This window comes from Neovison vison, chromosome 14 (assembly GCF_020171115.1).
Source record: "Neovison vison isolate M4711 chromosome 14, ASM_NN_V1, whole genome shotgun sequence".
Lineage (NCBI taxonomy): Eukaryota > Metazoa > Chordata > Mammalia > Carnivora > Mustelidae > Neogale > Neogale vison.
Genome location: NC_058104.1, coordinates 26,789,542 through 27,077,899, shown reverse-complemented (window position 1 = coordinate 27,077,899; position 288,358 = coordinate 26,789,542). Strand labels below are relative to the sequence as shown.

General features: G+C 43.9%; 1 protein-coding gene, 1 long non-coding RNA gene and 2 other non-coding genes across 8 annotated transcripts; 1 reads left to right on the top strand and 3 right to left on the bottom strand.

Moving 5' to 3' along the window:
* Window positions 1-9,115: 9,115 nt before the first annotated feature.
* LOC122895455 lies at window positions 9,116-16,008 on the bottom strand. The gene is made up of 3 exons (XR_006382218.1): window positions 15,830-16,008; window positions 11,843-13,958; window positions 9,116-9,895 (listed from the first exon to the last, which is right to left on the bottom strand). It is a non-coding gene; the product is annotated as an uncharacterized LOC122895455 (long non-coding RNA).
* A 13,428-nt stretch (window positions 16,009-29,436) lies between these two features.
* Window positions 29,437-29,508, bottom strand: TRNAT-CGU. The gene has a single exon. It is a non-coding gene; the product is annotated as a tRNA-Thr (tRNA).
* A 64,616-nt stretch (window positions 29,509-94,124) lies between these two features.
* Window positions 94,125-278,734, bottom strand: MRTFB (myocardin related transcription factor B). 5 transcript variants are annotated; one of them, XM_044233088.1, is made up of 18 exons: window positions 278,716-278,734; window positions 270,396-270,460; window positions 212,903-213,118; window positions 206,217-206,279; window positions 151,997-152,062; window positions 149,935-149,990; window positions 148,668-148,743; window positions 144,797-144,958; window positions 143,308-143,486; window positions 132,532-132,666; window positions 129,679-129,926; window positions 124,850-124,982; window positions 122,996-124,036; window positions 121,172-121,309; window positions 118,075-118,233; window positions 117,648-117,785; window positions 101,970-102,030; window positions 94,125-99,661 (listed from the first exon to the last, which is right to left on the bottom strand). In XM_044233088.1, the coding sequence occupies exons 3-18, from the start codon at window positions 213,054-213,056 to the stop codon at window positions 99,129-99,131; spliced, it is 3,342 nt and encodes a 1,113-aa protein (XP_044089023.1). In that variant the 5' UTR covers window positions 213,057-213,118; window positions 270,396-270,460; window positions 278,716-278,734; the 3' UTR covers window positions 94,125-99,128. The 5 variants fall into 5 exon arrangements, with proteins under 5 accessions (XP_044089023.1, XP_044089026.1, XP_044089024.1 ...); XM_044233091.1 differs by lacking the exon at window positions 278,716-278,734 and having other exon boundaries at window positions 123,146-124,036; XM_044233089.1 differs by lacking the exons at window positions 206,217-206,279; window positions 278,716-278,734.
* TRNAR-CCU lies at window positions 121,381-121,453 on the top strand. The gene has a single exon. It is a non-coding gene; the product is annotated as a tRNA-Arg (tRNA).
* Window positions 278,735-288,358: the final 9,624 nt, after the last annotated feature.

The window sequence follows — 288,358 nt, the reverse complement described above, 5'->3', positions numbered from 1 at the left end:
TCAGACCCTCTCCGGATAGATCTCGGTGGGACTAGAGGAGGGAGGATTCCGAGCCGCGCAGAACTCCTTTTATCAACCCTGGAGTGTTTTCCAACTTCTGGCCTTTATGGGCTCCATGGCTCACTCGCTAAAATTACTGGCAGGTTTATCTGAAACTAACACAGAAAGAAACACCTCTCAGCAGCCCGTTTCTGGACGCAAAAAGCAAACTCAAGGCAGCTTTTCTATTCTCCTCTTCTCCCTAGTGGTTTATAATCTCACAGTAGAATTTCATTTCCCCTAGAAACTTGGCACTGGAGGTGTCAGCCGGGGAACATATTTGTTTGTGTAAATTAAAAGAAGAATATGTTTTGACCATATTTAAGTTCTAACTGCACTAAAGAAATAAATACTGACTTGCACAACGCTTCTCGCTGCACGGTTCTGGCTCACCTCCCCAAACTCGGCCTTTGTTTATAAAACCCAAGCTGAGGAGGACTCTGAACAGCTTATCACCTCAGAGCGGGGGGCCACGTCCACCCCCACCCCCACCCCCACCCAGGTCTGGCAAGTCTGTTTACCTCATTTGGACTTTCTTCTCCGACACACTGCGTCCTTCCTGGGGTGGGCAAGGGCATGGAAATGGGTTCCCCTACCCACGAATTCTTGATGGGCACTGGGCAGGAGCTGCAGAAATTAAAAAGGCATGTATCCTCTAGACAGAGATATTCTGCTTCTAGGAATGTACCCTATGAGTATACTTGGACACATGCCAAAGAGAGTGTATGTTATAATGGCAAAATCCTGGTGTTAACTGAAATGCTGGCCGGTAGGGGACAGGTTAAGTATGGTGCAATGCCAGAAGTCATTAGAAAGAACGAGGTGGGTCTGAGGGCTGTCACGTCTTCAGGATATATTGGAACGCCCCCGGCTTGCTTAATGTCACAAGCAAAAAAAGTGAACACACTTGAACATGCTTCAAAAATGTATGGAGATTATACAAACTGCATGCAGCGGTTACCATTCAGAAAGCGGAATTCGCGATAAATCGCGAAGGGGTGTTCCTGCATTTCCCACACTATTCTCTTCTGAACTATTTTTCTTACCACCAGCATGGTTTTATTTTTAAAACTTGGGGCAACTCAATAACCTGAAATCGTGTTTTTAAAAATGATTTCCATACTCTGGAGCAATATAAAATAATACTCTTTTCCTTATGTTATCTGTCAGGCCATGGAGGGGTTATGGGAATCCTTGCTTTTCTGTTTCTTTTTCCTTTTTTTTTTTTTTTTTTTTCCCTGAGAGGAGGAGGGAGGGGCAGAGGGAGAGAGAGACTCTTAGACTCTTTTTCATTTTTTTAAAAGATTTTATTTGAGAGAGAGATAGAGAAAGCACAAGCCAGGAGGGAGGGGGAGAGGCAGAGGGAGAAGCAGACTCCCCGCTGAGCAGGGAGCTCAATGCAGGGCTCCATCCCAGGATCCTGAGATCCCAATCTGAGCCAAAGTCCGATGCTTAACCTACTGAGCCACCCAGGCACCCCAGTTTTTCTGGTTTCTTTATTCAAATAACCTGGCGTGGGTTACACGGTGGTCCCAGAGAGACACTTAGAGATACCCACTTTCCAGTCCCTGGAACCTGTGAATTTGAACTTATGTGGCAGAAGATGGGCTTAAGTAAAGATCTTGAGATGAGTTTATCCCAGATTATCCAGATGGTCACTCCACGCATCCTTGGAAGAGAGACGCAGAGTCAGACACAGAAGTGTATGAAGAGCCAGGCAGAGATTGGAGCGATGTGGGCACAAGTCAAGGACCACAGGAGCCACCGGAAGAGCCACCGGAAGAGCCACCGGAAGCAAGAAGACGCAAGGTACAGCTCTCCCCCTGAAGTACCTGGTGGGAGTGTAGCCCTGCGGGGTTATGGACTTCAAGCCTCCAGGACAGTGAAATCCTTTCTGCCGTTTTAAGCCTCTTGGTTTGTGTCCATTTGTTAGGGCAGCCCTAGGAAACTAACGCATCACCTGACGTTTGTAACTCCTATAAAATGTGCAAAGCACGTAGGTACTTTAAGAGACAAGTCTGCTGGTCCTGTGTGTTTGAGGGAACACAGAGAATGCATTCATGCACCCCACAGATGGATATTTCCGGAGCATCTAGTAGGGGGCAAGCACCAGTCCAGGTCCCAAGGGGACAGCATGGAACCAAACAGATGTCTGACCAGCTGAAGCTGACATGCCAGCAGGAGAGGAGAGATCGTAACTAAGATAAACGTAACACAGAGAAGGACCCGTGGTGGTGGCAGGGGCTGAAGAAAGAAAACATGGAAGAGAGGAGCCAAGAAGGCCCCAGCGAGAATAGGGAGGGGACACTGGAGGAGATGCGGGCAGGGGCTGTGTGTCCACTCGGAGGAGAGCTCTGAGCAGAGGATGCCAGCACAGAACGTGACCCAGCCAGGGACCCACTGATGGGACCAGGAATCAGCAGGAATGAACTAGTCTTTTCCCCTCCTCTTCCTTCCCCACGTCCCTTCTTTCCATGCTTGTTGTCCGCCTACCCTGCGCCAGCAGCTGGGGGCGCAAGGATGTCCAGGGTCTCCACGCCCAAGATCCTCACTCACGGCGGGGAAAACAGGCATGAACAGGTTTCCATTTGTGGAAACACAAATGTTAACGTGGTAGGCATGAGAGCTTTGGCCAGGATAAGCCACATGCACGGTCCCTGGTGGAGAGGAGAGGTGGGGGAGGCTGGGGAGACCGAGGCGAGCAGGAAAAGGGCCTGAGTCCAAGTTCCAGCTCCGACTCAGCGGGGAAATGAATGGTGGACGGGGTAGCACACGGACCTGGGCCTGGGGATTCTTCCATTCTCAAGTGCAGCAGGCCTACCTGGGGACCAGGAGTTCTGAGGATAACCTACCCCTTTTAGTGTCACATAGCCCACGAAGAGGACACAGTTCCCCCTGTCCTAAACTGGGGTCTGCTGGGCCACACAGAAACCAGGGTCCATTTGACTGAGGGACCATGGCGGAGTCATCACTCCGCTAGCTGGGATGGGCAGGGAGGGCTGAGCGGCTCCTGCATCCGGCACCTGTAAGGCTATGGGGTCAGAACTTGGCGCCAGCCTCTCTCCATCCTCCCCACCCCAATCCCATCTCTCCCCTCACCCTCTCGGCTTGTGGACCTCAGTCTCTGGGGCCACGGGTTACACCAGATGCTAGAGAGCCGAGCTGAGGCCAACTTCCCACCCGCTCCAGGAGGGACAAGCCCCGATTGGCCGTGCTTGGGTCACATGACCACACTTGGACCAATTACTGTGGCCCAGCCTGGAAGTGGGCTTCTGGGCTTGGTCCTGTTTGTCACGTGTCCATCTTTGGACCACGTGGTGGAAGGATGGGTGTGGGGAGCGGCCATCTTTGGCTGTATTCCCACCAGTGTCAGGTGTTTTAGCAGAAGTGGGGGTGGGAGGGGGAAGGGAGAGCAGGTGCTTGCAAGAAAACCCCACAAATAACAAACAAAAAAAAACCCAAAGCCATCTAACACCTCCAGAGCCATCTTCTGGCTGTGCTTCTACATTTATTTGGCAGAGAATTATCTCGATCTCGAGTCTGACGCTTTAAGATCCCGCTGTACCGTCTCCCAAAACCCCAAGCTACTGCCCGCAGGATTTACTCAGACCTGTTGTAGTTCTTTTCTGGCTCCTGTCATTAGGTTGTTGTGAGCAAATTAAAAAAAAAATTTTTTTTTTTCCTCTCTCTCTCCTCTTTGGCTGACGATTGCTGCTTCTGCTAAGGGTGGGAACTGCGCCTGTCTTGCGGTGGGCTGCGCTGCCTCGGCTCCGTCCATGCCCCTTCTGTGGCGTAGGGAGGCAACTGAGCAGTGAAGAAACATCCCTTCACGCACTGAACTTGCCGCAGACAACAGGGGGAGGTACCAGGTCCTCCTCTGGTCTTTCCTCAAGGAGGCCCTCTATCCTCCGCGGACCCCTTCCCCGGTCGTGTTGTACATACCCCTCCACGACAAGGCTCTCTTTATAGAAGTCCATCGCTGGGCATCACCCACCCTCTGGGGGCTCTGAATCTCTGGTGTCTTGAATAAAAAAGTAGACATTCTTGAGATGAGACTCGATCAGCACAGGAAATAAGGTTCCTTCGGTTGGTGGAGGCTGTCCTTGAGAAGGCTAACGGAATTCTGTCTGAGCCCAGAGGGACAGGGTACCACGATGGGCTGCCAGTGTCTACATGACCGCCTGCCTTACAAACGCGTCCCAGCAGTCCTGCCGCTGGATGGTTTGCTGACCAGTGGGCCTCTGTTCTGAAGACCACAGCCCCGTCATCTGCCGTGAGATCAGAGGACACTCAGAGTCCGGGACAAAATGGTGCAGCCAAGGAAAACAACTCCAGGCTCTCGGGGAGGAAGGCTTAAGGCAAATAGCCAATTTTTTTTTTTTTTTTTAAAGAACTTATAACCCACATGTCAGCCGGGGTCATCTTCTCTTTGGAGATTCAAATGGAATAGGCTTGAACTCTGTCCCTTGTGCCAGGGTCTCCCACAGGGGAGACCCAACTTCTCTCGGAAATCTTCCAGGAATTGGGGGTCAGGAGTGCTCACGTCTCTCCTAGGCACCAAGGCTTACATTCCTGTGTTTAATCAATTAGTTCTGCTCGGGCACCCTTCTGAGGGCCTCGTGGGCAGGTGACACGTACGGTCGCACAGGACCCGCATTTGGTTTAATGCTCTGCCATTGCCATCTTCAACTTCTGAATACTTTTTGAACAAAGGGCCCCATATTTTCATTGTGCAAATTACATAGCCTTTTGGGAAATGCCCCCTCTCCCATACCCTTTCTCTGCACATGCACATGCGCACGCGCGGGCGGGCACACACACACACACCCGCGATCCTGCCTTTCAGTTTTCTTAGGCCTTAAGAGGTTTTTAATTCTATTTCCATTCTCACAGACTTCAGAGAACTGCCTTCTCTGAGGAGACGTTCCTTCCACAGCCAAGGCGTCCCACTGAGGTATCTTTCTAAACTATAACCCTTTCCTCTTTAAAAGTTACTCAGTCACAGCTATTAAAATTACAAGTTTCGGATCCCCATGGTGTCCTACTCTAGCAGTCACTAATAATTCCTAATAGTTATAAATTCCAAGAGCTTCATAATTTCCTCAAGAAGAGCGAGGCCAATTCAGTGTCTTCAGAGCTAGGGGTCTCTCACCTAAAATAGCTTAGTCACTTCACAGGGAGGAGAGAGAGGATGGGAGAGAACATTGCCGGGGCCAAACCAGAGACAAGTTTTTCAGCCTCGAACAGGGTTGGGCCAATTACAGCCCGTGGGCCCCATTCGGCCCATGTCTTGTTTTTGTAAATGAAGTTTTATTGGAACACACAGCCACATCCGTTCATTTCTGTGCTGTCTGGGTCTTTTTTTTTATTATTATTATTATGGCAGAGTAGGGTAGCTGTGACACATACGATATGGCCTGCAAAGCTGAGAATATTTAGTATCTGGCCCTTTAGAGGGAAAGTCTGCTGGTCCCTGAGATCCAAGATCCAGGACTGAACCCCAGCTTATCACAGGAGCTGTGTGACCTTGGACAGGTCAGTTTCTCTAAGTGCTTCCTCCAAGCTGAAGGCGCTAACAGAGTCTCCCTTATATGTTGCCTGGGCAATGACTTTGTGTGTGTTAAGTGCCTAGTACGTATAAAGCACTCAGTATATGCTAATGGTTGTTATTTAGAAAAGAACTTTATAGGGTTATCAGACACCGTGGAGATCGTGCCTCTGGAAACAGTTGGTGAAAACACACAAATGTTTATTATTGTTTGAGATATCTTAAAGGCTTTTGAGATGATTCTCTGTTTCTCAGTAGTATCTATAATTTGGAGCTGTGAAGAGTATGAAAGGCCTCTAATTTCAGAGGAAGATTCTCATTTAGTATGACCCCTAGTTGGAATTTGCACCTGTCCAGAACTAAAACCTGAGTTTTTTTTTGTTTTTTTTTTTTTTTTTTACTGAACTCTGTCTGCATCTTCTCCAGTAACAGGTGCTAGGGAATCTGGGCCCACATGTCTCTAAATATCCATGCTGTCTCTGAGCTCCCCAGCAGAAGCCGTTCAACAGCACCCTCCTGCAGAGTGTTAGCAGGTGGGGTCGGGGCTGGAGGGGGAGGGTGGGGAGAATGAGATGCACATCCCCACACCCTTCAGGGGCTACCCAGAAGCCTGCTGTGGCAGCCAGGGCTCACACTGCACCCCTGACGATCTGCTTTTCTGGGAGGCGTCCTTTAAATCTGTTTGGATCAGCAACTACAGCAGCCTCCCCATTCATTTGCTTCGCTTCACAGATGTTAACTGAACAGCTAATATGCGCTGGGTCCTAGGAATATACCCGTGAACGAATGACAGTGGCTGCCCTTGGCTGTTGCCCCCTTGACTTCTCAGAGGGGCAAAAAGCAAACCAAGAAGTCTCTGGGCAATTCAGCCCTGGAATTGATCTTCCTGTTGTCCCCAGGATTTCCATCCCATACCGAACCCTGCACTGATATATTGGAAAATCACTCTGCACCCGGCTGTAGGTTCTGTGGATGGTAGGCGCTCAGAGGGACTGCTTTGGGGGCATGAATCAGATCTGGGCAGGGCTGGCTCCCTAGTTCGCAAAATGAAAACCTGGGTCCCTTGTGCCAAAATTACTAAAAATGTTCAGGTGATGACATCAGGTCACTAAAGCCAGGACCAGGCTCACAACCTGGGGTCAGACCCTGTTGGCTGGGAGCCTCCCTGCACCTCGGTTTTCTCGTCTGAACAAGGACCCGTTAAGGCCCATTTAAGGGCTGCTTACGGCTCTAAAGGTACACGAGGTATGTCAAGTGCCTATGAGAACAGTCCCCGTTTGTTACTCTTAGAAAACGGTTATGCCTTGGGCAGTGCATGATCAATGGGAGGCAGTGTCCTTTGCTCTTTAGGGACGTGCGTTTATGACCTACTCACCGCAGCCCTGCCATGTGGGTTCTATTATTCTAGCACCTCTGGATGGGGCAGCAGAGCCCAGAGAGGAGAGGGAGTTTGCCCGAGGTCACATACCAGTCAATGGAAGAATCTGGATTAAAAAATGTCCAGATTCAATCCAGGACATCTGGCCCCTGGTCTGTGTGTTCTTAACCCACCTGTGTGTCCCAGGAGTCAGCAAGTGACTGACACACCCATGGGCGCACACCCAGGCAGGGATGCACGCCCCTTCCCTGAGACGCTAACACCAAGCCTAGGGTGTGAAATTTCCTCCCTAATGTGGGGTTCTTTGCCTTCTCTTTCGTCTGTCTCCTGACTCAAGGGGGAGCCCCATGAGGACAGGGGCTGTCTTGCTCCCGGCTGGGCTCTGAGCCCCCGGCCTGGTGCTCTGCACACAGCAGGCCTTCCACAGCCCTGAGCTCATGAAGGGTGGCAGGAAGCGTCTAGCCGGGGCATTCTGATCCAGAATCGATAGTTGTAATTCTCAGAATTTCAGGACTGTGTGGCCTAAGAATTTGTTCCAGAAGATCCCGTAGCTAAAGAAACCGTCTCATTCCCTTCTGGTTTTTCCACCTGGGGTTCTCCCTACCGAGTGGGAGAGAGGCATGGAAGGGGTGCCTGAAGACCCAGCCCCCATCCTGGCCGGCACGGGGCGGGGGCATGGGTTGTGCTCAGGCAGCTGCGCCAGCAGCTGTCCGCCAGGCTCTTGGTGCCTGCCCCAGCTGGCCAGCTGGGCCCCGATGGCACCCCCCACCCCATGACACAGCAGAAAGTGAAACCAGAGTCCGCCCCTGCTGGCTGCGACTGAGCCCTTGCTGTTTCCCTGTAAAGCCACCCTCCCAGGAGGGTGCGCAGGGAGCTGTTGCCCGGGCCTGGCGCAGGGTGGCCTGTCGAAGGAGTGTCCCTCTGGGCTGAGGGCACTGTTGTGGCCCCTGCCCTGTCCTAGGGCCACGGGTGCCATTTGTGAACCACAGTAGCTGCCAGAGGGAGCCCTGTGACTTTCTTGATCTGGGACACAGGATTTATTCTTCTCCCCATCCCACTGAGAAACCGAGGCCCAGAGAGGTGTCCTGGGGAGGAGGAAGGGCTCTGGGTCTTGACGATCCTATGGCGAGAGACGGATCTGAGTTACGGCGGGTTGGGGGTGGGGTGGGGCCCTGGTGTAGGGGTGGAGATGTCATTGGCCTGGGTGTGCGGTGGGGGAGGGGGGCGGCTTTGAGAAGGGAGGACCTGTGACGCCCAGGCTGCCATGGGCGGAGCCCGCCACAGATTTGAACTGGCAATCCAACTGTGTGGGTGCCAAGAATCACTGAGACACACACGAATGCGTAATTAAGGGGGCCTAGGAAACGTGACCATCTCGACTTCTGCCCCATCTTGAGGCCACCTCTACTATACTTTGCTTAGTATTTTTCTTCCAAGCAACGTCCTCTCTTTCACTTACGTAAGCTGGTACAGAAAAGGGGTCCTTCTATCCGCTACGCTCAACTGAAAACAAGTGCTTGCTGCAAACAGAGATTAGCCGTACAGGGAACTACCAAGGAGAGGAAATGGCACTTGGAACCAGGTGCCACTTCCGGTCGCTGGGTAGGTCTGCGCATCGGACCTGGGAGGCGGCTATTCTAACCTGCGGGTTTCACACAGAAGGATACGGTGGCTCGGAGAGGTTGAGCCATTTGCCTGGGGTAACACAGCGGGAGTCCCAGGCGCATGCAGGCTGATTCCAGAAACACGTGCACGCTGCAGGGCTGCGCTCTCCCCTCCTCGAGCCACCTCAGCCTATAAGGCACGGGTTAGGAAATACCAGTACTAACACCTTCCCCGGTGAATGCTTTGACGTCCCCATTTTCAAAGCACCTTCGGGGCTCATACAGCCCGAGCTCACTCCAGCAGTGGGTGGCAACCGCCAACGTTTGGAGGCCAGAGCCTGGAGGGTGGCCCCTCCGTGGCAGATAGGGAAACTGAGGACGAAAATAGGAACATAGCCTGGCTCAGGGATTGGAATGGGGAGAACGCCAGGGCTGGCCAGGGCCCCTTGCCAAGGTGAAGATCCCAGAGGCCCGGCTGGAAGGACCAGGCTGAACGGTGAGAGTTGCCTCACCCGCCTGGTCAAACTGGTAACGCTTGCTCCTTTTTCCACCTTTCCCCCCCATTTCCACCCTCCTCCCCCTACCCAGAGGCGGCGCACAGTCCCCACAGCGGCCGTTTCCCGGGCCTTGATCTCCAACACTCTGCCCCTGGAGGGCAAAAAAGCACGATTAGCAACCAGTGTCTGTGATGGTGCCTTTTTCTTTCTCGTGGCCGTGGCTGGGGCAGTAACCAGTCATGCGCCCTGTGTGAGTGTAGGGGCCGTGTGTGCAGGGAGAGCTTTGGGGGGAATGTCTTTCTCTTCTTTTTGTCGCTGGAGGACCTCCGAGATGCTGTCTTCCCAGCTGGCCCAGGGACCCCGAGGAATACTGCAAGAGCAATAAGGATTTTTAGGGGCATTATGATAGTGGAACGGAAACACATCTGCCCCCAAAAGTCCCTCATTTTCCCTGCGGTAACAAACCAGCTGGGCAGGAAGTGGTGGCTCTCGGAGCACCAAGAGCCAAACTAAAAAGGAAAAAATGTACGAAGTTAGAGCAAACGTTCAACAAGCCAGAGCTTTCAGGGTACATGGCGGGCCCTTCCCAGCTCCCCAAAAAGACTGATGATCCACGGCTGATAATCGGCTAAACGGGTCGCCGTGCAGCGGCTTCGAAAACAGATGTGCCTCCTCTGTGCCCGGAACACCAAGATCAGGGATCCCAGAGCCAGTTAGAAGCATCAGTCCGTGACACTGACTGACAGTGAGGCATCAAGCCACTTGCACGATTCGCCTGTGACATTTCCCCAAGACCTCGATGGATTCTTCCGGAACTCTTCTTCCTGATCTAAGGGAACCACACATGGGTCAGTACCTCCTCATGTGGAAGGTGGAAAAGAACGTCAATGTGGAAACCAGGGGAAAAGACCCGGAAAGGGGAGCAGTGGTTTCCATGGCCATACAACCAACCCACCCAAGGGTCATGGCTGATGGGGCAGAAGCAGGTACAGGCGGGGGTAAGCCCTGCTGAGGTCCAGGACACCATCTCTCAGGTCTGACTACTAGAGGTCGAGGACTAAGAAGCCCAGTGCACTGGCTTCCGTGGGGCCGGTGGCCAGCAAGCTCTCCGTGGGTGCCGCTCCCCTATGCCGGCCGGCACCCCCGGGCCCCGAAAGGGTTAACCTTTCCCTGGTTGCTGACACCCGAGCAGGAGGCTGCTTGCTCAGCAAGCTGGCCTATCACACTGGGCCATCGGGAGGAGAGAGGGGCTGAAAACAGCCTCTGTGAGCCCTGTGAATGGAGGCCACCTCACTGGAACGAGAATGGGATGCAAAGCCTTCCTGGGACTCAAAGCCTTCCCGGCCCAGAACCCGCTCCCCGAGCGCTCGCAGGCTTCTGGGCACCTGTTGCGCAGCCCCTGAGCTCTGGCAGGGACGCAGGGCATCTGTGCCGGTGAGCACCCGGTCGTCGGGGCCAGGCCGGCAAGGGGGCGCGACTCCACACTCGCCATGTGACAGCTGGCGGCCCGGCCCGGATCTCTTCTTTCAAGCAGCACCTAAAATATTCTCTGGGTGAAACAGAGGCTAAATATGGCATGGCCTGCGAGTGCCTGGTCTGGACCTTCGAATGCCATTGTAAGATACCATCAGGAACCCACAAGGCCAAGTGGGTGTCCCGTGGGACTGGCTGACTTGGGTGCAACACGCCTGAGCTGGCTTCTTTCCTGCAAGTTCCACTCCAGGATGCCCACCCGGTTCTCTCTCGGCTGCTCCCTCACCCCCGCCCTGCCAGGCCGGCTCGGGGTCCCCTCATCTGTCCAGCAGGCCCTGTGACGGGCCTCTGACGCTTTCTCCCCACTTTTGGGCAGCGACCCTTGCCCTGCCAGCCTGGGTCTTCCTCGCTGCCTGATGGAAGAGGGCTGGGGAAGGCAGCAGCTTGCATGGGTGGCTCGCACAGTAGCGGACAGGCTGCTGGCCCCGTGCCACGCCCCCTGGGCCCACCCCAAATGCAGGGATCCCCCAGAGGACTTCCAGCTGGCCTGCCAAAGCACAGCTCTGCCCCTGAACCTTCTAGACTCCCATCTGCTCTCGCACAGGAGGATTTGCCCCAAGCCCCTAGGGCAGCCTCATCTGTTTCCCTCACAGCATCTGGGAGGCTCTGCTTAGCGAAGTGGGGTTCTGCCCTTGCCAGAGAGCACATGGTAAACGGGACAGTTTAAGCCCTGCAGTCTCTGGGGAGGCCACCCTTCTTCTGGCCAACAAATGCTGCCGGCCGGAGGAGAGACACCCCCCCACCCGGTGCACCTGTCCGGGGGCTCTTTTAGACTCTGGTTCGCGCCTTTAAGGCAACGTTCAGGCCTGGGCTGGCCGCAGTCCAGGCTGCCTCGGGCAGAGATGCCAACAGGCCCGGGCACTGATCTCACGCACGATTCCAACAAGAGAGCCTAGTTTTCTGCACGCCTCTGAGAGCTTTCACACCACGCTGCACAGCTAAGTTCAGGCGCAAGGCGGCCAACACCTCCTTGCCCTGCAGAGGCCAAGCAAATCCTGGACAAAAGGCTCCATCGTCCCCGTCTTCCGGGTGTGTTTTTAACATGGCTTTCCTGTGACACCAACAGCAATTTCACTTCCTACGTGCAGTGTGTCTCCCTGTCATGGAGCGGTGCAGCTGGTCAGGGACACCCAAGAAACAAGTTTACCCTGTGGCTCCTTAAATGCACATGCTTGATAGAAGGAAGATGATATACAATCCCCAACTTGAGGGCTCTGACTATAAATACGGACATGCTTCCTACCATCTCAGATGCCAGGCAGGAGACCAGACGAGGGCTGGGGGCTCAGGCAGGCAGCAGCACCCCAAAGCTCACTCCTTCCCAGCTCTCTATGTCATCCATCCTTTTGCTCAAGAAGCCTGTGTGGCTGCTTGACCTACACAGTCGATGGTGGTTTACCTCACGGTCGTGTGGTGGTTCTGTTTCCCTCGTTCTGTACATAAACAGCACAGAAAAAAAAAACAAAAAACAAAAAACGTACATGTTCCTGATTTTGGGATGCTGGGCAAAGAGAAAATTCCAGAACAATGTTTCATTTTGTTGGTGTGTGCACGTTTTGTTTTTTTTGTTTTTTTTCTTGGCAAGTGACTCTAAGGACCGAGTTTCCCTTTACCATGATCTGGCTAATTTTTATCCTTAACCGCCCCCAACGAACAAGCTGTATTTACTCCACCATCCCAATGAAAAGAGGGTGAGCTGATCTGCTACTAGAAAGCCATACCTTTACCTGGCAAGAATCAGCTTTCTGTTCTTAATATAAGGTGGAGTGTGTGTGTGTGGGGGGGTGCTAGGGAGCAAGAAACGGGAGTGTTCCCTTGTAGGGACTTTCCCACCTTTCGTTGGTCTGAGTCATAAACGCATATTTTATTCTTAAGTATTTCTCTCCTTGCACTAACCGCTCTAGATCGTATTATCCCCCTTCGAAATATTTGTGTCTCTATGAGATTCGCCAGATCGTGTATATTACTAAGAACTAAATCCAAAGTTTCTATTTTTTTTTTTCCTTTCGGAATCCACACCTCTAGGAGGTGGGGGGTTGGGCTGGGGAGAGCAACCCCTTCATGAAATTTCACACAGAGAGGCCAAAGGAGAAAAGCCAAAATGCGTTCAGCACATTCAGCCGTTCCTTGTTAATTTCTGTGTCTGTCTGCGTGTGCGCGCGCGCGTGCGTGTACGTGTGTTTTCTTATCGCTGCAGGCAGGGAGAGGGAGGATGGTGGCAGGAATAAGCAAAGGAGCTGTGATTCTGTGCCGAAGTACCAGACTCTCTGCAGAGTCCTGATTTGCAAGCCTCTCCCCATGCCACCCTGCCTGTTTCCAGACTCCGAAGGGGGGAAAAGTTGCGCTAAATGTATTCAGAGTTACACGCGGCGTGTCAGGGGCGGCTGCGTGTACCACTGCAAACGCTCGCAGGAAAGCAGTCTCGCTTAACACCCGGCACGAAACTCCGTCTGATTTTCCCCACTTCGCCATCCAGGCACGTTAACATACGGCTTCACCGCCTGGATGAGAGCTCAGTGTCTTGGCGCAACGTTTCCCCGTTCCGGCCTCGTTAATTCACGCAAAACCCCGGATTTGTACAAGTATCATTACAGGCTAATTTGGCGAGATATCCTTATTTAGCAAAGCAAATAGAATCTGACAGCTCTCTGGGGTGGCAGGGGGTGCGGGGTGGGGGGCAACGATTCATTAAAGCACAAACACAATTTGTGTCACAACGTGACAATTTCCCATCAATGAGCCACGCTGGGACGGTGGACTCTCGGAAATTGTGCTGTTTCATCGTGTCCCCTAACAAAGAGAAAGAACTCGGCAAGTAAAGAACTGTTTTTGCCAAGGCCCTGGAGTGCAAATATCATCTATGTGTACATGTCTCCTGTCTGTTACAAACACAGAATCTCCCATCAAGAACCCTGTGTTCCAGAGTTCTCCGGGTACAGCTCACTTCCCTGTTCGGTGCTGTGGACATGCGACTGAAATCCAGGTTTCCAAGTAAAATCAACTTAAGGTATGTGGGTGTCTGTACAGGTCACAACCGAGGGCAAGGCTGTGTGTGTGCGTGTGTGCGTGTGTACGTGTGTGTGTGTGTGTAAATTAAGACAACTTAATAAGGTGAATACTCCGGGCTGAGCATTTGTGAGAGCTCCCATGAACACACGATCCTGAGTTTCCTATAAAAGTGGCTCAGAGCAAGGCACCAAAGAAATAGTCTGTGTTGGAAGTCAGCAGAGGGGCGCTCCTGAAGACAGATCTAACGTCATTACCATTCAGAGCTCCAACGGTGTTTGATTTGGAGGGTGTCAAACGGGCTGGCACTCATTGCGTTCAAATCCTATCCTCTACGACATCTCCTTAAACCACTGAAGGAAGAAAAAAATTGTACGATTCCCTTATCTCTTTCTGGCCTCCGAAGGCGAGAGGCTCTTAAAAACTTAGCAGGTTCAACAAACTGAGTGGTGTGTGCGACCACACGTTGTGCGTGCACACACACGCATACACACACACAAGAATATCCACACCCCACCCCACCCCACCCCCCGCAACAGCCCTTCACTTTTACCAAAAGTAGCAAAACTTCCCCCCACCTTCTCCAATCAGCTTTTAGACATGCAACTTCAAGGTGTTAGCTCTTGGCTCTCTCTCCAGTGGCTGCTGGGCCTGAGTCCCTCGATGTTTAGAATGACCCCAAAAGCGGGACTTTGTGGGCCAGTTGGATAAAACATAAACTCATCTCGCCCTCAAAACCCCGAATCTGGGACCACAGCCTCCAAAACCTTTCAAAAGAAGTGTGTTCCCTTCCACAGCTCACGGCCCTGGGGCAGGCGGCCCCGTGGACACAGGATTTTGGAGAATCCTGGATAATTAAAGGAAATCTTGGGTTTGCCTACAGAGATGACAGTTGATCTCATTGAAACGCCAGGATGGTGGTGGGAGGGATGGGGGCTGGTCTTTTGCCCACCCCCAAAGCCAGTATCTTTCCCCTCTCCTGCCCCCAGCCCCACAAGTTGGGCCCAAAAGCTTTCCCTGGGAAGATGTGAGGGCTGGGCCCCCGAAATGTCCCTCAGCAAAGCGCAAAAGGAGTGCCCTCGGTGTCGCATCCAATCCCCACCCCCCCACAGCCAGCTCAAGTTTAGTTATTTATGCCCTTAATTGTCCCTCATTAAAGTCAAATTTGCTGCTTGCCCGGATTGGGGGAAATTATTTCCACCTTAATAGCTCAATTAGCCTCTGGGTTCCGAAAGGGCCAACCCCCCTTTTCTCCCCATTTTAAACCCCCTCTCTTTTTCACAACTTCTCCTAAAAATAAATTATAAATATGGATGTGTCCTCAGAGGATCTGAGCGGCACATTCCAACGCTCCCCACGGTGGGGACTGGAAGCAGGGGAAAAGCAGAAAGGCCACTCCCCCCATCCCCAAATCAAAATGTCTCCCCCCCCTTTTTCTACCCTAACTCTTGTCAGAGCAACACGGTGTGGTCTCCGGCCCTGGCACCCCAGTCTGCACCCCGGAACCTAGTTGCTTGTGTCGTTCCCCCACCCTCCCCACCACCCCAGGCTCCTGCCCATCAAAAGCTAAGCCAACGTGCTATGGCCGCCTGCTCCTCGGGGGGAGGGAGGGTGGGGGCAGCCAACTTTACTTCGGGGAGGCGATAACTCTCTGGGGACTGTCCTCCCCTGCTTTGCCGGCCGTCCGCGGGGCCCGGGCCGAGCCAGCGAGGCCCGCGGGGCGCACGTGGAGTGGCGGGGCGCAGCGGACGCGGACCGGCGAGCGGGCGGCCTGCTCTCGGCGCGGCATTGATATCGGGGTCACGCAGCGAGTCAGTTTCCCGCACGGGCTTTCCGGGGTGGGGGCGGGGTGGCTGCCTTTCCAACCGCCCATTAATTTCCAAGCCCCAGCATTGGAGGTGGGGGGGCTGCCTCGCCCCGATCCCACCTCCTCGCCTAACACGCCCCTCTCGGGAGCCGGGGAGGGGGCCGGGGAGGTAGCCCAGCCCCGCCGCCTCGGGGGGCGGCAGCGGCGGCGGATCGCAGCCCAGACAAGCGTCTAGCGCCGGGTCCCCGGAGAGCCGGGCGCTGCCCCCGCCACCACCTCCCTGCTCGCGTCCCCACCCGCCCCCCCCAGGCGGCCGCCCCGCACCCCCTGGGCTCGGGGGCCTGGGCACCCACCTGCCGCGGCCCCCGCCCCGGCGCGGGGGGAGGGTGCCATGCAGGCAAGAGGGGGGACACTCACCGCCGCTGCCTCCTCCGGGGGCGCAGGGGGGCCCCCCGGGGCTGCGCCTTCCTGGGCTCCCGGGAGGCGTGCGCGGGGTGGGGGGCGCCCGCGGGCCCTGCAGCCTCCGCCTCGATTGGAGCCCAGCCTCAAATCCTTCACGGCGGGTGGGGGGGTGACTTCCAGAGAAAGATCCCACCCCTCCCTCCCCAGACAGGATCCAAGTGATGGGCGGGGGGGGCGTAGAAAATCCTTTTCTGCGGAGAGCACGGAGCCGACGGGGCTGCACCCGGCCTCCACGGTCCGCTGCCGCCACAAAGCCGCGCCCCCGCCCCCCCTGCTCCCCCCTCCCCCGCTCCCCCCCCCCAACGCCCTACGGCCGGCCCGGGGCGGGGGCTGGGCCGGCCGGGGGTTGGCGGCGCTGGGGAGGCGGCGGCGGCCCAGGCGGGGCGGCTCCTCCCCTGCCCGGGAGAGAGGGCGAGAGCCTGGAAGCGGCGCGCGCCCGCCTGTCCGGGTGGGGGCTGGGGCGGGGGCGGGGGGGGGTGCCTTCCTAGAAACCCTCGCCAAATATAGTCAGCGGATAGGGGCATTCCTAGAAATGCGGCGGCGACGTCAGCCTCGACCTGTGGGGGCAGAACCTGGGGTTCTCCAAACTGGGGTGGGGGGGGGAACGGACGAGGGAGGGAGAGATTCCCATTTCCAACACCCCGTGGGCCGGAGGAGGGAGCCTGGGCTGGGCCTCCCTTCTGGGGGCGGGCAGGAGTCCTCCACATGCGCTCCAGGGATCCCTCGGCTGGGGAGCAGGGTGCCTGAATGGGGACACATCTACTTAAGATTCAGGCTCGCCCCCAGATCGGCTAGCCTCTTTTGGGAACAGGCAGTGCCAGTGCCAGCAGGCGCTTTTAGCCGTTCCTCCCATTTTCATCGTCCCAAGAACAAACAGTGGAAGTTGGGGCAGCACCCAGACGGGCCCCACGCCTGGTCACCACCCTAATCCTAACCTGCTCTGTGATAACCGGCGTCCTTTGGAACCCCCAGTTTTGGAAACAGGACGGACATGCTCTGTTCCCAAGAACTCCCCAAATACCGACCCGCTTTCGGGCCAAAACATAAAGTTGTGCTTCTCCCCCTCCTCCCACCTGCCCCTGTCCCGTTCCAGTGTCACTATGGTGCTGCTTTCCAAGCGGCAGCGTCAGAGAGATCTGCTGGAAATGGGGGGTAGGGCATTGAGAGTAACTTCTCCACCTGGGGAGGATCTGTCGCTGGCATGACACCCCTTCCAAAAGCTACATAAGGTTCCCACGGTGAGAGGGACACTCCCCTACAGCTCAGCCCCTCCTGAAATCTGCCCTACCTGCATCCCTTGCCCAGGGACGCCCCCCCCCATCATCCTACAAGTGTCCCCTCTTGCCCCAAGAAGATCCAAATAACTGAGACATGACTTGTCCCCTCTACTGACCAGCCTCTTTTCGAGCAAACGTGACAGCACTGAGCTTCCCAGGATCATAAAAAATGTATTTGCTGTCCTCTGTTGGCCAACATGTGTCACACTCAGAAAACACATCGCCCAACCCAGTGGGGCCTCCTGATGCCATCAAGGGGATCCCAGGGACCACAGCCAGGAGGTGTGAGCCGGGTAGACCCCTCTTCTCCTTCTTCCCCCTGGGGGGGCACCCCTACTCCTCCGCCTCCACTTTTGGAGGGGAGGAAGAGGGGGAGTCCCGGTTTGTAGACACTGCACTGATCTTCGACTCACTGCTTTGTGTCTTATGCCCCTTCGCCCCAGCAGGGTTCTAATTCCAGAAGCCTGGAGGGCAGGGCTCAGAGAGAGGCAAAGAAGGCTGTGGAGGGGAGGGCTCTGGGTTCATGGTGGGGGGGGGAAGACCCCTAGGAGATAGTTTCTTCCATAGCAACTTGGAGGGGAATGTGGCACAAGGAGGAATAGGTCAGATGCCGCTTAGAGCAAAGGGCTGATTACTGATCATCACCGGTCCCCACTTTGCTCCTAAAGACCTACTGTGCGCCGAGCACAGAAGTATACTAGCTTGCTGAGCTCTGCCCATTTTCTGGAGGAAACAACTGAGACTTTGAGGTCAGTTGTTCTTGGATCCAAGCTTGCTGTGTGACAGGCCCAGAACTGATGCTGGGTCCACAGGGACAAACAGGACAGGTCCCTGACCTCAAGATGTCACGTCAGGGCACCATGAATGACCAAAACTGGGCCACGGTGTCCACCTGGGTTCTCCCTGCTAGTCCTTCTGGCATGTGGTCTCCATGAAGACTGCATTGTCTTTGCAGCCTCTCTTATGGGGTAGGGCACTCGAGAGGCTGGGCTCCCCCTACTGCTTCTCACCAGCAGGGAGACCCTGGACACTGCTGAAGGTGCCTGGGCCTCAACTTCCTCATCTGTAAAGTGGGAATTTTAATACCTGCCTTACAGGACTCTCGTGGGGGCTTAAATGAATCAAATACCCTGGTAGGGAGGGGTACTTGGCATTTTTTTCCCCCATCGCTTCCTATAAAGATTTTATTTATTTTGTGTTTAAAAGTTGCCATTTTAAGTCCCATTAACAGAAAATACGTAACAAAACCATCCTAACAAGGGAAAAAATATTCAGAAATGCTGCAAAAATTGGCCTCATGGACATAGTCTCAGAATTTTCATTAGTACAGCCTCCTGTGGAAATTAATTATATGACATTTATGTAAGTGTCTCCGAGTCACTCTTCATAGCGAGCACCTGTGGACAAGACGCCCCTCCCAAGCCAACCAGGGCCCTGCCTTTACTTTGTACTTTAAAAAAAGCACCGTAGGGGAGCCTGGGTGGCTCAGTGGGTTAAAGCCTCTGCCTTCGGCTCAGGTCAAGATCCCAGGGTCCTGGGATTGAGCCCCACATCGGCTCTCTGCTCTGCAGGGAGCCTGCTTCCTCCTCTCTGTCTACTTGTGATCTCTGTCAAATAAATAAATAAATAAAATCTTTAAAAATAAATAAAGCACCCTAAAAGATGTCCCCCAATCCCTTGAAGGGCTGCTGTTGCCCATTCTGGCTCCGTGTCCTGCGACCCATGCCGGTGGCTGGCCTGACATCCAGTTAAGCCAGACTAGGGGAAACACCCCACTCTTCGGCCAGAAGCCCCAAGGACCCACTCTGGCCTTCTCCCAGGAAGGGGTCCCACCTGCACCCAGGTTTCTGGCCAGGAGAAGATGCCACGGCCCCAGGCCAGAAGTGTGGCTGTCCTGGGCAGAAGGAGCTTCCGAGAAAGGCCTGGACTCCTGGTACCCTGCCCCGTCCGGCGCATGGGAGGGCGAAATCAAGTTTTGTTAGGAATAGCAGAAAGAAGGAAAAGTACTAGAAGGGAACCTGGGTGGGGGTGAGCACTGGGACTACAGCGGCATCCCGTCTGTGAAGATGTGGGGGCTCTCAGGAGGCTGACAACCCCAGGCCCCAGGTAGACAGAAAGACAAACTGCTCTTTGGTGAGACCAAGGGCTCTTTGCTTCTCGGTCTGCTGGGGACCCAACACTTGCCTGCTAGAGACAAAGTGACACAGACCGGTTACAAAGGCCAGTTAAGAAAGGCTTTGCAATGGAAAGAGATGCCAGAGATCAATTAGGCTGTGACCTTGGACAAGTTCTCAGCCATCCTCACTGGTAACAATGGGGATGTTTAAGAGAGTGAAATCACACGATTTGCATGGAGCACATCCTAAGCACTCCGTAAATCGTAGCGATGGTCCATCCCTGTTAAATGGGAGTGGGGAACCAGTCGTGCCTCTGGACACTAGCGGGGAGCAGTACCACGGACTGGGTGGGTAGGTCAGCCTGGTCTAGCGTGACCTGAAATGCAAAGTCAATGTCTTGGAATTCCAGCAGGGGGTGCCAAGCTGTGTCAGGAACCTGGAAGAATGTTCCACACGCAGCCCAGGTGGACACGGAGGACTCGGATGGCATCTCCTTCCGCACAGACCTCCTCTCTGGAACCCACATGACCCTGGGCCTAGCGCCACCTCTCAGACCAGTACCAACTTAAAAATCAATACTCTTGACTTTGAAGTGTTTTGACCAGAGGTTGCCACTGGCAGCCCACAGGCCAAGTGGAGCCCGCAGACGTGTTTCTTTTGGCCCGCAGACCATTTAAAATAATAATAGCAAATTTGATTTGGTTGCCAACATTTTTCAATCGGGAAATTTCATATTTAAAAAAATCCAGATTTCTGGCTTCTCTTAAAAAAAAAAAATCAGTTGATCAAGAGATTTGGCAGCGGTGGGCCCGCATTGCCATGGGGCCACAGTTGGTTAGAAAGGAGCAGCCTGTGGTAGAACATCAGTCAGGGAAGGTTAGCTGCTGTAACAAATAGTCCCACACTTCCAGTGGCTCACCACGGTACAATTTTATTTCTTGTTTGGATCACAGGCTGAGAAGACGGGAGCAGGGAGATCCACAGGTTAAATAGAAACCCAGGTGCCTTTTATTTTGGGGCTCGGCATCTTTTTCAAAAATGTTTTAAAATATATTTTTTAAAGATTTTATTTATTCGAGAGAGAGAGAGAAAGAGAAAGTGCAGGGTAGGGGTGGGGCAGTGGTAGAGGGGCAGAGCAAGATAGAGAAAGAGTCCCAAGCTGGCTCCATACTGAGCATGGAGCCCAATGGGGCGCCCGATCCCACAGCCCCAAGATCATGTGATAGGTGCTCTGATATCTTCTAAGGCTTCATTCTTTCTCCATGAGCTGGGCAGGGGCTATAGGGAAAACAAACCAGGTTTTAAATGCATCAGTTAGGAAGTGTCCCACATTGGTGAGCACCAGTCATGAGGCCCAACAAATACCCGAGAGGCTATGTAATGTGGTGCCTGGCTCAGAGACCAGGAAGATGAGGAGGTTTATGGACCACCAGTGTCTCTGTTTACAGGTGGCTGTCCCAGACCCTTCCGCAACTCGGTCATGGAAATTCTCTTCTCATTGTTCTTCCTCACCCCTCTCCAGCTCAGAGGAAACCACCAGTCATTGGTTGGAGAATAATCTTCTGATACAATCCCAACCAATGAGAGATGATGAATTTGGATGTGATGCCTGGAACCACAGCAGCCATTTTGGGCCAGACTTGAGGGCAAAGCTGACATGCTGATGGCAGAGAAGAGAGGCGGAAGGAACCCGTGTCTTTAGTGGCTCAAACATTCAGTTGAGAGACCCACCATACCTCTAGACATCCTGGTAAATACCTTATAAATGTCTTTCTTTTTTAAAGGCAGTTTGAGATGGGGCAGCCCTTGTTCCTTGTAGAAAAAAGTATCCCAAATGCTAAGGGCATACTTCCTGCCTGGCTGGATTTGCTTAGGTCATCTGCCTGGTCATATAGGTATTTGAGTTTTGACCCCTTGACTTAAAATTCTTTCTTCTTGCAATGCAGAGCTGAGGTCAATGTGGCGAGCCCCAACCTTCATGGCCTGGAATAGAAATTTCCCCGTGTCTACCCCTGGAGAATGCAATGTGCAACTTTCACGCTGCCTGGGACCACATGGTCCTATTCGGGCCCCGGATCTCCACCTGCATCTTGGGGATGCAGCAATCCCTGTGTGACACTGACGGCAAGATGTCCTTGGAGTTTAGGACCTCATGCTGGTCAGAGGCTGGTGGCCATTCCTAATGGCGGTGGTTTGTCCCCAAGTCTCTTAAGAGAGTCCCTGAGATGACTGGCTTCTTTTGGATGGAAGGATAGGTCGAATGACCATCATCCTGGTTTACCCAGGACCAAGGGGTTTTCTGGGTCATTGGATTTTCAGTGATAAAATTGGGACAGTCCCAGGAAAACCAGATGGGTGGCTACCTTACCTATCCTGGACAGGGGATGTGGGAAGAGTGGAGAGTTGCTCGTTCAGGTCAGTGGGAGTGGCTGTCATGGGGGAAGGAAAGAGAGTAGAATCTTTTGAGCATCCACACCTGGTCCCCAAAGACTCTGGGTTAGCCTTGTGGGCAAGGGCTTCATATGCCCGTCAGGGTAATGGGTGATGGGACTAGTTGAAAGGAACCTAGACATCATGGAGATGCATTAGGAAGGGACAGGTAGTAGGAGAAAGAATAGGTTATGTAGGTGACAAGTGGCGAGTTGGTCAGAAGAGAGTCATCCCAGCTTACAGGGGAAGGGTAGGCGGGGAGGCGTGGAGGGGTGGGCAGGGAAGAGGGTGGACAGAGTCTGGAGAGGCCAAGGCCAAAGGCGGCTTCCTACCGGACGGGCTGGCCACGGAGACAGTGGGAGAATTCTGAGAGCCATTGAGTTGGATTATTGGAGCCTCTCCCCACTGAAGCCCGCTCTGGTAGCTTCTAGAAGGCCACAGGGGACACTGAAAAGGCTGTTCAGCTCCCTTCTGATACCAGACTGCCGTGGCCTTGGAATGCCATGTTGTGCCAATGTCCGCATAAATCCGAGCCTGGGAGGGCTCGTTCTGGGAAAAGCCCAGGGGTGGGCCATGTCTACCTCTGCACACAGGCCTCCAGCCCAGATCCCAAGGCCAGCCCGTCCTCCAGAACCTGGGGAGCGTACCTCCTCTCTCTTTCTCTCAGTGATGCCATCTGTACAACGGACATAGCATTTTCCTCGCTGTGTAACGTGCTGGGCGGCGTGATGTAGGTTAGACCCCACGAGAACCACACTTTTGTTTTGTTTTGTTTGTTTTTGCCATTAATTGTGAGGCATTTCGAGCCAATGAGCCAACAGCAGACAACAGAGAATAAATTAACAAACACCTCTGTGCCACCACCCAGGGTTAAGTAATACAGGAATCAAATCCAATCAAATGCAAATTCAGTGAATACTGCTCTGTGGCCAGTCTCTGGGATCCCCAGAGACAGCGCTGTCCTGAGTGTAGACACTGTCACACTCAGGTCTTTAAAATGTTTTTACCACCTATGAGGCCAGAAACAAACAGGGCTTTGTTTGCACAATGTTTACACTGTATAAATGGCATCATCTTTCTCTGCCTGCCTTTTTTTTTTTTTTCTTTTTGCTCCACATTTTGTGAGCTTTCTCCATGTCATTGGATGGAGTTACCGTTTATTTCTTTGAGCGGCTGAACTTCTTTCTCTTCTGTGAGCATTCCACAGTTTGCTTTTCGGTTTTCCTGGATGGACATTCAGCTCTTCCCAGCAATGCTGCTGTGAACAGCCTTGTGTACACGAATTTCCGCAAGCCTTGCAGAGGCCAGAGGAAGGCCCCTGGGTCTTATTTGCCTGGCTTTTTCAGAAATGTGGTGGCTTTTAGCCTGGTGTGGACTCTCCAGTTTCCCTCATGCCCCTCGAGTCCTTGTTGCCTTATTCCCGAAAGGTTTCACACGTCCACACAGCCCATCTGGCTCGTCTGGGCATTTGAGCTTTTAGCCTCTCATCTCTTGGGAGATGCATAGGCATGTAAGCCAGTAGTTGTGATATCGTGTGGTAGGTGCTAGAAAAACAATAAACTCAAGGTGCCAGTGGTGTGTCAAGGAAAGAGCAGCTCCAATCAATGAACTGAGGGATGATTCAAAATAGTTGTTAAGTTAGTAATAGTGGGGCAATGTTTTGTGGTATGCGTAGGAGTTTTCCAGGAAGCTGGAGATGGAGAAAGGTCATTCATTATAGGGACAGGGAACAGCATATTTGCAGGCCCCCAGGATGAAGCTGAATTGAAGACATGCTAAAGACTGGTGTAAAACAAGAGCAAGAGGGAGCCCTGGAGGAGGGACCCTTGAGGCCTGAAATGCCATGCTGAGGAGTTGGGATTTATCCTGGTGGTGGTGGGCATCTTATGAAGGATGTAAAGGATGGAATCATGAGAGTGACATATTCACTGTTGTGTTGGAGAGAGGTCAAATGAGAGTGGAAGGAGGATGGAAGAGAGGCAAGATGGAAAGCAAATGATACCAGTTAGGAGTCTACTGCAACTGTCCAAGCACCAGTCATCAAAGAAGAGATGGAGCCGGGGAAGTCGAAACCAATACACAGTAGGTGACTAGAGAGAGGTTTAGGCACAGACCAAGTGAATGATCAGGTGAGGGAGGAGGGGTGCGTCAAGGGTTGAGGTAAGCAGGATCATTGTCTCCCAAATTTGGGAGAACCTATGAATTTGTTATGTTTTGTGGCAAAAGGGACTTGGTGGATGTAATTTAAGTTATAGACTTTTTAAAAAGAGGATGAGTTGATTATCCAGGTGGGCCCAATCCAAAATCTGGTGCCCTCCCAAGCAGAGAATTTTCTTTGGCTTGCAGGAAGCAGAGAACCTTTTTTTTTTTTTTTTTTTGCTTGCATGAGAAAGATGCCAAAGACAAGGCAAGATCTGAAATGTACAGGGGACTTGGCGCAGAGGTCAGGACACTGCGTGCAAGGACTGGAGAGAGGCCTCGAGGCACCGAGGACACAGAGCCCATTCCTACCAGTGCAGGGACCCGGATCTGGCCAGCCACCCGAGGAAGCATGGAACCCGATTCCTCCAGAGTATCTGATCGGAGCCTGGCTGGTCACCACCTTGACTTTATTTTTTTATTTTTTTTTAAAAAGATTTTTTATTTATTTATTTGACAGAGAGAGATCACAAGTAGATGGAGAGGCAGGCAGAGAGAGAGATAGAGGGAAGCAGGCTCCCTGCTGAGCAGAGAGCCCGATGCGGGACTCGATCCCAGGACCCTGAGATCATGACCTGAGCCGAAGGCAGCGGCTTAACCCACTGAGCCACCCAGGCGCCCCACCACCTTGACTTTAGACTCGTGTGAGACCCAGAACCCACCTGCGTTTCAGACCTACAGACACAGACAGAGAAAAAGACGCTGCGGTTTGAAGTGGCTACTGTTGTGGTGACTTGGTCCAGTGGCGGGAGGACATGAGTGCAAGCCTGGGTCTGTCCCCAGCATGGCCTTCTTGTCCTCACATGGTGGAGAGAGAGGGAGAGAGAGAGAGAGAGAGAGAGCGCTACTGTCTCATCCTCTTTTTTTAAGATATGAATTCCATCTTGAGGGCCTCACCCTCATAACTCATCCCCTCCTGATTACCCCCAAAGTCCTAATCCCCTAATATCATCACACTGGGGATGAAGACTTTGACATATGAATTTGGGGTGTGTATGTGTGTGACAGGAATGTTTAGCTCATAGCAACTGGAAGGACTCGCTCTCAAGGTCACACGGCTGCTCACAGAACTCGGTTCCTTGTGGCTCATTGGACCCAGGCTTCCATTTCTTGCTGGTTGTTGGCCAGAGGATGCTTCCATTCTTGGCCACGTGGGCCTCCCCAATGTGGCCGCTTATCCCATCCACCCGGCAGGAGGGGTCTGCCATCCAGAAGTGGCATCACGTCCCCTTTGCCAGATTCCGTTGGCTGGAAGCAGGTCACAGTCTTCCCACGTAAGGGATGACACGGGGTGCAAATACCAGAAGGCGAGTATAACAGGGTATCGCGGAGTCCGCCCGCCAGCACTTCTCCAAGGAAGTGTTTCCAGAATTGTCGAAGATCTTACATGCCGCCAGGCATTGAGTTCCGGGGTTCTTCTGTGCCCACAGGGAGTAAAAAATCAGCTCTGCCCACCTGAGTGAGGGGGGCAGCGTGGGGAGCAGGGGGCAGAAGGGAGCACGTTTTGGGAAGTGATCGTCCTGCGCCAGCTTGGTGATTGGCAAAAGCAAAACCCCAGTAGATGTGACACCAACAACGTCTGGTGCTTCCAGGGGCTGCCACAATATTTTCTTTCAAGCGCTACTCATGCCTGAAATATGCTTCTGGTTTTTGAAATGTGGTTCTCAACTTGGGCATGACTACGGATCACTCACTCACTTCTTAAGAGGGCCGTTTTTTATTCTTTAATGTAGGTTTTCAAAGCCCATGATGTCATTCCAGATGGGAGACGGACCAGGGCGGTGGACCCGAGGCCTCTCCTTGGAGGGGGGTCAGTTCGGACGACGAGAGTGGGCTTTCTCCCTGCTCACAGGGCATCTCGTCTACACGGTGTGAGCTCTGCGGGAACGTCTGTGCCTTCCTGCGCCCGGACACCTGTGTACTCTTCACATTTTCTCCTTTTTTTCAGGTAAGTTTGTAAGTTTTTGCTGCAAAAATGACGACCCTGAAAGTGACACTTCTGTCTCTGATGCTGTGATAATAGGAAAGCCATTAACTGGGTCTGTAACTCCCTGCCCCCGCTCCCACTACCTGGGGGTCTCCATGGCCAACAGCAGGACAGGGAGACTTCCACGCAGGGGAGAGGGGTGCAGGGGGTGGGTAGTGAGTGTTCTTTCTGAGAAACCAACATAAAAATCCACACATGTGTGGATAAATATGCTTATTTATTTTTTTTTTACGAAGACATCTCCTGAAGTTACATTATACCAGATGGAGAAGTTCTAGAGATCTGTAGAACAGAATGATTATCGTTAGCAAATTTGTCGGGAGGGCAGATCTCAGGTTAAGTGTTCTCATCACGTACACACAACAAGCAATGGGACCCGGGAAAGTTGGAGGTGATGGTATGTCTACCACCTTGACCCCGGTGGTGTTTTCCCCAGGGGGCGCGTCCATACGTCCACACTCATCCAGTTCTCTACGTTTGATACGTGTGGGTGTTTTTGTTTATTAGATATACCTCGATAAAGCTATAAAACAAGCCGCCCAAAGCAGGACACGGCTTTTATTGCTAAATTAATCCCCAGATCCATCAATCAGTCATTCCTTTTAATGACTGCCCATGACATCCTGGCTGGTGGAGGGTTACCATGTTGCCATCAGAAGGACTCCACCAGACGAGAAGCAAGTGAGTGTGCATCATTCCAATTTTAGAATGAGAGAAACTGAGGCCGGGAGAGTTTAAGTGGAGGGTGTACGGCCCCCACCGGTTTCTCGTAGAGCTAACTCTGCCCTTGCTCTCTGCTGCCACCTGGTGTCACTGTTGGAGTTTGCTCCCGCACAGCCTCCGCAGACCAACAGCCCTTCCTCCTCCTTAAGGTTAGGATCCTGGGCTCCCTCTTCGGCTTCAGAATTCTTTTTTAACCTTTTTCTGCCGCTGCTGCCTCTCATGATCTGTCCTTACCCAGCTCCCAGTGCAAACCTCTCCTCCAACCCAGCATAGGGGGCTTCTTTATCTGTCCCTTTACATACCCGAAGCAGACCAGAGAACAATTCTTTACAGAGCAGACACAGCAGACTTCAAGCCGACTTCCAGAAATTCGTAGAAAAGTTATAGAAATCCAAACATGGCTTTCTATATTCATGAACACAAGTGGTTTAAATCGACATAAAATGGCTTGCTTATTCAGACACATAATCATCGTTACGCATTTAAGTGGAAAGAGGACCCAAATTCAGAGTTTTGGGGGCTGATTTGGCAGTGTATGCCAAACTGTGGTTTTTTTTTTTTTTCTTTTGAAGATTTTGTTTATTTATTTGACAGGGAGAGACACAGAGAGAGAGGGAACACAAGCAGGGTGAGTGGGAGAGGGAGAAGCGGGCTTCCCAGGGGAGCCAGTTGGGGGGCTCCATCCCACAACCCTGGGATCATGACCTGAGCCACCCAGGTGCCCCCACCTTACCCCCACAGTTTCTCCACATATAAATACATGCCATTAGATATTTTGTGCCATTGCGGGGTGGGGGGGTGGAGAATGGTACTTAGAGTGCTTTAGATTTTAAATTGCCTTTTTCTAAAGTCCATGCATCATGGGGGGCCAAGGGGGGGCGTAGGGTGTAGGGTGGGGCAGGGAAAGTATTGGGGGTGCTTTCCTAGGATGATGTCCTCATCTAGGTACGCTGCTCCGCTCTTTGAAGGGAAAGACAGGAAAATCTCTGCTGTCCACTCACCTCCCCCCCCACCCTCAATACTGGCCTACCTGCTGGGGGCCGTGTGGTTTTCTGTTTAACAGGAAGGGCTATTTAGGGATATTTTTAATAGAGAGGAACCTAAGTGTTCTTTTGTGACCCCTCTTCAAAAAAGAAATAAGTGGGTGCCCAGTGGAGAGAAGAGGACATTCAATCATTATCTGTTAATTCTGGATCGTTCTAAGGTGGTGCTTGTGTTCTAATAGGTTATCTTTGGGTTTGTGGGCTCTGGAATGAATCGGAGGGGGGGAAATTGCACGTAAGACAGCCAACTCCTGGAAAATCAAACAAGGTGAATGTTTGCAGGATAGAAATGAGGCCTTTCAACAGCTCCCCGATTGGACCCCCCCCTCCATCCCCATGGAGAGGAATGACTGTTCATTTGGTGTGGATCCTGCCCTCTGGCCAGCCAGGGAGGGCAGGGACCAGCCACCCCAGCATCAGCAAGAGTCCAGAAATGCAGAGTCTCCAACTGCACCGAAGAATCAGCGAGCCCCAGGCTGAAGCGTGAGAAGCCCCCTTGTTCACTCCTTTCCCGTGCGTGAGCTCCCGCCTTTGCAGACATGCACACACCCGTGCCCCTGGGTTTAGAGCGTGGCTCTCTTTCTCGAAGAGCGGCTCCCCGTGGGGTCTGGCACCATCAGCATCTCGTGGGAGGGAGGTAGAAATGCAAAGGGTCAGGCCCCAGCTCGGATTTACTGAACTCGGGAGCGCTGGAGGTGGGGTCACGCGAACCCAGCTGAGAAGGCGGGCACCGCGGAGGTTCTTACCCACTGGCCGCTCCTGGCCAGGCTCCCCGCACCCCGCCCCATCACAACCCCAACCCCGCTCTCCCCATCAGAGGGAGCCCGCCCAGATCAGGCTGGTGAACCCCCCGACTCCCACCCCCCACCCCAGTCCACGGAGACAAGCAGCAGCCCCCCGACTCGCTTAGGAATGTCAGGCTGATCCAGGTTTCCCCGAGCTAGGTCAAGCCGGTTTTCAGACGACAAATAGGCCAGCGGCCCCCCCGGGGGGGGGGGTTCGAGGTCACTGGACCCTAAAATGCCCTCGAGCAGCCGCGTGGTGCATCCTTCCGCGCTGCAGAGAAAACAGGTTCCCCGCGACCCCAGCTCGGTTTCCTGGGGCCGCCTCGACCGCCCGCGCGTCTGGCAAGCGGCTTCGCAACCGCCTCCGGCCGGCGCAGACCCATTTCCCAGAAGGGCAGACGGAGGCCCAGACCGGGTTCAGGTTCCCGCGTCCCAACGGCCCCGCGTCTGGGCAGGATTTCCTCTCTCACGCGGCGCCTGCAACGGATTTTGTTTAAAAAAAAAAAAAAAAAAAAAAAAAGCCGCCAGCAGCTGACTCTGGGCGTGGGCCCGGCTTCAGGCCGCCGCGGTCCTCTCGAGAGAGGGTAAAATTGGATTTTAACCTGCAGGGGAAGCTCAGTGGCTCCCCAGTCCAGTGCCAGCAGCTGGAGGGATTTTTTTTTTTCTTTTTTTTTGCCCGGGGCCACGGGTGTCGGGGGGACCCGCAACTTCCTGCAGCGGGGAGGGTGGGGGTAAGGGGCGTTGATTTGCAGCGAGCGGAGGTCAACGCGGGCCGAATTTGCGGAAGCTGCGGGGCCAGACCACCCCGACTCTCCCCCTCCGCGAGACGGGGAGGAGAGCGTGAACCCCAACGGGGTGAAAACAGTGGGCCAGCTCTGCGCCCATATGCACCCAGAGCCGAGGCTCTAGACGCGGAACCCAGGAGGCGGGCTCTGCGACGGACACTCTGGAAAAGTGATCCCACGCTTAAAAAGTCTCCCCGTCAGGGAAGACAAAGAGCCAGGCACGGACGGGGTTCGAACCCGTGATCTTCGGTTTACGAGACCGACGCCTTACCACTTGGCCACCGCGCCTGCGTTAGAATGGCGGCTCCGCGAGCCTCTATCCTGGCGTCGCTCCCGTGCGCTCGCCCCGCGGGCACGAGCGCAGGCGCGAGCGCGCCCGCCCGTCCGTCGCGCGGCCCCGCCCCTCCCTGCGGCCGGCGGGGCGGGGCGGGGCAGGGCGAAGCTCCAGCGGGCGCGCGCCGGACGCTCCCCGCAGACTCCCGCGGATCGACCCGCCGGCCTTGCCGGGTTCCTGCGTTCGCTGGGGCGCTGGTCCCGGAGTCCCCACGGCCACGGCAAGAGGCGTGTCCGGAACTCGGGAGCCGGCGGGACGCTTGTCGGCGACACAGTCGGCGTTCGAATCCCAGCTCCTCCAGACTTAGTCCGAGACCTTGGACGGCGGGCGCGCGTCGCGGCCTCAGTTTCCCTTCTCGGGGTGGGGGCGAAGCACCCGGAAGCGGAGGAAAGGTGGCGGTTCTCGTGGCCAGCCCGACGGCCCGGGCGCTCCACGGCCGCCCTGTGCGGGGCCCACGCTCGGCAAGGGTTGTTGAATGAATGCGTAAGTGTTAAAGAAGTCAGAAGCCCGAAGCTCCTTGTCCCCCCAGTTGCCGCGGTTGAGCCCAGGGTGCGAGCCTCGTCCCGGACCATCAGCATCACCTGGGAGTTGCAGCCCTGCAACTTCGCCTGCTCCCCCACCCCCGCCAGATTAGACCCGCAGGTGCGGCCCGGCGACCTGCGCTTTCCCAGGCCCTCCAGGTGATGCTGATGCGCGGGGAATTGCCGGGCCCAGCTGCTCCCCATAGCTGATAGGCACACTCATATGCTCCAATGTATTTATATTCTCCGCTTCTTGTCTTTATACAAATGGACTGACTTTGCAATTCTCTGCACCTTGATTTTTCATGAATATTAATGTATGATGGGTTCATCCAGTGGTTTGCAGCGGGTAATACAAAATACCATAAATGATGGCATATTATTTAATAAATCCTAGTAATTAGTGTTTCGTTAATAGGCTACATAATAATGCAAGATTGTAAATTATTTATACTAGGGTGTATACGATAATATGACCATGATGCACGACGGGTTACCTTAACTCTCTTTAATAGCTGCATGGTTTCCCATGCAATGGCCATTATCACAATTGATTTAATCAGTTTCTGGGAGGTAGGCTTTTTGCCTTGTGTGCAGCTCTTCTGGTGCGCCGGAACGTTCTGCTCCGTGCATCTTTCCCATCTGCTACCAGAGATGTTTGTTCCTAGTATAGGTGGGAGATATCGATTAGGAATGCTCACAGCCCACCATGCAAACATATAGGTAAATAGGAAACTTAAAAATACCAGGAAGTTGTGTTCGCCAAGTTGCTTTAAATGTCAAGGTCTGGGAATGTGAGTGGAAAAGGCACCCCTTTTCCACCCAGCTCCCCTCAGATGCCGGGACAAGAACCCTGAGACACTGCGCCCACAGTGTGGGAGATCTTCCCGCAAACCTCACCGCAGCTCCCTCACTAGAAAAAAAAAAAAAATCGAAGAACATTTTCAGAATTAAAACATGCGTTCCCGAGCAGTGTTTCCAACTAGCTCATGATAAAATTGGTTCCATCGTTCGCCTCCTTTTTTGGGTGTTCAGTGAGCCGTTGGAGGGATTGTGCGGAAGTGGCAGAGGCTTATCAAAAATGAAAAGAAATTAGCAAATGAGAGAAATTCACATGGGAGCTGAGCCCAGAACTAACTGGCAGGTGGAGTGGGAATCAGAGTCTAACAGGTGCTTTTTTCCCAGCTTTGTCTTGCAAGGGAAGGGAGGGAGTGGAATCATAGAGGGGCATCTGTTCCTTTTGGGGAGGTGGGATGCCCCAGGGGAATGGGGTCTGAGGGGTCCTGGGAGAGCCTGGCCCTCCCACCTGCTGTGAGCCCTCAACTAGAGAACACAGGTGCTGGGTGCTCTGACCCTACTTATCTTCTTGGCAGATGAGGCCCTGAGAGCCTACAGATCTTGGACACGTGGAAGGAAGATCAGTCTGTCCTGGCCCCAGCGTCTCCAGCGGTGCCTACACAAGGTAGGTCCTGAAACAAAACTCTGTAGAAGGAATTAGCATTCGGGTGTTCTTTTCATTGCGGTCCTCTTTGTGGTTCTGCGAAAATTCCTTGGCTGGTGCCCTCCGACCACCGTTCCAGGCCTGCCCTGGCACTGACTGTCCCTTGTACCCTGTCTCGGGTCAGGCAGAAACTTTAAATTCCTTGGAGATAGGAGGTGTTCCTTGTTCACCGTGACGGAAAGAACTTAGATCTAACAAATGTTTCCTGAGCCCTAGCAGAGGCCCTGGGCCAGAGGCTCCTGACAGCACCTTGAGAAATGTGACCTGATCCCAGGGCTCCCCAAATGCCAGGGCGAGAAACCAGGGCCTGCCTTTCTGGTGACAAAGCTGGGCGAGATGATGAAATACGTTGGCTCTTTTCGTTCTGTCCGTATAATGAAGTCGCCTGAATTTGAATAGTTCAGGAACATCTGAACTGTTCTTTTGTAGTGAAATACCGTCGCTTTTTTGCATTTTAGAAAAAAATACATAGTTTTGCATCTTTTTTTTTTTGGTACTTTTTTTGTTTGTTTCTCTGTGCCTGTCCCCCAGGGTTAAGGTTGCTTGAAAAAACTGAAGCTGTCTCCAGAGCCCTCTCCCCTTCCAGGCAGGTCTCGCCGAACCCATTTGGTTTTTTTGTTTTGTTTTGTTTTGTTTTTAAGATTCATTCCTTTATTTCATAGGGAGGGAGTGTGTGAGCACAAGCAGGGGGAAGTGGGGGAGGGAGAAGCAGGCTCCCCCCTGAGCAGGGGCTCCATGCGGGACTGATTCCCAGGACCCCAGGATCATGACCTGAGCTGAAGGCAGACGCTTAACAGGCCGAGCCACCCAGGTGCCCCTGGTTGTACCCACTTGAACGACACTTTACAGTCAAGGAGGGCCAGCTGTGACCCTGGCGGCACCTGTTATTGGGGCCGCCCGTCTCGGGAAGACACAGACCTGCTCACACGGGCTCAGGTGGGGCCCAAGGGGCCGCCTTTTGGACCAACTCCCAGGTCACGCTGATGCTGCCGGTGCTGGCCCCGACTTGGAGAAGCTCTGCTTTCAGGTACCTTGGAGAAATTCATTTGCATGAGGAAGATGTCGGGGGAACCCCTTAAGCTTAGATATTTAGGTCACTTGAATTCGTGATAGCAGGTGTTTACTAATAACCTAAATCAAAGCTCCGGCAGCCGCTCCTAGCAACAGCACTGTTCGTCATGGGGGGTGAGAGCCCAGGGCTAGAGGCAGAGAACACAGCCTTCCTTTGTTCCTTTCTGTGAGAAATTCGATGTTGCAGAGCAGGCTGAGCACCTCAGATGCTGGGTGGGGGTCTGGGCTGTGAACTAAGCAGGTGTAAAGGGCCTGGGGCCACCATATGTGTCCCCCTACCCCCAAAATATACGAGTTCCAGTTACTTCATGTTTTCCACATCCTGGCATTTTAATTAGCACTTCTGGTGTGTATGTGGTTGTTACCTCGTTTTAATTTGCATTTCCTTGATGACTAACGAAAGTAAGCACCTTTTCCTGTGCCTGTTAGCTCCTTGTCACCTGTCTTGAGAAGGTGGTCGCTCAGATCTTTGGTCCTTTTTTTTTTTTTTTTTTCCTTTGGTCCATTTTTATAGCTCGTTTGTCTATTATTGAATCGTCAGAGTTGGTTATTTAATCTGGATACAAGTCTTTTGTCAGATACGCATATAGATAGTGAGTGGTTTCACCCGGTCTGTGGCTTGAATTTTCACGTCCTTTAAGGTGTCTTTCAAAGCGCAGGAGCTTTTATTTCGATGAATTCCAGTTTATCTATTTTTTTTTTCCATTTATGCTTCATGCTTGTTGTGTCCTAACAAAGAAACCTTTGTCACCCTAGGTCACAAAGGTTTTCTCCCAGCACTGTTACCATTTTACCTTTTACACTGAGGCTTGTGATCCGTTTTGAGTTGATTTTTGTGTATGGTGTGAGGTAGGGCTTGATGGTCCTGCTTTTCCCATATGGATGTCGAGTTGTTCAGCACCATTTGCCAAAATGATTATCCTTTCCCCCACGGAATTGCTGTGATAACCGTGTTAAAATTCAGTGTTCTAGGGGTACCTGGGTGGCTCCGTGGGTTAAGCCTCTGCCTTCGGCTCAGGTCATGATCTCGGGGTCCTGGGATCGAGTCCCACATCCGGCTCTCCACTCAGCGGGGAGCCTGCTTCCTCCTCTCTCTCTGCCTGCCTCTCTGCCTACTTGTGATCTCTCTCTCTCTGTCCAATAAATAAATAAGTAAAATCCTTTTTAAAAAATAAATAAAATTCAGTGTTCTGCGCATTTGTGGTCTGTTTCTGGAGTTTGTGTTATGTTTCATTCATCTGTGGGCTTATCTTTATGCCGGTGACCACCCAGTCTTGATTATTGTGTTTTATGGGGAGTGCTGAAATCGAGGATTGTAAATCTCTGACTTCGTTCTTTTACAAAATCGTTCTGTGTATTCTAGTCCTTGGCGTTCCCGTTCCCCGGTAATTTTTTGAGCCTGCTCATCCGTTTCTAGAGAGGGCTGCCGGGATTTTGATGGGCAGTGCATTGAACCTGGACATGAGTTGGGAGGAAATAGAATATTTCATTGCCCGTTGTTTGTGGCTGGCGCCTGTGGGTCCTAGATTCTAAATTCATTTCTTTTGCATTTCATTACGTGAATTTCCTGTGATTTTCGGTGAAGGGGTCGCTGGGGTACTTGTGGTAACTGTGTTCGTCTGCTTTTGGAACACCGTTCATGTTTAGGGGTTGTGGGGGGGTCCCTGCAGACCACAGCCAGGTGGGGACTGAAGCAGAATGTGTCGCTGGCGTCATCTCTGTAACAAAATTAAGAAGGAGCGATGGTCTCCTAGCTTGGAGAGGGAGGGCATCCTTGTTTAAACATACTTGCCCAAATAATGCCAGCCGTACACGAAATGTGACGAAGACATCAAGTAATTTTTTTCTTTTGCAGAAAAATTGCAGTTGTGCAGAATGCCCTGGGGTCACCTCATGAAATCAGTCTTAGAGGCTCTCAGCTCGGAAGAGCGTGCTTCAGCGGGTTCATTCCAGAGCTAGCATGAGATGGAGTTGGCAGCTGAAAATAATGAAAAGTTTCATTCTTTTACTTTTCCCTTTCAGATAAGCGCTACAAAGGTCAACGAGAGTATCTGGGGTACAAACCCGAGCAGGCAGCACTGACCCCGGTTTTACGTATATGGAAAAAAACAAACAAGGCAGTAGACAGTAACAGAATAAAATCGCTGTTTCTCTTGTGTTTTGTTCTCTGTGGAGCAGAAGCAAAGGACCCTAGACTCCTCCTCCTCCTTCTAGAGGTTTACTTAGGATCTTTCCATCTCATTTCTTTTTTGCTTCTGTGTGGATCCACAGTTACACGCAGGAAAATCAGTGTTGGGGGTTTATCTTCCCTCAGATGGTTTCCTTTGTAAGTGTTATGGAATCTTTCTTTCTTTCTTTCTTTGACAGAGATCACAAGTAAGCAGAGGGGTGGGGGGAAGCAGGCTCCCTGCTACACAGAGAGCCCGATGCGGGACTCGATCTCAGGACCCTGAGATCATGACTTGAGCTGAAGGCAGAGGCTTAACCCACCGAGCCACCCAGGCGCCCCTCAGGTCTTTCATTTTTAAATTTGTGTGGCGGTGGTTGGGAGGAACAGAGACAGTCAGCCAGCGCGGGTGTCATTCTGTGCCAGTGCGGGTGAGGTCTTCCCAACTGGTTGAGAGGTGCGGTATGGCTATGTTGCCGTCAAAATGAACAGATACCTTCGGCTCTTTTCAGTATTAGGAGCTTGTAAGAGACACACGAGGGGAATGTCCCAGATGGGTTCCTTCCCCAATAACCGCCCCTTTCTATAAAGTAGCACCGTATCTCATAGGAACGATACATGGTGTGTGTTTCTCAATACAGCAAAGAGTAATTTATTTTCCCTTAGGTTTATTAATATTATATATTTCAAAAACTCAAATCTTTACTCCTATTAACCAGGAAGTCATTGTGATAGATAGATACCTTCTTCTGGGTCCTGTTAACAAACAAGGCAGTAGACAGTACCAAAACAACACCTGATCTTCTGGGTTGCAATTTTTTTTTTTTTTTGCAATTTGTTTTTTTTTTTCTTTTTTAAACCAATACAAAGTTTTGGTGAATTTAGGTTTGGAAGGGGGCTATCTCCCAGACACACCCCTCTCCCCTTTCCTGTGGTAGGGGAAGCAGTATATACATGGTTAAAGATGACATCCATGTTACGAAGTTGAAAGTCACTGTTTAAAAATGTCATCTCCTGTCATCAGAGACAATTATCATATCCCCAGCTTTTGGCGTGGGAGGCGATGATTCCCAGGGCTGTTCTTGGCAACTGGAAAAGATAAGCGGGTAAAATTGAAATGGGAGCAAACGTGAAGATAAATTTACCTACAGAGCAGAACAAACCTTTTGTATTTTCCGTGGTGGCTTGGCTTTTCATGTTGGAAACACGTAAACGGACATGTGAAACTCAGGGGTACAAAGGTCGAACACGAAACAGGACTTTGCCCTTTTTCCTCCTTCCGTGTTGGACACGTGCAAAATTTTGGGAAACCGAAATTCTGGAATAAGGTTTCATGGGAAAGCTTTTGTGGTGGTTTTCTTTCCGGTGGTTCTCTCTCTCTCCATCCTTTTTTTTTTTTTTTTTAAGATTTTATTTATTCATTTGACAGGGAGAGATCACAAGTAGGTAGAGAGGCAGGCAGGGGTGGGGTGGGGGGAAGCAGGCTCCTTGCTGAGCAGAGAGCCCCATGCGGGGCTCGATCCCAGGACCCAGAGGCTTAACCCACTGAGCCACCCAGGCGCCCCTCTCTCTCCATTCTTAAAAAGTTGTCCCTGTGTTTTCTTGCAATGGACGCTCTGAGTACAAAGCTGCTCATTGGGCCCCGTCTACCTGTGTCCACAGTGACAATGACCACTCTGGTGTTTACCTCTGGGCTTTGCCAGCTATCCCGGCCCAGGGGCGAGTGCTGTGCATTCGGCTGTCTGGAAAATTCTGCAAGGGCAAATACAGAGACACAATACAAACACCACATGCAGAGCTGAGCTGATCTCCAAGAAAAGCTACGAGCTCCATTCAGGTCCAAACACCTGTAGAAACCCCGGATGGCTGCTTTCTTTTGAGATGGGCTGTTGGGTTTTGGGTTGTTTCTTCCTGTCCTTGTAGAATCTTTGTCTCCCACCATTCAACCACTCCTGTTCTGCTTTCTGCCTCTCTGTGTGAGTTTGCAGTGCCTAGCATGTTACATAACTAGAATCAAACAGAATGCATTCTTTTAAAAAAAAATTTTTTTTTTCTGGCTTCTTTCACTCGGCGCCCTTATTTCAAGACTCCTCCATGTCCTAGATTATTTCATACCAAGAATTCACTCCTTGTGATTACTGAGCAGTAGGAATTAAAAAAATATATTATTTATTTATTTGACAGAGAGAGAGAGATCACAAGTAGGCAGAGAGAGAGGAGGAAGCAGCAGAGAGCCAGATTCAGGGCTCAATCCCAGCACCCTGGGATCATGACCTGAGCCAAAGGCAGAGGCTTAACCCTCTGAGCCACCCAGCCGCCCCTGAGCAGTAGGGATCTTTAAAGCTGTTTCCAGTTTGGAGGGATGACCAAAAAAGCATTCCCTGTACATTCCTGTACAGACCTTTGACAGGATATTGCAATGCTTTCAAAATGTCTGGATCATAGGTTCATCTTTTTAAGAAACTGACAAACTGTTTCCCATAGTGGTTGTGCCTTTCACATTCCCACCAGCTGTGTAGGAAGGTTCCAGGGCCTCATTCCCACCGATGCTTGGTACGGTCACTTTAAATTAGCTATTGTCGGGGCGCCTGGGTGGCTCAGTGGGTTAAGCCGCTGCCTTCGGCTCAGGTCATGATCTCGGGGTCCTGGGATCGAGTCCCACATCGGGCTCTCTGCTCAGCAGGGAACCTGCTTCCTCCTCTCTCTCTGTCTGCCTGCCTCTCTGCCTACTTGTGATCTCGCTCTGTCAAATAAATAAATAAAATATTAAAAAAAAAAATAAATAAATAAATAAATAAATTAGCTATTGTCACAGCCCTGCAGAGAAATCTCACTGTGGTTTTAATTTACATTTGTCCCGTGACTGGCCATGTTGACTATGTCTTCATGTGTTTATTTACTGCTGGCCTGTCTTCTCTGGAGAAGTGTCCGTTCAAATCCCTGATGCCTTTTTTAATTGGGTTGTTTGTTTTCTTCTTACTGAACTAAGCACGCTCTTGATGTATGCTGGATACAAATACTTCATTAGATACTGATTCCTAAATATTCTGTCCCAGTCCGTGGCTCTTTTTCATTCTCTTAACAGCGTCCCTTTAAGAGCAGAAGTTTTAACTTTTGATAAAATTGGATTTTATCAGAAGTTAAAACTTCGGTTTTAACTGTTCCTTTCTTGATGTGCATAAGAAAACTATAAAGAAAGCTTTGCCTAACTCGAAGCCATAGAGGTTTTCCCCTAGAAAGTTTTCAATGAAAAACTGACATTTAGGTGATCCATTAAGAGTTCGTTTTGTATGTGATATGAGGTGGGAACTGAAGTTCAGGGGCGCCTGGGTGGCTCAGTGGGTTAAAGCCTCTGCTTTCAGTTCAGGTCATGATCTCAGGGTCCTGGAATCGAGCCCCACATTGGGCTCTCTGTTCGGCAGGGAGCCGGCTTCCTCCCCACCTCTGCCTGCCTCTCTGCCTACTTGTGATCTGTCAAATAAATAAGTAAAATCTTTAAAAAACAAAAACAAAAAAAGTGTAGGTCAGTGGGTCACTTTGGAGAGAACTAAGATGTTGACAGAACTGAGCCTCCCCATCCATGAACATGATAACACCCCTTGATTTATGTCGCTCTTCTTTAATTTCTCGGAGCAGTGTCTTGTAGTTGTCCATATCCACATCTGTGACCTCTTTGTCAGATTTCTCCCAGTGTAGTTCATGTTTCAGATGGTATTGGGGATGATATTATTTTTACCATTTCCTGGCAGTTCATCACTGGTAATTAGAAATATGCGTAAGTGTTTTGTATTAACTTGGTTTCCTGTCATCTTGTTAAACTCACTTAGGAGTAGTATTTTGGTACCTTCCTCCGGATTTCTACGTAGACAGGCATGTCGTCTGTGAATACTGAGTTTTAAGTATTTCTTTCTTTCTTTCTTTTTTTTTTTTTTTTTAAAGATTTTATTAGTTTGACGGAGACACAGAGAGGGAACACAGGCAGGGGGAGCGGGAAAGGGAGAAGTAAATGGAGTTTACTTTTGAATACTGACTTCATAACCAGAAACTTTTGTCTTATTAATTTCTTTCTTTATTTTTATTTATTTATCAGAGAAAGAGAGAGAGAGAGAGCTCAAGCTGAGGGGGTGGGGGTAGTCGCAGAGGGAGAAGCCGACTCCCTGCTCAGCGAAGAGCCCGACAAGGGGCTCCATCCCTGGACCCTGGGATCCTGACCTGGGCTGAAGGCAGAGGCTTAATGCATTGAGCCACCCAGGTGCCTCTTACTTCTTCCTTTTTAATCTGAATGTCTTTTGTTTAATTTCCTTACCTTGTCGGCTAAGACTTCCAGTGTGATACTGAAGTGGCGTGAGATGACCTTCTTGGATAATTTCTGACCTTAAGGAAAAAGCATCAGTTTTTTCTTTCTTTTTCTTTTCTTTTTTTTTTTTTTTTAGATTTTATTGATTTATTTGGCAGAGAGATAGAGAGCACAGTAGGCAGAAGGGCAGGTAGAGGCAGAGGGAGAAGCAGGCTCTCCGCTGAGCAGGGAGCCTGATGCTGGGCTCGATCCCAGGACCCTGCGATCATGCCTGAGCCAAACCGAACCAACTGAGCCACCCAGGCGCCCACATTCAGTCTTTTCATAGTTAGTGTGATGTTAACTACTGTGGGTTTGTCACAAATGCCCTTTATCAGGTCGAAGACGTTCCCTTCTATTGCTACTTCCTTGAGGGATTTTTTTTTTTAAAGTCAGGAATGAGTGCCAGATTTCATCACGTTTGCTTCTGTCTATTGAAATGACCATAGTTTTATTTTTTTTTAGTTTTTAATATATTGAATTACATGGACTTTTTTTCCCCCGATGTTAAACCATCCCCACATTCCTTGGATAAACTCCACTTCACAATATATTGTGGTTTTTATATATTATTGCATCCAATTTTCTAAAAATTTATTTAGGAATTTTGCACATTCATGAAGGATATTGGTCAGTAATTAACTTTTCTAGTAATGTCCTTTTATAGCTTTGGAATCAGGGTAACACTGACAATAGGAATATGGAACTATTCTTTTAGTAAAGGAAGCATTTCCTTTACTGCCGGTGCTGGCCCTGACTTTGAGGGCCAGCTTTAAAATTTTCTAGAAGAGTTTGATGGAACTAGTATTATATCTTCCTTAAATGATCAGTATAATTCACCAGAACACCATGTGGGCCTGAGGTTTTCCTAGTGAAAAGGTTTTTTCTTATTAATTCAATTTCTTTCATAGATACAGGATGAATCAGGTTATCTATTTCTTTCTTTTTTTTTTTTAAAGATTTTATCTATCTGTTTGACAGAGAGCACAAGTAGGCAAAGAGGCAGGCAGAGAGAGAGAGAGAGGAGGAAGCAAGCTCCCTGCTGAGCAGAGAGCCCGATGCGGGACTCGATCCCAGGACCCTGAGATCATGACCTGAGCCGAAGGCAGTGGCTTAACCCACTGAACCACCCAGGCTCCCTATCTATTTCTAAGTAAGCTTTGTAGTTTGCATCTTTTAAGGAAATTGTTCCAACTAAGTTGCTGAATTACTGATGTGAAGTTTCTCCTAACAGTGCCTTACTACCCACTACCATTCACAGAGTCTGCTGGGGTCACTGCCCCCCCTTCCTGATACTGGTAATGCGTGTCCTTCTCTTCATTTTTCTTAATTTGTTTGGTAGAGGCTTACTGATTTTTACTTACCTTCCACAGGGACTGCTTTATTGCCATTGATTTTACCCCCTTCCTGTCCTGTGTTTCTATGTCACTTATTTCTGTTCTGACCCTTATTATTTACTTTTTTCTACTTCGTTTAGGCTTAATTTGCTTTTCTAGTATTTATTTATTTATTTTGAAGTAATTTTTTATTTTTTTATTAACATAGAATGTATTATTAGCCCCAGGCGTACAGGTCTGTGAATCTGTAATCTGTCTGTAAACCATCACGTTTACATACTTCACAGCACCCACCATAGCACATACCTTCCCCAGTGTCCATAACCCCACCACCCTCTCCTTACCGCCCCCCACCCCCGCCGGCAACCCTCAGTTTGCTTTGTGAGATTAAGAGTCTCTTATGGTTTGTCTCCCTCCCAATCCCATCTTGTTTCGTTTATTCTTTTCCTACCCAAACCCTCCACATTGCCTCTCAACTTCCTCATATCGGGGAGATCATATGATACTTGTCTTTCTCTGATTGACTTATTTCCCTAAGCATAATACCCTCTAGTTCCATCCACGTCGTTGCAGATGGCAAGATTTCATTTCTTTTGATGGCTGCATAGTATTCCATTGTATATATATATACCACATCTTCTTTATCCATTCATCTGTTGATGGAAATCCAGGTTCTTTCCATAGTTTGGCTATTGTGGACATTGCTGCTATAAACATTCGGGTGCATGTCCCCTTTCCGATCACTTCATTGTATCTTTAGGGTAAATACCCAGTAATGTGATTGCTGGGTCGTAGCATAGCTCTATTTTGAGGAACCTCCATGCTGTTTTCCAGAGTGGTTGCACCAGCTTGCATTCCCACCCCTTTCCCCACCTCCTCGCCAGCATCTGTCTTTTCCTGACTTGTTAATTTTAGCCACTCTGACTGGTGTGAGGTGGTATCTCATTGTGGTTTTGACGTGTATTTCCCTGATGCCGAGTGATGTGGATCACTTTTTCATGTGTCTGTTGGCCATCTGGATGTCTTCTTTGCAGACATGTCTGTTCATGTTCTCTGCCCATTTCTTGATTGGATTATTTGTTCTTTGGGTGCTGAGTTTGATAAGTTCTTTATAGATTTTGGATACTAGCCCTTTATCTGATATGTCATTTGCAAATATCTTCTCCCATTCTGTCAGTTGTGTTTTCTTTTTTAAAGATTTTATTTATTTATTTGAGAGAGAGACAGTTAGAGAGAGCATGAGCAAGGAGAAGGTCAGAGGGAGAAGCAGACTCCCCATGGATCTGGGAGTCTGATGTGGGACTCGATCCCGGGACTCCAGGATCATGACCTGAGCCGAAAGAGTCGTCCAACCAACTGAGCCACCCTGTTGACTGTTACCTTTGCTGTGCAAAAAGCTTTTGATCTTGATGAAGTCCCAATAGTTAATTTTTGCCCTTGCTTCCCTTGCCTTTGGCGATATTCCTAGACAGAGGTTGCTGCGGCTGAGGTCATAGAGGTTGCTGCCTGTGTTCTCCTCAAAGATTTTGATGGATTCCTGCCTCACATTGAGGTCCTTCATCCATTTTGAGTCTATTTTCATGTGTGGTGTAAGGAAATGGTCTAGTTTCATTTTTCTGCATGTGGCTGTCCAGTTTTCCCAACACCATTTGTTGAAGAGACTATCTTTTTTCCATTGGACATTTTTTCCTGCTTTGTTGAAGATTAGTTGACCATAGAGTTGAGGGTCTATTTCTGGGCACATAGATCAATGGAACAGAATAGAGATTCTGTTCCATTGATCTATGTGTCATCTGTTTTTGTGCCAGTACCATGCTGTCTTGATGATGACAGCTTTGTAATAGAGCTTGAAGTCTGAAATTGTGATGCCACCAACTTTGGCTTTCTTTTTCAATATTCCTCTGGCTATTCGAGGTCTTTTCTGGTTCCATATAAATTTTAGGGTTTTTTTCCATTTCTTTAAAAAAATGGATGGGATTTTGATAGGGATTGCATTAAATGCGTAGATTGCTTTAGGTAGCAGAGAGATTTTCACAATATTTGTTCTTCCAATCCATGAGCATGGAACATTTTCTTCCATTTCTCTTCCTCAATTTCTTTCATGAGTATGTTATAGTTTTCTGAGTATAGATTCTTTGCCTCTTTGGTTAGGTTTATTCCTAGGTATCTTATGGTTTTGGGTGCAGTTGTAAATGGGATTGACTCCTTAAGTTCTCTTTCTTCTGTCTTGTTGTTGGTGTAAAGAAATGCAACTGATTTCTGTGCACTGATTTTATATCCTGACACTTTACTGAATTCCTGTACAAATTCTAGCAGATTTGGAGTGGAGTCGTTTGGGGTTTCCACATATAATATCATATCATCTACAAAGAGTGATAGTTGGACTTCTTCTTTGCCAATTCGGATGCCTTTAATTTCTTTTTGTTGTATGATTGGTGAGGCTAGGACTTCTAGTCCTATGTTGAATAGCAGTGGTGATAATGGACATTCCTGCAGTGTTCCTGGCCTTAGCGGAAAAGCTCTCAGTTTTTCTCCATTGAGAATGCTATTTGCGGTGGGTTTTTCATAGATGGCTTTGATGATATTGAGGTATGTGCCCTGTAATCCCTACACTTTGAAGAGTTTTCATCAGGAAAGGATGCTGTACTTTGTCAAATGCTTTTCAGTAGCATCTATTGAGAGTATCATATGGTTCTTGTTCCTTCTTTCATTAATGTGTTGTATCACATTGATTGATTTGCAGATGCTGAACCAACCTTGCAGCCCTGGAATAAATTCCACTTGGTTGTGGTGAATAATCCTTTTAATGTACTATTGGATACTATTAGCTAGTATTTTGGTGAGAATTTTAACATCTGTGTTCATCAAGGATATTGGTCTGTATTTCTCTTTTTTGATGGGATCCTTGTCTGGTTTGGGGATCAAGGTAATGCTGGTCTCATAAAATGAGTTTGGGGGTTTTCCTTCCATTTCTGTTTTTTGGAACAGTTTCAGGAGAAAGAATTAATTCTTCTTTACATGTTTGGTAGAATTCCCCTGGGAAGCCGTCTGGCCCTGGGGTCTTGTTTGTTGGGAGATTTTTGATGACTGCTTTAATCTCCTTACTGGTTATGGGTCTGTTCAGGTTTTCTATTTCTTTCTGGTTCAGTCGTAGTAGTTGATATGTCTTTAGCAGTGCATCCATTTCTTGCAGATTGTCAAATTTGCTGGTGTATAATCGCTCATAATATGTTCTTATAATTGTCTGTATTTCTTTGGTGTTGGTTGTGATCTCTCCTCTTTCATTCATGATTTTATTAATTTGGGTCCTTTCTCTTTACTTTTTGATAAGTCTGGCTGGGGGCTTATCATCTTATTACTTCTTTGAAAGAATCAGCTCCTAGTTTCATTGATTTGTTCTACTGTTCTTTTGGTTTCTATTTTATTGATTTCTTCTCTGATATTTATTATTTCTCTTCTCCTGCTGGGTTTAGGCTTTCTTTCTTGTTCTTTCTCCAGCTGCTTTAGGTGTAGGGTTAGGTTGTGTATTTGAGACCTTTCTTGTTTCTTGAGAAAGGCTTGTATTGCTATATATTTTCCTCTCAGGACTGCCTTTGCTGTGTCCTACAGATTTTGAATTGTTGTGTTTTCATTATCATTTGTTCCCATGAATTTTTTCAATTCTTCTTTAATTTCCTGGTTGACCCATTCATTCTTTAGAAGGATGCTCTTCAGTCTCCATGTATTTGGATTCTTTCCAAATTTCCTCTTGTGATTGAGTTCTAGCTTCAGAGCATTGTGGTCTGAAAATATGCAGGGAATGATCCCAAACTTTTGATACCAGTTGAGACCTGATTTATGACCCAGGATGTGATCTATTCTGGAGACTGTTCCATGTGCACTAGAGAAGAGTGTATATTCTGTTGCTTTGCGTTGGAATGTTCTGAATATATCTGTTATGTCCATCTGGTCCAGTGTGTCATTTAAAACCTTTATTTCCTTGTTGATCTTTTGCTTGAATGATCTCTCCATTTCAGTGAGGGGAGTGTTAAAGTCCCTTGAGTCTATTATCTATTATTGTCAATGTGTTTGTTGATATTGTTTGATTGGTGTATATAGTTGGCTGCTCCCATGTTAGGGGCTTAGATATTTAAAATTGTTAGATCTTTTTGTTGGACAGACCCTTTGAGTATGATACAGTGTCCTTCCTCATCTCTTATTACAGTCTTTGGCTTAAAATCTAATTGATCTGATATAAGGATTGCCACCGCAGCTTTTCTTGATGTCCATTAGCATGGTGCATTGTTTTCCACCCCCTCACTTTAAATCTGGAGGTGTCTTTGATCTAAAATGAGTTTCTTGTAGACAGCATATTAATGGGTCTTGTTTTTTTAATCCATTTTGATACCCTATGTCTTTTGATTGGGGCATTTAGCCCATTTACATACAGGGTAACTATTGAGAGATATGAATTTAGTGCCATTGTATGGCCTGTAAGGTGGCTATTACTGTCTATTGTCTCTGTTCCTTTCTGGTCTACTACTTTTAGGCTCTCTCTTTGCTTAGAGGACCCCTTTCAGTATTTCCTATAGAGCTGGTTTGGTGTTTACAAATTCTTTTAGTTTTTGTTTGTCCTGGAAGCTTTTTATGTCTCCTATTTTCAATGATAGCCAGGCTGGATATATTATTCTTGGCTGCATGTTTTTCTAGTTTAGTGCTTTGAATATATCATGCCAGTCCTTTCTGGCCTGCCAGGTCTCTGTGGATAAGTCTGCTGCCAATCTAATATTTTTACCATTGTACCTTACAGACTTCTTGTCCCGGGCTGCTTTCAGGATTTTTTCTTTGTCACTAAGACTTGTAAATTTTACTATTAGATGACAGGGTGCAGACCTATTCTTACTGATTTTTGAGGGGGGTTCTCTGCACTTCCTGGATTTTGATGCTTTTTCCCTTTGCCATATTAGGGCAATTCTCTTCAATAATTCTCTCCAATATACCTTCTGCTCCCTTCTCTCTTTCTTCTTCTTCTGGAATCCCAATTACTCTAATTGTTGTTTCATCTTATGGTATCACTTATCTCTCGAATTTTCTCCTTGTGGGCCAGTGGATGTTTGTCTCTCTTTTGCTCAGCTCTTTATTCTCTGTCATTTGGTCTTCCATATCACTAATTCTCTCTTCTACCTCATTTATTCTAGCAGTAAGAGCCTCCGTTTTTGATTGCACCTCATTCATAGCTTTTTTGATTTCAGCTTGGTTCGATTTTAGTTCTTTTATTTCTCTAGATAGGGATTCTGTAATATCTTCCATGCCTTTTTCGAGCCCAGCTAGCACCTTGCGAATTGTCATTCTGAACTCTAGATCTGACATATGACTGTTGTCTGTATTGATTAGGTCCCTAGTCTTCAGTACTGCCTCTTGTCCTTTTTTTTGTGGTGAGTTTTTCCACCTTGTCATTTTATCCAGATAAGAATATATGAATGAGAGAATAAAATATTAGAAGGGTGGCAAAGAACCCAGGAAAATGTGCTTTAACCAAATCAGAAGAGACCCCAAATCATGGGGGAAAGAAGGGAGGTAAAAAGTTCAGGAAAAGAAAATTAAAAAAGAAAAAAATAAAGAAAAAATATAAAAAAGAAAAAATGCCTATACTAGACTGGTGAATAGAACAGAGTCACCCACTTAATTTTGGGAGTATTTTGGTCTCTTAGAAGAAACTACCTTCCAAAATTTTAAAGAATGAAAAACTTAATACAAAATAAGGGTAAACATGGGTAAACACGATGAAGGCGTGGAATATGACTATAAAGAAGAAAAAATAATTTTTTAAAAAGATTTTTATTTATTTATTTGACAGACAGAGATCACAAGCAGGCAGAGAGGCAGGCAGAGAGAGAGAGGAGAGGAAGCAGGCTCCCTGTTGGCAGAGAGCCCGATGCGGGGCTCGATCCCAGGACCCCGAGATCATGACCTGAGCCGAAGGCAGAGGCTTTAACCCACTGAGCCACCCAGGCGCCCCTAAAGAAGAAAATTTTTTAAATTTTTTTCTAAAAAGAAATTTAAAAAAATTAAAAATTTCTAAAAAAGGAGTTGATAAGGGGCACCTGGGTGGCTCAGTGGGTTCACTCTCAGGAGCTTTTTCCCTGAACGCTTTCCGTAGATCTCTGGAGGACGGGAATGAAAATGGCGGCCTCCCAATCCCCAGCCTCCGGCCTGGAGGAGCTGAGAGCTCGGGCCCCACTCCTCAGTGCCCCCTCAGAGAAAAGCACTCAGTCACTCCCGTCTCCCTGGCCTACGGCTGTGCTCCGAGTTCACACAGCCTGTGACCAAGCATCTCTGTCTCTGGCACACAGCCCCGCCTGGAGTCTCCGAACCTCTGCAGATCCCTGAGTTCTTCCAGGGGGTCTCTCTGGATCTTGTGGGGTCCCTGTTCAAAGAGCAGTGGTCTGACTGTGCAACAGATCACAGTTTAAGGTAACCACTAGTTGACAGCTCAGTCCCTGGCTCTGTCTCTGTAGCCGGCTTCCCCATTCTGATATCTGTGAGCTCTGAGACACTCAGACACCCCCAATCCTTCTGTGACCCCACGGGACCTGGGACCACGCTGTCCCCGCCTGGGCTTCACCCTGGCTTAACCTCTGAAGCGATGTCCCTCAGTGGAGCAGACTTCTAAAAGTTCGGATTTTGTGCTCCATTGCTCCATCCCTTGCTGGGAGCCGGCCCCTCCCCCAGTGGTCTATCTTCCCGTCGCTTTGGATTCACTTCTCCACACGTCCTACCTGTTGGAAAGTGGTCAATTTTCTGCTCGTAGAATTGCTGCTCTTCTTCTATTTGACCTCTTGTTGGATTTGTAGGTGTTCGGAAAGGTTTGATAAACTATCTAGCTGATCTCCTGCTACCTGATGTCGTCTCAGCCTGTTACTCCTCCGCTATCTTAACTCCTCTCACTTTTCTAGTTTAAAAAAATGGACACTGAACCATTGATTTGAGTCCCTTCTTCTTTATTGAAGGCATTTGACCCCATACCTTCCCCTTCATCTACTGCTTTCAGCAGCATATCACAGCTTTGGATCTAGTTCTTTTCCTTTAGTTCAAAATGCTTATTTTCTCTTTTACTTATTTTTTGACCCACAGTTTACTCAGAAATGTGTGACATAGTCTCCAAGCATGTGGGGTTTTTCTAAAGGATCTTCCTTTTATGGATTCCACACTTAATTTCATTGTGGTGGGGGAACATATGCCTTTGTAAAGACTCTGTATTCTGCTGTTGGGTGAAATGTTTTATACATAGGAAATTGATTGTTGGTATTTTAAAATATTAAACAAAAATCCTTACTCAGTTTCTCCTGACTTGTTCTATCAGCTGCTGAGGAGGTATTAAAATCTCGACTGCAATTGTGGATTTATCTGTATATCCTTGAAATTCTGTGGTTTTTGTTGTTGTTGTTGTTGTTGTTGTTTTGTTTCACGTTATTTGCATCTGCGAAGTACATAAACAGAATTCCTTTGACATCTGATGAGTTTATCATTATGAAATGACCTTTATCTCTGGTAATACTATTTGCTCTGAGATCTTTGAAACTTTGTATCATGCAAATGTAGCCATTTTCAAAAAATAAATATAACCATTTCATTAATTTATTAGTATAACCACTTCAATAATTAAACAATTGATTGGCATACATTTCTCTATATGTTTACTTATAAGCTATTTCTGTTTATTTATAATTGAAGGGTGTTTCTTTTAGACAGCATAGAGTCAGGTTTCCTTTCTTAACCATTCTGAAAATCTCTGCCTTTTAACTGGATTATTTAGACCATTTACGTTTAATGAGCCAATTGGCGTGGTATCTTTATCATCTTCCAATTTATTTTCTCTTTGTCCCAGCCAGTTCTCCTTCAGGAGATTTAAATACTAAGAAAAATTGTCATATACTTATTTATGTAGTTACTGTTTCTGGTGCTCTTCCTTTGTGTAGATCTAGAGTTGTGTCTGGTATCATTTTCCTTCTTTCTGAAAGACTTCCTTTAATATTGCTTCTTTTTTTTTAAAGATTTTATTTATTTGACAGAAATCACATGTAGGCAGAGAGGCAGGTGGGGGGAGTGGGGGAAGCAGGCTCCCCGCTGAGCAGAGAGTCCGATGTGGGGCCCCATCCCAGGACCCTGAGATCATGACTTGAGTGGAAGGCAGAGGTTTAACCCACTGAGCCCCCCAGGTGCCCCAATATTGCTTCTTTTTAAAAGATTTTAGTTACTTATTTGAGAGAGAGAGAATTAGCAGGGAGAGGGAGAGGGAGAAGCAGATTCCCTGCTGAGCAGGGAGCCCAATGCAGGGCCTGATCCCAGGACCCCAGGATCCTGACTTGAGCTGAAGGCAGATGCTTGACTGACTGAGCCACCCAGGTACATCCTTCCTTTAATATTTCTTATAAGAATCTGCAGGTGATGAGTTGTTACAGCTTTTATATGTCTGTGAAGCTCTTACCTTCATTTTTGAAAGATGTTTTTGCAGGTAACAGAACCATAGGTTAACAGCTTTTTCTTTGAGTGTTTTTAGATGGTACTCGCCTACCTTTCAGCTTATATCATTTACAACTACAAGTCTGCCATAATCCACATCTTTGCTCTATTATACATAAAGTGCCTCCCCCACATCTGCTTTTAAAACTGTTTAGTGGTGGTAAACACACATAGCATAAAATTCGCCAGTTTAGGTGTGTAGTTCGGTGGCACTACGTATATTCCATTGTTAACCATCATCATTGCCCAACTCCAGAACTGTTTTCATCTTGGAAAACTGTAATTTTGTACCTATTAAACAATAAATCCCCATTGTTCCCTATGACAACCCTTGGCAACTACCATTCTGCTGCCTAGGAATTTGAATTGTCTTTGAATTTTAAAGCCGAATAATACTTCTTTGCATGTATAGTCCACATTTTGATTTATCCATTCACATCATTGGAAAGTTGGGTTTCTTCCAACTTTTGGCTATTTTGAATAATTCTCCTATGAAGGAGGGTACACAAATACCTCTTAAAGTCTGCTTTCAGTTTTGCTAGGTATATATCCAGAGTGGTGTTGCTGGGTGTATTAGATTTTTTTGAGGGTATAGTCCTGTTGTTTTCCATAGTGGCTACAGCCACTATGGAAAATGCTCAAGGGTTCCAATTTGTCCAAATCTGTACCAAGATCTGTAATTTTCTTTTTCAGTTGTTATCCTAATGGGTATGAACGGTATCTCATGGGATTCTGATTTGCATTTCCCTAATGACTTTTAATGTTGACCATCTTTTTCTTTTTACATCTTGTGTAAGTTTTAAAATTTTTTAAGATAAAAATTAAAAACATTTTTTAATTTTATTTTTTAAAATTTAAATTCAGTTAGCTAACATATAATGTATTATTAGTTCCAGAGGTAGAGGTCCGTGATTCATCAGTTTATATGACACCCAGTTCACATTACTTCATGGGCCCTCCTCACTGTCCATCATCCAGTTACCCCATCCCTGACTCCCTGCCCCTCCAGCATGTTTGCAAACCCTCAATTTGTTTCCTGTGACTAAGAGTCTCTTACAGTTTGTCTCCTTCTCTGATTTCATCTTGTTTTATTTTTCCCACTCTTCCCCTATGATCCTCTGTTTTTTTTTCTTAAATTCCACATATGAGTAAGATCATATGAGAATTGTCTTTCTGAGTTATTTCACTTAGCATAATACCCTCTAGTTCCACTGATATCAATACAAATGGCAAGATAGCATCTTTAAACATTTTTATTTGTGATTAATAAAATGTATTATTTGTTTTAAGGGTACGGGTCTGTGATTCATCATTCTTACATAACAGCACAAAGCACATCACATACCCTCCCCAGTGTCCATGACCAGCCACCCCATCCCTCCCACCCCCCTCCACTCCAGGAACCCTCACATTGTTTCCTGAGATTAAGAGTCTCTTATGGCTTGTCTCCCTCTCTGGTTTCTACTTGTTTCATTTTTTTCCTCTCTTTCCCAATGATCCTCTGTCTTATTTCTCAAATTCCACATATCAATGAGATCATATGATAATTGTCTTTCTCTGATCGACATATTTTGCTTAGCATAATACCCTCTAGTTCCATCCACATCATTGTAAATGGCAAGATTCCATTTTTGATGGCTATATAATATTCCTGTGTGTGTATACATATATATGAAGAGAGAGAGAGAGGACCCAAATAATACATATACTTGGAGATATATATATATCTATATCTATGTGTGTATACACAGATATCTCTCTCTCTCTCTCTATATATATATATATATATATATGCCACATCCTTATGAATTGGAACATTTCCTTACACCATACCCCAAAATAGACTCAAAATGGTTGAAAGACCTCAGTGTGAGACAGGAATCCATCAAAATCCTTGAGAACATCATATATGTATATATGCCACAGTTTTATCTATTCATCTGTCAGGGACAGCTGGTTTCTTTCCATAGTTTGGCTATTGCGGACATTCCTGCTATAAACATTCAGGTGCACGTCCCCCTTCCGATCACTACATTTGTATTTTTGGCGTAAATACCCAGCAGTGCTATTGCTGGGTCATAGGTCAGAAAATAGAGGTATTTTCAACTTTTTGAGGAACCTCCATGCTGTTTTCCAGAGTGGTTGCACCAGCTTGCATTCCCAGCAACAGTGTAGGAGGGTTTCCCTTTCTCCACATCCTCTCCAACATCTGTCATTTCCTGACTTGTTAATTTCAGCCATTCTGACTGGTGTGAGGTGGTATCTCATTGACGTTTTGATTTGTATTTTCCTGATGCTGAATGATGAGCACTTTTTCATGTGTCTGTTGGCCATCTGGATGTCTTCTTTGCAGAAATGTCTGTTCATGTCCTCTGCCCATTTCTTGACTGGATATTAATTGTTCTTTCAGTGTTGAGTTTGATAAATTCTTTATAAATCTTATAAAGATATGTTCATATATATATGTATATATACACATACATATAAAGATACACACACACACACCCTTTATCTGATATGTCATTTGCAAGTATCTCCCATTCTGTCAGTTGTGTTTTGGTTTTATTGACTGTTACCTTTGCTGTGCAAAAGCTTTTGATCTTGATGAAGTCCCAATAGTTCATTTTTGCACTTGCTTGTCTTGCCTTTGACGATATTCCTAGAAAGAAGTTGCTGCAGCTGAGGTCAAAGAGATTGCTGCCTGTGTTCTCTAAGATTTTGATGGATTCCTGCCTCACATTGAGGTCTTCCATCTTTTAGTCTATTTTCATGTGTGGTGTAAGGAAATGGTCCGGTTTCATTCTTCTGCATGTGGCTGTCCAATTTTCCCAACACTATTAGTTGAAGAGACTATCTTTTTTCCATTGGACATTCTTTCCTGCTTTGTTGAAGATTAGTTGACCATAGAGTTGAGGGTCTCTTTCTGGGCTCTCTATTCTGTTCCATTGATCTACATGTCTATTTCTGTGCCAATACTGTACTGTCTGAATGATGGTAGCTTTGTAATAGAGCTTGAAGTCTGGAATTGTGATGCTGCCACTTTTCTTTGTTTTTTTTTAAAGATTTTATTCATTTATTTGTCAGAGAGAGAGCGAGCAAGAGCGAGCACAGGCAGACAGAGTGGCAGGCAGAGTCAGAGGGAGAAGCAGGCTCCCTGTGGAGCAAGGAGCCCAATGTGGGACTTGATCCCATGACGCTGGGATGATGACCTGAGCTGAAGGCAGCTGCTTAACCAGCTGAGCCACCCAGGCGTCCCCAACTTTGCTTTTCTTTGCAACATTCCTCTGACTATTCGGGGTCTTTCCTTGTTCCATATAAATTTTAGGATTATTTGTTCAATTTCTATGAAAAAAGTTGATGGTATTACTGTATTGAATGCATTGCTTCTCTTAGTAGTGTAGACATTTTTAAAAAAGATTGTATTTATTTGAGAGAGAATGAGTGAGAGAGGAGAAGATCAGAGGGAGGAGCAGACTCCCCAAGGAACTGGGGGCCGATGCGGGACTCCATCCTGGAAGTCCGGGATCATGACCTGAGCCGAAGGCAGTCGCTCAACCAACTGAGCCACCCAGGTGCTCTAGTGTAGACATTTTTACAATACCTATTATTCCAACCCATGAGTATGGAATATTTTTCCATTTCTTTGTGTTTCCCTCAATTTCTTTTAGGAGTGTGCTCTAGTTTTCTGAGCACAGATCCTTTACCTCTTTGGTTTGGTTTATTCCTAGATATTTTATGGTTTAGGGAGTAGTTGTAAATGGGACTAACTCCTTAATTTCTCCTTTTTCTGTCTCATTGTTAGTGTACAGAAATGCAACTGATTTCTGTGCACTGATTTTATATCCTGCCACTTTGCTGAATTCCTGTATGAGTTCTAGCAATTTTTAAAAAATATTTTATTTATTTATTTGACAGAGAGAGAGAGAGAACACAAGTAGGCAGAGAGGCAGGCAGAAAGGGGGGTGGAGGGAGGCAGGCTCCCTGCTGAGCACAGAGCCGGAAGCGGGGCTCGATCCCAGGACCCTGAGATCATGACCTGAGCTGAAGGCAGAGGCTTAACCCACTGAGCCACCCAGGTGCCCCGAGTTCTAGCAATTTTGGAGTGGAGTCTTTTAGATTTTCCACAAAGAGTATCATGTCATCTGCAAAGAGTGAGAGTTTGACTTCTTCTTTGCCAATTCAGATGCCTTTTATTTCTTTTTGTTGTCTGATTGGTGAGGCTAGGACTTCTAGTACTATGTTGAATAGCACTGGTGATAGTGGACATCTCTGCCATGTTCCTGACCTTAGCAGAAAAGCTCTCAGTTTTTCCCCATTGAGAATGATATTCACTGTGGGCTTTTTGTATATGGCTTTTATGATATGGAGCTGTGTTCTCTATATCCCTACACTGAAGAGTTTGACTCAGGAAAGATGCTGTTCTTTGTCAAGTGCTGTTTTAACATATATTGAGAGGATAACATCTCAATTGATCTATTGACAATAGATCAATATCATCTATTGAGAACCATAACATCATATGGTTCTCGTCCTTTCTTTTATTTATATTGATTAATTAGTGGATGTAACCAACCTTGCAGCCCAGGAATAAATCCCACTCGGTTGTGGTGAATAATCCTTCTAATGTACTGTTGGATCCTGTTGGCTAGTATCTTGGTGAGAATTTTTGCATCTGTGTTCATCAAGGATATTGGTCTGTAATTCTCCTTTTTGATGGGGTCTTGGTCTGGTTTTGGGATCAAGGTAATGTTGGCCTCATAAAATGAGTTTGGGAGTTTTCTTTCCATTTCTGGGTTTTGGAACAGTTTCAGGAGAATAGGAATTAATTCTTCTTTAAATGTTTGGTAGAATTCCCCTGGGAAGTCGTCTGGCCCTGGGGTCTTGTTTGTTGGGAGATTTTTGATGACTGCTTTAATCTCCTTACTGGTTATGGGTCTGTTCAGGTTTTCTATTTCTTCGTGGTTCAGTTTTGGTAGTTTATACACCTCTAGGAATGCATCCATTTCTTCCAGATTGTCAAATTTGCTGGTGTATAATTGTTCATAACATGTTCTTATAATTGTATTTCTTTGGTGTTTGTTGTGATCTCCCCTCTTTAATTCATGATTTTATTAATTTGGGTCCTTTCTCTTTACTTTTTATTAAGTCTGGCCGGGGGCTTATCAATCTTATTACTTCTTTCAAAGAATCAGCTCCTAGTTTCATTGATCTGTTCTGCTGTTCTTTTGGTTTCTATTTTATTGATTTCTGCTCTGATCTTTATTAATTCTCTGCTGAGTTTAGGCTTTGGCAACTTTAGGAGTAAGGTTAGGTTGTGCCATTGAGACCTTTGTGCCATTGAGACCTTTCTTGGTCTTTTGAGAAAGGCTTGTATTGCTATATATTTTCCTCTCAGGACTGCCTTTGCTGTGTCCCACAGATTTTGAACAATTGTGTTTTCAGTTTTTGTTTGTTTCCATGAATTTTTAAAATTCTTCTTTAATTTCCTGGTTGACTCATTCATTTTTTTGTAGGATGCTCTTTAGCCTCCATGTATTTGAGTTCTTCCCAAATTTCCTCTTGTGATTAAGTTCTAGGTTCAGAGCATTGTGGTCTGAAAATATGCAGGGAATGATCCCAAACGTTTGGTACCAGTTAAGACCTGATTTATGACCCAGGATGTGATCTGTTGTGGAGAATGTTCCATGTGCACTAGAGAAGAATGTGTACTCTGTTGCTATAGAATGGAATGGCTCTGAATTTATCTGTGAAGTCCTTCTGGGCCAGTGTGTCATTCAGAGCCCTTGGGAATGTGAAAATATCTTAATGTATGATACTATATGTATGTTGCAGTATTTGGTTTGCTAGTCCTTTGTTTAGGATGTTTGTGTATATATTCCTAACCCGCACCGGTGTGTTTATTTTGTTTTCTTATGTCTTTATTAGGTATTGATGTCAGGGTCCTCTCTAATAGAAAGTCAATAAGTGCTCTCTTTTCTCAAAGAGTTTGTAAAAAATTGCTAATAATTTTTCTTTGAATTTTTGGTAGAATTCATGAGTGAAGCCACTTTGTCGGTAGTTTCTTTTCTTTCCTTTTCTTTTTTTAATGATTTTATTTATTTGACAGAGAGTACAAGTAGGCAGAGAGGCAGTCAGAGAGAGGAGGAAGCAGGCTCCCTGCTGAGCAGAGAGCCCGACTCAGGGCTCGATCCCAGGACCCCAGGATCATGACCTGAGCCGAAGGCAGAGGCTTTAACCCACTGAGCCACCCAGGTGCCCCTTGTCAGTAGTTTCTAAAAATTAATTCATTTTCTTTACTTGTTATAGGTCTATTCGAATTTCTGATTTTTTCCCCGGAGTCTGCTTTTGATAGTTGTGCCTTTCTAGGAATTTGTCTGTTTTATCTAATTTAATTTATTGGCATAGAGTTGTTTATATCATGCCCTTATAACTATTTTTATTAGTATTATTTTTAAAGATTTTATTTATTTATGTAACACAGAGAGACACAGTGAGAGAGGGAACATGAGCAGGGTGGTTGGGAGAGGGAGAAGCAGGCTCCCCACTGAGCAGGGAACCCCATGCAGGGCTCAATCCCAGGACCCTGGGATCATGACCTGAGCTGAAGACAAACACTTAACTGACAGAGCCACCCAGGGGACCCTAAACAGGTGCTTTCTTACATGAAATATTTCCAACTCACTGAAAAGAATGGGGCAGAAGAAAGAAATCAGCTGCCAGTAAGTAATGTTAATGTTGTTCTATATGGCTATAGAGTTATTAAATAAAGAGTATAAAGAAATTAAAGGAAACATTCAGTATTAATTGAAGATTACTTTACACCTTCCACAGTCTCTTTCTTTTTCTTTTCCAGAAGTAGCCTGAACCTTGAAATGGACATGTCTTTACCAGCCATATTTTTTTTATACGTTATATCTTTATATCTAGAAATCCCCACAGCGTTCTTGTTTTAAAATGTGACTTGAGTTACCCCTGCGTCTTCCTCCACTTTCTTCCCTGAAGCCTTTTGTTTGGAGATTCTTTATGGTGACACATTTGATTTTCGGGTTTAGCGCATTTAGGTAAATGGCTGTGTTTAAAGTTTGCTGAAAGGCGCACGGGTTGTCTTCCTTGTTGGCTCTGGATGCGCTAATGTTCATTCCGGCACATGGCGGTCTGGGGCCAAGGGTGCTTCTCCAGGACGTACACCAAAACAGCGGAGTCACAGAGTTTGTCTCTTCAACCTTATTAGGTGTTGTAAAAATTGTCCTGGAGCTTTTTAAAGATTTTATTCATTTGTCCGAGAGAGAGAGAGGGTGAGCACAAGCGGGGGAGAGCCCGGTGGAGTTCGGAGAAGCGGGCTCCCAGCTGAGCAAGGAGCCTGATGCGGGACTCGATCCCCGGACCCTGGGATCATGACCTGAGCTGAAGGCAGATGCTTAACTGACTGAGCCACCCAGGAGTCCCTGTTCTGTGACTCTTGGGCTTCTAGATGTGCTCAAGGGGCTCTAGAAGTCCCAGCCCTGACAGACAATGTTTGGTTGTGAGTCACTGACTGTGGCCACTGGGGCTCATTTATGTTGTCCCGGTCTTGTAATCCCGGCGGTGGCCGGCTAACCCAGTCAGAGCCCTAGCCTGAATGCCACACACCACTCCCAGGGAATAGCTGCTTTGTAAAAATGTGTGACATGGAGACTTGGGAGACACGCAGTTGGGGTTGAACCACATGACGGATGGAAATTCGGCCAGCCACGATCGGTTGAATTGGTAACATATTGGAATGGAGACAAGCGTGGTATGCACTGAGTCTGCAGAAGTGGTCTGGGTTCCGGGGCATCAGAAGCGTGGTCTCACATCCGGGCTCTGCTTCCTGTGTAATTTCAGGCAAATCATTCCCCTTTCTGTCCTCAGTTGCCACATCTGTAAAATGGGGGCAATAACAGTTCTTAGCTCATAGACTTGTGGTTCAATGAGGTTGTGTGAAGTGTTTGGCACAGGGTCTGGGGTGTAATAGCACTGAGTATGTTTCTGTCCCCGGCTGCCTTCCCATTCGCTGGCGCTGTGTACTAGAGGTATGGGGAGACGGGTAAGTAGCTTTTGGTTGTAGCACTTTTTTTTTTTGGTCTCCCTGTTGTGGCTTCTGTGTCTCTTGTGCACGTGATGTCCTGGCCAACCTTCCACATTGTTTGACAGACATAACTGAAGTAGAGAACATAAAGCTGCTTGTCTCAGTGGCGTTGCAGATCTTTTTTAGTGCCTTAAAATACGTAACAAAACGTACTCTGCAACTGTGCTCTTGGTCGAGCGAACTTCATGGGCACAAAGCTTTGTTTGCCATTCTGCTGAGTGTGGACTTGAGGACCACCCAGCTGTGGGAGAAGAGGCAGAGCAAAGGTCTCAAAGGCCAACACTGGAGTCCCTAATGGGAAGCACTTGACATTCTTAACTATGAACCCGCATACAGGCCCCTTCTCGCCATCGGTTCACCATCAGGGTCGGACGGGATCCTACTAGCATTTGTGTCTTTTGGATTTTAGATGCTTTTGAGTCTCCTGTATCATATCTTAGGTGATCCATTTAGAGTTCGTTTTGTATGTGATATGAGATAGGAACTGAAGTTCAGGGGCGCCTGGGTGGCTCAGTGGGTTAAAGCCTCTGCTTTCAGTTCAGGTCGTGATCTCAGGGTCCTGGGATCGAGCCCCGCATTGGGCTCTCTGTTCGGCAGGGAGCCGGCTTCCTCCCCACCTCTGCCTGCCTCTCTGCCTACTTGTGATCTGTCAAATAAATAAGTACAATCTTTAAAAAACAAAAACAAAAAAAGTGTAGGTCAGTAGGTCACTTTGGAGAGAACTAAGATGTTGACAGAACTGAGCCTCCCCATCCATGAACATGATAACATCGCTTGATTTATGTCGCTCTTCTTTAATTTCTCGGAGCAGTGTCTTGTAGTTGTCCATTACCATATCTGTGACCTCTTTGTCAGATTTCTCCCAGTGTAGTTCATGTTTCAGATGGTATTGGGGATGATATTATTTTTACCATTTCCTGGCAGTTCATCACTGGTAATTAGAAATATGCGTAAGTGTTTTGTATTAACTTGGTTTTCTGCCATCTTGTGAAACTCACTTAGGAGTAGTATTTTGGTACCTTCCTCCGGATTTCTACGTAGACAGTCAGGTCGTCTGTGAATACTGAGTTTTAAGTCTTCCTTTCTTTCTTTCTTTCTTTTTTTTTTTTTTTAAAGATTTTATTAGTTTGACGGAGACACAGAGAGGGAACACAGGCAGGGGGAGCGGGAAAGGGAGAAGTAAATGCAGTTTACTGTTGAATACTGACTTCATAACCAGAAACTTTTGCCTTATTAATTTCTTTCTTTATTTTTATTTATTTATCAGAGAAAGAGAGAGAGAGAGCTCAAGCTGAGGGGGTGGGGGTAGTCGCAGAGGGAGAAGCCGACTCCCTGCTCAGCGAGGAGCCCGACAAGGGGCTCCATCCCTGGACCCTGGGATCCTGACCTGGGCTGAAGGCAGAGGTTTAATGCATTGAGCCACCCAGGTGCCTCTTACTTCTTCCTTTTTAATCTGAATGTCTTTTATTTGATTTCCTTACCTTGTCGGCTAAGACTTCCAGTGTGATATTGAAGTGGCGTGAGATGACCTCCTTGGATAATTTCTGACCTTAAGGAAAAAGCATCAGTTTTTTCTTTCTTTTTCTTTTCGTTTCTTTCTTTTCTTTTTTTTTTTTTTTTAGATTTTATTGATTTATTAGGCAGAGAGATAGAGAGCACAGTAGGCAGAATGGCAGGTAGAGGCAGAGGGAGAAGCAGGTTCTCCGCCGAGCAGGGAGCCTGATGCTGGGCTCGATCCCAGGACCCTGCGATCATGCCTGAGCCAAACCGAACCAACTGAGCCACGCAGGCGCCCACATTCAGTCTTTTCATAGTTAGTGTGATGTTAACTACTGTGGGTTTGTCACAAATGCCCTTTATGAGGTTGAAGACGTTCCCTTCTATTGCTACTTCCTTGAGGGATTTTTTTTTAAAAAGTCAGGAATGAGTGCCAGATTTCATCACGTTTGCTTCTGTCTATTGAAATGACCATAGTTTTAATTTTTTTTAGTTTTTAATATGTTGAATTACATGGACTTTTTTTCCCCCGATGTTAAACCATCCCCACATTCCTTGGATAAACTCCACTTCACAATATATTGTGGTTTTTATATATTATTGCATCCAATTTTCTAAAAATTTATTTAGGAATTTTGCACATTCATGAAGGATATTGGTCAGTAATTAACTTTTCTAGTAATGTCCTTTTCTAGCTTTGGAATCAGGGTAACACTTACATAAGGAATATGGAACTATTCTTTTAGTAAAGGAAGCATTTCCTTTACTGCCGGTGCTGGCCCTGACATTGAGGCCCAGCTTTAAAATTTTCTAGAAGAGTTTGATGGAACTAGTATTATATCTTCCTTAAATGATCAGTATAATTCACCAGAACACCATGTGGGCCTGGGGTTTTCCTAGTGAAAAGGTTTTTTCTTATTAATTCAATTTCTTTCATAGATACAGGATGAATCAGGTTATCTATTTCTTTCTTTTTTTTTTTAAAGATTTTATCTATCTGTTTGACAGAGAGCACAAGTAGGCAAAGAGGCAGGCAGAGAGAGAGAGGAGGAAGCATGCTCCCTGCTGAGCAGAGAGCCCGATGCGGGACTCGATCCCAGGACCCTGAGATCATGACCTGAGCCGAAGGCAGTGGCTTAACCCCCTGAACCACCCAGGCTCCCTATCTATTTCTAAGTAAGCTTTGTAGTTTGCATCTTTTAAGGAAATTGTTCCAATTAAGTTGCTGAATTACTGATGTGAAGTTTCTCCTAACAGTGCCTTACTACCCACTTCCATTCACAGAGTCTGCTGGGGTCACTGCTCCCCCTTCCTGATACTGGTAATGTGTGTCCTTCTCTTCATTTTTCTTAATTTGTTTGGTAGAGGCTTATTGATTTTTACTTACCTTCCACAGGGACTGCTTTATTGCCATTGATTTTACCCCCTTCCTGTCCTGTGTTTCTATGTCTCTTATTTCTGTTCTGACCCCTATTATTTACTTTTTTTCTACTTCGTGTAGGCTTTATTTGCTTTTCTAGTATTTATATATTTATTTTGAAGTATTTTTTTATTTTTTATTAACATACAATATATTATTAGCCCCAAGGGTACAGGTCTGTGAATCTGTAATCTGTCTGTAAACCACTAGGTTTACACACTTCACAGCACCCACCATAGCACATACCTTCCCCAGTGTCCATAACCCCACCACCCTCTCCTTACCGCCCCCCACCCCCGCCGGCAACCCTCAGTTTGCTTTGTGAGATTAAGAGTCTCTTACGGTTTGTCTCCCTCCCAATCCCATCTTGTTTCATTTATTCTTTTCCTACCCAAACCCTCCACATTGCCTCTCAACTTCCTCATATCGGGGAGATCATATGATAGGTGTCTTTCTCTGATTGACTTATTTCCCTAAGCATAATACCCTCTAGTTCCATCCACGTCGTTGCAGATGGCAAGATTTCATTTCTTTTGATGGCTGCATAGTATTCCATTGTATATATATACCACATCTTCTTTATCCATTCATCTGTTGATGGACATCCAGGTTCTTTCCATAGTTTGGCTATTGTGGACATTGCTGCTATAAACATTCGGGTGCATGTCCCCTTTCCGATCACTTCATTGTATCTTTAGGGTAAATACCCAGTAATGTGATTGCTGGGTCGTAGCATAGCTCTATTTTGAGGAACCTCCATGCTGTTTTCCAGAGTGGTTGCACCAGCTTGCATTCCCACCCCTTTCCCCACCTCCTCGCCAGCATCTGTCTTTTCCTGACTTGTTAATTTTAGCCACTCTGACTGGTGTGAGGTGGTATCTCATTGTGGTTTTGACGTGTATTTCCCTGATGCCGAGTGATGCGGAGCACTTTTTCATGTGTCTGTTGGCCATCTGGATGTCTTCTTTGCAGACATGTCTGTTCATGTTCTCTGCCCATTTCTTGATTGGATTATTTGTTCTTTGGGTGCTGAGTTTGATAAGTTCTTTATAGATTTTGGATACTAGCCCTTTATCTGATATGTCGTTTGCAAATATCTTCTCCCATTCTGTCAGTTGTGTTTTGGTTTTGTTGACTGTTACCTTTGCTGTGCAAAAAGCTTTTGATCTTGATGAAGTCCCAATAGTTAATTTTTGCCCTTGCTTCCCTTGCCTTTGGCGATATTCCTAGACAGAGGTTGCTGCGGCTGAGGTCATAGAGGTTGCTGCCTGTGTTCTCCTCAAAGATTTTGATGGATTCCTGCCTCACATTGAGGTCCTTCATCCATTTTGAGTCTATGTTCATGTGTGGTGTAAGGAAATGGTCTAGTTTCATTTTTCTGCATGTGGCTGTCCAGTTTTCCCAACACCATTTGTTGAAGAGACTATCTTTTTTCCATTGGACATTTTTTCCTGCTTTGTTGAAGATTAGTTGACCATAGAGTTGAGGGTCTATTTCTGGGCACATAGATCAATGGAACAGAATAGAGATTCTGTTCCATTGCTCTGTGTGTCATCTGTTTTTGTGCCAGTACCATGCTGTCTTGATGATGACAGCTTTGTAATAGAGCTTGAAGTCTGAAATTGTGATGCCACCAACTTTGGCTTTCTTTTTCAATATTCCTCTGTCTATTCGAGGTCTTTTCTGGTTCCATATAAATTTTAGGGTTTTTTCCCATTTCTTTAAAAAAAATGGATGAGATTTTGATAGGGATTGCATTAAATGCGTAGATTGCTTTAGGTAGCAGAGAGATTTTCACAATATTTGTTCTTCCAATCCATGAGCATGGAACATTTTCTTCCATTTCTTTGTGTCTTCCTCAATTTCTTTCATGAGTATGTTATAGTTTTCTGAGTATAGATTCTTTGCCTCTTTGGTTAGGTTTATTCCTAGGTATCTTATGGTTTTGGGTGCAGTTGTAAATGCGATTGACTCCTTAAGTTCTCTTTCTTCTGTCCTGTTGTTGGTGTAAAGAAATGCAACTGATTTCTGTGCACTGATTTTATATCCTGACACTTTACTGAATTCCTGTACAAATTCTAGCAGATTTGGAGTGGAGTCTTTTGGGGTTTCCACATATAATATCATATCATCTACAAAGAGTGATAGTTGGACTTCTTCTTTGCCAATTCGGATGCCTTTAATTTCTTTTTGTTGTATGATTGGTGAGGCTAGGACTTCTAGTACTATGTTGAATAGCAGTGGTGATAATGGACATCCCTGCAGTGTTCCTGGCCTTAGCGGAAAAGCTCTCAGTTTTTCTCCATTGAGAATGCTATTTGCGGTGGGTTTTTCATAGATGGCTTTGATGATATTGAGGTATGTGCCCTGTAATCCCTACACTTTGAAGAGTTTTCATCAGGAAAGGATGCTGTACTTTGTCAAATGCTTTTCAGCATCTATTGAGAGTATCATATGGTTCTTGTTCCTTCTTTCATTTATGTGTTGTATCACATTGATTGATTTGCAGATGCTGAACCAACCTTGCAGCCCTGGAATAAATTCCACTTGGTTGTGGTGAATAATCCTTTTAATGTACAATTGGATCCTATTAGCTAGTATTTTGGTGAGAATTTTAACATCTGTGTTCATCAAGGATATTGGTCTGTATTTCTCTTTTTTGATGGGATCCTTGTCTGGTTTGGGGATCAAGGTCATGCTGGTCTCATAAAATGAGTTTGGGGGTTTTCCTTCCATTTCTGTTTTTTGGAACAGTTTCAGGAGAAAGAATTAATTCTTCTTTACATGTTTGGTTGAGTTCCCTGGGAAGCCGTCTGGCCTTGGGGTCTTGTTTGTTGGGAGATTTTTGATGACTGCTTTAATCTCCTTACTGGTTATGGGTCTGTTCAGGTTTTCTATTTCTTCCTGGTTCAGTCGTAGTAGTTGATATGCCTTTAGCAGTGCATCCATTTCTTGCAGATTGTCAAATTTGCTGGTGTATAATCGCTCACAATATGTTCTTATAATTGTCTGTATTTCTTTGGTGTTGGTTGTGATCTCTCCTCTTTCATTCATGATTTTATTAATTTGGGTCCTTCTCTTTACTTTTTGATAAGTCTGGCTGGGGGTTTATCAATCTTATTACTTCTTTGAAAGAACCAGCTCCTAGTTTCGTTGATTTGTTCTACTGTTCTTTTGGTTTCTATTTTATTGATTTCTGCTCTGATATTTATTATTTCTCTTCTCCTGCTGGGTTTAGGCTTTCTTTCTTGTTCTTTCTCCAGCTGCTTTAGGTGTAGGGTTAGGTTGTGTATTTGAGACCTTTCTTGTTTCTTGAGAAAGGCTTGTATTGCTATATATTTTCCTCTCAGGACTGCCTTTGCTGTGTCCTACAGATTTTGAATTGTTGTGTTTTCATTATCATTTGTTCCCATGAATTTTTTCAATTCTTCTTTAATTTCCTGGTTGACCCATTCATTCTTTAGAAGGATGCTCTTCAGTCTCCATGTATTTGGATTCTTTCCAAATTTCCTCTTGTGATTGAGTTCTAGCTTCAGAGCATTGTGGTCTGAAAATATGCAGGGAATGATCCCAAACTTTTGATACCAGTTGAGACCTGATTTATGACCCAGGATGTGATCTATTCTGGAGACTGTTCCATGTGCACTAGAGAAGAGTGTATATTCTGTTGCTTTGCGTTGGAATGTTCTGAATATATCTGTTATGTCCATCTGGTCCAGTGTGTCATTTAAAACCTTTATTTCCTTGTTGATCTTTTGCTTGAATGATCTCTCCATTTCAGTGAGGGGAGTGTTAAAGTCCCTTGAGTCTATTTATTATCTATTATTGTCAATGTGTTTCTTTGATTTTGTTTGATTGGTGTATATAGTTGGCTGCTCCCATGTTAGGGGTTAGATATTTAAAATTGTTAGATCTTTTTGTTGGACAGACCCTTTGAGTATGATACAGTGTCCTTCCTCATCTCTTATTATAGTCTTTGGCTTAAAATCTAATTAATCTGATATAAGGATTGCCACCGCAGCTTTTCTTGATGTCCATTAGCATGGTGCATTGTTTTCCACCCGCTCACTTTAAATCTGGAGGTGTCTTTGGTCTAAAATGTGTTTCTTGTAGACAGCATATTAATGGGTCTTGTTTTTTTAATCCATTTTGATACCCTGTGTCTTTTGATTGGGGCATTTAGCCCATTTACATACAGGGTAACTATTGAGAGATACGAATTTAGTGCCATTGTATGGTCTGTAAGGTGGCTATTACTGTCTATTGTCTCTGTTCCTTTCTGGTCTACTACTTTTAGGCTCTCTCTTTGCTTAGAGGACCCCTTTCAGTATTTCCTATAGAGCTGGTTTGGTGTTTACAAATTCTTTTAGTTTTTGTTTGTCCTGGAAGCTTTTTATGTCTCCTATTTTCAATGATAGCCAGGCTGGATATATTATTCTTGGCTGCATGTTTTTCTAGTTTAGTGCTTTGAATATATCATGCCAGTCCTTTCTGGCCTGCCAGGTCTCTGTGGATAAGTCTGCTGCCAATCTAATATTTTTGCCATTGTACGTTACAGACTTCTTGTCCCGGGCTGCTTTCAGGATTTTTTCTTTGTCACTAAGACTTGTAAATTTTACTATTAGATGACAGGGTGCAGACTTATTCTTACTGATTTTTGAGGGGGGTTCTCTGCACTTCCTGGATTTTGATGCTTTTTCCCTTTGCCATATTAGGGCAATTCTCTACAATAATTCTCTCCAATATACCTTCTGCCCCCTTCTCTCTTTCTTCTTCTTCTGGAATCCCAATTACTCTAATTGTTGTTTCATCTTATGGTATCACTTATCTCTCGAATTTTCTCCTTGTGGGCCAGTGGATGTTTGTCTCTCTTTTGCTCAGCTTCTTTATTCTCTGTCATTTGGTCTTCCATATCACTAATTCTCTCTTCTACCTCATTTATTCTAGCAGTAAGAGCCTCCGTTTTTGATTGCACCTCATTCATAGCTTTTTTGATTTCAGCTTGGTTCGATTTTAGTTCTTTTATTTCTCTAGATAGGGATTCTGTAATATCTTCCATGCCTTTTTCGAGCCCAGCTAGCACTTTGAGAATTGTCATTCTGAACTCTAGATCTGACATATGACTGTTGTCTGTATTGATTAGGTCCCTAGTCTTCAGTACTGCCTCTTGTCCTTTTTTTTGTGGTGAGTTTTTCCACCTTGTCATTTTATCCAGGTAAGAATATATGAATGAGAGAATAAAATATTAGAAGGGTGGCAAACAACCCAGGAAAATGTGCTTTAACCAAATCAGAAGAGACCCCAAATCATGGGGGCAAGAGGGGAGGTAAAAAGAAGTTCAGGAAAAGAAAATTAAAAAAAGAAAAAAATAAAAAATACATAGACTGGTGAATAGAACAGAGTCACCCACTTAATTTTGGGAGTATTTTGGTCTCTTAGAAGCAACTACCTTCCAAAATATTAAAGAATGGAAAACTTAATACAAAATAAGGGTAAACATGGGTAAACATGATGAAGGGATGGAATATGACTATACAGAAGAAAAAATAATTTTTAAAAAGATTTTTATTTTTTTATTTGACAGACAGAGATAACAAGCAGGCAGAGAGGCAGGCAGAGAGAGAGGGGGGAGGAAGCAGGCTCCCTGTTGGCAGAGAGCCCGATGGGGGGCTCGGTCCCAGGACCCCGAGATCATGACCTGAGCCGAAGGCAGAGGCTTTAACCCACTGAGCCACCCAGGCGCCCCTAAAGAAGAAAAAATTTTTAAATTTCTTTCTAAAAAGAAATTTAAAAAAATAAAAAATTTCTAAAAAAGGAGTTGATAAGGGGCACCTGGGTGGCTCAGTGGGTTCGCTCTCAAGTGCTTTTTTTCCCTGAACGCTTTCCGTAGATCTCTGGCGGACGGGAATGAAAATGGCGGCCTCCCAATCCCCAGCCTCCGGCCTGGAGGAGCTGAGAGCTTGGGCCCCACTCCTCAGTCCCCTCTCAGAGAAAAGCACTCAGTCACTCCTGTCTCCCTGGCCTACGGCTGTGCTCCGAGTTCACACAGCCTGTGACCAAGCATCTCTGTCTCTGGCACACAGCCCCGCCTGGAGTCTCCGAACCTCCGCAGATCCCTGAGTTCTTCCAGGGGGTCTCTCTGGGTCTTGTGGGGTCCCTGTTCAAAGAGCAGTGGTCTGACTGTGCAACAGATCACAGTTTAAGGTAACCCTGAGTTGACAGCTCAGTCCCTGGCTCTGTCTCTGTAGCCGGCTTCCCCACTCTGATACCTGTGAGCTCTGAGACACTCAGACACCCCCAATCCTTCTGTGACCCCACGGGACCTGGGACCACACTGTCCCCGCCTGGGCTTCACCCTTGCTTAACCTCTGAAGCGATGTCCCTCAGTGGAGCAGACTTCTAAAAGTTCGGATTTTGTGCTCCGTTGCTCCATCCCTTGCTGGGAGCCGGCCCCTCCCCCAGTGGTCTATCTTCCCGTCGCTTTGGATTCACTTCTCCACACGTCCTACCTGTTGGAAAGTGGTCAATTTTCTGTTCGTAGAATTGCTGCTCTTCTTCTATTTGACCTCTTGTTGGATTTGTAGGTGTTCGGAAAGGTTTGATAAACTATCTAGCTGATCTCCTGCTACCTGATGTCGTCTCAGCCTGTTACTCCTCCGCTATCTTAACACCTCTCACTTTTCTAGTTTAAAAAAATGGACACTGAACCATTGATTTGAGTCCCTTCTTCTTTATTGAAGGCATTTGACCCCATACCTTCCCCTTCATCTACTGCTTTCAGCAGCATATCACAGCTTTGGATCTAGTTCTTTTCCTTTAGTTCAAAATGCTTATTTTCTCTTTTACTTATTTTTTGACCCACAGTTTACTCAGAAATGTGTGACTTAGTCTCCAAGCATGTGGGGATTTTCTAAAGGATCTTCCTTTTATGGATTCCACACTTAATTTCATTGTGGTGGGGGAACATATGCCTTTGTAAAGACTCTGTATTCTGCTGTTGGGTGAAATGTTTTATACATAGGAAATTGATTGTTGGTATTTTAAAATATTAAACAAAAATCCTTACTCAGTTTCTCCTGACTTGTTCTATTAGCTGCTGAGGAGGTATTAAAATCTCGACTGCAATTGTGGATTTATCTGTATATCCTTGAAATTCTGTGGTTTTTGTTGTTGTTGTTGTTTTGTTTCACGTTATTTGCATCTGCGAAGTACATAAACAGAATTCCTTTGACATCTGATGAGTTTATCATTATGAAATGACCTTTATCTCTGGTAATACTATTTGCTCTGAGATCTTTGAAACTTTGTATCATGTAAATGTAGCCATTTCAAAAAAATAAATATAACCATTTCAGTAATTTATTAGTATAACCACTTCAATAATTAAACAATTGATTGGCATACATTTCTGTATATGTTTACTTATAAGCTATTTCTGTTTATTTATAATTGAAGGGTGTTTCTTTTAGACCGCATAGAGTCAGGTTTCCTTTCTTAACCATTCTGAAAATCTCTGCCTTTTAACTGGATTATTTAGACCATTTACGTTTAATGAGCCAATTGACGTGGTATCTTTATCATCTTCCAATTTATTTTCTCTTTGTCCCAGCCAGTTCTCCTTCAGGAGATTTAAATACTAAGAAAAATTGTCATATACTTATTTATGTAGTTACTGTTTCTGGTGCTCTTCCTTTGTGTAGATCTAGAGTTGTGTCTGGTATCATTTTCCTTCTTTCTGAAAGACTTCCTTTAATATTGCTTCTTTTTTTTAAAAGATTTTATTTATTTGACAGAAATCACATGTAGGCAGAGAGGCAGGTGGGGGGAGTGGGGGAAGCAGGCTCCCCGCTGAGCAGAGAGTCCGATGTGGGGCCCCATCCCAGGACCCTGAGATCATGACTTGAGTGGAAGGCAGAGGTTTAACCCACTGAGCCCCCCAGGTGCCCCAATATTGCTTCTTTTTAAAAGATTTTAGTTACTTATTTGAGAGAGAGAGAATTAGCAGGGAGAGGGAGAGGGAGAAGCAGATTCCCTGCTGAGCAGGGAGCCCAATGCAGGGCCTGATCCCTGGACCCCCGGATCCTGACTTGAGCTGAAGGCAGATGCTTGACTGACTGAGCCACCCAGGTACCTCCTTCCTTTAATATTTCTTATAAGAATCTGCAGGTGATGAGTTGTTACAGCTTTTATATGTCTGAGAAACTCTTACCTTCATTTTTGAAAGATGTTTTTGCAGGTAACAGAACCATAGGTTAACAGCTTTCTTTTCTTTGAGTGTTTTAAGATGGTACTCGCCTACCTTTCAGCTTATATAATTTACAACTACATGTCTGCCATAATCCACATCTTTGCTCTATTATACATAAAGTGCCTCCCCCACATCTGCTTTTAAAACTGTTTAGTGGTGGTAAACACACATAGCATAAAATTCGCCAGTTTAGGTGTGTAGTTCGGTGGCACTACGTATATTCCATTGTTAACCATCATCATTGCCCAACTCCAGAACTGTTTTCATCTTGGAAAACTGTAATTTTGTACCTATTAAACAATAAATCCCCATTGTTCCCTATGACAACCCTTGGCAACTACCATTCTGCTGCCTAGGAATTTGAATTGTCTTTGAATTTCTAAAGCCGAATAATACTTCTTTGCATGTATAGTCCACATTTTGATTTATCCATTCACATCATTGGAAAGTTGGGTTTCTTCCAACTTTTGGCTATTTTGAATAATTCTCCTATGAAGGAGGGTACACAAATACCTCTTAAAGTCTGCTTTCAGTTTTGCTAGGTATATATCCAGAGTGGTGTTGCTGGGTGTATTAGATTTTTTTGAGGGTGTAGTCCTGTTGTTTTCCATAGTGGCTACAGCCACTATGGAAAATGCACAAGGGTTCCAATTTGTCGAAATCTGTACCAAGATCTGTAATTTTCTTTTTCAGTTGTTATCCTAATGGGTATGAACGGTATCTCATGGGATTCTGATTTGCATTTCCCTAATGACTTTTAATGTTGACGATCTTTTTTTTTTTTTTACATCTTGTGTAAGTTTTAAAATTTTTTAAAATAAAAATTAAAAACTTTTTAATTTTATTTTTTAAAATTTAAATTCAGTTAGCTAACATATAATGTATTATTAGTTCCAGAGGTAGAGGTCAGTGATTCATCAGTTTATATGACACCCAGTGCGCATTACTTCATGGGCCCTTCTCACTGTCTATCATCCAGTTACCCTATCCCTGACCCCCTGCCCCTCCAGCATGTTTGCAAACCCTCAATTTGTTTCCTGTGACTAAGAGTCTCTTACAGTTTGTCTCCTTCTCTGATTTCATCTTGTTTGATTTTTCCCACTCTTCCCCTATGATCCTCTGTTTTGTTTCTTAAATTCCACATATGACTATCTTTTTTCCATTGGACTTTCTTTCCTGCTTTGTTGAAGATTAGTTGACCATAGAGTTGAGGGTCTACTTCTGGGCTCTCTGTTCTGTTCCATTGATCTACATGTGTATTTCTGTGCCAATACTGTACTGTCTGGATAATGGTAGCTTTGTAATAGAGCTTGAACTCTGGAATTGTGATGCTGCCAACTTTGCTTTTTTTGCAACATTCCTCTGACTATTCGGGATCTTTCCTGGTTCCATATAAATTTTAGGATTACTTGTTCAATTTCTATGAAAAAAATTGATGGTAGTACTGTACTGAATGCATTGCTTCTCTTAGTAGTGTAGACATTTTTAAAAAAGATTTTATTTATTTGAGAGAGAATGAGTGAGAGAGGAGAAGGTCAGAGGGAGAAGCAGACTCCCCAAGGAGCTGGGGCCCGATGCGGGACTCCATCCTGGAAGTCCGGGATCATGACCTGAGCCGAAGGCAGTCGCTCAACCAACTGAGCCACCCAGGTGCTCTAGTGTAGACATTTTTACAATACCTATTATTCCAACCCATGAGTATGGAATGTTTTTCCATTTCTTTGTGTCTCCCTCAATTTCTTTTAGGAGTGTGCTCTAGTTTTCTGAGCACAGATCCTTTACCTCTTTGGTTTGGTTTATTCCTAGATATTTTATGGTTTAGGGAGTAGTTGTAAATGGGACTAACTCCTTAATTTCTCTTTTTTCTGTCTCATTGTTAGTGTATAGAAATGCAACTGATTTCTGTGCACTGATTTTATATCCTGCCACTTTGCTGAATTCCTGTATGAGTTCTAGCAATTTTGGAGCGGAGTCTTTTAGATTTTCCACACAGAGTATCATGTCATCTGCAAAGAGTGAGAGTTTGACTTCTTCTTTGCCAATTCAGATGCCTTTTATTTCTTTTTGTTGTCTGATTGGTGAGGCTAGGACTTCTAGTACTATGTTGAATAGCAGTGGTGATAGTGGACATCTCTGCCGTGTTCCTGACCTTAGCAGAAAATCTCTGTTTTTCCCCATTGAGAATGATATTCACTGTGGGCTTTTTGTATATGGCTTTTATGATATGGAGCTGTGTTCTCTATATCCCTACACTGAAGAGTTTGACTCAGGAAAGATGCTGTTCTTTGTCAAGTGCTGTTTTAACATCTATTGAGAGGATAACATCTCAATTGATCTATTGATAATAGATCAATATCATCTATTGAGAACCATAACATCATATGGTTCTCGTCCTTTCTTTTATTTATATTGATTAATTAGTGGATGTAACCAACCTTGCAGCCCAGGAATAAATCCCACTCGGTTGTGGTGAATAATCCTTCTAATGTACTGTTGGATCCTGTTGGCTAGTATTGGTGAGAATTTTTGCATCTGTGTTCATCAAGGATGTTGGTCTGTAATTCTCCTTTTTGATGGGGCCTTGGTCTGGTTTTGGGATCAAGGTAATGTTGGCCTCATAAAATGAGTTTGGGAGTTTTCTTTCCATTTCTGGGTTTTGGAACAGTGTCAGGAGAAAAGGAATTAATTCTTCTTTAAATGTTTGTTAGAATTCCTCTGGGAAGCCGTCTGGCCCTGGGGTCTTGTTTGTTGGGAGATTTTTGATGACTGCTTTAATCTCCTTACTGGTTATGGGTCTGTTCAGGTTTTCTATTTCTTCGTGGTTCAGTTTTGGTAGTTTATACACCTCTAGGAATGCATCCATTTCTTCCAGATTGTCAAATTTGCTGGTGTATAATTGTTCATAACATGTTCTTATAATTGTATTTCTTTGGTGTTGGTTGTGATCTCCCCTCTTTAATTCATGATTTTATTAATTTGGGTCCTTTCTCTTTACTTTTTATTAAGTCTGGCCGGGGGGTTATCAATCTTATTACTTCTTTCAAAGAATCAGCTCCTAGTTTCATTGATCTGTTCTGCTGTTCTTTTGGTTTCTATTTTATTGATTTCTGCTCTGATCTTTATTAATTCTCTGCTGAGTTTAGGCTTTGGCAACTTTAGGAGTAAGGTTAGGTTGTGCCATTGAGACCTTTGTGCCATTGAGACCTTTCTTGGTCTTTTGAGAAAGGCTTGTATTGCTATATATTTTCCTCTCAGGACTGCCTTTGCTGTGTCCCACAGATTTTGAACAATTGTGTTTTCAGTTTTTGTTTGTTTCCATGAATTTTTAAAATTCTTCTTTAATTTCCTGGTTGACTCATTCATTTTTTTGTAGGATGCTCTTTAGCCTCCATGTATTTGAGTTCTTCCCAAATTTCCTCTTGTGATTAAGTTCTAGGTTCAGAGCATTGTGGTCTGAAAATATGCAGGGAATGATCCCAAACGTTTGGTACCAGTTAAGACCTGATTTATGACCCAGGATGTGATCTGTTGTGGAGAATGTTCCATGTGCACTAGAGAAGAATGTGTACTCTGTTGCTATAGAATGGAATGGCTCTGAATTTATCTGTGAAGTCCTTCTGGGCCAGTGTGTCATTCAGAGCCCTTGGGAATGTGAAAATATCTTAATGTATGATACTATATGTATGTTGCAGTATTTGGTTTGCTAGTCCTTTGTTTAGGATGTTTGTGTATATATTCCTAACCCGCACCGGTGTGTTTATTTTGTTTTCTTATGTCTTTATTAGGTATTGATGTCAGGGTCCTCTCTAATAGAAAGTCAATAAGTGCTCTCTTTTCTCAAAGAGTTTGTAAAAAATTGCTAATAATTTTTCTTTGAATTTTTGGTAGAATTCATGAGTGAAGCCACTTTGTCGGTAGTTTCTTTTCTTTCCTTTTCTTTTTTTAATGATTTTATTTATTTGACAGAGAGTACAAGTAGGCAGAGAGGCAGTCAGAGAGAGGAGGAAGCAGGCTCCCTGCTGAGCAGAGAGCCCGACTCAGGGCTCGATCCCAGGACCCCAGGATCATGACCTGAGCCGAAGGCAGAGGCTTTAACCCACTGAGCCACCCAGGTGCCCCTTGTCAGTAGTTTCTAAAAATTAATTCATTTTCTTTACTTGTTATAGGTCTATTCGAATTTCTGATTTTTTCCCCGGAGTCTGCTTTTGATAGTTGTGCCTTTCTAGGAATTTGTCTGTTTTATCTAATTTAATTTATTGGCATAGAGTTGTTTATATCATGCCCTTATAACTATTTTTATTAGTATTATTTTTAAAGATTTTATTTATTTATGTAACACAGAGAGACACAGTGAGAGAGGGAACATGAGCAGGGTGGTTGGGAGAGGGAGAAGCAGGCTCCCCACTGAGCAGGGAACCCCATGCGGGGCTCGATCCCAGGACCCTGGGATCATGACCTGAGCTAAAGACAAACACTTAACTGACAGAGCCACCCAGGGGACCCTAAACAGGTGTTTTTTTACATGAAATATTTCCAACTCACTGAAAAGAATGGGGCAGAAGAAAGAAATCAGCTGCCAGTAAGTAATGTTAATGTTGTTCTATATGGCTATAGAGTTATTAAATAAAGAGTATAAAGAAATTAAAGGAAACATTCAGTATTAATTGAAGATTACTTTACACCTTCCACAGTCTCTTTCTTTTTCTTTTCCAGAAGTAGCCTGAACCTTGAAATGGACATGTCTTTACCAGCCATATTTTTTTATACGTTATATCTTTATATCTAGTAATCCCCACAGCGCTCTTGTTTTAAAATGTGACTTGAGTTACCCCTGTGTCTTCCTCCACTTTCTTCCCTGAAGCCTTTTGTTTGGAGATTCTTTATGGTGACACATTTTATTTTCGGGTTTAGCGCATTTAGGTAAATGGCTGTGTTTAAAGTTGGCTGAAAGGCGCACGGGTTGTCTTCCTTGTTGGCTCTGGATGCGCTAATGTTCATTCCGGCACATGGCGGTCTGGGGCCAAGGGTGCTTCTCCAGGACGTACACCAAAACAGCGGAGTCACAGAGTTTGTCTCTTCAACCTTATTAGGTGTTGTAAAAATTGTCCTGGAGCTTTTTAAAGATTTTATTCATTTGTCCGAGAGAGAGAGAGGGTGAGCACAAGCGGGGGAGAGCCCGGTGGAGTTCGGAGAAGCGGGCTCCCAGCTGAGCAAGGAGCCTGATGCGGGACTCGATCCCCGGACCCTGGGATCATGACCTGAGCTGAAGGCAGATGCTTAACTGACTGAGCCACCCAGGAGTCCCTGTTCTGTGACTCTTGGGCTTCTAGATGTGCTCAAGGGGCTCTAGAAGTCCCAGCCCTGACAGACAATGTTTGGTTGTGAGTCACTGACTGTGGCCACTGGGGCTCATTTATGTTGTCCCGGTCTTGTAATCCCGGCGGTGGCCGGCTAACCCAGTCAGAGCCCTAGCCTGAATGCCACACACCACTCCCAGGGAATAGCTGCTTTGTAAAAATGTGTGACATGGAGACTTGGGAGACACGCAGTTGGGGTTGAACCACATGACGGATGGAAATTCGGCCAGCCACGATCGGTTGAATTGGTAACATATTGGAATGGAGACAAGCGTGGTATGCACTGAGTCTGCAGAAGTGGTCTGGGTTCCGGGGCATCAGAAGTGTGGTCCCACATCCGGGCTCTGCTTCCTGTGTAATTTCAGGCAAATCATTCCCCTTTCTGTCCTCAGTTGCCACATCTGTAAAATGGGGGCAATAACAGTTCTTAGCTCATAGACTTGTGGTTCAATGAGGTTGTGTGAAGTGTTTGGCACAGGGTCTGGGGTGTAATAGCACTGAGTATGTTTCTGTCCCCGGCTGCCTTCCCATTCGCTGGCGCTGTGTACTAGAGGTATGGGGAGACGGGTAAGTAGCTTTTGGTTGTAGCACTTTTTTTTTTTTTTTTGGTCTCCCTGTTATGGCTTCTGTGTCTCCTGTGCACATGATGTCCTGGCCAACCTTCCACATTGTTTGACAGACATAATTGAAGTAGAGAACATAAAGGTGCTTGTCTCAATGGCGTTGCAGACCTTTCTTAGTGCCTTAAAATACGTAACAAAACGTACTCTGCGACTGTGCTCTTGGTCGAGCGAACTTCATGGGCACAAAGCTTTGTTTGCCATTCTGCTGAGTGTGGACTTGAGGACCACCCAGCTGTGGGAGAAGAGGCAGAGCAAAGGTCTCAAAGGCCAACACTGGAGTCCCTAATGGGAAGCACTTGACATTCTTAACTACGAACCCGCATACAGGCCCCTTCTCGCCATCGGTTCACCATCAGGGTCGGACGGGATCCTACTAGCATTTGTGTCTTTTGGATTTTAGATGCTTTTGAGTCTCCTGTATCATATCTTAGGTGATCCATTTAGAGTTCGTTTTGTATGTGATATGAGGTGGGAACAGAAGTGCAGGGGCGCCTGGGAGGCTCAGTGGGTTAAAGCCTCTGCTTTCAGTTCAGGTCATGATCTCAGGGTCCTGGATTCGAGCCCCGCATTGGGCTCTCTGTTCGGCAGGGAGCCGGCTTCCTCCCCACCTCTGCCTGCCTCTCTGCCTAATAAATAAGTACAATCTTTAAAAAATAAAAACAAAAAAAGTGTAGGTCAGTAGGTCACTTTGGAGAGAACTAAGATGTTGACAGAACTGATCCTCCCTATCCATGAACATGATAACATCCCTTGATTTATGTCGCTCTTCTTTAATTTCTCGGAGCAGTGTCTTGTAGTTGTCCATATCCACATCTGTGACCTCTTTGTCAGATTTCTCCCAGTGTAGTTCATGTTTCAGATGGTATTGGGGATGATATTATTTTTACCATTTCCTGGCAGTTCATTACTGGGAATTAGAAATATGCGTAAGTGTTTTGTATTAACTTGGTTTTCTGCCATCTTGTTAAACTCACTTAGGAGTAGTATTTTGGTACCTTCCTCCGGATTTCTACGTAGAAGTCATGTCGTCTGTGAATACTGAGTTTTAAGTCTTCTTTTCTTTCTTTCTTTCTTTTTTTTTTTTTTTAAAGATTTTATTAGTTTGACGGAGACACAGAGAGGGAACACAGGCAGGGGGAGCGGGAAAGGGAGAAGTAAATGCAGTTTACTGTTGAATACTGACTTCATAACCAGAAACTTTTGTCTTATTAATTTCTTTCTTTATTTTTATTTATTTATCAGAGAAAGAGAGAGAGAGAGCGAGCTGAGGGGGTGGGGGTAGTCGCAGAGGGAGAAGCCGACTCCCTGCTCAGCGAGGAGCCCGACAAGGGGCTCCATCCCTGGACCCTGGGATCCTGACCTGGGCCGAAGCAGAGGCTTAATGCATTGAGCCACCCAGGTGCCTCTTACTTCTCCCTTTTTAATCTGAATGTCTTTTATTTAATTTCCTTACCTTGTCGGCTAAGACTTCCAGTGTGATATTGAAGTGGCGTGAGATGACCTTCTTGGATAATTTCTGACCTTAAGGAAAAAGCATTCCGTTTTTTCTTTCTTTTTCTTTTCTTTTTTTTTTTTTTTTTTTTTTTTTTTAGATTTATTGATTTATTTGGCAGAGAGATAGAGAGCACAGTAGGCAGAAGGGCAGGTAGAGGCAGAGGGAGAAGCAGGCTCTCCGCTGAGCAGGGAGCCTGATGCTGGGCTCGATCCCAGGACCCTGCGATCATGCCTGAGCCAAACCGAACCAACTGAGCCACGCAGGCGCCCACATTCAGTCTTTTCATAGTTAGTGTGATGTTAACTACTGTGGGTTTGTCACAAATGCCTTTTATCAGGTCGAAGATGTTTCCTTCTATTGCTACTTCCTTGAGGGATTTTTTTTAAAAAGTCAGGAATGAGTGCCAGATTTCATCACGTTTGCTTCTGTCTATTGAAATGACCATAGTTTTAATTTTTTTTAGTTTTTAATATGTTGAATTACATGGACATTTTTTCCCCCGATGTTAAACCATCCCCACATTCCTTGGATAAACTCCACTTCACAATATATTGTGGTTTTTATATATTATTGCATCCAATTTTCTAAAAATTTATTTAGGAATTTTGCACATTCATGAAGGATATTGGTCAGTAATTAACTTTTCTAGTAATGTCCTTTTATAGCTTTGGAATCAGGGTAACACTGACATAAGGAATATGGAACTATTCTGTTAGTAAAGGAAGCATTTCCTTTACTGCCGGTGCTGGCCATGACTTTGAGGGCCAGCTTTAAAATTTTCTAGAAGGGGCGCCTGGGTGGCTCAGTGTGTTAAGCCGCTGCCTTTGGCTCGGGTCATGATCTTGGGGTCCTGGGATCGAGTCCCGCGTCGGGCTCTCTGCTCAGCAGGGAGCCTGCTTCCCTTCCTCTGTCTCTGCCTGCCTCTCTGCCTGCTTGTGATCTCTCTCTGTCAAGTAAATAAATAAATAAATCTTTAAAAAAAATAAAATAAAATTTTCTAGAAAAGTTTGATGGAACTAGTATTATATCTTCCTTAAATGATCAGTATAATTCACCAGAACACCCTGTGGGCCTGGGGTTTTCCTAGTGAAAAGGTTTTTTCTTATTAATTCAATTTCTTTCATAGATACAGGATGAATCAGGTTATCTATTTCTTTTTTTTTTTTTTAAGATTTTATCTATCTGTTTGACAGAGAGCACAAGTAGGCAAAGAGGCAGGCAGAGAGAGAGAGAGGAGGAAGCAGGCTCCCTGCTGAGCAGAGAGCCCGATGCGGGACTCGATCCCAGGACCCTGAGATCATGACCTGAGCCGAAGGCAGTGGCTTAACTCTCTGAACCACCCAGGCTCCCTATCTATTTCTAAGTAAGCTTTGTAGTTTGCATCTTTTAAGGAAATTATTCCAACTAAGTTGCTGAATTACTGATGTGAAGTTTCTCCTAACAGTGCCTTACTACCCACTTCCATTCACAGAGTCTGCTGGGGTCACTGCCCCCCCTTCCTGGTACTGGTAATGCATGTCCTTCTCTTCATTTTTCTTAATTTGTTTGGTAGAGGCTTATTGATTTTTACTTACCTTCCACAGGGACTGCTTTATTGCCATTGATTTTACCCCCTTCCTGTCCTGTGTTTCTATGTCACTTATTTCTGTTCTGACCCTTATTATTTACTTTTTTTCTACTTCGTGTAGGCTTAATTTGCTTTTCTAGATTTATTTATTTATTTTGAAGTAATTTTTTATTTTTTTATTAACATACAATGTATTATTAGCCCCAGGGGTACAGGTCTGTGAATCTGTAATCTGTCTGTAAACCACCAGGTTTACACACTTCACAGCACCCACCATAGCACATACCTTCCCCAGTGTCCATAACCCCACCACCCTCTCCTTACCGTCCCCCACCCCCGCCGGCAACCCTCAGTTTGTTTTGTGAGATTAAGAGTCTCTTACGGTTTGTCTCCCTCCCAATCCCATCTTGTTTCATTTATTCTTTTCCTACCCAAACCCTCCACATTGCCTCTCAACTTCCTCATATCGGGGAGATCATATGATAGGTGTCTTTCTCTGATTGACTTATTTCCCTAAGCATAATACCCTCTAGTTCCATCCACGTCGTTGCAGATGGCAAGATTTCATTTCTTTTGATGGCTGCATAGTATTCCATTGTATATATATATATACCACATCTTCTTTATCCATTCATCTGTTGATGGACATCCAGGTTCTTTCCATAGTTTGGCTATTGTGGACATTGCTGCTATAAACATTCGGGTGCATGTCCCCTTTCCGATCACTTCATTGTATCTTTAGGGTAAATACCCAGTAATGTGATTGCTGGGTCGTAGCATAGCTCTATTTTGAGGAACCTCCATGCTGTTTTCCAGAGTGGTTGCACCAGCTTGCATTCCCACCCCTTTCCCCACCTCCTCGCCAGCATCTGTCTTTTCCTGACTTGTTAATTTTAGCCACTCTGACTGGTGTGAGGTGGTATCTCATTGTGGTTTTGACGTGTATTTCCCTGATGCCGAGTGATGCGGAGCACTTTTTCATGTGTCTGTTGGCCATCTGGATGTCTTCTTTGCAGACATGTCTGTTCATGTTCTCTGCCCATTTCTTGATTGGATTATTTGTTCTTTGGGTGCTGAGTTTGATAAGTTCTTTATAGATTTTGGATACTAGCCCTTTATCTGATATGTCGTTTGCAAATATCTTCTCCCATTCTGTCAGTTGTGTTTTGGTTTTGTTGACTGTTACCTTTGCTGTGCAAAAAGCTTTTGATCTTGATGAAGTCCCAATAGTTAATTTTTGCCCTTGCTTCCCTTGCCTTTGGCGATATTCCTAGACAGAGGTTGCTGCGGCTGAGGTCATAGAGGTTGCTGCCTGTGTTCTCCTCAAAGATTTTGATGGATTCCTGCCTCACATTGAGGTCCTTCATCCATTTTGAGTCTATGTTCATGTGTGGTGTAAGGAACTGGTCTAGTTTCATTTTTCTGCATGTGGCTGTCCAGTTTTCCCAACACCATTTGTTGAAGAGACTATCTTTTTCCCATTGGACATTTTTTCCTGCTTTGTTGAAGATTAGTTGACCATAGAGTTGAGGGTCTATTTCTGGGCACATAGATCAATGGAACAGAATAGAGATTCTGTTCCATTGATCTATGTGTCATCTGTTTTTGTGCCAGTACCCTGCTGTCTTGATGATGACAGCTTTGTAATAGAGCTTGAAGTCTGAAATTGTGATGCCACCAACTTTGGCTTTCTTTTTCAATATTCCTCTGTCTATTCGAGGTCTTTTCTGGTTCCATATAAATTTTAGGGTTTTTTCCCATTTCTTTAAAAAAATGGATGAGATTTTGATAGGGATTGCATTAAATGCGTAGATTGCTTTAGGTAGCAGAGACATTTTCACAATATTTGTTCTTCCAATCCATGAGCATGGAACATTTTCTTCCATTTCTTTGTGTCTTCCTCAATTTCTTTCATGAGTATGTTATAGTTTTCTGAGTATAGATTCTTTGCCTCTTTGGTTAGGTTTATTCCTAGGTATCTTATGGTTTTGGGTGCAGTTGTAAATGGGATTGACTCCTTAAGTTCTCTTTCTTCTGTCCTGTTGTTGGTGTAAAGAAATGCAACTGATTTCTGTGCACTGATTTTATATCCTGACACTTTACTGAATTCCTGTACAAATTCTAGCAGATTTGGAGTGGAGTCTTTTGGGGTTTCCACATATAATATCATATCATCTACAAAGAGTGATAGTTGGACTTCTTCTTTGCCAATTCGGATGCCTTTAATTTCTTTTTGTTGTATGATTGGTGAGGCTAGGACTTCTAGTACTATGTTGAATAGCAGTGGTGATAATGGACATCCCTGCAGTGTTCCTGGCCTTAGCGGAAAAGCTCTCAGTTTTTCTCCATTGAGAATGCTATTTAGGTGGGTTTTTCATAGATGGCTTTGATGATATTGAGGTATGTGCCCTGTAATCCCTACACTTTGAAGAGTTTTCATCAGGAAAGGATGCTGTACTTTGTCAAATGCTTTTCAGCATCTTGAGAGTATCATATGGTTCTTGTTCCTTCTTTCATTAATGTGTTGTATCACATTGATTGATTTGCAGATGCTGAACCAACCTTGCAGCCCTGGAATAAATTCCACTTGGTTGTGGTGAATAATCCTTTTAATGTACAATTGGATCCTATTAGCTAGTATTTTGGTGAGAATTTTAACATCTGTGTTCATCAAGGATATTGGTCTGTATTTCTCTTTTTTGATGGGATCCTTGTCTGGTTTGGGGATCAAGGTAATGCTGGTCTCATGAAATGAGTTTGGGGGTTTTCCTTCCATTTCTATTTTTTGGATCAGTTTCAGGAGAAAGAATTAATTCTTCTTTACATGTTTGGTAGAATTCCCCTGGGAAGCCGTCTGGCCCTGGGGTCTTGTTTGTTGGGAGATTTTTGATGACTGCTTTAATCTCCTTACTGGTTATGGGTCTGTTCATGTTTTCTATTTCTTTCTGGTTCAGTCGTAGTAGTTGATATATCTTTAGCAGTGCATCCATTTCTTGCAGATTGTCAAATTTGCTGGTGTATAATCGCTCATAATATGTTCTTATAATTGTCTGTATTTCTTTGGTGTTGGTTGTGATCTCTCCTCTTTCATTCATGATTTTATTAATTTGGGTCCTTCTCTTTACTTTTTGATAAGTCTGGCTGGGGGTTTATCAATCTTATTACTTCTTTGAAAGAATCAGCTCCTAGTTTCATTGATTTGTTCTACTGTTCTTTTGGTTTCTATTTTATTGATTTCTGCTCTGATATTTATTATTTCTCTTCTCCTGCTGGGTTTAGGCTTTCTTTCTTGTTCTTTCTCCAGCTGCTTTAGGTATAGGGTTAGGTTGTGTATTTGAGACCTTTCTTGTTTCTTGAGAAAGGCTTGTATTGCTATATATTTTCCTCTCAGGACTGCCTTTGCTGTGTCCTACAGATTTTGAATTGTTGTGTTTTCATTATCATTTGTTCCCATGAATTTTTTCAATTCTTCTTTAATTTCCTGGTTGACCCATTCATTCTTTAGAAGGATGCTCTTCAGTCTCCATGTATTTGGATTCTTTCCAAATTTCCTCTTGTGATTGAGTTCTAGCTTCAGAGCATTGTGGTCTGAAAATATGCAGGGAATGATCCCAAACTTTTGATACCAGTTGAGACCTGATTTATGACCCAGGATGTGATCTATTCTGGAGACTGTTCCATGTGCACTAGAGAAGAGTGTATATTCTGTTGCTTTGCGTTGGAATGTTCTGAATATATCTGTTATGTCCATCTGGTCCAGTGTGTCATTTAAAACCTTTATTTCCTTGTTGATCTTTTGCTTGAATGATCTCTCCATTTCAGTGAGGGGGGTGTTAAAGTCCCTTGAGTCTATTTATTATCTATTATTGTCAATATGTTTCTTTGATTTTGTTTGGTGTATATAGTTGGCTGCTCCCATGTTAGGGGCTTAGATATTTAAAATTGTTAGATCTTTTTGTTGGACAGACCCTTTGAGTATGATACAGTGTCCTTCCTCATCTCTTATTACAGACTTTGGCTTAAAATCTAATTAATCTGATATAAGGATTGCCACCGCAGCTTTTCTTGATGTCCATTAGCATGGTGCATTGTTTTCCACCCGCTCACTTTAAATCTGGAGGTGTCTTTGGTCTAAAATGAGTTTCTTGTAGACAGCATATTAATGGGTCTTGTTTTTTAAATCCATTTTGATACCCTATGTCTTTTGATTGGGGCATTTAGCCCATTTACATACAGGGTAACTATTGAGAGATATGAATTTAGTGCCATTGTATGGCCTGTAAGGTGGCTATTACTGTCTATTGTCTCTGTTCCTTTCTGGTCTACTACTTTTAGGCTCTCTCTTTGCTTAGAGGACCCCTTTCAGTATTTCCTATAGAGCTGGTTTGGTGTTTACAAATTCTTTTAGTTTTTGTTTGTCCTGGAAGCTTTTTATGTCTCCTATTTTCAATGATAGCCAGGCTGGATATATTATTCTTGGCTGCATGTTTTTCTAGTTTAGTGCTTTGAATATATCGTGCCAGTCCTTTCTGGCCTGCCAGGTCTCTGTGGATAAGTCTGCTGCCAATCTAATATTTTTACCATTGTACCTTACAGACTTCTTGTCCTGGGCTGCTTTCAGGATTTTCTCTTTGTCACTAAGACTTGTAAATTCTACTATTAGATGACAGGGTGCAGACCTATTCTTACTGATCTTTGAGGGGGGTTCTCTGCACTTCCTGGATTTTGATGCTTTTTCCCTTTGCCATATTAGGGCAATTCTCTACAATAATTCTCTCCAATATACCTTCTGCTCCCTTCTCTCTTTCTTCTTCTTCTGGAATCCCAATTACTCTAATTGTTGTTTCATCTTATGGTATCACTTATCTCTCGAATTTTCTCCTTGTGGGCCAGTGGATGTTTGTCTCTCTTTTGCTCAGCTTCTTTATTCTCTGTCATTTGGTCTTCCATATCACTAATTCTCTCTTCTACCTCATTTATTCTAGCAGTAAGAGCCTCCGTTTTTGATTGCACCTCATTCATAGCTTTTTTGATTTCAGCTTGGTTCGATTTTAGTTCTTTTATTTCTCTAGATAGGGATTCTGTAATATCTTCCATGCCTTTTTCGAGCCCAGCTAGCACCTTGAGAATTGTCATTCTGAACTCTAGATCTGACGTAAGACTGTTGTCTGTATTGATTAGGTCCCTAGTCTTCAGTACTGCCTCTTGTCCTTTTTTTTGTGGTGAGTTTTTCCACCTTGTCATTTTATCCAGATAAGAATATATGAATGAGAGAATAAAATATTAGAAGGGTGGCAAAGAACCCAGGAAAATGTGCTTTAACCAAATCAGAAGAGACCCCAAATCATGGGGGCAAGAGGGGAGGTAAAAAGAAGTTCAGGAAAAGAAAATTAAAAAAAGAAAAAAATAAAGAAAAAATATAAAAAAGAAAAAATACCTATACTAGACTGGTGAATAGAACAGAGTCACCCACTTAATTTTGGGAGTATTTTGGTCTCTTAGAAGAAACTACCTTCCAAAATTTTAAAGAATGAAAAACTTAATACAAAATAAGGGTAAACATGGGTAAACACGATGAAGGGATGGAATATGACTATACAGAAGAAAAAATAATATTTAAAAAAGATTTTTAATTATTTATTTGAGAGACAGAGATAACAAACAGGCAGAGAGGCAGGCAGAGAGAGAGAGGGGAGGAAGCAGGCTCCCTGTTGGCAGAGAGCCCGATGCGGGGCTCGATCCCAGGACCCCGAGATCATGACCTGAGCCGAAGGCAGAGGCTTTAACCCACTGAGCTACCCAGGTGCCCCTAAAGAAGAAAATTTTTAAAATTTTTTCTAAAAAGAAATTTAAAAAAATAAAAAATTTCTAAAAAAGGAGTTGGTAAGGGACACCTGGGTGGCTCAGTGAGTTCACTCTCAGGAGCCTTTTTTCCATGAATGCTTTCCGTAGATCTCTGGAGGATGGGAATGAAAATGGCGGCCTCCCAATTCCCAACCTCTGGCCTGGAGGAGCTGAGAGCTCGGGCCCCACTCCTCAGTGCCCCCTCAGAGAAAAGCACTCAGTCACTCCCGTCTCCCTGGCCTCTGGCTGTGCTCCGAGTTCAAACAGCCTGTAACCAAGTATCTCTGTCTCTGGCACACAGCCCCGCCTGGAGTCTCCGAACCTCTGCAGATCCCTGAGTTCTTCCAGGGGGTCTCTCTGGATCTTGTGGGGTCCCTGTTCAAAGAGCAGTGGTCTGACTGTGCAACAGATCACAGTTTAAGGTGACCACTAGTTGACAGCTCAGTCCCTGGCTCTGTCTCTGTAGCCGGCTTCCCCATTCTGATATCTGTGAGCTCTGAGACACTCAGACACCCCCAATCCTTCTGTGACCCCACGGGACCTGGGACCACGCTGTCCCCGCCTGGGCTTCACCCTGGCTTAACCTCTGAAGCGATGTCCCTCAGTGGAGCAGACTTCTAAAAGTTCGGATTTTGTGCTCCGTTGCTCCATCCCTTGCTGGGAGCCGGCTCCTCCCCCAGTGGTCTATCTTCCCGTCGCTTTGGATTCACTTCTCCACACGTCCTACCTGTTGGAAAGTGGTCAATTTTCTGCTCGTAGAATTGCTGCTCTTCTTCTATTTGACCTCTTGTTGGATTTGTAGGTGTTCGGAAAGGTTTGATAAACTATCTAGCTGATCTCCTGCTACCTGATGTCGTCTCAGCCTATTACTCCTCCACTATCTTAACTCCTCTCGCTTTTCTAGTTTAAAAAAATGGACACTGAACCATTGATTTGAGTCCCTTCTTCTTTATTGAAGGCATTTGACCCCATATCTTCCCCTTCATCTACTGCTTTCAGCAGCATATCACATCTTTGGATCTAGTTCTCTTTTCCTTTAGTTCAAAATGCTTATTTTCTCTTTTACTTATTTTTTGACCCACAGTTTACTCAGAAATATGTTACTTAGTCTCCAAGCATGTGGGGATTTTCTAAAGGATCTTCCTTTTATGGATTCCACACTTAATTTCATTGTGGTGGGGGAACATATGCCTTTGTAAAGACTCTGTATTCTGCTGTTGGGTGAAATGTTTTATACATATGAAATTGATTGTTGGTATTTTAAAATATTAAACAAAAATCCTTACTCAGTTTCTCCTGATTTGTTCTATCAGCTGCTGAGAAGGTATTAAAATCTCGACTGCAATTGTGGATTTATCTGTATATCCTTGAAATTCTGTGGTTTTTTGTTGTTGTTGTTGTTGTTGTTGTTCTTGTTTCACGTTATTTGCATCTGCGAAGTACATAAACAGAATTCCTTTGACATCTGATGAGTATATCATTATGAAATGACCTTTATCTCTGGTAATACTATTTGCTCTGAGATCTTTGAAACTTTGTATCATGTAAATGTAGCCATTTCAAAAAAATAAATATAACCATTTCAGTAATTTATTAGTATAACCACTTCAATAATTAAACAATTGATTGGCATACATTTCTGTATATGTTTACTTATAAGCTATTTCTGTTTATTTATAATTGAAGGGTGTTTCTTTTAGACCGCATAGAGTCAGGTTTCCTTTCTTAACCATTCTGAAAATCTCTGCCTTTTAACTGGATTATTTAGACCATTTACGTTTAATGAGCCAATTGACGTGGTATCTTTATCATCTTCCTATTTATTTTCTCTTTGTCCCAGCCAGTTCTCCTTCAGGAGATTTAAATACTAAGAAATCTTGTCATATACTTACTTATGTAGTTACTGTTTCTGGTGCTCTTCCTTTGTGTAGATCTAGAGTTGTGTCTGGTATCATTTTCCTTCTTTCTGAAAGACTTCCTTTAAAATTGCTTCTTTTTTTTTTTAAGATTTTATTTATTTGACCGAAATCACATGTAGGCAGAGAGGCAGGTGGGGGGAGTGGGGGAATCAGGCTCCCCGCTGAGCAGAGAGTCCGATGTGGGGCCCGATCCCTGGACCCTGAGATCACAACTTGAGTGGAAGGCAGAGGTTTAACCCACTGAGCCACTCAGGTGCCCCAATATTGCTTCTTTTTAAAAGATTTTAGTTACTTATTTGAGAGAGAGAGAGAGAGAATTAGCAGGGAGAGGGAGAAGCAGATTCCCTGCTGAGCAGGGAGCCCAATGCAGGGCCTGATCCCAGGACCCCCGGATCCTGACTTGAGCTGAAGGCAGATGCTTGACTGACTGAGCCACCCAGGTACCTCCTTCCTTTAATATTTCTTATAAGAATCTGCAGGTGATGAGTTGTTACAGCTTTTATATGTCTGAGAAACTCTTACCTTCATTTTTGAAAGATGTTTTTGCAGGTAACAGAACCATAGGTTAACAGCTTTCTTTTCTTTGAGTGTTTTAAGATGGTACTCGCCTACCTTTCAGCTTATATAATTTACAACTACATGTCTGCCATAATCCACATCTTTGCTCTATTATACATAAAGTGCCTCCCCCACATCTGCTTTTAAAACTGTTTAGTGGTGGTAAACACACATAGCATAAAATTCGCCAGTTTAGGTGTGTAGTTCGGTGGCACTACGTATATTCCATTGTTAACCATCATCATTGCCCAACTCCAGAACTGTTTTCATCTTGGAAAACTGTAATTTTGTACCTATTAAACAATAAATCCCCATTGTTCCCTATGACAACCCTTGGCAACTACCATTCTGCTGCCTAGGAATTTGAATTGTCTTTGAATTTCTAAAGCCGAATAATACTTCTTTGCATGTATAGTCCACATTTTGATTTATCCATTCACATCATTGGAAAGTTGGGTTTCTTCCAACTTTTGGCTATTTTGAATAATTCTCCTATGAAGGAGGGTACACAAATACCTCTTAAAGTCTGCTTTCAGTTTTGCTAGGTATATATCCAGAGTGGTGTTGCTGGGTGTATTAGATTTTTTTGAGGGTGTAGTCCTGTTGTTTTCCATAGTGGCTACAGCCACTATGGAAAATGCTCAAGGGTTCCAATTTGTCCAAATCTGTACCAAGATCTGTAATTTTCTTTTTCAGTTGTTATCCTAATGGGTATGAACGGTATCTCATGGGATTCTGATTTGCATTTCCCTAATGACTTTTAATGTTTACCATCTTTTTTTTTTCATCTTGTGTAAGTTTTAAAATTTTTTAAAATAAAAATTAAAAACTTTTTAATTTTATTTTTTAAAATTTAAATTCAGTTAGCTAACATATAATGTATTATTAGTTCCAGAGGTAGAGGTTAGTGATTCATCAGTTTAAATGACACCCAGTGCGCATTACTTCATGGGCCCTTCTCACTGTCCATCATCCAGTTACCCTATCCCTGACCCCCTGCCCCTCCAGCATGTTTGTAAACCCTCAATTTGTTTCCTATGACTAAGAGTCTCTTAGAGTTTGTCTCCTTCTCTGATTTCATCTTGTTTTATTTTTCCCACTCTTCCCCTATGATCCTCTGTTTTGTTTCTTAAATTCCACATATGTCTATCTTTTTTCCATTGGACATTCTTTCCTGCTTTGTTGAAGATTAGTTGACCATAGAGTTGAGGGTCTATTTCTGGGCTCTCTATTCTGTTCCATTGATCTACATGTCTATTTCTGTGCCAGTACTGTACTGTCTGGATGATGGTAGCTTTGTAATAGAGCTTGAAGTCTGGAATTGTGATGCTGCAACTTTGCTTTTCTTTGCAACATTCCTCTGACTATTCGGGGTCTTTCCTGGTTCCATATAAATTTTAGGATTATTTGTTCAATTTCTATGAAAAAAATTGATGGTATTACTGTATTGAATGCATTGCTTCTCTTAGTAGTGTAGACATTTTTAAAAAAGATTTTATTTATTTGAGAGAGAATGAGTGAGAGAGGAGAAGATCAGAGGGAGGAGCAGACTCCCCAAGGAACTGGGGGCCCGATGCGGGACTCCATCCTGGAAGTCCGGGATCATGACCTGAGCCGAAGGCAGTCGCTCAACCAACTGAGCCACCCAGGTGCTCTAGTGTAGACATTTTTACAATACCTATTATTCCAACCCATGAGTATGGAATGTTTTTCCATTTCTTTGTGTTTCCCTCAATTTCTTTTAGGAGTGTGCTCTAGTTTTCTGAGCACAGATCCTTTACCTCTTTGGTTTGGTTTATTCCTAGATATTTTATGGTTTAGGGAGTAGTTGTAAATGGGACTAACTCCTTAATTTCTCCTTTTTCTGTCTCATTGTTAGTGTACAGAAATGCAACTGATTTCTGTGCACTGATTTTATATCCTGCCACTTTGCTGAATTCCTGTATGAGTTCTAGCAATTTTTAAAAAATATTTTATTTATTTATTTGACAGAGAGAGAGAGAGAACACAAGTAGGCAGAGAGGCAGGCAGAAAGGGGGGTGGAGGGAGGCAGGCTCCGAGCTGAGCACAGAGCCGGATGCGGGGTTCGATCCCAGGACCCTGAGATCATGACCTGAGCTGAAGGCAGAGGCTTAACCCACTGAGCCACCCAGGTGCCCCGAGTTCTAGCAATTTTGGAGTGGAGTCTTTTAGATTTTCCACAAAGAGTATCATGTCATCTGCAAAGAGTGAGAGTTTGACTTCTTCTTTGCCAATTCAGATGCCTTTTATTTCTTTTTGTTGTCTGATTGGTGAGGCTAGGACTTCTAGTACTATGTTGAATAGCAGTGGTGATAGTGGACATCTCTGCCGTGTTCCTGACCTTAGCAGAAAATCTCTGTTTTCCCCCATTGAGAATGATATTCACTGTGGGCTTTTTGTATATGGCTTTTATGATATGGAGCTGTGTTCTCTATATCCCTACACTGAAGAGTTTGACTCAGGAAAGATGCTGTTCTTTGTCAAGTGCTGTTTTAACATCTGTTGAGAGGATAACATCTGCATTGATCTATTGAGAACCATAACATCATATGGTTCTCGTCCTTTCCTGTATTTATATTGATTAATTAGTGGATGTAACCAACCTTGCAGCCCAGGAATAAATCCCACTCGGTTGTGGTGAATAATCCTTCTAATGTACTGTTGGATCCTGTTGGCTAGTATCTTGGTGAGAATTTTTGCATCTGTGTTCATCAAGGATGTTGGTCTGTAATTCTCCTTTTTGATGGGGCCTTGGTCTGGTTTTGGGATCAAGGTAATGTTGGCCTCATAAAATGAGTTTGGGAGTTTTCTTTCCATTTCTGTTTTTTTTGGAACAGTTTCAGGAGAATAGGAATTAATTCTTCTTTAAATGTTTGGTAGAATTCCCCTGGGAAGCCGTCTGGCCCCGGGGTCTTGTTTGTTGTGAGATTTTTGATGACTGCTTTAATCTCCTAAGTGATTATGGGTCTGTTCAGGTTTTCTATTTCTTCGTGGTTCAGTTTTGGTAGTTTATACACCTCTAGGAATGCATCCATTTCTTCCAGATTGTCAAATTTGCTGGCGTATAATTGTTCATAATATGTTCTTATAATTGTTTGTCTTTCTTTGGTGTTGGTTGTGATCTCCCCTCTTTAATTCATGATTTTATTAATTTGGGTCCTTTCTCTTTACTTTTTATTAAGTCTGGCCGGGGGCTTATCAATCTTATTACTTCTTTCAAAGAATCAGCTCCTAGTTTCATTGATCTGTTCTGCTGTTGTTTTGGTTTCTATTTTATTGATTTCTGTTCTGATCTTTATTAATTCTCTGCTGAGTTTAGGCTTTGGCAACTTTAGGAGTAAGGTTAGGTTGTGCCATTGAGACCTTTGTGCCATTGAGACCTTTCTTGTTCTTTTGAGAAAGGCTTGTATTGCTATATATTTTCCTCTCAGGACTGCCTTTGCTGTGTCCCACAGATTTCGAACAATTGTGTTTTCAGTTTTTGTTTGTTTCCATGAATTTTTAAAATTCTTCTTTAATTTCCTGGTTGACCCATTCATTTTTTTGTAGGATGCTTTTTAGCCTCCATGTATTTGAGTTCTTCCCAAATTTCCTCTTGTGATTAAGTTCTAGGTTCAGAGCATTGTGGTTTGAAAATATGCAGGGAATGATCCCAAACGTTTGGTACCAGTTAAGACCTGATTTATGACCCAGGATGTGATCTGTTGTGGAGAATGTTCCATGTGCACTAGAGAAGAATGTGTACTCTGTTGCTATAGAATTGAATGGCTCTGAATTTATCTGTGAAGTCCTTCTGGGCCAGTGTGTCATTCAGAGCCCTTGGGAATGTGAAAATATCTTAATGTATGATACTATATGTATGTTGCAGTATTTGGTTTGCTAGTCCTTTGTTTAGGATGTTTGTGTATATATTCCTAACCCGCACCGGTGTGTTTATTTTGTTTTCTTATGTCTTTATTAGGTATTGATGTCAGGGTCCTCTCTAATAGAAAGTCAATAAGTGCTCTCTTTTCTCAAAGAGTTTGTAAAAAATTGCTAATAATTTTTCTTTGAATTTTTGGTAGAATTCATGAGTGAAGCCACTTTGTCGGTAGTTTCTTTCCCTCCTTTTCTTTTTTTAAAGATTTTATTTATTTGAGAGACAGAGAGTACAAGTAGGCAGAGAGGCAGTCAGAGAGGAGGAAGCAGGCTTCCTGCTGAGCAGAGAGCCCAAGTCAGGGCTCGATCCCAGGACCCCAGGATCATGACCTGAGCCAAAGGCAGAGGCTTTAACCCACTGAGCCACCCAGGTGCCCCTTGTCAGTAGTTTCTAAAAATTAATTCATTTTCTTTACTTGTTGTAGGTCTATTCGAATTTCTGATTTTTTTCCCCGAGTCTGCTTTTGGTAGTTGTGCCTTTCTAGGAATTTGTCTGTTTTATCTAAGTTAATTTATTGGCATAGAGTTGTTTATATCATGCCCTTATAACTTACTATTTTTATTTATTTTTTAAAGATTTTATTTATTTATGTAACAGAGAGAGACACAGTGAGAGATGGAACATGAGCAGGGTGGTTGGGAGAGGGAGAAGCAGGCTCCCCACTGAGCAGGGAACCCCATGCGGGGCTCGATCCCAGGACCCTGGGATCATGACCTGAGCTAAAGACAAACACTTAACTGACAGAGCCACCCAGGGGACCCTAAACAGGTGTTTTTTTACATGAAATATTTCCAACTCACTGAAAAGAATGGGGCAGAAGAAAGAAATCAGCTGCCAGTAAGTAATGTTAATGTTGTTCTATATGGCTATAGAGTTATTAAATAAAGAGTATAAAGAAATTAAAGGAAACATTCAGTATTAATTGAAGATTACTTTACACCTTCCACAGTCTCTTTCTTTTTCTTTTCCAGAAGTAGCCTGAACCTTGAAATGGACATGTCTTTACCAGCCATATTTTTTTATACGTTATATCTTTATATCTAGTAATCCCCACAGCGCTCTTGTTTTAAAATGTGACTTGAGTTACCCCTGTGTCTTCCTCCACTTTCTTCCCTGAAGCCTTTTGTTTGGAGATTCTTTATGGTGACACATTTTATTTTCGGGTTTAGCGCATTTAGGTAAATGGCTGTGTTTAAAGTTGGCTGAAAGGCGCACGGGTTGTCTTCCTTGTTGGCTCTGGATGCGCTAATGTTCATTCCGGCACATGGCGGTCTGGGGCCAAGGGTGCTTCTCCAGGACGTACACCAAAACAGCGGAGTCACAGAGTTTGTCTCTTCAACCTTATTAGGTGTTGTAAAAATTGTCCTGGAGCTTTTTAAAGATTTTATTCATTTGTCCGAGAGAGAGAGAGGGTGAGCACAAGCGGGGGAGAGCCCGGTGGAGTTCGGAGAAGCGGGCTCCCAGCTGAGCAAGGAGCCTGATGCGGGGCTCGATCCCCGGACCCTGGGATCATGACCTGAGCTGAAGGCAGATGCTTAACTGACTGAGCCACCCAGGAGTCCCTGTTCTGTGACTCTTGGGCTTCTAGATGTGCTCAAGGGGCTCTAGAAGTCCCAGCCCTGACAGACAATGTTTGGTTGTGAGTCACTGACTGTGGCCACTGGGGCTCATTTATGTTGTCCCGGTCTTGTAATCCCGGCGGTGGCCGGCTAACCCAGTCAGAGCCCTAGCCTGAATGCCACACACCACTCCCAGGGAATAGCTGCTTTGTAAAAATGTGTGACATGGAGACTTGGGAGACACACAGTTGGGGTTGAACCTCATGACGGATGGAAATTCGGCCAGCCACGATCGGTTGAATTGGTAACATATTGGAATGGAGACAAGCGTGGTATGCACTGAGTCTGCAGAAGTGGTCTGGGTTCCGGGGCATCAGAAGCGTGGTCTCACATCCGGGCTCTGCTTTCTGTGTAATTTCAGGCAAATCATTCCCCTTTCTGTCCTCAGTTGCCACATCTGTAAAATGGGGGCAATAACAGTTCTTAGCTCATAGACTTGTGGTTCAATGAGGTTGTGTGAAGTGTTTGGCACAGGGTCTGGGGTGTAATAGCACTGAGTATGTTTCTGTCCCCGGCTGCCTTCCCGTTCGCTGGCGCTGTGTACTAGAGGTATGGGGAGACGGGTAAGTAGCTTTTGGTTGTTGCACTTTTTTTTTTTTTGGTCTCCCTGTTGTGGCTTCTGTGTCTCTTGTGCACGTGATGTCCTGGCCAACCTTCCACATTGTTTGACAGACATAACTGAAGTAGAGAACATAAAGCTGCTTGTCTCAATGGCGTTGCAGACCTTTTTTAGTGCTTTAAAGTACGTAACAAAACGTACTCTGTGACTGTGCTCTTGGTCGAGCGAACTTCATGGGCACAAAGCTTTGTTTGCCATTCTGCTGAGTGTGGACTTGAGGACCACCCAGCTGTGGGAGAAGAGGCAGAGCAAAGGTCTCAAAGGCCAACACTGGAGTCCCTAATGGGAAGCACTTGACATTCTTAACTTCGAACCCGCATACAGGCCCCTTCTCGCCATCGGTTCACCATCAGGGTGGTGATGGAGATTGGAGATTCTTTATGGTGACACATTTGATTTTCGGGTTTAGCGCATTTAGGTAAATGGCTGTGTTGGACACGGGATCCTACTAGCATTTGTGTCTTTTGGATTTTAGATGCTTTTGAGTCTCCTGTATGTGTTGTCCAGGGTGAGTGACCCCCCCTCCGCCCCAACCCGACCCCCCGCTGGACCATCATCAATGGTCCCCACCTGCAAGGATCTGGGACACAGTCCTGAGCAACAAGAGGGTCTTCCCAATGTTGAGGAACACCTTTGTTTTTTGTTTAACGACACAATAGGGGTTTAATTTTAGTACCTTGCCACAGACACTAGCAGAGAAGACGGGCAGGGTTTCAAGATGAGGTTTCTTTCGGAAGTTAAAGCAGGTTCAGATGAACGGCTGTCAGACTTATCAGGAGCTAAGCCGTTTGTGGAAGGAGCGGGAGGGAAGGGTCATGAGGGGACGAGAAACCTCCGAGAGGACTGTGTGGCCACGTTAATTGGTCGGGGACGTGTGGCTCCCATCTGTGCTGGAGTCGGTCTGCCCTGGTTCGGTGCTGGTGCGTGATTGCCCCGCGGGCTGGTTCTTGTTCATTTCCCATCGCTGAGCGTGTGGGCGTGTCTGCGTTTACAGCGACGGGAGATTCACCCGGGTTCTAGAGCCAGTGTGCAGTGGGGGCTGTGGAGATGCGGGATGATGCCTGTGTCCAGTGTCTGAAAAGCTTTCCAAGGCTCATTGTGGCCCAAAGTTAACAGAATTCTCGACAGGAGACTCTGAGGCCCCTCCAGGGGGGTCCTTGCATGCCCGGCTCTCGCCTACCGTGCAGACCTGGCTTTTCAGACTTTGTGCGTGAAGGGGGTCCCACAGCTGAACGCCAGCATCTGTCTGGCCCGTGGCTGGGCGCACGGCAAGGCCATGGCAAGGCCACGGCCAGGCCACGGCCAGGCCACGGCCCCAATTGCTCATCATGTCTGGCCTCGCCCAGTCTGTTCTCTGTGCCTGGAACGTCCTCTCCGTGTGCACGTGCCGTGTGGGCCGCGCACCTTCCCTAGAGCCCCCTGCTGTCCGCGGCCTCTCCTCCGAGGCGGGGCACCTGCCCTGCTCCCTCTGACAGCGTTCTCTCCCCCCCTCGGGGTGGGGACACTGGCTGGTGATGTGTGATGTGGTGACACATTTTAGGCCCTTGGGAACATCACGGACCCACAGATGTGCTGAGGCTGCTGTCTTGGTCCCTCAGCATCGCAGAGACCGGCCCTGGGGCTGTAGCGAGGTAATTCGTGATCTTTCTGTTCTCCCGGTCTGCGGGCGGCACGGACAGCGACACGCAAGCCCTGGCTGCCAATCTGGTTTACTGGTGGGCATTGTATTTCACCAGACTGAGGAGGAAAATAGAATGCTGTTTCCCTCAAAACTGTCTCTTCACCACGGGCTTCCACTTTCCTAGATTGAAAATGAAATGCCATTTTAGGAAAAGAAGACCCAATTCTAAAGACCATTTTTATGGTCGATAAAAACACCTCATAGTTTTTTGAAACCTGGTTCCACTGAAGGACTCTCTGGGCGTCTGGGGAACTTTGTTGGCGGCCCGATTGCTACCAAAGTGTGCGGGTTTCCCCTGCGCGGCCGCGCTCGCCGTGCTCTGTCACGCTCCCTGCAGGGCTCCCTTCCCCTTGTAGGAGAACGAACATGACTTTGGTGTCATCTTGTCATACTCAAGTTCAGCCAGTCCCGGCTTCTCCTTTGTATCCCCCGTTCCTGGCCTTGGGGGAGGCTGGCCCCCTCGATGTGTGAGCCACAGAGCTCGCCTCGGTGAGGCTACTGGTTTTGTGCGTGGCCAGCTGCTGTGGGGCGAGTTCCGAAGGGGGGGGGTCTCCTCCGAAACCCCCGCCCACACCCAGCTCCACCGTGGCCCGCCCCGGCCCGTAGGGTGTGGCCCGCCGTCAGCACAGCAAGAACCGTCGTACATCAAAATGTTTTTTATTTGAGACACAAAAATGCAAAATTGCTGAGATATCAAACGTTTCCTGACCGGCTACAATACTGCCACTATGTACAAAAGATCTGATGAGAAATGTGCACACATATAAAAATACAGTATGCGTTACTATGTACAGTACATGTGCAAATGTATGGCATCCAAACATGATACGGAATTGATTTCAGGGGTGCAAACAGCAAATACAAAGGCATCATGGTTTTCTTTTAAAAAACAACATAAAGGCAATACATGAATGGACCCCCCCAATTGCCGTCATTTTTTTGTTCATTAAGCTAGTGCTTTAGTAAGCGGGGCTCTGTAGGTTGGTATCTTTCTCCTTGTTTTCACAAAGTGAGATGCTAAGACGTAATGTGACCATGAAAATAAGAAGAGAAACACCTATCACGCTGTGTTTCGACTGCAAGCAAGAAAAAAGGAAACTAATCTGCACTTAGGAAGAAACTGTATTACTACTAAATATGTATTATTCTTAAACCAACAAAACAAATCTATACTATTTTACATGAAAACAATAGAGAAATATCTACACCTTTGTGAAAATTATAACCTTAAATGGATTATTACCTTTTTGGGACTGACTGTTGAGATATCGTTAGTCTCAAATTTTAAATAAAAAGTGCCTTCTTTTGGCAAATACTTGGCAATGCCTTTGGTTCCTTTAAAGCAAGTTTGCATTACTATTGGTTACTTGAGGTTAAGTACTTTTGGTAGATACTAAACCCTTTCCTCAATGCTCCCTCCTCCTCCCCGGTCAGCCAGTTTCCTTACAGCATAACGTAGAGAGGTAATGGTGAACGGGTCTCGGTGATTCTATGAACTTGGTTAAAGCTTTGTCTTAGTGGTTGGCACAAAGCTCTTTTGAACATGACAAGCTGCGTGGATTATCGCCAAGGACCTATTCTGATTCCAGAGAGCACCTTTGGTCTGAGATGGCCATCCCGTTGTCCGGGAGCGGGGACACCGCCCGGCCGCGGCTCGCGGAGCACAGCGATGTGTTGGTGCGGCGGGGGAAGCGCTCTGTGTAAACACGTGCTCTGGGCCGTCCTGGCCTCGCACCCAGATCACAGGGAGAGGCTCCGCGGGGCCGCTGGCGCTCACCGGATACGGCAAGGAAGAGGGAGCGGGGGGGGGGTGGTGGTGGTGGCACGCACGGCCTCCCTGTGGTCCTGCAGACAGAGTCACTTCACCAAGAACAGGTGGCCCGGACAGGCGTGCACGGGAGCGGGGCTGGAGACAGGGCGAAGAACGGCCGCGTCTTGTTACTTTCCAGTTGTGACCGCAGCGCTTGGCGGAAGAGCCAGGACACGGTAGGAGGCTCTGCAAACACACAGACCTGCCCTGCTCAGCTCTGCTCCCCGACGGAGCAGCCCTTCCAGTTAACGTGCTTGGATCCCCTGGGCTCATTCTGTGGCCTCCAGGGCAGCGGACAGTGCGGTGTTCTGCTGTGTTGCGGGGGGTCAGGGAGACACGTGTGTGCGGAGAGGGGTGACAGAACAGGGAGGGTTGTGTGTGGACCTGGAGAAGCGGGCTGCCCCTCTCAAGTGACTGCCGGCAAGAGCCTGAAGGGGTTTTGGGGGCTGTGCCGGCCAGAGCGCCTTTGCCCTGCACTTCTCTCGGGCCCCACCCGTTTGTGGACAGGAGAGGGACTGTCCCATCACTTGTGGGGACAGTTGCTGGGCCAGCTGCTGCGGCTGGTTTCAGCCTGGGAATTAGGAACGGGCGCTGAAGAACGTGGGGTGGCCTGGAATGATTGGGGGCGGGGGGAGGGCAGAGGAAGCCTGAGTCCACTCTGGTGAGTAGAGGGGGGACAGGCTGCTGACCCATCACTGGGGGCTGCGGACTGCACAGTTCCGGGGCGCTAGCAGAGGACCGTGGCTTTGCTTTCAGCAGGCAGCAGCCCGGGGGCCGCCGCAGACTGCCTCCTGAAATCGCACTTCCTAAAGTGTCAGTTACACGGATCACAGAACCGGGTTTTTTAAAAAGGAAACTTAAATAAGGTCTCTCTAGTATTATAAAAATAGTCCTATAAAACACAGAGTATCTGAGCAAGAAATCCCACGAATTGAGAATATATCTATGTACAAATATGTGGCAAGTACTGTACAGTAGATTGCACAATTCTGGAAGAACGCTAGTGAACCCCCAGCAACATGCCCGGAGGGGCTCCCTGGACGCGCGCTGCTGAAATGTACACAGTAGCCCCCCGCCCCTAGACTCGCAAAGCCCGGGGAAGCTCTGGGGCAACTTGCCCTTCCTCCCGGCCGGGAGGACAGGAGCTGGCACCTGCATACCCCTGCATACCCCGTCGCAAGCTCCATGCGACGGTGTTTCCGGAATATTCGGAGAGGTCAGACTGGATGGGAGAGAGCGCATGTCCAGGAGATGGTTGTTTCCTTGGCAATGGGACATTGTGCAAGACGGCGGGCCACACCCCCACGTCTACACCACATGCGCGCGTCCTGGCCGCCCTGCCCTGTGCTTTGACGGCTGTGACAACGCAGACAGTCCCGTCAGAGGGGCCTCGAGGACAGCACGGTCTTTGGTCATGTCACCTGCTGCACGTCTCATCTTGAACACAGAGGCCCGGTGCCCCGCAGGCCGGCCGCCCACGCCAGGATGGGAGGGCCCGGCGGAATGGTGCGGGTGGGGGCTGGTGGAGTTCGGGTCGGCAGGCTCCTCGCCTTTCCTGTCAAGGAAGCCCCGTCCGAAAGGGTCTGGACGCACGCGTGAAGGAACTCCCAGTCCAGAGCAAGCAGGCTGGCGGGCGGCGCTGTCTGCGCTCCAGTGCGTTTCTGGAGAGCACCCTTCCCGCGGCATGTCTCCGGCCTTAGTTTGAAAAAGCAGCGGGGATGCTGAGGGCTGGGAAAGCATCTCGGGCACCACTCAAGATGGTGAAAATAGCAAGCAAGAGTCCACGGCGCTAGCTGGTCACTTGCCTCCCGCAGTCCCACTGGTATCTGGGGTGCACTTGAGAAGCCACTGAAATCTGAGTGAAGATGAAGCCCAGAGTCCACGTGCGGAGCAGGTGAGCCCCAGACAAAACCCACGGCCAGGACCACGCCCAGTCAAGTACCTGCCCCAGTAGGCAGCCGGTTCCCGGACGCAGGCCCTTCTGGAAGGGATGCACTGGGGCCGTGCGTCCCCCCGGGGTGACACTCTCTTGGGCTTGCTCCCACGGCGGCGTCCTGCTGACCCAGGCTACTGGACTCCAGGCGCTGGATTGCCAGTTTCTGAGCATTGAAACTGCTCCCTCAGACCACACCGAGCGTAACCGCTTCTGCCCCGAACGCTTCAGACGTCTCTCAAGTTGGGAAGTGCCAGTTAACGGAGGGCTCCTTTGTTCTGGCCGAATCCTGGAAAAGCAAACTTTCCTCCCGTGGAGGATCTACAAACCGAAATCAGATCGGTGCTCAGGCAAAGCGCAGACCCAGCCGTGATGCGCGGATTCTCTCCAAGCAGTGGGTCAGGTTGGCTCGGGCACGTCACCGTGGGGACATCACCATTTAAGGACGCAGAGAAAGCAACCTGGCCCTTGGGTTTACAGAACGTGAGGTGCAGACCATGGTGAGATTATTCAACAAACACCTTCACACTTTTTTTGGTAGATTTCAGGGTTTTTTTTTGTTTTTTTCAGAAAAGTTATTTACATTTTGTCCTAACTTTAAATGACTAGCTTGAGATAATTCTGGAAGTCCTGTGATAGTTGGCATCTTAGAAAATTCTTAAGGAACTACTCAGCAAATGGGTGATAACTTCTTTTCTATATAAAACAATGACTAGTAAACCTCCAGTTTTTCCCTCTTCGGCTTGATAACCTAGTGAGAGCTCGGGTATGACATCCAGTTACTAGCCTGAAGGATGCCGTCGGGGGAAAACGGCAGAGAAGAGGTGGTCAGAGCTGGGCCCCGCAGCCAGCCTGCCCAGATTCCCCCCCGGAACCCCCGCGGGAACACTTGGGGCTCCTGGCACACTTCTCCTCGGCCCTCTCTTTGCAACTCAACAGCTCAGAAGGATATTTTACACTGAGCCTTCCTTGTTCTGTGAGATGGGTCTGGTTACCTGAAAATCAGTCAGCATTTCTGTAAATATGGAAAAAAACATGGCTCAGGGACTCTAGAAACAGTCGAGTTCTTAAAACAAGTAGGAGCGCTGGCTAGCAATTCCTTACCCCAATGTAGGCTGTACAAATCACAACGTCAGGGTGGATATACAGATGTCTCATATACACATTAAAACCCACCTACTGAACCCCGAGGGTTGCTAATAGAATTTTCAGTGTTATCCGTACACGAGGACTTTGTACAGTGGATGGTTTAGGACAGTGTTTTGGAGACGTCGTCTGGTGACGGTGAAGGATCTCCCACTTAAACTGAAACCTGGAAGCTACGGTTAAGATTCCCCAAATCCCAAAACGACGACACAGATAAACGATGTTGGTTTCCGAACGGAAGCAGAAGTCCGCAGTGGCCGCTGTCTGGGCGGGCGCCCTCCCCGGCCTCTGCCGCCCGCAGCCCAGCTCCGGTCGTGGCTGGGACGGGCCGCATGCAGGGGCCGCTGTCCCCTCGGTGGAGGGGAGCTGTTTGCCTTTAGCGTCGGGTCTGAAGGTGACCGCGGAGGCGTAAATGTAGTTCATGGACGGCCAGAGCATCTTCGTGTTGCTCTCCCGCACACGTCCCTCTTCTGGATGTCTTTATTCGTTCTCTGCCGAAGTCTGGAGAAACAGGTGGGTCTTCTGTAACCAGTGACTTTTCAGAAGGCCCTGTGCTGTTAAGTTGGAGAAATTCACTGCTGGGCGCCGTGAAATGTGTTCGCACTCGGTTTCCAGGCTGTGACCATCTATCCGCTCTTCCCGTGACAACATATTGTAATGCAACAGCGCAACTCTGAATCTGTCTCTAAAAACTGACCTTGGAGAATGATCTTCATCTTCTGAAACGACATAGGCTCGAACGAGAAGTCGGCGATGTTAGTCCCACGGCAACGGCAGGTCCTGTGGATCTAGAAAGTCAGCGGAGAACATGCTGGGGGTGGTCGTGCTGAGGGGAGTGAGTCCTGACGTGTTAGGCATCGTGATGTCCAGCCACTCCATGTTGTCCAAGTTCGAGTCCGAAAGGTCCAGTGACAGACAGGGCGTACTGGCGGCAAACTGGGCCTCGGAAGTCTCCATGGGGGAGTGTGAGTGGTCCAGCACACCCGAGTGACTCAGCAGATCGTTCTGGAGGTCCTCGATCAGAGAGAAGGGCTCTCTGTCCTCACTGCTGCTCGGCAGTGGAGCCATTTCGTTGGCCGGAGGTAAAGTTCCATCTAAGAACGCTTCTAGCTGGTTCTCCAAGCTGGCGGACAAACTGCTCATGGGTTCTAAGGAGATGGGTGGCGCCATCTGGACTTGGGGAGGTGGCCGGGACACCACTGTGTTGACCGGCATGGTGGTGATGCTGGCTGTCACCGGTCTCATTTTGGAGATGGGTGACGGCTCTTCTTTTATAGGGAGGGAGATCTCTGTGCAAAGCAATTGAAGGGATCAGTGAGTAACGATTCAGTGCTCTTTACACATTTCTGTCAAGTACCAGGGGAGTTGTTTCACTACTGGGCAAGGACTCAGACACCGTCCACCGTAGGGGTAGGAGGACGGCAGCGCTACTCGTCAGCTATGGTCCTTGGTGACCTAGCGGAGGATGGCTCATTTTGAGTTAAATGGACACTGAAATTTATAACATTCTGTTACACTTTCTCTCCCTTTCGGTAAGCGTGATAAGCATCACATGCAGTTATACGCCAACAGGCAGGAGTTGATGGCTTTATTATTTTGATTATTTGATCTCTGGGTCCTTGTTCTGCACTATTTCAGGCTTTAGACACGGAACCGTGGATCTGCCATCACTGTGGTCGCCACCCTTAAAGTCTAAGTGGGTGTCCTGTCTGTGCAGATGTGAAGTGCATTCGGAGACCACGGCAGATCTAATTAGTCTTTTTTCTGTTATCGTGACAGCCGAACCGCATGTCCCGTCAGCCATATACGTTCTGCAGGAAGTTCTACAGATACGATGCTGTCTTGTTTTCCTCCCAAGTTAAAGCTAACACACCACTGCTCTGACCTTGACCTTATTTTTCTGACCTGTTTGCTTGTTTTCTGAGTTTACCTAAAACCTTGACGCTCTGGCAGATGTCTTAGCACTAATGATGCGTTCTTGCGGGATCAGGTGGAAAGGGAATGCGCCACCATCTGCTCTGGATTCCAGCTTTCATTTAGATACACATATTTGAATATTTTTTACTTTCTGATGGGTATCTGGTTTCATTTCTATGCAAACACGGGAGGAGAAACGAATTTGCTAAGAGCTGTGGGAACTCTGACTGGGACGCAGAAGGACGTGAAGGAGCTCACACGCCCGTGCCTCCGCATGCGTCGTCGACCGTGTGGACTCATGTGCTGACTCCCTGCGTGTGTCCTGTGTACGTCTGTTGTGTGTCCCTTCCTGCGGTCAGCTCTAGAACCGTGCTGAAAGCTGACAGTGCTAGGTAACCTGCCTCAGAATCAATTCTTTACATTTCTGTTTTCATTATCACTGGTGTTCATTCACAGTAAGATAATGTCCTCAGTGGATACTTTGCCATTAAAAAAAAAAGTCCTGGGGCGCCTGGGTGGCTCAGTGGGTTAAAGCCTCTGCCTTCAGCTCAGGTCATGATCCCAGGGTCCTGGGATCGAGCCCCATGTCGGGCTCTCTGCTAGGCAGGGAGCCTGCTTCCTTTCCTCTGTGTGTGTGTGCCTCTTTGCCTACTTGTGACCTCTATTAAATAAATGAATAAAATTAAAAAAAAAAAAAAAAGAAGTCCTTGTAGAAAATAACTCATTTGATGATGTCACATTTTCATTTCTAAGTTTGGGCTGTAAAAATTACTCTGCTTAATCGTTTAGAAAAAGTCTTTGGCAAAATGCATTTTAAAAAAAAAACAAACCTTAAGATCAGGCCGTGAAACGGTTATTTATTTCCAGAGCATAAATATATCATATTTTGTAAGGCCAATGTAGTTCTTAGAAAAAAAAAACTGCTCATGTAGAGCTATAGTTAAGCATCAAGAATTTCTTGTCTTCAAAACCAAACAGTACCTGCTATGAACGGAGAAATTTTTACCACTGTTTAGAAAGCAGAATAAAACCTCTTTCATCAAGGTGATGTAAGAATCCTTTATTCTAAAACAGTGTTTTCAATTTTAAAATACTGATTTTTGTACCTATTTTGAAAGATACATTTGCTGAGGTAGAGATAGCCTTGACTTTGTGAATGTACGTCTGTGTGGTTCATACCTTTATCCCTTTCTAAGATGATATGTTATAAAGTCCAAGATTTTCAATTATATGTAGAAGGTGCGTTAAAATTGCCTTTAAATTTTCACCAAGATACTAAGGGCCTGTGCGACGTAACGTGGTTGTTACGACGTTAGTGTGCGCAGCGCAGCAGAGTGCTCTCGTCCCCACCCCACACAGTCATCTACATATGGGACAGGTTTTGAAGTTTTCAACGTGGAATTTAAATGGGGCTCTATGTGGCTGTTTTGAGACAGTCCGTTCTCAGCAGGCATAGATCTATGGATAAGATCTAACACGATGTTATTGTTTTAAGCTGAAAGAGTAACTTTTCCTCCATTTATAAGTTGTTTTAATGTCCTAATTGAAAACAGTAAACTTGGTTGGGATTAGAATACATTTCTCACTACTCCAAGATAGGCCGTGAGGTCTACAGGAAAACATTCAGAAACTTGTCATAAAAGGCTACTCAGACAGGGTCTGATGTGATTTGTGACCTACCTCCACTCTTGATGAGGATATCAAAAAGGTCGTCCATCTGCTGACTGTGTGCATTGGAAATCTGCAACAAAGGAGAATAGAAATCAGCCTTCTTTCCTACAGACACAGAAACACTCTCCAATCGGGAGCTCTGAGCGAACTTACGAATCTATCACTTGGATAATTTCGAGCACACGGAGGTCCCTGGAGACATGAAGCCATTTACTTAGTGTGTCACAGCTGATGAGCGGCTAAGAGCAGGAACAGGGCTGATACCTACATCAGCCGACCTATACACATCCCTTAGTTTTTACCACTGCATTCTGAGAGGCCGCTACTACTTGCTTCTAAAAATACTTGATTCAGTTCCATTTATGTAAAAATAGAAGGCAGGCGTAAACTGCATTTACAGAGGGCACAGGCCAAGTTTTGACATCTGTGTATCCCCATAATGCTGTCAACACAGTCGAGATAGCCAGCATACCCGTGCCCTCCAAGTTTCCTCAGTGGCCTTTTGTAAGAGTCCCATCTTCCCCATGCAACCCAGTGACTGCTTTTTCTGCTTATAGATGAGTTTAGTTCACATTTTCTGGAGTTTTATAGCAATGAATCCTCACAATGGAAGTGTTTTTGGTAGTGGATGAGGTTCTTTCGTTGAACATAATAATTCTGAGCTTTCTCCACGCTGGAGAGGATGCCTTAGGAATATTTTTATTGCCCAGGAGGTTTGTTTTGGTTGTTTCCATTTTTTGGCTGTTATAAGTTCAGCTGCTGTGGCATTTGTGTACAAATTTCTGCGCTGGGTAAACACCGAGGAGGGGCATGCTGGAATCCTAGGGGAGTTATGGTGTTAACTTTTTAAGAAATGGCTGCTTGGCAAAGTGACATTTTTCCGTTTCCACCAGCAGTGTCTGGTATTTCTGGTCATTCCACATCCTTGTCAACACTGAGTACGGTCAGTCGTTTCAATTTTAGGCATCTCATAGGTGTGTAGTGGTATGGCGGTGTGATTTCAATGTGCATTTTCCTAATGACTCATAATGTACAGTATCTGGTCACGTGCTTGCTGGCCATCCATGTATCTTGTTTCGGTGAAACGGCTGCTCTAATCACTTGCCTCTTCCAGACTTCTTCGGTTTACTGTTTGCATGGTGTATCTTTTTCTGATTATTTACTTTGAACCTGTGTCTTTGTATTTCAAGTATGTCTCTTCAAACCCGGAAACGGACTCCTAGCTATAGAGAACAGACGAATGGGTACCAGAAGAGGGGTGGGTAGCGGGAGGGCTGGGGGGATTAGGGGGTGCACTTGTGATAAGCAGAGAGATGTATGGAGGTGCTGAGTCCCTCCGTTGTGCAACTGAAACTAATACTACATTGCATATTAAGTGGGATGTAAATAAAAACATAAAAAATAAAAATTTTATCAACTAGGGCACCTGGGTGACTTAGTCAGTTAAGTGCCTGCCTTCGGCTCAGGTCATGATCTCAGGGTCCTGGGATCGAGCCCCATGTCAGGCTCCCTGCTCAGTGGTAAGTTTGTTTCTCCCTCTCCCTCTGTGATGGCTTCCGTGCACTCTCCAATAAATAAATAGAATCTTTAAAAATTTGTATCAATGAGAAAAAAAAAGGATCTCTCTTATAGGTGCATGTATGTGTTCCCTATTGTATTACACATTACTCTAAGCAGTTTAGTGGCTTAAAATGCTAAAGTTATTATCTCAGTTTCTGTGGGTCAGGAATTTAGCAAGAGTTTATTTATTTTTTTAAAAAAGATTTTATTTATTTATTTGACAGAGATCCTAAGTAGGCAGAGAGGCAGGCAGAGAGAGAGAGAGGAAAGCAGGCTCCCTGCTGAGCAGAGAGCCCGATGCGGGACTCGATCCCAGGACCCTGAGATCATGACCTGAGCCGATGGCAGTGGCTTAACCCACTGAGCCACCCATGCACCCTAGCAAGAGTTTAGATGAGTAGTTCTGGCTTGGGGTCTTTCATGGGTCAAGATGTTGGCCAGGCTCTAGCTGTCTTCAGGGGAGAATGTGCTTACAAAGATGGTTCACTCCACGATGGCCATTTGGTCCTGCGGATTGACGGGAGGCCTCCGTTTCCCTTCACCTGGGCCTGTCCAGAGCGCTGCAGGAGGGACTTGCCTTTTCTGAACTAGCATCAGAAGTCCAGCACCATCACTTCGGCCAGTTGGGTCATAAGCGAGTCACTGAGTCCAGGCCCAGGGAGGGATGTCAAAGAAATACCGGACATCTTAAGATATAGTTAGTTGGGTCTGTTTTTAGTTGCTTTGATAATTTCTGCATTTTTTAAAAAAATTATTTATTTATTTATTTGACAGAGATCACAAGTAGGCAGAGAGGCAGAGTAGGGGAGGGGGGAAGCAGGCTCCCCGCTGAGCAGAAGGCCCGATCGGGGCTCGATCCCGGGACCCTGGGATCATGACCTGAGCTGACGGCAGAGGCTTTAACCCACTGAGCCACCCAGGCGCCCCAATCTTTTCTATTTTATAAAAGCTGTACTTCAGTTGTTGCTGTAGCATACAGTAAACATCCTTAGTTCTTCATAGATTATTTCATGTTGTGCTGTTGTATATAAAATATAAAATCCGTGAAAATGTAAAGACCCACTTCCTCTGAAATTTCATTAGGTATTTTATTTTTTACGGTGTAGGTTTTCTGGTGATGAATTCTTATGTTTCCTTTACCTGAAAATATCTTTAGTTCATTTTCATTCTTAAAGGACATTTTTTACTTGATGGAGAATATTCTGGTTTGACAGTCTGTTCTTCCCCTCTAAGAGTTTCTAAAGATCTTGTTCCACTGTTTTCTGATTCTGGTAGTTTCTGATGAAAAGTCAATCATAAAACAAATTGTTGTTACCCTGTGTGCACTGTGTTTTGTTTCATGCTGTCAAGATCTGCTCTTTAATTCGGCGGTCAGTAATTTGACTATGGTAGGACTAGGCCTTCTGTTTGTCCTGGTTGGTGTTCACTGAGCATCTCCAAGTTATAAACGTGTCTTCATCACACTGGTGAAAAATCTGACCTTGATTACAGTATTTTATCTGCCTCATTCTCTTCTCAGATTCCTATCGTACCCATCTTAGACTGTCTGACATTCTGTGCTCCTTAAAAACATTTTAGTTATTTAGACTTGATAAATTCTATTGGTTTATCTTCAAGTTCACCGACTAAATTTTACCTTTTACCTTTTTCCCTGTCATCTCCGTTCTGTGAAGACCATCCATAATTTTTTTTCATTTTAGAGATTTTTTTTTAGTTTTATTTTTTCCATTTCATTAAAAAATCATTTCTATATTTGCTAGTTTTCATTCATTATGAATATATTTTCCTTTACCTCACTGATTGTTGGTTGTTTTAAAGTCATTATCTGCAAGTTCTAACATCCGGATTAGCTGGAGTTGGTCTTAGTTGACTGCCTTTTGCCCTTGAGAGAGGGCTGCATTTTCTTATTTGCACACTGCACGTTATGAATGCCTGTTATGGATATCAAATTGTGAAGCCTCTGTTTTCTGTTATTTTTCTCACATGAGTGGCTTTTTTTGTTTTTTTTTTTTTAAATATTTTATTTATTTGACAGAGACATGGAGAGAGAGGGAACACAGGCAGGGGGAGTGGGAGAGGGAGAAGCAGGCTTCCTGCGGAGTAGAGAGCCCGATGCAGCAGCAACCCTAGGACCCCGGGACCATAACCTGAGCCAGAAGGTGGACGCTTAAGGCCTGAGCCATCTGGGCGCCCTGAGTGGCTTCTTGTGTGTCAGCAGGCACTTAATGACCTTTCAAAATGTTTTTTGGGCAGAAGTTCCAATCACAGCTCACATCTTTTATCTGTAGCTCAGCTTCCAGGACCACAGAGTGCCTGTGTGGCTGAGGGGTCTGCTGGAGGTGTGGGCAGACAACTTGGGGATCTCCCCTCTAGTTCTTCCCCTCTTAGGTTGCTCTCAACTCGGCTCTCTGACTTCCCGGGGCATAAAGGCTCTGGTTTTTCTGCCAGTAACCCCACCACTTAGCTTGACGCCAGAGTAAAAGCAGCAGAAGAGGGAAGTGATGCTCTCTCGCCCTCCCCTGCGCGGGCTCCTCACCAGACTGTGACCGCATCAGATCCCTCTCCAGGGCCTCTGTGTTCCTGCTTTTTGTCTTAGGACCAGGCTGTACAGCTGATAGCGCTGGTAAGTTCCTTCGCCAGCAGTGGAACTGGAAGTCTGAGTAAACGTATTTGAAAAACCTCAGGATGCCTGGAGTTTGATGTGCAGAGGTATATAGAGACGACCAGCCCCGGATGGAGAGCGGGGCTCCCTCCGCCTACAAGCACGAACCAGAGACCGAGAAATGGCAGGGGTTCCGACCACTGTCTTGGATTAAAGTGACGTCATCATTCTCTGGTGTCGCTCCATGTTATAGACAGAGAAGTGATGAGAACCAGGTTAGGAAGGAGGAGTGCTACCTTTTGTTTCTCTAAAAATGCCAGTTTAAGGGGCGCCTGGGTGGCTCAGTCGTTAAGTGACTGCCTTCAGCTCAGGGCATGATCTCAGGGTCCTGGGATCGAGTCCTGCATCAGGCCCCCTGCTCCGCGGGGAGTCCGCTTCTCCCTCTCCCAACAACCTGCTCATGCTTTCGCTTGCTCCCTCTCTTCCAAATAAATAAAATCTGTATCTTTGCAATTCACTTCAACTCTGTTCCCCTGTGAGAACAGACGTCACTTCCCAAGGCACCGACGGGGAGGACGGCCTAGTCCAGCACCACTGGTTCTCCCATCCTTCGTGTACGTGTTTACAACTCTTTCTGAAATTTGGTTTTTCCCTCACAGAGAAGGGCCCCTGCTGAGGACGGACCCGAAGAAACCTTTCGCGACGACCCCAGTGCCGTTCCCTTGGCCCGAAGCACAAGGCAAGCGCCAGTGCCCTCAGGGACACGCGCTGCGGCTGCTCCCCAAGGCCAGCAGGTGGGTCAGCGAGACACTCGCTGAGGGCCCGGCCCGGCTGCGGCCTGCTGCAGAGAGTGTAGACAGCTCTTGACGCACAAGCCATCGGGCCACACTGAGTCCCCCCTGAGAACGTGGGAGCCACGGCCCCGGCACAGCTGGGCCGACGGCCCCGTTTGCTGCGGGCGCCGAACGCCCTTCTTGTGCCAGCTCGAGCGCGTCCTCTGCTGGCAGGGCCCCCGGAGTGCCGTGACGCCCACCCGCGGCAGCCTCGGTGAGGCGGGGGATCCTTCCTGAAAGTGCCCGTGCTCGGTTTAGATGGGCAGGGAGACCAGGAGAGAGGCTCAGGGTGAGGTGGGACAAGGTTTCCGTTGCTGGGCGCCCGCCACAGGCCAGCTGCCTGGACCGCAGGAGCTCGGTTCCCATCTGAGAATGGGGAGCCCCAAGGTGGGCTCGGGGGACAGACAGGCATCTTGCGCACACGGTGAAGTCAGGAGGACCCCAGGCCTGTCCGCTTCCAAGGGCCTTTGCTCACCATGCTGGCAAAGCTGCCCGCCGGAGCGGAGAGGGCTGCGGACAAGAGTGAGGTGAGGCCGGGCGAGGCAGGGGCTGAGCACTCTTGACGTCCAGCCAGGGCCAAGGTCGTTTCATGCCACCCTGACAAATATGGAGGCTTTAGAACAGAGGGACCTGCAGAGGACTTATGGGAAGATGGTGGTTTGTCCCACGGAAACACCTAGGTAACAGCCACGTCGGTACAACTAAGACGGCGGGCACCACAGCCTTCCCACGGTGAGCGGCAGACAGGAGGACACAGACAGGAGGACACACGGGAGAGAGCAGGAAGGCCGAGATGCAGGAGGGACGGTGAGACCAGCTGCAGAGGAGGGACACCACAAGCACGAGAAGGGAGAGGACCCTCCATCAGGGACTCCAGCCTGGGAAGCTTTGGAAGCCAGTGGGGCTTAGCTTGGGGAGAGCCCGAGGGCCATAGGAAATGGAGCGCCCACCCTTAAAGACCCTGCCAGACAACCCCACTGAGATACAGCCTGGAAGCAGCAGTTTGAAAAGCACCTGGCGTGTAAGGGAAGACTGACTGCCTGATCTCAGAACCTGAGCTGGGGAGGACGTGATCTTTGGGAGACTTCAGCAAGGGCAAAAGAGCCGGGGGTGGGGCGGCACCGTTCCTCCTCTGCCCAAGCCTGGACCCCCGACACTTGCAGGCACCAGGGCAAAAACCCTCACCTGCCTTGCGAACACCACCCCCTGCTCCGCACTCTCCTGGGCGCACACGCCCTGCCACCTGCCCTGGGCAGAGGGGACGGTAACGAGTTCCACTGCAGCCTCAGCAGGAGGCAGGGGCAGGCCTCTGACTGGACAGCTGACCCACCAAGGAAAGGCTCTTGGAGACAAGGCAGGGAGAGTGCCCTGCGGGTTGGTCCAACCACAGCCCTGGCAAGTGGGCTGAGGGCAGGGATCTGGTTTCTTCCAACTACAAGCCCCAGGCTGCCCTGGTCTGGTCCCTTAACAACCTAGAGCCCGGCCACAACAGGCAAAGTGGGCCGCTGCAGCCGCCCGGACTGCAGGCAAACACGGCTCAGCCACCGCAGCAGGGTGCACGCCACACACGTCAGAGCCCCCCACCTCCCCCCGCAGCAGCTACTGCTGGGGAACAGGCACGGGGCACTACGGACCTCCCCCTCCCGAGGCCACTGCTCTTAAGTGCCGGAGATGGAGCAGACTTTCCTAGCACACCAAACAACCCGAGATGGAGACGGGAATGCATCCTCACATATAAGAAAGAACCGGAAATGACATATTCATTAACTGAAATTAAAAAGCTACAAGAGGGAATCGATCATAGAGTAGAGGAAGCAGAGGACTGGATGGGGCAGCTGGAAGACAGAGTAATGGAGAGCAAGCAAGCTGAACAACAGAAGCAGCAGCAATGAGAACAGGGGCAGGGAGCTCTGCGACACGTTATGAGGATCCCAGAAGGAGAGGAGAGAGGAAAGGGAGCACACAATTTATCTGAAGAAATAAGAGCTAAAAACGTCCTTAATCTGGGGAAGGAAGCAAGCACGTGTAGCCAGCACCAAGAGAAAACAGCTGTATGCCAAGGAAACTCCATGTGACTCTCCCCTCATTTTTCGGCATAAAACTTGCAGTGCAGAAGGGAGTGGTATGATATATTCCAAGTGCTAAAAGGAAAAAACTTCCAAAAATACTCACCCGGCAAGAATATCATTTAGAGAATTAGAAGGAGAGAAAAAGTTTCCCAAACAAAACATAAAGGACTTCATCACCACTAAACCAGCTCCATAAGAAATATTAAGGGGATTTCTTTGGAAAGAAAAGGCCATCATGAGGAGGAAGAAAATTAGGAAAGGAAAAAATTTCACAGGTAAATACAAACATAATGAAAGTAGATTAATCCTATAAAACCCAGTGTAAAGGTTAAAGTACAAAAGCAGTAAAATCAATTATACCTATAACAGGGGAATGGCCAAAAAAAAAAGGATGTAAAAGTATGACAGCATATACATAAAATGTGCAAGGGGGAGAGTAAAAATTCAGTGCTTTTAGAATGGATGCACATTTAAATGACCATCAACTTAATATATACTTGCTATATGCACAGGATGTCATCTCTCATCCTAATGGTAATCACAAATCAAAAATTGGTAATAGATACGCAAAAAAGAAAGAAAAAGGAATCAAGCAGATCACTCAAGAAAGACATCGAACCACAAGGGAAGAGAGCAAGACAGGAAAGGAGCAGAGAAATAAAATCCAACCATAAAACAAGTAACAAAGTGGTAATAAGTACATGCCCATTAATAATTAGTTTGAATGTAAATGGTCTAAATGTTCCAATCAAAAGACACAGGGTGACCGAATGGACAAAAAAAGCAACATGCATCTATACAGGGCTGACGGGAGCCTCCCTTCCGACCTAAAGACACACGCAGATTGCAACTGAAGGGACGGAAAACCTTTATCCTGCAAATGGGTGTGAAAAGGAAACTGGTAGAGCAATCCTTACAGTACTGGACAAAACAGACTTTAAGACAAAGGACACTACATAATGATAAAGCCAACAACTGAGTAAGGGGATCTAACAATTGCAAACAGTTAACGCACCCAATCTGGGAGCACCTAAACCTAAAGGAACTACTAATAGATGTTAAGGGAAGAAACTGACAGTGGTATGTAATAGTCAGGGACCTCACCCAGCTTACATCAATGGACAGGTCATCCAGACAAAAACGAGGAAATAGTGGCTTTGAATGACACATTGGACTAGATGAACCTAACACACATTCAAAGCATTTCATTCAAAAACAGCAAAATACATTCTTTTCAAGTACATATGGAGCGTTCTTCAGAATAGATCACAGACAAAACAAGTCTCAATAAATTTAAAAAAGACTGAAGTCCTGTCATGCATCTTTTCCAACCACAATGGCATGAAACTAAAAATTAATCACGAGAAATAAATCTGGAAAGAACACAGTATGTGGAGACTAAATAATGCACCACTAAACAGTAAGTGGGTCAGCCCGTAAATCAAAGAGGAAACAAACCAGAGACAAACGAGACTGAAAACATAATGGTCCAAAATCTTTGGGATGGAGCAAAACTATTCTAAGAGGAAAGATGACGGCAATGGAGGCCTACCTCAAGGGGCAGGAAGAATCTCAAGCAACTGAGTCTTAAACCTAGAAGAGCCAGAAAAAGAACAACGCTCAAAGCCAGTAGAAAGAATGAAATAATAAAGATTAGAGCAGAAATAAATGAAATAGAGACAAAAATAACCACAATGGGATAGATCAGGGAAACCAGGAACTGTTTCCTTGAAATCACAACAACTAAGATAAACCTTTAGCTAACCTCATCAAAAAAGGAGGACTCAAAGTCACAAATGAAGGAGAAGCAGTAATACCACAGAAATACAAAAGTACAAGGGAATACTATGAAAAATGATGTGCTAACACAAACTGGACAAGCTAGAAGAAATGGATGAATTCCTAGAAACATATCACTTTCCCAAAGTGAATTAGGAAGAGACAAAATTTGAACAGACTGATTACAAAGAAATAAAATCAAGTAATAAAAAAAAACTTCAACAAACAGAAGTCCAGGACCAGATGGCTTCACAGGTGACTTCTACCAAACATTTAAAGAAGAGTTAAGACTTATTATTTTCAAACTAATCCAAAACAGAAGAGGAAGGAAAGCTTCTAAATTTATTTTACAAGTCCAGCACTGCCCTGACACCAAAACCAAAAAAAGACACTACAAGAAAAAGAAAACCGTGGGCCAGTATCTCTGATGAACACAGATGCAAAATCCTTAACAAAATGTTAGCAAACCTAATTCAACAGTACATTAAAAAGATCATTCACCATGAACAAGTGGTTTTTATTCCTGGGATGAAAGGGGGGTTTGATACTTGCAAATCAATCAATGTGATACTTGACCTTGGTAAGAGAAAGTAGGAACCATATGATCACATCAGTTGATGCAGAAAAAAGCATTTGCCAAAGCATGACATCCATTTATGATAAAAACTCTCACCAAAGGTTTAGAGGGAACATACCTCAGTATCATAAAGGCCGTATGTGAAAAATCCCACATTCAGTGGTGAGAAACAGCTCTTCCTCTGAGATCAGGAACAAGTGAAGGATGTCTACTCTCACCACTTTTATTCAACAAAGCACTGGAAGTCCTAGCCACAGTAATCAGACACAAAATGAACTAAAAGGTATCCAAACTGAAAAGAAAGAAGTAAAACTTCTATTTGCAGATGACATGATACTATATGTAAAAAACACTCAAGACTCCACCAAGAAACTACTAGAACTGATAACTGAGTAAATTCACAGGATACAAGGTTAATATACAAATCTGTTGCATTTCTATACATTAATAAAATGAAGTAGCAGGAGGAGACATTAAGGAAACAAGCCCATTTTCAACTGTACCAAAAAGAGTTAAATACCTAGGGATAAACTTAACCATGGAAGTAAAAGACTTGTAGTCTGAAAACTATGAAACTTATGAAAGAACCTGAAGATGACAAACAAGTGGAAAGACAGTCCATGTTTATGAATGGAAGAACCAATATTGTGAAAATGTTCACACTACCCAAAGCGATCCACAGATTTAAGTCAGCCTCTACCAAAATACCAACACTGTCCACAGAACTAGCGCAAACAATCCTAAAATTTGTATGGAACCACAGAAGACCCCCGAGGAGCCAAAGCCATCTTGAAGAAGAATGAAGTTGGAGGCATCACAATCCCAGCTGTCAAGATACAAAACTATAGTGATTGCAACAGTATTACACAGGCAGCAGTGATCACATGTAGATCAATGAAACAGAATACAATCCAGATATAAAGCTATTCAATGGCCAATTAATCTATGACAAAGGAAGCAAGAATATACAATCGAGTAAACACAGTCTAACTTAAACAGTGTTGGGGAAACTGGACAGCTACATTCAGAAGAATGAAACTGGACGCCTTTTTTACACTGTGCACAGAAATAAATTCAAAATGATTAAGGACCTAGATGTGAGACCGGAAACCATGAAAGTTCTAGAAGAAAACGCAGGCAATAACTTCTTGCATATCACTCATAGAAACATTTTTTAATATATGTCTCCTCTGGAAAGGGAAACAAAAGCAAAATTAAACTTGCCGCTACACCCGAGATAAAAAGTTTCTGCCGAGTAAAGGAAACCATCAACAAAACAAAGAGGCAACCTTTTGAATCGGAGAAGATATTTGCAAACGATATATCTGATATATATATTTGCACAATATATAAAGAACTTAATTCAATACCAAAAACAAATAAACAAACAACAAACCCAGTTTCTCCAAAGACACAGGCGGCCAAGAGACACATGAAAAGATGCTCAACATTACTCATCATCAGAGAAATGCAAATCAAAACCACAAGGAGCTCTCACCTCCCACCTGTCAGAATGGCTAAAAATAACAAGTGTTGAGGATGTGGAGAAAAAGGAACCCTTGTGCACTGTGGGTGGGAATGCAAACTGGTGATGCCACTGTGGAAAACAGTATGGGGGTTCCTCAAAAATTAAAAATAGAATTACCTTGTGGCGCCTGGGTGGCTCAGTGGTTTAAGCCTCTGCCTTCAGCTCAGGTCATGATCTCAGGGTCCTGGGATCGAGCCCCACATCGGGCTCTCTGCTCAGCGGGGGCCTGCTTCCCCCTCTCTCTCTGTTTCTGCCTACTTGTGATCTCTCTCTATCAAATAAATAAATAAAGATCTTAAAAAAAAAATAGAATTACCTTACAATCCAGTAATCTCAGTACGGGGTATTTATGCAAAGAAACCAAAACACTAATTTGTAAAGAGATATGCACCCCGTGGAAAGTGCAGCATTATTTACAATACCCAAACTATGGAAGCAACCCGTGTCCATCCACAGGTGAATGCCTGAAGGAGGTGTGGTATTCACACACAATGGACTGCTACTCTGCCGTAAAAACAAGGATGGACCCAGAGGGGATAATGCTAAGTGAAGTCAGTCAGGGAGAGAAAGACAAGTACGAAGGGATCTCACTCATAGGTGGAATTTCAGAAACAAACAAAGGAAAAAGAGGCAATCAAAAAACCGACTCCTAAATACAGAGAACTGTGTGTTGCCAGAGGGAGGTGGGTGGGGGGGATGGGTGAAATAAAGGGGATGAGCACTGAGAAGTGTACAGAATTACGGAGTCACTATATTGTACACCTGCAACTAATCGAACACTGTGTGTTAACTGTACTTGAATAAAAAGAGAGAAACCCATATAAAATACATGCCGGGGCCATCATCTCATCTAACCTTCATGGGACCCATTCCCCCAAGGAGAAGTTAAAGGAAAAACTTCGAGTTTGATTAAGTAGGAATTGAAGGTTCCACAGCTGCCAAAACTGTCTGGGAGTCTTCACAGTGCACGGTATTTTGATTTAAAGTAGCATGTACAGGAGAAGCATGGGAAATGGCAGAGTGGGAGGCTCCTGAGCTCACTTCCCATGGACACATCAAGTGTGTAACTAAATATAGTGAGCCTCACTCTGAAATGACCTGGGGACTAACAAAAGTTCTCTCTCCCACAGCTAAAGATCTAAAGAAGGCCACACAGAGAAGGGAAGGAGGGGCAGGGATGTGGTCAGGAACCAAATCCCTGGCACGGTGATCTAGATCACCTGGGAGCGTGGAAGTCCTCCATGAGGATCGAGGGGATCAAGCCCCACGGTGGGCACCCCAACCTGGGGATTTGCAATGGGTAGATGAGCCCCCAAAACCTCTGGCTTTGTAAATCAGTGGGGCAGGGGCCAGAAGGCTCTAGGGAGGGGCGCCTGGGTGGCTCAGTGGGTTAAAGCTTCTGCTTTCGGCTCAGGTCATGATCCCAGGGTCCTGGGACTGAGCCTCAGCAGGGAGCCTGCTTCCTCCTCTCTGCCTACTTGTGATCTCTGTCAAATAAGTAAATAAAATCTTGAAAAAAAAAAAAAAAGTAAATAAAATCTTAAAAAAAAAAAAAAAAAGGCTCTAGGGACCTGAGATTCTGTTCTTAAAGGGCCAGTACTTTTTATCACTTGGTGTGAGACCTGGCACAGAAGTGGCAGTTTGGAAGGTGTCCAGGTTGTGTGTGAAGGAGACTTACTTTTTTAGGGCAAATGCTGGGAGAGCAGGGATCTGGGGGAAATTTGTGTATGAATGTAACTGCTGCTGGAAGCCAGCTCTGACACTCTGTCTCTCTGTATCCTGCTAGCACTGTCCCCCTGCCCGCCAGCACACCCACAGAAGTCTTGGCCAGTCACGACAGCAGAGTACACACAGTCCACACAGAGGACACCCCTGGAGTGACCGGTTCTGGTGAGCAGGGGGGGGGTCTGCATTCCTGGGCCTCACAGGATGCCTTCTACACAGGCCACCACTTTGAAGACCAGGAGATGTAGCCGGCCTATCTCAGACACAGAAACAAATCCAGAGGCAGACTACATGAAACAGAAGCAATCTGCCTGATAAAGAAGTCAGAGTAATGGTCATAAAGATGCTCAACGGATCTGAGAGAAGAGTGGGTGAACTTAGAACTTCAAGAAGCAGAGAATAGAAAAAATCAATCAAAGCTGAAGAATAAAATAAATGAGCTGAAAAACACACGAGAGAGAATCAACAGCAGATTAAAGGATGCAGGAGAACAGGTGCATGATCTGGAAGACAGGGTAGTGGAAATCATCCAAACTTAACCGCCCAAAAAATAAATAAATAAGAGAGAGAGAGGGAGAGAAAATATGAGGATAGGTTAGGAGACCTCTGGGCAACAAGTGTACTGATATTCGTATTTTAAGTGTCCTTGGAGGAGAAGAAAGAGAGAAAGGGCCAGAAAACTTACTTGAAGAAATAATATCTGAAAACTTCCCTAACCTGAGGAAGGAAGCTGCCTGGTCCAGTAAGCACAGAGAGCTCCAAACAAGATGAACCCAAGGATGTCCACATAAAAATTAAAATGTCAAAAATTTAAGATAAAGAGAGTCTGTTTATTAGAAGCAGTAAGAGAAAGGCAACTAGTTATGTATAAGGAAAGTTGAGGCTATAAGCTGAGTTTTCAGCAGGAACGTTGCCAGAAGGGAGAGGCATAATATATTCAAAGTAGTGAGAGGAAAAAAAGTCTACAACCAAGAATACTCAGCAAGGATATCATTCAGAATTGGGGGAAATATAAAGAGTTGCCCAGGCCACCAGAAGTCAGAGGAGTATATCACCACTGAAGTGGCCTCACAAGGAATCTTAAAGGAACTTCTTTAAGTAGAAAAGGCCATAACTTGAAGCAAGAAAATCATGAAAGGGAACAGTTTAATCCAAGCATGGCAAGCATGGCATAGAAGAACTATGAAAAGAAATACCAAAAAAACCCCCCCAAAACAAAAAACACCAAAAACCAGAAACAGTTTAAAAAATGGCAATAAGTATATACCTTTAAATATAAACAGACTAAATGTTCCAATCAAAGACATAAGGTTACTGAATGGATGAAAGAAAGGTAACACTTACCTATATGCTGCCTATGAGAGACTGACTTCAGACCTACAGACACATACAGACGTGAAGGGACAGAAAAAGATAGTCCATACAAATGCAAAAAAAAAAAAACAAAAACAAAAGCTGATGTAGCAATATTTAAACAGACACGGGCTAACCGGGTGATGGCCGTTAGGGACAGCCCTGATGTCCTGAGCACTGGGTGGGGTATGGACTGCTGAATTACTAAATTCTACCTCTGAAACTGATAATAGATGTTAACTGAGTTTAAGTTAAAACAACTTAAAAAACCAGACTTTAAAGCAAAGGCTGGAACAAGAGACAACGAAGGGCACTGCATAATGACAAAGGGATCAGTTCAAAAAGAGGACAGTCAACTGCAGTATCTCTGCCCCTGACGTGGGCGCCGCATGTACGTATCTGTAGGTGGACGTATACATATGGGGCTCTCTCTGTAGCGAAGACTGACAGACAACGGGAGACACGGACAGTAATCCAGCAGCAGTACGGGACTTCAACCCCCACTTACATCAACTAATAGATCATCCAGGCAGAAAATCAGTAAGGAAACAGTGGCTCTGAGTGACACATCTGACCAGACAGACTTAATAGATACAGGTAGAGCATTCCATTCCCAAACAGCAGAATACACACTTTTCCAAAGAAGACATCCAGCTGGCCAGCAGACCTAGTGAAGACACTCAGCATTGCTCATCATCAGGGAACTATGAATCAAAACCCCTAGAGACCGCTTTGCACCAGTCAGCATGGCCTGTATCAAAGACAAGACGTAACAAGCGTTGGCAAGACTGGAGAAAAGGGAATTCTCCTTGTGCACTGCCAATGGGAATGTAAACTGGTGCGGCCACTGTGGAAAACCGTACGGGGGCTCCTCAGAAAGCTACAACTAGAGCGACCGCGGGACCCGGCAATTCCACTTCTGGGTATTTATTGGAAGAACGCAAAAACACTAATTCAAAAAGCTAAATGCACCGCAATGTTGACCACAGTGTCACTTCCACGAGCCAAGCTACGGGGGCAGCCCCAGTGTCCGCCGACAGACGAAGGGCTGAAGTGTGCTGCACACACTCCCTCACACAGAGGAGTATTACTCTGCGGTAATAAAGAGTCTCTTTCCCTCTGTGACAGTAGGGATGGACTGAGAGGGAACTTCGCTAAGAGAAGTCAGTCAGAAAAACACAAATACCAGATAAGTTCGCTGACTTGTGGAATCTAAAAAACACAACAAACGAACAGAACGGACACCGACTCAAAAACACAAACACTGGTGTTGCCAGAGGGGGGCGGGTGAAAGAGGAGAAGGGGACGAAGGGGTACAAATGTCCGGTTACAGAATACATCACAGCGACGGCAAGTATAGCACAGGGACAGTCAGTGACCTTGGAGTGACTCTGTGGTGACAGATGGGAACCACACTTACACTGCTGAATGTTCTATAACGTCTATAAACGTCGATCACTGTGTCGTACGCCTGAAACCAATGTAATATTGTATGTTGCCCCTACTTCAATTAAAAAAAACCCCAGCATTTAAAGTGCAAACAAGGCTCCTGGCTCTGAAATTTGTGTTTCTGTTGCGGCAAGTACGTCTTCAACAAAGGACCCGTGTGTGGGTGACTCCCCAAATGCAAGCCCGTGGATGTGGCCGCTGGGCTCACTCACCTCTGGGAGGGAGGACTGGGCGCTGCGTGTCTGCTTGATGGCCTCCTCGTAGCGGGGAGGGTCTTTCGTCTTGGGGACCGGGCTCCCAAACAGGGAGTGCTGGACGACACACGGCTGGGGTGGCGGGGGTGAGCCGGGCTGAGGCAAACAGAGGGAGGGACACGTCAGCTCCTGGCCAGGCAGGGCCCTGCCCTCAGCACGGGGGAGCCCCAGGACCTAGGACCTGCATGGCTGCCAGGGTGCCATCCTGTGTGGGAAGGGCCACCTCTACTGTGCTAAGAGCTAAGCTGCCCCTCACAACGGGCACCACAGTAGTCTGTTCTGTCGCACGCATGCGACAGTCCAGGGTGAGAACGCTGGGGCGTGGAATGCTTCTGGACGCCAGCAAGCACGTCCTGTAGCTGCTGCTCCGTGCTCACGGCATTACCTTGCTGGAGGTGGTAGGTCCGTTCTGCAGGGAGGGCAGCGGGGCACTTCTGGGCTGCAGAGCGCTGGGGGGAGTCTTATTAACACAGGGCTGCTGGACCGCTGGGGCCGGTGCTCTCGGGTAGGGGAGAACGGCGCTCGACGCGGAGGTTGTGAAAACCTGTAAAGAACCGATATTTTCCATTCAGTGTGTTCTTTTCCTCTTCCGACCAAAGAAAACCACGTTTTCGGACAAGGGTCAGCAAATGTTTGCTGGAAAGAGTCATCAGGTATCCAGTTAGGGCCTGCAGGCCCTTGGTTTCTCCTCTCTCCTGCGGTAGCCCAGAGGCAGCTTCGACAATACAGAAATAAATGGGCGGCACTGGGTTCGAGCAAAACGTTATCCACAGAGACAGGCAGGGGCCGGACGTGGTCCCAAGGCCACCGTTTGCCAACCCTGATTGTCTAGCATCAATCGTCCCTTTACTCAGTGGCCGGTCTCTGAGGGTGGTGTGAACCACACCTCCTGGGAAATCAGCATTTGCTCAGTGTAATTTTTCTCTTAAACAAAAGCTTAATTTCTCTTCTTCACCAGGATGGTCTCATCTACTCCCATGGCTGTAATGTTCACGATTCAGCTACAGCCCCACAACCTCTCCTCTTTTCCAACCTTGCTCCCAAGTGCCACAGCCACATTGATAACCCTTATAAGCATAAATTTCGGACATCTCAAATTTTATATATTCCAAACTAAACTTTGCCCTTTCCTCCCACCACCTCCAGCTGCTGAGGAAAAATAATTCTTGGTTTTACCTTCATTTATTTTTAAAACTTTGCTGAATGGAGCCGTCAGTCTCTTGCGCTTTCTGCCCTCAGTGCTGACGGAGCTTCGGAATGCCTCCTGAATCAGGCCTCTGTTCTCTGCTGTCCTAATCCGGGCCCTTGCTATCGATGGCTGGAAAACTGGCACAGCCTCCGTGCTGAGCCCCGCTTCGCCCTCTGCCACAGTCACGGCCAGGACGCCCACACCTGGTCGAGCCCCCGCACTCCCTGGCTCCTCAGGCCTTCACGGTAAAAAGCTCCCCTCTGGCCAGCACGCGAACCTGCTGCCGTCACCTGGCCCCCTTTCTAGCTGACCATAACAGCCACCCGGGCTGTGGCCACACTCTTTTTTCCAGTTTCTCAAAACTTCTCCAGATCCCTGCGAGGCCCCATTTAAAGTCTGAGAAGCTAACTTCTGTCGGGGTTCGGTGAGGATTCCCTCCTGTGCAACAGCCCAGTGTGTGTCTGGCCCATTATGAGTCAAAGCTTTTATTGCCTTTTACAGATGTATGGCCACAGTGGGCTTTTGCCACGGTATTTCACAGAACTGATTTACACGTAAACAGATCTAATATACTTTGTACTGTATTCTGAAAAAGAAAAACTTAGCCCTGTATTTCTGTTGTAAATATACATGTATATTTCTCAAGCGGGAAAGTGTATTTATGTGTGTGTCTAAATATCCCTCCAAACGGGACAAGTGCTCTGGGTGGGGAGTTCCATAAGTAAGTGTACTCCTCTTTGGAAAAGCTGAATTTCCTTATATTTGATACAAGAGTTTCTTCCTTTAAATTGGAATTAATGACCCCTAATTCTAGTATTTGGGCACTTAGTAAATAAGCCCTTATTCATCTTGTCTATACTCTGTTTTTCCCTTTCCTCTCTAAATCAAACTGTCTGGACATCTGGAATACTCACTAAGCTTATCACTAAATTAAAATGTTATTCTGAGCCCAGTAAGTAATGCGCAGCTATAACTCCTTGCACACTGCGTTTCCCAGATGAGATTCTGGAAGAGAGCACAAATGACTACTGTTTCTGTCTATTGCTCCAGTGGTCTTAGCCCAGACAGTTCACACCCCCCTGGACCATGTCTATAGGTACACCTAACTATCCAAGATCTTTTATGCTGAAGACTAAGATTCCAAGACCAAGAATTCTCAACTTTTAAAATACTAAGACCTGGGGCACCTGGGTGGCTCAGTCAGTTCAACGTGCAACTCTAGATTTCAGCTCGGGTCACAATCTCAGGGTGATGAGATCAAACCCCATGCTGGGCTCCGTGCTGGCCATGGAGCCTGCTTAGGATTCTCTCTTTCCCTCTTCCTCTGCCCCCTCTAAAAAATAAATTAAAAAAATAAAATAGGGGCACCTGGGTGGCTCAGTGGGTTAAGCCTCTGACTTCAGCTCAGGTCATGATCTCAGGGTCCCGGGATTGAGCCCCGCATCGGGCTCTCTGTTCAGCAGGGAGCCTGCTTCCCCCTCTGCCTGCCTCTTTGCCTACTTGTGATCTCTCTCTGTCAAATAAATAAATAAAATCTTTAAAAAACAAATAAAATAAAATAAAAGGGTAAGACCTATTTTTGAGGCCTTTGAGAGTTTCCTGGCAAGGAGATGTGCACGTAGCTCCACCTACTGGATAGGAGGGAATTTTGGTAGCTTCTGGGGCCTTCACATCAGAACTTCTTGGTAGAACATGTGCAGAAGTTACAGAGCCCTAGCCCAACGCCGTCATTTTAAAGACAAGCAAAATAACACTCAGAGAAAGTAAGTGAATTTTGCACAAGGCCAACCACGTAGGAAGTGGGGAACCAGAACGAGCAGACCTGGGTCTTCCGGCTCTTAATCTGCAAGATGGCAACTCTTACCTATCCAGAGATCTTACTCAAGGTAAACCCTTCAGAAGGTATCTTTTTCATCTTCAAACATCTCTTTCCAGGGAAAAGCACTTTTTTCCCCTCCAAAAATTATTAATTTGAAAATAAAATAAATTTATTTTAAACCCCAGAAAATCCTACATATGAGGATTAATAACACACTTTTGAAACTCTTCCTTGGAAAAGGGGCTTATAACTGTTAAGACGAGCTCTCTTTCAGTAATGAAGAACTCTTCCCCAAACAACAGGGTGATCCACGGCCAGAGGCCATGGCCCCTCAGGCCTGCCCAAGGAAGGGGCACATCACACAGAACAGACAGGTGCTTCTCACGAGGAGACTGCTTTGCAGGCACTTGCAGGATGGCTGAGCAGACAATAGCTCACGTCAGCGAGAGCCTGTCACCCGTTGCCTTCACCTACCTTTCTAACTTGCTGAGGCTGACTGAGCACATGTGGCGTGAAAGTGTCTTGCTTCTGAGGTACAGTCTGGGCTAAGCCCGAGGACAGCGTGGCCGATGCTGTCTGAGGCTGAGTCTGGATTCCTGTTTGTCCTGGAGTCTAGGAAGCAGATAAAAAATCAATTTAATTGTCAAAATCAATCTCAGAATCAAGAGTTTAGACGTGCGGGCACCTGACTGGCTCAGCTGGAAGAGCGTGAGACTCCTGATGTCAGGGTCGTGGGTTTGAGCCCCATGTTGGGCACAGAGGCTACTGAAAAAAAAAATTAAAAAAAAAAAAAAATATATATATATATATAAATTTTTAAAAAAGAGCTTAGATGTGGAATAACAGGTCATGTGGAGATCATATCTGAAGTGAAATAAAATATTTACAGATACAAACTTCATTTCATTAACACATAGATTTGAGCCTCAATTCTAAACCAGAGAGTGAAACACCGGACCAGTTATCTTCATGCTCTGATTGTTTCTTAAGTGGCTAAGATTTTCATTCAAAAATTTTGAGAAAAGAGAAAACGGAAATAGAAGCCTACAAGAGCTCTCCACATACTAGGTCAGCTGTTGCAGTAACCGGAGCAGCAGCAGGGAAATCTCTGGGGCCCACTGGACCCGAACTCCTGCTTTTGAGCTGCACACTGTGCTCCCTCTGGGGGGCCGTCAGCCACACCCCGGGGCACACACAGGCCCAGAATTAAACACAATTCTTGTTCTGAGAACATCAACTCCACTCAAAGATTTGGTTGGGGGGAAAAAAAAAAAGCTCAGAAGAGCTCTATTACAGAGCAGAGCTTCAATTTCACAGACACTGGAAAGGTTAAACAGGGGAATTAGACTTTTTGCACATGCCAAGGGCCTCGGGTCATGCTTCCTAACCCCAGGGGTACAGGACCAGTCTCTTCTGCCATTAAGAGACTCTGGGGCATCAAAATTGAGGAGCACTGCCCCCATTCTGTTTACTTGTGGCCCACACATTTTGTTGAAACCTACCAAAACGCATCACATAAAAACAGCTTGAAGTCAGAACACGGGTTACACAGGCACAAAAGGAGGTTTCCTGCCTATCAGTGCCTTAGCACGTCTCGCAACCACATCCTCTCTCCTAGGTTTGTGGTCACATTCCCCTTAGATGCCCAACAAGCCTTTGGCATTTTCGCCTCACTGGTGTCTTCCAAGAACTACATTTAGGAGGCAGAATATAGGAGTGGGCGTAACAGTGACAGCTCTAGTCAGAATTACCCAGCTCCGTCCTGGAGCAACTTGCCAAACCTCAGTTTCCCTATCTCAAAGTGGGTGTTACCACTCAGATCTCCTGGAGGAATGGGGCGCCTGGCTGGCTCAGTCAGAGGAGCAGAGGAGCGTGTGACTCCTGACCTCGGGGTCATGAGTTCAAGTCCCATGCTGGGTGTAGAGATTAGCTGGTTAAATAAATAAATAAAAAGAATGAAGAAGTGCTTGATGCTGTGTCCCGCAGAGCACCCAGTGACACTAGCTATTCTCATGACACTGTGACGAGTATTTGGAAATGCCTGCATGCGGGAGACTGTGTTCACTGAAGATGAAAGGTATGGAAAGTGGAAGAGCAGCTCTTGTTTGTTTTTACCGTACAGAAACAATGCTAGCTATTCACGTTTTGGAATTCGATTCTATGAGGCCACCCCCTCCCCCACCCCCGCATTTCCTGGCACCCCGAAGCCTGGCGTGAAGGCATCTGGGAGAAAGCGTGAGGCGAGCTTCCGCTCTCGGCAGGCTGTAAGGCAAGGGAGTTAGAAGACACACTTCACACCTGGAGTCTGAGGCTGCCTACGGGGAGCTGCACTGAGGTGACACGGGAGCCCTGGATGGACAGCGGCAGCAGCAGCTGGGCGGTCTGTGTGGTCAGTAAAGCCTGAGGCGCAGCGACACCGGCAGGCGGCGGCTGTCCCTGCGAACTCACGTAAAACTGTGGGACGATGCTCGGCGGCTCCGCCTGGGCCACGGCGACCTCCTGCTTGATCACCACCGCCTTCTTGGCCACCAGGGCCTGGCCCGCCGCCGAGAGAGGCTGGCCGACGGGCTGGCCGGCTCCCGGGCCCGGCTGCCTGGAGCCAGAGCAGTCGCTGAGTGAGGCCTCATCCTTGACGGAGGAGCCGGCGCCTCCGAGTTTCGGATCTAACTTGGCCGCCGAGCTGGCCGCGGTGCCGGGCGGCGGTTCCAGCGGCGGCTGCTGCCGCTGCCCTCGCTTTTCCACCTCGAGCTGCATTTTCAGAACTTCCACAAGCTTCTGCTCTTGTTCCAGTTTCCTCTTGAGCTCCTCGATCTGCTTCTCCTTCTCCTGCAGCTTGCGGTCCTTCTCAGCTGCGTCCAGTTCCAGACTCGACAGTGTGCTGCTGGTGGGGCTCGGGCTGTCCTCGGGGCCCGTCACTCGCAGAGGGGATGAGCACAGGAACTGCGCCGGTGACATCATGGTCATGATCTCGGTGAAGGTGTCTGCCATGTTTGTGTCCTCGGTCCCGAGACTGGACTGTTCGGAGGGGGACGGTGAGATGGGCAGAGGGGAGCTGACGGTCTCAACATGGGCGGCGGTGCTGCTGCCGGCAGGTGGCAGTTCTGCCTTGAAGGAGGAGCCCGAGCTGGTCACGGGGTTGTGTAGTGTTGTGACGGGCAGTGCCACGGTGACTTCTGGGTTACTGGTGACGATGGCAGACGCGGGCACTGTCAGGACGCCGCCCGCGGTGACACTGCTGTTGTTCATTTCCTGGTAGGGTTTCAGGCGTTCAATGAGGTCCGGTTTGGTGCCCGACACTGGGAGACCCCTTAACTTCAGTTCTGTCTTCAGTTCCGACACCTGCAAGTACAAACAAGTCACACCTCTTCTCCTGGCCCTGCCACTTCGGACAAATCTATGGGACACTTTGATGAGAAAGGGGCCGATGTCTTTCAGCTCCGTATGACTGCACACCAGCAAGTGGGAAGGTTTCTCTTCCTAACCCACAGACACACACAGCTACAGACCCCAAGTAGTGCAAAGGCCAGTGATCCAGCAAGGATTTATGTCCAAGGATTGAAAACAGGAAATCATGATGATAACCATCACATTCACTGAGTAATGACCATGTGCCAGACACTGCTGGACGTGCTTTACTCTTCCAACTCCTCTTCACAGGAGGTGTGGGTATTATTATTACAATTCCTCGTTCGCAGAGGAGACGGGGGCAGAAACAGGCTTACTCGCCGTGGTCCGCGCTACCACAGATAACCGAAGGCCGAGCTGCGTTGGAAACACATACAGGCTGGCCTTGGAGATCAGATTCCGGACTGTTACATTTTTCCTGCTTCTCCCAAACTTGGAAAAGAGCAGGGAAGAAAAAAACCTGTCTCTGCAGTCAGAACTGGTCTGGTACCTGCACATGGTTTATGCTCAATGAATGAGAATCATTACTGGTCATTTTAACTCACTGAGCCACCCAGGCACCCCATTATTGGTCATTTTAAAAGAAACATAATGGACATAAACAGAAAGTGCCTCTACAGAAGTTATTTTATGTTGGTGAAGTTGAAAGTCTACTGAAAACTTACCTATACATACTAGAGAAATCTGGCAAATCATTTACCTTTCTGTGGTACCTATGGGTGCATAAACTCTCCTTGGACTTCTCACCTTTAAGTCATCCAAGCTAGAAGGCAGAGGTCCCGGCTTTCTCACAGGAGCAGATGTATTCTGTCTTGGAGGGTTAGGTGTGGTACTGTTCAGAGTGGAATTCCCACTGTTGTTATTTTTGTCGTTAAGTGGCCTTCAAAAGAACGAGAAAATGAGAGAGTTTATAATAAAATAATTTCTGAATTTGACACTGCTTCTACTAACAATGTGTTAGCTTGTGAAGAGAAAAATGCCACAGTCATGGGTTGGAAGACTCAATACTCTGAAGACAGACATCAAATTAGATTGCAGTGAAAATCCCTGTCAATTTTGTTTGCTTGTTTGCTTGCTTGGTAGAAACTTAGAAGGTGATTCTCAGCTTTATATGGAAATACAAAGGACCAAGAAAGGCCACGGCATCCCTGAAGAAAAGCCAAGTCGGAAGAGTCATACCACCAGGTATCAAAATTCATTAGAAAGCCAGTTATTACAATGCTGTGGTACGAGGGGCAGAACAAATGGAAGAGAAGAGAGAATCCAGAAACAGACCTTCACATATACAGCCTCTTAGTTATCACTAAGACAGCACTGTAGTGCAGTAGGAAAAGGGTGGTCCTTAACAATAAATAGAGCTGATCCACACTGGCTATTCACATAGAAAAAAATAGGGCCCTTGACGGAACCCTACTTCACATCATCTCAAAAACCTAAATGTGAATTACGAAACCAATAAAGCTTTTAGAAAACTTAGGATAACATCTTCATGTCCTTTCGGTGGGCAAAGATTTCTTAAAGAGGATATAAAATGCACTAAGGAGGACACATTTAAGGGTTAAAAGTCAAGCCATGGGAGAAGATATTTGTAATCTGTACTTCTGACAAGGCCTCATATCTAGAGTATACAAAGAAGTCTCAAAAGCAGTAAGAAAAAGACAAAACCAAATGGGAAAATGGGAAAATCTTGAACAAGCGTACCACAAGAAAGGATACCCAAGTGGTCAATAAATGTGTGGACAGGGCTTAGCCTCAACAGACAGGAAGACAATCCAGAAAAGCACAACAGAACAGCACTGCACACCCAGCACAGGTGCTGTGTGATGACTCAGACTGTGCGTGCCGAGGACCCGGAACGTCCTGAGCTCTCAGCCGTGGCAGGTGGAAGTGTGAACTGGAAGGACTACTCTGGAGAAGTTTTATGCTATTTGCTAAAGAAAAACCTACACCCCTCTTTTGACCCAGGGGCATTCCTAGAAGGACACCTGACAAGATGGACATGTGTGAACCATGTTTATTATGGCGTCGTTCACACCAGCCCCAACCGGACACGACCCAACTGTCCACCAAGAGGACGGTAGGGGGCTCGGTGATAAAACACGAGACAGAGTAAAAATTAACTGCTGCTTTCTGTGCGAGGAAAGATGCAGCTCACAAACATAGTATTGAGCAAAAGCAGCTAAACAATGTGTACTGTAAGATGACATTTATGCAATGGTTCAAAAACAGGCAAACTAGTCTATGGGACACAAGTCAGGTAGTCACTGAGAGGGGACGCAAGGACGCCCTCCTGGGGGTACTGGGGATGTTCTGTTTCTTGATTTAGGGTTCTACCTGGCATCGATTTTCAGTTACGATGTATGGGCCTCTCCACAACCTATACTTCATTTAACAAGGTTATTAAAGAAATGTTGGTGCATCTGTTGTACTTTTGTACTCCTTTTCCTAAACTCCTTTCCATATCGAAGCCAGGTCCTCATCTAACTTCTTCCCTGTATGCTCCTCTTGGCAACAACGGCATTTCTCTCCTGGCTGGTTGCTATCCATTCGAGAAAGGTCCCCGTGCTGCTTGATACTGAAGAGCCAATTTCACTACAGCCCCAAGTTTTACTGTTCTATAAACCTTGGTGCAGAAGCAAGGAGACTCTGAATTCCTTATTCTGAACGAGGATGAGGTCCCCAGTTAGAGCAGCTTTGTCAAGAGAGTTTTAGGAAGATTGTGTTTGAAGCCATTTCTGGCCCTGTCAACAGCTAACTCTTGACATAAAATCTGCCTAAATTTCGTGGCAGTTAAATATTTTAAGTATTTAAGTTTTTTGAAGTTTGGATGGAACGACAAATGTTTTATGTATCATTTTTTTCCTTTCTAAAAATTCAGTTTTAAAATCTTTTATTAGAATTATGAAAACTTTTAATGTAAATCAGAATTTCTCAACCCTATTTTCATTACTTTCCCTGCAAGGAGCTTTTTTAGATTTCGTTTTTCCTAATCAACCACCCAGTGAAATTTTAATACCACAGGGGTACTGCATAATTACCTATGTACTGTATATCTGGGCTTTCTTAACTAAAAAGTGCAAAATTCCTCCTAACCAGCTTTTGCTGTCTTGTGAATATTATCTCCTTGAGAAGGCACCATGTAAAAGTGCCTTTTGATGTGCCATCAAAAAAAAAATGTTGATTCTATTTTGTGCTGTCTTTTTTGTTGAGTTTGTCTAATACCCTACTTGTTACTATGATTAACAATTCAATGTTTACTCTGACCTTTGAAATAGTACGTTGATTGCCCCCCCACCCACCCAAATCGACAGAGAAAGAAAAGGTGATGTGTAGGGGGGCGGGGACCTTGTGGAATGTGATGACAGTGTAGATGAGAAACCCAAAGTCCAGACACATGAAGGGACCTTCTAGGACCCTCTGCCAGTGTGTGGCTCTGCTGGGACCACAGCCCTGTCTCCCAGGGCTCCTGATCTTCCCAAGGCACTGGCAGTGTGTGTCATGGGCGCTCTAAGACTTCCACATTGCTCTCTGTGCTGGAATTCCGGGGAAAACAAACACTGTAATAAAAACAACGTTTCCACACCCAGGACGTGGAAATTACACAGAAGTGATGCTCGGTGAACAAATGCGGAACGATAAGGGGTCTTTCCTCTTTGTTCTTTTTAGGGGATGCTTTCCTTAGGTAGGTGGCTTGGCGGCTGCAGGGATGGGAATGTTTACAAAGGAGAGGGGAGCTATAGCCTTCATGGGAAGGCGAGGAACCGAGAGAGACCAGGTCCTTGACACCCTCAGATGTACTCTTTCCGTCCACAGACTGGCCCCACACAATTTCTTTTGTTACAGAAAAGACTACTTCATAGATCCCCTACGCAAAACAATCCTTTCATGGGATTTTCAGTTTAACAGGTTTCCTTGCCTGGGAGTAGGGATCAGACATTCCAGCTCTTCCTGGAGTTACTAGGAGGAGGAGGGTGATGTCAAGTGCTGAGCACGCAGCTCGGTGCATCTTAAGGAGCACAGAGATGGGAGCCAGGGTTTGCGTTCGCATCCCCACTGCCTGCTGCCAGAGGAGGGCGGCGGCAGGGGAGGGCGCCTCCCTGGGCCTGGACGAAGCTGTAAGGCAGCGGCCGTTTGCCTCTGATACTCTTCCAATTCTCTTTGGTCTTCCCTGGTTTCCTTCCAACGTCAACATCTCACTCAGGCTTGCTTGCTCTTAAAGTAATAACATGCTACACAAATTCCTTCTTTCTTCATCTTTTAGATTTAAGTACTTTACAGTAAGGTCTGAATGACTAATGGGTCTAATCTTCCTCGAGATATCAGGATCTTCAAAGAAAAAAGTAAACTGATAATCGTTAGCATATGAAGAGATGGTTCCTAACAGAGGAGCTTTTGAGTGGGTCTTACTCCTTTCCTACTCCTGGAAGATAGGGCTCCCTGTGGAGGAATGCTTGGCATACGTGTAGAAGACAGGAGTCAAGTTTCTACAGATCATAAACTGAGAGGCTTGATCACCGAAAACATTTTTTCTTCTAATGAAATTCTGCATCTTTTTTAAAGTTTCTTTTTGTGAGTTGAATGTAACTATCCCTTTCTCCTGAAAACTGAGGGAAACAAAAGATAAGGTCTTTGCATTTTTATCTATGTTTCCCAGCAAATGCATACTGAGGATGGCTACCTAGAAATTTCTATCAGTGCATAGCTAAAGTTTGCAGTCAATGTCCTGCTATGGATTCAGTCTTGGAAGCTGGTGGAACTCATTTCCTTCCATCCCTCCTAACGGGCTCAGACTCAGGAAACGTGTTCCTTCTCCACAGTTGTTGGTCACCAAGACCTTTAGTTGTCTTTGAAACATCTCATCTGTTCCTTCCTTCCCGTTATCAATGCCCTTTCATCTTCTCACATCTACTCTGTTGTGAAATTTCTGTTTTTCCTATTTCCAGACTCCCCTCCAGGACCAGCATCAAAGCAGTCTTTCTCGCACTTTGATTCCGCCGTGGCAGCCTTCTGAATCACCTACCGCATCCAGATTCAAGGCTGCCCAGCTGCGCGCTCCTCCAGACAGCGGCTCAACTCAGTTTTGTCTTCTACTTTTCGTAAAAAAGCGAATCACATTCTTTATTCGGGCTCTTTTTCTCATCAGCCAGTAACCAGACATCACCCACTCCTTCCTCTGTTCTTGCACTAAGATCGTCCCCCTTGGCTTGAAAGGGCCCTTCCCTGGTTTCAGGGTCTTTCCCATGTAAGTATCCCACCTTTCTCATAAAGCTTTCTCGACCACGCCAGCCCCTACACTCGTCTTTTTTTTTTAACTGTTCACAACAGGTCGTACACTTGGGTGCTTTGCTCATGGCATCTACTACTACTTGGGTGAGTAACAGGCAAAAACTTCCCGGGTGGGCCACGGTGGGAGTCCCCTCTAAATCATGGGGAAGGGCTTTCAGGGACAGAGACTGGCCTGGCCTGCCGGCCGCTCTCCCAGGGACCAGGGGACGACGGGGAAGCCCGGGCAGCGGAAGGCCCTGGGCGGAGGATGCGAGCCGGCGCCCCCCGCAGCCCCGCGGCCCCGCGCGTACTTGAGCGGCGCGGGCAGGATGGTCTGGTAGTTGTAGTGCTGCTGCTGCTGGCTCAGGATCTGCAGCTGCAGGAAGAGCTGCTGCTGCTGGAGCAGGCGCGCGTAGTTGGAGTCCATCTGCGGCTCGCTCTTCTCGCCCTTCTGGTCGGGCGGGATGTACTGGTGGTACTTCAGCTTCTTCACCCGCGGCTTGGGGTCCTTGCACTTCTTGCTGCGGTGCTTGTCGTTGGGGTTCTTGGGATGGCTTTGCTGGTTTCGGGAGAAAGAGAAGAACGTTTTAGGAGAAGCCACCACCATGTGCCTGAGGGACTCGGGAGCGAGCGGCGGAGGGCCCCGGACTCTGGGGCTACCGAGTGACCAAGTGCGCCTCCAGGGCAAGGAAAATGTGGGGACGCCTCCCCTGACCAAGAAATCTGGCTCCTAAGGACTCACTTCCTCCTGCTGCCTTGTTCCCTTAGAGTAAGGGAAGGCTATGCAGCTCAGCCTTATCCATTCAAGTTCAGCCAGCAGTCACTGCGGTGTCTCATGCGGACACACTCGGAAGGGCTCACGCAAAGGACTCCTAGTTAGAACAGGCTGCGGGCTCGAGCAACAAACGGGAGAAGACGAGCGATCCGTCACTGTAACTGGGGACTATTTTATGGTCATTAAAATATTCTAGAGTCATTCTTGAGCGGATCTGTACAAACAGAAAAAATGTTTCTAAGGGAATAGAGCAGACTATGAAGTTATGTATTTCTTTTTTTTTTTTTTAATTTTTGAAGAGGAGACGGCAGGGGCCAAGGCAGAGAGAGAATCTTAAGCAGCTCCATGCCCAATGTGGAGCCCCAAGCGGGGCTCGATCTTATGACCCTGAGGTCATGACCTGAGCACAAATTGAGAGTTTGACACTTAACTGACCGAGCCACCCAGGTGCCCCTCAAGTTACGTATTTCTAAGGAAAATACACCCAAATACTGCAGTCTCACAGTATTAATCACTTCCCTGTCATCTGCTTATTGTGCTATCAATAACCGATTTTATTCCTGGTCTTTTCAAAATGATGACAACAACGGATGCAGTCTGGGAACCCGAGGTGGCACGCTGTTATGTAATGATGAAACCACTGACCTGGCTAATCAGGAAGGCACCTGCGGGAAAAGGGAGGGGACAGGCACACAGTAACCAGTAGGCCTCGGACTAAATCTGCTGTTACCTAGTCACTTACCTAGTCACTGGCATGTTCTCCCACGAAGTGAGGGTGGGGAACAACAGCCTTCCTCTCAGAACGTACCCCCCCCCGCCGAACTGTGTGTGATCTGTTTCTCTTGTGTACCTGTCTCTTCCTCTCCTAGCACAGTCCCGGGACCCCCGACCAAGCCTCTGAACCTCACCTTCTTCAACAATGCCTCCGGCCCCAGAGTCAAAGCCCTCCCTACACACACACCAGTGAAGAGGAGAGACCCAGAGAACAGGAGAGGCTGAGAACTCCGCACCCACAGGGACGGATGGGTCGGCATCCAAACGCTCTCTGTGCTGTCTGTGGCATACGCTTGGGAACGTGGGCAAGGGAGGAGAGCTGATGTTATTAGCTCAGCTGCCACGTGCCACACTCGGGAATTTCTGGCTTCAGTACTAAGTGATGGAAGATAGTGAGATACACTGACTTGTGCCCTGGGGCCACAAACGCTGGGCTGCACGGACACAGAGAGGCTGGAGCAGGGAGCTGTCTCTGCAGGAGGGCCGAGGACCACGACTGTGCCGCAGTGGATGGAAGCAAGGAATGTGGGGAGGCAGAAAGAAGGCTTGGCTGCCCTTGGGGAGCCTGGATCCTTCCGAGCCTCGTTACTTCTTCCAGCCTCCCTTCTGGAAGGTGCCGGGAGGGTTGGCTAGCTCTCCACAGTCCTTTTTGTGTTCTAAACGTTTGACATCAGCTATGTTTGGCAAAGCCACATCTGAAACGATGATAGTATTCTCTATCGCCGCCCCTCCGCCCCCATCCGGCAGTTCTAAATACACTTTCAAAAGTATACCACTATTGGGGCGCCTGGGTGGCTCAGTGGGTTAAGCCGCTGCCTTCAGCTAGGGTCATGATCTCAGGGTCCTGGGATCGAGTCCCGCATCGGGCTCTCTGCTCAGCAGGGAGCCTGCTTCCCTCTCTCTGCCTGCCTCTCCGTCTACTTGTGATTTTCTCTCTGTCAAATAAATAAATAAAATCTTTAAAAAAAAAAAAAGTATACCACTATATATAAAGAATTTTGATCTTCCGTGGGGCTTGTTCTAGCTGGATTATTTGCGCCCAGTCAAATGCAGGGAACGGTGCCACCAATCTGCAGCTTATCTAGAGAACAAACCTGGCTTCGACAGGCCAAATCTGCTAAATAAAAAACGTAGCCGCTTTTCTAAAGCCTTTAACCTGTCATGTAATACATCTGGACTAGCGCGGACACTGACCTTGTGTATACAGTCTGAAATGATGTTCCCATTAAAGACATCTGTTTGTGAGGCTCCCGACTCCCCAGCACTGCGCTAAGCGGCTCGATCTTACCCCACTCCCAGGGTTTCCTTCATTCTGGCAGCCTGGATGGTGGCAGAACTGGGAACTGCTGATAAAATGTATCCTAAAGCCTTTCTGCAGGACTCTGGGAGTTTCACGGAGACCGAATGTTTTGCGGTTCTTCTGTGACTACAGAACAATAGGGCATTTGTGGAAGGTGATGGTTTCCAAGACCGAGGCGTGATCGAGCAAGTCTGCCTGTGATTTTGTTTTCAAGGCTTCAGACTGAAAGCCAGGCTGGCCAACGCAGACATGTGCCTTTGTGTTCCCTTAGACAAGAGGTAAAGACCTTGAACCAGCGTGTGTGCAGGGACCCACCTTTACTAGCGCCGGCCCAGGCTTTGCTGAGGACACGGTATTCGTGGGGACGACAGGTGCGGTGGACCTGGTGGGGGGCTGATCCACAGGAGGAGTTTTCAAGAATTCAGGAACTGCAGGGGACACTGAAGTAAACTGGTGGAAAAGCCAGAAAGCGAACAAGTATGTGAACTCAATGACATAAAATTAGAAAAACCAGAATTAGAAGGGAATGACCTCATTTTTTTTTTTTTAGGAAAGGCCACCGGAAAACAAAAGAAAAATATACTATTATGTCTGAGAGCCAGATGGTGGAGCCCCATGCTTGACCTCCACAGAGCCAGCTAGCCAGCCTTTGTCCCAATAGCAATGAAAAGCTAAAGCTCAATGAGGTTCGACTGACTCCAGCCTGGTGGTGTTTTCTCAGAAATATGGTCAGAACCGCCCCATTTTGGCAGAAGGGAAGTCCAAGACTCTTGTAAACATGATCAGAACAATTCAGGACACTCGTGAGGTTCTCTTGCTGTCCAGAGTGGAATAATCATGCTGGTGAGTTCCCGTGGGGTCTTTAGACGTGGTCACAGGCTCTCCCCAACACTGTCAGCACATCCTGGACCCAGGGCCTGGAGCACTTGCTAAGAAAGCCCCCGTTCCCTGGACGCCCATTCCACATATGGGTCCTTAACTCTGCTTTCCACTTCGTGTCCCCGTGTCCAAGCCTGACGAGCCCGCCCCTCCGCCATCCCCGCCCCCATTTCCCGCAACGGGAGGGCACCTGCCAGATGCGTTCTGTAACAGCGGTTTGACTGGCTGATGGCGCACCCTCACACCTAAAGCAAGAAGCTAATTTGTTACCGAGGCCAAATGAGCAACCCCTACACCTCAATGTGGAGTCCCATGTTAACAAAGGAAGCTCCTACGGAAGGCCTTGATAGATTTTATCAACAACCCAACAGCCCATCTACGCTAACAGTCTACTTGAAGTAGATTTTACGTATTCACTTACTGGAAGCAGATCTTACTATTGTAACAAATCCGCTCAGTGTCGCACACTAATTAGAACATGGACTTCACTATTACCAGCCTTGTCTTAAGGAAAAATGTCTCCCTTTATCACTTCCACTCCCCACACACAACTCTCAAATTCATTACGAGAATCAAAGTCAGTTCCTTTGCTGATATATTTGGGTTTAAGAATAGCACACTGTATTTTTCCTCCTTAAAATAAATGACCTGAGAACTCAGAGGCTATTCAGCAGCAAGAAATATGAAGCTTGGCACATACTAGTTACTCAATAAATATTTGTGTAATGGGTGAATGGAAATTCCTTGTGGCTTTACTCATGCGGGGTGAGACGCTCAAGGCCAGCTGGGGCTCTGAGTATGTGTGTGGGTGTGTGATGAACTCCGCTTGCCCATGTGGCTCTCTCCCCGAGCTCGCTTTTCCTTTCTGCCACCGATTTCAGCTTTTAAGTAATTATAATGAACAGTGTTGGCTTTTTAAAGATGGCTTCACGGTAGCCCCCTCCACCACGGTTTATATTTTCAGTGGCCTATGGGCATCTGAGGCCCGGAAGCAGACGACCCTCCTCTGACATATGGTCACAAGGTCAACAGCAGCCTGAGGTTGCGTCACATGCCTACCTCATTCACCTCACTTCATCTCATCACGTAGGCATGTATCCTTTCCAACATCACCACAAGACAAAGGAAGGCGAGTATAGGACGGTTAAGATATTTTGAGAGTAAAAGACCACATTCACGTAACTTTTATTATACTATATATTGTTAGAACTGGCCTATTTTATTATTAGAGTTGTTGATCTCTTACTGTGCCTGATTTATAATGAGAACTTTATGTCAGTACCTACAGGAAAAAACAGTATACACAGTGTTGGGTACTATCTGTGGTTTCCAGTATCCCCTGTGGATAAGGGGAGACTACTGTACTCAAGTTCATTCAAATAGATGTGAAAGAAAGGGCCTTATCTGAGACTCCTGACACCTGTGTTTCAGGCTGAGCTCTGCCCCCAAAAGGCCCTGAGCCGGCCGCCACCTCAGTGAACCTCTGACATGAAAAGGACAGTCAAGGCCAGCTAATCAGTGCTTTAAAGGATGTGGTTTTAGTTGTTTCCCTTTCACTTTGCACAGTTTTTGGAAGTGAGGATATTTATCTCCGGGTCAATTTTCATACAGGGAAAAACATTCCTTGGCTGTGATATAATTGGCATATGAAGAAGAAATTGCATATCTGAATATATATATTTGCATATATGATAAATATATGTATTATTTGTGTGTGTGTGTATTTCTTGTAGATAAATTCTTTAAACCTGGCAAGCTGTTTTACCAGTCCAGCCCCCACAGACTGATATGATGGCAATTATGCATTTGAGAGCAGTCAAGTGTTAAAAATCTGAAAAATAATCCAGAAGCATGGATGTGGTGTCCAGTATAATATGTGTGAAAATGATTGTCCTTGAGTTCTAGACGTTTCCCGTGAACCTCGGCCTTGACTACTGATGCCCTCATCTTATTAGCTCTTGTGGTATTTCAGTGTGACTTTGCTACCCAGAAAACCACAGACCCCAGTGAAACACAAGAATAAGATAGCTGAGATACAGTGATTATTAGTATTACCTACTCTGAAGATAAATTCTGGTTAAAAAGGGAGAAATGTCTAAACTCTTCTTTACATTCTGCCAGTCTCTTTCATATGCTTTAGAAATGACCCCTCAAACAATCTTACATCCTATCTTGATGTTATTAGGATCCTGGTGGCTACGGTTAAAAAAAAAAATCTAAATAGCAGTACTTCTGAAATGCCAGCATTCCAAAAAGGATGAAAAGAATATCCAAGCCATAAAGAATACTACACTTATTTTGTTCCACAGTCAAGTGAGCAATACATTAAAATCTTAAAAGAATGCCTTAAGTGTTTAAATTTCCACTGAGACCTATGTTCACCTTTTGTACTTTCAAAATTTAATCTCAAAATGATTCAGAATCTTTTCTCCAAGAAAACAAAAAAGCTGCAAACTTTGCTTGGTTTTATTGGATCTGACGGCTGTTCCCGACCTACAGGTCTCATAACTTCCAATTCTTCAACTGTCATAACGACACTGTGACAAGAAATGTCAGAAAAACATTGCTGTCTAATATTTAGACATGAATATTTAGGATTTAAAATAAAACTGAAAAAGAAAAACTGAAAAAAAAAAGGAAAAAGAAAGCACTTTGAACCTTGAAGACTGACTTTTCTAAGAAAATGCTACGGGAAAGTTCTGCTACAAAGAAAAATGTAAGTCAGAATAAACGTTTAAGCTGATTAAAATTTTATAACGTATCAGTTGTCTATACTGGTTCCTTCTATAAAGATGATACACTTGTCAAGGACTAATCACTGTTCTCTGCTAAGTTCCTTTTTTATTAGATTTCTTTATGCGATCTAGAGGAGCAGAAATTAGATATTTAAAAACAAAGCTTTTTTTGTACTGTAGATTTTAAATCCAAAATAAATGTGTTTTTAATTTAGGATGCAGCAGAGATCTTAATTAAGATGGGAATATGCAAATAAGAAATGCAAAATGCAATTATTCTTTAAATACTGTTTCCATATTCCGATCCCCAGACAAATAAAATGAATACTAGTACAAATGAGTTGAATACAAATAAAAAACACATGCTTTATATATTTAATGGATGAATCTCCTATGTAAATTCTAGTTTTGTTACAATCTATCACCTAGCACTGACCACTCTGTTTATGGAGCGCACAGCTGAACAGGTTTAGGCATTTCATTTTTAGTACAAGCAGTTGAACATTAAATTAATCTTCTGGCACAACATCTGGTGGACACTGAGCTGGTACTGATGAGCTGATTAGTAGTAAGGATGTGCATGTGTCCTACATTGAAAAAATCTATTATTTAAAAAAACTGTGGTAAAATATATTTAAGATGAAAGTTACCGTTCAGACCATTTCAGAGTGTATAGTTCTGTGGCATTATGCGTATTCCCCCGGTTCTGTGACTGTCACCAACACCTGTCTCCAGACCGTTTTCATCTCCCGAAACTGAGACTCTCTAGCCATTAAACAATGATTCCCCATCCTGGCCTCCCACCAGCCCCTGCAAACACCCTGTACTCTCTGTCCGAGTCTGACTAGTCTGGGTAGCTCGAAACAGTGGAATCACAATTCTTCCTTCTGTGTCTGGCGTATTTCACTTACTGTAATGTCCTCACGGTGCACCCAAGTTGTCATGTGGGTCAGAATCTCCTTCTTTTTTAAGGCTGACTGATATTCTATCACACAGATATACCGCATTTTGTTTAGCCTTCATTTGTCAGTTGACACGAGGGCTGCCTCGAGCTTGGCTGTCGTGCGTAATGCTGCCCTGAACACGACTGTACAGACCCCAGCTCCGGTCCCTGCTATCAACGCTTGGAGCCATACACCCACAACAGGACTTCCTGGATCACACGGAAATTCTAGATTTAGCTTTCTGGGAGAAGTACCACACTGTTCTCTATAGTGGTTGTACCATTTCACAATCCTACCAAGAAGGTAGAAGGATTCCAATTTCTTCACGTCCTTATCAATGCTTGTTAATTTTGTTCTTTGGATAGTTGCGATTCTAATGGTGTGAGCTGGTATCTTAATGTGGTTTGGATTTGCATTTCTCTACTGATTCATGCTGTTAAGCATCTTTTCATGTGGTTACTACCCATTTGTTTGTTCATTCTTTCTTAATTTTTTTAAGGGGGGAGGGGCAGAGGGAGCGACAGAATCTTAAGCAAGCTCCACACTCGGCATGAAGGCCAACGCTGGCCTCCATCCCACAACCCTAACTTGAGCCAAAATCAAGAATCAGTTGCTTAACTGACTGAGCCACACAGGCGCCCCTTGTTTATCTTTTATCTTTCTTTTTAAAAGATTTTTATTTGAGAGAGAGACAAGGAGAATGAGCTTGAGTGTAGGGGAGGGGCAGAGGCAGAGGAAGAAGCCGACTCACCACTTAGCAAGGAGCCTGGTGTGGGGCTTGATTCCAGGACCCCAGGCCATGACCTGAGCCAAAGGCAGATGCTTAACCAACTGAGCCACCCGGGTGCTCCTATGTCCTTTTGAGAAATGTCTATTCTAGTCCTTTACCCATTTTTAAATCAGGTTAGTTATTTTTCTGTTGAGTTGGGGGGAGTTCTGTATATATTCTAGGCATTAACCCCTTATCAGATTTGTGATTTGCAGATATTTTCTCCCATTCCATTGGCTGCTTTTCACTCTGTTGACAGTGCCCTTTGATACATAGAAGTTTTCCATTTTGATAAAGCCCAAGTATTTTTTTCTTTTGTTGCCTTGGTGTCATATCCAAGAAGTCATCACCAAATTCAGTGTCATAAAGCTTTCCCTGGTGTCCTCTTCTAGGAGTTTTATAGTTTCAGTTCTTATGATTACATCTCAGTCAAAGTGATTCTTAGGGGCCAGAATGCGGATGCAAAGTAAATATTAGAATTACTACTATTCATTTTTGGTAACTGACTTCTGGTACTTGCATAGACTGTATAGTTGAGTAAATAATGTTACGTATGCATTTGTTAAAGAGTGCAAATAGCAGTTGCCACGATGAGTTGTAAGAGGATGACAGGATGCTGGGCTGGAATAGGGTCTTAGGAAGAATCTCAAACTGCTGGCTTAACAGGAACAAAGTCCTCAGTTCAAACCCTGGGCGGGCCAGACAGATGGTCTCCTGATGACATCTGTCCCTGGGAACACACGTCAAGTAAGTAGCTCAGTGCTAGGCCCAAAGGAGTGCTTGGCACATGCTGACCAGTATTTTTTATCCCTCATCTCATTTGTAGTCAATAAACCTTGATTTGTTCATAAATAAACAGGAAAGCCCTCTTCTGTCAAATATACACTTTAGGCACTTTCCTACTGGTCATGGGAGAAGAGAATTAGGAACTAGGAGGAACACAACCTTTTGGTTAATGCTGGAAACCAGCTCAAAACTAAAACATTACCAGCGATAGCATCTCTTGGTATGTAAGTAACAGGAAGCTAGTTTGAAAGGGTAACAGGAGAAATTAGAGCCATATCTTGGATGGCCTAATTTAGTCCTTTATTGATAAGCATTTGAGATAAAACATAGTCTAATACTAATGATGTAATACACGTGTACATGGCTTACCTGACCTTGCTCATCCTCTTTGTTCGCTTAACTCAAGGTTTCTACATTATTTGGAAAAGGTCATCTACTGGGAGGTTACTAGATACAATGGGAAAAAAGTACCCCAAGTTCCCCTAAGCTTGTCTTCACACACTTCAGTTACACTGAGTAACTGACCCACAAGGTTTCCTATCAGCACTATTTCCAATTTGGCACAGGGGTCATCCCTATAGCACAGACTGTGAAAATGAACACAGATCCTATCAGGTCACACTTACAGGTAAAGCATGTGGGGGCTTAACATAAATGATTAATTAAATGGCTTCAGAAATCGCATAGAGAAAAAAGTCTCTGGATTAAAAGCACCAGTGAAACAGTTCCTGGTGCCCACATGTGGCAGGCTGTTGGTAATTTTCAGCAGCTTTCCATTGTTCAAGAATTGCTTAGGCATAAAATAAACTGAGCTCCAATATGTGATGTGTGTTCCATTAATGTTCTGGCAAATTCCTTTCCAGCTGTACTTTGATCAGAATTGAAAAGAAGAGAGAAAAGTCCAAGGAAAGGCAGTGTTAGTCTCTTACAGACCACACAGAAATATATATTTCAAAGAAGAACTTTTTTTGGGGGAGCGGTTAAAATGTACGTTTTGAAGGAAGAACATGGTAGTGTATTATACTGTCCACAGTGTGAAATCATTAGCATTTTAGCATCAGAATTGAAAGAAGCTGGAAAATCATTCTTTATCTAGATATTATGTGTTAATTCTTTTTTTTGGGTAGGGAATATATCTTTTACTTGAATACTTTCCTATAGGACTCAATCCTCTGGTGTTTATCTGTGTGTTCTGAAAAAGAATTCAGGACACAATATGTCACAACACATTTTGGAATAAAGCCAGCCAGAAAGGTATCTTGAGCCTAATTTTCTCTTAAGTAATTATCTGTATATATAACTTTTATTTTTTATTTTGTAAAGATTTCATTTATGTGTCAGAGATAGAGGAGAGAGAGTGAACACGTGTAGGGGGAGGAGCAGAGGCAAAGGGAGAAGCCGGCTCCCTGCTGAGCAAGGAGCCGAGGTGGGACTTGATCTCAGGATCCAATTTTAACCTGAGCCCAAGGTAGACACTTAACCATCTGAGCCACCCAGTCGTCCCCGTAAATGTAACTTTCAAAAACCAAAAAGAAGGGCGCCTGGGTGGCTCAGTGGGTTAAGCCGCTGCCTTCGGCTCAGGTCATGATCTCAGGGTCCTGGGATCAAGTCCTGCATCGGGCTCTGTGCTCAGCAGGGAGCCTGCTTCTCTCTCTCTCTCTCTCTCTCTGCCTGTCTCTCTGCCTACTTGTGATCTCTCTGTCTGTCAAATAAATAAATAAAATCTTAAAAAAAGAAAAAGAAAAACCAAAAGAAATTCCCTGCACTGGCCCTGAACTTTATATTAGGCCAAATATTAAAAAAAAAAAAAAAATTGAGGGCACCTGGATGGCTCAGTGGGTTGAGCCGCTGCCTTCGGCTCAGGTCATGATCCCAGGGTCCTGGGATTGAGCCCCACATCTGGCTCTCTGCTCAGCAGGGGGCCTGCTTCCCTTCCTCTCTCTCTGCCTGCCTCTCTGCCTACTTGTGATCTCTGTCTGTCAAATAAATAAATAAAATCTTAAAAAAAAATTGAATAGGGATGTTAGAAAAATGTGTGTAAGCCATGGAATTAAACGTGCAGCACGAAATAATGATGAATTAGCATATAAAAACCTCAGTTCAGGCAAACAAGAAACAAAGGGAAATCTGTGACAGAGTTACTCCAGGTGTGATCTGTGGACCTCTGATTCCGTTTATATGAAATATCGGATTTGATGCTATCCCACAACTTTTTTTTTTTTTTTTTTTTAAAGTAATGTCTGCACCCCACATGGGGCTCAAACTGTCAACCTGAGATCGAGAGCTGCAGGCTGTGTGGCTGAGCCTGTCAGGCGCCCGGCTACCCTACTGCGGCATTGTTACTTCGCAAGAAGGTGAGCCCACAATGAGTTGGAAATTAAACAAACGACTTAAAAAGCAAACACGTACTAGTCTTTCGCTACAGGCAATTTGAGGACCACTAGACTACAGTAACTAAATTCACCATTAAGCTCTCATTGTGAATTTCATTTTTAAGAGGGAAAAATTAATCTTACCGAGAGGTGGTGAGGAGGTGGTGAGCGCAGCTTGGCTCTGTGACTGCGAACAACCCTGGAGGAGGCATCTCCAAAGGGCGAATTTTTGCGGTGCCATTTTTTTTTAAACAGAAATAGAAAAATCCACCCTAATACTCTCCAGGGACTCCCACGTAGCCAAAAACAGTCTCGAAAAAGAACGAAGTTGGAGGTCTCACCCTTCCTGATGTCAACATTTACTACAAGGTGACAGTAATCAAAACAGTGTGGTCCTGGCATAAAGAGAAACACAGAAGCCAATGCAACAGAATTCCGAGTCCTCAGATGATCATGTATATGGTCAGTGGCCTTCAACACAAGTGCCAAGGGGGAAAGGACAGTCTTGTCAATAAATGATGCTGGGAGAATTGGATATCACATACAAAAGAATGAAGACGGAACCTTCTCTTAACACCATAGACAAAAATTAACATGGATTAAAAGACCTAAATGTAAGACCCAAGACTATAAAAATCCTAGAAGAAAACATAGAGAAAAAGCTTCCTGACACTGGATCTGGCCATAGTTTCTTTTCTTTTTTTTTTTTTTTTTAAGATTTTATTTATTTGACAGACAGACCACAACTGGCAGAGAGGCAGGCAGAGAGAGGAGGAAGCAGGCTCCCTGCTGAGCAGAGAGCCCGCCGAGGGGCTCAATCCCAGGAGCCCGGGATCATGACCCGAGCCGAAGGCAGAGGCTTTAACCCACCAAGCCACCCAGGTGCCCCTGGCCATAATTTCTTAGAAGAATACCTAACGCACAGGTAACAAACCCGCAAATAGACGAATGCCACTGTATCAAACTTAAAAACTTAGGTGCCTCAAAGGACACTATCAGTAGAGCAAAAAGGCAACGCAAAGAAAGGGACAAAATATTCGCTCATCATGTATCTGAAAAAGGGTTAATACCCAGAATATACAAATAACTTCTGCAGCGTAATAGTAACAAACACTTTGATTAAAGATGGGCAAAGGACTCAAACAGATTTATCTCCAGAGATGATATACAAATGGCCAACAAACATATGAAAAGATGCTTAACAGCACTAATGATGAGAGAAAGGCCAACCAAAATCACAATGAGAGGGGCACCTGGGGGGGGCCCAGTCCTTAAGGGTCTGCCTTCCACTCAGGTCATGATCTCAGGGTCCTGGGATCGAGAGCCCCGCATCAGGCTCCCTGCTCGGCAGGAAGCCTGCTTCTCCCTCTCTTACTCCTTGTGCTTATGTTCCCTCTCTCGCTGTGTCTCTCTCTGTCAAATAAATAAATACAATCTTAAAAAACAAACAAACAAACCCACAATGAGATATCATCTCATACTACCAGAATGGCTGCTATTCAAAGGAACATAAATTAGTAAGTGTCCGTGTGGATGTGGTGACACTGAAACCCTTGCATACTGTTGCTGGGGGTGTGAAATTCTCCATACTACAGAGAACAGTATGGAGCTTCCTTCATAAGTTAAAAATAGAATTCCCAGATGATCCATCAATCCCACCTCTGGGTATATGACCCAAAGAACTGAAAGCAGGATCTAGAAGAGGTATTTCCAAGCCCATGCACCTAGCACCGTTCTTCACAATAGCAAGACATGGAAGCAATGCAGGACCCCCTGACAAGTAGATAAACAAAATATGGTATATCCAAATAATAGAATATTATCCAGCCTTAAAAATGAAGGAGATCCTGTCACAACCTACAACATGAACGAACCATGAAGACTTTTAAGTGCATAAGCCAGTCACAGAAAGGCAAATATTGTATGATTCTGTTTATATGAAATATCTGAAGTAGTCAAATTCATATGTATGTATGTATATATGTATCTATTTAAATGCCAGGATAGGTAATACGCAATATTGTATTAGTTTCAGGGGTACAATACAGTGATTCGGCAATTCTGTACTTGACTCAGTGCTCATAGTGGTAAGTGTCCTCTTTAATCCCCATCACCTAGTTCACCCATCCCCCCCACCCTAAAGTAGTCAAATTCTTAGAAATGGAAGTGGAATTGTGATTGTCAGTGTCCCTGGAAGTAAGGGGCTAGGGGCTGCTGCTTAATGGATACCGTTTCGGTTTTGCAAGACAGAAAGTTTCTGGAGATCTGTTGCATAACAATGTACTTAACACGACTCAGCTGCCCATTTTAAAATGGTTAAGATGGCAGGAAAAAAAGGGGGAAGGTATACTTTATAGTATGCAAATGATATCCCCAAAAAAGTTATGAGAAAATTTTTAAGAAGCAAATTATACAACTATTTGTAACATAAAAAATGTGGATATGGAACAGAAATAAAATGTAAGAATCTACTGAAAAAATATTAATAGTGTTTGTGTCACAGATGAAAAAAATATCTATTAGACTCTTCTGGAAGAAGCAGCGCAGTTACCCGCTGTACAAAACAAGGTGCTGTCTGGTTGTGGGAGAAGCAAGAAAGGCGCTACCTGGGCTGGAGTGCTTGTAGTCACAGGAGATGGAGATTCGCTAACTTTCGGCTCACTTGGGGACGCGGCTGACCCCTGTGACTCCTGGCTGGCCGGCTGGTCTGGAGACAAGGCATCACTGCTGTCTTCGTCAAACGAGAAATCGCCCTGAGTCTGAGGGTAGTCCTCCTTCCCAACACCTAAAGAGAGAAGCAATTTTTAGCTTATCTTGGCCTTGGAATACCAAGCTTAAAATGATAAAGAAAGAGAAACACTGTTTATTACAAGAACAGAAGCAGCTGGCTGAAAAAGAAAAAAAGAAATTGAACATAATGTACTTCCCAGGGAAAGAACGCACTGCTATGATGAGTACTTGGGGGAGAAGTCAGACCTGACCAGATCAAGCCTTTGGATCCCACTCCCAGTTTCTGGAAGTACAGAAGAAAAGAAAAGTTTTTAGTGACACTGGGAATGCGAACGCATTCAGTAAGGTCCAGCATGTGGACCGGCTGGAGGACACAACAAGGCCTGCTCCCCAATAGATACACGGTAAGAAAAGAGAGGAGGAGGAAGACCCACACAGGAGATTAAGATTTAAGAGAGACATCAGCCAAAGACAACGTGTGGCCCTTGTGTGGATCCTGATTTGGATACAAGTGTTAAAAACCACTGAGCGGTGTGAGAGAAAATGGGGCCATGACTCGGTGTCTGTTGATGAGTCCTACTTCTGGGGGAGGCCCTGTTATACCGACGTCTTACCTTCTGCGGCTCCATTTCTTTGGGACTGAATGGAATAATCACTGAATGTACTACTTAGGATCACTGACTAGAAACTGCCTAAGATTTAAACTCATACTAATGCAAAATACCAAGTCCCCAGCCTAATGGATACTATAATAGTTTTTATAGTAGGATATTAACTTTTCAAAACTGCTTGCTGAGTAAGCGGTATTATTCCAGATTTTTTTTCTCTACTAAAACTTATGCCAGAAAAGAGTACCTGTATGTGCGTGTGTTGGGGGTGGGGGGAGGAGTTGGCAACATTATTAACTAAGTATAAGAGGATCAGGATGAAAGGGCAGATATTACCCTTTTTAATAAACACATCTGTACTCATGTGCTGTTTACTTTGCTGAACTAACACGGAACAAGCGATTTATCTTTCCTAGAAGTAAACAGAATAGAAAAATCTGTAAAAATCTTCAACAACACAAGAGGAATTAAACAGAGTAATGTAAAAAAGCTAACTTAGAAAACATCATAATGAAATCGGAACCTAAGGACATCAACCTCAGATGGGACAAGAGGAATCCTGTATTAGCTGGTGGGAAACGCCAGTCTCAGCATACATGAAGAAATAATAATAACGGGAAGTGGTCCGAGTGTTGATCAATTTCTACTTCACGCAGAAAACAACACTCATGACTGGTGCTGGCTTTTTGGATTAAATTTGTTTTAAACTTCTAAGTTCCTCTTTCTCGCAGAAACGCGTATATTTTTAGGGTCTTACCTATAATTGCCTCCTTAACACTGGAGTCCACAGGAAGGATGTTCTTCTCGACCAGCTCCATCGGACCAGGTCGCTGAGCAATCTTTTCATTCAGATCATCCGCCAGCCGAGCGCGCTTCAGCTTCATCTGCGTGGCCTGCAGGGACGGCTCTGCAAATGTCTCTACAAGAAGAAACCCAGTTTTAACCATTACTTGAATTACTCTATTCCATAATGTTATTTCAGGCCAAGAGAATTTAATTTAATTTAAACTGGCTTAAAAGTATTCATATTTATGTGTTCTCGATGTATTTACAGACAGAGAAAATGACCATCTGAGAATGCTCTGGTATACATTTATGTATTTTTAGTCCTGGACACTTTATGTTGTCTATACAATGCCCTCAGACTCAAATTAACATGGACTGAAGCCCAGAACCAGGGTACTGCTACTGTTCATTTCTGGCAGGAGGGCCACACTCACATTTATTAGGTGCTGGAGATATGGAGGATGGGCAAGGGAGATGAGGTCCGCGGCTCAAGAAGGACACAGTTTTAGATTCGGCTGCACTGCAAAGCCAGTGCAGAGAAACGGGGGCCACTGGATCTTACTTAGGTTATAAGCTTTTCTGTAGGAGTTAATGGGAAGAGCTACATACAGATCATATTCTCAGACTGATCCCTAGGTGTCTCAGAGTCAGTCATCATAATTAAAAATCTGGGTTTAGTTCTGGATATGTAACTCTGAAATATCTAATTACAGGGTAACTACTGGTCCTAAAGAAGCCTCAACTCATCTACTTACAAATGGACGGGTTGTGCAACAGATACGAAACTAATGTAAGTATCGTAACTCATTCATTTGGGTAATTCTGTCAGTGACTTGCATTTCTGGTATCTCTCATTAACATTTTATAACATTGTTCTCAATAATGTTTATAACTGATAAAAAAAAAATGGAGAGGTGTTAACCCAAAATTCTGAGTTGACAGTTACTTGCCTCATATATAGTAGGTCTTTGAATGAGATTCCCCTTAAGTAATCTCAGGATAACTAATGTTCTTTTTTTGGCAGGTAAAATATCCCGGCTGAAGCCCAAAGCTCGCCAAAAGCCCACGGCCTATATAGACTACTCTCTAGCACAGCTGAACACTTTTCTTTCCACCAGTTGAGTTACATGCTTACCGAAAGTCAACCTTGATTGTCCACAAAACAGTTCCTATCAGTTCATATCTGATGTCAATAAATAGTTGAACTAAATGTTATAGGAAAATAATAAGCTTCGAAAATAAAATTATTTCTTGGGAACCTAATTTAAATACTTTGGGATGATTTGATAAAGGCGAGTCATTAAAAAACAAACTGGTATCAAATTAGGGCAATTTGGGGAATCTGGGTGGCTCAGTGGGTTAAGCCTCTGCCTACGGCTCAGGTCATGATCTCAGAGTCCTGAGATCGAGCCCCGCATTGGGCTTTCTGCTCAGTGGGAGCCGGCTTCCCACTCCCCCCCCCCACCCTGCCTGCCTCTCTGACTACTTGTGATCTCTGTCGAATAAATAAATAAAATCTTTAAAAAAAAAATTAGGGCAATTTAACAACTAAACTGTTTGGGGGGGAAAATGACAAAATCTAGGATTTTCAACTCAGATGGCTTTTCAAGTGTATCCTGTATTAGCTGGTGGGAAACGCCAGTCTCAGCATACATGAAGAAATAATAATAACGGGAAGTGGTCCGAGTGTTGATCAATTTCTACTTCACGCAGAAAACAACACTCATGACTGGTGCTGGCTTTTTGGATTAAATTTTGGCAGTTTTGTTGTTTTTTCCACTCTAAATGGAAACTGTAGATGATGTATGACAGCTGTGGTTTATGTCAGAAAAACGATGATCGCGCAGATCACTCTCAGGTTGATGTTTAAATGCTTTGTTAACATCTAGGTAGGACAGTCTTTTTCCTCTTTCCCATCAACACAACCAAGTGATATCAGCAATATGTCTGGAAAAGCAAAAAATGAGAGGCTGGCATTTTTAATGTTTCTGTTCTTGGTCTTATCATCCCCTCATCTCCCAGCGCTGAGGTTGGATTTTAGCTGAACTTCAGAAAAATAATTTAGACTTTTGCCTGCCAAACATCCAATTCGATCAAAATTGGGATAATGTTAAAATAAGTTGAGGGGTGGTTGGAAGTTATCTTTTAAATTACTGATGATAAATTCTTTCTTATTTCAAAAATCCCAACTCGAGGACAGATGTCCTAAAAACATCACTTACGGTTCATTCATATACACGATTAGGTTTTTAAATGTTGAGTTATCTTTTTTAAAAAAGCAAATAGGATTCCTTTGGATAGTTAACTGTATTTGCCTTGGTTTTAATGGTATTAATAAAGCCAGTTACAGTTAGAAGGCAAGTTGAAACAGCATTGTTCCTTCAAAAAATGTCCTGTATAGGTCAAGTAGGCACAGAAGGAGACACTTGTCCAGTTAACTTACTGGTACATTTGCCTATCCCCCTGATAGCAGGGATAAATGATAGCTGTTCGGACCCTACCACTGCCATTCTGGAAAGGCTCTTAGTCATTCCGACTGCTGAGAACATAATCGAAAGTAGTGAAAGGCACAGACCTCTCACCTCCCACCCCAGATAGAAAAACTGTCCCATAATCACAGACTCTCTGGAGTAGAAGAGACCCTACTTCGGGCTACAGATCTCAACTTGATCTTGCAGTTTCTTTACAATGTCTTTACTGTGGTGTCAGCCTGTGCCTAGTCCCTATCATAGCAGCCCGTCTCTTGCCTATTGAGCACTTTTGACAATCTGTGATTCATTTGTTTTGCCTGCTTATCATCTGTCTCTGCCATCAGAATGTCAACTTCATGGAGGCAGGAAACCATTTGGCTCATTTGTTGGGTCTCTGGTGTATAGCTCACCAGCCAAGGAACCACCACTTCAAATGAGGGCAACCTTAGTGCTTCCAGAAGGTTTCTGGACATGTCTGACCTTTAGGATATTATTTCTTATGTTGAGCCACAATATAATACTTTGCTTTGTAATACCAATGTGATTCTAATATTGACTCTATCATTAGGCCAGAACAACAAATATAATAGTCCTTCTACTTGAGAACTGTCTCTCAATCTTTTGAGAAATTTTCAGATTCTTTCTGTATCATCTCAGGGTTGAACACACTCAAGAGTATCACAGGGTCAAGCTTCTGGTCTTGAGCAATAAATCAGTTAGAGAAGCAAAACAACAAAAGAAAATGTAGTTTGGGAACTTATAGTGGGGAAGCCAGCTTTCAAATATGATCTTAGAGAAAAAAATATCCTGGCCTGAGCCACATGTCTCACCAGAGATGGAAGAGAACTGTCCCTGCCATCACTTCACAGGTGATGAAGCCAGACCATAGATAAAACCTGGGGGCTGAGTGGAGGGTGTTTATGTTAACAGTCAGATCAAGAGGGACTGTTGTGGGTAAGTAGCAACAAACACAAGACGTTAGGTGTGGGCACTGTACAGGTATATAACAGGGTCTAGTAGCTGAAAATCTAGGGTTTGACTCATGGTCACTGACTTAACAGACATATGTTCCTCACTGATGAAGAAATCCTCTGGACCAAAAATGTTTTTCCAGAACAGATGGTAGAGACATCTATGACACCAGCTGGCGGGGGAAGAGTCCACAAATTGGTTATTTGGAGATTCAAATGCCCCTTCCCTACGTATCTAACATAAGATTTTAGCTTTGGGTCTTCATGTTGCTATCCAATTTGGAGGATGCCAGTCTGTTGGGTGAAAAGTTATTAAAGTGAAAAAAAACCCAGCAGTGGTGGAATTCTCATTTCTTTTCTTGAGAAAATGCAGCAAAACAAGCAGAAATAAAAATTTTACCTTCTAAAATGTGCATCCTGACAAGTTCAGAACGATCTGGTCGGCTCCGAATCTTATGCTTCAAAAAGTTTTCAGTCTTTAAAAAAAAGAGAGAGAGAGGAAGAGGGAGAGGGGGAGGGAGAGGGGGAGAGAGAGAGAGAGAGAGAGAGAGAGAGTGTCTTACCATAAATTGTTTATGACTTATTGTGGTTGTACATTTTTCTCTCAAGGTATTCCATTTAAATAAATTGTACACTCTTTGGTCATGATTTTGGGAAGTAAAGAGTAGAAATTAGTACTTTGAAAAGCTATTATCCAATACATAATTTAAACTGCAGCCTTCAAAACTATAACAGGGATTTGAAGTGCACGCGGGCATAAAGTAAGCACTTTACAGACTTTTATTTTAAAACTTGGAGAAGGCAAAATCTTTTAATTTAAACAGACATCAGATTTTGATCATTTAAATAGCTAAACATCTACACTTCAGGACACAGAAAAATCCACCTAAATTACAAATTTCTTTAAAATCCTAATGTATGTTTGTTGGCAAATTCCTATCCTTGATGATATTTTCTTATTCAGAACAGTTCTCAACTTGAACAATAAGGCTTTCAAATGGGTTTTCTGTTTTATAAGATGCTAAGAGATTATCATTGAGTTATGGGAAAATTCCTATGGAATTTTTGGAACATTCTTATTTTTGTATTGCACGATAGAAGTTTTCCCTAAAGGAAAAAGAACGAACATGCACAAAGGTCCTTTTAGAGAAAAATAATAAACATGAAATCAATGTGCAAATTAGGACAGAGACCTCTCAAAGAGTAAAGCAGGGCTGAACCTAGCTACATTTTTTATTCAGCAAATCCTCCTGCCTTTCAAAGGTACAGCTACCACAGACCCGGTCAAGAAACTACCTAAAGATGGGAAGTCAGGACAAGACCGGGCTGTTGGTCTGCCAGGGTTGCAAATGGCAAAACTATTCCATCATTATTCTAAAAACTGTTGATATTCCCTGAAAGCAACAAAGTGAGGTGTGCTTTGTCCTTTATGTACAAAACTAGTTACAAGTCTTAAAAGAACAAAATTTGAACGTCATGCATTTTCTACAAACTCCCAAGATAAAACTACCTGAGAATATATTACTCTGCACACCACGTGTCCTGAAAATACACTGCATTTTCTCTATTGACAATATTTATAAGTTAAGACTGCTACTTGCCCACAGGTACTTTAAAATAAAAGAGAGAAGCAGAGAAGGAGAACATTTGAAACTGGAATTTCTTACTCTGGCTCGTTCCAAGCTTTTTATCTGCTCATGGAATGCAGCTGGGCTCTTCAAAGCTGTGAAAAGAATAGGAATCATTTCAGGAGCAGAGACAGAGGCGTTAATATTTCAGTCAAACGTTAGGGTACATTATGTTGATGTTCCTTCCTCATCTTATTAGTTTGTATCTATGGTTCCATTTATTACTAGTTCCTTTAGGAGATGTGTGAAATTGGAAACCTAAATGTATCAGAATGAAAGCTATGTCTTCACAAATAAAACAAGTGAACAGTAAAATAGAGCTGTATACACAATGAAAATGCAAATACCAGGTCAGATGGTTCCAACCAACAGTTGGGCCAAATCACCATCACCAAGGGAACTGTGTGGTGATTCCTTGACAGGTCTTTGCTCTTAGTGATCCTATAAGTTGCTGAAAAAAGCCCAAATGTCCTTAGGATCTAATCTTGAACACGAGGGCACTCTGCACTTCCCTTGAGCAGAGCTGAGTTACCGTGTACTGTGACCACATGTGCTCCTAGCCCGATGCACTGTGGTCCATCACAAGTACACTGTTGATCATTACAGAGACTTTGCAAGGTAGGTATTAGCCCCAGGACAGATAAAAGGCTCAAAGCGGTTCAAGGACTGCTTGAAGTCATACAACTAGATTGTGGTCAAAGTAGAACTTAAATCTAGAATTGTGAATGAGAAAGTTTCGTGCTTTTTCTATTGTATAACAATACAGCTTACTCTAAAGACATAGTGTTTCTTTAATATGTTAACAATTAGTACTTTAAATATTCCAGAACCCAAGAATGAGGATAAGCAGTGTTTCACTAAAACATCACTTACTATAGTATTTCTATCAATTATCTTTGCAAAATCTTTTGTGTGTACGTCTACTTATAACTCTAGGCAGTCAGATAATGTGGATGGGATTTGGGCTACGCTTACTTGGGCTGTCACCTCCAAAACTTGGCCTGTTGGCTCTTGGCAGAATTATTTTCAGCTCTGGCACTTGACACTGCAAAGATTCCCCAGCAGCCCAGCCCAAACAGCTTTGACTAGGGACCAGCTCCTAACAGAGGACTAGTGGTGGTGTCTTAAATATCCTATGTAGTGCTAGAGAAGTCTGGCAGATTACCAACCCAGCTTTTGTGTCTATCATAATATGAGATTTAAAATATTTAGATAATTAATAGTAATCCAGAAAAAAAATTTTTTACTGGGAAAAATATCTACTGCAGAGAAAAATTGTTCTAGGAACAAAAAAAAAAAAAAAAAAAAAGTTAATATCAATGAGTCAGACAACCGGGAAGTATAAGTATGGTTTGTAACTTCTCTTTAGTCTTTTAAAGCCAAATAAATTACTTTTTAGAGAAATCAACTTTTAGATAAACACTCATATAAATAATCCTAACACCAAAGCAACCAGTCTTCCCCTCTAAAATATAAAATCACCTCCCAACTTAGTGAGTAAAGGTAAGAAGACAATGGGCAAATATTCTTAAAATTAATCAACTTTTAAAATGAAGGAAGGAGGCGTCAAGATATTTGGAAGTTAGGTGTATGTGGGCAAGAAAGGGTGTATTAATTTTAAGTAGAATGCTTATCAGTCCTGTAACTGAGATGCCCTTCATTCCAGACCAGACACTATATTGTATCAAAGGTAATTATTTTGAATTAAAGTAGAACAGGGCTTTTGAATTAATTTTATCATCCTACTCTTGCAAGTCTAAGTAACAGCAGACCTATTACATAGAGATGACTTCAATTATTTCAAAACTAAAACAAATGTTCGTGCATGAAGTAAGACCTGATCTTAACCCGGTTTCCCAGTTTTCTTTATGTAATATAGAATTCAGGTCCATCTTTTAAGCTGCATCTGGCTTTCAGAATGTATTTGAGATGATTCTCTTAAGCTGGCACTGCCGATGCCTGGTTTTCCTTCTCAGCGCGTGCGGTAATCGTATTATGGACCCAGTGGACACAGCTCAAAGCAGAGTGTGCTCCAGGCTCTCCTTGGGCGTGTGCATTGTGCTATGTCACCCCGGAGGTGACAGCGGCGCTGAAATCTTACGTGGCATGATGCCCTGGTCCACCAGTTGCTCCCTTGTCCTCCTCTGCTGCAGCCTCAGCTGGAGCACTGTGAAAAGGAAAGAATCACCATTGGAGTTTATGAGCAAGGACGGGATCCAACTCACCAAGCCCCAGGGGGGATACAACTAAGCTTTATTAAACACCTTCTATTCCTAACTGAGTAAGGATACCACCTGGCACCGTCGGACTGATAGGAAATTGATGTGTAGTTTCTCTACCTGTTTGCAATCACAACGTACCTCAGCCAATAAACCAATAAACCAAAGTGGTTGGTCTATACATTAAGACTTACTAATAAAATAGTCTAATTGGTAGAAACAGAAATGTGGGATTCCTTTACATTAATTTTTTTAAAGTAAGTTAATAACAAAAATTTATTTTAAGATTGACTTATTTGGAGAGACTTGTGCCATCTGGAATCAGTTTTAAATAGCTCATAGCTCTTGAATCAAGACCAAATTTGTAATAAAAATTAGACCTGTGAGATATTACTAATGAGCCAAAGGAAAATTTCTACATTAAAAGCTTAAAGTTTAATAATCTTTGCACAAACATAATACCATGTCTCATTCTACAAGTTCTCAAAAAGCTGAAATCAATTGATATCATTTTAATGAAGAATAAATGAATCATTAGAACTTGTAGGGAATGAAGAATACATCACAAAATTTAAAAGTCCATTTTGCCAAATCTAATAAAAATAATTTTCCCCCTCGATTTCTCGAGCTTTCTGTCCTAGCATCTATTTTTTTTTTTTCTTTAAATCTGGAAAATGAGCCAATGTCACACAAGAGGAATACATGAAGTAACTCTGAAAATTACTTTCCTTGGTTTACCTTACATTCAATTTTAAGTTTCTATTTTGCTTTTTATGGTTTCATCTGTGGATGAAAACCAAGGTGAGCTTCATTAAGGGTCTGAGTAAGGGTTGTCATGATGCTTAAAAAAAAAAAATACCTTCATGTATTTCTTGAAGAAAGAAAGAGAATGTTCTAGTGAGGGGGTGATGGCTGCAACAAGAGGCTAGCTCAGAGCAGTCTCGTACCCAGGCTCAAATGCAATGAACACAATGGCTCCTCCTTCCAATAAACCCCAACAGCTAAAGATGCAGGGCCCACAGCCCTCATATCCTTGCTTTTTGCTCGCCCTTGTGCCGACTACAGAGCACAAGCCTAGACGGACTTCCAAAACAGTCTAGACTGTAAAATGGCTTTTAAACACATCTCCTTATTCACTGTTAGATATGAAGGTCATCCTTTATTAAATACTGAAAAAAAAGTGTTTTGCTGCTTCTGGGGGCCGTAGGATCACAAAACATCAGTGACGTCCCATTTAGAATCGAAGCAACTGACCCAAGATTCTATTACGTGAACCAAAAGAAAAATTTAATGGGTCAAAAATATATATGCACATGCTTCTCAGACTAAAATGGTGTGTACTACTTTGAATCAATTATGCTCTAACACAAAGATCTTTTCCCTGATAACTTATACCTTACTGAGGATAGTATGTTCCCATCACAGTACTTTACCAGGAACAAAAATAACCCCAAAGAGATGACCCATGCATAGCATAGCACCCAGATGCCTGCGCACTCTAACTTTCTTCTGTGAATGCTAAAGCTAATACTTGTCTGAGTTTGAGACGGTCACACTCAAGAATCCCAACAAGAGGGGGCGCCTGGGTGGCTCAGTGGGTTAAAGCCTCAGCCTTTGGCTCAGGTCGTGATAAATGGTCCTGGGATGGAGCCCCGCTTCCCCCTCTTTCTCTGTCTGCCTTGTGATCTGTCAGATAAATAAATGAAATCTTAAAAAAAAAAAAAATCCCAACAAGAGGAATACGGAGAGGAGAAAAGGGTGAGAACAATGTCCAGTTCAAAGGCTGACACTTCTGGAACCCGGCGGTCCACGTCCGCTGACGCATCTCTAGCAGGAGGAGCCTTCCTTTCTCACAAGGGAGTCCTCAAAGAAAGGTGTAAAACAGAAAGGGTAACGCATACATCACCAGTCCCCTTCTTTGGTTTAAAACAAGCAAACGAAGCACCATACTTGAGACAAATGTGTCAAACACAATACATATGTTTACGGCGAATGGCATCTCGAAATGACGGATAGGTTGGCAACAACTTCATGTGCAAACCAACAGTGATGACAACGGCCCGGCAGCCTGGAAGTATCTCCTGACCGCACACCGGGCAGCCGCATCCATGCACGGTGATGGCAGCGCCGGCGGCTCGAGCACCTTGGACTAGAAACCACGTTCTCATGCTGACATGCAAGGGCATGTGCTACCGCGAGGGTAACACGCAAAGTGAATGCATGTCACCAACGTTCAAGTCAAACCAACACCGAACGCGGACCACTTGTGCCTTCCATCCGGTTTCCTATGTGGCAAAACAAGCTTCCTACGTCACATTGCTGGGAAGGCAGGAGAATACGCTGCCCAATCAGTTCTCTCCCCGTTGCCTACTGAATTATCCCAAGATGCACAATCATCACACTGCAGCTGGGGCGGCAGGCAGCCCCCCCGCAGGCACGTTTGCGGACTAGGGCCCACCCACTTGGGGTCTGCTACTGGCTGCAAGGTGCACATCTGGGACGCGTGGCCGAGAGCAGCAGGAGCAGCAGCTAAGAATGGAAGGTGTGCTTTAAAGCAAAGCCATCAGCATGAGCAGGAATGGATGAGGAGGCAGGGGCACAAGTAGCTAGCCAGGCTGTCAAGACTGATGACCCAGACTGATTAGGGTTCCCTGCAGCACGAGGTGGGCACGCGGGACACGTGATACTGAGTGTCGGGCACCAGGCCCTGCAGAGAGACTAGGGTACACCGCCACTTGGGTTAAGTGTTAAAAACACAATTACCGTATTGGCCCATAAGAAAGATAACCTGATTGATCACAACCTGACCGAAGTTCCCCCGAGAATAACTACTGGTTATGAAAAGTACATAGAGGGGCTGACTCACAGTTCTGGGAAAGATCAAACTGCCTTTTAGGACTTGCCACTCATCAAACCAGCACACGAGTTCACGTTTAAGAAGTGACAGGCAACATCTGCACCCCGAAGGCAGAATATCCAGGCCAGGAACGACAAGGCTGCGTGACTGTCCTCCAACCACTGGAGCTGGGAGAAAGCAGCGGTGCTCAACCCGCACAGTGAAGGGGTGCGGGGCCCTCGAGACGGACGACTTGACTCTGTTCATGACCAGGGAGCCGTCTGCGGTTGTGGGATCAAGACGCTTTCTCGGGGTTCTCGGGGGCCTTTATGAACTGAGCCTGGAGAGCATCTTCCTGGCCCCTGGCAGGCGACAGACTCATGTCCCCATGGAGACAGGGAAGGCCCACAATGCTGACCACTGCAGGGCCTGCTGCACAGTTGTCGTTCTTAAGACAAAGGAGGAAACGGTCATGCCGGCTGGTCTCTGGAAAACCTGACACACTCTGCACGTGTCGATAAGACAGCATTTCTGTGGCTGCAAACACAAGCCCAGACGCTGGTCCAGGCGTGCTTTCCTGTGGTGGCGGCAGGTGGTCGTACAGCTGCCTGAGAAACCAGTGTCCCGGGCAATGGCCTCGTGTCTGAAAACCGAACCTGGCAGCATTCTTCCTGGCGCTGATGTGAGCTGATCAACTGAGCTACTGAGCAACCCCATCCCAGTACCTCATCCATGGCCTCCACCCTACTAGGAAACTGACTAAAATCGAGGGTTCTCCATGGCCATTTTGCAAATACTACATGCAGAATAAGAAAACGTGTAAATCTAGAGAATTCTGAGGGAGAAAAAATAGTTCAAAAGAGTGAGTGGCTCATCCTTTCAGGAAACAAAGGACATAGTAATAATAGAGTAAAATTGAATTCGCGTTACAACTGCTCATATGGGAACATTTTCAAAGAATGTCTTTATCTTTTGAAAAAGGTAGAAATGAAATAATCCAAAACATGGGCCCAGTAAATCCGTAAGTTTAAACTCAATGAGTTTAGTTCCTAGAAGGAAGAACGTCCTTATGTGGTCCATACAAGGTATGACCATGAAGTGGTGAGACTAATCTCTTCATGCACAAACCAGCATCTTTTGAAATTACTGAAGATGTGTGAGACCATGAACATGGACTACTTCATATCCACTTCATTTAGAGAAAGACCTTTTTTTCATCAATTATTGAATTTTTCCATTTCAATATTTCAAGAAAGAAAAAGAAACACAATTTTTTAAAAAAATTTATTTTTTTCGGTGTTCCAAAATTCAGTTTATTTTGAAAATTCTACTTCACGTTATTCTTTGCCACAACAGATAAAAACAATACTGATCAACAGAAGTGTTTGCAACTTGTTCTTTTTCCAGAAAAGAAATGCAAAAATCTGATTTTTAACCACCATTCCAAAGAATGAAAGGGAGCTTATTATCTAATGTTAAAGAGGAAATGTCCCTCTAATTCAGCATCACAAATAGTTTACACATTAAAGAGTACTTTCTTTTAGTTCCTTTCCTCCACTTCTTAAATGGACCAAACTGCCTTTAGAACAAAACTTCAGGATTAGTTTCCTACAGAAAAAAAACCTTAAAATGCAGTAATATCTTTCACATAATACTTATACCCCACTTCAAGATTCTCAACTGCTTTTTGAACCATGGTGATAATGGCCTTTCTCTTTTGTTTCTATATGTATAGTACTTGAAATGTTTCTATAATATGACATAATTAAAGTGCTTTTTCACTCTAAAGGGGAAAAAAAGACCCATGTTATGCAGCATTTTAATAACAGACGGCAGTTTAGAACAAGTCGAACAAGGCATAGCAAAGCAGAGTTTTGGGCAGGAGCTTTGCAAAGGGACATCTGAGGACTGTATACTATAAAAACAAGGCAGAAATGACCCTTTCTGGGAAGCAGTGTGGCAGTCAGCCATGGTCTTGGAAATTCTTTATAAATAGCTGGTTTCAGTTATGGGGTATGAAGGAGGGTAGGCTAAGAAGGGGAGGGGAGATGAGCAGCTGTCTGAAAGTTTAGAGGACTCAATGTATGTTATTTAATTGCAGGACATCAGGCAGAGAAGACTGCAGAATCATGAGGGCTGAAAAATGAAGGCCAAGATTTGAGCAGTCAAGTGAAGGCTGGGGAAACCAGGGGCGACAGCAACGATGGAAAACGAAAAGAACACTCTAGAATTGATTCTGTCTTGACTCTGAAGGCAGTATTAGGTAAAAAAAAAACAGGCCCTGGTTTCTGTTTTTAAATTTAATTTTTTTTCAAACAGATGTTTGAGTAAAGAGAATGAAGTGATTGGACTTGGCAAACATTGATTACGTATTGTTTAAACTGCATTAAATCAGGGGCCTGAGGGACGCCTGGGTGGCTCAGTTGGTTGGACGACTGCCTTCGGCTCAGGTCATGATCCTGGAGTCCCGGGATCGAGTCCCACATTGGGCTCCCAGCTCCACAGGGAGTCTGCTTCTCTCTCTGACCTTCTCCTCGTTCATGCTCTCTCTGTCTCCCTCTCAAATAAATGAATAAAATCTTTAAAAAAAAAAAAATCAGGGGCCTGATCCTATAAATACAAGACAATGTTACCATCACATTATCTTTTGAACAGGTACGGGAGGGAGTAATGGGCCCCACGTAGTATCACAGGACTATGAAGTCTGAGGGCCCATCCAGTCGGGGTCACAGGGGTTTATTAGAACAGCGGTTCAGCAGGGAAATTGACACCTACACCTGCTTAGTCCAGGGAAGGCCAAAAATTTGAAGTCTTGAAAAAATCTATATTCAGAGAGCAGAAGACTGATACACTTTTCCTTTTCCTTAAAAATGGATGTTTAAAGAGGTGGTGGTGGTGATTAACACCATTACTGCGACCACTATTGCTTCAGGTAACTTGGTAAAAGTAGCCACTGCTTTTTTTTCCAATATAAAACCGTAAGGATGTTTTTGAAGACTTTATTATTATTTCTTAAACCAGTTTTAGGTTTATAGCAAAACTGAGAGGGAAGTACAGATTTTCTGCATACACCCCAGGCCCCATACACGCAGCCCTCCTTCACTATCAGGAGGATTAAAAAATTTAATTCCATAAAGATTCATATGCTTAAAGCTCTTTGCTGTGGATGGGTTTCTGTAGTCAGAGGGTAACAGCCACTTGCTGACGGGTTTCCTTCTGGGCCTGGGTCTCAGAAATACACCACCATACCACCAATACCTCCATTAAAAATCCACGTTTTATGAGAATTTTTCCCTATTTATTTGTTGAGATAAAAGTGACACACACACATAGAAAAGGCATTCGGAAGAAAAGTGAAAGTCAGTCCATCACCGTCCGCAACTCTCAGCATCTCCGCAAAGGTAACCACTGTGAAACGTTTATGGCCCCGGAGGGTATTTGGTGAATATTCCAGCTTATAAAATATGCAAAGGAGATACACGGGGTAGGATCATATTATTCATGGAGGTTGGTAATTTGTTTGAAAAAAAGCCCCACAATATCTAGCTCATTCTTATTGGCTGTATGAATGTACATGTATACATATGGATGTATCACCATATGTATGGAAGTTTGCAGAGTTTTTGCTATTATCAACAATGCTGCACTGATTGTCCTCATTCAGTTTTGGGTATCCTTCCCATGATGATGATGATGATGATGATATACATAAAATGTATGATAATGGAACATGCATTTAAATTTCTGATAGAGGCACTTTGCAATCCAAATGGTTTGAGCCATCTATATTCCCACTTACGAGGTAAGGGAGTGCCCTTCTGTCCATCCTTCCCCCACAATGTACATCATCATGTTTTAAGGTAACGATTTAAATTCAAAAACAAAGATCACTTCTACTCACCTAAGAATAATGGCAAATATTGTGCCAAAATAATGGTGAAATTTGATAAAATTAATCAGCAGCGAGGGACCAAAAGATATCAAAAGCAAGAGCGAGCGTGATGGGGCAGGTTTTTGACTGAATGGGGAGATATTTGTGGTGGTTGTCAGAAGCTCCGCTCAAGCTGTCCCTTGCAAACCTCCTACTTATTTATAAACTTGGTAGAATTTTTCTGATGTTCCTGGGTAGAAACCTTAAGCACAAGACATCTCATTTTCCCCCCTTCAACACAGCTGAGAGATGTAACAGACAGATTTAAGATATATTTAGACTAAAATCAACAGTACGTGGTAAGAGACTGGATGTTGTGTTTCCAGAAGGAAGAGACAAGGAAGATGACGCCTGGGTTTCTGGCTTAAGCACCTGAGGAGACCATTTACCAAGACGAAGAGCTCAAGCTGGCCATTCGGGAGCTCAGTCCTGGCCATGTGTGAACTGGAGGCAGAGAGGTCAAAGTGACAGCTGGCTCTGTGGGTCCAGATTTCAGAAGGAAGTCTTGGCAGGAGCCTGAAATTTCAAAGTCGTCACTTCAGTGGCATTAGAAGCCATGAGTGTTCGCCGAGCTAGGAAATACAGAAAAGATAAGGCAAAAGCAGCCTGAGACTCCGCTCCCAGGAAAGTTAACAAGGACAAGCCCACGTGTGGGTCAGGTAGGGGATGCAGATCCAGCAGAGGAGGCTGGAGGAAGTGGTCTATGAAGAGGAGGAGCCCGGAGAGCGTGTGTAGCGTGTTTCCAGCGGGGGTCATGACCCACCGACGTCTCAGCGCACGAGGAGCAACTGCTCGGAGAGGCGGGCGGAAGGCAGCCCGGAGGAGGTTACGGAATAAAGCAGGGGCACGCGTGTGAATGAAGTGACTGGAAGCAATGTTTTCAAGATGTTGCTCTGAAGGGTAGGAGAAAAGGCAAAAAGCTTCGGCCGCGTGGAATTTTGAGCTGGAACACACCCGAGCCAGTTTATAACTGACCGAGATCAAGACACAGGAACGGGGAGGGGGAGGACGGGAATGAATGACTTGAAGGAGAACGCACAGGAGAGGACCCGGCCGTAGGTCCCCTGAAGGGGTTCCGGGGAACACAAAGACTGCTTTTGTGAAGAGATACTTCCTCTAGGACAGCAGGAGGATAAAGAGGATTGGGTAAGGCTGGGGATCTAGATTTGGTCTAGATGTGCAGGGATTTCCCAACGACTGCTGTTATTTTCTCAAAGGAGGAGGAAAGAAGGCGACTTGCTGAAAGTGAGAGGAATGAAGGAAAGATTAGTTCGAGGCCAGTGAAGAAGGAGGTTTGACTGTGAAGAGCAAGTTGGAAAGAGAAACGCAGTTGTTTGTTACCGAAATGCTCCCACTAATAATGGCAACAGCTTGGGGGACAGAAGTCAGTCAGGAAACTGGCAAGTCACTCACTGGCTCTGAACTTTATCGTTTTGATCAGAGAAAAGACCACAAGATACAAAATTAGAACATTTGGCAGTTCTTCCTAAAGCTCATTATACAAAGTCTTAGAGAAGAAGAGTCGCAGCCTGGAAATTCCACTTCTAGGTGAACTGGAAAGAACGGAAAACGGGGGCTCATCCTCACACACTCACACACACGCGTGCGTGCGCAGAGCAGGGAACAGTCCAAGTGTCTGCCATGAATGAACGGTAAATGCTGTGGCCTGTCCGCACGATGGAATGTTCTTCAGCCATAAAAAGGAATGCGGCTTTGACACCTGCCATGACACGGATGAGCCTGGAGAGCACTATCCTCCGTGGAGGACACAAAGGCCACACAGTAGATGGTTCCACGTATGTGAAATATCCAGAATTGGGAAATGCAGAGACAGAGTTCAGACGGGTGTCAAGCAGGAACTGGGGACGGACCGGGGGGAGGGGGCATGGGAGGCACTGCTTACCGGACACAGGCTTTTTTGGGGGGTATGAAAATGTTCTGGAACTAGAGGAGTGTTTGAGCAACCCGCTGAATATACTGAACGCTTCTGAACTGTTTAAAATGGCTAAGTTGAGGTTACACCAATTTTACCTCAAAAAAAAAAAGCAGAAAAACAGACTTTAAGAAATTAGTAACTTGGGTGGCTCAGTTGGTTAAGCGAATGTCTTTGGCTCGGGTCATGATCCTAGAGTCCCAGGATCGAGTCCCGCATGGGGCTCCCTGCTCAGCGGGTGGCCTGTTTCGCCCTGCTCCTCCTGTCCTCTCTATCTCGGTCTCGCTCCCTCCAATAAATTAATTTAAAAAAGAAAAGAAAAGAAAAGAAACTAGTAACTCAATAATCAAATTTCCCATTTCTTTCATCTCTCACTAGCCCTCCACCACCATCATTTCATGGACCACTAATGATGACGTCATCTTTCTGTGGTGTGATAACTATAGCAACAGCCACGTTTTATATTCCCTGTCACGGTAAATTCTACGTTTAGCTGGAGTTGTTTTGGCCTCTCTTTCCCCTTCTAGATGATAGCTCTACATTCTAGCACCTTCTACAACGCTCATAATATAGAACCTTCAATAAACATGTTTTAATTTTGTGTAGTATACTTACAGTATATAACAGAGCTTTTTTTTTTTTTTTAAGATTTTATTTATTTATTTGAGAAAGCGTGAGAAAGAGCATGAGAGGGGAGAAGGTCAGAGGGAGAAGCCACTCCCCATAGAGCTGGGAGCCTGATGCGAGACTCAATCCTAGGACTCTGGGATCATGACCTGAGCCGAAGGCAGTTGCTTAACCAACTGAGCGACCCAGGTGCCCTGGAGTTATATTTTCTAAGGAAAGAGAATATCGTGTCAAATTTAAGAATAAGTCAATGGAAGAATTTCCTATGGGAAAGTGCTTATCATGGACAGAACCAAGACTGTTTCACTTTGTTGCAGGAACTTGAGGCTTAGGGTATTTTTGAGTCAGTATCAGAGGTAGAACACAAGATGCAAGTCCAATTATGTTGCTTTAAAGGGTATAAGAAGATTAGTAAGGGAAGGTGAAGGGCAAGGGAGTAAAGGAAACCATGAAAAACTGGCAGACGCTAATTTGTTTTCATCTCCACTCACAATTAATGTAAAATTCATGATCCATTAAAGAAGGGAAAAAGCACTTAAGCACTCTCACAAAGGATAAAAAGTAGCAACCAAAGGTCACGGACCTCTGGTGATATTTTCAGGGGTCAAATATGCCAGTTCTAAAATAAGGTTCTTCTTTAAGTGATTCCACAAAATAGAACACAAAGAGGCCCAAAATAAAATGGTGGTTTGTCTCATGAGAGGCACACTCTGCGCTGATGGAAGTCAGCTCCCTTCACCAGCACTTCCTTTCTGGAGCGCAAGCAGAGCCACACAGTGTGCCCAGAAATCCACACCTCGGACGGGCCGAAGAGCAAATAGCATTTTGAGTGGGAGTTTTCATATTATGATTGTTTTCCACTTAAGAAAGGGAGACAGCATCAAGTAAACTTAAAACAAAACAAAAACTATGCAAAATAGCGTTTCAAAAAGTTAGGGCTTAGACCGCATAGGAAATACTACCTTTCTTTTCAATGTCAGAAAGTCTACTGTATCCTTAGGAAGTCCACCGGGTTGGGGGACGTGCGAAGAGGCAGGGGGTACAGACTCTGGAATTCTACACTTGCTGGCAAGGAGGTCACGGTCTAAAAGGCACCATTTACCCTCTATTAGGAATTAAAAATAAAGTCAAAATGAGAATGCTAACAGTCCGAGCTCACACACTATAGCTTTCCTGAATTAATCTGCAGCATGAGGTCAGGAAAACAATGTTTCCAACACCCAGCCTTGGAAATTTACAGGCACTTTGATAACTCCATGGTTGGCTGCTGCTTCTGTTACCATGGAAACAGACTGCTAAAAATGGGGCATGTTTCTTTAAACTGATCATACCTTCGCACAAATTCCCTTCTCCTTTTTGTCAAAAGTTGGAATGAATTTAAAGTATGCTTCTCGTGGTGTGACAACGTGATGTCAAGCCAAGGGCCTGACACAGATCGGCAGAGATGACATTAGTCTGTGGCAGCCGTACAGAAGGGTATTATACATATATGCATTTTAAACATCTCGTTTGGTTAAAAAGTGATGGAAATAAAGTACACAGTGACATCAAAGCAAGTGTAACACAAATAACAGGCGCTTCAAAAGCAAAATCAACCACTTAACTGCTTCATCACCAGCATGTGAAGAGGTTAAAACAATATTTGATTTGTTTCTTAGAGACAATTGATTTCTAATCTGTAGGACGATGCTGGCTCTGCACCCAAACTTCTAGATTTGTTAGCGTCTATGGTTCTGAGAGAAGATACTATTTTTCTTATTTTGGAGGCAATCAGAAATTCTATATTCCACTGCCGCATCAGAATTTCAGTGTGTAGCTCTAGGTGAAGGTGCTGACTGGTAAAAATTCCTTCCTAATTCTTCTAAGATGGGAAGATGTATGTGGCATAAAAGACTCAGAAATGTCTTAACATAAATGCCCAAGGCAGCCTCTCTGAAAAAAAGGATAATTGACAATGAAACAGGAAAGCTGTGAAATATTATTTACTTCCAATTAGCAGGTGCTACTTTTTTGAGGTTCCTGATCCTGACTTGATAGCTTGGCTTTTTTGCCCACTGTGTGGATTCAGGAATGGGACACACACACACACGTGCGTGTACCTACCTAGTTACCCGCATACACACATGCACACAGTAATCTGCTCACCAACACAAGAGAGAACAGAGTGGGCTGACCTATGTGCTGTCCTCGTGTCACAGCAACTGCACATGACCGTGCAGAGGAAGGCACGGGGTGCAGCCTGTCAGGCCAATGGACTAGTGTGGGCTGGGGAGGGAGAGGCATGCTGGGAGAAGAAAGCGATGGAGGGACAGAAGTGTAACCTGCTTCTGGACATAAGGGCCTGGCCTCCCTCATGGAGGGGTCTGAGTGGGTGGGGCGAGACTGGGAGGCAGTTCCACGTCTGTCCGCTTGAGTGAAGACCCCGTAAAGACCATATTTGGGGAAGAGGATGCAGGCAAGGGTAGTGGCCGTGGTGAAACAATGCTGTGGTGAGAGAAAGATTTCTGAGGTCGAGCTGACAGATCTGGTGACAGGAACCTGGTGGCAGGTTATGAGGCGGAGATCAGGCATCAGTCCCACTGAGGTTCCCAGCAGGAGCCAACGGGTAGACAGAGGTGTCCTTAAAGGTGATGGGAAACTGGAGAAGTCTGTTTCCCGGGAAAAGGAGGCCCACTGGAGCTGCCAGGGACGTAGAGGGCTACAGCACATGACAGAGGGCTGGCCTGCAGGGGTGTCACCCTCTCATTTGGACCAAAGTACACATGGGTTTCTCCTGTGCTGTTACGTATGTGCAAGTTCTACCTCCTATGTTATTGTTCAGTTGCTCACTTTTCAGGCTGTGAACTCCCTGTATGTTGGCATGATGCTGAGTACTCAAATTCTGCACAATGAAATTATTTCTAATAAAAAAATTAAATTATATAACTTCATCTCAAAAAGAGCATTCACCCATTTTTTTTTTAAAAACACTGAATCATGCCTGGGAAGAGGGATCTTTTACTTTTCCTTCATACCTATATGTTATTTTAATTTGTTATAAGGATCACATCATACGCTTCTGATTTATTTTTTTAAAATGTTAATTTGGTGACACCTCACCATATAACACTTTGAATTTTGTAGAACACTGATAGAACGCGAAGAAAGAAAAAATTCCCAGAGGAATCAAATGAGATGTTGCAAAACTCAAGTGCTTTTTGCTCAGAGAAGGCTTTGTAGCTTTCTTTATTTCTACTGCCCACTTGTCCCTTTCTCCCACCACAGCTCAATAAATGTATTTTGGTTGAGCGGACAGCACAATCACGATCTCACTACTCCATTTTGTTACCTCTGTTGCTTACTTCACAGAAGCTTAGAAGCAGCCTATCAGAAAAGGGAGAACTGCCAGGTTTTGGCAAAAACCAACCCATAAATAACAGTGCTAGTCATCTAGTAATGATCTAGGGATCATTCCGTGCATGGATGAGTAATTTTACACACCTTGTCAGTGACTTAATGCACTAATGCATCCCACAGGGGGTTATGAGTTTATATCTGAATTATAAATTGTATCTGAAGGGAGGAGTTCAGATTACACTGTTCAAGAAGGCAGAGAAGCAGATAATACTCTTTAAATACCTGTTGCATAATATTAATGTGTCCATGACATGCAGGACACTGGGGGTGAGATACAAAAATGATCCACATGAGGATTCCATCCCCCAAATCATTACAGTGTAAGAGTGAAGACAAAAATGTATGCATGTCACCGTGGCAGAAGGTAAAAGGTGAAGAAGAGATGCAGACGGAGTTACTCAGAACACGCCTGGGAGAAGAAAGTGTTTTTAGGTGATAGCGTCCAGCGATTTTCTTCAGGAAATGGCACCGGGACTGAGTTTTCAGCGACTTTGAACCTGCAAAGCTGGGGTGAGAGGAACGTGGTGGGCAGAGGTGTGGAGGGGAGAGGGTACGGCAGCGCTCTCTTTCACGGAACTTTCCACACTGACAAAGTGTTTTATAATCTGCACTGTTGGGCATGGCAGGCACGAACCACATGTGCCTAATGTGATGATAGAGCTGAATTTTAAAAATTTTATTTCATTTTAACTATTTTAAACAGCCATATGTGGCTAATGGACAGTGTGGGGGAGTACGTATGAGATAATTTCCAACATGTAGAAAAATTTGGGTAGTTTGGTAAAGGTATTTGTTTAATCTGTTTTCCCCCAGGCTAGTTGGCTCAGAAGACTTTGGAAAAATGTGCACCTTTTTCTTAAAAAGGCCTACTACAGCCATGTCCCAGCACACCACGTTAATCTACTCCTCTGTTTACTCTGCAGGCTACCATAGACTGTCACATACTTTATCTCAAGTGTTATTTACCAGCGGGGGACATAAGTGGGAATATGGCCCCCAATTCCGTAACTCCTCCTCCTATTCCCACACCCATGGGCTGAGCAGCACAATGAAAAGCCCAGATTCCCGAAGTCACTTCTCAGAGGACAGCTGACTAGGGCAGCAGTCTAATCCGCTTTGGGCTGTGTGCTGAGCAAGAGATGCCCTCTGGTTAAAACACTGAGTTCTGGGGCAGTTTGTTACAGCAGTAAGTGTTAGTCAAAGTAAAATAATACACAGCCCAGTTTTCTTTCTAGGGTTTTTATTCTCACTGTAAGAGACTTATTTAATGTGAACAACCATTTTCCTCTTTAATTATAACTACCTGGTAGCACTGGTGTTATATATTTCATTATCTTAATAATAACTCAGATTAAACCACTTATCTGAATTAAATCACCTCAATTTCTGTGATTCGCCCTCAAATTTTCTAATTGTTAATTCTTTGGTTGTCAAGTCAGTGTTCTCTACTATCCATCCCTAGTTTTAGACCCAGAAATTAAATTTAGATCTCATCCATGTTGAATGCAATTAGAAATGTTCACTTTCTATTGTGGACATGCCAAAAGTGAAGATTCCATACTGCTGCTTTGACAAAGTAAACTAGTCTAAGAATTCTCTACCTTGAATTTGATCAGGAGAATTCATGATATTTATTTTTTTACTTAAAAGACTGTATTTGTTTATTTGACAGTGAGCGAGACAGACAGACAGAGAGGGAACACAAGCAGGGGGACTGGGAAGGGGAGCAGGCTTCCTGCTGAGCAGAGAGCCCAATTTGGAGCTCAATCCCAGGACCCAGGGATCATGACCTGAGCTGAAGGCAGACGCTCAACAACTGAGCCACCCAGGCGCCCCAAGAATTCATGGTATTTATTGCTATCTTCACCCAAAGCCGCTAATAATTAAATTCTCCCACTACACACATGGGTTGGTATTTATCAGAAAGTTTATACAAGCATTAACAAAACTGTGAGGTAACAGGCTTTGTTATCCAAACAATTCTTTGGTATGGGATGACAACTATTCAGAGGCTGTTCACACTTGGAACATTTTCTTCTTAAATTTTCGATAGATATTACTAAATTTTCTTGTTGAGGTGACACAGAAACTTCTGAAGCCCATGATTATTTGCTAATAGAAGTCTGCTTTCCCCCTAATAATAATTCTGGCTAACTAGCACTGTCAACAGTAACAGGAATTCTGAAATATCCCAACGTAAGTTAGTAACAGGGCACCTTCTTGAGCAGTGGGCTGGACTGGCAACCCTGACAGCAGACACACGTCAGAAACACCAGAGAGACCAAGCTTTGTCCATGTGGTGAGAACGAATGGACCAAAATTTAGCCTTCCTTCACTACCTGGAAACTTGCGTTCTTGGTATTTAAAAAAAAAAAAAAATTGCACAGACTCTTCTTTCAAACAAACCCAAACCCAAACCAATGTTGCCAAAAAGGAGTGGAGGACTAAACACTACTGATGTGAAATATAATGAATATTTGTGGCGTCGCTTAACACATGAGGCATCAACCATTGGACACTAATAATCACTAGTACATTTGTCTCTTCTGACAAATAGCACAGGATCTAATTAGACTCTAGTGTGTTTAGGTGTTTCCACAACCACTGCTCTATCAATCAACTTTCACGGATTAATATAACGAATGTACGGTCCATGGCCTAAGAGCAGATGAAGCTTCACTGAGGACTGTCCCCAATCCCAGTGTTGTGTTCTACAAGTCTGCTACGCTGACCGCTGCGACTTGTCGGCAGGCAGCGACAGCGACACAATTACAGGAGTCCCATTGTTGCACATGAATCTCCTTATTTTTATGCCACTCCAAATTTTAAAAAAGTGCTTTCCGCAAAATTTCTCTTCCTTTTTTCTGTTCTAATTGAACCCAGGTCTAATCTCTCTTTCAGCATCACTAATGGGGAGGTAACAGATCATCCTTGATATCTATGGGGTTTTTGTTTGTTTTTTCTCTCGGCCCTCTCTCTAGTGGAAAGTGGGTAGAAATACAATCTGTGGAGGTACATAAAGCAAAACCATGGTCAGTGCAACTGTCCTAAGAGTGATTTCACTTACCCATTTCTGTGGAGTGTTTTAAAATATGAAAGTTCTCTTCCCTTACCTCTTTATATGTATGAATTTATTTATCTATTTAAAGATTGTATTTATTTGAGAAAGAGAGAGAGCAAGTGAGCATGGGGTGGGCACAGAGGGAGAGGGAGAAGCAGACCCCCCACTGCGCAGGGAGCCCAACGCAGGGCTGGATCCCAGGACCCCGAGATGATGACCTGAGCCAAAGGCAGAAGCTTAACCGACTGAGCCACACAGGTGCCCCTATGTATGAATTTATGTGATTTTATATGAATATAGAGAAACAATATTTCTCTATAGCTGTAAATTTATAAGGAATTTTAAAAATGAAAATTTAAGTAGAAGGAAAAGTAACAAAGGGCTGAAAAAAGACAAGCAGAGGGATGACAAAGTGGCATCAAATTGGGCATCTCATAAAAACAGTATGAAGTACATGTTGCTTCTCGTTCCACAAATGAGGAGATTAAGGCTCAGAGCAGTGAACCTGTCCAGAGTCACGGGGCTCCAGAATGGCGCGGCTGGGACCCGATCCCCAGTACCTCTCCCTTGAGAGCCCACGCTCAGGCCCTTTGGACACTCGGCTATCACACAAGCATAAATGGGAGGCCCGGTCGCAATGGTTAGGGAAACAACCCATACGTTACATAATCATGTCAGCTCTGCTCTGCTGTCCTCGCTGCTCATGCCTCTAGCCTGCTTCCCTATTTTTAATCCTTGCTTCCCTGCTCCTTATCCTACTCGGCGCTTGTGAGGACTCTGTTTCTTTCCCTGCTTCAAATGTAAGGTACAAACCAGGAGCTTAACACCTGGCCATGACTTCAATGATGCTTACATAATTAACTCTTTGTTGTTTTTTTTTTAAGTTAATGATTTAAAAACTTCAACCTCCCTCAGGGACTCTCCAGAACGTGTCCTAAAAACTCCACCAGTATTGATTCTCCAGGAATCCGCAGGAAGGCTTGCTGTGAGCAAGGAGAGGCGACCCCATTGTTTGCTTCCTGGCAACAGCTATTTATACTTAATTGTGTCGTTTGTTTGGACCTGGATGTTTTCTCTGCCCATACCCAGAAGTAGTTCAACTCTAAAAAGTCCAACTATTGTTTCTTCTTCTTATCTTTCAAATCTGTAACAATCTCTATCATCACATTCTCATAGTCTAAATGAGGAAAAAAAAAAAAAAAAAATATCCTTTTGGAAGAAGCAGCTCAAACTGCTACTGAGGCAGGTAAGTCCAGATGTGCTCTCTGGGTCTCCAAGATGAGCAAGGGCGAGTGAGAGGTGAGGGGTGGCTGATGGCAGGAGCTGAATGCAGATAAAATGTTACTGTGGGCTTTTGTTTTCCTCCCAAGGAGCCCTAGAAAATCAAATTCCAAAGTAACCACGCATTGAGAGGGGGTGACCTTCATTATCTCAAATTCAGGAAAAACTTAATCTCTGTAGATCCCGAATTTCTGAAACCACCGCCCTTGGTCTCCAGCTGCTCCAGTAAAGCACATGAACTGGTCTGACCACTCTTCGGTATGTGCCACGACAGGGGACAGCACAGCTCGTACCTTTGGCCATTTTCTCGAATCAGTCAGGGAGGTACTGTGCAGTGGCCACCGAAAATAATGGACAGTATCCTTAAGCTTATTTTTTGCCTTGTTAACAGACCACAAAACCAAGCAATGTGTTTTTAAAAGCAAAACAAAACAAAACGATGCAATGTGCATTACGACCAATTAAACCAACCATTTAAAGATATCATTAAGAAAGCACTAGCTACCTTCCTGGTTTTAAACAATAAACCCCATAAACATGTCAATTGGAAAAGAAAATAATTTTCCCGGAATCATGCATTTGTAAACCTAAAACAAACAGCGCCCTGAATGCTACTGAAAAGGAAGTGGCCTCTCCTGGGGGTGGGGGTGGGGGGCCAAAAAAAAAAAAAATGGAAAGAATGAGAGAATATACAAAATGAACCTGGAAAGGTTTCCCTGAAACCAGGACTGGCCTCCTAAGTCCCCTTCCTGTATTAATTATTGCAAAATCCCTGGAGTTCTATCAGTTAATGAACCGCAAGCTAGAAAGAGCCACCGAGAACGGCGTTAAGCTTTCGTTTCCAAGAACTTAGAACGTGTGAGGTAGCCGAGCGAACAGAGAGAGCAGACACACGGCACGGTCCGCAGACAGACACGCTCAGCCTGGCTGACGCGAACACGGATTGGGTGCTTGTGCCCCCGTGCACAGACACACTGACCTTCCTTGAGACTTTTCTGGTTGCTCCCCTCAAGGCATTCCTTTTCTTTTAAGGGCTCGAAATCCCCAGCAGTTAAAATCTCTGGGAAGCCCTGTTGCTGCTTCTTGGAGCTATCGATCATGGTGAGAGGCTTCTGGAGACCGGCAGCATCCAGCAGGAGCGAAGCGCAATACGCCGAGCAGCAGAGACCAGCGCTCAGCACGCTCTGGTCCCCGGTCCCCCGTCCCTGGATCCTGGGTTCCTCCTCACAAGACCCCGGTCGCTGGGCAATTATGTCATTAAGCAGCCGAAGGCAGCCATTCCCATTCAGTTCCCAGCCTGACCCGCAAATACACTCGTGCTGCTGGAAGCCCTCAACTCTCTCCCACGTTGGGAGGCAGAGCCCCAGAGGCACGATGCTGAAATCCCACCCCTTTTCCCAGCCAGCCCCCTTCCCCTTGCCATTCCAGCTTCCCCCGCGCGCTGGGTACTTCCAGCTGCAGTTTGATGGTCCGAATCATCTGACAAACACTGAGTCAAGCAGTTAAAAATAAATCCTGTAGTTGTTAAAAGAGAAGACTTTGCTGATACCTAAGAAGACAAATTGCTGCCTGTGGTCTCTCGCCGGCTCTCTATAAACACACCCGCAGGCTGTGGAAATACTTTCTATCAGCCAGACGAGCACATTCATTACTCAGTAAGTTCTCCCGCTGCACAAACGGCGCAGTCTAGGGCATCCGAAGGAAGCGGGTCTTCTCCCAGCGGAGGGACCGCGCTGCATAAACAAGCCACCAGCGGCCCTGCCTAACGACCGGGACGCTGAACTCCCCAAGTTCTTTTGTGGCGTCCGGCTCCTCCTGGCAGAGCCAGGGCTCTTTGTAACAGGGAAACGTACTGCAATTGCGGCTTTCTGCCGTCACCGGTCCGGACCCGAGCGGCAGTTTCCCTTTGTGCCACTAGTCGGCTGGCCGAGTTAACATCGCCATGATTGTTCCGAGGGAAAAATCTCCCTCCCCTGTATTAAAGGCAGCGACAGCAAGAGAGCTTCTGTTTCAGAGCCGACTCAACCGGCGGCCAGCCCAAGTCTGATCTCACGTGGGCTTTCGGCCACAGGCACCCCTCCTGCCCGCCACGGACTGCTGTCCCCCCCGAACATGAGGGACGCTATGGGAGGAAATCTCTAGGGATGGCAACGCCAGGCAAATGCGGAGACAAGCCTGTCTGTAGACCCAGCGAATATATGTCCACCCATAGCTCCTGCCAAAAAGAAGCTTTTTTTTTTTTTTTTTGAAATGGCTCAAAGTATGCACCTTTGCAAAAGGGTTCCCAGAAAAGCCATGCGAGGTTGTTAAGAGCGGTAGATGGAATGTGTTTCCATGAGGGCTACGTTTGGTTCACTTTTTTAAATAACCAACATCTACCAGAGTGCCTGGAAGACTAGTTCTCAATAAATACTTGTTGCACGATTAAGTACATGAATTAAAGCAGGAGAAGCAGCAACAGGAAAACTTAATTGTTCAAAATTCTAAAGAAGTCCTCCATCCATGCCCAATAGTCAGTGATTTTAGGTGAAAAAATTTTAGCTAGAAAAGTCCAGTATTGCTGTCCCCACTGAAACACAGATGGGAACTGGATGAGGATTCTGTCCTTTGTCCCTGGTTCCGGGGCTGGTGTGCACTCAACCCAGACTGTTCTAGAAAGATAGCGATCTACGCTTCTCCAGCATCTCTTGAGAATGGGATTACACAACACAGACACGGCTCTTGTCAACTGAAATTCCTTCTGAAGCAATGGAAGCCCAGTGCTGGGAGTCCACACCCCCACAGGAACAAACAGCACTGGGCTTATCATACTACTCGAAAAGGCGATAGAATGCTCTGCTCCTTTCAGATCCCAAGGCCTCTGTTCTACACTGACTGTTCCTGCATCTCTGAAGGAGGAATAAAAGCCTTTTTGAGGACATTCTTTCGGTCATTCACCTTTTTCGCAGTTTGGCGAAGTTTATCTCCCTTACCCCCAAGAGCCCCTTCTGACTGCGATGATTAAAGGTACATTCTAGCCATTTTACAGACCAGGACCAAAGTCAAAGAGCAGCTGCGGCAGGTCTGGAGTTCAGCCAGTCTGAGTTCTCCGAAGCCTGAGTCTCTCCCCTATGCAACACTTGCGGTCCTCCAGAACATGCTCAGTCTCCAGGCTTTAGTCTGATCCCGGGGCAGGTTTTCACAGCAGAAGCCATAACTTTTATGGCCTCCCAGTAATTCTGCTCCTCGTGAGGGAGAAGGTGAGCCAACATAACCCTGCTCAAATGCTTTCATGAAAGCACTTCCACTTTTCCGGAAACGAGAGCAGCAGCGGCCAACTTGATCCAGCGCTTGCAGGGTGACCCAGTCTAAGTGCTTTTCACAAGCACTTCATGTGTCCTGCTGCCGGGCCTGGGGGTTCAACATCATCACAGTTCACAGAAACCAAGGCCTTGAAATATTGACTATTTTTGTCAATTGACTGTTTTTGTCAGAAGTCCCCTCCCATATACGTGGTGGCCAGCATTCCCAACAGGGGGCCTGGCTTCAGACCCCACATTCTTAATTACTTAGCAAAAATAACAACAAAAACAACAAACCCTAATATTCTCTTTCTCAGCATGCTGCTTTTTAAACCCCACTCAACTGTGCTGAGGCCACAAGTTTAGAAACCTGGGTAGATACAGAACCACACCAGCCACTTCTAATTTTTTAGAAAAGAATGGCTGTGTGCGTGTGTTGAGTATGTTAAAAAATAAAACAGTTCTCTTTTAAGGATCATCTGTAAGCTTATTATTTTTGTATCTGATAAATATAAAAAAATTTCAATAAGGAAACACATTGTCCTGCTGTGGGTTTATATCTAAAGTCTTGTCTCTGTAGTTTAAGAGAAAAAAATAATTTAGTGGTGAATATGCCTGAAAGAACATTTATTTTGGTATTTTTTAAAATGTGAAATAATTTCAAATTCACAGAGCATTGTTTTCCTGAACCATCTGTAAGAAGGCTCTGACATGACATTTCTTTACCTTAAGCCCTCCGGTGTATAATTCCTACAAACAAGGACATTGTCCTATAATACCCCTATATAACCATCAACATCAGGAAATCAACACCAATTTATCACCATCTAATCCAGAGACTCCACTCAAGTTCCACTAATTGTCCCAACAACATCCTTTAAGGCAAAAGGATCCAAACCAGGATCACGTACGGCCCTGAGTTATTTCAAGTCTCTTCAGTATTCCTTCATTTGTGAACAGATCCTCAGTCTCTCTTGACTCTTCCTTCCTTAAATTGTGAAGATTACATACTAGTTATTTTGTAGAATTGCCCTCAGTTTGAGTTTTGTGGTGTGTCTTCGTGACCAGACTCCAGTTACGGCACGAATACCACGGGGCGGGCGGGGTGGGTTCTCTGCATCCTATTGTGTGGGGCACAAATCCAGTTCATCTTCTAACTGACAATATTTGTTTTGATGAACGGATTAAGTCAGTATTGGCCAAGTTTCTACATTGTAAAGTTAGTTTTTCTCTTCGTAATGAATGATTTTTGGGGGTTGAACTATTTGTTACTTAGGATGGTCACCAAATGGTGACTTAGAAAATTCTATCATTGCTTCTGCGTTCATTAGAGGCACATCTCAGTGTAAGGAGAACCCCCACCCCCGCCCCATGTGGATTATAGCACCTACTTCCATCACCGTGGACTCACGGATTCCTATTTTATTCAGTGGGTGACAGCATGTTCCTACTATTGAGTCTGATGCTCAGATTATTCCAGATTTGACTAGTGGGAGTCCTTTCCTGCTGCCTTCAGCTCCTCTGAGTGCTGGATTACTTTCTGGTACAAGGTATTCCAGGCTCATCTGCTACCTTCCCTGCTCCGCTGAGAAAGCAAAGACTCAGTAGCAGGTGTCCTCACTGCTATGAGGGTGTCAGCGTTCCCAGGCCTCCTCTGTAGGAAGTCAGGGAACATGTCTGTGAGTTTGTGTGTGAACATACACGCACACACACTTATGGTTTTCTGTATTAACATATGTAAATGCAGATCTATATTTAAGTATGTACATCTGGACTTATTTATATACACACATTGAAAACCATGAGTTCACCCTGATGCCTCCATTTCTAATCCAGCCCAAAGGTTCTTTCTCAGCTTCTCTCACGTATTTGTAACCCTTTTCTCCTCTAGGGAGAATCTCGTCTCCGCCACCCCACTCACGGATGCCCTGTTCATCCCACTACTGTCACTGCTGTACCAAACACTATGCAGATGTCTCCTCACCCCAGGTGGGCTCCGAAGCCCTCCGCAGATCACTGCCCCCACCCCCACAGGGCAGCTGCCTTGCTCACCCCCCACATAATGTCTTTTGGACTGAATTAGGGATGAAGGGAGGAAGGGCACCTGCGTGCTCTCTAAGTGAAAGCGGCCCACAGTTACCCCGTGAGCTGCTTGCAGTAGCTCTGTCCTTGCTCCGTACTCTGTGTACGACATCTTCAGTGTCGTTTGGCTCTGCCGTCACGAGGGATGTGTAACTTCAAAGGATAGGTGATTAAAGTCACTTTGGCTAGGGTAAATCTGCTTCCACAGTGTGTGTGTGTACATACACCCAAAAGGGCTGTTTTCCTATGAAAGAGAGTTCCATAAATCAAGTCAATTTTCCCAGTACTCCAAGCATAGATACTTAATAAGCGTGAGAAAAACTGTATGGCTTGGAGACTAGGAATAATCCAGGAAAGGCTTCAGGGACTCGGAACAGAAACAAACACGGCTCAAGGGACCTACACAAGAACTTGGCAGTCTCACTCTACGCTCACAAAGCTGCTGATAAAAAAGATATGGCTGGGATGACGCTGCACTGGGGTAAGCACCGACCTGAGAACATCACCAACTACGCACCGTTTCACCAATGTAAAAGCATCCGAGAGAGACAGAGACGATAGTAATAGCATGGAAACAGACTGCTAAATATTGAGTTGTGCTTTTCCTATAGCATTCCCGACACCGGACTGAGAGAAGATGCCTCTTCTTCTCATCTCCTGCATCTTGGTACTTGGAACCAGGCCTTCCAGTAGCCCTCCCAGCGGAGCAGACGCAGGCCCCTTGTGAGGTTGCCTCCACAAGGCCGGAGCCCCTGTCACAGAAGCCATGCAGAGGAGGGCAACTAGACCGGACACATTTTGGGAGAAAAATGTCAGTCCAGATTACACCTCAAGTTTTCCCCAAGGGTGCCGTATTTTTAGTAAAATATGTATTTGAGCCTTAATTCTCCCTCCTGTTAAAATTATAAAAACACTATACAAATATTCTATCTTCAGACAACTACTAAATGGTTATGGTAAATCTCAACAATTTAATAATTACTAAGCCCAACTTAAGAATCCTGATATTAAAACTTTTTTTTTTCCCCACAAAAAAAGACACAGTGTGAGTTCTGACATCAGACAGCGTATCTTAAAAGCCCTTCGTTTTTGTTCCTTTTTACATACATGGGAATTGGGGTGCCTGGGTGGCTCAGTGGGTTAAAGCCTCTGCCTTCGGCTCAAGTCATGATCTCGGGGTCCTGGGATCGAGTCCCACATCAGGCTCTCTGCTCAGTGGAGAGCCTGCTTCCCCGCCTACTTGTGATTTCTCTGTGTGTGTGTCAAATGAATAAAGTCTTAAAAAAAAAATACATGGGTACCAAACTGTAGTACTTCCAATAGAAACAGCCCTATGGAAACCACTGTTTCAGGAGAAGGGACGCAGTTTTCTGTTATTCCTAAGAGATGAGATTTTGAAGGGCCAGCAATGATCTGAACGACCAAGCGCTACAGCGTAACCGAGTGCGCAACAGGGCGAAAGAGCCCGGTGAGTCGGCGGTAAGTCGCGCCTCCGGTCATCTTTCCGGCCGGCGCTGCTGGGTGAGCTCTCCCCTCTCTGAGGCCGGGACCTGCGCCTTGGCCAGGCATCCAGGACTGGGGCGGGACCGTCCACGGTGCACTGACCAAGCTGTGCTCCGAGGGAGCCACGAGAACTTCCTGTGCGAAGGGGCAGACGGCCGGGGAGGCAGAGGAGCACATCTCCCCGCTCCTTCTCAGTCAGCCCGTGCGTCCCCACGGCACCCCTCCATCGCAGGGCTCCGATGGCATGCGAGTGACCAGGGCCGCCTGTCTCCCCAGTCCCCTGCCCACAGCCTCAGGACAAGTCACAAACACATGACACAACACACTTTGTCAGCGTTCAAGGGGTCCTTTGAATCTTTTCTCCATTTCTAAGCTTTGTCCGTTTCTATGACCACAGGCAGACTTACGAGAGCCAGCCAGCCTCCGAGTATGCCTCTTGGGAGTCGTCTTCCTCGGACTCTGAGTTTCAGAGGGCACGGGAGAAGGACAGACGGAAGGGAGGACTGAAAAGTGGGAGAGGTCACATCCTAGCAAAGAGGGGAAGATGCGACGCTAAGTCACGGTCAGTGTGACGGTGGGGTAAGAAAACTGTCCGCGGGAGTGTTTCTTCACCGTTTTTTTCCATCATCGTCCCTATGGCCCGACCCTTTCTTACAGAATTTTTTCCTCATCACATTCCACGAAATTTCCACACCACAGATTGACGACATGTCCGTTTCCAAGCTGTATGCGCCTTACACATGAAAGGTGTGATCTTTTTGTCTCTCCCCCAAGAACCAATCTGTGCTCCTGTTGAGAATGCTTAATCTACAAGAGGGAAAAACCAACGTCTCCTGTGTTGCTGAGGAAGAAACTGTAAGGTAGTAAGAGTGAGAGTGAACTGTAGGCAGGAAACCCTCCACGAGAAAATAACAAATGCTCACCATCTGGGATAATGAGTTTTTTGATCACAAGTGGATTTAACGTATTTCTTGTGGACCTTGAAGATCTTTTGATCCTCAGCAGCTCTGGGGTATGGGAAACACGTACTGGCATTTGTTTTATTTAAAAAAAAAAAAGAAGGAAAGGAAAGAAAAAAAAAAAAAAGAAAAGAGAAACACTGCAGTTCAGACATGAAATAATGTATTTTGAAGCCACCCCGGTTAATCCTGGCTTTCTGACTCCAACATCCTTTTCCCAAAAGCAAAAACCTGTATGGCTTTCTTTCTTTTTACTCAATTCCCACAGGACTTTCAAAGGCACGTAATTAAGAAAAACCAGTAATTTAGTTTCAGGGGGTGATAACATCGCAGATGGGCTTATGAAGGTGGAGGCAGGACGGTTTTGTGGAATGCGCACGACTTCAGAGGTCAACGTGATTCGACGGTGAGAGCCATGCGATCCTGGAAAAGCAGCGCCATCTCTGTGCCGTGGCTGCCTCGTGGGCAGAAACGCATGACGACCTCGACAGGACAAGAGCTGTTTGCCGTGAGTGTGCAAACGGGGGAGCAGATGCATATGAAGTGCCCGGCACAGGCACGGCGCGCGCTCCGCACGTGGCGAAGTCGGGTCGGACTCGGTCCCGGCAGGGTCTCCCTGGCCTGCGGCCTCCGTGGCGGCGCGTTTGCCGGGTTCGGGGCCCTGCGGCGCGCCCGCGTGAGTGCAGAGCAGCTCGCTAAGCGCGTGCGCGCCCTCCATCTTCACTGGCAGTACTTCACTGGCAGTGGGGGTGACAGCAGCGCGAGACTAATAAAAATGAAGTCTTCTAGTAATTGCTGGAAACTTAAGTTTGTGAAACGCTGCTTCATCGCTCAACTCCAATGGGGTGAGGGGACCCATTTACTCTGCTGCTTGGCTTCCACTAGGTCATCCTGGGCAACCAAACATCTGCCTTTGTTTCCCCCATCCGACTGGGTGTCCTGCTTGGCCACCGTGGGAGTCCTGACAGAGGCGGACAAGATAAAAGAGGCAGGACGACTACCCAAATCTAAGACCAAAGCAGGTCATGCCTTCACACCTGCTCCCTGATGTCTCCTTGGTCTCTAATCTCAACCAGGACACGGTTTCAGATCATTTCCATTTTCCTCAAGAGCCCACTGTAGTACCAGCCTCACACCTTTCCCTGCAAGCAGCGTGGGCCCCAGATTTGCTAACACTGAGGTCTTCAGACAGAAGCGCTACTCCACCTTCCCGCTCCCCTTCCGGCTCCTGTCTTTGGTGAAGTCATCCTTCTTCCTGTCAAGGGGTGTCCAGGCACTTGGCTCAGGGCTGTAGCTCCTTCGCATCTACTTACAAAACCGATCAGTTCATTAGGCTTCTCCTCGAGGATCCTTTGCACTCACTAAGATACCTGCACATCCCCTTGTACTCCTAAGATTCTGACCATTTCTAAATGTTCTCCCTTATTAATCTCAACCTTTGCACTGGGGCCAACCATTAACTCTGAACACCCAGCAAGGCCCCCATGAACACAAATCCTGCCTCTGGATCATCACGCGCTTTTGCTTTCTAAATGGCACTTCCTAAGCGAGTTTTCCTTCTGCAGTCGAGATATCTTGATTCTAAGGTTATCTGCTATACTTATACTTGAGGACTAACTCACCTATGATTTCATAAGACAGTCCTTGCTTGACTTTAATGGAAAATCAAAAATTTAAAAAAAAAAAAAACCACAACAAAAGCAAATGGCAAGGGATGAGCTCGCCTAGACCTCAGCAGCATCCAGCTCCAGACCCCACACCTCAACGCCATCCCATGCTGCCGTACTCATCTTTGCAGCCTCGGGGCCCAGGATACTCTGACTGCGGAATGAATGCTGCCTGCATAAACAAATCAGTGTCACTGGACCAATCGAAACTCATCCGGGCCTCTCCTCTCGTACCGAATTCTGCTCACATTTCTTCTCTTGGCATGCAAGTCATCCGGGCTCCATCCCCTGATTTCCTGAGCGGCATTACTAACCCTGACATGGTCCTTATGCTTCAGCTAAATCAAGTTGCTTACTATCCCCTAAAATGCTCTGAATTTTTCCTGCCTTTACTCAGGTTTTTTCTTCTGCCTGAAATTCTCCATCTCTGGTGGAAACGGTCCTCAGGCAGTCTTCAGGAACTAGCTGCAGTATCGATCACTTTCAGAAGCTTTCCAGAATGTGCCTCAACACCACTAAAGAGTCAGGTCTTTTTCCTCTGCTCCCTCTGAACGCTCCTGGTACCTGTCATGGGAGACTAAGCCTTCTGGAATGATAATGAGATGCTGCCAATTCTGGTCACTAACGGTGATGGGTCACTGACTGTGTCCTGAGCACGAGCGTCATGCACGGTCCTGAGGGCTTGAGAGGCGCTCCCTCAGATCACTCTTCTCAAGAACGCCATCCGCTACTGTCCCCAGCTTACAGGGAGGCACCAGGAGGTGAAGCAGCCTGTCCAGCTACACAGCTTTTAAGGAACAGAAGAGAGATTTTTAACGCAGAAAGCAGGCTTCAGGCTACTAGCTTTTCTCCATGGGTTCTGTGAGAGAATTAAGGTCTCATGCCCAAAGGTGTCCACTGTATTAACTTCTCTCCTATGTGTGGAAAATGGCATTAGCTATGTCATCCTTGGGATAATTGAGGAAATAGTCACTCTAATCATATTGGTAGGAATTCATTTTCTCACAGAACCTGGCTGAGAGAGACTGCGTGTTTTTAACTACTGATACTCTGCACGTTTCTGATATCCCATCCCCACATTAGCAGATTTCACAAGCCCTCAAAAGCTGGAACTTGATCTCATCCAATTTTTTATTTCCTATGAGATGTGTTCTGGTGTTTTAATCATGTTCATATGGTCAAGCCTCTCCTTAATTGACTAAATCCTTACGTTCAGCAGCCGAGGCTGGGTGACGAGCATTTTCCTTAAAATAGACTTAACACTACCCACCACATTTCTCTGGTTGTTTGACAGACACTTAAAATCACTATTACTAAGGTATCAAGACAGGAAGACTCATCGATTTAAAGTGTGTATTTGTGGCACGTTTTGATGGAGATTTAGAGCTGTGAAATTATGGTCACATTTGAGATACAGAGCATTTTCTCTCTGCAGCCTTCTTCCTGCCCCTTTGCAGTATATCTGACTGCCACACCCAACCCCAGGAAATCACTGATCTGCTTCCCATCACGAGAGATTAGTTTGCTTGTCCTAGAATTTCAGGTAAATGGAATTATACAATATGTAGTCTTTTGTGTTTGAATTCTTTCACTAAGATATGATTCAGATTCATACATGCCGTTGTGTGTATCAGCAACTGGTTTCTATTACCAAGTAGTAATCTAGTGCATGAATAGATCACATTTTGTTCAAACATTCGTCTGTTGATGGACATGTGGATAGCTTCCAGTTTTGAGCTACTATGAATAAATATGTTATGAACATTTATATATAAATCTTTGGGTAGATATTTGTATTCCCTCCCCTCCCCCCTTTTAAAAGATTTTATTTATTTGAGAGAGAAAAAGAGAGCATGAGAGAGTGAGCAAGCACAAGCTGGGGGGAAGAACAGAGGGAGGGGGGAAGCAGGCTCCCCACTGAGTAGCCTGACATGTGGCTCGACCCCAGGACCCTGGGATCATGACATGAGCCGAAGTCAGATGCTTAACTGACTAAGCTACCCAGGTGTCCCTGAATTCCTTTTTTTTTTTTTAAATATAAAGGCTTGGTTAGATAGTAGATGGATTCTTAGCTTTTGAAGGAACTTTACTGGCAGCTTTATTTTTATTTATTTATTTACCACAAAACCAAAAGACAATCAACAGAATGGGAGAAGATATTTGCAAATGACATATCAGATAAAGGGCTAGTATCCAAAATCTATAAACAATTTATCAAACTTAACGCCCAAAGAACAAATAATCCATTCAAGAAATGGGCAGAAGAGATAGACCTTTCTGCAAAGAAGACATCCAAAGGCCAACAGACACATGAAAAAGTGCTCCACATCACTTGGCATCAGGGAAATACAAATCAAAGCCACAGTGAGATTCCACCTCACACCGGTCAGAATAGCTAAAATATTTTTTAAAAATTTTTTAAAGATTTGAGGGAGAAAGAGCACACGTGTGCATGAGCAGGAAGGGCAAAGGGAGAGGAAGAGAGAATCTGAAGAAGACTACATGCTCAGCAGGGAGCCCAACGTGGGGCTCGATCTCGTGACCCAGAGATCATGACCTGAGCTGAAACCAAGAGTCATATGGTTAACTGACTGTGCCACCCAGAAGGCCTGGCAGCTTTATTTTTAAAAGCCCAAAACAGCAAATAACCATGCATACACAGGTGACTGAATGAATAAATTTTGGTATACAATGAAATACTACTCGACAATAAAAAAGAGTAACACAATACGCATAAATCTCGAAATCATTATGCTGACTGAAAGAAGCCAAATGAAACTGAGCACTTTATCTAGGACTCTATTTCTAAAAAAAATTCTAGAAAACGCAAACTAATCTATAGTAACAGAAAGCAGACAGTGGTTGCCTGGAGACTGTAGTGAAAAGAGGAGTGGATTACAAAGGGGCAGGAGGAAATTCTTAAGGGTGATGAAAATGTTATCTTGATTGTGGTGGATTCAAAATTCCTTAAGTTGAATACTTAAAATATGTGCCGTTTATTGTACATCAATTACATTTTGATAAATTCAAACCGAAAACCCACAACGGTACTTATGGGAACAGAGAAATTCCTTCATGTTAATGACAATTTTGAAACAGTCTCCCTTTACAAAACTTGAATGCAGCAGATTATTTATGTGGGTGTCTAAAAACAACTGAGCCACAGAACTGCTCTAAAGAATCTTAAAAACAACAACAAAACTCTACTCACACTGACGGGCCCTTTCATCTGTTAAAATAAATAAACTGAATCCCGTGTGTTGTGACTGAGTGATTTCTCAAACGTGTGCCAGGGGCGTGAGCTGGTGTGCAGAGACTACTGAGCATGTGTGAGTTTGGTGAACTGGTATGTGTTACAGACCAGGATGGGGGTTGGTGGTAGTGACCCTGAACACAGAAAACATGGAATTCAAGTTAGAAACACTGCACGTGACACAGAGGACACTTCTTAACGCAAAGCGCCATCATGAATGACGCATCTCTAACAGCGACGGCCACGCACCGATCAACAGAGCTGCCGTTACAGACTAAAATGAACAGGGGAGCAGTGGGATGCCAGCAGAAACGCAGGAGGAAGAGGAGACTTGAATCTGCCTCTCAGCACAAGACAGATGAGGCAGACAAAAATAAGAAAGGACATACAGCATAACCATTAAGAAGACCTCAAGGCGTTGTAGTGAACTTTTACTGGGTGACAAAGGAGACACCTTCTCAAACTACACATGGAGTATTTTTTAAAAAAATCACAGATTAGGGCACAAAGAAAACTTCAGCAAGTCCCATAAAATAAACAAATACACACAGCACTTGATCTCAATGTAGTTGTACTAGAAATTATTAATAAAATTAAAAAAAAAAAAACTAAAAAGGCCTTGTATACCTGGAAACTAAAAACATCTCCGAATAACTAGTAGAGAGGAGGAAAAACAGAAACTGAAATGAAGGGACTTCTCACCAGAATCTATGGCTTTTGTTCAAAGCAGTAATCAGAGAAATGTTTAAAAATATCAGTAAAAATAAAACAAACAAACAAACAAAGCGATGTGCCTCAGAGGAAAAAAAAGATTTAAAAAACAAAGAACAGAGCCACCATGACCCACGATGATATCACAAGATATCTCATGAGTGACTGGTGTTCCAGAAGGAGGGCAGAGAAAGAATGAGGCAGAGAATGTACTTGCAAAGAAAATGCCTGAAAATCCCCTCAGTTTGATGAAATACATAAATTTACAGATTCAAGAAACATGGCAAACTGCCAGTAACACACAAACACACAGCGCCATCACCAGCCTCCAGACATACAAACGATAGCAATTAGAGAACATAAGTAGAGGACACCCCATCAGTAAGAGCGACAGAGAAGATAAATGCTCAGGAGTAAACTAAAGAGATGTGTAAAACTCCTGGAAAACCCCAAAGTCGGCTTGAACAAATAGATAGTCCTCGTTCCTGGAGAGGATAATATGATATCATAAAAATGCCATTTTTCTGTGAGTTACTTCACACATTTAATGCAATGTCAGTAAAAACACCAACGCACTTTTTAATGGGGTTAGACAAGCTCATCTGGAAAAAAATGAAAACACCCAAGGCACACAGAGAAAACCCAGAGGGAAAAAAGTACTATGTAGAGGAGGGAGAAGGACCCTTATTAGATTAAGATAAACTCAAACAGATCAGGGATAAAACTTAAAAAAAAAAAAAAAACAATCAAACCATCTGAGTACTCAAAGTAAATATTGATGGATGCTTCTATAACTGGGATATAGGGAAAAGCTTTCTAACTGTGACCCCAAATCCAAAAGCAATAAAAGGAGAGACTGGTAAATATCAGCCACACTAAAACAAAACAAAACAGACACATTACAGAGGAAGGGCTGATCTCTCCAACATAAAAATTATTTTAAAATCGGACTGAGAAATGAGTAGGTAATTCACACTCTCTTCCAAAAATATTCTGAAACAGCCCTTACACGTATCAGAAAACGTTTGACCTGTCTACGGCCATACCACCCTGAACGCGCCTGATCTCGTCTGATCTCGGAAGCTAAGCAGGGTCGGGCCTGGTTAGTACTTGCATGGGAGAAAACGTTCGACCTTACTCATCGCTAGAGAAAGGCAATTGAAATTTCACCAGCATACGGCAAAAACACAACAACACGTTGTGTTGGTGAGGCTGAGGGGGAATGAGCATTCGTGTACGCTGCTGATCAGAACGCAAACTGGTGCAGCTTTCCGGGGAAGGAATTTGGCGACATGAAATAAACCTACAAATGCATTCACCTTTTGACCCAGCAATCTTCTATCTAGGAATGTACCTGAAAGATAAACCTCCAACACTATAAAATGGTACATGCCGAAGCTATTTACTGCAGCGCGATCTCTATCTCAGGATACTCTAAACAGCCTAAATCCCCATGCACAGGACCGGTTGACTAAACCATAGGGCATCCACACCATATAAACTGGGATGAAGCGGTCTTCAGAAAATAGTAAGTGAAAAAAGCAAACTCTAACATTATCAATGTCACCTCTTGTATAAGAAAGAAGGGAAAACAAGAAAATAGAGTCGCTTATCTGAGAGAAAAAAAGCAAAAAAGGAGAAACCAGAAACCAAGGAGACTGATTGCCTTCAGTGGGTGCGGAAATAGGACGGAAAGGTGCAGGCTGGGGATGGGTTAGGAGCGAGCGGTGGGTAGTGATGCTTCACTGAGGACATCTTTCTTTTTCTATAATTTGACTTTTAGTACCTTGTTAACATATTCCATTCTCAAAAATAAATCAACAAAATCAGCAAAGTTGGAAGAATACCTAAATTTGAATACAAACACAATAAATGAACCCAGCTGTATTTCAAATAAATAACACGGACACACTGAAGAGAAACCAGAACCAACCTTAGCAACTTCTGACTATCTACCTTTGGGCTAAAGACAAAACGAAGGTAAATAAAGATTCAACTCCTGTTAGCAAGTTTTTAAAATAGGTTTACTGATGCCATGAAGTTTACCCATTTCAAGTATAGCAGATTTATTTCTCACAGTGGCATGAGTTAGCAATTTTAAAAACTATGGGTATTCTAGAATTGAATACTATGTGTATTCTAGAAAATACACTGTGGATGGGAGGGAGGAGGATGAAAGCAGTTTTCTCCCTGTCAGATAAGGGGGTTTTAAATACGGAAAGGGGGAGGCTGCAGAGAAGCCTGTGGTGCTGGATAAAAGTGGAGATGTCAGTAAAGATGCCTGATTTTTTAACACATGCAGTAATGCAGGTAGACAAGAACAGATACAGATGGACGTGTGTTTGTGAACAAAAACATGTATTTCCTATTTCTGTCAACTGAGAAGATCTAGAAGCAATGACCAAACAGTAGTGGTAAGCACATCACACCCAGCTCCCAGGTCTTGGTTTATAAATACTCCACTAAAACCAACCAGACTTCCTAAGAGAAAGGGCTGATGGCAGGGCTAGGGCAGGAAGAAGTACAAGTTGAGTGTGGAACATACTGCTGTGTCAGAAAGCAAGTAAGTACTCGAACAGTGATGGGAACCTGTGAAAAAGAATGCAGAAGGCAGCCTGATGGAAACCCCAACTGGCCAAATCTAAGACAACTTGAGCATCAAAATAATAATAGTAACAGAATTACTATTAGCAAATAGTATTATTTACTAATAAATACCATAAGTATCCATGATCCCATGCTGATATAATACACAAATACAGAGGGTAGAAAGGAAAGCTTGTTTTTAGAGTAGAATGCCATCTAATAAATGTAAGGCATGATGGAGTTAGAAGTCACCAGCATGATGGTTGTAGGCAAGAATTACCAAGGGACACCAAAACTACTTAGGACAGGTGCAAGCTGGTTTGAAAGGAGCAGGATATTCACTTAATGGCAGAGTATTTCCTCACATTATACTTATTACTTACAAAATTAGAAACAGAGCAACAGTAACTTTACAGTGGAGGAACCCGGAAGGTACTACCTTAACCACATGCTGAAGTTAGCATCACCAATAAAGGGTCAACCTGACATCGTACACCTCTTCTGTGGTCTTCCTGCTGAAGGGGCATGGTCTCATTTCATCAGGAGGAACCAAGGGATGAACCCAAACTGATTGTCATTCCACAAATAACTGACCTATATACTTCCAAATAACCCATACTCCTCCACAATGTCTTAAAAGACAGAAGAAGAAGAAGAAAAAGAAAAAGAAGAAGAAGGAGAAACAGCAGCAAAAAAATAAGCCTACAGAACTGTTCCATTTAATGAAGCCTGAGCTACCTGACAACTAAATAAATCCCACTGGACCATGAAACAGGGAGAAGACATTTTTATTTCGTTTGCTATAAAGGATATTATTGGGACAACTGGCATAATTTGAATAAGGTCTGGGGTTAGTAAACAGCACTATATCAGTGTTAATTATAGGTTTAAATAATTATACCATCGTTATATAAGACAGTATCTTTATTTTTAGGAAACATACACCCAAGTGTTTGGAGGGAAAAGGGCAGTATGTCCACAACTCACTCTGAAATAGTTCTGGGAAAACCATTATGTATGGATATGGAAAGCGCAGGATAAAGCAAGTGTGATTAAGACATTATCACTTGGGGAATCTGGATAGAGGGTATTGGGGAATTCTTTGCACTATTTTTGCAACTTAGTTGCAAATAAATAAGTCAGAAATTATTTCAAAAGAAAGTTTTAGAAAACGAGTCAAAGTGTACATGTGAGATCTGTGCGTTTCAGTGTATGTAAAATATAACTCAACCTTCAAAAATTTTAATGACAAAGATTTTTCAAATAGGAGAAAGCTGGGAGTACTGACAAACCCTGCCAATAAATGCATCAATTGGTTTATTTTAGAAAAGCCACTGGAACTATGTTAAAGAATCGAGAAAGAGGTCTAAACTGTTTGACCCTGTAATTCAATAGCTAGGTCTTTATTCTAAAGAAATATTCTAGAATATACAGATAAACAAAATAATTTATGTGCAGTGCTCTCTATGCTAGCATTAACCATAGCAGCAGAGACATGATCCAACTGTTAATCAACAAGAGAGTGAATAAATTATGACAAGTATATAATGATATCTTGTACAACCACTGAAATAATGCCTTCAGAACTGGAAAACAATTATCGAGTACTTACAATGAGCCACATAAGTAAAAGTGATTTTTTTTTCCAAAGGAATATTTAATAACATGGAAAATAATTCACTATAAGATGAAAGGAGAAAAGGAGGCCATATAAATGTACGTTCAATGTGGTCACCATTTTATCTTTTCAGAAATTATATGAATGGAAAAAAGATCAGGACAAAATACTGTGAATGATAGGACTCTTAGCCTACTTACACGCTCTGCATTTTATCTTTCTGAACTTTAAAAATTGTCTAAAATGAGCATGTTTTAGGGGCGCCTGGGTGGATCAGTGGGTTAAGACTCTGCCTTTGGTTCAGGTCATGATCTCAGGGTCCTGGGATCAAGTCCCACTTTGGGTTCCCTGCTCAGCAGGGAGCCTGCTTCTCCCTCTCTCTGCGCCTGCTTCTCTGCCTACTTGTGATCTCTATGTCAAATAAATAAATAAAATCTTTTTTAAAAATGAGCATATTTTACATTTATGATGAAAAAATACTAAACCTTAGTAAAATATTTTCTATGGTAAAATATGGTAAAATGCACAATCCAAAGTGTCTCATCAGAGTAACAGTCTATATGTAATTCATTTAAACAAATTTTAAGTATTATAATTCTAGATTAGCAAATATGTATCTCTATAAAAAGAGGCAAGGCAGCCATTGAGAAAGCACTTAACAATTTTTTTTTTTTTTAAAGATTTTATTTATTTATTTGAGAGAGAGAGACAGTGAGAGAGAGCATGAGCGAGGAGAAGGTCAGAGAGCGAAGCAGACTCCCCATGGAGCTGGGAGCCCGATGTGGGACTCGATCCCGGGACTCCAGGATCACGCCCTGAGCCAAAGGCAGTCGTCCAACCAACTGCGCCACCCAGGCGTCCCAAGCACTTAACAATTTTAAGGCATTTTTATGAATTTCAAATTGAGAAGAAATGAGTAATTTATTTCATCAGAACGGTCAGCAAATCATGATATTCTGACATTTTGCAAAATAGGTATTTCCTTATCTTATGATTCTGATATTGTTCTAGGAAATGACTCTCACATATTACACACTATTGTCATTCTTTGTATTATTTGGCAAAGAAGTTATGCCTGACATTTCTTTTACAACATGAAGAGAGAAGCCATTTGAAAAGAATTAACAAAATCAAAAAAACAAAAAAACTTTTCAGTTAACAAACATTCCACCTAGTTTCAATGTCTGAGGGACAGGCAGATGACATAATATACTACCAACCTCAAAGCCACGTTCTGGTAAAGCAGTCTAATAATGCTAATTAGAGAAAATCATTTTAATGGAGTCCATGGTATATGAGTAATTTCAAAATTTCAAACTATAAAATTAATTTACAAGGGACTTTCACCATCTCACAAACTAGAATTGTTTCATTTACCATTATACACATAATTCCACGAGCCACTCAAATACAAGGGAGAGCATTTTAGCTATAATATATAAATGAGACTTAATTTCATTTGAATTCCTTTATTTCTATAAACTACAACCAATTCAATAACAGTTACTATAGATATTTTACTGAGCACTAATTGTATATGAGACACTCAGCTAAAAATGCTGTTTCGTTTCCTTTACTCAACTACCCTGACAGGTATGAACAGTTAACCTGCTTTCATCCCGCTTTACAAATGAAGAAACCAATACACTTGTAAAGTAACTGCCTAAGATTCTTTTTTTTTTTTCCTTAAGATTTTACTTATTTATTTGACACAGAGAGAGAGAGAGAGAGAGCACGAGTGGGGTGAGGGGCAGAGGGAGAAGGAGATTTCCTGCTCCGAGGACACAGGGCTCGACCCCAGGACTCTGGGATCATGAGCTGAGCTGAAGGCAGACTGAGTCACCCCACTGGCTGAGATTCTTAAACTCAGACGCTCTGTCCAAAGAGCCCAAAGTCCATTCCCTTAGCCAGGATACATCTTACATCAAGTAAGAAATACTTGAAAATAAAACAAGACGAAATCAGAGAGGGAGGAGACAAACCGTAAGAGACTCTTAATCACAGGAAGCAGACTGAGGGTTGCCGGGGGAAGGGGGGTTGGAGGATGGGGTCACTGGGTGATGCACATTAGGGAGGACACATGTTGTAATAAGCACTGGGTATTATATAAAACTGATGAATCAATGAACTCCACCTCTGAAATCAATATATTACATGTTAATTAACTGGATTTAAATTTTAAAAAAAGAGAAAAAAGAAAATGTTCCCTAGCTCTTCCTCCATTTTGCATTTAATAAACTGACATGCTTGTTACACACACACACACACACACACACACACACAGAGTACTTGAACAGATGGAATTAAAATGTATTTCAACAGTTACAAAGGTGGCAGTGTATTATATACAAAGATTTTAGTCTAGCAAAATAACTAACAACAATTCAAGTGTCCAAGAGTAAGGATATGGGTAAACTATAACTAATCTACTCACTTGAGCCAATATGCAATAAGTTGTTGCTTATAAAGCACAAAAATAAAAAAAAAACTATAAAAAATATATTAAATTGAAAAAGATAAAACAATAAAACCCAGGAAACAAATTTTAATCGACATTTTAAAACCAAAACAGACAAAAGATCAAAGAGCTACTACAGAATTTTACTGTGATTATCGGAGAAGTGGGTGTATGTAGTAACCTTTTTGTCTCTCCTTTTCTTCTTTCTCCTAAATTTGCTGTAAGTATATGCTACTGCCATTTTTAGAAGAGTCAAACTCCTTTTAAAAGAGCTAATAAGCTAAGTATCTAAACAGCATAAAAAGACCAAAGAAAATGCAAAACCAAGCATGAGAAGTGCAAACACTGGCTTATAATGAAAGCACATCTCATAAAAACTGATATTAGTATTTATTTACATATCATCACAATGGTTTCTTTTCCAGACTATTGTGTTTTTTTGTAGCTTCTATTTTTTCCCCTAAATATTAATTTTGGAAACGTGAAGATTTTTAAGCCTCCAAGAATGTTACTAACATGTTAACTTACAAGGAGTTAGGAAGTTTCAAAGAGGGGGGTGAGAATGTCTAGTAAGGGAGAAAGAAACAGGAAAAGAAATAGGAAGTAGTAAGGCAAACATACCTCAAGCGTTGTCAAGGAGAAACATTTTCTCAGTCATAACATTAGAGACTATACCCAGAAAACAAATATGAATAAGGGAAATTTAAAAAGAAAACGAGAAGTGGGATATTAGATATTCAAACTGTATAAAGAATCTACATATACACATTTTCATAAATGATACTTCATAAGGAAGGACAGAAGGCCTTGGGAACTAACATGACAAAGTACATCTCCATTGTTTTTATGAATATTACATACAATTTCAAATGAACCAAAAAAAAAAAAAAGGCTGGGAAACCAAAATATTCTAGAAATAGTCTTAAAATAACAGGGCAAATTCCTGGACACAGAGATGTGTAAAGCACAAAACGGCATATACCTAATTAAATGCAGCTTACAACAATATTAGCATCACCAACAGTCATCGATTCCTTCAAAGGGACATTTATTACCACTTCAGGATGTTCCTAATAGCATGGAACTTCATGCACATTAGAGAGCCTAAATGGATGGATGGGCCCTCTCAGGCCTAAGCAGGGTCTTCTGATTTCCAGAGTCTGGTCCCAGTTCTCTCAATCGAGGGAGGGGGGAAAAAAAGGTGGTTTTCCTGAAGTATGTGTCAGCTCAGTGACAGTAATTTTCAGTCACAAATGGCAAGGCTGCTGGGAGGAGATGCTCACTTACAGTATATGCTAGGTCATACTTACGCACAGAGGCAAGTTAAAATAAAGAAAACAGTGTAATGTCAGTAGTATGGAAGCCCTATTTTTATCAGACAAGAAATATTTCCAAAAACATGGGTTTTTCTTGGATTTCCTTATATTTGGTTGCTCTGTTTCTATAGCAAATACAACACCAATAAACACTCATCAGTGACTGTGGAATGAGCTAAGCCACTGGGCTGTTCCTTGAGAGAAGAGGCTGTAGCTTACCCCTGTGCAGAGGAGCATCTGGCACAGAGTTCAACACTTAACAAAAACATGCTGCGCCAATAAACAATGATCACAAAACCAAGGCCAAAATGCATCCACCCACAATGATGGCAACATAACTGTCACCTTCTTTAAAGTACACATATGTACACATGTGCTTATGCAAGACTATCACATAACATACAGGCACAAATAAACTCACTCCAGAAAGTTCCTAGCAGTTCTGAGGAAAATAAGTCCTTATCTGAACTGATGCAGAATGAAATGTCTTTTAAAGGGGTTTTCACCTTATGCTTCACAGAAACATAGATCAGAATGGGAGAATTAAGAAAGGGTTATTCAAAGTCTACAAGAGCATCAGCAAAGTAGAGCAGAAAGTTATTTTTAGGTCATGAAGCCAGAGTATATAAATTAAAATTTAAAAAATAATTTCATTCATAGCACTGCCAAAAACAGATATATGCACAAGATTTTTTTATTTTTTAATTTTTTTGCGGGACACGGATCCCAGGACACTGGGACCATGACCCCAGCCAAGGGCAGATGCCCAACTGACTGAGCCACCCAGGTGTCCCAGATGTACACAGTTTCTACACTAAAAACTAGAAAGCACTGCTGAGAAATTAAGGAAGGCCAATACAAATGGAGGGATGTTATACTGATGGACTGAAGTTAAGAGGTTAGTTCACCCCAAATTAATCTACAGATTCAACACAGTCCTAATCATATTCCTGCTAGGTTTTTTTTTTTTTTTTTTAAAAACAAGCTGACTATAAAGTAGAAATGGAAATGGAAAGGACCTAGAATATCTGAGCATTCTTACAAAAGGAAAACAACGTTGGAAAACTTACCCAACCTGATTTAAGACTGCCTATAACTACAGTAATCAAGACAGTATAGTACCAGCATAAGAATTAAGAAACATATTAATGGGACAGAAGAGAGAGGCAGTCACAGCCCCACACTTAAATGGTCTTTGGATTTCAGACAAAAGTGCCAAAGCAATCCAGTAGACGGAAAGGGGGCTTTTTAACAAATGGTGTTGAAACAACCAGAAATCCATATGGAAAAAGATGAGCCTCAACCCCTACCTCACACCAGACATCAAAGTTAACTGGAAGCATATCACAGACATACATGTAACATCAACTACCGAAAAGCCATTAGAAGGTTTTTTCATAAAGGCGAGGACTTCCATGGCTTGGGGGTAGTCCAAGGTTTCTTGGGGGGAAGAAAGCAGTAATCATAAAAAAAAAAAATTGATACATTAGACTTCATAAAAAATAAAAACTTTTGCTCATCACAAGACACTTTAAGAAAATCAATAAGGAAGGCACAGACAAGGAGAACATTCACAAAATACATTTGGCAAGTATCAAGGGCACATAAAGAACGTCAATAATTTCACAATAAAAAGCCGGCTTATAATGAGGCAAAAGTGTCTCGGACAATACTATTTTAAGAAATTTTCAGAATCGGACCTGAGAGAGCCTGGTGGCATCTCAGAGCACAACTGGGCAGAAGGGCCAGCAACGGACTGGGGAGAAGAAATGCAAGGAAAAGCATAGACGGCGGGCGCTCACAGTAAGGTCGTTCGAAGTAAATACTGAACTCTGGTGACATATGATATACACGTGTGCCGGGAAGCATGCACAGATGCTTATAATTTATTTTGAACGGTCAGAAACAAGCATGGGGACAGGTTAATGGTAGAACTGAGGTGGGACGAGGAACAGATCAGAAGTCATTGATTTCCCCGTGGTTTCCCAGGTAACCTTTTTTTACTATTTATTGTTTTATTTTTAGTTTTTAACTTTTAAGTTTAATATACATGCAAACAAGGCAAATGTCACAAGTGGACGATCTGCTGCTGAATGTTTACAAACTGGAAGCACTCAGGCAACTGGCATTAGGAAATCAAACATTTCCCGTACCTGGAGAGCCCTCCCTTTGCACTACCCTTCCAATCACTTCTCTCCTGACAGTGGTAACTGCTGCCTGGATTTCTCAAACCAGAGCATGGTTTTACCTGTTTTTGAACTTCATAAACGGAATCAAATCATGCATACTCTTTTGTGACTAGCTGTCTTTACTCTGTGTTATTTTTGTGAAAGTCACACGGATTCTCACATGTTGCTGTGCTGTACTGATTCCCATTGCTATATGCCACTGGGTGATAGGTGACAATTTACGGGCCATTCTTCTGGAGATGGGCATTGGGCGGCCTCTAGTCTTTCCCTACAGCAAACAGTGGATGAATGGGTAAAGAAGATGTGGTCCTTATACACGGTGGAGTATAACACAGCCATCGGAAAGGATGAATACCTACCATTTACATCGACATAGATGGAACTGGAGAGGGACTATGCTGAGTGAAATAAGTCAATCAGAGAAACACAATTATTGTATGGTTTCACTCATATGTGGAACATAAGGAATAGTGCAGAGGACCATAGGGGAGGGACAGAAAACTGAATGGGAAGAAATCAGAGAGGGAGACAAACCGTATGAGGGTCTTGACTCCGGGTAACAAGCTGACGGTTGCAGAAAGGGAGGTGGGTGGGGGACTGGGGGACTGGGTGATGGCATTCAGGGGGGATGCGATATTATGAGCACAGGGTGTTATACTCAACTGTGAGTCACTGAACATTATATCATAAACTAATGATGAACTATAACTTGGCTAACTGAATTTAAATAAAAACAAACAAACAAAAAACCTAATAGTGCTAGCGGCATTCCAGTAGACTGAACCTCATGAAATCGCTCATCGTGCTTACAAAAAAATGGCAATTTCATATCACTCAAGTTACGACATCATCTTCCGATGAACACCTGTATGTATTTCTGCTGAACAGAATCTAGGAGTGGACTCGCTGATACTTAGAATTATGCAGAAGTTTTTGAAAATGGTTACATTCATTTACATTTCCACCAACTGTTCCATACACCATGCTCCTTGATTTACCTGGTGTTTTTCCATTTTTGCTGTTCTAGTTGGCGCGTGGTAATACCTCGCTGAGGTTTGCATTTGCGCTGCTCCGATGACTAATGAACACATATCCATGACCATATATGTGGGCACCATTTTGATTTCCTCTTTTGTGAAGTTTGTGTCAAGGCTTTTGTCTGGTTCATTCTATTGGCTTGTAGGAGTCCCTTATATGTTCTGGAGAAGAATCTTCAGTTAAATATATGGATTAAGAATTATCTCTTCCCATTCTATGGGCTGCCTTTTCTCTCTCAATGGTGTTTTTTGGTGCACTAGAGTTATTAATTCAAACATAATGCAACCAGTCAAGTTTTTCCCTTTTGACTCATGCTATCTGTGCTCTGTTTAGAAATTTTTGTTAACTCCAAGGTTATGGAGATGTTTTCCCCTAAAAGCTTTACTGTTTAACCTTTCATAGTTGGACTTTGTGTGTGTGTGTGTGTGTGTGTATCATGTAAATTTCTTTCCAGTGGATATTTAACTCAGAACCATTTATTAAAAAAGACCATCCTTTCCCACTGTACGTACGTGTTACCTTTGTAGTGAGTTAAGTGATAAACACTATCTCTGATTTCTCTTCTGTTCCACTGGTCAGACTGTTTATCTGTCTAGGCTACTATAGTGTTACAGCAGATCTTGATATTTGGACATGTAAATCCTCTGGTTTTGTTCATCTTCTTCAAGGTTGCATGGTTCTTTTGGGTAGACATGATGATTTTTTTTTCTTTAAAAGTTCTAGCTCTGTCTACTGAAAAGGCCTAGAAGCAATGACACCCAAGTAACAATGAATGTGCTTAGCTCTCAGATCTTGGTTTCTAAAAACTATTCCTCAGTGATTGGAACCAGGGATCCTTAGAGAAAGGGCTAATTTCAGGACTAATTTCATGGGGCCATGAAAGCTTAAGAAGATCCTGATACATCCTTTGCCAGAAAGAAGGTATGTGCTCAAAAACTGAGGATGGGTCAAAGGAACACAAAAATCACCTTGAACAGGCTCTCATGGGCCAAATTTGGGACCACTTGTATCACAAATGATGATGGAAATGGATAGTACCTTTCCAATTATAAAAAACAATCTAGTGATACTTCCCTTAGAAAAGAAGGTTCTTTTCAGAAGAATGTCAGCTACTAGAGAAAAAATGTCAGAATTAGAAAACCATCAATTTCAAGTACCTATTTGATAACTTATTTAAACAAAAACCATCATTAAAACCATGGCTGAAAGATGCTTGGGACACAGAACTATCCTACACACTACTTTGTAATTAATTATACTGTAACTGATTATTATTTACAAAGAGGAAAGCAGACATTTATATAGGAGAAATGGGAGGTGAACATTACTTTACCCAAGTAATCAACCTGAATATCACCAGTAATGGAACCAACGTCACGTACCTCCTGATGTAATTCACGCATGTCAACCTACGTAATATTCCCACTGAAACATTTAACCTGAGTTAATCGCAAGGACCTAAACAGACATCCAAACTGAGGGTCATTTTGCAAAATAACTGGCCCGGACTTCTAAAAAATGCCAAGTAGTGGGGCACCTGGTGGCTCAGTGGGTTAAGCCTCTGCCTTCGGCTCAGGTCATGATCTCAGGATCCTGGGATTGAGCCCTGTATCGGGCTCTCTGCTCAGCTCCCTGCTTCCTCCTCTCTCTCTGCCTGCCTCTCTGCCTAGTTGTGATCTCTGTCTGTCAATTAAATAAATAAAAAATCTTTTTAAAAAATGCCAAGTAGTGTAAGATTAAAAAACAAACTAAAAAAGTGGTTGTGAATGCAAAATGGTACAGCCACTTTGAAAATTAGCTTGGTGGCTTTCTGTAGAAGTTAACATACTCTCACCATGCGATCCAGCAATCGTGCTCCTTGGCATTTCCCAGAGGAATCAGAAACCTGTGCTCACACAAAAACCTGCATGCAAATATTTATAGCATCTTTCTGCATAAATCACCAAACTTGGAATCAATAGAAATATCCTTCTATAAAACAAACTGTGGTCCACCCAGACAATGCAATATTATTCAGCACTACAAAGAAATGAGCTCTCAAGCCATGAAGAGACATGGAGGAAACTTAAATACGTATTTTTAAAAGAAGCTAGTCTGTGGGGCACCTGGGTGGCTCAGTGGGTTAAGCCGCTGCCTTCGGCTCAGGTCATGATCCCAGGGTCCTGGGATCGAGTCCCGCATCGGGCTCTCTGCTGAGCGGAGAGCCTGCTTTCCTCTCTCTCTCTCTCTCTCTCTCTCTCTGCCTACTTGTGATCTCTGTCTGTCAAATAAATAAATAAATAATCTTTTAAAAAAAATAAAAGAAGCTAGTCTGAAAAGGCTACCTATTGGATGATTCCAATTATATAGCATTTTGGAAAAGGCAGAACTAAAAAGATGAAAGGCTGCTAGGCTGGGGGCTGGGGCGGGGATCGAAGAAATGAACAGAGTGCAGGGGGTATTGAGGACTGTCAAAATATGGGGAACACATGGCATTATACGTTTGTCCAAACCCACAGAATGTACATCACCCAGAAAGAGCCATAAGGTCAACTACGGACACCGGGTGATTATGAGGTGTCTATGTGGGTTCATCCTTGGTAAAGTAAAATATGGGCCATTCTGGTGAGTGATGCGGATCATGGGGGGGGCTGTGCATGTGTGAGGGCAGGGGGCATATGATAAATCCCTGTGCCTTCCTCTCAGTTCTGTTGTAAACCTAAAACTGCTCTGAAAAAACACATATCGTTTAAAAAAAAAAAAAGAAATGTAAAAAAAAAAGAAGAAGAAGAAGAAAGAAAAAAGCAAGTCTTTAAAAAAGGTAGAGAAACTGTTCCAGATTAGGGGACATTAGGGGACAACTAAATGCAGTTAATGCCACATGATAAGATCCTGGTTGAAAAAAACCAACAAAGGATATCATTGGGAGAAGTGGGGAAATACGAATATGGGGCAGGTATTAAATATATGCTAGTATCAATGTTAAGATTTTCAGAGTCATAACTCTCATGGTATACAGGAGCCTACAGTGTTAGAAGACGCATGCTGACAGGTTCAGGCGTGCCTGCAACTTACCCATAAATCACTCTTCACTAAAACGTTAATAAACTGGTCTAAGTTCAGGAGTTAAAAAGAACAGGTAAAAACATTATTACCCTACTATAGGAAATCAGAAAAATAGCCCTTTATATTATATTTATATATTTTTTTTCATAGGGGGAAAAACGATATATAGACTACATTAAAGGAGATTTTTATTTTAATGTTTAAATATCAAATACTTTAATATGAAACAAATTGCCATTAACAGGACGATCCATTATTAGGATCTCAATTTTACTCACTAACCTGAAAATGTGTTTGTTTAAAAGGTTAAAAAGAACAAAATGACTGTTTGGACATCTTCCATTAGAGGAATTTTTCAAATGTCTTCATTTAGCTGAGTACCTTTGGAAGTACAAGGCTAGAATAAAGAGACACACAGAACTGCCTAAGCTCTCTGGTCCGAACGACCAAGGTGCCTGGTAGTAGGGTCGCCCTCCGAGCATGGAAGCGCCTGAGAAGAGTGTAAAGTGAAGTACAACACGAGAAGAGGGTGGGGACCGTGCTTCATCTGCACGCATCGTGCATGTGGGGAAAACGTACCCACGGGGGCAATCCTGGCAGATGCGACAGGCAGAATGTCATCAACATCAACAGGCCTTGAAATTTTAAAGTAAAACTATTCTCTGCCCAAGCAAGATCTTAACATTTTAGCTTTCTATGCGATTGTATTTATACCTTTTGTACCTATTTCCTGTGTATAAAACTTAAAATAGTCTGCCTTCAAAATACCTTTAACTCTTTCTTCCAAATAAAATTTATCTGCCCTACTCTAACACCTTTATATCCTTATATAACCTTAGTTCCCTTTATAACCTTAGAGGTGGTGTTAAAAGCAACCATATCTTTAAAACTTTGTTCCTTTTTCACTTCTTGTCCCTGCATTATTTAATCTCTGTTCAGTTTATATGCCTATAAAATGAAAACACTTCCAATCCATCTCACAAGGGAAAATGACTTTACCCATTCAGGGAATAAGCCCTCTCTCCACAGGCACAAGTTTGTACTTTCGCTTAGCTATTTGCCAATTTGGGCTCCAGGCCTACTGTATAGGCAAGGGGAAAGAATGTAGTATTATGCAGAAACACATGGAAAAACCTAACACAGGGCCTCATTTGCAGGTGGATTTTGAAAAAAATGTGTGTTGGTTGGTTACTTCGCAGAAAGAAGCAAGCAATGAAGTGTTTTTGTGAGAAGACACAAAGTAAGACAGTCAGAATACAAGTGTTAGGTATATGACCTATATGATTATATTCCTAAAAAAAAAAAAAAGTAAAGGCAGGGAAGAGCACCTTATAAAAAGTATTTGGCTTACAAATAAAAATTCTCTTAGAAGGCTTTGCATTAGTATATTTGGACCACTTCACACATTAATGCAAGTTTGTTTTTCAAACATTTGGGCTAATCAAATGGAACCGTATATCTGAAACTAGACAGAAAAACAAATACATTCTAAAGTCCACAGTTTGAGTATATATCGATGATTCTAATTTCCAAAAATACAATTAATCTTTTTACTTTTCATTTGGTTTCCCTCTGTCGTTGTCAACACGTCACCTGGATGGAACAAGACTAAGAACCAATCTGACAGCCATCTGACGGACCTGAACACCTGCTCCGGGCTCTGTCCTTCTGGGGCTCTGGGGCCAGTTCTGACACCGACGCCTCACTCACCCTGCCCGCTACTAGCGACTCCCATCTGTTCCTTGCATCCTAACCTGCTCTGTCTTCTCGGCAACAGTGAGACAGCCACAGGAGGGCACAGGTGGGCAGCCAGAGAGGCCATGTGAACCGAGGTGGGAGCTGTCAACCACTGGGCCCAGGGGTAATGCAGAAGCATAGACCATGGGACTCAGACGACAGAGACTTTGACTGAATTGTGTCTCTGTGATCCCCAGGTGATCTCAGTAACATTCTCCTTCATTTCTATTATACCACGCAAACCCTCAGTATAAATTCTCCTGTAAAACTCTGTCAACAAAGAATAAGAATCTGTTACATGTTGTGAATATTCAACCTGACATTTAGTGGCCTCTGAGCAGAACCCAAGAATTCCAAGTAGAATCTAATTCTCTGGAGAATCACCCCAATACCGTAATACAATCACAAGCTACCAACTTACTCTAGCATTTCCCATTATATATGTGGCATATTTTTTTCAAAAAGGTTTTTTTCCTTCCTTGATACGTACACACTGTATGTGTATTATGAAAAATGCACACTACAGGAAAGAAGGCAGGTGAGAGTACTATGTATGTACATAAAATGCCAAAATTAATTTGATGTAATTCTCTGCAGGGTGTTTTTTGGAGGACACAGTGGGGGCTGATGGGACAATGCAGAGAGGATGGTGAGTTGCATTCATGGCGAATCTGCAATTTAATTCTATGCTTTTTCACTTAATAGAACTAGATATTCTTGACAAGAAAATTCCCATTAATACACATGTGAGAAGAAAAATGTACTCTTTATATTTTCTAAATCGGCTAAAGGCTGACTCTTTTGCCAAACTGAATCCAATTCAAATACTGGGGCAAAGAGAAGTTTTCTGAATTTCAACATTTCTGTGAAGAGAAAATAATATATAATCATTTCTTTATTAATGAAGAATGGATTCTGCCGACATGTGAATTCTTCCCTCCCTGAGGTCCCGCACTGAAGCATGCGGACTTCCTGAACAGCGGACTGCCTCCACCCCTGGCTCCGAGAGATCCAGGAGGTCCTCACCTGACAAGCTTGCTCACCACCCTGCACCGACAGCAAAAGCTGGAAAGCTGGCTGACCTAAGTGTCCCCATAACTATCAGCCTCAGCCTTGAGCCCACAAGCCGGGAGTGGTCTGCTGTACCCAGCAAGGTCTCCGTGTTCGGTGTGGGATATGGGGGGGGGGGGTGGCCCAGACACAGAGCAGCGCCTCAGCAGTCCAGTCAGAAGGCAGAGGTGGAGGGCCCACGGGCCGTGTATTAAATCCCTAATTCCAGACTCTGGTCCGCAGCTATGATGGGAAAACAAGAACAGCACCCAGCCTCTCACCGGAGGAAACCAGACAGCTGGACGAAATGCGTGCAACAATGGCCTTCCCGCACTGGGACGCGGGCAGTGCGGCACTGGGACTCCTAGAGGAAAGGGAACAACTGAGATGAGCCTCTCAGCCGCTGACCGTGAGCTCGAGCCCCCAACAGTGCGAGGTAGGCCTGCGGCAGTATCATGCAGAAACACATGGAAAAACCTAAGCCGGAGATGAGAGCTAAGGGGAAGCAACGACAGCCAGGAGTTGCGGGGCGGATTGCGGAACGGCAGATTGCGGCCTCTACTGAGAACGAGTCCTGGAGAGCTGCACGGGGCACCCTGGAGTGTCTGCTCAGTCCTGAGTTATGTGTGCCCACAGCAGTTTCACAAGGCGGGGTAAGAAATGACCAGAGAACCAGCGGCTGAACACTTCCAAGGTGCACAGGAGGCTGGGAGATGTTCGAGCTGTGACTAGCTTGAGCAAAAAGATCTCCCCGGGGCACTGAGTGGGGCATTCGGCAGAGATTCCAAAGGGGGTCAAGGCCTAGTAAAGGCACCACCCCTGGAGGGAATGCTACCTTATATCCTTCCTAACAAAGCTTGAAGAAGGCCTTGGGAGTGATCCAAAAGTCCAACACTCGAACCAAAACAAAGACCCACGCTTTAAAGGAAGACAAGCAAAACAAAATCCAGCCACTCAGCAATGTAACACTCACGATGTTATATCCAATAAAAAGTTAGTAGACAACTTGCCAGGAGGGAGGAAAATGTCTTTGTAATAGGAGAAAAATCTGTCAATAAAAACAGATGCAAAAATAACAGAAAAAAAACATGAATTAATAGCCATAACTATGTACAAGTATTTAAAGGAAAACGTGAATACAGTGATGAGAGGAATAAACAATGCAAAAAAAATGGAACTTACAGAGATCAAAATAAACTAAGATGAACATTTTATTGGATACAATTAGCAGCATATTAGACCTTCATTAGAAAAGAAAGATAAGTGAACATTTGAAAGAAGTATAGCTAATAGGATGCTACAAAAATAAACAAAATACTAAAAACAGAATTAACAAAAAAAAAAAAAAAGGGGGAAGAAAAGAGGAGTAAGGAACAGACTGAACAAATACAACATGCCACAAAATGATTGACTTAAACTCAACTCTGGTAGATAGCCTCTACTGATCTCTGCCTTCTGGTATATATGGTTTTGTATAGTCCTCTCCCCTTGAGTAATCTGCTTCTCAACAGTAGAATAGGGCACTGTTGAGGAAATGTTGGGGAAAAAAAATTACTTTTGTCTTGCTGGCAGACCTCTCTTTTACTGGCTTTGACAAAGTAAGATGTCATGTTGGACAGGCCCACATGGCAAGAACAGGGGTGGCCTCCAGGTAGCAGCCAGCAAGGAAATGAGGCCCTTGGACCAACAACCCTCAAGGAACTGAATCTTGCCAACAACAATGTAGCAACGGTTACGGGCAGATCCTTCCTCAGCTGGACCTTCAGATGACATGGCCTTGGCTGAGTGCAGGCTCCTGAGAGACTGTGAGGCAGAGGTACCCAGCTAAGATTTGCCTAAATTCCTGACCCAAAGAAACGGCAAGATATAAATGTGTCTTGTATTAAGCTACTAAGGTATGAAGTAGTTTGTTACACAGCTACAGGTAACTAATATGCCAAATCAATCAACAATTACTTTAAATGGAAACTAGCGAAATATTGCGGTTGAAAGACAGAGACTTTTTTTAATCTAGTACTCTAGAACATGTAACAGATACTCAAAATACATGAAAGGAAAAAAAAATATCGAAAGGAGGAATAAATCCACAGTTTTAGTTGGGGTTTTCAACATACCTCTCTGAGCAACTGACAGAACAAGAAAAAAAATCAGGAAGAATATATGACTTGAACAACCTTATGAACCAAATGACCTAACTAACATTTATATACCATTCCACCCTCAAGGATATATGAAACATTCATGGTCATTTAAGAAAGGTATCCACTTTTATGAGAAAGTACATGTTACACAGAGTACACTATTACATAGTGTAATAGAACAAAAACAACAGCACTGTCTAGAACAGATTCTGAAACCCATAGCTTAGGACTAAGTTCTTGTACTTCTTTAAATTTCAATTTTTTCAATCCTAACTCGATCTGCTTGGTGTAAGTTTAAATTCTTTGATCTGGAAAATCCTCCAAATTATACTTGGGGGTCCCAACAAAATCTTCAGATTTTTGAAGGTGTGAACATTGTTTCCGTTGAGCGTTCTGAAAGCACTCAGCGAGCACACAGTCACGCAGCTACTCTAATTCTATACACAAATAAACCAGCACACGATGATGCAGCCAGAGATTTCACTAGTTTATCAGCAAGTTATTTAATCAAATTCCACTTTTTTGCAAGACGCAGAGACTATCTAATTGAAAATGACGGTGTGAGACAGAAACATCTATGTTAGAAAAATACATTAGAAAAGTAATACTTTCTCATACTGAGAGTATGTCTAGTAAAATATCACTTTGTTATTCTTGGCCCGAGAAAAACAGTAATAAGAGCATACAGACCTTTTTCATCATATTCATTTTATACACATCAATCAAGAGGCACGTAATTCTTTGGTACATTCAATAACTACTTGTGACCAATTACTAAGCACCTTATTATTTCACTTTTGTTTCCATTTTATTTTACCAAGGAGACCTCTAAAATACACTGAGTTTCTGATGGGTTACTACGATATGATAACATGAGTTTTATTTATCCTGACATTAAGAGGCTTGAGTGAAATCATATACCAATTCACTTATGTCCTACTTTAAAATTTGCTCAAAACGTATTGCAATCTGACACCAAAATCAGATATTGAATCATAGGAAAGTTCTGATTGTGTAGGAGCTCTTTTGTTTAATACTTAAAGCTTCATCGTTTCACCCAAAGGATTAACTCATTGAAAAGAAACATGCAAAGAAGGAAAGAAACCACACAATCACCGGACCCCCCCCCCCAACAAACCTGCTCCTTCAGATGCAGAATGCTGTTTGGCCCTAGAGTTTCATACATACACTCAGACACACCAGACTGGGACAACCATGGGCTGGTAGCATTTAAAGCCAACTATAAATCAAATAAATCCTAATTACCCATTTCCTTAGGTTGTTCAGGCTCTAAATCTTTTGGGTTCTACCCTTCTCATATTTTTTTTTTGCACTATAATGTTTTTATAAAGAACCTTATAATAATATACAATAGACTATTTTAAGAGAATTCAGATGAACTGAAAAACAACTTATAGATCTGCCCTCCCCCACTCAAGTGACCTTAAAGCATAATGTAAACACACAAGATTTCATAGAATATTATCCTACACCACTAGAACTGTTTGTTTTCACACATGCCAAAGGTCCTTGGGAAACAAGTCATTGTATACATGCGTATTTATTTTTGAAAAGGTCATTCTCAAATTTAATCAATTTCTTTATTAAATAATTAGGTTCAAACTGAAAACATTTTAATTGCGAGATGTGATTATGACACAGATTTCCTGGAATCAAAATGAAAAAGAGAAAGAATTTAAAAGTCAACTCAGAGCAAGAAATCTCTTTAAACATAGCAAATAACTGTTTTACTACTTCAAAATACCAGAAGTCCTCTGCATAATACTTATCATATACATCAAATGCCTTAAAAGTGTCTAAGCAGCCATATCTACTATCTTAATCTCTTCAGAACAAGTACATAAGGAGAAAAATCGATAAATCAGTCCTTGATGACAGAAGGTTTGTTTAGGAGTTGACCAAATGGAATGGCCCTGCTGGAATTCCTTCAAGCAGCCTGTGAAAATGTCAGAACAGAGTCTGTTTTGGAGGTCATAGTCCCTAGAGAGCTCTGAGTTTTGGCCTGTTTGTCTTTTCACATGCTTTAATATTTGAAAATCATTCCTTGTAGACACTGACTGATGCCCAGGGAATGCTAGGATTGTGGGAACTGGCAGTACCAACGAGAGAGACAAACTTCATGGGAAATCTGTGCCTACTACATTGACCCCTTGGCGCTCATCAGATAAGCTGCTCTTCAAATGTTATGAAGGTACATGGAGAGACATTAAGAAAGTGCACGTCATTTGACATCTTTAAAGAGAAATACTTGTGGAAAATGGGGGCAGAGATGACTGGGCCTACTGAAAGAAGCACTCAGTTATAAAACATCGTGGTGGAGTCCTGAAAAACCGTATTCACTTGGTATGAACTCGAAGACAGCATGGGGGTCGAAAATTCATGAATAATTTTTGACTTCCCCAAAACTTAAGAGCCTCTGGTTGACTGGAAACCTTAGAGTTGATGTCAACAGTTAGTTCACACATACTTGGTGAGTTTCATATATTACATGCTGTAGTCTCACAGTAAAGCCAGAAGAAAAAAAAAAAAGTTATTAAGAAAATCATACAGAAGAGAAAGTGACATTTTCGGGACCATAGTGTATTTGTCAAAAACAATCTGCACACACGCGACCCATGCAGTTCAAACCCACGATGTTCACCCGTCAACCCGAACTGTGTTCTCAAGACATACATGACCGTAACGAACAGCTGCAACGTGCTAATTACCCACGTGGGCTAATTGCCCACGTTGTTCTACAGGCTTGACTTACACGAACGCATTGCATCCTTAATGCAACTCTGTGAAGCAGGGGCTAGTATGATCCCCATTTGGTAGGTGAGAAAAGTGAGGCAAGGGGAAAGGGAGTCATTTGTCTCAGTCGACAGCCAGGAACGGTGCAGCCAGGACCTGGACTCAGACACGGGACCTCCGGGGTGGGTGCTGTCACCACTGTGCGCACTGCCTCTTTCGCGGCGTTTTGACGTCAAGCAGGCAGTGCCGGGTACCTGGAACCGAGGACTTCCGAGGCACCAGGCACATGCTAATTAGCGTAAGAGCGCTCTTGCTGTAAGCCTCTCAGCGGCGTGTGAGGCACACATAACGTGACTGCTGTTTATGGATTAAAGACACGGGCTTTGTGTCTTTGTCCTGTCCAAGACAGCAGGCTCTATGCTTGACCCCACAGACCTCTTTTTCTCTTTTGTCGTCTTCTTCTTTTTTTTTCTTCCATAGACCTCCTCCTTTAAAATTAGGTCCTTTCTCTCTCAGTTATCTGCAAGAATCATCTCTAAATTCATTTTCTGTATATACTTGAAGGGATTACTTTCAAGGATCTATGCGCCCAACAATTTTAGGTGAATGCCCCACATTCTGACCTGCCAACATTGCAACAGAAGGCTTAGAAATCTAAGAATTATTCTAAGGTAGGAGACACAATGATCGCTCAATAAATATTGTCTAGTAATAAAACCATCCCGATTTCCACTCTTGAAATACGGATTTTTAAAACCATTTTGGAGAACTGGGTATTCAGATATGGCAAGCTTTCCCCTGATACACTATATGCCGGCACTTTGACCACGCAGCCCAGTCAACAGGCTTCCTCACCACTACGTCGGGATCGTGGCTTCTGTCAAAGAGAGTCTCCCATTTTGTAGCTAGGAATATCAAATCTGCAGAGATCACCGACAAATCCTAGTACTTGTTAGCTTTCTAACTAACCGACGAGAACCAAATGCAAGTTGTAAATCAGACTTTTTGCCTTTCTTGTTTTATCTCCATTAAACATAAAGATCATCTTTAAAAACCTGGGTTTTACAAAACAGACACCCAACTATTAGCATTTCCTTAACGAAAACAACAACATAAATGAACAGAAAAGAAAACGAATAACTTGGGCTTTAAAAAAAGCTAAAATACTATCCTTTAACTGACAGTCTGACGCTGTTACAAAAACGTTAACGCATACCTGCCAACCCTTAAATACCACGAATAGGGAGATACTGCATATCCTAAATTAGTTACAGTTTTGTTTTGTTGTTGTTGTTTTTAGGATAACACAATTGAGTCAATTTCTCTTTCTTTTTAAATATGGAGGGAAAGTCTGACTAATTGGGCGAGCTGGCATGTATGTTTAATAATACATCTGCAAGGAACGTAATAAACAGCGACATTATTAATTTGTGTCTGTGGAAAATTCCATCTGTTAAGTGAGATGGAAGTTATCTTCCATTCTATCTGGTTCTGCTGCCCGATGAACAGCACAAGGCAGAAGTGAGAATGAGATATAAGAACACAAGATGCAATGAGGAAGGGCAGCCAGAGAGAGACACATGGGCTGAAAGCTACCATACGGATATTACAATGGGCATACCGTGACACAGAGAGCTTCCGAGACTTACCCATGCTCACAGACTGAGTCAGCAGAGGAGACTGGAGTCCTGACTCCCAAAAGACTACACTTCCTGTTAATAATAGTGAGGGCAGCAGGTGAGGGTAGCCAACAGTACGGATTAATTTAAAGGAGTTAGAAAAACATTGGGTATGATATTTGCGAATTAGGGCAATTATTAACTACAAACCAAAGAGAAAATTCCAAAACATTTGTTATTCTAACATACTTGTCTTCTTGCTTTGTCTCAACAGTGCCTTATTAGTGATATCTTAACGTAAAATAACAAAGGAAGAAAAATCACGAGTCACTTTCCCACCCGTATATGTATATTCCCTAAATTTATCAGTCTCCTTCAGTCATGGTAGAGAGCAGGTGTCCAACATCTACCCTTTCCCTTCCTTTTTGGCTAACAGAGGTCTGTGGTTGGGTTAGGTGGAGCACACAGGCAAGAAAGAGCCCAACTTAATTTTAACAAAGTCTCTTGGCCTACCAGAGGGTCTAATTATAAGCCAACTAATTAATTATAAGTAGTCATAAAAGGTCTAAGTAGCGAGGGTACTGTGGTTGAGTGATATCTAGTAACTAATTATTTATATTATATATGTCCTCTTTTTAAAAATTACTTTCTGAGGGACAGGAAAGACTGTTTCTTAATTAATAAGTTTCCATTTCTTTGCTGGACCAGAGCCTAATGGAAGTCACACAAAAATGATCTCAAATAGTCTATATAAGAAATGATGTACTTCTAGGACTCCAATAACTTTAGAAAACCCTTGTAACGATTTTAGGCAAACATTTTTTAAATATTAAGATAATGTGGCCTCACGCTAGTCTGCACTGATAATTATTATGTTCTATAATTTACTTTTAATAAACATGTTAATTGTTGACATTCAAGAGCATTTCTGCAAGAGGATGCAATTTAAAAACAGGGTAAATACTGGATAAATAACTCAAAATGGGGCTTTCAGGTGCGCTAGGCTCGGCCTAGAGTCTTAGATGCACTCCTGAAACTGGAAGCTCCCGCTACCCCCTCAGCAATGAAGGACCACAGCAGGCCACGGGCACTATTCCGACTTGTCCCTGCAGGAGGGAGAGTGTAGCTACTGCCCAGCCCCACCCCTGCCCCACCCACACGCTGCTGGGGGATGTTCTGCGATGCACTGAAGCAGACTACATCTCAGTAACAGCCCAACTATCCAAACAAGAAACCCAGCGCACAAAAAGGAAGGTGGACAGGGTTAGAGATGCTGATTTACGTTGTGAAACGCAACACGCTCTTTAATAGAGAGCTGGTAAACACCACCGCGAAAGAGAGTACCCCACCTGTAAGCTACTTCTAGGACTTCGTTTTCGTTTTGAAAGGGTCAAGAAATTGTCACAAAGAGACAGGAAAGCTGTCATAATTAATCAAGAATTTCCTCTGCAGCTATCAGGGGGTTCATGGTTGGCTTTTAAATGTTCAAATTGTGTTTAGTATTAACATGTAGAGCCTAGTTTTTAAAAAGATATTAGAAATGAAGATTAATGTGCTTTTGGGTAAATTGGAAGGGGAGGTGAACCATGAGAGACTATGGACTCTGAAAAACAATCTGAGGGGTTTGAAGTGGCAGGGGGGTGGGAAGTTGGGGTACCAGGTGGTGGGTATTATAGAGGGCACGGCTTGCATGGAGCACTGGATGTGGTGAAAAAATAATGAATACTGTTTTTCTGAAAACAAATAAATTGGAAAAAAAAAAGAAATGAAGATTAATTAAGGAAGTTATATATATTTCTCTTCCCAGACTAAGTACTCTGTCTGTAGTAACTCTTGAAAGCAGAAAAAGAAATATCTAAATGTATCAGACTGTTTATTAACATCATGAGAATTTTAAATATTCAAGATCCTAAATATATTAACAGTAAAGCCAAGGATAAGAGAATGTTACAGAAAATTATTCATTTCTATTTCTTATAGAAAGGGAAAGCAAGAACCCTATAGTTCCATGTCTTGGTCATTTAGCATCTCTTCATTTCCTTCCCATTTATGACACTCTGAGAATATCCTGTCTGGTTGTCTGCTCCAGAGGAAAACAGAAATATTCTCTCTTTCCTCACCAATCTCCAGTACGGCATACCATCTTGCGTACATGCTAAGAAACAGGGCTCTGTTTCAGACAAATGCTCATCACCTTTGGGCATTTTCAAACACCTGGAGTGACCATAAGCCTAACAGGTAGGTTAACAACGAGTGGGGAAATGTTTTCAAGGTAAAACATCAAGAAAAGACCAGCCATGAGCAAATACCATTTATTTTCTTTGGTACAAGGCAAGCAATTTTCTTAGGCTGGGTTTCATGGCAAGGCAAATTTCACCTGACTGTCAGCAAAAGTATTAATACCTGTACTGAATTCGATGCAAAGAACTACCTCGCGTTCCCTTGTATGCAACAAACTTGTGAATGAATTATTTTCTCTCCAGTATGATCATTCTAGAAAAGACTGAGAGATGGTCTAAAACTATTCACTGTGATAAATTTAATGGATGGAAAACCTTAGGAACAAAAATTTAAAATGGGAACACTAAATCAAAAACTCAACCACTGCAGTGACTAGAAATACCAAAGTTTAAAATAAGAATAACAACGAAGTTTCCTTTTTTCTGAATCCTAAAAACATGTGATTTCAAAGCAAATACAATTTCAAAAAGCCTGTTAATACAGGAAGGGAAAAGTGGCAGATACTATTTTCTACCTACTTGATACTAGTGACAGCTGGCCTGTGGTGAATCCATGGTCATGTTAACATAACCGAGCCCCATCTTCAGAGCTGTACCAAGAAGTATTAAAATACCAAACTGTTTTAAAAAGTGGGGGGGAGGAAATCTATGTCGACTTATCTGCTTTCCTGCATGATAAAGCTGGCAGTGACTTAAAAGCTTAAATTCACCAACCAGTATGCTTATCAGTCTTGCAAATGACCTCAAGACATACAACTATAAGCTTCCTACCTGTGGTCCTCTAAGTGGGGGCACGAGGCAGAGCTGGACTCTTTCAGGCATGCTGTTTCGATCCACTTTGTCTCTTCTTGCCTTTATAAAGATACATTCAACTTACAGCACCTGAGCTTTTCCTAGTTTGGCAATAAAAAATTAACCATCCCTTGGACTGATTTCCCTTTTACTGCCTGTGTTTACCATCCGAAGGAATGCTAATATTGTGTAAAACACCCAAACAGAGCTCAATTTTCCTGTGCAGGCACAGTTTCATTAAAGGTTCATGACTGTATATCCACGTTGCCTTTACTAAGGACTCCCTTGCTGGGAAGAATTAATGGTCTAATCAGTTGCCTTACTTTTGAGGTACCTCCAGTTATGGAATTATTTTGGCCACATTCAGGGGTCAAGAAAGGCCCTAGCTTTTCTTTGGTAAACATCTTTCACATTTCCTGCAACAGTAGGAATTGTCTGCTATTCCGCTGCATTACCAACATAAATATTGGTCAAAAATAAGGGAAGACCCTGGCGTCACTGCCTAGGTGTCAACCTCTCTGTCCTCGTTGGGTTTACTTATAAGCTATTTGGTGAAATGATCCTTCTATACACTAATCCAAACTGAAATATGTTCATATTCCCCAACTCAAAAAGGAAAGAATTCAAACAAGTGAAATTCAAATGCTTAGGACTAAAAATGAGACACAATCACCAAAGAAATACCTACATTTGACTATTTCATAATCTAAACAGTACTTTGTATTAATTCATTTTGAGGCCAAGACCTACATTTTATGTATGATATGACCTAAACATGGCACTAAGAAAACTTAAAAAATGAAGAATTAATGTAAAAAAGTAGGTAAGACAGTTACGGTTCTTTTATCTCCCTATTGCTTGATGTGATTCCACGCTACTCATAAAACTATCAAAGAGGGTAGCTTTCTCCGGTGCCTGGGTGGCTCAGTACATTAAGCATCTGCCTTTGGCTTGAGTCATGATCTCAGGGTCCTGGGATCGAGCCCCGCATGGGATGACCTGCTCAGCAGGGAGCCTGCTTCCTCCTCTCCCTATGCCTACAGCTCCCCCTGCTTGTGCTCACACTGTCAAATCAATAAAATCTTAAAAAAAAAAAAAAGGTAGATTTCTGATAGCTGTACAAGGATTCCAGTATGCCTTGGAATATACACACAAATCAGGCTAATATATCATAAATCTGAACTTGGGGTGTATGCCTGAATATAAGGTAAGGTTTTTAACTTCCTGATGTCACCTATTAGAAAAGAGGAAACTGCTTTTTGAATCTTTACATAGCATCTCAGATTATAAGATACTTTTTCTACTCAATAGTGAACAAAAATGTACCTGAGGAAAACATATTTGCTTAAAATTAACTCCATTCAAAGCTAGTTTTAGGATGTTTATAAAAATTATCTTAGTAGGAATCATCAAAGGGGGGGGAAGACGAAGCCAACACATTAACTAGTCCCAGGTTATAACCTTAAAATTGAAAGTACTGAGTGTTGTTACAACAAGACTTTGAAAAACTGCTTTTAAAAAAGTGGAAAAATGCTATTCGGTCAGAAAGGACGCAAGTAACAGTAGTTAATTCTGACGAAGTAACTAAGTAGCTAAGGGGAAAGACTGGGAGGTAAAGTACTTTTCACTGAGACCCATCTGTGCCCTGTACGTTTTAGGGCAGTGACAGTGTTACCTACTTGAGCAAAGCAAAACAGATAATTATATTCTAAAATTACAGGAACTACAGCCACATAAAATGTTATGACCAACCACAAATCACATGAGTGATTATGTTATAGAGACTGCGAACATACAAGTGCAAGACACACAACGCACACACGCACCCAACCCCACTGGTTCGTCAATGGCAGTCTAGACATAAAATCTCCCATGTCAGATCATGCGTGAACTCAAAAACCACTCTACCTCAAGACAGAAGAGACAGAAATGAAGATACACGCTGGGTTTTAGTGCTAGACGGATGATGCCAAGGGGTTTTGCTGATGATAAAGAAAAAAGCACTTCTCGCAAAGATTCATGGATAAAGTGTAAACAAGCTGGTTCTATGAAATATGAGGGTGAATAAAGCAATCCTTCTATATTATTGCACTGCTTCGTGAAATGTGATTTTAGTTATATACATGTAACTAAATGACTCAACTAAAATTTTTACCTTTTATTCCATCGTCCTAAAAATTTATATAGGGAATCTACCTAATATTCGGGCTAACCTTATATTCAGGCATACATATTTAAGACAACATTCTTGCAAGAGAATGTGGTGTGCGTCATCAAGTAAATCACCACAAAGTATAAACTTTCGCAATACATTTCCCTCCTCTGCTACATATGACCATTGTCTTGAGTTACTGTATACTCCTGCAGTTTTATACAGGTGCAACTCACATATATTTTTTTGAGGATAATAATCTGAACATGACACAGGTCTAAAGATACTAAGTGAATCTGATGACACTTAGTCATGCTTTAGTAAATATGGTTATACTCTGTCAGCCAGTCTTAGAGAGGAAGGCCCCTAATTGATGGAAGGTTCTATAGCCTGAAATGTCTGATAGCACTTGAGCCAAAATGTTGCTTTACATCACTCACACTTGACAAGGGTTATGCCCAAGAACAAGTACGAGAGACCCTATCTGAAGCAGACAAGTATACTCTGAATACATGCACGAAAGATCGGAGAATCACAGCGTATCATTTTCCTGCATATGATAAGGCCAATAGTGAAAAGGACTGGGAAGCAGAACCCAGAAAAATAAGCAACAAGGTACATAAGGAAATGTTCTAGAAGGGAATGGTTTCATTTCTTCTGGCTTTTAAAACGAAAATTTTAAAAATGTCTATCTGTAAATGTAAAACTCATCAGAACTACAGAAAGCACAATAAATTCAGCTGACATTCCTCATGTGGCCCTTTTAATATATATGCTTGATGTGTTCACAAATTCTAACATTTTATGTTTGTTAGTTTTTATGTTATAAGTATTAAAATTAAGTGTCTATTATCTATCCTTATTTATTTACATTAAAAGCCGATAGTACTGTATTTTCCGGAGACTCTGACAAGCCTCTGTGACCAATGAAAATTTCCTGACAGATACCAAATGAATAGAAAATATTCATTTTGTACACAATGACAAGCAGTCAAAGAATGACAATACGATCATATCCTATGCCCACTCATAGAAAAACACTCAAATAAGAAATTCTTTGTTTCCTTAGTGATCATCCAAATAACTTGTGGATAAAGTTAAAGTAACTAAAGTTATCCAAATAACTAAGTTATCCAAATAACTTAAAGGCTGTCAATTCTGAAACTAAGGTGCAACACACTGGAGACGGGGAAAGGGGAGGACAGTCTGGTCCAAGCCTCAGTCTGTCTTGCAGGCTACGCTGCAGTGTCGTCGTAGCATGAAACCTAGTGCTAGCGCGGTTGCACCCAGAGCTTGTTTGCAAGGAGAATACCGCTACCAGATACTTACTGGGGGAATAATAAAGAACTGAATGCAAAGTGTGCCTTACTCAAAACCAGCCAGCACCCCAATGAGGCTCTCCCCTCGTAACAGGCTGCCCAATGTAACCAACCCAAAAAAAAAAAAATTTTACTACCAAACAGTAATCAACTTGGCTCACGAAAAGGAAAGTCTTTAAACCCAGTCCCCACTGCGCATGATGAAGAGCTCACCGTTCTTCCTCTCATTCAGAGGGGGCAGGTGCTGGCTGGGCTGCAGGGACAGCTCCTGGAATTCATGGGCAACAGCTTCACTTTGAGGACTCGGGGCAAGATGGGCTAACGGCCCCAGCTCATCCTCGGCGTCTAGTGCCCCTGGGGGATCCATGGTGCTCCAGCGACTGGCGACGGGCGTCCGAGACCTCTCTTAAATGCAGCCTGCCGAAGAGACTGTCAAGTAAAGACGTGTAAGGAGATGGTACATTGATTTTTCTCCAAGTTACACAAAAATATTAAAATGGAAACCCTGGGTTCTAGTCCAGCTTCACTGCTGTGAAGCAACTGCCAATTCGTTTACTTTCTCTGGATCTTGGGTTCTTTGTCCAACACACAGGAATAATGGCATTCCTATCTAAAATAGCACTTACCGGGTAAATATAAGTTGAAAGGTATTTTACGTAATTTTTTATACTGTGGATTAAAGAAAGTTATAGTCATTGATGTCATTAAAGATTTTATTCTTTTAAAAGATTTTATTTTTTTATTTAAGTGACAGAAAGAGAGAGACAGCAAGAGAGGGGAGTGGGAGAAGGAGAGGCAGGCCTTCCGCTGAGCAGGGAGCCCGATATGGGGCTCGACCTGGCTTACAGGTTGAGCAGTGGGCAGCAAGAAAGCTTACTGAAAGCTGAAAGCTAGGGGTGTCTGGGTGGCTCAGTGTGTTAAGCCTCTGCCTTCAGCTCAGGTCATGATTTCAGCATCCTAGGATCAAGTCCTGCATCGGGCTCTCTGCTCAGCGGATGTTGCTTTACATCACTCACACTTGACAAGGGTTATGCCCAAGAACAAGTACGAGAGACCCTATCTGAAGCAGACAAGTATACTCTGAATACATGCACGAAAGATCGGAGAATCACAGCGTATCATTTTCCTGCATATGATAAGGGGCCTGCTTCCCCCCTCTCTCTCTGCCTGCCTCTCTGCCTACTTGTGATCTGTCTGTCAAATAAATAAATAAAATCTTTAAAAAAAAAAAAAAGCTGAAAGCTAAAAGGATAGTGGTCCACATTATGCAAGGGAAGCATTTCACCAAACTGTTGCCTGCTTAGTAGCATTCCCTAATTCCCAATCACAGTTCATTGACCCACTCTCCTAATGATGGGCATTTAGTTGTTTTCAGTTTCCATTACAAATAAAAGTGCTATGAAGATTCTTGTCCAAGTATTTATATGGATATATGCTTTCACTTCTCTTGCATAATAAATACCTAAGAATAAAATGAGTGGATCGTAGGGCAACTGAGTATTTAAATTTTAAAGAAACTAACAAAGTATTTTCCAAAGTGATTATGCCATTCTGCAGTCTTACTAGCAGTGAGGGAGAATTCCAGTAGTTCTACAACCTCGCTGACAATTATGGTTAATCTTTTTCATTTTAATTATTTCAATGGGCGTGAAATGGTAACTCAGTGTGGTTTTATTTATTTATGTATTATTTTATTGAATTATACTCAAGATATTATACCAGTTCCAGATGAACAAGACAGGAATTTGGTATTTTTATATATTCAAAATGATCATCACAATAGGTCTGGTTACCACCTGTCACCATATAAAATCATTACAATATTATTGACTACAGCCCCTATGCTGCATATTACACATCTCTGAGACTTAGTTATTTTATAACTCAAAGTCTTTACTTCTTAATTCCCTTCACCTATTTTGCCAATCCCACCTTCCCCCTCCCAACCACCAGTTTGTTCTGTGAGGTGTGTTTGTTCCGTTTTTTCATTTTTTTCAGATTCCACATATAACTGAAATCATACAGTGTTAGCTTTTGTCTGACTTATTTCACTTAGCATGATATCCTCGAGGTCCTGTTGTCACAGAAGACAAGATTTCATTCCTTTTGGGGACTGAGTAATAACACACACACACACACACACACATACACACCCTTCTTTATCCAGTATCTATTGATCAATATTTGGATTACTTCTATGCCCTGGCTATTGTAAATAATACTGACAAGATTTCATTCTTTTTGGGCGCTGAATAATCTCTCTCTCTCTCTCTCTCTCACACACACACACACTCTCTCTCTCTCTCTCTCTCTTCTTTATCCAGTATCTATTGATCGATACTTGGATTACTTCTATGCCCTGGCTATTGTAAATAATACTGCAATAAGCATAAAGGTAGTGTATATATTTTTTTCAATTAGTTTTTTCATTTTCTTCAGCTAAATACCCAAAAGTGGAATTCCTGGATCATACGGTAATTCTATTTTTAATTTTTTGAGGAACCCCCATACTGTTTTCCATAGTGGCTGCCCTAATTTATATTCTCACCAACAGTGTACAAGGGATCCCCTTTCTACACAACTTGACCAACACTTGTTATTTCTTGCCTTTTTGATGACAGCCATTCTGACTAGTATTAGGTGATATCTCATTGTACTTCTGATACACATTTTCCTGATAATCAGTGATGCTCAGTATCTTTTCATGTGCTTTTTGTCCATCTATATGTCATCCTGGGAAGACTGTCTATTCAGGTCCTCTGTCCATATTTAATGGACAGAGTTGTTGTTTTTATTTTTGTAAGTTCTTTATATATTTTGGATCTCAACCCCTTATCAGATATATGACTTTACAATGACCTTCATTCAGCAGGCTGCCTTTTCATTGTGTTGATGGTCTCCTTCACTCTGCAAAAGCTTTTTAGTTTGATGGGGTCCCATCTATTTATTTTTGCTGCCCTTGCCTAAGGAGACATATCCAAAAAAATATCACCACTACTGATATCAAAGAGCTTACAGTCTATGTCTTCGTCTAGGAGTATTATGGTTTCGGTCTTGCATTTATGCCTTTAATCCATTTTGTGCTCATTTTTGTGTATGGCTTAAGAAAGCAATCAAGTTTCATTCTTGTGCACACAGCTGTGCAACATTCCCAAAACCATTTATTGAAAAGACTGTCTTCTCCCCATTGCATGTTCTTGTCTCCTTTGTATAAGTTAATTGACTATATAGGTGTGGGTTTATTTCTGGTCTATTCTCTTCCACTGACCTATGTCTGTTTTTGTGCCAGTACCACACTGTTTTGATTACTGCTGCTTTTCAGTACAGTTTGAAATTCCAGAGTATAATACTTCCAGCTTTGTTCTCTTTCCCAAGAATGCTTTGGCTATTTTGGGTCTTTTGTGGTTCCGTACAAATTTTAGAACTGTTAGTTTCACATCTGTGAAAAATGCCATTGGAATTTTTATACAGATTGCCATGAATTGGTTGATTTGTAGACTGCTTTGGGTAGTACGGACATTTTCACAATCTTCATTCTTCCAATCCCAAAACATGGCGTATCTTTCAATTTATTTATGCCATCTTCAATTTCCTTCATCAGTATTTTATAGTTTTCAGAGTACAGGTCTTCCACTTTCTTGGTTAAATTTATTCTAGGTTACTTGACTGCTTTTGATGCAACTGTAAATGGGATTATCATCTTAATTTCTCTGATAGTTCATTATCAGGGTGTAGACATGCACAAATTTCTGTATATTACTTCTGTATCCTGCAACTCTCCTGTTTCAGTCTTTGTTTTAAATTCTATTTTGTCTGATATAAGTATAACTACCCCAGCTTTCATTTCCATTGGCATGGAAGGTCTCCTTTTCCACTGCTTCACTTTTAGTCTGTGAGTCTTTACATTCCGAGTGAGTCTCCTATAGGCGGTACATAGAAAATTCGTGTTCTATACATTCAGCCACCCTGTCTTTTGATTGGCATTTAAACCATTTACATTTAAAGCAATTATGAGGTGCCTGGATGGCTCAGTCTGTTAAATGTCTGACTCTTGATTTTGCTCAGGTGGTTAACCAAGTAAGTTATGAAGGTACCCCACTTCACTTAATTTTTTTTTTAAGATTTTTATTTATTTATTTGACAGATAGATAGCACAAGTAGGCAGAGTGGCAAGCAGAGGGAAAGAGAGAAACTGGCTTCTCCTGAGCAGGGAGCCCAATATGGAACTCGATCCCAGGACCCTGGGATCATGAGCAGAGCCGAAGGCAGCCACTTAACCGACTGAGCCACCCAGGCGCCCTCACATAATTTTTTTAGGCTTTTCTCTCTCTTCTCCTTCTAGGAACCTTATAATGTGAATGTTAGTATGCATGAGGTTGTCCCAGAGATCCCTTAAGGTATTCTCACTTTTCACAATTCTTTTCTTCATTTTGCTGCTCTGTCTTGGTGTTTTCCATTTCTTTGTCTTCCAGCTCACACAGTCGTACTTCTGTTTCATCCATGCTGCTGCTGAACCACTCTAGAGTGTTTTCTATTTCCGTTATAACTTCTGTTCGGTAGTTTCTTATATCTTCTCTCTTTGTTGACGTTCTCTCTGTGTTCCCTTACTCTTCTGAGATCACTGAGCATCTTTATGACCATTACTCAGAACTTTTTATCAGATAGGTTGCTTATCTCTGTTTTATTAAGGTCTCTTCCTAGGGATTTGCCTTGTTCTTTGGTTTGGAACATATTCCTCTGGCTTCTCATTTTGCCTCTCTGTCTATATGTATTAGCCAAAACAAATACCTCCATGAGTCTTTTATTTTTTTCACTTTTTTTTCAGTGTTCCAAAATTCATTGTTTATGCACCATACCCAGTGCTCCATACAACATAATACCCACCACCAGGCTCACCCAACCCCCACACTCCTCCCCTCCAAAAGCCTCAGTTTGTTTCTCAGAGTCCACAGTCTCTCACGGTACTTCTCCCCCTCCGATTTCCCCCAATTCACTTTTCTTTCCTTCTCCCAATGTCCTCTGTGTTATTCCTTATGCTCCACAAGTAAGTGAACCATATGATAATTGATTCTTTCTGCTTGACTTATTTCACTCAGCATAATCTCCCCCAGTCCCATCCATGTTGATACAAAAGTTGGGTGTTCATCCTTTCTGATGGAGGCATAATATTCTATCGTATATATGGACCATATCTTCTTTATCCATTCATCTGTTGAAGGGCATCTTGGTTCTTTCCACAGTTTGGCGACTATGGCCATTGCTGCTATGAACATTGGGATACAGATGTTTCTTTTCACTTCATCTTCTTTTTACAACATCTTCTTTTTACTACATCTGTATCTTTCCTCCCTGAGTCCTGAAAGCACGGTTTTGTGCAGAAGCTCTGCCATGTGACCCAGAAGCACAGTCTCTCCTGGTTACCAGAACCGGGCACTCCATGTGTCCCTTGTACAGGTTGTGAGTGCCTGCCTTTGGTTTAGGGATGTGGTTGCTATGTGTGAAGGGTGGAGCTCAGGGCACTCACCCGGCCTGGTGGTAGTTCAGCCACTGCACAGGGAGGGAGGGGTTTGGGCCGCTTGACTTTCCTAGTTGTGGCTTTGGTCTTTGTGTGGGGTGGGTTGGGGCTCAGGGCGTTAACCCAACCCTTTTGCTGCTGGGATGCTGAACAGGATGGGTGGGGCGTGAGGCACTTGCCTAGCCCAGTTATGACATGGGGTAGGAAAGAGCACACCCTCTAGTGCTAGCAGGCTAGAGAGAGGGCACCCGAAATAGAACCAGTCAGTTTAGTCACTGGCAAGTTAGGATGAGATTGCAAAAATGGCATCCACCGTATTTCTGTCCCCAGATAAAGTCCCTGCAGGTTCCTGCCTCTCTAGCAGGAAACTAGTAAGTGGTTCTCCCTCACTTATGGTCTAGGTGCTTTTCAATCTGTTGCTTTTGTGCTGGATCTCCGAATGAATGTTCTTGCACAAAAGCCCTTTAAGAGCAGGATCTCCATTCCCTGCAGTTCTAGGATCCTCCTAGTATTAAGTTCCATTGATTTGCAGAACCAGACATTTTGGGGCCTTGTTATTCTGGTGCGTGCCCCAAGGGTTGGGTTGCCCGGTATGAGGCACAATCCTTTCACGCTTTAAGTGAGTGTTCTGCCCTTGGGGGTTCCCTCCTACTATGGGGTAACCCGACTGGACTGGCTGTTCCTCCTACCCTTCAAGATGCCTCTTTTGTCTTTTGTTGTGGAGGCTACTGTTTATCTAGCTCTTGGGTGCTTTTCAGAGGAAAATTATTCCCTAATAGCTGTAAACCTGCTGTGTCTCTGGAAGAGGGGAGTTTAGGGTCTTCCTATGCTACTCTGAGCCCCTTATCACTGTGATCTCACTTTGTATCTCCCTAATGAAGCTGAGGGTCTTTTAATGTGCTTATTTGCCATCTGTGTATCATCTTTGGTTAAGTACCTGATCAAATCTTTTGTTCCTTTTAAAAATATATTTAATATTTATGGAATATATTTATTTTCTTATTATTGTTTTGAAAGTTCTTTATATATTCTGGACAAAAGTCCCGTATCAGATATATGATGTGCAAATATTCTCTCCCAGTCTATGGCTTATTTTTTTATTCTCTTAACAGTGTTTTATAAAAAGCACCTGTTTTTAATTTGATGAAGTCCAACCTGTTGATTTTTTTCTTTTCTGAATCATGATTTTAGTGTTGTAGCTAAAAAATGTATGATTAATCTAAGGCCACAGAGATTATCTACCATGTTTTCTTCTAGATATTTCATAGTTTTGTTTTTTACATTTAAGTCTATGATCTGCTCTGAATTAATTTCTGTATAGGCTGGGAGATAGGAATCAAAGTTTTCTGTCTTTGGCATAAAAGTACATGACTGTTCCAACACCATTTGTTGAAAAGGTTATCTTTTCTCTGTGGAGTTGCCTTTGTAACCTTATTGCAGATCAGCTGACTACATACATGTGGATCTACTTCTTGACTCTGTATTTAGTTCCCTGAAAAGAATGAGCCAGGAAAGAGGAGGTCCTAAATTCTGTGTATGAACTCAGCCCAAGTCTCTGGTGACCCCCTAAATGATGCATATGCAAGGAGAATCCCAACAGCCCAGCTATGGGAAAAAACCAACAAAAAACAAAACAAAACAAAACAAAAAACCAGAACTGAGATTTCACTTGCTGCTCACCACAGGAAAGGGAGTGTGCAAAAGTGAGTTCAGCAAAGTTAGTTGCTAAAATAAAACAGGACTGTTAAGAGGAAACCTCACAGAATCCAGAGTCTCCAACTATCCATCCAGAGTTCCATATTCAACAAAAATATCCTTTAACAATGAAGGCAAAATTGTCACCAGCAGGCACACACTACGAGAAATGCTAAATGAATTTCTTCAGGCTGAAGGGAAGTGATACCAGATAGAAACTTGGATCAGAAGAATGAAAAGCATTAGAAATGGTAAACATGTAGATAAAAACCAAAGACTTGTTTTTCCTCCTGCTTTCTTAACTGTTACTATTCAAAGTAATATTTACAGTACTATGTCAAGGGGCCTATCATGGGCATATTTATAATATATATGACAATAGCATAAAAGATGGGGAAGGGTAACTATCACAACATTATTACATTTCTATACATTATAAGAGAGGTGTGCAATCTTAACTTGAACTCCATGGAGACGTTAAAGTTATATATTGTAATTCCCACAGCAACCATTAAAAAAACATAGTTTTAGCTCAAAAGCCAATATGAAAATTAAAAAGGAACTCTAAAAATACTCAACTAGCCTAAAAAGAAGTAACAGAAACAAACAAAAACAAAGAGAGAGAGAGAGAGAGAGATGGGACAAAGAAGAACAAAGAGTAAAACAGTAGATCAAAATCTTACTTTATCAATGGTTACTTTCAATGTACATGGACTAAACATTATGATTAAAAGAGACTGACAGGATGGATTTTAAAAGTCTAAAAACGTCATGCCTATAAGTGACCTACTTTAAATATGAAGGCATAAATAGGATGGAAGTAAAGGGACAGAAAAAGGTCAGGCAAACAAGAAGCCTGAGGCTGAAATGACTATACTAATGCCAAGAGAAAAAATTAAACAAGGAAAGAAGGAAGAAAGGAGGGAAGGAAGGAAGGAAGAAAGAAAACTAAAAAACATGTGTTAGGTAGGTATACTTACATGTAAAATGAACTGTTTCACTACAGAATATTAAAACATGGCTCCTAGATTTTTTCAAAATATGAATTTCATTTCAAATTATTTATTCATATAAAATAAAATCTGTCCACAGTAAACTAATTCTAAGATACCAGTACCATATTGCCCTTATAACAGTATGATGTACAAACTCTGAACATTAGCGTTAATGATTTGAAAGATCCTTTATGCATGAGATTTTAAAATATTTTCATGCAGGATTATTTTTTCTTCATCTTGAAGAATTTCTTTCAACCTATTATTCCTTGACATTATGAGCACCTTAAACTCCCACACGTTCCCTCCAAATTAAGAAAATTATAAGCTAAGAAAATCTTTTACAAAATGTAGCAAAAGGAAAAGAAAAAGTGCTCAAAATTTTAACTTAATATTCATGAACATTTTTGATTGAGTCTAGACTCTATCTGGTCCCACATTCTACTACCAAATTTGTAAGCTGTCACCCAATATCCACTTAACTGCCTGATAATTTTCTTTTGAAACTGAAATGTAACATCAAACATAAAAAAACACTGTCCATTCAACAGCCTCTAATTGAGATGTTAAAGAAATGGCATTAGAATGAATTCTTTCACTGGGTCATAATTTAGTTGTGAAAGTAAAGCAATCATTTAGCTTTAACTAGAGAAAGTGTGATAAAATACTAACTTGTCTATAACTGACAATGAATGAATATGGAGGTAATACCCTACACACCCATATGGCAAAACAAACTAATCCAACAATTATCCAGCACCAGGTCAAAGCACAACATAACACTAGTAAGATCAACCTGGAATATAGCTCTTCTTCTCAAAAAACAAACCTCTTCATTTTCAGATACAACATCAGAGACAGAAAACAAAAACACCACAGAATGAGAGCCCTCTTGTTCATCTATTAATTCATTCATATCTTTTTTTCTGAATGGAGAAGTCAAGATAGCACCAATAATAACTTGTATTTTAAAAGATGCTGGGCCTTTGGGCTAAGGTAGTCTCAAAATCAGTGCTAATATCTATTTTGAACTGAGTGGAGTAGAGAGCCAAATCTCTTTCCACTGTACCTAACTGTTCCTAATGACTAATGCACAAGAAATATTAGTAAATAAAGGGTATATAATCAATGCTATATAAAGGAAACTAAATAATAAGAGTCCAAAGAATATCAATATCAAAATTAATACATTTAATATAAAATCAGCCAAATGCACAGACAGAATATCCAAATATACTCAATAAAAAATGATTCAGCAACACTACAACTGTTGTCCCTGCTCTTTCGAGCTCTCCTGAATTATAAACATTAGGAAAACACCTGGCTAACAGCCAGTAAAAACAAATCTCTAAATTCAGACAAGATAAAACTTGAATCAGGAAGTTCAAAGACAATGTTAATCACATACGCAAAGTAATTTCCTACATCAGAAGCAGATTTACTATTAAGTCCCATAATCAAACAAGTTGAAAATTTCAAATCAAATGCACTTTTGAGAAACAGAATTTTGGGTGGGGTTGGGTAAATTAATGGTATCGGTGCTGGGGTACTTTATATTACCTATTCTTGCTCCAAAGCTCCTGGCAGCCATTTGTTAAATAACTAATGTTAGAATCCAAAATTCATTTACTTATTTAAGAACTCCTGCTAACTGTATATGTGACAATACTTCCTTAATAATATATTGCTACTTCTATATTGTCTTCTAAATGAAATTGCTTAAGGATATCAGGAATTCAGAGTCAAACCTGTTTATATTTTTATATAAACAATATTCACCTCCCAGCTTCTAACTGGGAGAAAAACCGATAAAGGAAATACTTTATCCAATCTGTACATACACAGTTTAACAATTAAGATGGAACCAGAAAATGAGAGTTCTAAAACTGCAGGTTTCTATACAAACATTATTTCACCACACTACTACTACTCTGATGAACTCTTAACTGATGAACTCTTAACCATGAAAGGTGTTTTTGTTCCTAATTTTTTTTTCTAATTTAATTCCTGGTTTGACTACTTGAATGCTCTTATATTTAAAAAGACTGTATAAATTCTAGACTAACATATTTTATGTGAAAGTTACCTTAGAACTGACGTCTAGTTAAGTACTTCTTAACGTTCCTTTGAGGGACTTAAAAAAAAAATCCTGGGAGGGGCGGGAAAGGGAGGATCTCCAGAGATTTTTGACATAACTAGTCCTCGACAGAGCTATTCTAATGTGTAGCCGGTGCGGAGACTCACTGATCCAGTGGAACCCCTTCTTTTAAAGAGAGAATAAATCATTTGGCCAATGAGAGGGAAGAGAGGTCGAGAGGGAATGAGTACAGCAGGTGTGAAAACTGAGACTGCCAGTAGGTAGAACAAGACCCTTAAGATCTGAACGTCTAACTGCATTTGGATAAGTCAGGAAAGTCTTCAAGGATGAATAGGAGTTTGCAGGCGCAGACTTTTTCTCATCCCACGGGGACGGTGCTAGTGCGGAATGGGCAGGCGGGGGAGGGGCGGAAGAGGAGTCTGGCGTGTAAGTCAGAGCACAGCTGCGAAGGAACGTGCACCGTAAGGGACAGCGATATGAACAGACTTGCAGTTTAGAAAGAGAATTCTGGCAGAGGCTGGTCACTGATAAAATCTCACGCTGAAATGCAGAGGGACGAGGTTAAGACTGTGGAAATGCAGAACGGGCAATAGGTTCAAATAATATTAAGTGGCAAAATGTCAAGGCTTGATGCCTGCCTCATTCCAAAGGTAAATAAGGAGCTGAGGGTGGCTGAGAGTTCCAGACGTGGGCGGACAGAAGAGCTGGTGGTATCATTCGATAAGGCAGGGATGAGTAGTGGTGAAGAGCGTTCACTCTGAGAAGGCACAGGCTCCTAGGAGGGAACCTGGAAATCGGGGGGCGGGGGTTGGGGGGCACTAGAGAGATAGCTATTGGAATTTAGGCAAAGCAATGAACTTCTCAGGGATCCCGTTTCCTCACCTATAAATGACAAATAAGTAAAAGAAAATGGAAGAATATTTCCATTTCTGCTCCTCTTGGCATTAAGTTTATGCTAGGCTTTCCTTAATTTTACTCTAATGACTATTCTGTTGGCAGGCAGTATTCTCATTTTACAGATGAGAAAACCCAAGCTTGGAAAGATAAAGCAACTGTGAGAGACCAGGGTCAAAGCCAGGATTTCACCTTCGAAGACCGTATTCCTTCCCCAGTAACGTGACATTTATGTGCCAAATGTGAGTGAGTCAGAGCAAGTAACTGAAAGAGAAGCATTATGTTAGGGAGGGGGGATGCTGAGGAAGAGGGAGATGGAGCCGTCCGAACAAATCTTCAGCAAGCACACTGAGGTCCCAGAGCATTAGGCATTTTGCTGGGCACTGCGGTTCCAATGACAACTCGGTCATAACCCCTGCAGCTCCTAGAGGTAAAGACCTCATCAATCGGACAGTTACAACACGACATTAGCATTGGGCAGGAGCAGGCGAAGCATGCCTGCTTTATAGCAGATGAAGGCAACACTCTTCCTCCCACTGTTCCCCTTCAGCGAACCCTGAGGGCATAACTGGAATTGAACTCCAGACCGGAAGACATGAAATCTACAGCCGTGGATGTACTGCACAGAAACATGGCGTGCTTCTGACAGCAGCTTACAACTTTTCCAAATCAACAACTTTTCTGCGTATGGTTTTCGTTTGCAGCAGTTGGATTTTTATGGGCAATCATTAAATACACAGCGAAAAGGTACTATAGATATACCAAAAACGGACAATACGCTATATAGAAAAAATTATGTAACTGCCTTCCTATGCTTGAGGTGGCTCTTATAGCTCAAGATATGCCGACGGGGGATTTATTTTTTAACTTGTTTACTGAAGATTTGTTCCAACTGAACATAACACAGAGCAAACTATATCCTTAACAGCCTCCAAAAAGATGCATTCTTAAGTACTGTAACTAATACTTAAGTAAACACTGTTTCTGAAATATTCATTTTGACACATTTATAAATCAAAATTTGAATTAGCAGAAGTTTAAAACACACGTGGCTTTTAAATTACTATATAAAAAGACATAAAGAGCTAGAAAATATGCTCCAAGGCAAATGGCCAAAATGTCTTTTTTTTTTTTTTTAAAGCTTGAACAACTTCATTTCCCAAGTTTATTCAAAAATGAATGATTCTGAGAGAATAAGAACTGATTGGAAGATTAATTTTAAACTGAGATGATTTCCATACTTAGCAAATACTGGGTTAAAAACAAATTCTAATTTTGTTGACTCACAGATTAGCATTTGATTTACATGTTACAAAGTAAATATTTGTAAACAGACTAAACAAATGTCTTATTTAACAGATAAAAAAAGATACTGTACTCCTACTTGCAGGTTCTGTAAGGCAGAGAGGGAAAGGAGGAAGGGAAAAGAAAGAAAGAGGGAAGTCTCTTCTATTTTCTAGCTCTTTATTCTTTGTGATACTAGGAATCAGTAGAATTTAAATTTAAACAAGGTGTTTTACTAAATTTAGAAGTATCACAAACACACACAAAAAGCTAAAGTTTAATTTACCTGTCTAAGATCTCGTGGCTAGTTAAGTAGCAGATGGGACCAGGTAGCTAGTTATCAGGTAGGTAGTTGGTAAACTGAAAAGACTCAGTTAAAAGGGGAGTTGTTGGCCTATAAATTGAGGACAAACTGATGGTTGCCAGGGTTTGCCAGAGGGTGGAGGGGAATGGGAGGTAAGGCTTCTAGTTCTAGAATGATTAAACCACAGGGATGAAAGGGCCAGCATCAGGAATAGAGTCGATGGTAGTAACTGCACTGTACGGTGACAAGACAGCCGTACTTGCAATGAGCCTAGAGTTGTTGCCCAGAGTGTAGAACTGCTGAATTGCTATGCTAGACACCTGAAACTCGTGTAACAACACTGTATATTAGCTATACTCAAACATTCTTTGAAACAAGAGGAGTTGTTAAGGATAATACACATAAATCTTGACACATTCTCTTTTAAATCAGAGTCTATAAATGTCCTCTGTCTTTGCCAGTCTTCCACTACAGGGTCAAGGCCTTCTCTTTCCACATGTATCAGATGTCTGGCATAAACCACCAGGGTCTATGAACTTGAGTTTCAATTTTTTATAAAGTGGAACAAAAATTTAAAGGATTTTAAGAACTATATTTTTACAATTTTTAATCCGATTTTCCCATTTCTCTCACACACCTGATTCAATAGTATTAAGTAAATGACTTTGTGTTTCCAAATATTTAACTTTCTTTGCACTTGTATTTCATCAGTTTATGTAACATTTAGTGAAACTATGTAATTATGATTACTCCTGCTACTGGCATAAACGGATTTGGGAATAAACACAGCTGATTTTGGGTTAGCATACAACTTCATCAGTGAGAACAGAAATGCATACCAGACTTCAGCGTCACCTCCTGTCCCAAGACAAAGGGCCTGGAGAAGGTCGGTAAACCAGCAAACTGGACCAGTGGAGGAGAGATAAAGAAGTTCTACCACAAAGCATTTTAAAGATTTATATTGATGCCAAAGGCATGTCAAATTAGAAACTTGGGCCTTTTTCAGTTTCCTCATGTTTGTTAATACAAATTACAACTTAGATATTATTTTGTAATTGTCTAACTTTATGCAAAATATGTTAATACTGTACTTTGAGACAAATGTTCAGAGTACATGCCAAATTAAAGTTCATATTCAGAGTACCATTAATAGCAACCCCAGCAACAGCCACTGTTAAAGAGGAAATCTATTCTCATTTTTTCACAGTCCTTCAGAATACTTGTGAATTCTTCTCTACATTAAATACACTTTGGCACTGGGGCGCCTGGGTGGCACAGTAGGTTAAAGCCTCTGCCTCCGGCTCAGGTCATGATCCTGGTTTCCTGGGATCGAGCCCCACATCGGGCTCTCTGCTCAGCAGGGAGCCTGCTTCCCTTCCTCTCTCTCTGCCTGCCTCTCTGCCTACTTGCAATCTCTCTCTGTCAAATAAATAAATAAAATCTTTAAAAAAATAAGATAAATACACTTTGGCACATATCATAAAAGAACAATTTCAATCATCTGTGAAAATTTTATTAGTTTTACGACAGTAGTGGATAAGGAGTTTGGAGTTTTTCTCAACTAATTGAGATAAAATTCACATTACAGGAAAGTCACCACTTTCCATGAAAGTCAGTGATTTTTAGTATATTCACAAGGCACGCAACTCTCACTAATTCCAGGACATTTTTACCACATTGAAATCGCACGTACATCAGCAATCATCTCCTGGTCTCCTCTCCCTGCAGCTCCTGGCAACCACGCATCTCCTCTCGGTCTCTATTCGCCTAGTCTAGACATGTCACGGAGAATGCGAGGCCTCTGTGGGGAGCGCCTCTCACTTAACATAATGTTCTCAAAGACTCAGCCATGCTGTACCAGTGTCAGTATTTGTTTCCTTTTCTTAGATAAGCAGTATTCCATTGTATGCATTTACCAGATTTTGTTTATCCATTCACCAGTGATGGACTCGATTGTTTCCACTTTCCGGCTGTGATGAGTAATGTCGCTATGAACCTCATGTTCAAGTTTTGTGTGAACATGTTTTCAGTTCTCCTGGGTACATACATAGGAGTGGAATTACCAGATAGTACCTGTACGCCTAACTATTTGAAAAACAATACACAACTGTCCACAAGGATACACAGCATGCATCATTTTACATCCTCCCCTCCAGCAAAATAGAAGGGTTCTAATTTTTCCAAATCCTTTTCTTTGTGGGGGGGTTAATCATAGCTATTTCAGTGGAGATGAAGTGGTACCTCGTTGTTTTGATCTGCATTTATCTAATGACTAATGATGTTGAGCCCCTTTTCATGTGCTTATTGGCTATTTATATATCTTCTCTGGAAAAAATGCCCATTTAAAAGTTGGGTCATTGGTCTTTTTTGTGTTAGTTGGAGAAGTTCTTTCAGGACGTGTGTTTGCGAGGAGCTGTCACACAGTGCAGGTGAGAATGTAAAATGATACAGCTACTTTGGAAAGCACTTTGGTATTTTCTTAAAGTGCTGAATGTAATTTTACCCTGTGATCCAGCAATTCCACTCCTAAGTGTCTATCCAAGAGAAATGAAAACGCATATCCACACAAAGACTTACAAGCAAATATCCACAGCAGCATTATTCCTAATAGTCCCAAACTATCAACAATTTAATGACCACCAACTAGTTAATGAAATCAGCAAAAAGTGGTATATCCTAATGGAATATTATTTAACAACAAAAAGGAAAGAAATACTGATACAACATGGAAGAAACTAAAAGACATTACGCTCAGTGAAAGAAGCCAGACACCAAAGACCTCCTATCGTAGGATTCCATTTACATGAGATTTCCAGAAAAGCAAAGCAGAAAGCCTTCATGGCTGAAAACAGTGGTCTTCTGAGGCTGGGGTGGAAACCGAGATTACGTGTACATGGGATGGCCGCTAGGTTTCTTGTTCGTGTGATGAAAATGTTGTAACAACAGATTGTAGCGAAGGCTGCCTACCTCATAAATTTACTAAAAATCACTGAACTTTACACTTTTAAATAAGTAAAACTTCGGGTATATAAATGGCACCTCAGTAAGGTTGCTTAAAAAAAAAAATATGATCTGTATGTACACTTGTGTAGTAGCATCACTTAGAGCCGCCCCAAACTGGAAACAACTCACATGACCTTCGGTCCGAGCGGAATAAAAAGCTGCCGCATCGCTGCAACAGATCGCCCCTGAGCAGTAGCGGGACGGAGCTCCTGGCATCTGCAGCAATACACCCGGGTCTCAAATGCAGTCCTCTGTGTGAGAGAAAGCTGCCCCCAAAGGGCTTCGAGAACTGGAAAGCCACTTCTAGATAGAGAGAAGGCATCAGTGGCTGCCCCGAGTGGGACTGATGACAAAAGGGAAGCCAAGGGGAAGTCTGGGGGTGAGAGAACGGTTCTACCTCTTGATTGCGGTTGTGGTTTATTTGTCAAAAATCAGAAATGTATGTCAAAAGCAGTGACTGTTACCAGGCACTGATAAAAAATAAAGTCAGAGCAATGACATGGCGAAAGACGATTTCTCGCAGTTTGATTTTTCATAGCAAACAACTAGAAAAAACTCCAGTCACGACCCCGGGAGACGGGATAAATACACGGTTGTGTATTTACGGTATTAAATACACGGGACATCCACACAGGAAGCACACGCAGTTATCAGAAAGAACGAGGAAGCTCTCCGGGGGCACTGACAGGGACAGAGATCTGATTTGCTAAGTGAGACAGTAAATGAGAGAAAGAGAAAAAGAATATATTCATTTTGTACAGTGGAACTCTGCGTGCAGACACAAGAAAGCGGCGAGTGGCTGTCACCTGTGTGAGCGAGCGCACCGGTGTGCCGGCTGCCTGTGGGGAGGCAGATTTCCCCCTGTTTTACTATCGTCTTTGAACAGGCGGATGTAGTACTTATGTTTTAAAAAGAAACAAATCAAAACCAAAGAACCTTTTTGAATACTGTCTCATCCTCCAGTACAATATAGACTTCCTCTCACCTTTGTGTCATCTACAATTTGTCTTTCTATATTCGACTTAGCCAAGGGTTAAAATACTGAACTGATCAGAGCTAAAGCAATCCTTGCAATAAACTAATAAAAATCTCTCTTAAATTGGTGTTAATCACTCCTGTGCAGTTGTAAACCACGCGAGCTACAAGGGGCATGACTTTGGGCAAGTCACTTCAGCCTCTTTGTAAGATGGGTATAAATGGTGTCTCCCAAGCTTGCCGGTGCACATTAAAGGAGACATATGTGTTAAGCGCTGGAGTATCCACCTGTCATTGTATTCAGCCCATATTACTCAAGACCTCCGGTGGTGAAGGCTTTCTTCTGTTTGTTGGGCTGCCTGGGTTCAAATTCCAGCTCTGAAATGGTCTAGTTGGTAGGTAAGAATTTTCAAAGCCACAGGATCTTTGGTTAGAGATGGAAGTGACGAAGGCTCATAGTTCGTAGAATTAAAAGAACTGAAGATAGAGGAGAGGTCACAGCAGAGCTGTGAACACACCACGCAGAGTCAATCAATGTTAGCAACCAGGACCGTTATTTTGTCTACCATAGGCCTGGGCCCCTAGTATATGCAATGACAGAGCATCGCACTTATTATCTAAATTTTGCAAAAACTTCACAATAGGCTTTATTTCTAGCTTGTCTTGACTTTCTAATTAGACTTCAAACTCCAAAAAAAAAAAAAAAAAAGTTATTCCTACCAACTGTTCAGACACACAAAAATACCATGATGAATAAATGATAATGGGTCTTAAAATCTCCCTAACACAGGCATAATACAGGCTAGCTCTAAAAGTAACAGAAGTTGAAATCAATATTTATATACTGTGTTGTCTTCTCCAACATTTGGGATTTAACAGGCTTTGGATTTCCAGATAGCTGGCAATACAACATGGGAAAGAAAAAAAAAAAAATGAGCTCATTTTTAAAGGAAGGTGCTGGGGTGCCTGGGTGGCTCAGTCGGTTAAGAGTCTGCCTTCGGCTCAGGTATGATCCCAGGGTTCTGGGCTCAAACCCCACGTTGGGTTCCCTGCTCAGTGCGGAGCCTGCTTCTCCTTCTCCCTCTGCCTGCTGCTCCCCCTACTTATGCTCTCTCTCTCTCTGTGACAAATAAATTTAAAAATCTTTAATAAAAAATAAATAAATAAAGGAAAGGTACTGTTCTGGGGCACCTGGGTGGCAGAGTTGGTTAAGCGTCTGACTTGATTTTGGCTCAGGTCATGATCTCAGGGTGGTGAGAATGGGCTCACACTGGGCGTGGAGTGGAGCCTGCTTAAGATGTTCTCTCTCCCCCCCACCCAATGGCTCTAAAATAAATAAATAAAAGAAAGAAAGAAAGGGCATTGTTCTTATAGTCACTTCTGAAATCTAGGTACCCAAATTAATCTCAATGGATTATAAGATTGCCGAAGTTGTTTGTTTTTTTAAGTACAATCAGTAAAAGCTCTCCATGTACTTTTTATTCCTTATAACATTTACCTCTTTGGCTTTTTCTTAAAGGAGCCAGAGAAGTTCAGGATTTTGAATTTAGTCCTTGAAGTAATTATCAGGGTTACAAGATCCGTACTGGAAATGACTAACTACTGAAGGGGAAGGCAGCTCAGGTTGCTGTGTTCCACAAGCCCTTTGTTTTTCAAGCAACATTACTTTAATTATTTCCTATAAATACATCATTGTCCTTAAGAAAAATATTTTTCAGATAAAGATGAAAAAAATCTTTAATCATCACTTGGAACATGGACCTTGGAAGATCACTTGGAAATGACCTCAGCTTATTATAAACCTTCTAAGACAGATTTAGTGCATAAAGCCCACTTGCCAAATAAAAGCAACTATTACATGGAATTTCATTAAACAAGTTATTTTTAAGAGACTCAAGAGTTTTTAATCAGATATGTGGCAACAGAATATTTTTACAAAATTCTGGGAGATATGGTTTTAAAAAAGAAGAAAAAAAGACCTGCCAACTGGACAGAGCTGAGCCGTCAGCCACAGCAGGCTCCCACTCGCCCTCACCCATCTCTGGGGCCACCTTCAACTCTTCTCAGGTTTCAAACCTTTGGCTGGCATGACCATTCTTTGCCAGACCAAGATTTCCATTAAACTGTGGGTAGGAATTGTGATTTCCTTTTGAATCCAGAAAAGACTGAGTCCCCAAGTATTTACCTGCAATGAAATTCCAACCAGGAAGCGGTGCTCCCCTCCACCCCCACCGGGAGGGGCTGGACAGAGGGTGAGCCCTGTGCTGCCATTACCTACGCACCCTTGACAAGACGGCTCCAGAAAGGAACAGGCAGCTGCTCCAGGCCAACCTGAGACAGACAGCAGTGGGCAGACACTCACGTTAATGCAACATTCCAGTCTCTGTCTTCTTAGCACACTGCACTATTAAAGGCTGTAAACCTTAATGTGGTCCTTGAGGCAAGTGGTTGGGGTGTGACGTGGGGCCGTGAGTCTTTCTTTGAAGTGCTCAGGAAACTCCAACAGGTACCAAAGCACAAAACAAAAGACAGACTTCATAGTTTTGAACAACCCAACCCTGTGCACGACAGAAAAGTACGCGAAGAACATAGAGGAAAAAAATATAACAGGAAAATGTTATAGTTATATTAATGTTATAGTAGTTAAAAAAAATACTCAAAGACAGAAACTGAGAAGAACCTATTGCCCACCAGTACATGACCTGAACTGAAAGGGTAAATACCCATTTTAGATATAGATATAGATATAGATAGCAAACCTGGCTACTGAACAGAAAAGATCATGTATACATACAACACACACACGGACTGAGCAAGAGAACGGGGGTAGAGGCAGAGCAGCGGGTGGGCTGGCAGGCAAGAGCAGGCAGGGAGACTGGACAAGGCACACTAAAGAGGAAGACGGCGAGGTGGACAGAGATGGGGCAGGAGGCAAAGAAGAGCGGAAATGGGCAGGCAGACATGGAGACCAACAGACACGCAGGGACTGACTGCCAGTATACACTTCCACGGGTGAGTGCTCAGTGTCCCAGACTACAGCCGCCAGCCACATGTGTCTGTTTAGATTTCAATGAATTTAAATTAAATGAGACAAAAAATGCAGGTCTGCAATCAAACTAGTCACATTTCAAGTGCCCCACGGCCACGTGGGGCTAATGGCTCCGGCACTGGCGGACACATGAGAACGCCCGCGTCACGGCACGAAGGTCTAGGGGGTGGTGCTGTTCTAGACTCCTTGGGATTGTGTGAAGTTTACACAATGAGCATGCTGTACTTGTGTAGTCTGCAAAGAGAATAAAGCCATTTCCAATTAGAAAAACAGAAATACAGAGGTTTTGGGTCCTCCTGCCCCATGCTGCATCTCTTTTAACAGTTCTTTCTCAAACTGCACAGAAGCACCAGAGGGTTCACGAGGGCTTAATGATCTATGTACTGCCAATTTTCTAAGTTATTTGGTTCCTACTAAGTCAGTTAACTATTTAACAAGACTTCAAATACCAGCAAAATAAGGAAGACAACGACATATATTTGGAGCGTTGTGACATCACTCTTGTTCTCTAAAATTTAAAGAAAAGGTCATGTTACTCATTCTTCATAAAGTAAGTGCAGTTGCTAGAAACCCCTTGGAGTTTAGACAAACATTTTAGATGGAAGCTTTTCTTCAAAAGAATAATAGCACTTAAAAATAGCATTCATTTTTTTCTGATTCAATTCAGTACAAAGTAGAGAAGAAAATAAAGTAAAAGCCTGAGGTTAAAAAAGGGGGCCACATTAACTGTAAAAGAAAGTGGCAATGCTAAGAACCTATTTTCAAAGGAAAGCTGTAACACCAAAGCAATGAATGTTCATAATAACCAGTTTCTAAAGGCTTTCTCATGTAAGAGATGTCTGAAGCATCTGGTGAGGTTTTAAGAGAATAACACTTTAAAGAAAAGCTAACAGAAAGGTCTCCAGAAAAAACAGAAGGGATATATACAAGTTTGCGGGGAATGTACAAATGGTAACATTTTGAGACCCTTAGTTCGCTCTGAAATAACCACTGAAGGCTGCTCAAAGATAGTCCCTATGGCTATCCCCAGTAGCATCCAGTGACCCACTGGGTCCCGTGGTTAGATCTAATCTGTGCCCTCAAAGTTCTCCTTAAAACCCTGCCCAGTATCACATCCACCAACTTGCCCAATGCAAATACCCACTACTCTACTGCCAGAACCTACGTTCCAATCACAACCATCTGGTCGAAGTTCCTACCGTGGAGCTTTGCATAATATATCAATTTCCAGTAATTAAGCCAGTATAAAAGTGACACAAGAATGTATGCTAGACCAGTGAGGCAGAACTGCAGATTGAGCAATCTAATACATGACAAAGTGGCATTACAAATTAGTGGGGGAAAAGATGGACTATGCAATCAGAGATGCTGGCTCATACCGCCAGTTTATTCACATGGAAAATGATTCCCTATCTCATACCACACACACAAATAAATGCCATGTGGATTAGACTCATGCTAAAGAGCAGAACAAACTTTTAGAAGAAAATATGGTAGGATCTCTTTATGGCCCCAAAGTACTCTGAGTACGGCAGGATTTATTAAACATGATGCAAAGAGCACCAACCGTAAGTGAACAGACCAATAAATACGACTTGATGAAAATGTAAACTTGCACACAACAAAGCACACCATAAAAGATAAGCCACTGGGAGAACATATTTGAAATGCAAAATATCAACAAAAGATAAGTAGCCAGAACATACAAAGAACTAAAGATATAGAGGGCAGTGGCGGTAAGCAATCTGACAGAAAAAACATACAGAAGAGAAACAAGTCACAAAGGAGGAAAGTGAAATAGTCAAATAAACAAGGACATGATGTTCAAACACACTAGAAATGAAGAAAATGTACCACTTCAAATTAGCAAAAAAACTGAAAACCTGATAATACCACGGCCTGGCAAGGGTATGGGACAACAGGAACTCTCAGACATTGCTCTAAGGAGCTGCACTTGGTACAACTGGAGAATGATCTGGCAACAACCAGTGAAGTCAAGGATGCACATACCCTGTGTGCCAGCCGTTTCACCTCTAGGTACACTCTCAAGAAGCTGTTAGATAAGCACCAGAAAATACGTACTACATGTTCACAGCAACACTGTCCAACAGCAAAGCATGGAAATTACCAAACTCCCGCTGACAGCACATGAACAAACTATTATAATCCTAAAATGCCACATTAAAAAAAAGGGTAATAGTCATGAACAATAGGAATTATTGCTACATACATCACTATGGAAATATCCCCTACATACCATGAAACGAACAAGCAAGTCACTGTAATATACAAGAATATACCATACTGCCCAAAGTTCAAGACCCACAAACTAAATACAGTGTGCATAAATACAAAGCATGTAGCATGAGTAGAAAGCCATGGAAGGGAGTCACACACCCTCACTTCGGGAGGATGGTGAACTGCATCTGGCACTGGCACGTCCGCAGCACGCATCGGCTCTACACGCACTGTTTCACTTTATATCATTTTAGGCTTTTCATGTAAAGCAAAGGTAGCAAAATATTATGATGTGACTAAGCTGTACAGAGGTTGTATCATTCTCCATATTCCTTCATATCCATAGGTTATTTCAAAGCGTAATTTGTATTTCCAAGAAAGAGAGAAGCGGCAGAGGGACACCTACTGAAGGCGTGGTCTCCTCACATCATGCCTGGGGCTATGGGCAGCTTTTCCGTTTTCTTTTCTTGCCTTCTTTATTTTCTACTTCTTTTCTCCCAGAAAGTCAACCCAGATACTTTTAGCCCAATTTCTTCTCCCATCTCACTGCCCAAACCAACACGGTACTTTTTTGCTCTTGGAGGGCCTACCCTGTGCATCCTCACATTTATATAAATTGTATATTAAATGCCTCCAAGGTGCCAGTTCCCTGGAGTTCCACAGTTCCACAGTTCTCCAGTGCCAGGAGCTGGAGAAACACACACTGCCCTTCCCTTCACAGAGTTTAGCCGCAAGGAACAGAAACATGAGACAAGCAAGGAAAAAGCTATGCAATTAAAATTGTGAGGAATACTAGGAGGAAGAGAGTAAGTGCTACGGGAACATGTAACAGAAAGGCCCCACATAGCATCGACTGGGTCGGAGGGATAGGAAGATGCCAGGAAGGGAAGGGTGGAAGGGCCTTTGGGACAGAGAGACAAACCAACCCGGTGTCTTTTGCACGATGCTGGAGCACCTGAAGGGCAGGGATTGCCTCTGATTCCTATCTGGTTATCTCATTCCTTCTGATTATCCATCTCGCGATTCTGTGCCCATTTCTTCCTGCGCGCTCTAACAAATGCTTCCTGGTTGATTCTAACGTGGCCTCTCAGCAATCAGGAGATTCTGTGCCAGTAACTCTAAGGCAGGAAAGCAGTCCTTGGGGAATGGCCCAGTAGGTAAAAGGAGTAACAGGCGGAACAGAGCCTGAGCCCACAGTCTGTAGTAGCTCAATCCGCAGAAAGCACTTGCATACGCTCCACATTATGAGAGAGCGGAGCCTTTCCTTCAACTATCCATCCATCCGTTGTTCCTTCAACTATCCATCCATCCATTGACCCGTCTCCTTCCTTGGGCAGCACCATCATCCTCCTCTGCTCACCAGTTTACTTCAATACTTTTAAGGGCACCTATGTGTGCCAAGCTAGGGCTATGAAGACCCATGGAAGCAAGGCCTCTGCCACGAAGAGCTTTTCTTCTAGACCATGGATCACAATTAAGGGAGACTATGTCCCCCCAGGGACATGTGACAATGGCTAGAGACACTGTGGGTTGTCACAATGCAGAAGAGGGCAGGGGGTATGCTACTGGCATCTGTGGGTACGGTCCAAGGATGTTCCTTACAGTGACAGTCCCCCACAACAAAGAATTAATTCTCTGGCCCCAAACGTCAAAAATGCCAAGGCAGAGAAACCTGGTATAGATGACTTAGAACCATGTCTAGTGGGCAAATGGCAGAGGTCAAAAGCCAGAGGTCAAGCAGGTCAAATGTCAGAGCCCTATGAGAGAGTTACATACCAGGTCATGAGACAGGCACATCAACAGTGTCCATAGTGCAAAACAGAGAAACCTGCTCTAGAGAATCAGCAATGTAATTATAGCACAATGCATGAGGAGTATAAAATGTCATCCAAATACAAAATGCAGCATCGCCTCTAGAACCAGGAAAGAAAAGGTTTCTTCGGAAGTGACATCTAATTCAAAACCTGAAAATCAGACGAGTTAGAAAGAAATGCAAGGACGAAGGCTGGGTAAAGCGGTTATCCCAGACACGAGGGAAGTGGGCAGGTGGAACCATGGAACAGAAGAAATACGTCTGTACAATGGAAAGCGGAAGAAGCTGCTGAAGCCCTGGAGGGGTAGACAGGCCCAGAACATAATGGCCTTGCGTGATGGGCAAGAAATGCCGATGTTATCTTTAGGACAGTAAGAAGCCACCAAAATGACTGACACAGAGGAGTGATATAAACAAAGCTAGATTTAGGACAATCTACTGCTAAGTAACTGAGTGGGAAGGGGCTGCCACAACCCAGACGTAGTCATGGCTTGCCCTAACGCTGATTATGATGGAGGGAGAGCAGTCAAGAGATGCTTGGGTATTAAGTACTACACTAAGTTGTGTACCTATGCCAGTTCTCTGCCTACTAATTTCAAAGCCTCACAAACTCCCAAACCTTGACGTTTTAAAATTCATCTCTGGCCCAACCTGCCCAGAACCATGTGGCAGCGAGACCAGACGCGGACTCCGCTGAGGCTATTCATAGCACGTTCACCCTACTGAATGGGAGTATTTCAAGGCAGGAGTCCTAATGTTTAATTACAGGGTAGTGCCCCAGACCTCACTGGGTAGCACAGTAATTTTTTAAAATTCAAAAAAGTCCTGGGCCGCCTGGGTGGCTCAGTTGGTTAAGCATCTGACTCTTGATTTTGGCTCCGATCGTGATCTCAGGCCATGAGATTCAGCACCGCACTGGGCTCCACGCTGGGCGTGGCGCCTCCTTGAGATTCTCTCTCTCCACAGCTCCCCACCCCCAAACACTTCTCTAAAAAACCCCCAAAACCAAACCAAACAAACAAACAAAACCCAGAATAAAAAACTTCCCTAAAATTAGAAAAAGCAGGCGGGCTCAAGGATTTACAGTAAGGAGTTGTGGAGTTACACAAAGTGCTAAATAAACTTTGATCAAACTCCAGGGAACTGGGCAAAGAAGGTTATGTGTTTAGAGTATTTTTCTAAGTCACTATCCTTACTAACAAAGTATGAAACTTCCAAATAGCATATATCCCTACTACGTGATTCATTTTACGTAACTTTGCCTTAAAAACCTAGACATTTGGCACGTGATCCTAGCAGACACAGCAACAGGATTTGGGGAAAGAACTAAGATTATTTCACTGAAATTTATCTATCTATTTTATCATTCTTCCTCCCCAGAGGGCCACACAGAACAAAGAGTAGGTACAGTCAGTAACAAGCACCAGATCCTCATCTGAGTAGAATCATTACAAATACAGTCAGTTAGGAGTTGAAAGAGTCTGAGGGTCACCCTCCCCATCACCATGAGCACAGTCATAAACACACCGGTGACCTGATGCTTTCTCGGCAGAGGCCACCTGACCCCTCTGCACCTGTGTCAAGTGGTCACTGGGCACAGCTGCAGAGACAGGGAGGAAGGACCTGGCCCCACTCCCATTCATCCCTTCACTCTTAAACACATATATGTCAGGGATTTCTGTGTCCTGGGCACTGTTTCTTCTAGGTGCTGAGGACATAAACAGAGACAGATGTGGTCCTTCTGAGGTCATGGACCCTACAAGGGCACAAGGACATAAAACGTGTCATTACAATAAGGTGTAAGAAGTGAGGAAGGGAAAGCCTAATGATGACAGTGTGCAGCAGAAGGACGGAATGAAGCAGGAAGGGAAGAATCTAGAAAGATCTGAGAAAGCGATGATGAGAAATTTAGATCCAGAGGTATTAGAAAGAAAGGAAGCAATGGAACTGAAGCAAACTAGACAGCAGGAGAAAATAAGGTTTGAGAGCTAAGGGTGGGAAGTATAAGGCAGTGAAGCTGAGAGCCAGCAGAAACATGGTGGAAGCAGCCTCAAGTGTAGGCTGCAAAGGGGCTATCATCTACCAATCCTCCTGGAAATGGGACTATACTTTCTGACGTCCTGGAAGGCACTTCGTGCCTAAAAAAATAAATAAATGTGGGAAGTGGGTTTAAAATACTTAAACACTTGTTTTATGCTTATTTGTTTTGGGCCAGGAAAAAACAACTCTTCTAATGTACTAAAGTACACCTAAAATGCACTTCAAATGGACAAAACAAATAGTTGTGCACTGAAACATTTAGAACACTTACAGTGAGTCTCAATCATAAATTAGGTCATCATCAGCCTGCTGCCAACTTTGTAAAGCACTACGGTCTGGCAGGGTACTTTAGAATAATAAATTTACCAGAAGCATAATTAAGACATTCAGATGTCAATTGAGAAGACTTTGGCACATTAAAGTTTCCAACCACAAATATACCAGAGCAAATCATACTCTATATTCTGAACCTATGACAGTCTGAAAAGCAAATGCTAGAATTCTACCCCAGCAATCCCAAGGACTCACCATTCACAGCCACTACTTTTACTGACAGACTCTTGTTATCTCATGCCAGAGTAACAGACTTTTTAGTTCTGTGTAATGCTTTTTATCCTAAAATAATTCAAGAGACCTACTCAACTAAAAGAGCTCGTATTTAACTTAGTGCACTCTGGAGACTTCGGTGGGGGAACGAAGCCTGATGTCAGGGGAGGCATACCTACCTCCCAACTACTACTTAGTTTCTCTGTGGCTATGTTTTTCCTTCCCCCACTACCCCCCACCCCCGCAAACTGTCTCCTCCTCATTGTCTGTTAGAATCATGTACTGACCCCTCCTGAATTCCTCCGTGACTGGGCCTGATGGATAGTTTTTCTGTCTAATCTCCTGCCATCGTGCGAGAGGAGCTGGACTTCTCTCGAATCATCCAGCTCCCAGAAATTCCGCTTCCTCCACAACGGGAAACCCAAGATCCTCTCCAACCCCCACACAACAATCCCATCCCAGGCCCACCCCAGAATTTGGCGACCACAGCCACAGCCTCCTTCTTTCTGCCGCTTATATCTGCTTTGTCATCCCGCCTTCCCTCCCTCCAACCACCCATCAATTCTACATTCAACTAATATTCACTGAATAGTCACTAAATATCTGCCTTTTGCCCAATTCTGTACTAGATATAGGATCTGAAGCAGTCTGAAAATATGATGGCATAATAACCCGGAAGTGTCTGTCCTTCTGGAATTTACAAATCAGTAGAACAGACTGCCGATGAGCTGTTGAGTGCTGTGGGGACGAACAGAAACGCAGGGAATGGGAATGTTAGTGCTTGAATTCAAATAGGGCAGCTAGGAAAGCCCTGAGAAGGAAACACCTGAGTAACCCTAACCCTGAAGGAGGTAAGGGGTCAAGCTATAAAGAGGGTTGGAGTACAACAGGGATACAAAAATCGGACTTCTGGGGCACCTGGGTGGCTCAGTGGGTTAAAGCCTCTGTCTTCAGCTCAGGTCATGATCTCAGGGTCCTGGGATCGAGGCCCACAGTGGGCTCTCTGCTCGGCAGGGAGCCTGCTTCCCCCCTCTCTCTGCCTCTCTGCCTACTTGCGATCTCTCTCTGTGTCAAATAAATAAAATCTTAAAAAAAAAAAAAATCGGACTTCTGCTCTTGACTGGTCTCTCTGGCTGTCGCACTCAGAACAGACAGGAGTGAGAGCAGAACCAGGCAAATCTGGCTCTGGCGCGTGGCTTCCTGTGCAGCCCCATCCGGCGGTGGTTTTTCCTCCCGCAGCCGTCCGTCATACTCCTGAACTTGGAGGTGGGGTTAAGTATCATCAGCTCATCATCACTCTTGTTTCCTCCCCCACCACCCTGAAGGCCCCTGGCTTTGAATGTCCTATCACCAGACTATCCTCACCACTGGGCTGTTACCCAACACCCCTCACCCCCTAGACCACCTGCCAAACCAAGAATACTCCATCATCACATTTCATTTACCCAACCTCTGACCACCACCTCCTAAATTTCCAGCTCCCCTTCTTCCAAAGTCTGGACCCACCAATCCATTCACCCTCCTGGGGTCTCCACGCCACTGTCCTACTGCCTTTTTACTGTTCCTCGTTCCTCACTATGGCCTCTTCCCTCTTCTACTTAGCGCTCAGTCCCTTCAACTCCATTGCTCCTTTGTGCCTGCTTGGCAGACCACGGAGGCCGATGGAATCCCACGCCACGCCTACTGCACACCTGTCCCGCAACAGGGAAGAGCCGATGGGGTGGAGGATGTCCAAAGTCAGCGGAGGCACGCTCCTGAGTAGGAGAGGGGATGGCATCCAGGGCAGAGGCGATGCCCCACACGGGACCTGCAGTCGGGTCCCTGTGCAGTTAGGAGCAAGCACTTGGCAGAAGCAGCTTTAGGACGTCCTCTTCTGGTTGTTTCTATGTTCTGAGTGACGGTCAGCAAGGCCATGGAGGAGTGAGGTGGGAAAAGTGGTTAGAGGAAAAGAGAGCAGCTGTCGGGAGGGCGGGTCAGGGGTGGCTTGCGCCTCTTCCAGGCTACCCAGCCCTCACTCGCCTCTGACCAGCCTGGAACAAGGCAGGGGCGGTGGAGGGGGCCGAGCACTTCACCAGTACCAGGGTCGAACTCTGGCTTCCCCCATCCAGATCCCTAAAACCAAGCACTGCTGGACAGACTCAGAAAAAGGAGAGGAGGGTGTCCCAGTGCACAGTAACTGATTTCAACTGGATTCTCAATGTTTCCCAGTAAATCCTTTCCTCACCTGGTTATGCCCATCCCAAACAGCAAGTGAGGATTTCCTACCTTCCTCAGGTCCCTAGCACATCCCCCCAACCCCCTCATTCTGGGCAGAAGAACTTGGCCTCTGTTTCCTTGAGCGCAAAGGCCACTTGGTGTGAGTGAGCTTCTTTAACACTCCCTTTCTTCGGACGCCTGGGTGGCTCAGTCCTTAAGCATCTGCCTTCAGCTCAGGTCATGATCCCAGAGTCCTGGGATCCAGCCCCACATCAGGCTCCCTGCTCGGTGGGAAGCCTGCTCTCCCTCTCCCACTCCCCCTGCTCATGTTCCCTCTCTCGCTGTGACTCTGTCTGTCCAAAACAACAACAACAACAACAACAAAATATTTAAAAAAACAAACAAAAACAAAAAACTTCCTTTCTCTGTGACTCAAAACCCCTGCAGGTTTAACATTCACTGTCCCTCCCTCCTGGCTCAGAAATATTCTTTCCTCTGCTGGATGGCTTAACCGTTAACCACCTCTCCCTCTCTCTACCTCTTCTGCCTCCAATCTACAGAGCTTTACTCAGATATCCTACCTTTCTTGCATCTTGAATTTGTTATTAGGTTATGAAGACAAAAAAGTATTCCAGATGAAAGAACCAAAATGAACAAATGGCATAAGTAGGAAAGAATATGGAATGCTTGTGAAAAGGGCAAGAAACTGGTCTTATTGCAGACCAGGGTGTGCTGGAGAGTGACAGTAAACAGTCAGAGGGATGGGGTGGGACAACATTACAGAGTGTCTTAAAAGCCACAGAGTACCCCTGGGGCTAGTAATACATTGTATGTTAATAAAAAATTAAAAATTAAAAAAAAATTTTAAAGTTAATGAAAATATTTATTAAAATATTCATAGATGGGAAAAAAAAAAGCACCACACAGTGTTGGTCAATGATTTCTGAACAAGGAAACACTCCCGAGGGAAAGAGTATTTAAGGTAGGAGAGACTCAGCACAGGATTGGATGGGATGGGAAAGGAGGGCTTTACACTGAAAACAGGAACCGGATGAGGGGCTGGGGGTGGGGAGGGTGAGGACAGAGGGTGAGGGGATCATCCTGACAAGTCTAAGGACAGCCTGGTCAAACGTGGAGGCAGCGAGAAGGAAGAAAGACAAAAGACATTTCCCAGAAAGGAACGGACAGCGGCAGCAGCTGACAGCACACCCTGGGTGGGTTCCAGCCGGAGCTCCGGAGAGAGGGGCTGAGTGCTCGGAGGTGGAAGGCTGTTTTACAGTCACCGTGCTTGGAGACTGGACGGGGCCGGCATCTCTGAGATCACGTGATTCAGTCCCCACACTTTATAAATGAGGAAGCAGAGGCCTAAAGAAGTGGAGTGATGTGTCCAAAGCCTCCAAGCAAGTTGTCGGGAGAGCTGGCGCCCGAGCCCTGACCCGACTGCCTTCGGAGCTCCTGCCACGACACCCTGAGCTTCCTCTTTGGCCATGGAGAAGCCGCAGGCTTCTGTCGACATACATCACACTAAGGGACGGGCCACCGATTCCGGCCCCTGCACGCATCCCGTCCAAGACAGTCAGGCTTCAGGGCGGCTGGGCTGACTCTACCCTAGGATCTTCACGGAGCCCAGCTCCAACTGCCACGTCTCCAGACGCTGTTTTCAAGTTTCTAGTAGGTCTCAGGGCGACACGGTAAACACGACATAACCCTACTCGAAGGGGCATTAAAGTGACTTTGAAATTACAGGCAAACCACTGACCCTTATTGTTCCTTCTACCCCTCCTATTCCGACTCAGTGAAAGCAGTTAAGCTGCTGTTTGCCCCCTCAGGGACGGAAATCTTCAGCCCCATGTATGATTTCCTGGCAAACACTGCAGTGGTATTTGGTATTCTTCATACTGTCAGCTCACAGAACTCTGCTGATAACAGAACGGAGTCTATAACATTTCTAGCAAGGCTTCTACATTTTTTTCCCAGACAACATTCGTTAGTAAAATAGGAGTTTCTAGGTAATTTCCCAAGGGAACTTTGGGCCTCCACGGAAGTTAATATGACTAGAGTGGCCAGCGTTTTATGGAAAACAAGCACGATGATTTACACTAAATAAATATGGACAACTTAGTTCTCTCATTTCCTCTATCGGTGTCAAAAAGGACTTCAAGGAGCCACCACGGACTTCAGCAAGGTATCCATGCTAAGACAGATATTTAGAGTGGGCTTTCCTGAACTATCTGAGCTTACTAAGAGATGCCTGAATGAAGTCAACAGATAAAGCCGAATACTTTTATAACAAAATAATTCAGTATTATCTTTTTTTTCCTCCTCTTGCTATTTCGAAGGGCTGAAACAATTTTTTTTACAAAAGAAAAAGAATTATAAAATATGCCAAATCCTTCCTTGGAGAATACTGATAAGTCTGCATTTTCAAGGACAAATTTCCAAATACCGGTGCCCACAATGATTAACAGTAATGCGAATAAAATGTACACAGTTCAGGTGCTGAGCTTGACCCCTCATTGTACATTTTCTTCTATCTTTACTTCCTCATACTATTTATTTTGAAACGTATTTTTTCCCCTTACTACATGCTTTGAGCACCTCAAAAGCTTATACTGACCATATCTGTTTGCTTAGCAGCTTCAAGATTCTCCTTTGTGACTAAGCGGCAGGTGCTGCTCAGTTTATTTTCACACACGTAAACTAAGCCCTTGAACTTGGGGTGAGGAAAAGCGTTCGGCTTAAAGTTTGGAAAGGAAGGGACTACACAACAGCTTCCTTTAGAACAGCCTGCCTTTTCAGCTTCCTGCATGAAAATAATATTGTATTTGTGTAGGAATTGCTAAGAAACAATGAAGAAATTATATTTTAGCCTTTAGAGAGTAAAGCTTCAAACCCCTTAAAGAGCAAACAATTTTCTCCAATAATTTGGATATTTAAATCAACCAAAGGACAGAAGAAGAGACTAAGAAGATAAAATAGGAATGGGGCACAAATTTTAAAGTGAATTATACAAGTTTCAGATTACTATAAGGAGCTCACGTTTTCTTTCACTAAATGACAGGCATTAAGACATTCACTTTTAAAAATCCCAAATATCAAGCTACTGCATTTAGTAGAGATGATGAGGGAAGGGTTTTCTTTGTTGCTGTAGTTGCTGCTACTATTGTTGTGAAACTGGTTTGATTAAAACACGTAACCACACACATACGTACACACACAAACACACACACACACACACACACCCCGAATTCATTATTAAACACAGCTTTTCAGACTCTAACTGAACCAGAGACAGGCGAACATTCTCTTTAAAAGTAAAATGAAAATGCATCAAAATCTCGACTCCCAGGGGAGAGAGAAGCCTCCTCCTCCCCGCCCCGGGGGGCAGGCTTTAACTGCCCCCTCCTAGACTTGTACAAAACAGCCACAATCCCCAGTAGTCTGCTCCCATGGCCATCTCGCACGCACAGATTTCAGTAGCTAACGTGAGCCCAGCCAGAAAGAAGATGAAGTTGCTCATCGGCTCTGGGTTCTCTGCGTGCATCATTCAGTACGCTACGACCATGCATTTAGATATTTTGTTATCCAGGGTTGTTAAATGAACTGAAGCTTAGAATGAAATTCAAGCGCTTGTTCTCACTGTATTCTCTCCTGAGCACTAACACTTCATCTTACGCAAGCCGTCAGGATTCAAGGTGTGTTAGACAATTCCATACATCTGGACCGTTCAGGAAAGAGTGGGACAGATGTGCGAAACTGTAGACGCTACCAAGCTTCCTGGATGTCATTTAGCCTGCCCTCATCCCACCCCTTCATAACGCCCAGCATCAGGCCCAGCAGCTGTTCCCAAGTCAGAGAAGTGTCCGGCCCTGGTTTGGGAGACGGAGGCCAGGTGGAGAGCTGCCCAGGTCACCGTCAGCTCCAGCCCTGGCAGAGCCACAGTCCACTGCGACGGCTTGAACTGCATCAAGTAAAGAGGAGTGCCTGGCGGAGAGGTCGTGGCGGGGACAGAAGGCAGTGGTGGCCACTCCACTGTCCGGGATGAGAGCTCACGGCTGCCTGTGCCTGCCCGGCACCAGACACTTGGGAGAGAATAAAGACGAGGGTGTCTCTGGAGTCCCCGGTAAGCCCTACCGGAGCCTCTCCCGGGTGCAGGCCGGGCCTTACTACCGCTGACCCCTCTGTACCCCTCTCCTGCAGCCGCCACCCACGTGCACTGCATTCCACCGCTTCTCTCTACCTTGCCATCTGCCCTAAGATTCTCAGGTCACTGGGGTGAGGAAGCTCATCTTTTCATCTCTGTATTTTTCCCTGGCTTCCAGTGGATTCGTTGGCACAGGGCAGTCCTTTAGTGTTTGTTCCTCAACTTTCTGTTGTTGGGAGACCAAAATGAAGTCTATCTTCTAGTATGTCCACCCCCGCAACCGGGCCAACCTCCTACCCTACGCCTACTGCTCCTTCCTTATAGCTGATCAAAACTACCATCAAGGAAGAATATAATAACGCCCTTCACTCGAAAAGGAAAATGATAGGTGTTGATGAACCTTAGTGACCCTGCACAGGAGATTGCAAGTGCCTAGAAGTGAATGGACGGAATTGTCTCAGCAGCCACCCCAGAAGCCCGGCATGGGGCGAGTGCTTCCCTCTTATACCCAGCCAGTCCAGCAGGCGGACAAGTGTCCCGTGTGGTTTTTTCCCTGAGTCTTCGGCACGGTGGCCTTTGCCTAACTGCCGTCTCCATCCTGTTCCCTCTCTACTACCCAATGCCCAGACCCACTGGAAAACAGCGGCCCACACCAACCACCACACCACTTTGAATGGTGCACGAGGCACCTGCACAGCCAGAGAGGGCAGCTCCGCCCACACTTCACTTGTATTTGTCCATTTACATTCTCAGCAAGGCTGGAAGCTGCCTCAGGGCAGGAACCACGGACACTTCTCCACACTAGTGCCGGCCCCATGCTGAGCACATGTAGTAGTACTCAGTGGGGCACCACCGACAAGATCTACAATCCAGCAAGCATGGGAATGTTCTACAAACGCAGTATCCTCACTGGCAGTCACCAAAGCATCCAAAATGACGGGAGAGCTGCAATGAACAATGATGACACTGACGCCGTGAAAAAGCAATTCACACTTCCTCAGCGCTTATTCAACGACAGGCTTTTGAGCTGTGCCCTTCACACAGTCTCTCATGGAATCCTTGTGAGACCTGGAGAGGTCAAACACCTCAGTTACACAGTCAAGTGGGGCAGCTGGCAGACTGACTGCAAAGTATCTTCAACTGGCTCATGAATTCAAATATTTAATATTTGAGGGGCACCTGGGTGGCTCAGTGGGTTAAGCCTCTGCCTTCGGCTCAGGTCGTGGTCTCAGGGTCCCGGGATCGAGCCCCGCATCGGTCTCTCTGCTCAGCGGGGAGCCTGCTTCCACCTCTCTCTCTGCCTGCCTCTCTGCCTACTTGTGATCTCTATCTGTCAAATAAACAAACAAAAAAATCTTTAAAATAAATTTAATATTTGAATAGTAAATTATTTCCTAAGAGTATGGCTAAGAAGATGGATAGTGGTTTAAAAAGAAATGCTTCTTCTTCTTCTTTTTTTTTTTTTTTTAAAGAAATGCTTTAAAATAACTTTGCATCTCTTAGCCCAAACCCATGCGGTTTCCTCTGTGGGAACACCACCTCTGACCCACGCCCCTGCCTGTCAGACGAATTCCACGCTTCGGGAGAGTCACCCTGAGCACTCCCTAGCTCCTTGGGTAGCACGCCTGCTGCACCTTGCGACACTCTGTCGACAGCCCCACGCTACTCCCGGTGTCTGATGACGTCCCCCGTGCGAATCTGAGCTCCCAGAGGCTGAGAGCCTTGTCTTCTCATCTGTGTGCCCAGGTCTCTAGCACGGATCCGCCACTTACACTTAAAACAAGTGTGAGGTCAATATCAGTCCTTTCGGTATTTGCAGGAGTAGCAGCAAGAAGAGTTTTAGTTTTCAACACCGATCTTTCACTGCAGATCTGTATCGCGAGCGACATCATAACTTTCAACTCAATGATTTAAATTTGTTTCCATAGCAACTAGGCAAAGTGCTTCTTATAATACTGGGAAAGGCGAGCTCTAACTTAGGGTTCAACCCACTGAAATACTTCACAATCATTTGCTATTGTTCTTAGTATGAAGAGAAAGGATGACAGCATTTAACTCTCTGTAACTTCATCTCTGTCTAAAACACTCTAACTTCACCATTAACACTAAACCAAAATTCCTTTTTTTCAAACATAACTAGATGATCATTTCCATTAATAAAGGGACAGCATCTTATTACTTGCAAATCTAAAAGATCCATAAAAAAGCAATATATCTCTCTCATCAGGCCACAGCTATATTTCAGACTCTGACAGAACAAAAGGTATAAATTGTAACATTCTATTTTTAAAGTAAACAGCACTTTTTCCTGATAACTGACCTTTTATAAAAGAACTGTCATGGACAATTCTATGAGATTAGAGGAGAGACCTCCGTGGGCTAATTTAAAACACAGCCTAAATCAGGCAAGAGGGGTAGCATAAAACAACTTCTCGAGATCTCTGTCAGTTCAGCAATTTTAACTCAAAGGAAAGGAAAAGTGGATTCAAATTTTTTTTTTTAAAGATTTATTTATTATTTATTTGACACAGAGAGAGAGCGAGAGCACAAGCAGGAGGAACAGCAGGCAAAGGGAGAGGGAGAAGCAGCTCCCTGCTGAGCAGAGAGCCCAGTGTGGGGCTTGATCCAGACTCTGGGATCATGACCTAAGCTGAAGGCAGACGCTTAACTGACTGAGCCACCCAGGCGCCCCTCAACTTCTCAATTTTAATTAGGCTGCTTGCTTTCTGAAGGTTTGCGGATTTCTATGATATTAAATGTCAATTTCTGGGCATTCGTTCACATTTTTTTTTTGGTCTTTTTTTAATAGTTGGTTGGTTTCCTTCCTTCTACCCACTCCCTCCACCCCTAATTATGAGACCTATAAAGAGCACTGGTGATGCCCTCACAGCCCTAAGTTCTTATAAGGATAACAAAGGAGAAAAGCAAATATACCTCCTGGACTGGCTAACTATACTAACTATACATTCAACCATACTCTCTTCAATGTGGTTCCCAAAGAAACACAAATGGGATCACACAGCCTACCTGGAAAAGCTGTCTAGTGAATGGGGGGAAATTAAATCCTCGAGGAAAAGATCTCACCTGAAATTTAGGGTCTTTTTTTTTTTTTAAGATTTTATTTATTTATTTATTTGACAGACAGAGATCACAAGCAGGCAGAGAGGCAGGCAGAGATAGAAGGAAGCAGGCTCCCCACTGAGCAGAGAGCCCGATGCGGGGCTCGAACCCAGGACCCTGGGACCATGACCTGAGCTGAAGGCAGAGGCTTAGTCCACTGAGCCACCGAGGCACCCCTGAAATTTAGTGTCTTTCAAAGCTTACAGTTTAAAAGCCTGTCTTTGTCAAATGTTATGACTGGAAATAACTGTGTATTAACAGAAACAATGCTCATTTCTTTGGTTTCTGATTCTCTACGATGAATGCGACACTCTGGTTTACAGTAGATAACGAGGCCTTCCAACAACCTGAGACTTACAGAGACACTTAGAAGGCAAGATGTAGCTACATGAACATTCAAGAAATTCACTCTGCTGTCCCGTCAGGGGCAAAATATACAGACATCAGTCCACTTCGTGAGTTTCAGCCATCACGGTCTCTGCTACTTCTGAGCAGCAGCTGAGAAGCATGAATTTCAGGACCAAGTTAGGAGACCATGTCACGTGGCTTCCTGAAGTCTCTACCAGAAACTCCAAAAAATGGTGAAAAGAATGAGAACGTACACTCGGCCCAGACATTCAAACAACAGATCCCTTTAGAGGCCGCTCCTACCTGAATACACAGACAACGATCAGGCTTTGGGGCTAACCTTGGACTCAGGGCTCATCCCTCAATGCTCTCTACTCTACACCATGTCAAAGTTCATTTGCAGTCTGTCTTCTGCTAGATTTTTTCCACTCTGGTTCAAGAGCACCCTCTGCAAAGACACAGTCATCCATTAACTAGGTAGATTACACATTCATACATATGTTATGTCACCCTGTGGTTTCACGATTGTTTCTTCCAGAAGCGAACCACGGTCTGTACGCCGGGGCATCCAGAAACCCGGCGGAGCTTCTCCCACAGGGAGGTGACACACTGCTGACTGATGGCAGGCGGCCCCTAGCTCCATCGTCATCATCTACAGCTCAGAACGGGGAGGCAGGGCCCCGTCCGCCTCCTTAAAACTGCTACCTGTTCAGTTTCCATCATTTCCACGTCAGCCCCACACTGACAGCGGTCCTGCTGGACTGGCTTCGAGAAGGCCGTAAGAGCGGGTGGCATTTGTCGCCATCTGGCCCATGTGCCTCGTGGAAGCGCAGCTACCTCATGGTAAGACCTCGTCCCGACTGCAGCAGGGAAAATGGGACTCCAGAGAGTATCCCAGGGTGCCACCAAAGTCTGTGCACCTAATAAGCACTGAGGGAGATCACAAAGGCTGCTAATAACACAAAGAAAAGCCCTCAGCTCATTCTCCTAGCTCAAACGTTCCCTAAGTGAAAAGAGAGATTGAGAGACTGGAAGAGAGGAGAAGAAACACAAGGTGAGGCTGAAAAATGCAAGAGCAAACACCTTAGTTAGATAAACAGTATATTCTTTTTTCTTTTTTGGGTGGGAGGGGGGCACCCACGCCGGGGTGGGAGGGGTCTAGGGAGGGAGGGAGAGAGAGACTCCCTAAACAGACTCCATACTCTATTTCATGACCCTGAGGTCACGACCTGAGCTGAAATCCAGAGTGGGATGCTTGACTGACTGAGCCACCCAGGTACCCTCTAAGCATTATATCCTTACTCGCTAAACATGACACATCACACTCGAGGATTCCTGTATGACATGATTTCCCTGAGCACCTTTTTAATCAGGAGTCGTGCAGGGTGCTGGGATACGGAGCTGAATAAGACCCATTCCCTGACTTTAAGGTTTGTTAGGAAGACTAGCAAACACAAGAGTCACAACATAGCGTGGTGAAGAGTATTAGATGAGGGCGAGGTGTTACGGGGCGGCGGGGGGGGGGGGTTCTTTAATGCAACTGAGTAGGAGGACTGGCAAAGGAGCTAACTCTTAGAGTAAGACAGGGAAAGGAGAGGAAGGAGGGGGGCACTTCCAGGTGGAGGGAGCTGATATGCTAATGATCTCTCTACTCCAAGACTTTTTATCACCCAGCAGTCTCCACCTCACTATTCTCCTTTAACCTGAAAGCTGAAGCCCCCAAAGAGAGGAAAATGCACATACCAGAGTACCTATCAGGAGAGGGCAGATGCAAACATCCATGCGGTGGGAATGTTTTACAAACCTGGAAACTTTAAACGCAAGAAGCAGCATCAGTTGTCTTTCGCACATACTGTTTGCTGGACACCTGGTTACAAGTTTGAGACCAAATAAAGCTACAGAGCTAACAGGTTTTAAAGCCATTATAAATGCTTGAAAAATCAGTTGCATTTGTTTAATTAGGAAAACATATGATCCTAAAAGCAGATGACATGGATGAGGTTGGAGTCACTCTGGGAAATAAAAATTCTAAGTTAAGCAGATTCTCACGTGCATGTGACCCTTTAATTATTTCCTTGAGTCCTTTTCTCAAGGAAATGGTTCCCCAGTCAAATAGTATTAAACATTCATTAAGTGCTAAATCACACATTTTCTCATTTAAACTACAGCCAGAGGAAAAGTATCTTCAGGCTAAGCTCCCAGTTACAGAGTATCAGGGAGGGAAGCAGCACTAGAATCCAGATTTTCCGACTCAAAAGTCTGGGTTCTGGTCTGGGCACCGTTACAAACTAGACACTTAATCCCACATAATCTTAATCCCACTTAATCTTTCTCTCTTGTTTCTTCCCTACAGCTGACCACCAGCCACACCAGTGCCCCCCAGCGAATAGCTGTTCAAAATCCGTAAAAACAGTACCTTGATTAAGACTGGAGATAAACTCAACCTTCTAATATGGACACTGAGAAGATACCACTACTACCTTGTGCTGGTTTCACTCCACTGATAAAATAATTATAGAATTAAGCCTTTTTAATGATAAAAAAATATTTTTAAAGTTTTAATGTGTTAAGGAATAATTAGAGAAATACTGTTTACTGAGACTGTTTGCAGCAAGATATTGATGTAATTCTTTTTCACAACTCCCCCCCCCACATTCCGCCCCCAGATTTTCCTCCTATTCAGCCGTCATCCTGTCAGCAATGCCTGTCACTCCTGTTACAGCTGTGGTTACCATGACCACTGCAAACAGTCTGAACAGAAACAAAAAGCAGGTTTGTCAATTAAATCCAAGGGAGCATTCACTGGAGGCAGACTTACTCCTAGAATATTCTAACTCATTTTTCAGAATACAGCAACCGAGAAGGAGATCAGCAGCTAATGTAATACAACTTTAGGAACTAATACTTTGGATTTGGTGTCGCAAATTGATCCTAGATTTCAACAAAATAAGATCCCTAAGTCACCAAATTCTCCAAAGAGGCCCTCTTACCCACTCCTGACAGGCTAAACTCTCTTCGCACTCTTACTTGCTTCGGTCACAGCATTTATAACACTGTAAGATAACAGAGAAAAGCCTATCCGTATTAACTGTTGCCTCCCTTAACCCCTCTGAGCCTCGGGATCCTCATTTGCCTTGAGGAGGAAACAGTTTAAAGGAAGACCTTAATGGAACCATACCATATAAAATTAGAAAAATTAACAAAAGGAAAAATAACTAAAACTACATACAGAGGAAGTAAGCAAAAGAAAGGAAATAACGAAGATCAAAGAAGAAAATCAATGAAATAAAAAAAGGGAAAAAAATGAAAGAAATAAAAAGTTGGTTCTTTGAGAGGGTAAGAAAAAAAGTCAATAAACTTCTAACTGGACTACTCGGGAAAAAAGAGAGAAGACACAAGTGACCTGTATCAGAAACAAGAGAGGCAATTATTACCGTAGACTTGACAAATATAAAAAAGATAACAAGGAACTATGATGAAAAACTTTATGGCAGTGAATTCAACAATGCAGATGAAATAGATGAATTCTTTGAAAGATTCGAAGTACCAAAACTGACTCAAAAAGAAATATCCTGAATAGCCATAAATATATTTTAAAAACTGAATTTGTAGTTTAAAATCTTCCCTCAAGGAAAAGTATGGGTCCAGATGGCCTTATTGGGGAATTCTAACAAAAAATGAAGGAAAAAATAGTACCAATTCTACACAAATTCTTCCTGAAAACTGAACAGGAAGAAACACTTCCCGACTTATGCTATGAGGCCAGCAATAACCTGATACGAGACAGACATTAAAAGAAGCTATTCTGTCCCTCATGAACACACACTTAAAAATTCTTTTTTTTTTTTTTTTAAGATTTTATTTATTTGACAGAGGGAGAGAGATCACAAGTAGACAGAGAGGTAGGCAGAGAGAGGAGGGGAAGCAGGCACCCCGCTGAGCGGAGAGCCCAATGCGGGGCTTGATCCCAGGACCCTGGGATCATGACCTGAGCCGAAGGCAGAGGCTTAGCCCCACTGAGCCACCCAGGCACCCCACACACTTAAAAATTCTAAACAAAATTTCTGCAAACCAAATTCAATAATACATAAGAAAGATCATACATCATGACCAAGTGGGGTCTATCTCAAGAACACAAGGTTCATTTACCATTTGAACTATGCTCAGTGTTATTTACCATATTAACAATCTAATAAATAATATGATCATTAACAATCTAATAAACAATATGATCATCCCAATAAATGCAGAAAAGTATCTAACAAAATCCAAAATCTATTCCTAATTTGAAGAAAAATCTTAGTAAACTAAGGACCGAAAAGAATTTCTTCAACCTGAAGGGACCCCAAAAAAATTAACAGTAACCTCACAATTAATGGTAAAAGACTGAATGATTGCTAAGACAAAGGATGTCCACTCTCACGTCTTCTATCCAATATTATACTAGAGGTTCTGATTAGTACAATAAGGCAAGAAAAAGAAATAAAAGACATCCATGTTAGAAAAAAAGAAATAAAACTATTTAAATGTGATGGTGCTATTTATGTGGAAAAATCCAACGGACTTCACAAAAAAGCTACAAGAACTGGTGAGTTTAGCAAAGTTGTACGATATAAGATTTATATACAAAACTGAATTGTATTTCTATCCTAGTAATGAGCAACTCTGTATTGAAATTTTTAAGGCTACCACTTATAATAATACCAAAAATATAAGAAATCCTTAAGGATAATCTGACAAAAGATGTGCAAACTCTGTATTTAAAAATGCTGTTGAGAAAAATTAAAGACATAAGTAGAGACAAATAACATGTTCATGGGTTGGAAGACTCAGTACTGTTAAGAAGTCATTCTCTCCAGGGTGCGTGGGTACCTCAGTGAGTTAAACGGCTGACTATGGCTCAGGTCACGATCTCAGGGTCCTGGAATGAGCCCCACATGGGACTCCCTGTTCAGCCGGGAGACTACCTCTCCCTCTGTTGCTTCCCCTGCTTCTGCCTTCCTGCTCGTGCCCTCTCTCAAATAAAGGAATAAAGTCTTTTCAAAAGAAAAAGAAGTAATTCTCTTCAAATTGATAATACCAATTCAATATAATCCCAAACAAAATCTCAGCAGACTATTCTATAAAAATTGATAAGCTGATTCTAAACTTCATAGGGATATGCAAAAAGCCTGGAATAGCCAAAACAACTTTGAAAAAAAGAACAAATTTACACTACCAAATTTTAAAACTTATTATAAAGCTACGGTAATTAAGAGACTAGCATGAAGATAAATAATCTTTATTTAAAGATAAATAATATTTATTTAAAGAAAAATAAATATCACTGGAACAGAGGGTCCCAGACTGATCCACATAAATGGATGACTGATTTTGGCAAAGGTAACTCAGTAGACAGAGACATCCATATGCAAAAAGCATGAACTCTCTGATCCACACGTTGTGACACATGCACAAATTAAGTCAAAATGGGTCATATACCTCAATGTAAAATCTAAAACTAAAACACCTGTAAGAAAACATTGGAAATAATCTCCATGACCTAGGATTAGGTAAAGATTTCTTAAATATGGTAACTAAAAGCATAACCCATAAAAGAACAAATTGATAAGCTGAACTTTACCAACATTAAAAACATCTGCTCTTTGAAAGACACTGTTAAGAGAAGTAAGAGACAATTCAGACTGATAGAAAGTATTTACAGATCATATACCAGAAAAAGAATCTGTACCTAGGATATATAAAGAACTCTTGAAACTCAGTAATAAGAAAATAAATAATCCAATAAATGAGTAAAAGGCTTGACATTTCACAGAAAAATGGCAAATGAGCACATGAAAATATGCCAATTAAAAGCACAATAAGAAACCACAACATGCTTACTAAAATGGCTAAAATTGAAAAGACTGACCAGACCACCTATTGACAGAGATGTGGAGCAACTGGAACTCTCATGCATTGTTGGTAGGGAACATAAAAGGATACAACATGAAAAACAATTCGGCAATTTTTAAAAAGTTAAACATACACCGAACATAGGATCCAGCCATCCCAATCCTAGGTATTTGCCTAAAGGGAAAGAAAGCATGTGTCCATACAAAGACCTGTATATGAACGTTCAGAGAAGTTTTGTTTGTAATAGTCGGAAACTGGAAATACCCAAATGGCCATCAATAATGACGAGATATATAAATTGCAGCATATCTATACCTCTCAGCAGTAAAAAAGGAATTAATTATTGATACATTCAACAATATAAATGAATTTTAACATGATTACGCTGAGTGAAAAGAAACACACTAAAAAAAAAGTACATACTATTAAAAATTCACTTCTGTGAAACCCTACAAGAGGCAGACTTATCTATAGTGTCAGAAAGCAGATCGGTGGCTGTGTGGAGAAGGGGGCAAAAGGGTGAGAGGGCAGGGTTCCAAAGGGTACAAAAAGTGGATATTTCCATTGTCTTTATTGTGGCGATGGTTTCAAAGATGTCTGTATGTGTCAGAACTCATGACATTCTACAGTTTAAATCTGTGCCATTTATTGTGGATCAATTAGGCCTCAATAAAGCTGGGAAAAAAGTAACTGCCTAAACTTTATAATATCCGTTTTTTTTTTTTTTTGAGATTCCACCCAAATTTAATGACTGTTGACCAGAAGCCTTACCAATAACATACTCAATTAAAGCATTTTGTAACATTCCGTGCATTATATCCTGTATTTTTACAGTAAAGCTACAGAAAAGAAAGTTAAGAAAATACCTTTACAATACTGTATTTATTGAGAAAATCTGTATCTAAGTGGATCCATGCAGTTCAAACCCATGTTGTTCAAGGGTCTACTGCATATAATATCCGTTTTTAAATTGTCCCTTTTTTCACTACATGCTAAAAATCTTTTATTGTAGCAGAGCAAATGATGTAACTGCTTCAAATACACCTTTCCCTTTGACCTTTCCTCTACATAAACAGCACTGTAAAAGTAAATTACTATTGGATGGAAAAGTGAACGAACTGGTCTCCCGGGATTGCACAGCGGTCTGTTCTCTGGCTCCAGATGAAGCCTAAATGTTTAGCTCAACTACCAGTCCTGAACGTTGGTCAACTAATACTGAAACTATTATGACCACGAGCCACCCTAGAGCAATTCATTAATTCAATAACCATTTACTGTGCATGTACTCTGTCTGGCACTGTTTTAAGTATTAGATTTCATGCAGAATGATCACCAAAATACAAAGCCATTCTGCATCTAGTCTGGGAATAATCTGTAAGTTTTTAGTCATTGCGTTTAAATAACACAACTAAAGAACATCAGGGGAAACAGGCAGATCCTTCTAACACCAAGTCAAGATAATAAACGCTACTGACAAGATGATTAAAGAATTATATACTGTCAGCTTAGAATTCCACAATGAAGGTATCTCTGGAAACCTAAGTGAATTCAGGACAAGTACTCAAAAAGTACTCCATACATAGCTGCAAGAGCAGAGCCTGTCAGCTACCAGAGGTCCCGCCAGCTTGGAAATATAAAAAGATGTGAAAAACTCAGGCAGACTGAGAAAGACAAAAACCGAATAACGTCACTTATATGTGCAATCTAAAAATGAATGAACAAAACAGACTCTTAAGTCCAGAGAACTGATGCTTACCAGAGGGGAGGTGGATGGGAGGATGGTGAAATAAACAAAAGGGATTAAAATTGCCCAACATAAAATAAGTAAGTCACGGAGATGAAAAATGCAGTGTAGGGAATAGAGTCAGTAACACTGTACTAACAGTGTATGAAGACAGATGGTAATTATACTTGTCAGGGTGAGCACTGACGCCCTGAACTGTTGAACACCTGAAACCAACATAACATCGTATGTCAATTATTCTTCAATAACAGTAAGTAAACTTAGGCAGATGGATCCAAAGTGATTCACATAAAAAACAACAAAAAGGAAGCTCTAATAAATTCTCTGTTCGTACCACAGACAACACACCCTCCAGGCCATCGTGTATTCTGTACTGTCAATTTTACAGAGTTCTATCCTACCCGGACCAAGGACAGTATCACATCTGACAGAAAATGGAAGCTTATTTACTCATCACAAAGAAAATTCAACAGATCCACATCTCTTGCCACAAATATCGGCTCATTTACAGCTGGATGATCAGGTCTATCCATTTGAAAACCTTTATTCTCTTTTTTTTTTTCCCCCTGCAGTGGTACTTCTCTTTTCCATGAAAAAATTGAATAAACTCAGGGCGCCTGGGTGGCTCAGTGGGTTAAAGCATCAGCCTTAGGCTCAGGTCATGATCCCGTGGTCCTGGGATTGAGCCCCACATTGGGCTCTCTGCTCAGCGGGGAGCCTGCTTCCCCCTCTCTCTCTCTGCCTGCCTCTCTGCCTACTTGTGATCTGTGTCTGTCATAAATAAATAAATAAAATCTTTTTTAAAAAATATATAAATAAATAAAATCTTTTTTAAAAATTGAATAAACTCATGAAATGGGTGTAAAAATTAATGAATATCCCTTGTTAGAGGTAACTGTTGATGACATTGTGCTTCACATTCCCTTAGAAACTGTTATTCTGTTCCCAAAATTTTCAGGTTGCCTCTGAACTGTCATGTTCATATTCTCAAAGGAATAATTTTACTAAACGATAAGCTTTTAGTGAATTTTGACTGACATAATGATTCCTTGTCACACGTTCTAAACACATCATACCCAAATTTATATCCACATTAAACACTGCTAATCTTCTAAATATTCTACAACTCCAGACCACAGGTTCTACAAGCATGATTTGTAAATATTCTTATTCCCCATAGAGAAGCAGTAACCATTAAAGCAAAAGATAAAAAACCGAACCAGTATTCAGTTATTTTATCTTCTGTTTTTTGTTTTTCAGAGTTAAAAAAAAAAAAAAAATGATCCTGTTTTAGGTAAAACGGTCAGTATCAAAAAGGAGACACCCTCCACTGCCAGGTGTGAACATGAATGCCCTGTCATGGAATTTTCCATCTCACCTGCAGGAGTTACTTCCATTAAAATGTGGAAAGGGTACCTGCTGGACACCCAAATCTGTGTTATTTCAAGACATCTCTACCATCAATTATTGCCCTACATTTCCTTTATTACATTTCCTTTTGGAGGAAAATGCTGTCCCACAGCCTAACGTCTACTGGCAATCTCTAATGTGCCAGGTGCTGTGCTAACACGTACTTGCAACACTTTCCCTCCCCCACACAACAATGCTCTGATGGTGTCTTTTACAGTGAGGCAGAGTATGCAGGACTTTTAACAACCTGCAACCCGCCCAAGGTCACAGAGCACTTTCCCATTAGTAATAGCGCAAAGGAAACCTTGAAGCCATCAACAGCCAGTCTCCCAAGTCAGGCCTTGAGTGGGACCACAGTACCCTGAGAATGTGGACTCATCTAACCACGAGCACCAGGGGTTTCTTGATTATTGGCGGGGTTAGCTGGACAGGATGCCTTAACAAAGAAGAGAAACAAGGTTGTGACAGGACTAGGTGTGCATAACAATTTGTTTTCCATGCTTTGGCTCTTAGTACCCCTGGGGACCATAGTCTCGCAAAGTCAGGCGAGGTCTCTTCTGTGGGAAAAGCCTGTTCCAGAACTAGCCTGACAAGCAGCAGGATGACTGCTCCTCACCATGTGTCGAGCGCTAAAAACAATTCTGATTTAAAATCCTACCAGTGTTTATCACATGAGCAAGTAATACTGTAGGAAGTTATAACCAATGAGATACATAAGTGAGTAATTCATTCTTCATTCCTCCCAGGATTCGACATTTCACTCATGACGACAGAGAATCATGGTTTCAAATGGTAAGCCTGGAACCCCGGGGAGGCACTACCGGTCTGGCCTCCCACAGCCCCTGGAAAATAACCTATTGTATACACTCCTGGGGTTTCACAGGTAACAAATGCCTAAGACAAGTCTACAGAACACACACTCTCACCCTTAGAGAATTTCCAAACACTACTTTGCTATCTTTAAGATGTAGAGTAAAATTCACTTAAATTTAGACTTCACTGACATAGGAGCAAGAGCAGGTTGAACAGTTTCTGCATTTTCTTTGCAATTAAGAAAGACTATTCAGTTGAGAACGTAATAAACAAGATCTCTCAGCTGCTTCAACTACAGAAACTACAACTGAAGCACACTGGTAACGTCTCTTTACCTACAGAATACATGTAAATTACTTACAATCACTTACCAGATTCTTTGTAGCCGCCAGGCAACTTATTAGCCTAAATTCTACACACATTTACTCAGAAGTGCATTTCAATTGTTATACACTTTCCATAACTCAGACAAATTCTTCCCCTAATTAGACTAAATCTAGGTAGGGATAGATAAATAGATCCCCCCCAATTATTTAATGCTGCTATATGAATTATACACATCAGTCATCAGAAAATCCAAAATTAAATGAGTGGAAATCCCATGTCTGGGAAAATGATCATGTCATTTTAGGTGAGGCAACGGAGGAAGGACCCTGCCCAGCCCAGAGATCAACTGCCAAGGGGGACGCAGGCCTCTACCTTTGGCACCACGTGTTTCCCACTGTCTGTAAGAGCTGCCTCTTCCCTGCTGGACCCCCACGCTGTGAACTTTTCTATTTTGAATGATGCTACCTCTGAAGAATTAACTAGTAAATAATGAGGCTAACTACCTCTTAAAGAATAAAATTATTTCAGAATATAGAATACACTATACTGTATCGCATGCAGTTTAACTGTTTTTTCTGGGAGCTGACAGGGGTACCTCCAGAAATCAACATTCTTTTATTTCGGCCCCATAAACTGATTTCAAAAGGGATACAACTGGCAAGGGCCTAGGTTCTCAAGACAGAGATTGTTCCATGCACTTAATAATTTTCAGTGCAGTTAATAACTTAACTTATGCAGGAAATCAAACCCCTAATACTGATCACATTGTCGTTAAAATCCCAAATGTATACTTTTCCACTCTTTGAGCAAATTCGGTAAAATTCAGAATATACAAAGTCTTAGCATTTTAGGTATTTGTTGAAACTCTATCTGAAAGAATAAGCGCCAATCTATAAATCAAAAGAAATGTATCTGAGGTGTATTTTTAAGATACATATACTTCAGTAATTTTTAAAAACAGAGATGTTATAACCTAATCAATTTGGGTTCTTAGACATGCTCTAGCAAATACAGTTTGCTAGAAGACATTGGCCTACATTCGTAGTCAGGCAAATTTAGGGAAAGTTCTTCGGTGGAAAATTAAAGAAGTAAAAATGTTCCTATCTCTACTATAGGGGGTGAGAGTGGAAAAAAGAATCTAGGCAATAGAAACACTAATATAGTATCTTGATATATGGCAGAGTGGTTAAGAGGAGCGTGTTCAGCCTAAAAAGTAAGGCAATTGTAGTTACGCCTTAAAATGAAACAAACCATCTCCCCATTGTGAATACAGTATTACTACTTTATATAAACAGGACTGTGTGTTTCTAATATTTAAATAATAAAAATTATGGCATATTCAAACTACCAGTGGTGTGGTTTTCCTGAATATAGAAGGAAGACGGAGCTGGAAGCACACTCACCTCAAAATTAAAGGGTAAAAAACCAAAGTCAAATTCCATTTTTAAACTAGTGTTCCAATGGTTATTAAGAGATAGGAATCGGGAGTCCGATTTCAAGAGGCCAAGACCTGAAATCTGCAATTCATTTTCTTTTTGTACAGAAGATGAAACTAAGTTAACATCTGCTATCCACAATGTAAAATTTAAAGTCTTGATGTGAACTGCCTTCTTACTTTTAAGGTGAACTTCCAGTCCTTTCCATTCACAAATAGGACTTGAGTTCTTAAGCTCCCTGCTTTGTATCTCCTGAGTTGATCAAAGCACATTTTCTTAGTACAATCTGTATTGTTCCAAGTGTTTTATAAACATCTTTTCTGAGAGTTCACAGGAGTGATCTGAAATCCTATCCAAGGTTTCATCCTATGAGTCAGTTACTCTTAAAAGGAAATAGAATCTCTGTCTTTATCACCTTTATTTCCCAATCTATCACAAACCCTAATTCTAACCTGGCATAGAATTTTTTAAAAAAATCATTGGTAGGATTATCAGCAGAAATCACTGACATTAAATACCAAGCAGGGCAAAGGGGAAAAGAGCATAATTTTATCACAGGGACATGAAAATTATAGGTCTATATAGTATCTGAACTTCCATAAAAATACTTAGCCAATAAGGGTAACTCTCCAGTCTTGTCAACCATCTAGCCCTACACTGATACTCCCAAATCTCGATTTCCAGTCCTCATCTGAGACCCAAACTGTCCATCCAGCTGCCTGCTGGACATGTTCATCTGAATTTCATAATTTGTGTAGGTATTTACTCAATACCTACTACATGCCAAGTACATTATGGGAGGCTCTGGAGATTCACAGCAAAGAAGACAGTCCTATCTTCCGGGGCTTCTAATGGTGAAGAAAGCCAAACCAATGAAATAATCATAAAAATACATAACACACAAATTGTGATAAGCCCTATGTGCCAGTCTAAGCTAGTCGAAAAATGAACTCAGTTTACTCACTGCTCTCTGGTCTGCTTGCCCTCTGAGCCCTTATTCTTGGACGGAAAAGTTGCCATCACAGGTTACCAAAGCCACAAACTTGGGAGGCATTCCTGACCTTCCCTTCCTCCTCAGATCTCCTCAATCTCTGCGTCCTGCCTATATTCCCAGAGTAGATGGGCATGGTTGGATCTACCCAGAATGACCCTTCCCGACTTCTGGAAAACTGCCAAAGTGGTGGTGGTAGAAAATTCCAACAGAGACCCTTTCCAATAAAGACATAAAACTCAAGACCAAGAGAGCCCCTAGGATTTTTGAAAACTAAAGCTAGAGGAGAAAGTCTTTCTTCCTTGGTTGAAGAGTATGAAGATAGACCCTGTCCTGTGGAGAAATTGGAGGCAGCAGACATAGGATCAAGAGTCTGTGCTTTAATGAGTGCCTCTCCCTTCAGGCCCCTGGGTTTTTCCTGGTTTCTGCAGCGTTTCATTCCTTTTGGACCTTCTCCAGGAACCTCCCACTTAATCCCCCTTGTGACTTAATGTTTCAGCAGGGTTTCTGTTACGTGTAGCCAGGATTCCTAACAGCACCTAAACCTTTCCAGCCCATGACTTACCCAAATTCTGCTCCAAATGCTCTCATTCAGGTCTTCGTCAACTCCCACCTGGATGCACTGAAAAGTGTAATGGGTCTTCAGTCCCCATCCTGTCCCGTGCCTCCAGCACCCCCAATACAGTCTCCAGAGTGACCATACCACCCTCCCCATGCCAGACGATTCAGTGGCTCTCCTCGATATGGACAAAATCTAAATTCCTCAACAGGATACACCCAACTCTCTATAATCACTCTTACAGAGATTATAGAGTCTCCAGCCAAGCAACTGCTCCTCCCTGCCCCATATTTTATGTCCTGATCACATGGAGTTACATGGGTTCCAGCTCAGACAGACAGACAACGACACATACACACACACACACATCCATCACGCTGAACTAATTAGTAAGGAGGATACTTTCCTTTCTGAAAGCCTTGGAAACCTGAAGAAATTCAAGACACGTGGTTCTGTTTAGGCTCACTTCTCGGCATCAAGCGATCCTATCTCCATCTGTACTTCATGCTACAAATAATCCTAACTGTGACTGCTAGACTACACCCGGTAGGGCACACGACATATACAGCAGCAAGGAGCCGGAAGAGAGAATTCCTGATCACCTAATGGTCTCTGCGGACAAAGCACAATGTCTCCTCCTCCAGAGGTGCTGTCACCCAGATGGAGAGGAGTCCTCCCTCCTCCTTTCCACGTGTCTCCGCTGTCCCCTGTGGACACTCCTCACGTAACACCTGTGCCCTTGTGCCTTGCAGACCGAGTCCCGTTCCACTCCCTCTGGCTCCCTGGGTCCCGTGAAGTGCTCAGCGCATGTGAGACACTTATAAACATTCAAAGAATGATGTATGCATTCTGAGCTAGGCAGAATGCTGAAAGACAACTTTCTAATTAAAAGCGGGGTGGGGGGTGATTTGTGTCTTAGGCTAAGAAACTTCTTCTTCATGCTGAATTAATGAAAATACCTGAAAACACAAAAGATGTTTAATGCCTCTAACCCACTGCATAGTTAACCAGCTGACCATTTTGCACCAATTTCTTACATGGGAGATGCCTAGAAATAAGTTATGATTTTTTAATTTAATAAAAAAAACTTCAGAGAGAAGACCACACAAGCAACAGAAGAAAAATAAACTGGATTTAATCAAAATTTAAAATCTTTGGCCTCAAAGAACAACAAGAAAGTGAAAAGACGACCTACAAGATGGGAGGAAAACTGGACCATTTGTATTTTAATAAGGATATGGGTATGTGATGTGTGTATCCAGAATATGTAAAAGACAATCTAATTTTTCAAATGGAAAAAGAATTTGAATAGGTATTTTTCTCAAAAAAGATACACAAATGGCCAACAAGCACATGAAAAGATGTTCAGCATCATGAGTCATTAGGGCAACGCAAGTCAGAACCACAGGAAAATACCACTTCACACTCACTGGGATGGCTACTATGAAAACAACCACCACAACAACAGAAAACAGCAAGCACTGGGCAGAGTGGGAAGAAACTGGAATCCTTCAATATTGCTGATGAGAACATAAAATGGGACAGCCACTTTGGAAAAAAGCTAAACACAGAGTTACCATAAGACCCAGCAACTCTACCCCTAGGTCTGCATCCAAGACAAGTCTGCCCCAAAACCTGTACCTGGATGGTCACAGCGGATTTATTCACAACAGCCAAAACATGGAAAACACCCAAATGTCCATCAACGGATGAATTTACAAAATACGGCAAATGCAGCCACTAGAATATTACCTAGCCACAGAAAGGAATGAAATTCTGAGGCATGCTAGAGCACAGATGAGCCTCAAAAACATGCAAAGTGGAAGAAGCCAGACACGGAAGGCCACATGCTGTAGGACTCCATTCATGTGGCATATCCCAACCAAGCAAATTCACAGACACAGAAAGCAGCTTAGTGGTTGCCAGGGGCTGGAGGGAGAGAAGAATGAAGAGAGACTGCTAATGGGGATGGGCATTCTTTCTGCGGGGATCAGAGCGTTCTGGAATTAGGTAGGGAGGTTTGGTGCACAGCTCTGAAGATACTAGAGTCCATAAAACTGTGCACTTTACACATATGAGCTGAAATTTACAGTACATGAATTATATCTCAGTAGAGCTATTATTTTAAAAAAGGGGGGGGCACAAATTCCTACAGCGACACCTCTATGCAGGGGCCTTACCGAATTGCTCTGCCTGCTGCAGGATAACCTGTTGTAAAAGACACACAATCTGTTCAGAGGAGGATATGATTTATTTTCCTACCACTAAATCCCCACAGCGACTAACCATAAAATCCAATCCAAAGGAAAAAGAGCAAAGAACAAAAGAACACACGATTTGCAATTCGCTGGCAGGTATGAAATGGAATTAACCAACGACTGAACCCAAAAAAAAAAAAAAAAAAAAAGTGTTTAGCAGCACTGCTGGCTTCCCTTTGATTACACAGATTTAAACAAGTCAAAGTCCTTTTTAACTCATGAAAAAATGAAAAACAAGCATTCCCTCCTGTAACAAAATTAACATCCCACAGAAGGTCTGTTTGTACTTGGCCATCATGAACCTTTCATCTCCGAGCACTGCTAAATTAAACAAGCCTATGTTGTATTGAACACCACGAGCCAGACACCCGGGCAGGCTTCTCACTTCATCAGTGGATGCTGAAGAACATTAGAAATAAGAGGGTGGTGAGAAGGACGCTGACGGTAGTCATCAAGTGGCTTGGACTGCGCTCTGTGGGACATTTAAGTGTCTACAATGATGAAACATGCGACAAACTCCGAGACCCCCTTCTCTGTTGGTGTTCGTAAGAAGAGAGTACAGACTTTGGAGCCAGATAGGAATTCGAGTCCTTGCTTAGGTTTGGTTCCTTTTTTTTTTTCCTAAAGATTCTATTTATTTATTTGACAGAGATCACAAGTAGGCAGAGAAGCAGGCAGACAGAGAGGAGGAAGTAGGCTCCCCGCGGAGCAGAGAACCCAATGTGGGGCTCGATCCCAGGACCCTGGGACCATGACCCGAGCCGAAGGCAGAGGCTTTAACCCACTGAGCCACCCAGGCGCCACTTAGGTTTGGTTCTTAACACACTAGCTGAGTGCCCAAGGACAACTTTCCTAAGGCATTTTATGATGCTCTAAAACTGGGTGATTACGTCTATCCTCCGAGTGTTATAAGGATAAAATGAGGGAATGCCAACTGCTCAAGATGCAAATCGCCACCGCTCTCAACTCTGCACAACAAATGCCCATTTTAGAGCTGATACCAGAGTGTAAGTAATTGACATCAGCCCTCCTTTTTCTACTCCGAGGACATCTAAACAACCAAAAGGTCCTATGAAGATTTCATATTAAATAAATTACCTCCTCCCATAGAACTGAAAGTAAGAGAGCCATCAATAAAGTCTGTTTTAAATGTATTAAATCAGGGCATGACACAAAGCATTCATTCACCTAAAAGGTATTTAAAAGTACTGAACTGAGACACACCAAGAGAAACACTTACTATCAGAGAGAAATGCCTATTTTTCAGTGCAGTAATTGGTAACCTTTCTGTAAAGATTGATGCAATCTGATTATAATTCCCAAGTGTCAGTAATCAGTTCTTAAGGTAAAAGAAAAAGGAAGTGGGATGGTTTCAAGCACTCCAGAAAAGATGTAGGAGGATATCCTTTCCCACTGACAGCAATTAATGTTTGAGTGACGGCTGCTAGAACATTCATACTGAAAAACTTTGTCACATTAGAATAGACTGAAATCTATTTAAAACAAAACTCACTAGGTTTAACATACACAAACACAACCCTCACCATGACCTGGGTCTCCTCTCTGAACAAACCAAACGGGCACGAAGGCCAAGGTTGCATGGAACCCCCATATTTATCATCACACTGTATGATGTGATTAGCCATACTCCCATGTTGGAAGTCTATTTAAAGAGGGCATCTGGGGGCGCCTGGGTGGCTCAGTGGGTTAAACCACTGCCTTCGACTCAGGTCATGATCTCAGGGTCCTGGGATCGAGCCCCGCATCGGGCTCTCTGCTCAGCGGGGAGCCTGCTTCCTCCTCTCTCTCTGCCTGCCTCTCTGCCTGCTTGTGATCTCCGTCTGTCAAATAAATAAATAAAATCTTAAAAAAAAAAAAAAAAAAAAGAGGGCATCTGGACACTGCAGTAACAGACAACAGTTAGACTCCCTCTGCCCAGCTCCAGTCAAATTTCTATCACACCCACCATGAGGCAAAGCTTCCAGGGTCAGCAAGCAAGGAAATTTCTCTAGGAAGATGCAGCAGAGACTGGAGGTTTCCCTAGGGAGTTTCTCTAAGCCCTATGCTCACTTTGGAACTTGAGCCCCAAGGCTACTGCTCTCCACCCCTCTTCACCTCACAGAGGTAATAATAATGCCTTTGTGAGAGACCAACTCAGGTATGCACACTGCAGAAGTCAGCCTGGGGTGCTTCCTGGGCATCTCGGCTATCCACACGCACTTAAAAATGTCTTTCCATTCCCCTTGCAGTTCCATACTCTCACCCCGATCATGAAACCATTTCATCTGCATATTCTACCACCACAAATTCTGGATATGAAGACAGAGCTTCTCCTCTTTCCAACTTCCCAATCAAATAACCACTTATACTGCCAGTCTAAACTTTAAGCTTTATGCCTAAAATAGGAAGAAATCATTACAAATGCACAAAATCCAACCCATACATAAGAATGTCTTAAAATCTGTTTAAATAACAATTCTTACAACAATTTTTACAAATGCTGCAGTTAAGAGGAGAAATAAAGGATAAAGTCTTAATTTTAATTAAGACTTTGGTTTAACTACTACTAGTAATTCCTTACTTTTCAAGAGTATTTTTAGAATTAGGGTTTCAAAGCATGCGATTAAAGAAATTAACTCATCAGTGAAATGAAAGCTACCATATAAGCAAATTCCTATATTACCACAGAAAAGTGTTTCAAGAACCCAGAACTTTGGTTATTCTAGAAAACAAATACAAGGTTATACCATTAACCACAGAATATCCAAGGGAAAAGTCCAGGAATCTCATTAATTTAGAGCCCACTAATGAAGACTCAATAATTTCCTTTTAGGTCTGCCTAGCTTTAACTTTGGACTATTTATTTAGTAAGGCGTTGCTATGGAAATTAAAGTACAAATGAAAATTGCTAGGGGATTATTTAATCAATTTTTAAAAATTTTTATGCAAATAACGGCTGCTAAAATACTAATTAAAACTTGCTCATGCATTCTTTAGAATCCCATATTCCAGTGGAAACGAAACGTATGAAACAAAAGCCTACAACATTGCTTAAATCTATTAAGCGCTTGTTCCATGCGCTGTTTATTTTGGCTGTGAAAAACTGGTTTAGGAGTCAGAAAAGCTTAAAAGGCAGAATACTGGACAAAGATTTATACATTCTTCTCAAAGGCTGGCAATCTATTTCTCTACTTCTATTTTTAATAAATGCTGAACCACACAATTAAAATATAACTCAATTTCATTCCATTATAATTTAAAATTTGGGGTATGTACTTTATTCTTGTCTTCAAATAACAGAACTGAAAAATAGTCCCAGGTCTCTAATACCAAATATCCTAGGACTCCTAAATTAAGATGTAGTATCTTACTGAGAAACTTACTTTGCCCTTAATAGCAACAATAAAAAACAAAGCAGATTTAAATCACTGTAGTACATGCGATTCTGAAAATAAGTGAGATATAGTCTAAATCAATAATCCAAATAAAATATTACCGTAGCAAGTGTCACTCCAATTATGTATGTCTAGATTTAGGTGCATTTAAGAGTCATGGATACTAGTTTTCTTCTCTAACAAATTAAATTTCTTAATTAAAATTTAAGGCACGTCTCACTTACCTCTTAGTTCTAACTTAGCAATACCAATATATACCAATCACTAATTCCTTCCAAAACAACTTGAAAGTCTGCCATGTACATGCCAGGTGTGACGCTAGTTGCTGGACGGATCGATAAAGTGTACTTGGTCCCACCCTCAACACATTGTTAATGTTAACTTGAAATGAAAAGAAAAGCACCCACACGAAACACACTCTGTATTCTAAGAAGATGCATTTTATACATAGGATAAAATGCTAAATTTTAGTTGACTTTTTATTGAGTCAAAGAACAAACACCAGGACAATGACACAGTTGGTGTCTGTTTCGTGGGAGACCTTAAGTAACTCTGATTTGATTGAAATAAAATCTAAAACAAACATAAAATTAGAGTCCACATTCATATCAGAAACTGGTAGAACACTCTGGGGACAGATGGTACTCAACATCAGTAATCACAGGTTTACATTTAAATACATATTCACGTGGGGCGCCTGGGTGGCTCAGTGGGTTAAGCCGCTGCCTTCGGCTCAGGTCATGATCTCAGGGTCCTGGGATCGAGTCCCGCATCGGGCTCTCTGCTCGGCAGGGAGCCTGCTTCCCTCTCTCTCTCTCTGCCTGCCTCTCTGTCTACTTAATTAATAAATTAATAAATAAATAAATTAATAAATAAAATCTTTAAAAAAAAAATAATAAAATAAATAAATACATATTCACGTAACTGACAAATTCAGTAAGAATTTTACTGTCGGGGCGCCTGGGCGGCTCAGTGGGTTAAAGCCTCTGCCTTCGGCTCAGGTCCTGATCCCAGGGTCCTGGGATCGAGCCCCGCATCAGGCTCTTTGCTCAGCGAGAAGCCTGCATCCTCCTCTCTCTCTCTGACTGCCTCTCTGCCTACTTGTGATCTCTGTCTGTCAAATAAATAAATAAAATCTTAAAAGAAAAAAAAAAGTATTTCACTGTCATCCAAATTTGTGAATCCCATTCTCTATGCTATTTGGCAGTTGGGATCCATGCTCGAAAGATGTTAACAAGTTAATTTTTTAAAGCATCTTCAAGCTCTACCATAAACGAATAAAAAACAAGAGTACTGCTCCCCACAGAGGAAAACCTTTGGTATCCAAAACAATTAGTTCGTTGCCAATAATTTAAAAGTATTTATAATGAGGTAATCTGGGCAACAGAACTAAAAACAAAGGACTCAACATATTTCAACATTTTCATCATATTAAAGTCCAAGAGAGTGTCTCACTTACACATGAGAATCACACGTTATGTTCTCCATCAGAAAATTCTTCATGTAAGTAAGAATACCAAATGAAAGGGGTCTTTGAAAACATAAAAGGCTTATTTCAGTCAAAAAGCCTTGTTATCTCAAAGATACCATTTTTTTTCTCCTATTGGATGGGCAAAGATTAAAGATTAACAAAACTTCATGGGGCAGGGGTATGGAACACAGGACTCTCATCAGCTTTGGGGGAGGTGGTGGTGAGAAACTGGTAGTCTTTACAGAGTGCAATTTAAACATATGTATCCACATTTAAAATGTACATCATCTTTGACTCTGCAGTCATACTTCTAGGAAAATAAATGAACAAGTATACAATGGTGTGAGTCTAGGTTTAATCAACACGCCATTATCCACTAGAAACCATCTACATGGTCATCAAAGGAATGATTAAATAAACCATGGTGCCTCCAAACCATGAAATAAATATACAAGAGTCAGTTAAAATCATCATATGTAGTTACACAGTCCTTTTACAATGCACATGTAGAGATATACGAAATACACTGTTGCATTAAAAGACTACCATATGTAGTGTAAACTAACTATTTAATGATTTGTATATGAATACTTCTATATCCACAGATAAATTTCTCAAAGTATGTTCACCAAAATATAAATGGCAGTCATTTCTGGGTGAGAGGAGTTAGGTGTTTACTTGTGTCATCATCTTGTTCTATACTGATGCAAGATCTTTCTGTTATAGTAAGAAAATACAACGTATCTCATTTAAGGAAAGAAGTGTCATCTCACCAAAAAGGCCTTCAAATCCTTTCAGTTCCCTGTTTTTAAAAACAACATTTTCACCAAATGTTGTAAGTATATATAACCACCAAGAAGCTCATGGCTTTCCACCTGCTGGGATCCCCTTCTCAATACCAAACTTTAAGACAATGAAGTCATGGGAATTTAAAGATTAGATTCAAAAAAGTAAAGCCAAATAACCTTGTTCAAAAAAACCCATGTTCCTGGCATCCACCTTAAGAACCCCAGGTTCCATGAACTTAATATACTCCTAGAACAATCTCCTCTTACATCTTAAGAAGGCAGGTTGTGGAGAAGAATTTTCACAGCAGTGAAAGTTCGGGAGAGGGTTCTCAAATAAATAAATAAATAAATAAATAACTTACCTCAGTAAAAATATTTAATTATCTTCCTGTCTTACATTCTCTTTCTTAGCACCTTTACTGTGAACCTGAGGGGGGAAAAATAATAATTACTTTTTACTGAATACCTACTATATGCCTGGCGGGGATGGTCAGAGATAGCCTCCTGGAGAGCGTGAAGTTCAAGATAAATTGGAAAGAACAAAACAGAAGCTACTAAAAAGGGATGGCTGGGAAGGAAACGGGGAAGTTGCAAGTGTAATCAAATAACTTTTCCTAAATTGTTCAAGAACCTGTAGGTGCCCCATTCAACAAAAATGAATGTTAGTTTTTATTCTTATTAATATATGCTTTTATGTTAAGAAGTCTATTTGCCTCTCACCACCACCATCATTGTTATTATTGTTATTACTGATAAATGACATAATCCTTGTCCTCTAGGGGTTTATAGTAGACTGGATAAGAGTTACCCAGATATATAATATATGGCTAAAGATCAAAGTCAATTATTCGTTCACTTATTTAACAAATACCCGAGTAGCTATCTTTTGCCAGGTCTTTTGCTGGGCACTTTTTAAAAAAGATTTTATTTATTTATTTGAGAAGGAGAGAGTGAGTGAGAGAGCACAAGCAGGGGCGCAGCAGAGGGAGAGGGAGAAGCAGGGTCCCCACTGAGCAAGAAGCCCAATGAGGGGAAGGACCCTGAGATCAAGACCTGAGCCGAAGGCAGATGCCTAACTGAGCCACCCAGGCTCCCCTCCCGGGCATTTCTGATGGGCGGACAGATACGGTTTCTCTCCTCAGTTTCCAGTCTATCAAGACCCATGCTACAGGGCACTCAAGCTGCACAAGGAGAAAGATACTGCTCCTCCATGGTGCGGGGCAGCACGCATCCGAACCTGTGGAATGAGGCAACAGAACATTCTGGGTGGAAGGCACGGCATTACAGGAAACACAGGGCTTTAAGGGAATGCTAAGCAGCCTTGTGGTCAGGGTGCATCTGACTGAGCAATGAGTAGCTAGCCCAGGAAGCAGGAGGGGCCTCAAATGCCCCCCGACTCTGCTCCCTGATCTCAAGCACACTGATTACCTTGCTCAAATGGAATCCCAGCTTACTTTTATCAATCTAATACCTTACTGTTTTCTTCATGGTTTCTTCTTTCCTCTTTCAAAGGTGATGGGGGGGGAAGAGTAGAAAAAGAAAAAAAAAAAGCCCAGGAGCCTCGACATGCATGGGTGCTGGTGGCAGAAGTAACACTAAGGGATGAGTTTCACATGTTCTTCTTTAATTTCTCCAACGTTCTGATATGGACAGAACTGTTCCTTTCACAGGGGAAAGAAATGAGGCTCAGAGAAGTCAAACAGGATCTCTGAAGACCACAGAGCTAATAAACACAGACACAGATTTAAACTGCAGGTCTGACTCCCAAAGCTTTCTTTCTCTTAGGCAAAAATGCATAAGGGACTTGGCAGAATTTAAAGTCGGTTGAAAACTACTTATAACTTCAGGGTCTGTCAATTTCTGTGCTTACCCAGAAAAACAGCCTTCATGCACACAATCAAAACCACTTAGGGACGACAAAGAGAAGACCTCACAAAAGCAACAAAAAAGATAAACTATGTACAAAAAATTTAACAAAAAATTGGCAAAACCTATGTAAGACAAACTTTGAAATGTTCCAAAAGGACTCAAGAGTAGAATCAAACCAATGAAAAAATACACAATGTTCTTGGATAGGAAAGTATCAAAAAGACACCAATGATCTGTAAAATTAGTTTATAATTTTAACATGATCTCAATTTTTTAAGTGTCTCTTTTCTGGAACTAGACAAAATGATTATAAGTTCACATGGAAAAATAAACAAGGAAAAGTTGCCAGGAAAATGAAGGGCAGCAGGGGAAAGTAAAGTATTTTGTAAAACCAATACCGCGTACTGGCGTACGACTAGAAAGACTAATGGAATAGAATAGGAAGTCCAGAGATATGCCCCAATATACCTGGAAGTTCCGAAAACCATCAAGGCATTCTGAAACAAATGGTAACGATAACTGACAGCTACACAGAAAAGTGCAATCTATATACTATCCTTGAACACCAGAATAATTCCCAAATATACCAAAGATTGAAGTGTAAAAATGAAACCACAAAAGTACTGAAGGAGAACTTGAACAAATTTCAAATTCTTGGAGGCCTTTCTGTGACTCAAAATCCAGACACATAAATTAACTATCTAAAATCTAAAGAAAAATCTTTTAAGCCTTCTCTGTACCAAAATACATGAAAGTAAATTTAAAAACAAATAACAAACTGAGGGAAATTGTAACTCACATCCTAAAGGATTAATTGCTCCAATTTATACATTCCTAGCAATTGATAAGAGAAATGCAATCCAAATGAAAAATTACAAAGGGTATGGACAGACAGTTCATAGAAACATGAAATACCTATAAGCGTATGAAAAGATGCTCAGCCTCCTTCATATCAAACTAATGCATATTAAAACTACACTGTTACCATTTTTCACTATCAGAATAATACAAATCTAAAGGCTAGAAAACACTGTTGGAGAGGTTATGGAGAAACAGGTACCCTGATGCATTACTTGCAGGAGTTCAAAATGACATAACCCTAAAGAAGGGCAGAATTTAACAAAATTATAAATGCATTGCTCAATGACCCAGCGATCCCACTTGTGAAAAGATATCCCACAGATACACCTCATATTTGTGAAATGAGATCTGTACAGGTGTATCTACCAGGACACTGTCTGTGACTGTTAAGAGACTGGAAAAAATTCAAACATGCATCAATGGGGGTTAGTTCAATAAACCAGGGCATGGGCATACGGTGGAATATTCTGAAGCTGTTAACTAGTGTTTTCTATACACTAATATGGAAAGATCCCAAAGGTATATTAACTAACCAAAAAGCAAGGGACAGAATAATTTACATCGTGTGCTATATTTTATATACAAAGAAGGAAGTATATATACTCTACAGGTATCAGCTTGTGTCTACACAAAGGAACATCTATAAGGAAACAAACAGGGGTGCCTGGGTAGCTCAGTGGGTCAAGCATCTGCCTTTGGCTCAGGTCATGATCCCAGAGTCCTGGGACTGACCCTGTACTGGGCTCCCTGCTCAGCCTGCTTCTCCCTTTCCCTCTCTCTGGGCTTGTGTTCCCTCTCGTGCTGTCTCTATCAAATAAATAAATAAAATCTTAAAAAAAAAAAAAACAAATAAAAGAGGATATTTATGAGGAAAGGGGACAGGTTAGACTACAACAAAGTTGGAAATTAGACTCTTCAAAATAAGCTGTTTTAATTTTTGAACATGAATATTTTACCTACACAAAAAAAACTTTAAAGTGTTGAAAGTAACTCACAGAAAGAAGAGAACTAGTCGTAAGCCAGAGTCAAAATCCAACGAGCATTAAAAGAGAATTTTCTCTGAAATTAGATATTGACAAGCAGTTTATTTTTTTACAGATTTATTTATTTATTTGAGAGAGAGCGCACACATATGTGAGCAGCGGGGAGGGACAGAAAGAATCAGGAAGCAGACTCACGGTTGAGCCTGTAGCGGGGCCATCACTCAACATGATAAAAGACTATGGAATCTTTTTCTTCAACCACTCTTAAGCCTATGACCATAATAATCTATAAAAAGAGTTATTTAAAGGGGTGAGGAATTACGAGAGAGAACAGGAAGGGGCCCCTAGGCCAGCAGCAGCAGCATCACCTGAGAACCTGGTGAAAACGCAAATTCTCAGGCCCCAGCCCAGACTTACTGGACCAGAAACTCTGGAGATAAACGGAGGGAGCAATCCCTGCAATGCACACTCAAATCTGAGAGCAACTGAACCAGTCCAGGGCTTCCCATACGTTCCTGCGCGTCACCTGCAACAGGGCTCTGGGAGAATGAAGATCCTAGTTCAGTGGGTCTGGGCTGGGCCCCGGAGTCTGCATTTCAAACAACCCTCAGGAGGCTGCGGATGTAGCCCTGGCTGGGGGAGCCACACTTGGAGAAGAAAAGCTGAAGTCCACCTGGCAGGAGAAGGTATGCAAATCGTCTTCACCTGGCTGACTTTCCTGCAGAAAGTGCCCTCAATATCAGATGGAAAAAGTCCTTGCACAGGTTTTCTGGCTAAGAGATACCACTTAACCTCCAAAATGAAAGCTGTACTTGGGGGCACTGGGTGGCTCAGTCATCGAAGGCTCCGACTCCGGATTTCGGCTTTGGTCAAGATCTCAGAGTGCGGCGATCAAACCCCTGCTGGTTTCCCTTTTGGCATGGGGTCAGCTTGAGATTCTCTCTCTCCCTCTTCCTCGGCCCCTCCCCCGCATCGTGCATGCGCTCCCCTCTCTCAAATAAATCTTAAAGAACAACAACAAAAAAGGCTGTACTGAACATGTAGTAAATATATTTTGAGTGTGTGTGTGTGTATTTTTTAAAGATTTTAACTAATCTCTACACTCAATGTGGGGCTCAAACTCATGACCCCAAGGTCAAGAGTCACACATTCTATGGACTGAGCCAGGCAGGAGGCCTCAAAAATATTTCTTATTAAGACAACAGAAACAGCTACAAATTGTTGAAGTTCAATTTAAGGATGTCCCATATGAGAAAACTTTCAATTATGAGTGGACTTATGAACATTTTGAATGAAAAAAAAATACAACTCCCACCCCCCCAAAAAAAACCCATATTCTTATATCTGTTGGGTTATACTGTCTGATGAACTTTACCTCCTATCCATTAGCCATACCACCTGCCCTCCATGAAAAAACACCAGTTTCTTTCTAAAAACCTGTTCTTATATACAAACACTGATGTTTCATTGGCTTTACATGTTGGTGGAGGGGGTGGCGGGGCTACGTTTTCTTATAGGAATCTTTCAAGTCAAGAATTCTAGCCTAGGTGGAAATACCTAGAAATGTCGTGTACCTTTATTTCGCAGGTCACACTTTGGATAAATTTTTTCGTGTTAAACATTAATCAGTGTGCGGAAATTCCTACATATCCCCAATTTCACTGAATGTAACACACCGTCAATTCTTGGACACACAATTATTTCATGTACTGTTAAGAAAAGTTGCCAATTATCACATGACATGCCAATTTTAAGATAGCATTCCATTTTAGAGATGCATCTTTAAAATAATGAAATAGCTTAATTATAAAGCTCAAAGATATGTACACAATAAGTTACTCCTTTTCATCTAAAAAGGAATGGATTTGGGCCCATTTAACAATGTATCCCCATACCTGGCAACTGGAAGTGTCAGTATCTCTGCAATTCATATTATTTGTTTTGCTTTGGTACAAATTATATATATTTTTCAAGTAGTGATTTTTTTAAAAAGTAGTGAAGAAAAAAAGAGGAGTGACCTCTTTTTACCCTGCAACATGATACTACTTGTTCAAAGTAATAAAAGTTAATTACTCGCAGTCTGGATAATTTTCCAATCCGAAAGTATTTAATGTATCTAACTCTAGTCAATTTTATATTCCTTACAATTCTATTTTGACAAGAGTCTTTACTTGTTTGTTTCCACAGCACCTTTCAAAAGTAACAAGCAATGAACAATAAACACTTCATAGCGTTGTAACCATTCAACAAAAAAATAAATTTGCTTTGCAGATTTAACAAGAGTTGAGGAATATACAATGTTACACTACAGCCATATATTAGTCTGAGTATAACTTTTTGACTCAGCATTTTCCTCCTGGTGGCAAGATAAACAGTTTCAAAGGAAAAGACAATTTCTAATATGCCACACTAGGAGGACTGAGGACCTATGAGATTATAGGACATTTTTTCACCTTCGTACACATCTACATTTTCTAAATTCTCTAATATGGATACTAGCAAGAAAAAAAGGCTATTTAATAAATAGTTACACTAATTTATATCTTACTTTAATTCAGACCTTTTTATTCTATACATTATCACTGTCCCATCCCAAGTCTATTCCAACCTTCTATTCCTCATTCACTCAGGTGTTGAGCTGTCAGCATTTCTTTTTTTTTTTTTTAATATTTTATTTATTTATTTGAGTGAGAGAGACAGTGAGTATGAGGGAGGAGAAGGTCAGAGAGCGAAGCAGACTCCCTGCAGAGTCGGGAGCCCAACGCGGGACCAGATCCCGGGACTCCAGGATCATGACCTGAGCCGAAGGCAGTCACTCAGCAAACTGAGCCACCCAGGCGCCCGAGCTGTCAATATTTCTAACAAGAATCTCAATGAAGAAAATTTTTCAGAGGGACATAGGTACTAACTTTATCTCCCATCTGAGATTCTAGAATAATCAATGAGACTGTCATGAACCAAGAGCCTACCTTTCTGGCATGCCAGTTACCTCAGAAAGAATAGGGGGAAATTTTTTTCCAACAAAAATTGTTTGTCAGTTAGATTCTGCCCCCTTTCCTGATACTGGGGTAGAGAGTGGATTGCTGTTTAGAGTAAATCTTGGGGGCCTGGTACTGTCCTCTAAGAGAGATGCTTAGATGTAAAAGTAACTGGGGGACAAGACTGTCATTTAGTGTTTGGAGACCAAGATGCTGGATTTCACACAATGCATGGAACAGACCCACATAATGAAAATCCATGCTGGTTCTGAGAATCTTTAAAGAGTCTAGCCAGATTAATCATCATGAACTGGCATCACTTTAGAACATAACACTGAGTTTTTATAAGCAATTATGGGGGAACCCCAGTAATTTAGGAGAAGGCAGCTAAAGTGAGACAAGTTGAGATACCGTATGTCTGAAACTAGTGGCTCTTTCCTCACTTCACACACTGTTAACTCAACGTCGTTAATACTGAGCATATCTGAACTAATGAGACATTGACCCTGAATCCAAAAATTTTCATCTTTTATTCGTTATCAGTGATAACTGATAGGAATCCAGTATTGTGGCTCAAGGGAGCAGCACCTCCAAGTTTGTGACACAAAGGTGCCATACAATGTAGACGGAAAATACGGAAAATCCCCTCCATAGAGGCCTCCATAATATACTATTATTATTTAGGTGTTGACTGACTCTGTAATTTACCTTGGCATGCCATCCTTACTTCCATCTAAGCTGTTCCTCTATTATCATAAATAAGTTATCCCAACAATTAGGTTCCCCCTCTGCTCCCCTACCCCTCCATGCCAGGGTCCACCTCTATCTTTGCTCTTTACTTTTCTTGTTTGAAAATGCTGATAGTTTTACTGCTCATCAGTCTAAACATCTTTCATTAGAAACAGGTGGAAGCACCCAGTACGGCGCTAGATGTAAATGATGGGGCAATTTCTGTCATACATTTTTCCTGTATTCCTCCCTTACGTGTAAACTGGAGCATCGTACTGATTTTCAATTACGTGTGTACATGGGTTACGTTGTTGATGAATTTCAGTAAGGTGGGCTTTACAAAAGTTTGCTGCCAAGGGGGAGGGGCCTTGGTTTTGACAAGGTTGAGCACCACCGCTTCCAAAGAGTGGAATCACGTGCTTAACCAAAATCAAACTTCAAAGTTTCCTCTGCTTAAGGCAAGCCCTGGGCTCCAATATCTCACTTGTATTCAGCCTGACAACCCATCCCTGGCGCACACCGGCAGCTCTAAGGCCATGTCTGGTCTTAAGCGGAGCCCCAACGAGAGTTCCTGTCCATTTGGGGGGTCAGGAACCCTTCTGGGAATAAGACAAAAGTCGAAGACCCTCCCCTAAGAAACTCACACAGCATGCTGCACCCAATCCCAGGGGGGCTCCCACACAGCTTCTGCAGCCCAACTGGGACCCTAGGACTGGAATTTGAGCCCGAAAACCCTGCGGGTGGGGGTGGGGAGAAGGATGCGAGGCAAGGACCGGGCGTGGGCGCCTGGGTTTGAACCCCCCACCCCACCGCTTCCCCGCAGGGTGACTCTGGGCTGGGCGCTTCACCTCTCGTGCAGCCCAGGAGCCGCGCAAGTGAAGTGCCCGGCAGACTGCAAAGACTCGGTAAACCGTGTTGCCGCGACCAGCGGCACCACGTCCTGGAGTCAACCCCGCCGCCCCCGGGAACCGAGGCGGGCCCCCGGGGTCGCACCCGAGCGCGGGGCCCGGCCGCGAAGGGGACCGGACCGGCCCGGCCGGCCCCGCGGCCCCGGCCCGGCCGCCCCGCCCCGCCTCGCCCGCGCGGGTCCCGGGACAGCGCGGACAGGGCGGGCGGCTCCGCTGCGGCCGCCGGGCACACCGGGGCCGGCGCCCCAGGACGCTGGCCGCTCGCCGGGCCCGCTCCCCCGCCCGGCCCTGCGACTCCGCCGCCCTCACCCCCTCCTCAGCCCCCAACGGCCGCCACCGCCGCCCGCAGCTCACCTCCCCGGCCGCCGCCGCCGCCGCCGCTGCTGCCGCCGCCGCCGCGCGCGATCTCGCGAGACTTCGCTCCCGTCGGCGCTCCCCGCCCTCCCCCGGGCGCAGTGCCGCAAGCGCGGACCCCAGCCTGGAGCCGGCACGGCCCGTTCCCCAGCAGCCGCGCCCCGCCGCGGGGTCAGGCCAAGCGGTGCTCGCGACCCGGCGTCCGGGCTCCTGCAGCCATTCCGCCCACGTCCGTGACCACGAAGGGTTAAAAGCCAGGTGCGCGACTCCCGACTCCCCTCACCTGGCCGGCCGGGTGCGCATGCGCCTGCCCGCGGCCCCGGACCTGCCAGCCTTTGCAGAGGCTCGGACCGCACTGACAGCAGTAATACTAGCAGCAGGTCTGGGAGTGCTTACTGGGCGCAGAGTACTGTTGCAGCTCCCCTCACAACAGCCCCGCGAAGTGGGTACTACCATCTTCCCCACTCCAGCGAGGAGAAAACGGAGGCTTGGCTCGATTAAGTAAATAGCCCCAGGTCACACTGCTAGGAACTGGCGTCTGGGGTTGTCTGCCGCCCACGCCAAAGCCCCATTTTTTTGGCCTCCATGACAACGCCAGGCCCTGGCCTTGGCCCTTCTTTGGCTGAGGACGCTGAGTCTCATCAGCCCATCTCTACTTCCCTCCCAAGGTTCACCAAGGTGAGAGGAGGCGGGCGCTCCTTAGGAGGCCAGCAGCTCTCACCTCTATGGTTTGATGGAGCTGCTGTCCAGAAGATGCTTCTCCTGCAGGACATGAGCTCCCTAAGGCCTTCCTGTGCCAGACTCAGTGTAGGGCCCTGAAAACTATGTGACTATTTATATTCTTATATTTAATTGTCTTCTCTTTAGACTGGTGACCTTTTGATTGTAGAGAGCACAGCAGAATGGGACGCAGGACAAAGAGCTAGAATACACATGTTAGGGGATGCAGAGAAAGGTGTGCCTTCTTCCCGGGGGTGAACTCTTCACATTATATTATTGTTTGGTTGGTTTGTTTCTTTTATATTTATTTATTTATTTTATAGACAGACAAACAAAGTAGGAGGAGGGGCAGAGGGAGAGGGAGAGAATCCTCAAGGAGGCTCCCCACAGAGCACAGAGCTCTACCTGGGGCTCAATCCAGGACCCCGAGATCACGACCTGAGCTGAAATCAAGAGTTGGGCGCTTAACCAACTGAGCCACCCAAGCGTCCCTATATAATTATTTCTAAAGCAAAGGGGCTAGCAACCATGGAGGGCATTTCAAGGTTGCTACCAATATTCTTCCAAGTTAATTCTTCATAGGATATATTCTTCATAGGACAACGGACACTGGGGGGATGGAGAACCTGGCCTGAGCTCCCATAGTCAGACAGGATATGAACCTAAGCCTGAGTCCAGAGCCCAGTACTGCCTGGCACCTAAGTCACATGAGAGAGCATGAGCTGGTTCATCGGGGCCAGCAAGCTGCTGTGAAATCAAGAGCCTGGGAGGTTCTAGCTACCCCTTCCTCTTGCATCAAGGCTGCATGGGCTTACCCAGGCCACCTGACAGTCACGTTAACATCAGCAAACATTGGCCTGCCCATTCTCCAAAGCTGTCCACTCCCTCCAGAAACATGGCCATTCTCTGCAGACCAGAGGTTACGCGTGTCCCCTCCATGTACCAAAATCACACAGTCCAGCTGATGGAGGAAGTGAGAAAGAAAGGGGAAATCACATCGGATGGACAGCTACCAGGTGCCAAGCACTGCTCTCAGTACTGGCCCTTCATTCACTCACTAAGTCCTCCCCAAAACCCCATGCAGGAGGTATGGCTGTCCCTGTTTCAGAGAAAGAAATCAAAGGGCCAAGACGGGAGTGACATTCCCCAAGCATACACAGGTAGTAAGTGGGAGGGCTGGGGTTGCACCCCAGGTTTGTCTGTCCCCAGAACCACAGACTTTGGCTTCTGTGACTAACAAGGTTCGTCACTGTCCCAAATGCCCATGTCGTCACACAACTGAAAACCAGGAAATTCCCTGAGATGGGGGCTGTAGGTCATCAGACACCGAATGTTCTCTGGGTGGACTGTGCTTTAGTATTCTCATCTAAAATAAGGACATAAAGAGTTTGTTGGAGGATTAGCCAGGTTAATATACATGAAGCATGTAGAAAAGTGCCTTACACTGATTTAGCTCTCAGTAAATTATACCTATTATTACCATGGGTGCAATGTCATGTTTTATTCTGTCGCCATGCCCCAGTACAAATTCCCAATCAAGGTGGAGGATATGACCTTATCTGCTTAGGCAGGGAAATAAAATTAGTTTCTAGCAAATAATAAATGTTCTTTAATGGACAAAATGACCCCCCCAAAATCCCCTCTCAATTGTGGAAAGAGACCAGAGGCTCCTGAACCTCAAATGCCCTCTCTCTTCCCTGTTTCCTGGGATGCTGGGAGCCAGTTTTATAAAAGGCTCCCCTCAGAGATGAGAAGCTACCCATATATTTTTAAGTTGTTGGCAAAAGTGAAGAGAAAAAGAAAATTTAATCTGAGACTTCTTAAGAAAATTTCGGTGTGGTTGGGGATTAATAGAACCACAGTGACATCATCACTTGGGAGGAGGTTTTTAGAGGAACTGAAGCTGCCACACACTCAGGCCATTGTACCCCAAATAAAGTAAGATTTCCCCCCGACACAAGGCATGCCGCACATTCCAATGAATGGCAATGTCTTGCTATGGAAGTAAGCCTCATCGGGGAAGGAATGAACACAGCAGTGTCCAAAAGCACATTACACTTGGATGGCACAAAAACAAACAAACAAAAAGCCCAGGGGTGATTCTAATATGCACACCTCTGAGGGAGAATGTCCAAAAAGCACTATTAAAATGCCTTCTGGCCCAGGAGGTTTTTTTTTTTTTTAATTATGTGATTTGTCTAGCACTCATTTGTTCAATAAAAACTTGCTAAGCATTTAAGCTTCAGTTATTGTGTTAGAAGCCATCAGCAAGATAGGCACGGTCCGTGCCCACCTCACATGTATGGCCTAGAGGAAGAGACAGGTATCAAAAAATTTGACTAATGGGGGTTGGCATATTATGTGATAAATACAAAAAGAAGAGCAAGTGACTTTAAAAAAAAAAAAATTCAGGATGGATGGAAGAGTAGGAAAGAACTTGCTTGAACCGAGTTTTGAAGGATGCATCAGAGTGAACTAGGTGAAGAGGAGAGGGGACATCATTCCAGAGATAGGGAAAGACAGCATAGATCAGCAAGGCATAGGTAAGTTTTGGGGGGCTGGGAAGGGAGGGTGGACGGAGGCCCTAAGAGGCATCCCAGACCATGTGTACCATGAGCACATTGGGACAGCAGAGTAGGAAACCCAACTGGAGCTATGACATTGGTCCCCACATACACATCCTGCCCCGCTGGGCAAATCCAAGCTCGTTATGGGATCCTACCACCTCTGCCCCACCAGTGCTTGGTCAAGGATGGGCAGGCTGTAGTGACATAGCTGTCAGATCACTAGCCAATCAGAATTTGAGGAAACATCACATTACAAGTCCTGGCACCCCCGAGTGGAAAGCAGGATGCAAATCTCCCGCCTCCCTTGTAACTAGAACAAGGGATATTATGCAGACTCTGCTGGGCAGACGCCTCACATGAAGCTGAATCTGATCATGAGCCTCAGTTCCATGGAAGCGACTAGTGGCCAAAGCAGCTGGTTTGGGAGACGGCAGCTGCAGGTAGAGGTCCCGATGGAGAAGCTGCACCAGCGAGAACAGGCTTAGGCAGAGTGGTGGTTAGCTCCTGGTCTGCCATGTGCTTTGAGGCATTTTTCCTAGAAGCTTAACCCCAATCTCTTTTCTCCAGCCCTCGCCATGATTCTGTGCAGTACATAACATCCTTTATGTTATGCATCCTTTATGTTATGTTATGTTATGTTATGTGTTCCCCTCTCTGCTTAAACCAGCTAGCATTCCCACCAAGAACATGGACCCCTCACAGGGCAAAGTCAGACGGAGCCTAGTAGACTCAGAGAGAAACTCACTAGGGCAGCAACAAAGGGAACTTTCTCTGCTGTCCGGGAGAGTACCAGAAAGCCAGCTCACTCTCCCCACCTTCCATGGAACCCCCACTGCCCCCACAGCTTTGCCCACAGCTGCAAGATAAGATAGGGGCTATCTGGCACAGAAACAGAGAAACCAAAGACCTTGGGTCCTTGACTGTGTCGCCAAGCTGCTGGACTGACCTCCTTCCCGAAGTTAAAGCGAATGGTTAAATCAACTCGTGTTGGCTTCTCTGTTCCTTGCAGCCCAAACATTCACAGGGGTGCAGGCAGGAGAAAGGAACAGCTTATGAGGAACAGGTGTACCTCTTTCCTGGCTGTGTCAGGAGCTGCCCCAAATCCTGACCGACTTTTCACCTCTCTCTCTCCCTCCCCAGGACAATATCAATCCCACTCAGATAAGCACTACCTGATTCCAAGCGTTTTATTCCAGAAGACACTTCCTTCCTTTGCCCTTACCATCCTTTGGCTATCTCGCGGATGGGCACATGGTAGTTCTGTTACTTGCCCAGGCCCCACCTCTGGTAAGGTCATGGAGCCCAAGTTCTGGAGGCAATCCTGATCCCAGGCTGCTTTTATTATTTTTTAAATTTTTTAAAAAGATTTTATTTATTTATTTGACAGACAGAAATCACAAGTAGGCAGAGAGGCAGACGGGGGTGGGGGTGGGGGAAGCAGGCTCCCTGCTGAGCAGAGAGTCCTGGCCTTGATCCCAGGACCCTAGGATCATGACCTGAGCCGAAGGCAGAGGCTTTAACCCACTGAGCCACCACTAAGTTTAACACCTTCATCCACCTTCATTAGGAAGGAAAGAAGGAAGGAAGGAAAGAAAGGAAAAAGGTCTTTAGCCAGGAAAAAATTAAAAACGAACTCAAATCCAATTCCGTATTTTCAACCTGGCCCTGAGCAAGCTTTTGCAGTTTCACTGTGACACAAAAATGAAGTTGATGATCCTGACTTCCCAGAGCCTGGGCTTCATCTGTGCCATTCACTGGTGACCTCTGGTCTTCCACCTTTGGGGCACGTGCAAGGTGGAACTTCCTGGTCCACCTGGGTAGGGTCACGTGACTAGTCCAGGCCCAGGAGGGTGAGCAGAGGGAGTGGGTGTCACTTCTGGGCTGCTGCTCTGTTGAGTGGAGCCCCCAGCAATCCAAGTGGACATAGAAGGTGAACAAAACCTAAACTTTTATCGTTTTAAGCCACTGCAAATTTGGTTGTCCTAGTGTGTGCAAGTCTATCCTGACTGAAGCATACAGTGTGGTCATTTGCTCATTTGTTCACTCAAGAAAAACTTTTCTGTTATGGCTCAAACCCCAACTGGACAAGCAAGAAAGCTCAGGCAGGGGTCCTGAAGCTTCTGGCTCCGTATGGCTCGGGTACAGCCAGGGCCTCGGCATTTTCATGGAGCTTCCCAGTGATTCTGATGCACTGGCAAGCCAGACATCCTTGCATTATGAGGGGCTCACCTTGTGATGGTAGAGTACGACAGGGTCCCTACCACTGAGGACCACGTACACTATTATTTCAGGCCTCTGTGCTTTGACTCATGCTGGTCCCTCTACCTGGCGCGCCGTCCGTCCATGCTTACCTCCCTGCCTTCAAACATCAGCCAAATCTTCAGATACTCAGTTTGATGACCCCATCCTCGGTGCTGGGATCGTCCCCCAGAGCATGGTCCTACAAACAGTGTGTGTATGCCTCCTCCATTGGATTGCAGCCTTGTAGAGGATGGGGTCTTGGTGGCTGCCCTTCTCGGTGGAGGTGGGGAGAGACTTGCACATCAGCAGTAGATGTAGCCATCTGAATACATAGCTCAGCAAAACCAAAGCCCTACAGCTTACAAGAGAAACCCTCCCAAGAAGACTACCACCTGCCAAGTATTTCGGAAAGCAGCTTTTGGGATTCTAATTCAGCCTCTGCCACTCTGCAGCTCTGTGACCACAAGCGCCATATTTAATCTCTCCTGAGTCCCAGTTTCTTAGCTGTGAGATGGGACTAAAGACAGTTCCTGCCTCGCCCACTTGTGAGAATTCAATGAAATATAAGAACTGAATTAAATTTCAGCCACGTTCATCACTGTTACCTTTACTGTCATTGTCTCCTTACTATTCCCTACTGCCACTACTGAGCGTGGCCCTATAGCTGTCATTATTAATATTATTACTTACCACATGCTCCCTCCCTTCCCGCCAACCCTAAGTGACTTTGCTAAGCATTCCCTCCAAGAATGAAGAGTATTCTTGGAATTCCCGAAATGAATTCTTCATTGTCTCCTTGATGGTTCAGTGCCCACAATGGTTTAGCACCCCTGGCGCCCCCCGGAAAGCTGCCCAGTCAGCTCCGCCTCAGGAAGTCTGTGGTTACCAGTATCAGGCTACCTGGACACAGCTAAGAAAATATGGGCTCTCCTGAGGCTCCCCCTCTTACGGACTTGACTCTGGGTTCATTCCTGGTCAGCCCAAGCACTGTGAAGGTGGCCCGCAGCCCTGGCTATGGGAGTGGCAGGATCCCAGCCCAATAATAGGGCTGTAGGCTTCTGCAATCCTTGATAACACACACAAATAATAATACCTGGAACGGGCTTACTTCTTTCTTCCCGGGGTGGGCTAAAAGAGTCAGGCTTTTGAAGTTCAAATAAAAAACGCTCTGTATGCCATCAGGCTGGGCAACTCCTGGTCTCCTTCCTTATCATCAGGTATCCGGAGCACAGTGGGCAAAATTTGGGTTTTCAAGAAAACATTCCTGAGGTTTCATGCTGAATGGCTCCAAGCTGGTATGAAAGAACGGAAAAACAAAACTCCCCACACCCGAAGTGTTACAAGGACAGGAGACGCAGGGAACAGAAACCAAACCTCAGACAACAAAATAAAGGAAAATGTAAACTAGGTTTTTCTGGTGGAAATATTTCTGAAGCCCCAGCCATGAAGTTTTCTGCTAAGAACCTACTTTCTGGTAAAAGTTCACAAGCGTCTGTGAAGGGAGAAATCAAGATGGGGAGTCACAGGACAACATGAGACCAACATGGATTTTGGAGCAGGAGGGGCAGAAGTCAGTAAGGAGATAAGGCAGCCACAAGAGGCAAGGTGCTTTCAGTAGCAAGGTCAGAGATCAAGGTAAGGGGATCAGTAGGTGAGAGTTTTCTTCAAAGGGCTAGAGCAGAAAACAGAAAAACTACCCTTTTTTCCACCCCCAAGGCTTTGTTGATAGACAGCTGCTCAAATAAATCTGTATTCCCATTTCAACTGACTCATTTGGCTGGAACAATAAGCTTACATTCCAGAGCCTGGGCTGACCTCATGTACCCTATTGCCAATAAAATATTAAGTATGTAATTAGTGCTTTTTGCACTAGGACCATGAAATCTGCTGGATTCTTTTTCTGTCTAGATTTGATAGCGGTATCCAGTGTTCAACCTTGAATTCTCATGCCAGCCATATCTAGGGGAGAAAGGAAGTAGGGAGGGATGAGAGGGGAATGTGTTTTACAATGTATCAAGATTTAGGGATCAGCCTTTCAATGAAAAAAAAAAAAAAAGAAAAAGAAAAAGTTACAAATAAAGGAAATTACAAATAAGGAGGGAGGCTAGAATGATCCTGGGTTGTTGAGTTACAATCAGTAGCCTTGTAATGAACTAGTTTTTTAATAAATACAAAGACAGATACATAAGGAAATAAATATGGATGTGTTTGTATGGATTAATATACGTATTTCCAAGCTCTGAACACTGAGAGGTCCTAGAAACAAGGATTCCTCAGCAGTGATGAGCACACTTACCATTCCTATCTTGGTTTCTAAACACCATACTCCAATAAAAGGAACCAGGGCTCCTGGGAGACGTGGTTGCTTCCAGAGCTGGGGCAGGGAAAATACAAGATGAGCCAGGGAGACCATGCAGTGCCGGAAAGTAGGGAATTGCTTTAAAAAGTCTGGGTGCTTATTGAGAGGATAAAGGAGCCAACCTGAAGGAATGCCAAAGCTGGAACAATTTACGCAACAAAAAACAACAGTATTGGATTGTAAGACTTAACCCTTGAGTTCATATTGATGGAAGGAAGGAAAGAAGGAAAGAAGGAAGGGGAAAAGTCTCTCTCCTTGAAGAAGACGTACAATTGATCAATGTAGGGTGAAGGGTATCCGGGTGACTCAGTCGGTTAAGGATCTGACTCTTGATTTCAGCTCAGGTCATGATCTCAGGGTTGTGAGATCGAGCCCTGAGTCAGGCACTATGCTGAACATGGAGCCTGTTGAAGAGTCTCTCTATTCTTCTTCCTTTGTCCCTCCCCCGCTTGCTTGTACCACCCTTTCCCAAAAATTAATAAGTAAATGTGGAGTGAATGAAGGGGAAAAAATCACCATTGGAAAGCACAGTAGTAATTGCTGCCATAGATCCGACCATGGATGTTAAAATTTAAGTGGGCAAAAGTTTGAGGAAGGAAAGTCTTGAAGTTCCCTTCCCAAGATATTTATTAGTTATAAAGAGAAAAATAGTAACTTCACATTGAAGAAACCCTATAAACACCACAGTAACCAAGTGACTGAAGTTAACCTCACTAGTACTGTGTTATGTTTTTATGTACCCCTGATACAATTTGATAAGAAGGGCACTTCACCTCTGTGGCTCCTCCCCTAGAACTCACAACTGCTGTGGTATCTGCAGAAAACAGCAGACAAATCCAAATGGAGTGACATTCTACAAAATACAAATTTGGTATTTTCTTTAAAGTGTCAAAGTCGGGGCACCTGGGTGGCTCAGTGGGTTAAAGCCTCTGCCTTTGGCTCAGGTCATGATCCCAGGGTCCTGGGATCAAGTCCCGCATTCAGGTTCCCTGCTCAGCAGGAAGCTTGCTTCCTCTCCCACTCCCCCTGCTCATGTTCCCTCTCTTGCTGTGTCTCTATCAAATAAATAAATGAAATCTTAAAAAAAAAAAAAAGACTGATGAATCACTGACCTCTACCTGTGAAACCAACAATATATTATGTTAATTAATTGAATTTAAATTTAAAAAATTAAAAAGAAATAAACAAGAAAGAAAAAGATGCTCTCTCCCTCTCTCTCCTTCTCTCTCTCTCCTTCTCAAATAATAAATAAAATCTTTACCAAAAAAATGAGATGCTGAATTTACCTAACAACTAGTTATTGCTGACAGGGTTTTCTAGGAGCAACCTGGAAAGTGTCCATTCAAAACTGGGTGTAAGAAATAAGGCCTTTAACAAACTGAGGGTTGCTGGGTGGGTAGTGGGGGGGTAAGGGATGGGGGTGGCTGGGTGATGGACACTGGGGAAGGTATGTGCTATAGTGAGTTCTGTGAAATGTGTAAGCCTGATGATTCACAGACCTGTACCCCTAGGGAAAATAATACATTATATATTAATAAAAATAATTTAAAAGAAAAGAAAGAAGGCCCTTATGAGCTATCCATTTCTTGGGGGAGGGTTTAGAGGAGGGGGTGTTTCATTCAACAACAAGACAGAGTTCTGGTCCTCAGAGAGTTTACTGCCTAGGGGAGGGGAACAGACTCCAGATTAAGTTCAAAAGAAAGCTAAAGTGATTGGGAGCTCTGCCAAATGCTGTGAAGGAAATCACTAAGGTCCG

What these genes read in the sequence shown, in the direction of transcription:
- MRTFB (XM_044233088.1), bottom strand. Translation starts at nt 213,056, where the DNA reads ATGGATCCCCCAGGGGCACTAGACGCCGAGGATGAGCTGGGGCCGTTA. An exon ending in CTAGCTTGGATGACTTAAAG is followed by an intron (nt 124,037 to 124,849) that starts GTGAGAAGTCCA and finishes TTGTACTTGCAG; the next exon opens with GTGTCGGAACTGAAGACAGA. An exon ending in GACCTACCACCTCCAGCAAG is followed by an intron (nt 117,786 to 118,074) that starts GTAATGCCGTGA and finishes TGTTTGCCTCAG; the next exon opens with CCCGGCTCACCCCCGCCACC.